Source organism: Desmodus rotundus, chromosome 5, assembly GCF_022682495.2.
Source record: "Desmodus rotundus isolate HL8 chromosome 5, HLdesRot8A.1, whole genome shotgun sequence".
In the NCBI taxonomy this organism is placed as follows: domain Eukaryota; kingdom Metazoa; phylum Chordata; class Mammalia; order Chiroptera; family Phyllostomidae; genus Desmodus; species Desmodus rotundus.
The window spans coordinates 50,694,579-50,950,565 of NC_071391.1; the positions used below are offsets into that span (position 1 = coordinate 50,694,579).

At 44.3% G+C, this 255,987-nt stretch overlaps 3 protein-coding genes and 1 pseudogene across 12 annotated transcripts; 1 reads left to right on the forward strand and 3 right to left on the reverse strand.

Moving 5' to 3' along the window:
- Positions 1 to 8,294: 8,294 nt before the first annotated feature.
- Positions 8,295 to 27,066, reverse strand: KCTD21 (potassium channel tetramerization domain containing 21). Of its 9 annotated transcripts, none has more exons than XM_045181975.3 (3): positions 26,796 to 27,013; positions 23,754 to 23,880; positions 8,295 to 11,254 (listed from the first exon to the last, which is right to left on the reverse strand). In XM_045181975.3, exons 2-3 carry the CDS (start codon positions 23,802 to 23,804, stop codon positions 10,442 to 10,444), a joined length of 864 nt encoding a protein of 287 aa, XP_045037910.1. In that variant the 5' UTR covers positions 23,805 to 23,880; positions 26,796 to 27,013; the 3' UTR covers positions 8,295 to 10,441. The 9 variants fall into 9 exon arrangements, with proteins under 9 accessions (XP_045037910.1, XP_045037906.1, XP_071077569.1 ...); XM_045181971.3 differs by lacking the exon at positions 23,754 to 23,880 and adding an exon at positions 25,973 to 26,251; XM_071221468.1 differs by lacking the exon at positions 26,796 to 27,013 and adding an exon at positions 25,973 to 26,366.
- A 167-nt stretch (positions 27,067 to 27,233) lies between these two features.
- Positions 27,234 to 58,340, forward strand: USP35 (ubiquitin specific peptidase 35). Of its 2 annotated transcripts, XM_053925358.2 has the most exons (12): positions 27,234 to 27,611; positions 28,042 to 28,154; positions 33,844 to 34,526; positions 35,505 to 35,637; positions 37,696 to 37,825; positions 38,218 to 38,319; positions 39,864 to 40,022; positions 44,851 to 45,044; positions 53,441 to 53,534; positions 54,495 to 54,601; positions 55,090 to 56,383; positions 57,495 to 58,340. In XM_053925358.2, the coding sequence occupies exons 3-12, from the start codon at positions 33,854 to 33,856 to the stop codon at positions 57,660 to 57,662; spliced, it is 3,054 nt and encodes a 1,017-aa protein (XP_053781333.1). In that variant the 5' UTR covers positions 27,234 to 27,611; positions 28,042 to 28,154; positions 33,844 to 33,853; the 3' UTR covers positions 57,663 to 58,340. The 2 variants fall into 2 exon arrangements, with proteins under 2 accessions (XP_053781333.1, XP_045037991.2); XM_045182056.3 differs by lacking the exon at positions 28,042 to 28,154.
- Positions 58,341 to 59,683: 1,343 nt separating this feature from the next.
- GAB2 (GRB2 associated binding protein 2) lies at positions 59,684 to 237,429 on the reverse strand. Its single transcript, XM_053925359.2, has 10 exons — positions 237,163 to 237,429; positions 110,962 to 111,262; positions 86,372 to 86,615; positions 71,034 to 71,626; positions 69,442 to 69,536; positions 68,092 to 68,350; positions 66,693 to 66,783; positions 66,278 to 66,380; positions 64,432 to 64,557; positions 59,684 to 63,680 (listed from the first exon to the last, which is right to left on the reverse strand). The coding sequence occupies exons 1-10, from the start codon at positions 237,235 to 237,237 to the stop codon at positions 63,537 to 63,539; spliced, it is 2,031 nt and encodes a 676-aa protein (XP_053781334.1). The 5' UTR covers positions 237,238 to 237,429; the 3' UTR covers positions 59,684 to 63,536.
- Positions 188,219 to 217,924, reverse strand: LOC112315894 (large ribosomal subunit protein P2 pseudogene; annotated as a pseudogene).
- Positions 237,430 to 255,987: the final 18,558 nt, after the last annotated feature.

Sequence of the window (255,987 nt, forward strand, 5' to 3'; positions counted from 1 at the left end):
AGGTGGTTTGTGAAGGCTCGTGCTGGAGGTTTCTCGCTGGACGATGCTCCACAGTCAGGTAGAGCAGCTGAAGTTGACAGCGATCAATTCGAGACATTGATTGAGAGCAGCCAGCGTTAGGCCACACGGGAGATAGCCGACATACTCAAAATATCCAATCAGTGAAGTTATTGGTGAAAATGAAAAATATGTCTTTTATTTTATGGACTTTTTGGCCAACCCAATATCTAGAATAATAGCAACATTGATAATTATCATTCATTGTATGAGTTGTGACAGGTGCCAGCCATTGGCTTCATGTGGGCATTGGTCTAAGTGTTTTACCTTGTAGAACCCTACAGGTGCCAGGTATAGGTCTAAGTGTTTTACCTCACGTAACCTAATCACATGAGTATAATTATCATCCCCATTTATCTGATGAGGAAACTAGGCTGAAGGTCACATCTCCAGCAAGTGGTGGAGCCAGGATTGGAAGCCAGGCTGTCTGCCCAGACAGTCACCCCTTCCCAGCCACCCCCAGTGCCTCTCTTTCAGAGGCAGACTTCTTTCCAGTCACCTGGGTTGTACGGGAATTCATTTTTCCAATTTCTAGCTATAGCACACCCTACTTGCCCTTTCAAGTCCAGCCTGGATGTTACATCCCTGACCAAATCTGCCTTTCCAGCCAGGGAAGGAGGCTGCCCATCTCTCCTCTTTGCTCCAGGTATTAGTTGCTCCCAACCCTGGACTGAGGGCTCTCCTGAAGCAGGAACCACGCTTGTGCCTCAGGATTCCCAGTTCTCAGCACAGCGCCTATATGTGGAAGGTCCTTCATTCATGTTTGTTGAATGAGTAACTGACCCCACTGTTTGACACACATGTAAATGAGTTCAGAGAGGTAAAGGACCTGTCAACATCACAAACTGAGTGAGAGAAAGAGTCAAGGCCCGACCCCAGGATTCCTGACTCTCAGCTCTGCTCTCTCATACACTCACTCTAAAGAGGAACTTCGTTGAGAGCACTGGTGAGAGAGTTAAGTTTAGGCAAGTCTTATGTGGGGTTCATGAGGCAACGGGGAAAAATAGACAAACAATTCTGGGATGTATTTTGCTGACATAGTCCTCAAAAATTTGGCAGGACAAAACCCCCAACTCAATTGGCTCCTCTGGCCAACAGGGCACTGAGTCAGTCCGGACTGAATTCACCATGATCCCCTTTCCTTTTTCTTAAAATGGTGGCGACTTCTAAGAGGAAGTGTTTTCTGATTTGTCTGGATTTTCTCAAAGGCAAAGCCAAAAGCACTGAAGACTTTGCAAGGCCCTGGAACAAGCTCTAGGCTTGTTCCTAGAACATCTTCTCTTGCCCCATCTCACTGCCAAACGAGTCAGTCCACTGCGTCCCAGCATGTGACGCTCTCCTCACCCTTTGTAGGCAAGGGTGGAGAAAGGACTGATCACCATTAATCACAGTTGGAAAAAATCAGAGAAATTATTAAGGAAATATTAAAGTTCTTTTACTGACTCTTAACTCAGGCTTCTGAAAACCAAAAGCAATGTGGTGCTGAGAGCACAGGCTTTGAGACAACAGCTTGGGGTTGGAATTCTGGTTCTGCCACTTACTAGCTGTGTGGTTTTTTTAGCAAGTTACTCCCCCTCTCTAAGCCTCAGTTCTGTCACCTGTAGAGCTTGTTATATAGTACCTGTCACGCAGAGGCGAGGACTGAATGAGATAATGCAAGTACAGTGACCATCACCACATCAGATACATAATGAGCGTTTAATTGATCTTAGCTGTTATTATTATTTGTACTTGATGTCCTTCATGGCTAGAATCCCCCTTCTTCCTTGCTTTGTCTGCCTAGGAAGCTTCTGCTTACCCTTTAATACCCATCCTAAGGGTATTCTTCTTGGTGAGGATATCTTTCTCCCTTTTCTCTCCAAGTGGTCTCTAGTTCTCTCAGTTCTTCCTCACCCCTCTCACCTTTGCCCTTCTAACAGAGCAGTGATCTTACTGTGTAGAAATTGTATGTTTACTTGCTTGTCTTTCCCAATGGGTAATGCTGGCCAACAGGACAGGCTCAGGTCTGTGCCCCAGGCCTCATAGCTCCTGCCCCACAAGAGGCTTAGGAAATGGCATCTATATCCTTAGATTAGAAACACTCAGAAGAGGGTGTTGGGAAGGGGGACCTTCTAAGCCTGGGGGCCGCACAACTCCAAGGAGCAGCAGTCAGGCTGTGTTCTGTTATGTGTCAGAAGAGAGTCCCTTGGAGCTGTGCAGCGTGGTGGCTCTGGGCTTTTGCATCAGGCAGAGTTGGTCTCAATTCTTAATTCTCACACTTTCTGGCTTCATTCCCTCGTGCCAATTAATCTATGTGTGTCTCAGTGTCTTTACTTGAAAGTGAAGTGTTAAGGTAGTGACTTCTCAGATTGTTAAAACTAAGTGAGAGCACATAGGTGCCACTCCTGATGGTGCCTGGCCAGTGGTAATTGTTACTGGGCACTGGGTTCATATCATATATATATATTCCTCACATGAGGATATGCTTTATCGATTTCAGAGAGGAAGGGAGGAGAGAGAGACACACACATTGATGTGAGAGACAAATGTCAATTGGTCGCCTCCCATCCACACTCCAACTGAGGATCGAACCCACATCTAGGTATGTGCCCTGACCAGAAATCGAATCTTCAACCTTTTGGTGCATGGGACAATGCTCCAACGAACTGAGCCGCCCAGCCAAGGCACATCTTATTTTAATAAGGTCGGAGATAGAGGGGCGTGAGGGGTATGGAGAGCAAGGAGTATAGAGAGCAGAGAGGAGGGAGCCAGGCACTTTCCATGCGTTTTCTCACTTAATCCTTAGGTCCCGATCTGAAATAGGTGATGCAGGCATTTTTATCCCCACTTCATAGATGAAGTCGTTGAAAAAGGCAATGGTTGACGATTGCTGGGGAGAGGGGGGGTACACAGGGACTAAATGGTAATGGGAGAATTATAATAAATATTAAATCAAAAAAGAAAGAAAAAGGCAATGATGCTTGCCAAAGCCACGTGGCAGAGCCAGGATTCGGACCTAGTCTGCTTGACACAAAGCCAGTTGTCTTTCCTCTTCACTCTGATGGACAGTGACTAGTTTCCTTCTAGCACACCATTCGCAGATTCTGTGCCAAAAAACAGCCAATGAGTGTTACCAGCAGCCCAGCAAGGGAGTCCCTCTCTCTGCTCAGGAATGGTGATGGGCAGGGGTGTGTGGGGGGTGCTGCTCAGCCTGTCTAACCTGCCTCCTCTTCTAAGGAGGGAGGTGGGAGGCACCACGTTTCAGTGGAACGAGCCTCATCCTCACAAAAGCTTTCTGATTTCACTTGGGAGTGTCAGTAGTGTGACGTGATCTGAGTGACTCCACTTTGTCTGGTCGTCTTAGCCCCAGCAGCACTTAATAAGCCCAGTGTTCCACACCGGAAAGTAAGAAATCCCAGAACCATGCCATCACCGGATTATGTTCACAGGATGAAAGGCTAGGAAAAGACACGTGGGCCAGTCCTGTGCCTGAAGCCCCCACGACAGCCCCATCAGGGGATTTTTCTGGTCTCTGCTTGTACATCACCAGGTGCAAGCAGAGCTGGAAGGGAGAAGTTCATACAAATCTACAGGTGCTACAGTCTCTGGCTAGAAGAGACTTGTAGCAGGTAGAGTTGAGTTCTGCCTTGCTATTTTGCCAAGGAAGCTTTCAGGCTGTGAGGGATTTGCCTGTGGTCACCTGGAACATCACTGGAAAAGCCTGGATCAGAGGCCTGGCACTTGGAAACCTGCTTTTGTCCTTGACCTCAGAGTGGAGTGGAAACAATCCTAAAGAAGGATTTGGGGTGGGTTCTTGCCTCAACTTGGCCACTTAAATTAAATGACATTTAGTTCAATTTCATAAATATTAGCCAAAGACCTACTATATGCTAGGCATTGTGCTTACATACAGTGTGGTCGCAGGAAAATAATTTCTCCTCTGAACCTGTGTCCTCATCTCTTAAAAAAAAAAAGAGTCCCTATGTACTGCTTGTGTGGATTAAATGAGGAAAAAGTAAGCAAAGTGCTTTGTAAACTAAAGTGGTATGTACATCACAAAGTCATTGCCAAAGCTGGCTATCCCGTCTTTGCAGTCCACTGCACCTGGAGCAGACTGCTACCTGAGCACTGCCCACCATTTGGAATTTGTTTACCCATCTCTCTCCCACCACACTCTCCAAAGGAGGAATGTACAAGGTTCATCTTTGATTACCTTGGGTAGGTGCTTAACAGACTATATGAATAAACAGAACATGTGATGAAATCTGATTCTGAGACCCACGGAGATGCCAACCAGATGGGCACTGGAGGACCAAAGCGGGGAAGGTCTTAGTGAGAGGGTGGTGGAGAGTGGGAAGGGTGTCCCATGTGGGTGGACAGGGTTTGGGTCACTGGGTAGGAGAGGCTGGGACATTCCACATAGTGTGAATGACTTGGGCAAAGGTCAGGAGATGAAAATCCATATATATATATATATATATATTATGTAGGGGGCATTGAGGGGGTGATCAGGTAAGACAGTGATGAAAGAGGACTGAAAATACTAAGTGTAGCACTTACTATAGGCACTGTTCAAAAAGCTATGTATGTATTAGCTCATCAAACCCTTGCAACAACCATACGAGTTTGGTGCTGTTACCTCCATTTCAAAATTAAATAACTTGCCCAAGGTCACATAGCCATGAAGTGACAAATCTGGGATTTGATTCCATGTACTCTGACTCCAGAATCTCTGCTCTTAAAGTAGGTTGAAGCCTGTCTTTAAAGAGCTAAGAACTTTGGACTTTTTCTTGTACTGTAGGAGAAATTTCGAGCAAAACTTCTGAGTGGGAAGGAGTTTGAGAAGACATCATGGGTGGATAAAAATGTCTTCACAGGTGGCAGAGTTCCCTCAGACGTAATGAGCACCTTCGGTGTGGTAGGCACTGGCAGTACGAAGAGCAAGACGCCCTTGCCCTCGCGAGCACACAGTCCGCGGGGAGGCATGGAGGTGGCTGGGGCTGGTCCACTCTGGCTCTCTGAAGCCCACCGTGTGCCTCTCTTCCCCGATGAACAGTCACATCACATTGGTAGCTTGGAATCGACCATGAGAGAATTTATACCATGGAGATTGGCCAATGCTACAAATTGGGGCTATCCCCCCAGAGAGCTGGTTAAATATTGAGTTGGCCAAAAAATTCATTTGGTTTTTCTGTACGATGGCTCTAGTACTGCTTAGTTGTCTTTAGCTTTATTCGAAACTATTTTGTTAGATTATATTAGATTGTATTGTGACAGCTGTCATATCAGTGTATTTTTTAAAGAAACTTATCAAAATTGGTGAATTTTTGTGTAGGAAGTAGGAAGAAAATAAGCAACATTTTCAGCATATTATGCTTTATTATTTCAAGAAAGGTAAAAATGCAACTGAAATGCAAAAAAAGATTTGTGCAGTGTATGGAGAAGGTGCTGTGACTGATCAAATACGTCAAAAGTGGTTTTGTGCTAGAGATTTCTCACTGCATGATGCTCCACAGTCGGGTAGACCAGTTGAAGTTGACAGTGATCAAACTTGACACATTGATTGAGAACAATCAATGCTGTACCACGTGGGAGGTAGTGGACATACTCAAAATATCCAAATCAAGAAAGTTATTGGTGAAAATGAAAAATGTGCCTTTTACTTTATGGAAAAAACCTTACAGACTTTTTGGCCAACCCAATATTTAGCAGCTCCACACTGCTTATGAACAACTGCATTGTGATAAACGATCTCCCCAGGTACTGGGTGGCACAGAGGGGCTTGGGACTCACCACTCGGTGAGCTACGGAGGCGAGGTTCATGCACTGTGGGAGGAGGAGCAGAGGTTTGCCATGAAGACAAAGTAGTGAAGGGCAGCCCACCAGAGGTGTGGAATGACATGGCATATTCTATGGTTTGGTGAAAGGAAGCTGGATGTGAAGGAGCTTGGCAACCTATGATGTGTCAGATAAAAGGGTATTTATTTAGCAAATCCAGTATTGGGTTTATAAATTGAACTAACTGGGGTTGGGAGGATGTACCCATGTCACAACACATTAACCTTTGTCTTTGGCTGGCAGGGTCCTTAGAAGATTTCAAATGTGACTCAATTAGGCCTTTACCCAACCACTCAGTAAAAGGGGAGAGATCTGGCATAAGAATAGTTTAGAACACTCTAGGGCTGCCAGCTAAGTGGGAAATGTTGACAAAGGCTTTGCAATGCCCTTTCTTTGGGGCAGGAGGGCCAGGGAAGTTGGCAGGAACTAGGACCAGGAGGCAGGGCAGTGAGGGTCAGGTACACCTGGGTAGGCATGCACTTCCTGCCCAGGCCAGAGCCAGAGAGCAGGGCTCAGAGCTTCTTTTGTTGTCCTTTGTGTCTTGTGGGGTCCTGGTTGCTATGAGTTGCTCAGCGATCCTCTGGCTTCCACAGACCGACTTTTCTCCTCAGGGCTTCCTTGGTGCTTGTGCCCCAGGCTGGGGTGAGTATGTCACCGGACTGTCTCTGCAGTTCTGCTTGGTGCCACACTGTCCTGAAGGTTCTGAAGGAGGCTGGGGTCACTGGGCTGTCTGGGCAGACAGAGCTGCCAGACCTAGGACCCCGTGGGGCCTGGAAACTAGCCTGGCTCCTTCCCTGGGGTGCGCCTATTATCAAGGTTGATCTATTCTGCAGTCAGCCACGGGGCCCCATTTCCATGCTAGCTGCCCTCCTCAGCCCTGAGCCCTCTGGGACACAGGCAGACACAGGTGGTCAGTGTGAAGAGACCGCAGTTCAGGGAAGGCATGGGCTGGCACGCTGGCCATGTGAGCTAAGAAACTGGTTTCGGGCAGACCTTGGGCAATCTCCCACTCGCAGTAGCCTGTTTTAGGAGTAATTTGTAAGAGCTGAAAGTTTGGGATGAACAAAGGGGCAATTACACAAGTGCTACGTTTGAGGCCACTGGGCCACTTATAAACCAGAGTGACCACATCTTGGCCTCCAGTGCTATGTTGGGTTTTGAGGTGTGGATAAGGGTGGGGACTATGCCACCTCTACATAGGGAGCTCTGGCTCAAAGGCAGAACAGAGGGTCACAGAGCTTGCCCTTCACAAAAGCGCAGAGGGCTTCAGGTGGTCCGGAGGGTATGAGGTTACAGGGAGCAGTCAGTGGTAGCCGCTGTTGGCCTCCGGCAGCAGCCTTCACAACGGGGCCACACCAAGGTGTCTCAGGTCCCCTCGAGCACCCCAACTGTCTCTTTGCAAGCCTGGGACCATGCCTAGGGTAGGAACAGAGAGTTCACAAACTCAAGTGTGCCTGGAATTGGCCTTCCCTTGGGACACAGCTCTCCGCTGTGCACAAGGTTAAGTAAACTGTGCCTGGTTGAGATCGCTGATCAGCATCAGCCTCACTCAGGGCAATGAGAGGCCAACAAGCAACAGCACATCCCCGCCTGCCAGCCTATACTCACTCCGACTCACCGGTCCTCTGGGAGGGTGCTGCCTGCACTGCTCAGTGTTCTGTTTCTGTTTTGCTAAGCAGATGGCTGCACTCACCTAAGTGAGACATGTGTATGGTGACCGTGCTGTGGCTCTGTATGAAGGCTCACCTTTCCTCCATTGCCTGCTCTGCCTGCTCCTGGGCCTCTCAACCTACCCTCAAAGGTCCAGCTGCGCCATCCATTAATCCTTCTGAGAATTGACCTTTCCCCAAGTTCCCGCAGCACCCTGTGTGAACTTCTAGGCTTTTTACTTGTTGCTGTTTCCATCCTCAGGGCTCACACATCACATACTCCAGAAGGGCTCGTTAAAGTGGTAACCCCCGCCCAAAAGTCCATCGTTATTACCTCCTGAAAGGGCAAGCATATGTAGAGCTCCTGTGTACCAGGCCTAGTTAAGAATTTTCACATGCAGCCCTGGCTGGTGTGGCTCAGTGGATTGAGCACTGGCCTGCGAACCAAAGAGTCACTGGTTCGATTCCCAGTTAGGGCACGTGCCTGGGTTGTGAGCCAGGTCCCGACTAGGGGGCGTGTGAGAGGCAACCACACATTGATGTTTCTCTCCCTCTCTTTCTCCCTCCCGTCCCCTCTTTAAAAATAAATAAATAAATCAATCTTTGGGAGGTGTGGTCGTTATCCAATGAGGAAACAAATCAGAAAGGACCAGTGGCTTGTCCAAGGTTATATAGCAGTGATGAAGCCAGAATTCAAATCCAGGTGTCCAAGGCCAGGGTTTTGTCTCTTATAAGCAGACACAAAATAATAACTATTTATCATTTATATGGTATTGTCACATACATTATTTTATTTGATCCTCACAACAGCCCTGTGAGGTAGGTAGGGTTATGTATTACTGTTATGCCCATTTCACAGATGAAGAAACAGAAGTGGCTCAGTGAAGTGAGTGACTTGCACAAAGTCACACAGCACATTAGTAGCTTCATAGGTCCTGTACTTTCTCTAAAGTCAACCTGCTTGAATTAAGAAGCACCGAAAAGATGGGAGTAAAAGAATTTTTGTGGAGAGGAGAAAAGGGAAGTGGTAGTTTACGAGATTCTTCCTTAAACTGTTTTGTTGTGGTCATAGCTTGGCCTGGTGCAGCTGTCACTCTTGGGTCCCACTGTAGGAGGAAAAGGCCTGTATTCCCTAAGGGATGTGGCCTTGCCCACAGCCCGGTGTACAAGCTCCCTTCTCACAGAGCAGAGGTCTGGGAAGACCCTTCCTCAGCCCATCTCTTTGGGCGCCTGTGCCAGCAGGCTTTCCTGGCTTTGTCTGAGGGCTTCTACCCAGTGGGAAAGACCATAGGACTCCCAAGGCCGTACTCACTCTAGGGATGAATCATAATGTGCAGTTTTGAAGCCTGCACTGCTCATCACCCCCTGGGAAGTAGTGGCTTGGGGAGTCTTGCCCTGGATCTCATGCCAAGGAGGTCCACAGTTCAGTTATGACCAGGAACAGTACTACAGGGGAAGGCCACCGCCTTCAGAACAGTGTCTTAGGGGCTGGACACTTGGTCCAAGGGCAGTGTTATGGTTCAGACCACTCAGGCTCCTAGCTGCACACTGCTTTCCAAGACCCTGGTCTGGCAGCACTTCCTCAGGGGCAGCAAATCTCCATCCTCCAATAGAAGACGGTCACAGGGTATCTGGAGTTGTGGCTTGTGAGAAAGGTGGGTAAATGGGGGTCACAAGGGAGACAAAGTTCTAACAGAATAGGGTTGACTTACAGGGGATGGAAGAGGGCCAACCTTGGTTCTGAAGACAGAGCCCAAAGGGGAATCCTAATAATATTTTCAGAACGAGTGTCTCTCAAGGTGACTATTTTGAAAGAGAAATACGTATTTGGGTGAGAATGAGACCGGAAAATGGGAGTGCAAGGACAGAGTTTGGCTTGTTATAGGAACTTTCTAACAGCCAGTACCCAACCACGGCAGGGGCTGCTTCAGGGCTGATGCTCTTCCCATCACTGGAGGTATGCCAAGCAGAGAGAGGGGACGGCATGGAGGTGCCAGGGAGAGACACTCATCCCCAAATGTGCTGGGGTGTGCGGGGACGAGGGAGGGCTAAGCAACTGTTGAATTACTTTTCAACCTGGAGAGTCCATCCTATATTTGTTTAAAATGACTTGTTTCAATAATACCTTAAATTTTGGGGGAAAGAATTACAAAAGTCAGGCCCAGTACGAGGTGCCTTTCATTGCACTGGCTCCAGGTTTTCAAGCCTTCACAGGGACAGCAGCCCATTTCTGAAGCCCCAAATCCCCAAATGCTTAAGAGTTGATCCAGTCAAAAGGGATATATCCCCATCTTCTGACCCCTGCTTGGACGCTCACTCCTTTAGGACACACCACAGCTCAAATCTCTCCCCCAGCAGGGGCCGAGGCAGCTTCGAGAACATAATGCTTGTCCATGCCAGTCAAACACGGTTGCCCTTGGGCAAACAAGTCCAAGGTCCTGGCTGCATTCCCCAGACAGAGGAGCAGGGGTGATGAGGATCCATGGGTACTTTCCATCCTGGGAAACTGAAGGGAGCATCTTGTTCTCACCTCATCCCCTCCATCAGGGGCTCTTATTCAGATGGGTAAGTGAGGTGCTGCCTAGTGGTATAGAGAGGGATGGAGTCCGTGACAGAAATGCTGCTCTTCTGTCTAGCCAGAAAGCCCTCTGGTGGCCTCCTTTAGGACACATGGGCAGACTCTCCACTTGTAACAGATTGCCCATCTCCAGCTCAAAATGGCAAGAAAAAAGGAGGCTCTGTTGAGGACACATGGATTCCTACAGGTGGACTGCATCATGGGGGGAATCAAGTCCTGCTATGCGATTAATACAGATTAGTAGAGTGCCCTGCCTCACACCACTGGTGAGACGCTCTCTAAGATCTTGGCTGATGTGGAGCTTCTTGGGATCCTTCCTCCAATGTGGCTTGGGGTCCTTTTACCTATATCGTATTAATCGAATAATTTTATTGTTCATAAAGTCCAGAGCATGTGGGTGAGAAGAATCGATGCAGAAGCCATCACTTAGAGCAATTTTCAGCACCTCCTCCACAAAGACCTGGAAGCTGTTGATCTGCTTGTTGGCTGGAACCACCCAGAGCCTCTTGAGGTTCTGCTTGGTGTACTCCTCCTCTGGGAGGCCCTCCACATTGGCCACCCAGTCCAGAGTCAGGTGGTTGGGGTCCTGCAAGTGGCTGGTGATGGAGGACAGATTGCCATTGGAGCAGTAGAAGAGCTTGGAGCCGAGGAGCTTGAGGAAGAGGCAGGAGGTGCTGAAGATGTTGGCGTTGAAGACCTCCATGCTGGAGGAGGAGAGGCTGTAGATCTGGGGCGCCTCACGCACAGTGAAGTGGACCGTCTGCACACGCTGGTTCAGCGTGATGTTGAGCATGGCATTCTTCTCCGCCTTAGAGAGCTCCACCTCCTTCTCCTGCAGCGCCTCAATCAGGGGCTGCACCTGGTAGAAGTCAGCCTCCCTGCGGAGCAGGCCCATCTCCTGGAAGTCCTCAGGTAAGTCCAGGTGAGAGGTCCGTAGAAAATTGAGGATGTAGCGGAACACTTTGCCATCACGGTCAATGAAGCAGTTGCCTTGGCTGTCCCTCTTGGTGGGCATCTTCCCACTGAACATGGCACCTAGCATGGAGTCAGGGAAGCTGGTCAAAGTTGCTAATGAGGTTGTGTAGAGCTTTCCCCCAACATTTAGTGTGATGGGGTCGGACATGGCAGGAGGCTGGAGTGCTGGGAAGTAGTCCTAGAGAAGGAGAAAAGTTAGGAATGACCATCACTCAACCATAGCGGGTGTCTTAGTCTGTTGGAGCTGCTACGGCAGAATGCCACAGAGTGGATGTCTAAATAATATTTGTTTCTCACAGATCTGGAGATTGGACATCAAAGATCCAGTTGTGGGCATGATAGAGGCTGTCTTCTTTATGTGTCCTCATGTGGCAGAAGGGGCAAGAGAGCTCTCTGGAGTCTCTTTTATAAGGGCACTAATCCCGTTCTCTACTCTCATGACCTAATCACCTTCCAAAGATCCTATTTCTTTATACCATCACATTTGCGGTAGGAGTTCAATATGAATTTTTGGGGACACAGACATTCAGTCCATAACATCTGGGTAGGCACAGTTCTCAACTCCTTATTGTAGATCAAGCCTACAGTCCTTGAGGTCAAAATGGATTAATACTGAATGAACAAATGGATGGGTTATAACTGCCACACTGTTGAAAGCATATTATGTTCCCTAGTGAGTTAAAAAAAAAAAAAGGCACATCAAAATTACAACTAAACTTTAGAATCACCACCATTCAGAATCACAGGAAATCCGGCTGAATGGAAGTCCTACAACTAGGGAATTAAAGAAGCAGCCACATCGAGACTAGTAGGAGGGGCAGAGGCGTGGAATCGGTTGGTTCCACACCCAGGTGTGGCAGATAAAAATTGGGAGGGATATCTTGGCTACAGAGGTCACCCCTTAGGAGCGAGGGGTCCCTGCCCCACACCAGGTCCCCCAGCACAGTGTTCCAGTGCCAGACAGAGAAGTCCCAATAACTTCAGGCTCTAAAACCCAGCAAGGATTGAGGCTGAGGGAGATGGAGGGACTTTGGAGCCCCAGGAAGTTCCTTTTAAAGGGCCTGCTCATAGACTTACTCAGATTCACTCCCTCTGAGCTCCAGCACTGAGGCAGCAGCTTGAAAGGCACCAGAAACATAAGGGGGAAAACTGAATTGTCCTGTATCAGGGTGAGAGCTAGGGGTTGGGAGGAAGCTTTCTCCCAGACAGAAATGCTGGCAGAGGCCACTGTTCTTTTGATGAGCCCTCCACCTACCGAGCCCACATATAGGTGCCATATGTGAGTCTCCCTCAACCTAGCTCACACCATTTGCCCTGCCCTGGTGATTCCCTGAGGTCCTGCCCCATGCAACTTTTGGGCCCACCCAAGCTCTTTCCAGTGGCTTTTCCATACAATGTCCCGCCTTGTTTCATCCTTCAGATTTTCCTAACATCTCTCAGACAAACAGCTTTTGTCCTCAGCAAGACACATACCTCTTGCTAAGTGGCCCCAGGCCCACACTAGCAGCAACTAGCCTTGGTTCTCAGCTTGGCCTTGCCTGGGCACCTGCAAGCCCAGCACAAGTAGCAGCCATCTGCAGATGACTTTGTAGCTCATGGTGGGTGAGAGCAAACAGAACACAGGCAGTGGCTGACTTTGGCCTGCACCTCCCAGGAGGCCCCACAGCCAGCACACCCAGCGGACAGCGTCAGACCACAGTGAAGCACCACCACCCAACCACCTACCTCCACAAGTGACACTCCCAAGGGGTGGATTCAGTGGGTACCAGAGCCCCGCTGAAGTAATTCCTGCTCTGTGGGGTGGGCCCAAGCACAGCTGAGCCTCCACAGTGGTTGGAGGTTGGTGTTTGCAGCCAGTTCTTGCAGCTGATCAGCCTGCAGGTAAACCCCTCCCACTGAAGTGCCAACAGCAATGAAGGCTCCACTACAAGAGGAGGGTGTACAAAGCCCACATGGGGACGCACCTTGAGTGCCCGGCTTGTGTGATGAGGGAGGCTGTGCCTCTGGACCCTACAAAACACCTGCTACATTAGATCACTCTACCAAGCCTGGGAGATGTAGCAGCTCTACTTAATACATAGAAACAAACACAAGGAACCTGCCAAAATGAGGAGACAAAGAAATGTATCTCAAATGAAAAAACAGAACAAAACTCCAGAAAAAGAACTAAACAAAATGGAGACAAGCAATCTATTAGATGCAGAGTTCAAAACACCGGTTATAAGGACGCTCAGTGACCTTAGGGGAAGAGTAGATGAACTTAGTGAGAACTTCAACAAAGAGATAGGAAACATAAAAACAGAGATAGAAAACAAAAGAAAGACCAAGTCAGAAATGAAGAGTACATTAACTGAAATGAAGAATACATTATAGGGAATCAACAGTGGAGTAGATGAAGCTGATGATCAAATCAGAGATTTGGAAGATAAAGAAGCAAAAAACACCCAATTATAACAGCAAATAGAGAAAAGAATTTTAAAAAGTGAGGATAGTGTAAAGAGCCTCTGGGACAACTTCAAGTATACCAACATTAATATCATGGGGGCTGGAAGGAGAAGAGAGACAGCAAGAAATTGAAAACCTAGTTGAAACAATAATGACAGAAAACTTCCCTAACTTGGTGAAGGAAATAGATATACAAGTCCAGGAAGTGCAGAGAGTACCAAACAAGATGAATCCAAAGAGGCCCACACCAAGACACATCATAATTAAAATGCAAAAGCTTAAAGACAGAGAGAATCTTAAGAGTAGCAAGAGAAAAGCAGTTACCTATAAGGGAGCTCCCATAAGACTGTCAGCTGATTTCTCAACAGAAACTTTGCAGGACTGAAGGAATTTGAAGAAATATTCAAAATGATGAAAAGCAAGGACCTATAACCTACATTACTCTACCCAGAAAAGCTACCATTTAGAATTGAAGGACAGATAAAGAGCTTCCCAAACAAGAAAAAACTAAAGGAGTTCATCACCACAAAACCAGTATTATATGAAACGTTAAGGGGTCTTCTAGAAGAAGAAGAGGAAGAAGAAGAAAATATGAAAACTTATGAACAATAAAATGGTAATAAATACATGTCTATCAACAATTGAATCTAAAAAACAAAATAAATCAACAAGCAGAACAGAAACAGACTCATAAATCCAGAGAACATTTTAATGGTTGCTAGATAGGAGGGGGGTTGGAGGCATGGGTGAAAAGGTGAAGGGATTAAGAAGTACAAATGGGTAGTTAGAATAATTATGGGGATGTAAAGTAACATTCGAATAACTACGTGTGTTGTCAGATGGATGTGAGATTTATCAGGATGATCACTTAGTAAATTATGTAATGTTTAATCCCTGGGGTATACACCTGAGACTAACATAATAATGCATACCGACTATAATTGAAAAATTAAAAAATGATTTAATTAAAGAAAAAATGAAGCCTGGATCCCACCTTCCAGCGATTGTTTTAATTGGTCAAGAATGTTGCCCCAGCATTAGTATTTTTTAAAAAGTGCCCTCAGTAATTCTAAATGTTAAGACAGAGAACCACTGGTCTGAGGAAAGAGAAAATGTGCCTGGACTGAATGCTATGCATCTACTCTTACATTTGCATACATAATAGTCATGTATCTTTCGACATAGACAATACCACCACCCGTCTTCTGCAGATGAGAAAAACTGTGCCTGGATTTACCCCCCACACTCAGAGGTGAGGGATCATACCAGGATTCAAACCCAGGTCCCTTTATGTGAGAGAGAAAACTTTGTAAATGCTTACTAGCCAAAGACTGGTATACTCTAAGTACCTAACAAATGCTGAGATTTGTACTCCAAGCCTAGTGCTCCTTCTGCTGTACCAAGGTTGCCTCCTTGTTTAATTATTTTTCTTTCTCAAAAAATGTACAAAAAATGGCTGTGATTAGTGCCACTTCCATCTGTCTACCAGGCCCACAATGGTTCACTCAGCCCTTTGACTCTATATGACACCTTTTTCTGGACTCTTCATCTTCCGGTAACAGCCTGCCTTGCCAGGGAGATGCTCTTGGCTCCTGGTGGCCTGCCCTTTCCTGTCATGATGGCACCCCAGCCTCCTCTGAAGCTTCCTAGGTGGTCAGTGCAAATGTGGAGTCTGCCACTGAGCACCCTTCCCAAGGGCTCTCACAGAGCCTCCCTAGCCCACTAATCTCACAGCCTTTAGCATTTCCTTCAACTTGAACTCTTGCATTCTACACCTTCTCTTTAAGATTTTAGAAAGCAGGGGATGTACCATCTCTGCTTCCAACATGATACTTTCCCAAGACCCAATCTATGGGACAGATTTGGCAGTCTCTTCCAGATGCTGGGTGTGGGTGGCGCAGAGAGGAATTGACTCCAGTGCTGACCTTGAGAAGAGGCCAGGATGGTGGGGGAGGCTGAGATAAGAGGCAGTGAGGGTGCAGTGACAGGGGAGATGTACCAGGTGCTTTGGGAGTAGGTCAGGAATGAATCCTTGGCACACTCACTATCCAGAGAAGAAAACAGAGGTTGGGGGTGCGGGGGCTTCTGCAAGGGTGGTAAGTATGCCAGAGTATTTCCGACGGCGAGTCTGCCTTCTGAGGAGGCTGCACTGAAACCCCGTTATTCCAGGGGATAGAGACCTGCCACCTCGAGGACTGAGGTGATGCTTGGCTTCCCTACCTAACTGGGGAGGGGGTTGGGTCCCCTCGTGATTGCATCTCTGTCTAATAGGGCATTTTGGTACAACAGAAAGGACCTAACCATCTGGAGTGTCTGCAGAGAAACAAGCTGACGATGCGGTTGTAAAATCAGCAGCAGCAGCAGCCTGAAGCACATGGGCTGCGAGACAGTGGGGAGAGCTAACAGAAAGGTGGGGTGAGGAAGGGACAGCTGCTGTGTGCAGACCTGCAGCTGGGGAAAGTGCTTTGTCTCAGGCCAGAGTCTGGCCAATTCTTTCCAGAGGGCCCAGGCAGGAGTCCTGGAATAGGCCATCCCCTTCCTCATTCCAGAACCTCCTTTTCTTTCCAGGTAGTAATTTGCATATTCTAGTTTTCACTCTCTCTCCTTGACTTAAGGCTCTGGCTCTGTGAAGTGGCTCAGCTCCATGGAAGGAACAGGCTCAGGTGTCAGAGGCTGGGTTGTTTTCCTGACAGTTCTGTGGCCCACAGACCCCCATCTCTGTGCATTAGTGTGAAAGAGCACAGGGCACTGGGGGCGGAGGGGACAGTTAAGAGCCACAAGCCGTACCTTGGGGCCCTTGGGTAGGCACCCAAACTACTTTTTCTCCTGCAAAAGCAGCAGAGCACATGGGCTAAGGTTCTTCTTTTCCGTGTGGATGTCCAATGATCTGCATCTTGGAAGAGGCCGGGAAGGAGGGCCACGTGCAAAGCAGATCATGACATGATGCAATGGTGGGCAGTGCTGGAGAGGACTGTTCAAGGGACCCAGAAGCCCCAAGAGGAGAGCTATTCACCCACTGGAGATTGGGGGACAGCTTACGGACAGGCCGTCTCCCTCACCCTCGAGCTGTGTCTCGGTCATTTGTCTGGGGAGGGCAGCACAGACAGCTGCACAGCCAGTAGGGGCAGAGGCTGGTTGGAAGGCAGGTTTCCTAGGTTGCTCTCTGTGGTGTTGTCTCTATACCCACGAGTCACAGAGCCCGGTCATGCAAGCCCTTATTTTCTAGTGGCAGCACCATGGTCTCCACCATCCTAAGTGCTCAGGCCCCATGTCAAAGGCACAATGACACAAGGAGGCAGGAACTGGCATCTCTGGGGGGCTGAGGAGCACCCTGAGTGTGGCAAAGGGTTTGTTGTGGTCAGGTGAGGATGAACGAGCATCACTGAGCTACAGCTCCAGTGTGTACCCAGCTGCCTCCAAGACATCCCCACCTGGACATCCTGCAGTTACCAGGAGCCTAACACAGAATTCCTTCCCCAAACCTGCGGTGAACTCTTCCTAGCCACTCAGCTGCCTGAACCCAAGACCTGGGAGGCAGTTCTGACTTCTTATCCCTAAACTTTTTCTCAACTATACCTCCTTGAACCTATCCCTATAGCTGCTCCTGGAGCTCAGGCCTCATCTCCACTCCCCTCACATCCTCACTTGGTTCCCTGACTTCTTTTGTCCACCTTCCCTCTTAGTCTGCAGACTGACCGTCCTGAAGCACTACCGCCTGTCCAAACCACCTTGCTCTTCCAATCTCACCTCTAACCTGCCCCTCCCCCCAATCTATGCTCTGTCACTCCAGGAACCACAGCACATACCCTCACATTGTCACCTGCCTTGCCTTTGCTCTCCTTACATCACCCTTCTCCACCTTCTTTGCTGTGATCCTCTAAGGCTCTGCCTATGAGTCACTGCCTCTCTGTAAGGCTGTCCCCCAATCTCCAGTGTTAATAGCTCTCCTCCTGGGGCTCCCAGGTCCCTTGAACAGTTCTCTCCAGCACTGCCCACCATTCCATCGTGTTACGATCTGCTCTGCACGTGGCCCTCCTTCCCGGCCTCTTCAAGATGCAGATCACTGGACATCCACACGGAAAAAAGAACGTTAACCCGTACCTTGCACCATATACAAACAACTCAAAATAGGTAATGGACCTAAATGTAAATCTTTTTAAAACTATGAAATGTCTAGGAGAAAATCTTTGTGATTTTGGGGTATGCGAAGATTTCTTCGGTAGAACCCAAAAGGCACAAACCGTTAAAAAACTGACAAACTGGATTTCATCCAAATGAAAACCTCTTCAAAATACACTGTTAACAAAATGAAAATTATACAAAGACTGGGATAAAATATTTGCAAAACACATGTCTGATAGAGGGATTTGCAAATCACGTATCTGATAAAACACATATCTGTATAAAGATATTCTGGTTTTTAACCGGAATATATAAAGAACTGTCAAAACTCAATAAGAAAACGGACAGTGCTCCAAATAAAATTGTTAAAACATCTGAACAAACACTTCACCAAAGAAGACATATACAGATGATAAGTACATGAGAAGATGCTCACTCACCATCACTGCTCATTAGGGACATGAAAACCACAGTTAGATACTGCTACATTCCTGTCTAAAATGACAAACAGACCCAGCAGTACCAAATGCCGGTGAGAACAGCGGAAACCCTCAGGCACTGCTGGCGAGGACGCCCAGTGGTATACCCACTGTGGAAACAGTTTTGCATAGAGCTTCCACGTGACTTAAGTCATTGCTTATATGCACTATTTGGTTAATTACATGTTGACTTCTTTGCAGTTAGCTAAACTTACCCTGTTCGGTTAGGGTCAAGCTCCTCTTGTTACAGCTGCATCTGCAAAATACTGTGCTACATTTTAACATTGAACAAGAATAGCACTTAGTAGGAACTGCCCAGGCCTTGATACCCTAGCCCTATCTAACAGTGTGAGGGAATATTTTGGAGTGAGAGAAATAGTCTATATTTTGATGTGGTAGTGGCCAAATGACTGTATAAAGATTATAAAAATTCATACAACTGTATACCTAAAAAGGGTGAATTTTACTGTATATAAATTATGCCTTAATAAAATAAAAAAACCAGTATTGTGATTGTGTCAGAAGACCTATACAGTGGGTTATGACCACTTATGTACGTATATTGTTATGAAACTTTTGGTTGTGTGTGTGTGTATGAACTGGATTGTGATACAGTGTATCTGCATACTTTGGGCTGTGATAAAAATTGTTTTTGAGAACCACTGCCCAGTTTGTGATCTCCTTGAGAGCAATGACACATTTCACTTGTCTACATATACACTGCCTAGCACCCAGCAGGTGCTGGTAGCATTGTGGTGATGGGCCGGGGGCGGGGCAGCAGGGAGGCCATGAGAGGGGAGGGATGAACATTTACTGAGGGTTTCACTACATCCAAGGCCTTTACACTCATCAGCCCTTTTAATTCTCATAGCAGTCCTACAGCATGGGCATCATTCTCCCTGTTGGCAGATAGGAAACAGACTCAGAAAGACTGGTGACTTGCTCAGGACATGTAATTCATTCTCTTCCCCCTGCACAGGCCCCTAAGAGTTGTAATAGCAACAAACGGCTGAAACAGCTGTCGTCAGTTCGAGAATCCCTGAAGCAGCCTTTTAAGACACTGCTCTGCAGCCACCACTTGCTGAGCACACACCTCCTGTTTTTACAGTGTGAGAAGCGTCCCCTAACACTTGGTAGCATTTTATTTTTAATAAAAATATATAGAAAAGTACAGAGAATGATACTTTCATGCTACATGCTTTACGTGCATTCCCTCATCTGATGTCTTCACAAGCACCCTGTGAGACAGATGCCATCTCATTTCCATTTTAAGGCGAGGAAATTGAGGCTCAGAAAGCTTCAGTCACTGGAGGAGCTGGGATCCGACTCCGGGTCTGTGTGCGTCCAGCACCTCTGGGTGTTTCCCCTTCCCTCCATGGGGCCCAGTGTGAGTGAGAGCTGCACACTCCCTTATTCTCTGCCTGGGCCAGACTGGGGCAGCTAGTCCCTGCCAGCCAGCAGCCATGCCCACTCACATCTGAGGACATGGGGATGGGACCCCAGGACGGCCCAGAGCCCCTCCATAGCTGACACAGGCCAAGTTCACCGAGAGTCTAAACTCTTCCATTGCAAAGGCGACTCATGATGTCTAAATACAAAGCAGCAAAACACGAAAAGTCAGGTTTTTAAAAGCCAGATTAGAAAAGATGCATGGAAATGCAAACTGAACCAGGAATAGGAGGTAAAGGAATCCCCCCACGTGTGTGAATGAGTGTTTTTCTTAAGCGAGAGACTTTCCAAACCTGCCTCTCAACTTGAAAAGAACCAAGAAAAAGATTGATCCCACCTTCCTCTCTGAGAAAAACCACTGGTGTCAAACCAGGAAACGGAGCTGTGCTGATCATTGGATCATCTGACCCAGCAGGAAAGGCCAGCGGGGGTTGAGGCTGGAACTCTGCCCTCCCCGAGAGGGTCTGTGGCCCAAATGAGAGGGGGTTTTAAGGCCCAGCCTGGTACCACCAGAAGGGCAATTCCAGTCCAGGGCCTGAAAATCACCAGGTTGCAACCTCTAATTGTGACACAGAAAACAGAATTCTTAAAGAGGAGATGTCCTAATAAGGGAGGGCAGCAAGACATCACTCTAGAGAATCTTACTTTAAAACTACGTCCTGGTACCCATGGGCCTCTCAGGCCTCACAAGGGACACAGCTTATGCTTGATGGGTGGTACTTATCATGTACCACACCTGTATTAGATGCATTACACCTACTGACTCATTTAAACCCTAACTGAGGAGAGTATTACCTCTATTCCACAAATGGGGACCCGAGGCTCAGAGACGTAACTTGCCCAAAGCAGGGGCAGAGCCTGGATTCAAGCCTAGGCCTGCCGGCAAAGGTGGTGCTATGAGCGACAACACTCCTGTTTGGGTATTCAGCAGCCAAGGCCCTTGGGGAAGTCTGTCACTTGTCCCCTTACTCCCTCTTACCAGGTGCTCTCACACCTACCACCTCAATTTGATTCTGACCTACAAAAAGACCAGGGCACAGAGAATCAACATTTCCTGAACACCTAGGACATGGCCCGAGCTATGTGAGACTTTTTCCTAGAGGTTACTTCATTAAAATACCACACTGATGCTGTGAGGTGGATCCAATTATCATCCCAAGTTTTAGGATGATAAAACTGAATGATTAAAAAACTGAAGCAGATGATTAAAAAACTGAAGCAGAGTAGTGAAGGCAGCTGCTTAAGATCACAGTTAGAGGCAGCAGGGTTAGAATTCCAAGTGAGGCGTTTCTCCAAAGCCTGTGCTGCCTCTAGCAACACAGGCTATGACATTTTATTAAGAAGCACAGATAGGATTTGAATAGATACCTGTAATTCTTCTGAGAGTTGTTTTTAAAGTTGTTCTAAAATTATAGTTATTATGCTATCCGAATCCATATCCCAATAGTATTTAAGCCTACACCTTTAGAGTCAATTAATATTTGACATAGGAAGCAAGCACATATAATGGGGCTAGAGGTAGTTTATTCATAAATGGCATTGGGAAAATTGGGCAGATACATTCAGAAAAATGAAGCTAGACCACCTTCTTACACCACACACAAGAATAAATTAAAAAATGGATTAAAGATTTAAATGTTAGACCCAAAACCATAAAATTCCTAGGAGAAAACATAGGCAGTAAAATCCCGAACATTGCTCAGAACAATATTTTTTACCTGATGTATCTCCTCAGGCAAAGGAAACAAAAGAAAAAATAAACAAATGGGACTACATCAAACTAAAAAGTTTTGCACAGCAAAGGAAATCATCAACAATAAAAAGACAGCTCTGGCTGGTGTGGCTCAGTGGATTGGGCACTGGTCTGTGAACCAAAGGGTTTGATTCCCAGTCAGGACACATGCCTGGGTTGAGGGCCAGGTCCCCAGTAGGGGCGCACGAGAGGCAACCACACATTGATGTTTCTCTCTTCTTTCTCCCTCCCTTCCCCTCTGTCTAAAAATAAATAAATAAAACCTTAAAAAAAAACCCACCATGAAATCACCTCACATCTGTCAGAATGACTATCATCAATAAATCAACAAAGAACTGCTAATGAGGATGTGGAGAAAAGGGAACCCTTTTGCACTGTTGGTGGGAATGCAGATTGGTGCAGCCACTGTAGAAAGCAGTGTGGAGATACCTGAAAAAATTTAAAATGGATCTGTTTTGTGACCCAGTGATTCTACTTCTGGCAATTTACCCTAAGGAACCTGAGACACTAATTCGAAAGAACATAAGGACCCCTATGTCCATCTCAGCATTATTTACAATCACCATGATTTGGAAACAGCCCCAGTGTCCATCAATAAATGAGTGGATAACACAACTATGGGACGTCGACACAGTGGAATACTACTGGGCCACAAAAAAGAAAGTTTTACCCTTTGAGACAGCATGGATGGACCTGGAGAACATTATGCTAAGTGAAATAAGCCAGTCAGAGAAAGACAAATACCATGTGATTTCACTCATACGTGGAGTCTAATGAACAAACTGGACTAACAAGCAAAACAGGCAGACTCAGATAGAGAGCAGGCTGCCAGCTCCGGGGGAGGTGAGGGGGTGGAGGGATGGAACAAAAAGGAAAAAGGATCCATGGCCATGGACAACGTGTGGTGACTGCGGGCGGTGGGGGCTGTGGCTGTACGGGGGATAGGTGGTAATGGAAAAAAATACAATAAAAATAATTTAAAAAATATTTGAAGAAGATTAGAATCTCAGTTTGGAAAAGTTGATGCGTGATAACCTGAAATAATATTTGAAAAAAGATAGTTATATTAGTATAATATATGAAATTGGATTATAAAGCAAACAGTGAAAAAGAGAAGGAATTTTTGTAGTACATGTTGAAGAGACTTGTTAGCAATTACAAAACATACATCTGTACCACAAGTCTGGGACCCTGGCAAGACAGACCACATTATCTTCGTTTCACCAACTCAGAGAGGATGAATCCCTGGCTCAGGGCATTGTGTCATGCATTCTTGACCTCTGAGTCCCGGTCTCTGGGAGGCTCTGGATTTGGACACTGCACAGAGAACCAGTCCTTTGGAGGCAGCCTGGGGTGTCGTCTCCAATTTGAGTTTTGAGCAAGGGACCGAACCCAGCCACAGAGGTCCCAGCTAACAGGCTGTACACTCTTGGAGCCCTGGAAAAGGCATGGGCTCTTTCTGCACGATTCCCTACATTACTGCCCACTGAGCTTCCATAATGATACTATTTTCCGTGCCATCTACTCCTTTTACACAGTGAGGACCAGCTGTTGTAACTACAATGAATCTGTTAAGCAATGATTATTCATCCATTATCCATCATTTCTTAGCTGTGCTCAGAGCCTAGAAATGATACCCCAGTAATAATGAGCACACATGACCCCAGATCTTAGTTTCTAAATGTTATCTTCTACAAAAAAACCCACACACAAACCGGTGTTTCCTGAAAAAAACTGATGATTCCAGGACTTTGACAGGAAAAGTGCAAGGTGAGCCTGGAATGTCTCTTTCCAGATAGGAAAGAAGCAATAAAAGATTAATGAGGCCATGTCAAAAGAACATAGGAGATCTTAAAAGTCCTTATCAAAACCAAAAAGTTTTAGTAACTGTATGTGTTGATGGATGTTAACTAAATGTATTGTAATAATTTCTCAAAATATACATATGTCAAATCATTATGTTGTACATCTAAAACTAATACAATGTTATATGTCAATTGTATCTCAATAAAAAACACAAAAGAACACAGGAGCTGGCAGGAAGAGATTCTCATTGACCAAATTTGGGATAGTTTGAGTACTGAAAAGATCAATGATGATAATGGGTTGTAATACACTGACCTCTTAAAAAAAATCAGGAGTCTGTTACTCCAAAAAGAAAAAAAGAAGGAAAGTGGAGGGAGTGACAAAGAAACACACACACACACACACACACACACAGATGAAAAGTTATTCCCTAACATAGAATAGCAGCTAATAAATATAGTAAGAATGGCATAATCAGAAAATTACCGTCTGTGATCCTCAGTGTTGCAATTCAGGCAAGGACCAGCAATGGATGTGGAGTGAAAGGTTATCGCGAACACACAATTCCAAGTCTCAGAGAGTCACTCCACGGGTTAGTTATTAACTACCAGGGGGAAACTTACCCTTCCAGGGCGAGATCGGGCTGTCATGGCCTTAGCCAGGGAGTTCAGCATTCACGGGGAGTAGGACCCGATAGCATATGCCCCGATGTGATGCAGTAAGAAGTATTGGATATATCACCAGGGAAATCTAATCATTGATAAAATAATCAAGCAAATTTAAATAGGTAGAAGGGCTCTATCTAGTGCAAATGAGTTGCTTAAAGGTATAACTAAATGCAATGCCTGAATCTTGACTGCATCTGACTTAAAAAAACCTACATAAAATTTTTGGCAGCTGGATAAATTTATCAATGTTTATTAGATAATATTGACTTCTTGCTAATTCTTAGGTATGATAACAATATTATGGTTATTGCAGGATAATATTATAATTAGGAGATACCTGCTAAAGAATTTAGGGGTCAAGTGTCAAGATGTAACTTTTAAATAGTCTAGCAAAAAAAAAGCAAATGTGTGTAAAAGCAAAATCAACAAAGTGAGTTGGTACATCTAGGTGAAAGGCTATTCTTTAAGCTTTTCTGTAGGCTTGAGCATTCTAAAAATACCTTTATTGTGAAAGAAGGGGAAAGAACAGAACACTTTCCCACAGGACTACAGATGTAAAGTTCCAGTCAGCGTGCCCAAGCCCAACGAACACGAGACTTGTTATTACTGTTACTAAGAAGCACTGAAAATCTCCACGTGTCACTGTGCTTTGGAGGATGAGGAAGCCAACAAGGGCTAAGATGTAATAGCTCCCACAGTAGGGAGAGGTCACCTGCAGAGCCCCTCTGCCTACAGAAACCACATGCTGGGCCTGCCTGCCTCCCTGGGGTGGGGAGGGTCCAGGCTGGGAGAAGATGGCTGTTCAGACCTTGTTTCTGCTCTTTCCTGAACCCAGAGTCTCCGCTCAAGGCTCATGGAGAATGTCCAGGCCACTTTGGGGCCTCACAAATGTTGTGGACGGTCAGAAAAAACAGGAGGGGCTTTGAGGCAGGAGGCAAGTGCATAGGATTTGCCATTACCTGGGCCGGTGTTGGAATCAGGCCCTGCCACTTAACTAGCTTCAGGGGGACCAATTCCTGGATGGATGGTGTCACCATCATGCTAACAATAGCAGCAGTGATAACGGTGGCTGACATTTACCACTGTGCTAGGCACCTGATGCATGTTGAGCTCAGCTACCAGTGGACCTCATTTTGCTGCACTTTTTTTTTTTTTTTAACAAACAGAAGGCAAGACCCTCCACCTGCAAAAAAATCAATGACTTGCTTTATTGCAATATTCATTTATTGCAGTGGCCTGGAACCCAACCTGCAACATCTCTGAGGTATGCCTGTACTATTATTATCTCTACTTTCATGCCAGGCCTTCTCCCACCTCTACAATTTGGCACCTGCCATCCCCTCTGCCTGCATTGTGAAGGCAAGTCCCATTCACCTGCCAGGCCCCTCAGCTTGAAGTCATTCCTTCTTCCTCTGCATCTGCAGTTTTATTCTCACCCCTTACCAAGGCCTGTTTTACTTAAGTAGATGGGTACCTGGCCACCCCGCTGGGGCTGGGATCTCCCCTCCCTGTACCCCCAGAAGCAGGCAAGTAGGGGAAGGGAAAGTGCTTTCAGTTTAGTCAAATCCATTTTCCTTACCCCAGAATGACAGTCATCTACCAAAAGGGAGATTTACCACCCTTTCTGGAATTTTTAAAGCTTTCTATTTTGGAAACATTCTCTTGAATTTTCAGTTTGGAATCTAAGGCTCAGGGCAAGGCCCAGGTGACCACACAGAAATAAATGCAAAAACTCCCACGGTGTGGGAGCTGGAGAGAACGTGGTTGGGTACATTTTAAGGATGACAATGCTCGGAGCGGGTAATGTGGCATGTCTCCCACTGTACCAGGTGAGACTTCCCCACCTCACTCAGCCCACCAGGATACAGACTCTGGCTCACAGCCTGGGGACTGCCTTTCACCTTCTCTTCCTGACCTCCCTAGCCCCAACAGCTATCATTTTAGCCCTCTTTCGCCCAGTTCACATCGCTAAGAAGCCCACAGGCTGTTCCATTATCCCCACAACCCACTCTATATGGGGAAAAGTTATTACCTAGACTCAGGTGACCCACCTGGACCCTGGAGTGGGCTGCCCAAGTAGTCCATGAGCTAGGGAAAGGAGGTAGGCTACTGGGGGAAAGCCACCTGACCTGGCAACCTGGCTTCCTCATTTGCCCAGCAAAATGTTCTCTCACCTGCTCCAGGCTCCCAACAACAATGACCATCCCCCATCCTGCTCCAGAATTTCCCTTCATTCTCTCAGCACATTCTCAGGCTTCATCTTGTGATTTTCTTTCGGCACCCCATTCCAAGCACTTTTCCTTAGGTTAGGTTTTCCTGCTCCTAACAATTAGTTTGTAAACAAAGGGCTTTTAAATCCATCTCCCCATTTCATCCTCACAATGGCCATAGGAGGGTTGCCTTACAGGTTGGCTGGCTTTCAGAAGGGTTGAGGAAGCAGGTCCTGTCACAACCTGCAAAAGGCAACGCATCAAAACTTTTTTTCCTTCCCTACCACCGACTCCAGACTCAGTCTCCGCCTGTCCTTTTAAGTAAGGCGTCCTGGGGCAAGTCACTTCATTTCTCTGAGCCTCAGGTTCCTCACCTGTAAACAGATATGGTGACGCCTTTCCTGGGTGTGGGGGTTGAATGAGATCATGTGTGTGACGCACTGAGTTCGAGGGCTGGCTCTTTATTTCCAGTCACAAGAAAAGGAAGGCATTGTGTGCATTCACAGGTATTGGAGCACTCGGGCAACCCCTTTCCCCAATTCGATCAGCGCAGCCGACACTGGGTTTTCCAGGCCTGGGAGGCGTCCTTTTCATTTTTCTCTCCGCTCCTTCTTCCCCAATGCTTTTGGGCCTATTCCACCCAACCCTACCCAAGCTTGCTTCATTGGCACCCCCAGCACGCACTCCCCAGTCCTGGATTCCCTCTCTCTGACCACACGCGCGTTCCCCTTCTCACCCGCCAAAAACTCCCAACAGCCTCAACCCTCATTATGCCGGCTTTTCCTACCATCGCCATCCATTCCGGCTCCTTCCACCAGCTCCGCCTCCTCTCCTCGATTAAGCGTCCCCTCCCCTGTAGCCACAGGAGTTACCATCCCCATTGCACAGATGAGAATGGCGAGGCTATGATAGGCTAGATGACCTCACGTGGTAGGACAGGTGCACGGGTGAGCCCGTGCCCCCGTCAGCCGCTATATCTGAGCCTCACGCCCCAGGCCGCGCCGCACCCACCTCCTCGCCCGCTCTCTGCAGCCTCCCCTCTGCGCCCGGCCGGAGCAGCTTAGGGAGAGGGGCGGAGGCCTGGAGTTCAGCCCAGGGGCGTGGCAGCCCGGTACCGCGCGGAGCTCACGGATTTGTAGTTCTCTCTGGGCTCTCTGTGGTTGGGTGTGCCCAGCGCAAACTCCATCTCCCAGGAGGCATTGCGGCGAGCGGTCCAGCTCTCCGCCCCGCCCCCGCCGGCGCCCTAGCCGGCTAGCTTTAAAGGGGACGCAGCGTTCGTGGTGGTTCGCGGGGTGGCCCCGCTCGGGCTCCGCCCTGTTACCCGCATCTCGCCCCTCCCGCTTCGTCCCGCAGCCCGGTAGCCCCGCGGCTGCGCCTTTGAGTCGGGGCTCCCTGGATTTAGGCTTGTTACAAATAGGGGTGGGGAAGTTGGTCTTTGCAGAGAAAGCAGCATCCATGCCATCTGGGACCTGGCGGAGGTCGTCCTCGCTCCGGGGGGAGCAGAGGACCCGCCCTGACCTAGCCTGGCCCAGGCTAGTCCTGCCCCGCCTGAGCGCCCCGCCCAGGAGCCGGGTCTGAGGCAGGGTCCCCTGGGGTCCGAGAGGTAAGGGGGTCGGGGGGCATAGGGGGCGTGTGTGAGGGTTGGGGGCAGGGAGTGTCAGTACCCTGGCTGTTCGAGAGCCCCGGACACGAGCGTAGGGCTCTAACGGGCTGAGGTTGAGAGTTGGGAGGTCTTGGCGTATCTGGGCTTCGCTGTGTGACCTTGGGCGAGTACCTCCCCCTCTCTGGGCCTCAGTCTCCTTCATCCATTGGGTATGGAGGTGATGCCGTCCCTGTCCCCCTCCCCCCGGGGCTGAGGGCACCAGCGCCCAGCACCACGAAGCTCGCCAGTCTTTGGTGGCAACTGCAGCCCCAGCTCAGGCTGGGAGCAGTGCACTGGTATAATTGGAGGTAGGGGTGGGGCCCGAGCCAGGGCACAAACTGGGGCTCGGAAGAGTCTGCCTCCACTTTGAATGGGCTTCTGCTATCCTTAGCGTCCTGCCCGGGCTACCCGCTCTGTGAGAGCCCAGCGAACTGGAGACCCTGATGTGTCATCCTGGTGCCCGCTCTTACAGAAAACATGGGGGTGGGGACAAGGCCATCAGAGGTATGTGAGGGGTGGCCCCCAGTAGGGATGGGTGAGTGTGGTGGGTTCCTAAAAAGGGAATATATGCTCCCACCCTCTTCACTTCTGTCCCCTCATGCCCCTTCAGTAAGAGAGCATTTGCTTTTTACCCGTAAAACCTCTTTTCACCTTTTTCCCCAGGAGATAGTTTAGTGGCCCAGATGAGGGCCTCCCAGTAGTAGGGCGAGGGTCTCTTCCCAGGGCTGCCTTGGGTAGAAGTTGTTAAAAAATTCACACAGAGAGATGCTGCTGCCCAGAGATGGAGTGGGGGCTGGGGGACAGGGTTGGAGGGACTTTTAGTTTTGGGAAGGGATGGTGCCTGCCCTGGGGATTCAAAGGAGGGAAACTGGTCATGAGGGTCAGAGAGGAAACGAGCTGATCCCATAGGTGCCGAGCTGGAGCTTGGAGGGGCTGCTGTGCTCTGGGGTGAGGAGCGGGTCCTGAAGCCCCCTCCCCGCCCTCATGAGACTGTGAGCTTTTGAGCTGAGGGTTAGCCAGGAGTAATTTCTTTCTTTTTCTTTAGCTTTGGTTGTTTAAGTCACTTCTAGATTGGTTGGAGCCTCACTCAGTCCAGTCCAGTGACCTTTGGAGGGGCGAGCTTGGCTGGAATTTAAGATTTTCAGACTTAACGTATATGCAAGACCAGACCTGGACAGATGTGGGGGCAGTGACTGGACCAAGGGTTAGGCCAGTCTCTAGGAGGTGCTTTTGTGGTCAGGCGTTTAGTTTTATCTCATCTTGCTGTCATATGTCTCTCATTGGTCACTTGGCACTCTTTCACTTCTGTGCCTGATCCTGTGCTGGGCACTAGGTGCAGACAAGGGGGACTGGACCTACTTTTCACCAAAGGAGAGTCCAGCCTGGTGAGAGAGAGAGACATACAATCCAGTGACACTGTTGAGGGATGAGAGAAGTGAAGAGGGCCTTGGGAAGCCACGACTCAGAGACTTGGACTGCAGGGAGGACCAGGAAAGGCTTCCCAGGGGAGGGGGGCATGTGACGTGGGCATTGAAGGGTGAGTCAGAATTTGCCAGGGGAGAAGAGGGGAAACCCTTTTTCAGCAGAGTGGGCATCACCAAAAGGTGGCCAGCAGGAAAAGCCCACTGCCCAAATTCCTGTAGATTAACCACTGAACAGCCTTTGTCAAGTTCATCTCCACCCCTGTCCCACATCACGTATGTGTCACAGAAAGGGCGTGAACATCAGGCTCAGGAGTTTGGACCTTATCTTGAAGGAGCTGGGAGGCTTGAGAGTTCTGAGCACGGGCACAGCGGGAAGGAGCTTGCCATCTGCTGGGATTAATCTGACGATGTTTGCAGCGTGTCTTGGAGAGATCAGGGAGGGATGAGGAAGCCTGAGTGGGGGCCCAGGGCATGGGGGTGGGACAGGCCATTGTATACAGACACTCACAGGGTGTTTTGGGGATGATGGAGGTGGGTCCGGCTCCACCATGCAGGCAGAGAGACTAGTCAAGGCTCAGCAGAATGCAGAGGGTCATCCGAGAGGGATGGATAAAGGGAGCTGGTGCTTCCTGGGGAAGGATCGTGATTTTCCTATGTGCTTACCGTGTGCCCTGGGACGGGTTGGGTATTGCTGAGACTCTCAGGCTGTCGTGCCAGCAGTGAGAGGTATAAGCTGAGGGCTTGGGGAGGAGCAGCAGCATTGGCTGGGGAAAGTTAAGGGGTAGAGGTGTGCTCATCTCCCATTTTGGGATTCACGAAATGGCGAAAACGCACCAACCATGGTGACCACCGAGGAGGGGAGTGGCTGGACTCAATTCAAAGCCTGGACTCTTCTCCTGCAGGACATATGCCTCTATTGGAGGGTGGGTTGAGGGAGGGAACGAGCAGATCAGTTGGGAGGATACTGCACTGGTCCAGGCAAGAAATAGAGAAGAGCTGATCTTGGGTGGGCCTGCGGTTCAGGGGTCACTGGAAACACGAATTAGCAGTGAAGGACTAATGGTGAAATTCCTTGTAGAATCAGAGAGATCAGGAGTGTGTCTCCTTGTCTCCTTCCCCGACAGTGTCTGTGTCACCCTCGGTGCCAGATGGCCCAGAAGCAGACTCATGGCTGCCCCACCCTTCATCTCTTTCATACCTTGTCCCAGCCCCATTAGTGGTAGGTGGAGTGGTCCCCATTTTCCAGGTGAGAATGCTGAGGAGCCTGGCAGGGACTCACCAAGGTCATCTGAAGCAGAGAACTTGGGTCTCATGCTTTTAACGCAGGCTCTTCAGAGGGAGGTCGCAGCTGCTGCTGTTGCTGCTGTGCTTGGCCTGGGGCAGCTGTCTGGTGGGTCAGACCCAGCATCTGCAGGCCTTCTCCTGGTCCAGTGCCTGGAGGGGTAATCCAACCTCCCCTGAGGAATGTTGGTCCCCTGCTTTTTCCTCCCCCAGGGAGGCTGACTGCAGGTTCTGCTCTCACCCTCCCGACTGTGTCCCTCCCCCTTGGTAAGCCTTGGCTTTCCCATTCATTCCACAGGGACAGCAGGCCTGGGCCTGCCTCCCTTCTGTGGCCTGTGATGGGGTCAGGTGAGGTCCGAGCCTCTAAAAACCCTTTTGCATGAATGCTTTGAAGATATTAACGAGTGGGTGTGTTGGTGACCATGGTGACAGCTGACCTCAGACTGCCTTCCGGGAGAGTGGGGGCAGGTAGGTGGGGCTTGCCTAGAATGGCCAGGCCATGGACCACAAAGAGGCTGCAGGGCTGGCCTTGGAGATCAGAGCCCTAACAGAGTGGCTCCAGGGGCTGAACTCCCCACTGCCAGGCACAGACCACCTTATGTGGTAGGTATCAGGTAGAATGATATGAAATTGCCAACAGCTGAGCCTTCACTTTCGTGTGGTTCAACCTGATGTCATTTATCCTCATTTTAGAGAAAAGAGGCTCGTGATGGCACTTGCTCAGTGTCACACAATGAGTTGCAGGACTAGAATAAAATTTGCTTCAGGTCACACAGAAATGCAGAATTTGTCTTTCCTAGTCTGACTTTTCGCTTCCAGAGCCTTCTCTAGCCCCAGAACTCCATTTCTGCCTGCCCCCCATGTCGTCTTTCTCCACCTGCGATGTCAATATCTCATCGATTAGTGTTTCTCCTTGGCTGCCTGAGTACCTTGGGGGTATTGTGGGTTCTGTTCTAGACGACTGCAAAACAGCCAGTATCATAGTAAAGCTAGTTGTCATGTTTTTGCTGGTGGAGGGTCTTGCTTTCAGTTTGTAAAATATGCAACATCTGTGAAATGCAACAAGGCAAGATGCAATAAGATGGGTATGCCTGTACCTGAATTACTAGGCTTGCTGGGTTGAAAGCCTATTACATGCTAAACCCTCTAGCCTAGAGGGCAGGGGTAGGGGGTTTGTGCAGCTGGTCTTCAAAGGAGGTTGGTCACAGCCACTGCCTAGGAAAGAGAGGACCAGGGCTGAAGGGAGGCCAGTTTTTAAAGATACTTTCAAAGGCCTTTTGAGATTATGCCTTGCCTTGGCACTCTTTGTAACACCTCTGCCTCTACCATCAAAAGTCCCGAGAGGCCCTGGCTGGTGTGGCTCAGTGGATTGAGTGCCAGCCTGCCAACCAAAGGGTCACCAGTTCAATTCCCAGTCAGGGCACATGCCTGGGTGTGGGCCAGGTCCCCAGTGGGGGGCGTGTGAGAGGCAAGCACACATTGATGTTTCTCTCCCTCTTTATCCTTCCCTTCCCCTCTTTCTAAAATAAAAAAATCTTAAAAGAAAAAAAAAAAAGGAAGAAAAAAGAAGTCCCAGCGGAAGGGCTTTGTTTCTGAACTGAAGGGGACTGACTTTTTCAAGCACTTGTGCCCGGCAGCCTGGTAAGGACTTCATATTTGTCTTCACAACAACCCTGCAGGCTGGAAATGGACTCGGAGAGCATAAGTAACCTGGGCGGTAAGCAGAATGCATCCCAGGTGCACCTGAGGCAGCCGGGCTGCTGTTGGGGAGCCACTGGTCTGTACCCTGCCTGCACCCACAGTAATCTCTTCAGGGGCACTCAGACCGCAGTGACTGGCAGGGGAGGTGCCGGCCACTGGGAAATAAACCCCAGGCGCTTCCCTATGGAGCTCACAGCCTGTCGAGAGAGACAGCGATCTAAATGAACGGGCCCATTGCATTGTAATACATTCAGTAATGGAGGTTTGGTCTCGGCCAAGAGCTAGAACGGGGAAGAGAGTGTCTCCACAGGGCCTGGCGCGTAGTCAGGGTCCCACAGTATCTGTGGCTCTGAGTAAAAGTTTCTGGCCTCTCCTCTAGGGTATTTTCTGCCTGGTCTTCACACCCATTCCAGGTCTTAAGAATAGAGTAGTTTTTTACTGAGCCCATAGGTTAGTAAAGCACCTACTCTGTGCTGAGCCTTATACCAGGTCCTGCCTAGAGTAGGATACAAAGAAGGAAAGAAATGGCCTTGCCTTCTTGGAGCTGAAATTGGGAGATTGTGAGAGTAAACTGTTACCTGTGTGACCAGCATGAGAATCAGGAGTCAAAGTATATCTATCAGTGGGATGAAGGCTTGCCAGACGCAGCCCAGGTGGAGGGAATGGCAGAGGAAAGGCTATTACGGCTCAAGGAGAAGGTAGCAGTAGCTCATGCTGTATTCTGCATTTGCTCACCCAACAAATGCCAGGCACTGGGCTAGGGGCTGGGGACACCATGGCCAACAAAACCTGACACGGTTCCCGCCCTCAGGAACCTACAGGCACGTCTTGGAGATGTTGCGGGTTTGGTTCCAGACCACCGCAATCAAGCGAGTCGTAATCTTTGCTGGCGAAGGGTCTTGCCTTCAGCTGGTAAAAAACATCTGTGAAGTGCAGTACAGGGAGGCGCAATAAAACGAGGCATGCCCACACATAATACAGTGGCGGAGGCCGACTTCAGGCAAGTAATTACAGTAAGTTCTGTACAGGAGAGGGCTCTGGAATGAACAGTGGTGTTTCACCCAGACAGGAAGGTCAGGCGAGGCTTCCTCAAGGAAGTTTGAGCTGAGGTCTGCAGGGTGAGCCCAGCAAGGAGGGGAGGAAGGAGCAGTGTGGGGAGAGGGGCTAGTGTGGGCTGAGGCTGGGGAGGCAGGCGTGGGCAGGCGGGGGAGCACAGACAGCAGACGCTGCTGCTTCGGTGGAGGGGATCTGGACCCATACAACCCGGGCACTGTGCCTATAGTGGAGGAAGGGGCCACAGGCCAACAGAGGGGGAGGGCTGCTCTCGTTGAGGACAGGGTGTTTGAGGTGGGCTTTGAAGGAAAACAGGAGTTCGGCTGGTTGTGTGAATGTGTGGTGGCAGTGGAGATCTTGGGAGATAGGATGTTTCAGATAAAAAGCAGGCACACAGAAGTGGAATCTTTCAAAGGTGTAGATCATTAGAGAAAGTGCAAGAAGTTGACTGGGGACAGAATAAAGGAGGGGAGGGCTCAGGTGTTACCTTTGGGAGATGAGAGAGCTCGCCAGAGTAACTACAGCTCACTGGGGCTTATTCTGTGCCAGGCACTGTGCTTTATTTCATCGAAACACCGTCCAGCGAGGTTGGTATCCTTGCTCCACCTCACAGATGAGGAAACTGCGGTCCAGAGAGGTCAAGATGCTCGCCCCACGTCTCGGTAGGCAGGGAACCACAGGGGAATTAGTCCTGTCGCGCTGATCGTGACCCGCCTGCTCCCTGTTCCCCGCAGCGCTGCGGCCATGGACAAGATCCTGGAGGCGGTGGTGACGTCGTCCTACCCGGCCAGCGTGAAGCAGGGGCTGGTGCGGCGCGTGCTGGAAGCCGCGCGACAGCCGCTGGAGCGGGAGCAGTGCCTGGCCCTGCTGGCGCTGGGCGCACGCCTCTACGTGGGCGGCGCGGACGAGCTGCCGCGCCGCGTGGGCTGCCAGCTGCTGCACGTAGCGGGCCGGCACCACCCGGACGTCTTCGCCGAGTTCTTCAGCGCGCGCCGCGTGCTGCGCCTGCTGCAGGGCGGCGCCGGCCCCCCGGGCCCCCGCGCGCTCGCCTGCGTGCAGCTGGGCCTGCAGCTGTTGCCCGACGGGCCTGAGGCCGAAGAGGTGTTCGCGCTGCTGAGGCGCGAAGTGCTGCGCACCGTGTGCGAGCGCCCGGGGCCCGCGGCCTGCGCGCAGGTGGCCCGGCTGCTGGCGCGGCATCCGCGCTGTGTGCCCGACGGCCCGCACCGCCTGCTCTTCTGCCAGCAGCTGGTGCGCTGCCTCGGTCGCTTCCGCTGCCCGGCGGAGGGCGAGGAGGGCGCCGTGGAGTTCCTGGAGCAGGCTCAGCAGGTGAGCGGGCTCCTGGCGCAGCTGTGGCGCGCGCAGCCGGCCGCCATCCTGCCCTGCCTCAAGGAGTTGTTTGCCGTCATCTCGTGCACAGGTGCGTGCGCGCTGAAGCTGGGGTTGGGGAGGGAGCTCCTGCGTGTCAAGGTTCTGGGTGTTCGCGGGGCAGGTGGCTGTCCGTGCACGTTCTGCCTGGCGTGCCCAAGTGCGGTGTGGTGTGTGTGTGCCTCGAGCGAATGCACAGACGGAACAAGCGATGTTCCAATATTTAGTTAGCAAGCCCATGTGGAGCACCTGCTGTGAGGCCTGTCCTGTGGTGGGCGCTGGCGCACAGGGAGGAACGGATGTCATGCCCTTTGGGTCGGGTGGGTTTCCTAGAATTGGTGACTTTTGAGCCAGGTCTTGGTGAGAGGGGCAGCACCAGGCTGCAGGGGCCAGGTGCTCTGGGCAGGCAGAGGGAAGGTCTGGAAACACAATGTGGCCTCGAGGTGTCAACTCTGAAATGTACAATCCTGGTCCTCCATTGAGAACTGGAACTTGGATTGTAGGAGAAATGACTGAAATAAGAGCTGTGCCTTCCTTGATTATAAGGGTGTTTAGGGGAAAGGAAGGTAATGGGCTTGGCAGCAGGAAGAATCAAGGCTGGGTGTGTAAGGACCTGGGTCCTTATACAATTGGACAGCAAATTTTGATAACTGAACGTTCTTTCTCACTCTATACCTTTGTCTGGGTGGGTCCACCTGGAATGTACTCCCTCTGCCCAAGTCTGTGTAGGCCTCTTTCCCACTCTTGCTAACTCCAGTCTTACCCTGTCTTATAGGCCTTGCCTGTACACCAGATGGGGGTCGTTGCTGTGTGTGTGTGTGCTCGCCTAGCACAGGGCTGGGCCCAAAGCAGTGTCAGTGACGATCTGAATGAATTGTGATTGAATCAGAGGCTGAGGTGCTGAGGAGGTGGCCGGCATATGCCCTTTGAAAAGGCCCAGCCTAGTTCCTTGGCAGCATGAGAGCATGGGGAGAGGGGGGAGGGGAGGGGCACATCTGCCTGCTAGGCTTAGCCCAGCCCCCTGTTCCAGATGAGGAGCCACCGTCTAGTGCCCTGGCCAGCGTGGTCCAGCACCTCCCACTGGAGCTCATGGATGGTGTCGTCCGGAACCTCAGCAATGATGACAGTGTGACAGATTCTCAGATGCTGACTGCCATCAGCAGGTGGGCCGAGGACCCAGTATTGGTCAGGACCCTCTCCTTCCCAGAAACCCCTTCTTCTTGGGGGGGGGGTTTGCTGGGCTAGCTTTAATGTCTGGGGGCCCAGGCCCTCGTGCTTGTCCATTCATCCATATTTCCTTGAGCCCTGCTTTGTGCCTGGCCTGGGGCTGGATGTGGGAGACGCAGAGGCCCTGCTCTAGTGATGCTCCCAGGCTGGGTACTAGCTTTGAGGCCCTGGACAGCTCACTGATCTCCCTGAGACTCAGTTTCCCCCTTTTTACTAGCAGGTGTGGGTGGCGGTATAAGAAGTCGTCAGGCTTCCATGGGGGCATATTAGGTGAAAGTACTTTTACTGAGTGTTTTCTGAGTTTGGCAAATGGAGTTTGGGTGCTTTTCAGCTCCCAGAGTTCTTGCACACCCCTCACCTCATTTGAACATCATCACACCTGTGATCTAGCCACACCTGTTCATCGAGTGATCCCAGAAAATGCCACCTAACCTCTTGCCTGCAGACCTTTGGCTCTGCAGACCCTATTCACCTGGCATGCCTCATCCTGCCATGCTTTCCATACTTGTGTACACACCCACTGTCTCCATTGGGCCTTCCTGGACTCCTTGTCTTTAGTGGGTAAGACTGTGAGTGCTGGAGGTAAGGGGCTCAAGTTCAAATCCTGGCTCTACCACCTTTTGCCTGTGTGACTTTGGGCAAGTTATTCGACTTCTCTATGCTTTCTCATCTATTAATGATACTGTAACGGAACCCCTCTCATAGGTTTATTTTGAGGATTAAATTAGGTAGAAATAGATAATACATGTAAAGTACCTAAAAGCTGTTATTATTGTAGTTACTGCTACTTCGTTTTCACATTGTTCTGCCTCTTTATAATGGGTTGGCCAAAAATTCCATTTAGTTTTTTTTGTAAAATAAAAGACACATTTTTCCTTTTCACCAATAACTTTATTGGTTTGGATATTTTGAGTATGTTGGCTATTTCCTGTGTGGTAGAACATTTATTGTTCTCAGTTAATGTCTCGATTTGATTGCTATCAACTTCAACTGGTCTACCCGACCGTGGAGCTTGGCCAGCGAGAAATCTCCAGCGTGAAACCTCACAAACCGCTTTTGACACATTCAATCAGTCACAACAACTTCTCCACACACTGCACAAATCTTTTTTTTTGCATTTCAGTTGCATTTTTCCTTTTGTGTAATAATAAAGCATAATACGCTGAAAATGTTGCATATTTTCTTCCATCTTCAATATTAAAATGGCTATACAAAAATTCACCCAGTCTGATAAATTTTATTTAAACGCACGCTGATATGACAGCTGTCACAATCCAATCCAACAAAATTGTTTCGAGTAAAGTTAAAGACAGCTAAGTGCTACTAGAGCCACCTTATAGAAAAAACCAAACGAACTTTTTGTCCAACCCAAAAGTACGGTCTACTCGAGTATCAAAATAACAATAGCGATGTTTTCCTGGCACCCCCTGGGTGGCAGCTTCATGCTCAGTGCGCACAGGTATTAGTATGCTGTGGGGGTCGGATGGACTGATGGGTGTGCCTGGTGCAGGGCGAGTACTACGTAAGTGTTCGCTGTTAGCTCTTTTAATCCACACAGGAACCCTGTTGTTAGTAGGCATTGTCCCCATTTTACAGAGGAAGAAACTGAGGCTGAGAGAGTAGATGACTTGCTCCAGTTCACAAGCCATGGTTTGCTGGAGCCGGAGCTTCTGGCCCCGGGGCCAGTGCTGTTCCTGCTCCTGGGCCCCAGGGTCCAGGCGGAGGCAGCCGAAAACCCTGTTTTTCCACTGCAGCCCAGCACGTGTGGGGGCGAGGTTTGGGGTGCTGCAAGGGCCAGGCTGCTCTCCTGCTGGGCTGGGAGCCCCAGTTTCTGCCGCTGGCTCATTTGCTTATTTATCCCACGCACCCCAGGACTGCCCTGTGTAGGGTGAGTCATTGTGCAGCCTCAGGACATTATGGTTAGTCCCTGGGCTACCACCACCCAGGCATTTGGGCCTCCCTGGCCCCTGCGTCACTGTCATTGTCCTCCCCAGGATGATCGACTGGGTGTCCTGGCCCCTGGGGAAGAACATTGACAAGTGGATCATTGCACTGCTGAAGGGCCTGGCCGCCGTTAAGAAGTTCAGCATCTTGATTGAGGTTTCACTCGCCAAAATTGAGAAGGTTGGTGGGCCCCACCCAGCCCTGGCCCCTGCAAATGTCCTGGGCCGCTTGGCTCTGGCCAGGGGCGGTGCGGGTCTGAGAGGCGGAGCACCGGGGCTCTCACCCAAGCTCTCTGTGACCTGGGACAATTCACTGCCCCTCTCTGAGCCTCAGGTTCCCCCATTCTTTCCTCTGCTCATTCAAGCATATGTATGTTACTTTAGGTGTGTCTGTCCATCCATCCATCCGATAGCTAGCTGTCCATGTCACCGTCTGTCTGTTCGCCCAGGCCTGTGAGTGCCTCCATGTTCTCACTCTGGAATGGGTCTGCTGCTTCAGCTCTAGTGTCCCTGACCCCCTCAGTCTTGGGTGGCCCAGGCCTGGGGGCCTGTTGACCAAGGACTCTCTTCCAGGTTTTCTCCAAGCTGCTGTACCCCATTGTCCGGGGAGCCGCCTGGTCTGTCCTCAAGTACATGCTCCTGACCTTCCAGCACTCCCATGAGGCCTTCCACCTGGTAAGGGCCCACCCCTGCTGGGTCCCCCACTGGCCAGGCTGGAGGCCAGACAGGCTGTCTCTGTTCAGGGTTAGGGGCCAGAGCTTAAAGCCCAAGCCTTGGAAGCCTGGGTGTTAGGACTGGAGGAATACTTGAGACCCCACTTTACAGAAAGGAAAGTGAGGCCAGAGAATTTGCATGGCCTCCTCACGGACCATAGTACGGTGACGAGCCTGGAATGATGACAGCTGATGTTCCCTGGATGACAGCTGTGTGCCAGTCTCGGTGCTGAAGGCAGCCCATCTGTGCTCTCACTTAACTCCCAGAACAGCCTCAAGAAGGAGGTTCTGTCATTTTCTCCACTTGTCAGCTGAGGAAACTGAAGTTTAGAGAGGGTGAGTCCCTTCCCAGACAATGGCTAGTGAGCAGTCTAGCCAGGTTGGTCTGACTCCTGACCCAGTGCCCTTCCTGTACCCTGCTGCCCGTCAACACCCAGGGGGCCTGGCCTCCTGCTCAGGTCCCTTTCTGCTCGCTTCTGGGCCCAATCTTGGGAAGGACAGCCTGTGGCCCTGGGGGCTGCCTGCCTTCCCCCTCTTGCAGACCTGCAGACAGGGCTGCAGATTTTGAGGGCTGCTGGTCAGGGCAGAAGTTTCCTGCTTCCCTATTTGCTGCAATGGGAGAAGCACAGAACCAGGGGTTGGGGGTTGAGTCCCAACTCTGCTCTTTGCCAGACATGGTGACCTTGGGCCAGGCACATACCTCTCACAGCCTGAGCAGAGGTACAGCCCTAGGCTGATGGGAGAGAGTTAGTTGTGGTGACATTTGTCGAGCCTGCTGCATACTAGGGACTCGACAGATGTTGGTTTCCTTCCATCCTTTTCCTGGGCCCCCCTGCGCCCAGTTCCCGTGGCCCGACTCTGCCCACCCCTCGGGCGTTCTGGTGTAGCCCCTCCATGGGTGTGGCAGTGAATGCTCTGTAGCGCAGAGGAAAGGTGTGGACTTTGGATTCAGACAGACCTGGTCCGAACTCTGTATCCGGTCTGAATCAGATACACGGTGCCGGCCTCAGCAAACTCTCCCACCTCTCTAACCTCGACTTCTTCATCTGGAGGATGGTGATAATAATCGGTGCCACACACAACTGTTGTGAGGATGAGGTGCTCGACGTGTATGTTTGGTGAAAGATGATGGTGTCTGTCTACCAGCCGCCCACCGGCTGGCGTCACTCCTGGGTGGGCAGAGAAGCCCTGGTCACTCAGGCCTCTGGGCAGGTCAGTTGGCTGAGGCTTAACAGCAAGAGCTTGGGCTCAGGCTTCCCCTCAACTGTGAGGAGGAAGTTATTGATCCCGTTTTATGGGGGAAGAGACTGAGGCAGGGTGTCCAAGGCCACAGATCTTGCAAGGGGAGTCACCTGCCTGCGGAGCTCAGAGCCCCGTGTGAGGGAAGGGGGATCTGGCGGGAAAATGTCCTGCCTCACGGGACTCTGGGTGTGCTCAGCAGTGGCCAGCATCCCATGTTTTAGTCGGGAGACAGGTGTGGAGCCTAACCCCACTCTGTTCCCACAGCTCCTCCCTCACATCCCCCCCATGGTGGCCTCTCTGCTCAAGGAGGATTCCAACTCGGGGACCAGCTGCCTGGAGCAGCTGGCGGAGCTGGTCCACTGCATGGTGTTCCGGTTCCCGGGCTTCCCGGACCTGTATGAGCCTGTCATGGAGGCTGTCAAGGTGAGTGACAATGCCCCACTGCGTCCTCGCTCCACTCTGACAAGTGTCAATTTGGGCCTTGCTCAGGGCCTTACTACAGGTTGGTGGCAGCCCCCATCGTTTGTCCCTGGCTGTCTCCTATCACCAACCCCCCAGCCCATCCTGTGCCTCAGGCACACACTGAGCCCCCTTCTGTTCCCCAGATGGATCAGCCTGTCTCCTGATGGCTCTGAGCCCTTTTATATGCCATTCTCTGTGACTGTAAGCCCTTCCTGGTTCTGCCTGGATAGCTCTTATATATCCTTTAAGGCCCTGCTTAAGTGTTCACCTCCCTCAGGAAGCCTTCCCTGATAACTCTCAACACCTCCCTGAGGTTGGCCCCCACCTGACTGAGTCAGGGTCTCTCTGGGCTCCCACAGCCCCAGGGTACCCCTCTGTCACACATTGTCACTGTCTGTCTGTGACCATCTCCCCCACCAGACTGTGAGCACTCCAGAGCAGTGTTGTTTACAGTTGTTCACGTGACTTTACTGACCCCCTACTCTGTGCCAGGTGCAGACCAGGAACTGGGGACATAGCCATGAGTCACCTCCGTTGTGGAGCCTTCAGCCTGAGGGCAGGTGACAAGCTTCTATAAAATAGCTCTGACCTAAGCAGCTCATGCAACACCTGTGAGGGCCAGCCGGGAGCGGTGAGAAACCAGAGGAGGGACAGGCCTCCAGTCAGAGGCAGGAAGGGCTTCTGGACTGGGCTGGCTGGGTTGCTAGGACAGTCGCTACCATCCGTAGACAGTGCCACATTTGACGGTGTTTCCCCGTATATTTTCTAATGTGCGTGAGAAGTCTGTCAAGCACATACTATTGTTATTTGTTTCATTGATGAGGAAAGTGAGGTTTGGTGAGGTTTGGTGACTTGTGCAAAGTCACAGAGACAGTGAGAGACACAGCCAGGACTGGGTTGCTTCATACACAGGGCAGGTCCGTGCGTGGGTGAATGATGTCTAGCTAGGTGGCGGCCCTTTCAAAACCTCTGGTCTGACTTCCATTTCCACACTAGGACAGACACAGCACGGGAGATAGATAACCTGAAAAGCGTCGCGTTACAAAATACCTAGAAATGCTTGTTAAAATGTAACAAATGTCTTTTTTTAAGTACAAAGTCGAACTTGCAAGAAAGTAAGGGGGACTCCCCAGGGGCCAAAGCAAAAGAGAAAACAGTTCCAGAACGATGAGTGATGGTGCTCTTTTTGCCCTGGGATGGGGAGGGAGGGAAGGTGAGGTGGCCGATGGTCAGTCACCAAGGGGCTTGAGCCGATGGGGACAGGAGTTGAGGCTCAGGGCCTGCCCCTAGTAAGGAGTTAGCACTAAGAGGCCCACCTAAGCCAGGGCCCAAGAAAGGCTTTACTTCTTAGCAAGAGTTGATCTAGAAAAAATACACATATGGTCTGAAATGGATGTCAAGGTATCTTTTCTGGCTTGGGCTGGACTCTGCATTGGAAAACAAGGAAATTTGCAATTAGCGGCCTGCCCTCTTGTCGGCTTACGGGTTCAAATTCACACCATTTTAGGGCTGTGGGACCCTGAGCTCAGACACTGATATTAACAGTAGTCGCTTTTTTCTTCTGTTGATTATGTTCCAGTTAAAGGTGAGATCATATGGTATTTGTCCCTCACCTCCTGGCTTATTTCACTTAGCATAATGCTCTCCAGTTTCATCCATGCTGTTGCAAAGGGTATAAGCTCCTTCTTTCTCTCTGCTGCGTAGGGGCGGGGACAGTGGGAAGAGGGGATTACAGGAACTACTATAAAGGACACATGGACAAAACCAAGGGGGAGGGTGGAGGTGGGGGAGGGAGGTGGGTTCACCTGGGGTGGGGTGGAGGGATGGGGAGAAAAGGCATACAACTGTAATTGAATAACAATAAAAATTTTAAAAAAAACAAACCCAAAACAAAACAGTAGTCGCAAACTACTGTTAATACCGGGGGTCACCTGGTTATGCAAAGGAAACTGCTTTCAAGCCACAAAGATAAGATTCTTCTAAAGAGGAGTTTATAACCCCCAAATTGTAAAGCACTCAAAGAAACAATCCACGTGAGTGAGAGCTGGTAGATAGAATAAATAAAACCTCAGGCGTTTTCTTGGATCTTCTCAGTTTTTTCCAGCTTAGCATGAGAAAGAGTTTAATAGAGCTCAGGTACAAAAGAAGGGGCTGCTTTGCTAGGCTGTGAGCTGCCTGTCACTGGAGGTGGATGAGCAGAGGAGACAGGACTTCCACTTATTAGGAGTGGCTGTTGCTGTTTCTTGTCCAGAGTGTGAGCTACTGGTGGGCAGGGGTATGTGCTACACTGATCTCTGTGCCCAGGAAGTTCCTGTGAGTGGATGTGACCGTAGGGTGGCCATAGGGTGGCCGTAGGATGCTATCATGGAGGTGTGAGCCAAGGGGGAGGGGCATGGCCCTGCCCTGGGCCCTGAGGGTAACCCAGGCTGCGTGCACTAGGGGCTCCGGTCACACCTGGGGACCAGGTGAGGCTGCCAATGCCTGTGCCACCAGGTGCAGGGAGGCGGACTTTTTCTAAAACAGCTGTAGATAGTGTGAGGGCTCCGTTAGAGAAGATCCTGGAAACCCTTGTAGAAGGAGGATGGAGGTTAGACTTTTAGGGATGGGGACTGGCAGAGGGAAAGGTGTGGGGGTGGCAGTGTGTCCGTGGAGTGGGGGCCAGGGGGACAAGTAAGATCAGCAGAGCACAGGGCCTGGAAAACCAGCCTGAGGGACTCAGCTTCATCCAGCGGATCTGGGCTTTTCACACCTTTCCACTGAAGTACTGACGTCAGAGCAGGGGACCCACCCCAAGCAGCCTGACCCAAGCTCCGAGTTTCTCTAAAATCTCATTTTATTTCAGAGAGTTCAGTATGTGTTTCATACTTACATTTGTTTGAATATAAATCTATTTCTTCCTTGAATATGAGAGGCTGTCACTCCAGGAAGACGCGCTGCGTTGGTCCCGTGGCTGCGGACGCCCCTCGGTGCGAGCCAGTGTGCGCCAATAACCCCCGGCAGATTATTGCGTGTGGTGTGTGCACGTGTACGTGTGATTCTCTCCCATGTGTCCTGCGAGTACCCCCTTCTTTGTGCCTCGGCTCCTTTATGAATAAATTCTGGAAAGTTCTCTCACGTAGACAGTTGTATCAGGTTATGGCACTTTCTCTGGGAGCCGTGGTCCTTGCGAAGGGAAACATTGCAGGGAAACATTAGGAGTTTAGAGTTACTTGGAAGTTCTTATTTTCCTAAGAGGACAAAGTTACCTTCCTTGGGGACATGGCATTTGATGTTTCTTTTCTTTTTTCTAAAGATTTATTTATTTATTTCAGAGAGGGGAAGGGGAGGGAGAAGGAGAAGGAGAGAAACATCAGTGTGTGCTTGCCTCTCATGCGGCCTCTACTGGGGACCTGGCGTGCAACCCAGGCATGTGTCCTGACTGGGAATTGAACTGGTGACCCTTTGGTTCACCGGCGCTCAATCCACTGAGCCACACCAGCCAGGGCGGCATTTGATGTTTCTGTCTTAGTGTGGATATTTTTGCTGCTTCTGTGTGCGTGTGCACGTGCATGCATGGGGCTCTCTGCTTTTGTCCCTGTTTGTCTGCACTGTGTGGAATGGGGGTTGGACAGGAGATAACGGGAAGGCAGAACAGTGGACTAAGACCACACTGGGCCCCTATCTCCTTATTTCACCTCTGGCAGCGCCTGCATTTTTTATCGTCCGTGAGAGGTGACTGACTGACCCGATAAACTGTCTGGTGAGTGGTACTGACAGAGGACCAAGCGGAAGGGCTGGACCACTGCTTGAGCCAGACTTCCGCCAGAGGCTGTGTGCCAGTCAGACGGGGGCTTTGGTGCTAAGCTGGTTTGAAGCTCTGGAGCCCTGAACAAATGCAGGGACTGAGCTCAGGATCTGGAAATAAGAGCAGGGCTCGCAGAACTTCTGTGAATGTCACTTACATCCACTCAGTAACTGTCCAGTGTGCACAGGTGTTTTTCTTTACAGTATGTCATTATTAGGGCCAGCGCTTGGTAATATTCTTTTAGGTGCATCTGTTTAATGTGAAAACGGATGACGAGTGGGAAAGCTTGCTATCCCTGAGCCCGTGACCAAGGGCCCGTACCTCATATCCCCGGGATACTGTCACCGTCCTCACTGTAGGAGTGAGTTCCAGGGGGGTGACGTGTTCAGAAAAGCTCACCCTGCAAACCTAGAAGTGGACGGTGAAGCAGGAGTGTCACTGTGTGTGAGCACCGTGACAGTCTGCAGTGCCCCCCTGACACCAGGTAGGAGTGTCCTCCCTGGACAAATGGGGAAACTGAGGCCCAGGGAGGTTAACTGACTGAGAGAGGCTCACTGACCATGGCCAGACAGCTGGTGAGGACAAGAGTCGGGACTAGGATTGAGATTTTGACAACGCCGGACCTGGGGCCAGTGTTGTCATTGCTGAGTCCGTCACTCCCTGGGCTCTTCCTAAGATGGCACAGATTCTTCACGTACTACCTGTATGGCCCTGGAAATTCTTTATCTGAGTCTTAGTTTTCTTTCCTTTATTAAATGGGGATTTTACCACCTTCTTAAGGCAGTCGTGACATGACAGACCATTTAGAAGGCCCGGATGTCAAGGTGAGAACCTGGAATAAGTTTGAAAGCAGGAGGCTATTCACACACACCTCTAGAACATTTGTGGGGAGTGTGCTTGGGTGGGTGTGGGGTAGGCTGCAGTTCAAGAAGGCTCCCCAGAGGAGGTGATGTTTTATGAGCTGATCCTGGTGCCCACTCTCCTGCCGGCTTGTTCCCTTCTCAGGACCTTCATGTCCCCAACGAGGACCGCATCAAGCAGCTGCTGGGGCAGGATGCCTGGACCTCGCAGAAGAGTGAGCTGGCTGGCTTCTTCCCCCGGCTCGTGGCCAAGTCAGACACGGGCAAGATTGGTTTAATCAATCTGGGCAACACGTGCTACGTGAACAGCATCCTTCAGGCCTTGTTCATGGCTTCTGAGTAGGTGCTGCTTTTGAACCCCCTCTCTGTCCCTGCCTCTCTCCTTTGGGCTCCCTGGTGTGTGAAGATGAGGATGAGGATGGGGGTTGGAGGAGGTGAGTCCTGCTTTGCGTTGTTGGCAGTATTCCCTGAGCACTGTGGGTACATGAAGGACGAGTGAGGGACCCAGGGGTCTCCAGGCCATTGCCAAGCAATAGGCTGGGACTGGATGGGAGCTGGAGGTGGGGCTCCAGGGACTGGGCGGCAGTGGGAAGGGGTCTGCTCTGGGTTGGAGCACGTTACCGACTCTTCTCCCAGACTCCATGGGTGGATTGTGTCTTCCAGAGTGGGGCTCCCCTCACCCTGGCATTACATGCTCCCCTGCACCCCGCTTTGCTAAAACAAACAAAATCTTTGCTGTCAGTGGCTCCCTATCCAACTTATGGCTTACTTAAAAATCACTCAGGGTTCCAGCTACAGGAGTAGACCTTTCCCCCACCCCTCCACTTTTCCTTTCCTGGTGTATGTGTTAAAATGCACATAACATAAAATTTACCATCTTAAATATTTTTAAGTTCAGTGGTATAAATGCACCCAAATTGTTGCACAGCCGTCACCACCACTCACCCCATAACTCTTTTCCTTCTGTAAATCTGAAACTCGGTGCCTGATAAACAAGAACATCCCATATTTTCATTGTCCCCTCCCCCCAGCCACCACTGTATTTTCTGTCACTGATTAGTGGGATCCTGCAGTATTTGTCTTTTTGTGGTTGGCATAGGTCACTTAGCAGATGTCTTCAAGGTTCACCCATGTTGTAGCATATTGCAGAATTGCTTTCCTTTTGAAGGCTGAGTAGTATTCTGCTGTATGTATAAGCCACAGTTTGGTAATCCATTCGTCGGTCAGTGGGCAGCTGGGTTGCTTCCATGTTTTAGCTGTCGTGGATAATGCGCTATGACCATGGTGTGCAAATATTACTTTTGGACAATGCTTTTGATTCTTTGGAAGTAGAATTGCTGGGTCATAGAGTAATTATATTTTTGGCTTTTTGAGGAATCTCCATACTGTTTCCCATAGTGGCTGCACCATTTTACATTCCCACCAGCAATGCACAGGGTTCTGATTTTTCCATACCCTTGCCATCACTTATTTCTGGTTTATTTTTTTTTACATTAGCCATCCTAATGGTGAGGTGGTATTATTGTAGTTTTGATTTGCATTTCCCTAATGATTAGTGATGTTGAACATCTTCATTTGCTTATTGTCCATTCGTACATTTTCTTTAGGGAATTGCCTGTTCAAGTCCACCACCCATTTTTGAATCAGTTTGTTTGTTTTTTTGTTGAGTTTTGGACTTCTCTGTGTATTCTGGATGTTGATCCCTTATCAGATGCATGATTCGCAAATATTTTTTCCCATTCTGTGGGTTGCCTTTTCACCCTGTGGACAGTTAATTTTTATTTTTGCTACTGAAAGAGGCTGCTTTTATTTATTTATTGTTTGAGATTGTGATTAACCTTAACATATAATATAATGATTTGATATACGTATATTTTACTAAATCGTCACCACAGTAAGTCTAGGTAACTTCCATCACCACACGTAGTTACAAATGTTTTCCTCGTGATGAAACTTTTAAGATTCACTCTTAGCAACTCTCACACACACAACCCAGTATCGTTAGTGCGGGCACTGTGCTGTAATCACCCCCCCCCCCCCCCCCCCCCCGTCGCATTTATTTCACAACCGGAAGTCCGCGCCTTCGGACCCCCTCACCCGTCTGCCCACTCACTCCTGCCCCCTACTCACCTCTGGCAGCCGACAGTTTGTTCTCTGAGTCTATGAGCTCGGTTGGTTGTTTTTTCATTTGAGATTCCATTTATAAATTTGATCATACAGTGTTTGCCTTTTCCTGTCCGGCTGTTTCACTTAACACAATGCCTTCCAGGTCCCTTTAGTTGTCACAAATGACAGGATTTCCTTTTCTCCCCCTGGCTGAATGTTATATCTATAGCTCACGTTTTCTCGATCCGTTCCTCTCTCCGAGGACACTCAGGTTGTTTCCATATCTTGGCTATTGCAAATACTGCTACAGTGAACACGGGGGAGCACGTATCTTTTCAAGTTCGTGTTTTTGTTTTCTTCGAATACTCACTCAGGAGTGGAATTGCTGGCACGCATGCTAATTCTGTTTGAGATTCTTTTTGAACCTCCGTACTGTTTTCCACGGTGGCCACACCAGTCTGCATTCCACCAAAGGGCACGAGGGTTCCCTTTCCTCCACATCCTCGCCAGCCCTTGTTTGTGGTCTCGGTGGTGGTAGCCGATCCAGAAGGTGTGGGGTGGTGTCTCACGGTGGTTTTGATTTGCATCTCCCTGATGATACTGAGCACCTTTTCGCGTACCTGTCGGCCACATGGGTGTCTTCTTTGGAAAAATGTCTATTCAGATCCCCTGCCTATTTTTTAATCAGATTGGGTTTTATGTTTCTTGTTTTTGTTTGTTTGTTTTGCTATTGAGTCTTTTGGGTTATTTATATATTTTGGATCTATAAATATGCAGGAGCTTTTTGGTTTAATGTAGTTCCACTTGTTTGTTCTGCTTTTGTTGCCTTTGCTTTTGGTGTCAGTTCCAAAAATATTATCACCAGGATCAATGTCAAGGAGCTTATAGCCTATGTTTTCTTATAGGAATTAGATGTTTTCAGGTCTTACATTCAATTCTTAATTGGTTTTGAGTTGATATTAGTGTAGGGTATAAGATGTGGTCCAGGGTTTTCAACACAAGTTATTGAAGAGAATGTCCTCTCCCCATTGAATATTCTTGGCAGTCTTGCTGTATAGTAATTGGCTGTATGTGCATGGGTTTATTTCTGGGCTCTCTGTTCTGTTTCATTGGTCTGTGTATATGTTTTTATGCTAATACCAGACTATTTTTATTACTATAGCTCTGTAACATAGTTTGAAGTCAGGAAGCATAATGCCTCCAGCTTCGTTCTTCTTTTTCAAGATTGCTTTGGCTATTTAGGGTATTTTTGTGTTTTCGTACAAATTTTAGGATTGTTTTTTCTGTTTCTGTGAGAAATGCCACTGGAATTTAGACAGGGATTTTATCAAATCTGTGGATTGCTTTGGGTAGTATGGACATTTTAACAATGTTACTTCTTTTTCTGTATGAACACAGTATATTCTTCCATTTATTTGTATCATCAGTTTCTTCAATGTCTTATAGTTTTCCATGTACAGGTCTTTTACATCCTTAGTTAAATTTACTCCTAGGTATTTTATTTATTTTTTTGATACAATTTTAAATGGGAGTGTTTCTTAATTTTTTTCTGATAGTTTGTCATCAGTGTATTAAAATGTGCCAGATGTCCGAGTCTTAATTTGGATCCCGTTACGTTCCTGAATTCATGCATCAGTTCTAGTAGTTTTCTTTCGGTGGAGTCTTTAGGGTTCTCCATATGGTTTGTCATCTGCTAATAATGACACTTCTTCCTTTCCATTTCTTCTTTCTTGGATGCCTTCACTTCTTTTCCTTGCATGACTGTTGTGACTAGGACTTCCAATAGTATGTTGACTAAAAGTGGTGAAAGTGGACATTCTTTTGTTATTTATGATCTAAAGGAGAAAGCTTTTGGTTTTTCCCTGTTGAGTGTGATGTTGGCTGTGGTTTTGTCACATGTGGCTGTTATTACGCTGAGGTGTGCTCTCCCTGTTCCCACTTTGCGGAGTGTTTGTATCATAAATGGGTGCTGGATTTTGTCAAATGCTTTTTCAGCCTGCATTGACATGATCATATGGTTTGAATCCTTCACTTTGTTTATGTGGTATATCACATTAATTGATTTGTGAATATTGAGCAACCTTTCATCCTAGGAATAAATCCCACTTGATCATGGTGCATGGCCTTCTTATTTGTGTATTACTGTATATATGTAGGTGCTTCTATGTTGGGTGTGTAAATGTTTACAAGGTTGTTGACTTTTGTTGGATTGATCCCTTGATGATTATGAAATGTTCTTTTTTGTCATTTGTTATAGCCTTTGTTTTAATGTCTGTTATGTCTGATGTAAGTCTTGCTACCCCAGATTTTTGTTTCCATTTGTGTGAAATATGTTTTGCACCCCCTTGCTTCCAGGCTGTGTGTGTCTTTCAGTCTGAGGTGGGTCTCTTGGAGGCAGCATGTGTGTGCGTCTTGTATTTTTATCCATTCAGCCACCCTGTGTCTTTCGATTGGAACATTTAGTCGGTTTACACTTAAAGTAATATTGATAAGTATGTAGTTATTGTCATTTTATTATTCATGCTTTTGATCTTTTTATTTTTTTCCTTCTTAAAGAAGTTCCCTTAACATTTTTAGTAATATTGGTTTGGTGGTGATGAACTCCTGTAGCTTTTTCTTGTCTGAGAAGCTCTTTATTTTTTCATTAAATCTTAAACGATAGCTTTGCTGGGTAAGTAATCTTGGTTGTTGGTCCCTGCTTTTCATCACTTTGAATATTTGTGCCAGTCCCTTATGGCCTGCAAAGTTTTTGTTGGGAAATCAGCTGACAGTCTTATGGGAACTCCCTTGTAGGTAACTAACTGCTTTTCTCTTGCTGCTTTTATGATTCTGTCTTTGTTTTTAACCTTTGACATTTTAATTATGATGTGTCTTGGTGTGGGCCTTTTTGGGTTTCTCTTGTTTGGGACTCTCTGCTTCCTGGATTTGTGTCCAGGTTTTCAATCCTTTGCTCTCTCTCTTTCTGGTGCCCCTATTATGTGAATGTTGTTACATTTGATAACTTCCCAGAGGTCTTTTAATTATCCTCATTTTAAAAAAAAATTCATTTTTCTTTTTGCTGTTCTGATTGGGTGTTTTCTACTCCCTTGTCTTCCAAATCACTGATTTGGCCTTCTGCGTCAGTTATTCTACTGTGTATATGTGGGATTTTTTTTTCCAACAGTAAGCTAATCTACTGTCGATTCCCTCTAATGTATTTTTCATTTCAGTTACTGTATTCTTCCTTTCTGACAGATTCTTTTTAATGTTTTCTATATCCATTTTTGTTCCCTATCTCTTTGTTAAAGTCTCAGTGAGCTCGTCTCCGCTTCCCCGGAGTTCACTGAGTACCTCGTAGTCAGTGCTCGAACTCTGTCTCTGGTAGATTGCTTGTCTCCATGTTGTTTAGTTCTTCTGCAGTTTTATTCTGGTCTTTCTTTGGGACATGCTTCTTAGTCTCCTCCTGTTGACTGGGACTCCCTGTGCTTGTGTCTCTGTGTTAGGTAGCTCTGCTACATCTCCTGGTCTTGGCAGAGTGGACTTAATACAGTAGGTGCCCTGTGGGGCTCTGTGGTGCAGCTCCCTCGTCACCTGTGCAGGGTGCTCCAGGGATATCTGCTGTGTTGGTTGTGTGCACCCTTCTGTTGTAGTTGAGTCTCGATTGCTGTTGGCTGGCCAGTGGGAGGTATTTACTCTGAGGCTGCTTGGCTGTGAGGAATGGCCGTGACTACAATGGATGAGCTGTTGTGCAGGGGCTGACCCTATGGATTGGGGTTTGCTTTAGTGGGGCTCTGGTGTGGTCTGAAGCCAGCCACTGGGTGTGTCAGTTTTGGGGTCTCTTGAGAGAGGCTTTGGTGCAGGCCAAGTTCAGCTACTTCCTGTGTCTTGTCCAGAGCAACCTGGTAGGAGGTACAAAGTGATCTGCAGTTGGTTGCTGCCTATGCTGGGCTTGATGGTGCCTCAGAGAAGCTAAGCTGTGAACCGAGGCTGGCTGCCACTACTACTAGATTTGGGGCCACTTAGCAAGAGTTACGGTGCATGCTGAGGTGAGACGCTGCTTGTTAGGGCTTTGTGATCCTTTGGGATATTTTAGGAAAGTCTGCAGTGTGAGCAGAGACAGGCTGCTTGTATGGAGAAGCTGCTGGAAGAGGTTCAGGTGGAGCGTTCCAGTTGGGTGAGGCAGGGTCTCAGGGAATCATGAGGCAGGGCACATTGTGTTAGCTAAGTTAATGGAGAGCTCAGATTTGGTGCTCACCCGGGCCTGCCAGGGCTCAACAAAGGAACAATGGCATCTGCTGGCACTTCTGACCCCAGTGAGCTGCCCTGACCCCTGTGTCTCCAGCCCATACCCTGAAGTTACTCAACTCAGCCCCTCCCCACAAGTCCCTGGCACTTTTTGAGCTGATGTCCCAGCACTGGAGCTCAGAGTGAGTCTGTGAGTGGCTAAGTTCATGCAAAGGCCTGTTAAGGGTGCCTGGGATTCCAGCGGCTCTATCCCTGCTGGTTTTCACAGCCAGCAGTTATGGGGACTTCTCTTCCTGGCTTTAGAACCCTGCTCTGGGGGGCCTGGTGTGGTTTTGGGATCCTTTGCCCCTTGGGGAGGCCCTGGACTGCTGAAATCTCTCTCCCATTTCTTAACTACCACATGTGGGTGTGGGACCAGCCCATTCTGCATCTCCACCCCTTCTATCAGTCCCGACGTGGCTTCTTCTTTCTATCCTTAGTTGCAGGAGTTCTGTTCAGCTAGTCTTTGGGTTGTTCTCCAGAGTATGTCTAATTTTGTGAGAAACTGCCAAACTGACGTCCAAATTAGTTGCGCCATTTGCATTCCCAGTAGCAGTGAATGAGAGTTCCTGTTGCTCCACATCCTTTGCAGCATTTGGTGTTTTCAGTGTTCTGGGTTTTGATCGTTCCCATAGGTGTATCTCTTTATCTTAGTCAGCATTTCCCTGATGACACGTGGTGGTGGAGTGTCTTTTCATGTACTTCTTTGCTATCTGTATATCTTCTTTGGTCAGATGTCTGTGAAGATGTTTAGCCTATTTTTTTTTTCAACCGAGTTGTTTTTTTCTTACTGTTGAATTTTAAGAATGCTTTGTATATTTTGGATAACAGTCCTTTATCAGATGAGTCTTTTGCAAATATTTTCTCCCAGTCTCTGGCTTGTCTTCTGATTCTCTTGGTGTTGCCTTTCGCAGAGCAGCAGTTTTTAATTTTAATAAAATTCAGCTTATCAGTTATTTCTGCCATATCATTTCTGTTGCATCTAGAAGGGCATCAGCACATCCAAGGTCATCCAGGATTTTTCCTGTGTTTTCTTCTAGGGTTTTCACAGTTTTGTTTTCTATTTAGTGCTCGGATCCATTCTGAGTTTGTTTTCATGATGGGTGTAAGGTGTCTCGTTCAGTTTTTGCACGTGGACGCCAGTTGTTCCAGCGCCCCTCGTTGACTGGACTGTCCTGGCTCCGTTGCGTCGCCTTTGCTCCTGTGCCAGTGTTCAGTTTACTGTACTCACGTGAGTCCTTTTCTGGGGTCTCTGCTCTGTTCCACCGATTCATTCAGATATTCTTTTGCTAATGCCACACTTAGAGGCCTTTAAAAAAACCCCACAGTGTAAGCAAGCTTTGCTTTGGGCTTGCGATTTGACTGCAAGTCGGTTTGTTCTCGCTGAGCTTTGGGTCCAGTGGGAGGGGGTTGGGTCGCTAGGACTTGCTAGTGGGCTGCTGCTGTGCTTCGCAAACTGCCTGCTGAAGAACCAGCTTTGTTTATTTATTTTTTTCAATTTCCAGTCTCTGCAGACCATCACTTTTGCAAAATATAATAAAATGACTTAGAAAAAGGGTTCTGTGCTTGTGTGGTCCTAGCAATGTCAAGTCACAAGTGTCTAAATGCTCGATTTCTGAACTTACCTTGTCTCAGACTGCTTCATAGAGTGCGCTTCGGTAGCTCTGCTCTGCACAGCGGGCTCAGGTCTGATCTGTCTGCCCAGACTTCTCGTGAGGAGCTGAGCTGGGGCCTGGGCAAATGACTGGGGCAGGGAATGTGGGTGTCAGGAGGGGCTCCTTCCCATCGCCCATGAGGTCAGACCTCTATCACTTGGTGCCAGTGTATCCTTACAGTGCCCTCTTCTCTCAGCATCTTCTTCACACTGACCCCGCCTCCCTCATTTAAAGGGAGGGGGACAACGTGGGATGGGCTTAGGCATAGTGGCAGGGGCCCTGAGGAGGAGTTTGAGAGCAGACTTTGAGGGCTGAGGTTGGAGCAGGGTCTGCTGCTCCCAGTGGGTGTGAACACCGTTTCCCGGGGAAGCAGGGCACAGGGTGTCAGTGGCTGGCGATGGTATTGGCAGGGAATCTGGAGCATCGCAGAGAGTCCCAGCCTTAGACCCTTGGCACCATAGGATGTAGGACATTCAAATCTTTGAATCTTGGAGTCACGGGCTGTCAGAAGTGGGAGGGACGTCAGGGGTCACCTCATTGTCCAAGTCAAGTCGTTCACCTGCTCCTCCTCCCCTGCCCCTGGGCCAGACTTGAGCTGCAAGGGTCTCTTCTGCCTTTAAGCCTGGAGGCTCTGGGTTGCCCGCAGTATGGGTGAGTATAGGCCCCTTGGGTACCCTTGGCTAACCCTGGTGCTCCTGCTTTGTTTCGAAGCTTCAGACACTGTGTGCTCCGTTTGACTGAGAACAACTCACAGCCCTTGATGACCAAGCTGCAGTGGCTCTTCGCCTTCCTGGAGCACAGCCAGGTGAGTGCAGGGGGAGCTGGGGCGTGATGGAGAGGAGGCTTCGGTCTGACATCCTTCCCTTCCCTGGGATCTGCCTGCAGTTGGCTATCAGGCCCCACTTCCTGGTGTAAGAGCCCCAGTCCGGGCTGGCCTGGGTTCATGGCCAAAGCCCAGGGAGCCAATTCGGTACCTCTTACCTGACAGGGTGCCTCCTTAAGCCCTCTTGTGTGCCGTGCTGCCCACTAGCACATTTACCCACTGATGATTCTCTCATCAGTGATTTGGTCCATTGCTTTAGGTGTTGCTGTGTTCATCTGCTGTCATTTTTGATCACTCACATTGCTAGCTACCCTGAGGACCATATTTGCTTTGTCCACGGTCTCTGCCCTCATGGAACCTAAAGGCCTTGGCCAGGCTTATACAAGGCCCGGTGTGGGGGCATGGAGATGAGTCAGCAGCAGCGCCTCCCTCGTAGTCAGGGGCGGGGGGAGATGGACCTGCAGATGACAGCTGTAATCTTGGACAGAAGGAGATGCAGTCTGTTGTGCACATGCAAGGGAGGAAGAGGTTGGTAATGATGGGGAAGGGGCCATTCAGAAGACATCTCGGAAAGGGTGACATCGTGGAACAGGTGCCTCTGAGACTTGGATTGTAGCTAAGCTTTTGGCGAGGGAGGAGGGTATGCTAGGCAGAGGGAATGGCAATGAGCAGGCACCTGGAGAGAAAGCATGAGGTGTGTCAGGGAAGAGCAAATGCCTAGAGGGTTGTTCATCCCCGTGAGCCCGATGCCCGCTCATAGGCCGCGTGGGTTTGGGGGGACGGGATGGGTCGGGGATGACTAGGGAAGGGAGGACTTCAGGGAGGAGGCTGGAGAGTTTGGGGCCCAGAATCCCCAGGTAGACCTGCAGCCCAGCATGCTGTAGAGCTGGCTGCGGAGCAGCCTCCTGCTCCTGACCCTACCTTCCCCTACCTTGGTCCTAGCGGCCTGCCATTTCTCCAGAGAACTTCCTTTCTGCATCCTGGACACCCTGGTTCAGCCCTGGCACCCAGCAGGACTGCTCGGAGTACCTCAAGTACCTGCTGGATAGGTAAGGGAGGCCAGGCCCGGGGAACGCCTTACCCCTCCATGCTGTTTTGCCCCCCAACTTGAAATGGGGATGCCGCAGCGCACTTGTGGAAGGCTCGGAAAAGTGTGCCGTGAGTGCGGGGGCTGAGTGTGAGGGAAGCTGGGGAGATGCTGACTGGCACTGTGACCCGGGAGTGGTAGGTGTGTGCACACAGCACTGCGCTTACCCGAGTGTGTGTGTGTTTTTGTCACTGGTCTAGGGGCACACGCACGTAGATACGCATGTAGCAGGTTTGTGTGCCTGTATGCAGTAAATGTGTAGTGTGTGTGCCTGGCTTGTGAGTGCATGGAGGCCATTTTGCACATGTATGTGTATTCCCTGTGCAGACTCCTGCGTGATGTGTATGTGTCTGATTGTGTAGCCAGCTGAGTAAGGCAGATGGCATGAGGCAGGGCAGTGTGCTGGGAACGCACCCGTGTGTGTACGAAGCCCCATGCTCCCTGCTCCAGGCTGCACGAGGAGGAGAAAACGGGGACTAGGATCTGCCAGAAGCTCAAGCAGTCCAGCTCACTGTCCCCGCCTGAGGAGCCCCCTGGCCCAAGTTCAACCTCTGTGGAGAAGATGTTCGGAGGCAAGATCGTGACTCGGATTCGCTGTCTCCGCTGCCTCAATGTCTCTTCCAGGGAGGAGGCCTTCACGGACCTCTCGCTGGCCTTTCCCCCACCTGAGCGCTGTCGCCGCCGCCGCGTGGGTTCAGTGATGCTCCCTGCAGAGGGCATCGGAGCCCCAGAGCCTCCCCCGCCATCCCCGGCCCATGTCCAAAGCAGGGTGGGTCCTCGGAGGCAGAGGAAACACTGCATCACAGGGGATGTCCCCCCAGCAGTCCTGGACATTGAAGGCCTGGGCCCCCAGGGACCTAGGGGGCAGGGCGGTCAGGAGGAGGAGGAGGTGGAGAAAGAGGAGGAAGAGAAGGAGGAGAGAGGAAAGGAGGAAGAAGACAGGACCAGAGAGAAGGAGGAAGAAAGGACCAGAGAGGAGGAGGAAGAAAGGACCAAAGAGGAAAAGGAAGAGGAGAAGGAGAAAGAAGTAGAGGAGGAGAAGAAGGTGAAGAAGAAAGAGGACAAGGACAAGGACAAGGACAGCCTAGGCCCAGGTACCCTCAGGGCCAACCCTTCTGGGGAGGGCTCCCGCTCTGTCCTGGACCTGGTCAACTACTTCCTGTCCCCTGAGAGGCTGACGGCAGAGAACCGCTACTACTGTGAGCTGTGTGCCTCGCTGCAGGAGGCCGAGAAGGTGGTGGAGCTGAGCCAGGGCCCACGCTACCTCATTCTGACCCTGCTGCGCTTCTCCTTTGACCTGCGCACCATGCGGCGCCGCAAGATCCTGGACGACGTCGCTATCCCCCTGCTGCTCCGCCTGCCGCTGGCCGGGGGCCAGACCCAGGCCTACGACCTGTGCAGTGTTGTGGTGCACTCTGGAGTGTCCTCGGAGAGCGGTCACTACTACTGCTATGCCCGAGAGGGCGCTGCCCGCCCGGCCCCTTCTCTGGGAACTGCCGACAGGCCTGAGCCTGAGCACCAGTGGTACCTGTTCAATGACACCCGGGTGTCCTTCTCCTCCTTCGAGTCAGTCAGCAACATCACTTCCTTTTTCCCCAAGGACACGGCCTATGTGCTCTTTTACCGGCAGCGGCCTGGGGAGGGACCTGAGGCTGAGCCAACCTCTCCGAGAGTCTGGACAGAGCCCACCCTCCACAAAGACCTGATGGAAGCCATTTCCAAAGACAACATCCTTTTCCTGCAGGTGAGCAGACCTGTTGGGACCTCTGGGCTGAGCTCCTGGGTAGAAGGGCTTCCCAATACCACTCCGGCTAGAGGAGCTACTGCTCCTGAGTCTCTTCCTTTTTTCTTTTGTCCATTCATTTACCACTTAGTGCTGGGGTATATTGGTGGGCCAGATACGGCCCCTTATTTCAGAGCATCAGACGTTGAGTAAGCACAGTTTTCATGTGCTGAAGGACCAGCGTGGGGTTCAACGGGTGGAGTCACACAGGTGGCTACAGAGTGCCTCTGGGGCATCCAGGGGACCTCCCTTTCCAGGGAGCCTCCTCTGTCACTGTGCCTTTGACTCTAGTCCAGGGGTATCAAAGTCATTTTCACCGGGGGGCCACATCAGCCTCGTGGTTGCCTTCAAAGGGCTGAATGTGATTTTAAGACTGTATAGATGTAACTAGTTCTTAACTGTTAAGTGAGAGCTCGGTGCTGCAGCTGGGTAGAAACAAGGTGCCGGGCCGGGTAAAACAAGGTGGAGGGTCGGGTTCAGCCCATGGGCCTTGTCTTCACCACCTGTGCTCTAGTCTTTAGTGTAAAGGGTGGTGTCAAAATACTTAGCAAGTAGAACAGCAAGGGCTCTGACCAGTGAGAGGGGCAGCGGCCACGCCAGGACCTCTGAACAGCGGCACCTGGAGTCGGTGGTCATGTGGGGAAGGCGGCACCTTGGGGTGGGTCCCCAGGCCTGGTGCCAGGAAGCCCTTGGGAAGGTCCCTGTGTGGTGGGACATGACCCTTAAAGTCCTTGGACCTCCTGCTTCCCGGGGCCACATCAAGCCCTTGGTTGTCACAGTCTAGAGTGAATGAGTTCCTCTCCTCCGAAGGGCTGGGTTTTTGTTGGAAGAAGGAAGAATGATTTTGCAGCCTAGAAAATAGGGTGGGAGGACGGATCCTTCCCACCCGTCTTCCCGCTGAGCTGGAACCCCTCTAGGGCAGAAGCTGTGGCTCCTCTGGGCCTTGCTTCAGGGACCAAGGACACTCAGAAGTGTGGGGCACTGGATGGCGTTGGGGGAGGGAGTGAAGGGAGGACGCTCGCTTCAGAGCCTGCATTTTAAGCTCCCTCCCCTGCCTCCGTCTGTGTTCCAGGAGCAGGAGAAGGAGGCTCGGAGCAGGGCGGCCTACATCTCTGCGCTCCCTGCGTCTCCGCACTGGGGGAGAGGCTTTGACGAGGACAAGGATGAGGATGAAGGCTCTCCCGGGGGCTGCAATGCTGCTGGTGGCAATGGCGGAGACTTCCACAGACTGGTCTTCTAATATGAACCCTTCCCTGTTCCTGCCTGCGGGGGGTGGGGGTGCCACAGCCAGCCTCAGGGGTGGTCTTGACCCCTGTCTTCTGGGAGCCAGGTGGGGGCCCAGGTCTCAGGCAGAGGTGCTCTGCCAGGCGGGGTTTGAGGGAGGCTGTGGAGGCAGGTCCCATCCTGAAGGCAGGTCCTTCCGAATGCAAGAGAGGTGGAGGGGGAGCTTCTGGGACAATGGTCCTCAGCCTGAAGGGTACACGGAGGCCCAGATGCAGAGGTGAGGGCCGAGCGCCTTACACTTGGCCTCAGGCCCAGACACTGGGCTCGACCCCCTTAGGATTTTACCAAGTGTCCTGGTCAACTCGAAGCGCCTTAGACGGACACTGTAGCCTTGTCCCCTGCCTACTGCTGACAGGGCTGAACGTCACTCGAGTTCTGCCATTAAGTAGCATTGCCCCTCCACTCCTTTTAGACAGTCCTGTCGCTCTAGTATAAAAAAGTGGAGCGTGAGCCACGCCCTTGCACAGAGAGAGGGGCTGCCTTGTTTCTCCGAGGTAACGCGGTGCCTGCCCATCTGTACCTTTCCTGAGAGGCACGCAGGTGCCTCGGAAACTGTCTGCTCCCTGACACGCAGCAACGCGTAGGGGTGGGGACAGCCCCCTCACAGCGGGAGACCCCCCCCCCCCCCCCCCCCCCCGCCTGCCTCAGTGCCTGGGATGCCACGGTGGGCATCCCCCTTCTGGTTAAGATAGAGAGGCCTTACTTCCCTGCAGATGTGTCTGCGTCTCACGGAGCGGTCTGTCCTGAGGAAGGCTGGTGGCTCAGCTCTGTCAGCCAGCCAGGACGGCAGCGGCCGGGGGCCGGTCGGGGGTTTGGTGCGGAGGAGATGCTGCCCTCACACCACTGTTCTCCTTCTGAATGGAGAGAAGAGGCCCAGGGTCTCAACAGGAATAAAAACAGGTTCTCTGAAGCCTTTCACGCTGTCGTTCTGCCCACCCAGTGGCTGTGATGTCCGCCGCACCCTTGGGTGTTTAGGCAGGAAGGAAGGTACCCCCCTGCTCCGTTGACTTGTGCAGCGCTCCCCGGGAGGCGAGAGCACCTGTCCCTGACGTGCTCTGTGAAGTAAAGGTGAGGATGGGGAGGCCGCAGAGGGCAGAGTCGGAACCAGAGGGGGCACATTCCCCAGAGGCAGGTGCTGGCAGAGGGAAGGAAGAACGCTGTCCTTGTCCTGAGAAGCAGGGAGCCCTTTGCCTTCCAAGGGGCAGGTGGGTGCACAGGCTGCCCGACGGGGTGTCGTCAGGGGACTCGCCTGTCCAGTGGGGCTGGGCCTAATAGCTGGGGATTGTTTAGGCCCCAGAGACGCTACCTGTCCATAAGTAACTACTGCTGATACCACATTCCTCCTTCTTTCCCTCTGACATCCGAGGGATGGGTGGTGTCCTGAGCTGGATGTGGGCACAGGCCAAGGGGATTGCTAGAGGCAGGGCCTTCCCCCAGGTGCCACCCCACTGTGGAGCTGGAGGGACCCCTTGCCACCAACACTGCCCGTCCACTTGGGAGAGTAGAGGAGGTGGGAAGTCAGGGACAGAGGTGGCGGCCAGTGGTGTGGCCAGGGCTTGGCTTCAGGGGCTGCCTGCCTGTGTTGTAGGTGGAATTGAGTTTCAGCCTAAATGTCATGGACCCTTAAATATTAGATCTCAGGGACCAGCGAAATGTCAGCCACCAAGTCACACTCAGGTTCATTTTTCAGTCCCAGCCCAGGGCGCCTTCTAAGAAAGATGCATTGGCAGATGCTACTACAGTTTCCATTTTACACAGCTGGGATACAGAGTCCGAGGGAAGGAGGGTTGGTTCTTGTTTCCAGCCGAGGAGAGCACCCGGTTATGTTCTATCAAAATGAGAGTGGAGCAGGCTGGCCCGAACCTCCCCAGGACCACGAGAGACACAGTTTCCTCATCAAGAACGTGTCTGGGCCGACACGCAGGCACCCCGCAGGCAGCACCGTCCCTCACACAGACTCCGCAGCAGCCACTGAGGTCGTGTCTAACGCACTTTATTGTCCTGCTCAAACACCTCGGTAAAGCGGGCCCTGCCGGCGCCAGGCCGCCCGTGCGTCGCCCCAGCACAAACAGGAGCCTGTGAGCTTGTGCCCACCCCGCCCCAGACCTCCTCACAGGATAAATACGTGTTACACATTTTTTTAAAAGAAAACAATAAATTAATAACTTAAGTGATTAGGCATCAACAGTGATTTGAAAAATTAAATGTCAATTTTAAATGGTAACAGGGCAAGAACCCAAGACTGGGCTTCTCCTGGCCCATTTTCTGTTTCCTGACAAACAGCAACAAGTTTGTGTGAATGATTCTAATTCTCAAAACACATGTAACCAACAAACACACAAGAACACACACCACCAAATATCACACGACAGCCAGAATCTCCAATGGGACCCCGCCCTCGGGTGGCCGGTCTGGCCCCAGACCCCAAGGGCTTGGGGGTCCCAGCATGGTGGCCCCACGGGAGGGGCTGCAGCGCTCTCGCGGCCAGCTTCACCCCCCACGTTGCAGACGAGGACGGAAGGCTCACTCCCTCCTGTGCTGCACTCAGCTCCCAGAGCCCTGTCACTCATAGGGCGAGGGTCAGGGGTGGGCTGGTTGGCCACGCCTGGCCTGAGGCCTTAGCCTGCGGCAGGTGAAGGGCAGACTGGCGTGGAGCCCGAGCTCCAGTCACTTCAGAGTGGTTGTGCTTCTGTCCTGCGAACGGGGCAGAGTTGGTTTAAATGTGGAGGTTATCAAACTCAGTCCAGGGAAGGGACCAGGTTCACTGGCTGCCCACCCCTGGTGATCCAGGCCCTCAAGAGAGGTCACAGAGCAGGGGCTTCCCCCTTAACACAGCGGAGCCTCGCCGCAGCAGGGGCCGCAGACACTGCCCATCTACCCACCCCTTTCACAGGGGGCAGCCCGGGGTGTGAAGGAGACCCTCTCCCTGCAGCTGTCTCCTCTCACGGTCCCTGCTCTGTCTTCAACCTTGCAGACGTGGAGCTGGATGTGGGTGAGCACGGCTCCTGCTGTGGGGGACCCAGGCAGGATGAGCCCTGGGTGGACTATGCTGGGAAAGCATCCCCAGCCTTGCCAGGCTGCCGGGAGAGGTGGACTTTGGCGCACTGATAGGCCAAGGGACCAGTTTTTAAAACTGAGCTGACACGTGTGTACTAAACACTTGGCAGGCTGGGGCTGTGAGCCAGTTCCTCGTCTCTTGTGCTTCCTCCCATCTCTGCCCCTGCCTCCGCCCTAAGACTGTGGGAGTTCTAGGAACCAAGAACTGAAGGGAGGTCTCCTTGCAGATTAGATTTGAACACAGTCTCTGAAGACTCCAACCGATTTAGTTCACATCAGGGCACGTTCAGAAAATGCTGACAAGCGAGCACCCAGCAGTGAACAGAGGAGGCTGTTGGGGCCGAGGACTGAGAGCATCAACACTTGGGCCCATCGGTGGCCTGCGGGGGGTGCAGGGGTGGCACCATTGAAAGTGCTGCTACACGAGACCCTGCATGGGGTGGCCTTAAAGGGACGCAGGGCTGGACAGAGCAAACTGGCGAGCCCTGCCCGCTGTAGGCCACTTCCACCATTGCCATCTCACCTGTGGGAACACGGAGGCATGGACCCACACTGCCCAAGGTCTCTTGTTCCCAAAGCTCTCCAAGTCTCTCCTCCCTTCTTCCTCCACTGGACCCAGCGCTGCTCTCCTTCCCTTAAAAATCTGACCCATTTTCTTCTAAGACCCACCTCAGGCACCTCTTTTCCCTAGAAGCCCCCTTCTCTGATCCCCGTCCCCTCCCACACCTGCCCTGGCACCAACCGCCCGGAGAAGCCGTCTCGCTTCCTCTGCTCAAGCTCCAGGCACTTCAGAATGGTTGTGCTTCTGACCCAGGAATGGGGGCATCAGCATTTTAAGTCTCTCCCATGGCCATTACCAATGCCTTGTGTCCTTGTCTTTGTTTTCTTCACTGACTATGACCTTGTCAAGTGCTGGGATAGTCTGCTTCGGTCCTGTGTCCCCAGTGCCTAGTCCAGAGCCTGGCCACACCAGCCATTAACTGCTGGTTGAGCTGATCTGACCTCATACTAGGAGGCGGGGCTACTGCTGAGAACATACTTTCTCCCAGGATGGTTCTCAGGGAGTGGTCAGGCCATTGGGCTGGTGAGGGGCGTGTACACCCACACAAACTAAAAGGGGAGTGGTGGCCACCTCCATTCGAAACTCCAGAAAGTTTGACCGACAACATTCAACATAAAAAATTCAGATACCCTCCCCTCCAAGCCCCAGCTGGGGAGGAGCCTGGGGTGAAGCCTTACTTCCTGTCCCTGGCAGGGGTGGGTGGGGACTGGCACCGATCTGATGGCCTCTCCAGCCTCGGGAGAAACCTGACCTCTCCTGTCCCTGAAGCCAGGTGTGAGTCCAAGCTGGCACCTGGGATGCCAGGGTTCAACAGAAGGTGAGCGGAGAAACTGACCCGGCACTGGGCCACACTCAGACCTGCCCTGGGCCCAGACACAACCCCAGCCCCACTGCACAAGCTGTCAGCATCCTCACGCGTCTCCTCCAGGCTCTCTCCTGCACCACTCGCTCCCTGTGCTGCTTTCCCTGTTGCCTCTCAGATCCCAGAACTGCCCTTGTGTCACCCCACCACGCACATCGCTCTCCACACGAGACAGCCCTCCTTCCCGCTCCGCTCCACTCTGCACCTCACTCCAGCACTGCCTCCGACAGGCCCATGGGGTGTATTCCCCACTTGCTCTGCTGCCCCATGGCCTCAACCCCTGCCTCTCATCCATCCCTTACCTGCGCCTTCCGTTGCTGCACTGCCCTGTGCCTCTGCTGAGCCCGTTCCTGTCCCAGGGGTGCCCTCTCCTGCACTCTGCATTGCCTCCGGTGCCCCCCATGCTCCCTCCGTCCCGCACTGCTCTCTCACGGCTCCACCAGTCTCCTCTCACCGAGCTCCCGGCCCAGCCCAGTCCGAGCCTTCTCCGACTGTCCCCTTAGGTGGTGGGAACGTGGAGTCTTGGGGAAGCAGCAGAGTGGAGCTGTGGCTCCGCAGTCCCAGGGCCCAACTCCACAGTGCCCTTGTCTCCCGTCTCCTGGGCTCCGAGCCCTCTCCGTTTTCTTGGTTCCCCATCCTCCTCAGCGTTCCTGTCCTTTTGTCCTCATCCTTCTGCCTCTCCCACCCTGCAATGGCAGCACTGCCACTCAGCTGAAAGGCGGGGGCCACTGCAGGTACCAGCTGCCATCTGCACCTGGGGATCTAATTCTTTTGTCCCTCAAGACCAACTCTAACCTTCCTTCTTGACTCCATCTTTTGGTGGCCTTGCCTCGCCCGTGCTGAGGTGCTGAGACAGACAGGGATGAAGGCCATGCCCACTTTGGTCTGCTGCTCCTTGTCTTCCTGATCAGTGAGATGACAGGCTTCTTCCAGGACTTAAGGAGGTAGCCCCGGGGCTGGGGGCTGTGACCCCAGGGGGGCTGAGTGAGGCGTGGAATTCGGCTCGGAGCCCCAGCCTTCCCTCCACACATCTATAGATGCTCAGACCTAAAGGGCAGGAAGAGGCTGAAGGATGCTTTTTGGCAATAGCTCTAACTAAGGTGAGTAGAGGCATGGCCATTACTGATAAAAATCAAAGGTGGGCCCCAAGTGGGCAGAGGAAGTGCCTCGATGAGGCCCTCACCTCCCAGGGGAAGAGTTCAGGGTCCCTGATGTCAAGTGTGTTGAAGGCCAGAGTGGCAGAGTGGAGGGGGTTGGGTGGGAGGGGTGATGGGAGAGGAGAAAGGGGAGACAGGGAGGAGGCAGCTTTGGTGCCTCCAGGCCCCTCTCCAGGCTTGGTGGCCTGCGCGTCACAGCTTGGCCCCCTTGGAAGGCTCGGAGGACTGCCGCACGTCCGTCCACTCTTGCATGGTGCTCTGCAGGGCCTGGGTCTTCTCCTTATCCACCTGAACGTAGTCCACCTTCTCGTCGGAAGTGACGGATGACGTGGATGGCTGAGGGACAGAGCGGGGACGCAGAAGTTGCTGTGAGTTAGCACAGGTGGGGGGCTGCTGGGTGAGCTCTTCCTGAGCTGTCTCCAGGGTTGAGGGGGTGGGCCTTTTCCTGCCGCTTTGATTGGCCTTAGGAGTCTGTCTGCTTTTTCTGAAAGTGGCTTTGGAGCCTCAAGGCCACACTGCATCAACCCCGTGTTTGCTACAACAGCTCCTCCAGGGGAAGGCATTGGCTGGGTGCCAACCATCACCAGCCACTGAGCTGTGTGTGTATCCCCTGGAGAGCACTCTCAGCCACCCCGAGGGGCACCTGTGCAGAGGCAGAATGCCTGCCCTGCTGCCCGGACCAGACAGTGAGGTGTACTTCCTGCGGAGAGCTTTCCTAGGCCTGGAAGTCCCTTCAGAAAACCCCTGCGCCACAGCAGGGCTCTGGGACCCACCCAGACAGTGAGTTCTCTCCTCAGAAAGAGACCGGGACCTGGACACAGGAGTCCCAAGTCTTGACTGTGTCACTGATTGATTCTGGGACCCTCAGCAGGTGTGCTCTCCTCTGCCCATCTGCATGGCAAGGGGGGGGCCTGGCTGGGGAAGCCCCGCAGACCCAGGACGCCTGTGCACTACTGAGGGGTGGTGGTGGACGGGAACCTTGTAAGACCCAGATGAGAGCACAGTCAAGTACAAGAGGCAGAATGAAGGTGCCCTCCACCAGAGCCCGGAGAACTCTGACCCCCCCCCTCACATCGCCCCCAGGCACCTTGCGGTGGGGGCTTGGGGAGCTTGGCTGGAAGTCCAGGGCCAGGTAATCGACGCTGCCGGTGCTCTTCTTAGGGGCTGGACTGTTGGTGCCACTGGGAAGGGGCGACGCAGACACTGGGTTTTGCTGTATCACAAGGAGGAAAAAACTTAGTTAAGTTTAGGGACTAGACCAACCCACCACCCACACACCTCTGGGAGTAAGAGCCACTGGCCTACTGGGAGTCTGTGCCAGCACTTCTCATGTTCTCATTTAAACCCTTAAAACAGTCCTGTGATGTAGGCATGGTTACTATTCTGATTTTTAAAAACAAAGATAACACTGGTTCAGAGGCGTGAAGTGACTGCCTGGGGCTGTACAGCTAATGAGCAGGGATAGGAACCAGGTCTCCTCTCTGACTCCCAAACCTGTACTAATCCCGCTGTACCACATCCTTCCCTGCTAGGACATCAGGCCAAGTCTCATCTAGTTTCCCCAGACCGGGCCTCTGCTTGCTGGCCCCTGAGAAGGGATCACGTTTCTCTCATGCACTGGACATTGGAAAGTCCTCTTTTGCACCGAATCTGCTTCTCTGAAACTCCCTCCCACGGCCTAGAGCGGGGGTCACACCGAAGCAGCCTGCTCCCTGCAGCCCCAGCTCCGCAGAGATCTGGGCAGAGTGGCCTCACGCCCAGGCTGCCCACAGCCTGGTTTCCTCAGCAGCTCTTGAGATGGCATGCAGTCGGACCCCACCCCCGTCCAGCACGCACATGAACTTGCCCAGGACTTTCCTGCACTCATTCTGACGGTAAAGGCGGCAGTCCTATGTTCTGTTTTTGGCTGCTTTATTGGTTGGTTTGCTCTTTCGCTATGCGGCAACTACTGTGTGCTGGGCAGCTATTCTCCTCAGTGAGGATCTCGGGGGGAAACTTGCCACACGCAGCCTGTGTTTAAGGCCCCGTACGGCCTCCACCACAGTGAGTCATCACGTGTGATCTTCCGGACTGTGGAGGACTCAGAACACACTTACACACTTGCTTATGGTCACGGGTGTAGCAGGGTGGGGAAATGAAGGGAAGATTTTTAAAAGGATAGAGGAAGGAACTAACTCTGAAGGGTATACTTGTCACTAATGACTATTCTGTGTGGTTGCCTCTCACACACCCTCACTGGGGACATGACCTGGCCCGCAACCCAGGCATGTGCCCTGACCAGGAATTGAACCGGCAACCCTTTGGTTTGCAGGCCGGCAGGCCGGTGTTCAATCCACTGAGCCACATCAGCCAGGGCACTAATGACTATTCTGAAATACCTGTCTAATCATCTGGACTGCTAAGCCTTTTGGAGCTCCCTCCTGCCCACAGGAAAAGTCCAGACTTCCCAAAACAGCATGTGGGGTCCTTCATGATCTGGCCCCAGTCCAACCTCCCCCTGCCCGCCCCACCTTCAGCCACAGTTAACGATCGTTGTTCTCCTCCATGCCCCGTCCCCACACATATGGCCACCTCCACCTCAGTGCCTCTGCTTTCCCCAGCCTGGTATGACCGCCTGTCCTGCAGGTGCGGCCCCCCTGTGTCCTCTCAGGGGAACTGACCATGCCACCTCTGCCACAGTCACAAGAGAGGCAGGCCTTCTCTGCCTCTTACGATGGCAGCCTCTTTGAGGGTGGGGACCTTGTCTTCATTGCCTCTGATGGTGAGTGCTCATCACACATGTGACTCAAGGAGGACACGCAGCAGCAAACAAAATAACAAACAATGTGGGAACCCCTGGCCCGAGGAGAGTGAGCCACGCTGGGAAGTGGGGACGTGAGAGTTAGGTCTGGGGACTCAGATGGGAGTTGCCGCTGTGGGCCCGGGGGACTCACCATAGGGACGTAGTTCTCTTCACTGTCTCCCGAGTCCGTGCTGGTGATGCTCTGTGTGGAGATGGGGCGGCAGTACTGGGAAGAGCTGGGGTTGAAGGTGTGGCTGTTGGGGAGGGGAGACAAAGAATAAGCCCTGGGGGAGCTTCCAGCCTCCCCCTGGGCTCCCAACCCTCACACACCCAGCCTTCGGCCCTCAGAGCTCCACGCTTCATTATCAGATGAAGCTCTGATACAGCGCCGATACAATTATTCCCACTTTCGGATGAGAAAGCCCACCCCCCGAGAGATCTATGGACTCAGCTGCTGACCACATCATCATGAGGATGCAGCCTTCCTGACTCGCAGCCTGGCCTCCAGTCCCGTCGCCAACCCTAACGGCTCTGTTTGCAGCTCCCACTTCCAAAAAGACACTCACATGGCCCTAGACCAAGACTTGGTGACTGGGGATTTGAAGGGGAGCTCATCGATGACGGTGTTGTTTCTCAGGTCGAGTGGTGTTGGCTTTGCTGGGACAGGAATAGAAAGTCGAGTTATCAGCCATTAACGCCACACATACATACTTACATGTAACACAGCTGTACTTATAAATGCCTTCACATTCATCCAGTTTCACATGGGGAAACTGAGGCTCAGCACGTTTATGTAACCTTCGCCCACACTGACAGGCCTTCAAGACATGTCTTCAGATTCCAAATTACCTATTCTTTGCATTGTCTATATGGTAATCATATTTTCAGAATCCAAAATGAGGACAGAGTCTGACAGCAGAGTATTCTCCCCAGGTTTGGGACTATACAGGAAAATAAGAGATGACATTTGAATTGGAAAATGCCACCATGGCCACTTTCTGCTGCTCCTGGGCCAGGGCTCTGGAACCCAAAGTGGAGGGAGGCGAAGGCCACAAGACCATGTAGGCTTCCATTCAAATGCTAAGACTTGAATTCCCTGTTGGCCAAAGCAATTGGGCTTATCTCTGCCAAAGGTCACTCTACTTCTCCCTTTGAATCCCTGCCACTGATCCAGAGCCAGTAGTGTGAGGTAGAGACAGCCTGGACCTTGAACTTGAACTTCCTGGTCTAGATGCCGGGGACACAGATCTAACTTCATTGAACATTTGCTGTGGGCCAGAATCAATGTCCTAGATGCTTTTCTTCTAAACAAACCTGGGAGGCAGGAATTACTATTTCCATCTCACAGATACAAAAACCGAAGCTCTGAGAATTAAAATGATTTGCCCAAAGGCACACCTAGGAAATCCTATATAAGGATTCCAACCCACATTTACATGGTTTGAATGCTCAAGCCCTCCTAGAAGATACATCATAATGTATCTTTTAATAGATGACTTTGTTAGTCCCGCCCTACTCTACCCTAGATCATACTAACCCTTTTCCCTTGAACAGCACTTTATACCATGAAGTACTTCCACACATACTGTCTAGGCCCCTCGATTCCTCTGGGAGGTATGTATTATATTTCCTATCTCGCAAATGAAGAACAAGGCTCAGAGACACTCGAAGATTTGTCTGCACTCACAGGTCAGCAGGTGGCAGAGAGGAAACCTGCATCTGTTCTGCCCTGACTCCTGCACTCCTCTGCCCATCGGGCTCCTACAGCGGCCAGTCTGTAAGGTGCTAGACCACTGGGATGAATTTGGAGGGTTTGTGTATGTGGGTGTGTGACTTCGGGGTGGGTCAGGCCCCAGAGGCTACCACTTCCTTGCAAGTAAAGGTCAGGACCCACTTGATTGGTAAGTGAATGCAAACAGTCTCTGGCCATCGTCCAGAGATGGGACAAGGAAAGGGTGGACTTACCTTTCCGGTCTGGTTTGAGGTTGCGGTTGACAGGGGGTGGCTGGATCTCACTTCCTCGGCTGGGGCCTCGGTGCATAGGGAGGGCTGTAGAGGGGTAGCCAAGTGGGTCAAAGTGATGGGGCCCTGGGCTCATGGGGATGTAGACGCTCTGGGAATTATCACCTGCTCGCTCCAGCAGGGTGGAGGAACCTGGATTCATGGGCACGTAGTTGTCTTCAGAATTGCTGCTATCCGATCGGCCTATAAGTGTTTTCCCTGGCTAGGAAGGAGAGAGAAAGACATACAGCTGTCACTAGCAAGAAGAAACAAGGGGCGTGGTGAGAATTTATATACGAGGGAAGAAAAGTCATAACTGAGTGAGCTGCACTGTGAAGCTACAAGGTAAACCCTGGGAAAACCCAGTAAGAAAGCAGGGGAGACAGGAAGAAATGAGGTCTATGGGTCCCTTCTAGCTTCCATGGCCCCTCGGGACTCACTTAGAACTTTTGATAAATCTTTGGTATGAAGTATCATCGGTGGCTGGGCCCATGAGGCTTTCCAGATGCCTAAGGTCAAGGGTAGCACAGGCCACGGGCTGCAGAGGTTTGGTTTGAACCCACCTTCCACCTCAGGTGTGGACTCACCATTGGGAGGTCAGTGTCTCAGGCCCTAAGCCAAGCAGGAGCCTATTAGAAGCTCTGGACCTGGCTGGTGAGGCTGGGCCAGTCGTGCTTCCCCAGTCCAGCCTTTGGTGCGACCACCAAGCTGCAGTCAGAGCTGCCACAGAACGTACGACGCAGCAACCCTGACTACAGACTTCCTTCGACTCTTGCCCTGTGTGTTCAGACGCACAACTAAGTTGCTTCTGCTTTGGTTACCTAACTTGCAGTCTTTTCCATGCACCTAAAGTCAGGCTGAGTCTGCTTAGCCGGGGCCTGACACCTTGCAGAACTGTGGTCAGCCCTGTCTAGAAGGCAGCCTGGGACCTTGCACTCCAACCATGATTCTGCCGCCGAGCCTGACTCTGAGCCACCCCTGCCTGCAGCCTCCTACCACGCCCCTCCTCCAGGTGAGACCTCAGGGGTTAGGATGCTGCCTTAGATCTACGTCCCAGAGCCCGAGTCCTCTGTCTTCCACCCCCTCCTGTTCACCCATGGGGTTGGCCAGCCATGTAGTCTAGTGTCTAGTGTACCAAAATACACACACTTCCTCCACAGCAGGATACCTGTGTCTTACTTTCTAAAAACTCAACCCAGGGTGCTGGACTGAGACAAGAACTAGACAGGGTCCTAAGAGGGAGATGCTGCCTCTCTTTGGGTGACCTTTAACCCATCTGAGCTGGTTGAGGACCCCTGGCTGAACCCCACTCACCAGGAAAGAACCGACGCCATCACTCATGGACTCTGCAGAGCGGCCCGCACTCTCTCCACCACGCTGAGGGTACTCGTAGGACTCGCAGGAAGAAGCTGCGACAGGAGGGAGGACCCAGATGCACTACAGTTGACCTGTGTGCTGACACTCACCCAGACCCCCACTAGTGTGGCTCAGGGCCGTCTTAAGACTGCAGACGATACCACTCTCAACCCCCAGGGATAAGGTATTACTTCTGTCACATCACTTCTCAGTCCAGAAAGCCCTCCCAGGCTCCCGGATCGAGCTCCAGTGCTGGTGTCTACACGGAATCCCACCTTGCCCACTTCCGCGCGCGACTGTGCACTTCTCTAACCCCTACAGCACTGACCTCCTGTCCCACGCACCCCAGCGTCACTGGCACAGACACCAGTCACGCTGGTACGCGACCAGTTAGTACAGGTCGGGATTTTATTTCCCCAGCTGAATGTGAGTTTTCTGAAGCGCAGGCCCATGCTTTTTTAATGTCTCTCTCATCTCCATTCTGGAACACAGGTGACCGATCAAATGGTTGATGGACCAAAAGGCTGCAACAAGCACTGAGCCAGGAGTCAGGACCTTGGCCCCAAGGCCCATCTCTGCCCCCTCTGACCTTGCAACCCAGAATAAGCGTCTTAACTACCACGGGCCTCAGGCAAAATGGATACAACGAGGCTTTGTCTCGTCACATTCTGAGGGTCACTACCTGGCTTAGACAACACAACAGACAGAACCGCAGGCTTTGTAAGCTGTAACGCAAATGCAAAATGAAGGGAATTATGAAGAGGTGAGGGGATTAAGCAGTACGAACAGGTAGTTACAGAATAGCCATGGGGATGTAAGATACAGTACAGGAAATGGAGGAGCCAAAGAACTAAGCACGCAGGACCCATGGACATGAACAACGGTGTGGAGACTGCCTGAGGGAGTGGGGGTTGCTGGTGGAGGGGGCAAAGGGGGAAAAATGGGGGCAACTGTAATAGCATAATCAATAAAATATAATTTAAAAAAGAAAGGAAATGTTATTGTACTTTTTCATTACAAAGAAGAGATTATATGCAGAACTGGAATACTTAAGTGGAAAACAAGTGACGACAGAGGTTAGACCCTTCAGCTGGAAGTCCAGACTTTGAACAGAGATTCAAGGGTGGTTCAGGAAATATTCTGTAGGTCTAATTTTGTTCTCATAGTCTGCTGGTCCACATAGGTTTTGGCTTCAGTTTGGACCAGTCCTCTACGTTGAGTTTTGCAATCTCTGGTTTCATTTATAAATGAATAAAATACTATGATTTAGACTTCCAAACCCAGAATATGCTGCATGTGGTTAACCAAGAATGCTCTATCGCGCTCAGTAGAATACCAGTTTCTCTGAGGCAGGGTCCGCTGCACTCGTGCCCTTGCCGCCAGTGCTGGAGGACCCACTAGTCGGGGTCTGAGTACAAGATGTCTGAGTCACATCAGTGACCCGGGTGGTCCTTCGGTCTCTGGGGCATGAATAACCACGAACTAGCAAACTGCTGAGAACCCCCATGCTACCTCCCCCTCCCCCAGCCTCAGCGAGGGCTGCCACTGACCTCGGTGAAGTCGGCTGTTGTCCATTGCAGGGAGCGTGTTGCGCCTGGGGATGGTGGCCGCGGCAGAGACCGATCTGCTGTTTTCACTGACTGGAGGTCTCTGTTGAGGGCTGCCCCATCGTGGTGTTTCTGCCTGACTTGGCTTGGGGGGTCTGGGTGGGGGAGCTATGCCTGAGTCCCCAGGAGCGGGCACTGCCAGGGCGTTGTGGTTCTTGTCCAGCGTGAACGTCCTAGGGATCTGGTAGGCTGAGAGTGGGGTGGCTGGAACATCCATATTGTCCACCAGGAGGTCCCCAAACTCCCGGCACAGGGTGTTGCTGGGCGTCTTGAAGGTGTACACTTCCTCATTATCTGTCTCAGAGCCTGTGAGGCTGCTCTTGGTGTGGCCATGGGAGGCCAGGCTCCGGGGGAGGTCATAGGTACTGTCTCTGAATTCTGTATTGTGCCGGCTCGGCTTGGGGAGGCTATAGAAGCCATGGACTTGACTGCTGACCCCATTGACACAGTGTCCATTGCCCTGGGCAAGTCTCTGTACGGCTGTGTCACTCCTCATGAGGAACGAGGCCCTGGTGCCCTGAGAGAAGCTGGCACTCCTACAAGAGAGAAAGAAGGGAGGGGGCAAAGGGTTAGAGGAGGCCAGGACTGCCCACCTAGGGAGGGCAGCCGGCATGTTCAAAGCCTGGAACAGCTCCTTGGTGTGAGGAAAACACAGGCTGAGGAGCAGGCAGGCCTGAGGTTTATCTCAATTTATTAGCTGTGTGACCTTGGGCAAGGCACTTTCTCTTTCTGAGCCTCGGTTCATGCGTCTGCAGAACCGGCGATTAAAGACACACTGAAGGTGACTCAGAGATTGGACCCTGGCACACAGATGTTCGGTCAACGCTAGCCTTCAGTCCTCTCCCACCCCACGTGGCCGCGATTCGCAGGGGCTGGTCCTACCTGACTGTGTCCCCCTGCCACAGTTATCAACAAGCCACTTACACTGCCAGCATGTTCACTGTTTTAAGTCACAATGTATACATTTGAATACAAAGGCTGAGAGACAGTAGCAAGAACCCTGAAGTCAGAAAACAGCAAACAAACCATCTTCTCCAAGTCTCAGTGTTCCCAGGGAAAATGAGTCAGCTTACGGCGGTTCAGGCATTGGTGCTCTAAGTTATAAAGAACTACTCACATGTTAGCTATAGCTTCACTTTCTACCATATATTATGGCTTGTTGAGAGGCACTTATAAGGAGAACCATCTCTTTCCAGAAGCTTAAATATCTACAGAAAAGACAGTCTCCTGTTTGGGAACTATATTCAGGATAGCAAAAGTTTTATAACTATCTTTTTCAAATTTAGGTGTTTGGGAAATAGGGCAAAATGAGCAGTTTAAAGACCGAGGAGTGGAGGGGGTGGTTTGTGTTAGGTTCCAGTACTGCTACCGGTACGTTCTGAGAGCTTCGGCACCTGTCCCCACGGTGTGACTGAGTGGGTCTCATAGGCTCCCATGGATCCACTTGGCTCTGAAACAACATGAGCCTCTGGCTTTATAAGCATGGTTTTCACATTGGACTTTGCGTTCTGTGCAAGCAGGGATCCAGGTCTGGGCTTCTCTCTCTTACATTATAATTCTTCATGTAATTTCATTTGGGGGAAAAAAAATCACTATTCTAGAACAATCTTTTATACTCAGTCATTTGGGGGGCTGTAAACTTCTAAGAATCTGATAAAAAGCTCTTGGAATTTCTCACCAGTCTAAGATTGTGTGTGTGCATACATACACATGTAAATCTGCATGCTAAATGTGGGCGATGAGGGTGCCACAACCTCTGAGGCCAATCCAGGGAACTTTGGCCTCCTGTGAGCTCTTTCAGCTCACGAGCAGCTTGCTGTATATGGATGTGACCACCAGAGGGTGGTAGAAAATAGGGCCCAGAGGCCTAGACAGAGGAAGGGAAACAGGTGTCCAGGTCAGGCTCTCTCTTACATAAATTTGCACCCATTTCAGTGCCCCAAGCTTCGCCGGCCTCCTCTCTAGGCCTCTGTGTTCTTTCTCCCTTTCAATTCCACTCCACACACATAACCAAGCCAACAGCCATGGGCCTATTTCATTGAACATCTAGCCTTTAGGTAATGGAGTGCTTGGAGCAGAGGATGGGTGAGCCAATGGTAGGCAGAAGGTCTTCATGTGGTTTGCATCTGTCTTTGGTGCCTTTCATTTTGTGTTTTAGAATTTCCAACTCTCAGTTGGATGCCCCTGTCTGAATTAGTTCATTCAACACATGTGTACTGATGTCCTAGACTCACTCCATCTGGTCAGGGATACTGGACAACGAGATGCCTCCTGCCCTGGGGGGAAGGGCGGCAGTGGCGGGGGAGGCAACTTGCACGCAAATCATTACAATCAAGTGGGTAAGTAAGCGCTGTTGACAGATTGATACTAACTCCCCCTGGGGGTGGCAGTACGGAATGTTAAGGGATGCTTCTTCCAAGATGTTACCTTTGAGTGAGTCTGGTGACTGGCCAAGCAAAAGGCAAGAGAAGGGAAAAGGTGTTCCAGTTAGAGGCACAAAGAAGAAGAACACAACCTGGCAATTCCAGGAACTGCAGGCTGCACAGGCTGCAGCGAGTGTGTTAGGAGGTAGGGCTGAAGAAGACAGTGGGGCGGGGGGCAGGCCAGGGCTGATAGGAACACGGGGCCCCTAGAAGGATTTTAAGGTGGAGGTGGGGCTGGGGTAGAGAGAGCATTACAGGTATCCTGCAGTAGCCTTAAACATATTCAAGAACAAATCCATCATTTTCCTCCTGACCCTCCTGTTTTGGAAATGGCACCAGCCATTCAAGTCTGAGAGTTACCCACACTGTGAGTTTTCACTCAATAACCCCACAGGTCCCACTGAATCCACTGCAATTCAGGTCCTCCTGATTTTTCCTATGATACAAGGGCTAGTGGAAAGTCTCCCCACCACCTGCCCAGGACCTCTCTGACCCTCTTGACACCCCACTGACATTTATGTTCCTAACTCCCAAGTGTAGACGTTTTCAAAACTGTCGCCTTGCCTTTAGGATGAAGCCACATTCCAACTGCAACACAGCTCTCCAATCTCTTCTCCTTAGGCCCCCCCTTACCACTCTAGGGTCCACTCAAGCCGAACTTCCCAGTATGCCCCATGCACTTGAGCCCCTGGGCTCAGTTGTGTTGTTTGCTCTGTCTGCAGAGTTCTTATTTCCATCTGGTAAGCTCCTACTCCTTTATCCTTCAAACTCAGCTCAAATGGCACATCTCTGAAAGCTGTTTCTCACCATCCTCTGCCTCCAAGCATAATCAGTTACTTTCTTAACTCTGTTCTTGGAGTGGGTAGCAATTGTAATCTGTGTTATGTACTATTGTTACTTGTCTCCTCCACCAAACCATGATTTCCTCCAGGAAAGAAACTCTCTTAATGCGGTTTTCTTCCCTCAGCACCGGATTAGTGCTTGTCACGTAGTAAATAATGAATACATGTTTGTTGAATGAACAACAAATGAATGTATGAACAGACCAACGAACAAAGAGGGGTGTAGGTGCTGCCAAACCCTTTCCTGAGATTAGCCTAAACCCTTGGGTCAGCAACCAACCCCCATCCCCTTTTGGAACCCACTAGCTATGTCCCAACTGCCTGCTGTCCAGGCACCCTCCTCTAACTCACAGAATGACACGCTCATCTGTAAAGAGGTCCCTGATGGTCTAAGCTCCAACCCCAGGCTTGTGTTATTCACCGTTCTCTGGAATGCTCACTTGGCTCATCAGAACTTACACAAAATGAGCCCTGGCTGGTGAGGCTCATTGGATTGAGTGCCAGCCTGTGAACCAAAGGGTCACCAGTTCGATTCCCAGTCAGGGCACATGCCTGGGTTGTGGGCCAGGTCTCCAGTGGGCAGTGTGTGAGAGGCAACCACACACTGATGTTTCTCTCCTTCTCTCTCTCCCTCCCTTCCCCTCTCTAAAAATAAATAAATAAAATCTTAAAAAAAAAACTTAATCAAAATGCAAAACAAGCCTTTTTGGTCCACAAAAGTGTTATAGGCCCTCTAATTCTCCTTCCCACTTCACTGCACCTTCCTCTTTACCCCCACCACCGCGCTCACTCACTCTGCCTTGTGTGAAAGATGCTTGGGTCTGTGTCCTTCCACTTTGACCAGACCCTGCGATCCTAGAAGGCAGAGGACCTATCCGGTGCCAGGCATAGTGCCTGGCATGTGTTAGAACTGGTTCTAGTACCCAGGTGTCAAGATGCTCCACTCAAAGCCTACCTTGATTTGGGCAAAAATCGCTGAGCATTCAGAAATCCAGTGGCCTTTAAAACTTCTGTGTGAACCTTTACTGAGGCCTATGTCACTGTGACAGGCTGAGTTGCTTTCCTGGGAAGGATACCTGGAAGCAGGGGGTTTGGAGATGGGCTTCTCTTCCAGGCCTGTGTGCAGACGGGCCTCATAAAGTGAGTATGGCTCTGTGCCAGACACATCACATAGGCTGTAGCTTTTAAACCTAACAGTTCTGAGAGACACGCGTTACCCTCACATTCCAGACGGGGAAAACGGTGAGTATGGAGTTGTACGGGGAGATATTCCAACACATCTTCCTGTGTGTAGGGGCGCTCCCCAGGGGGCAGAGGGAAGTTTGAGAGGAGACACTCCTGGACGCCAGCAGCTCAGTGCCTCTCCTTCCTGGTCCTGGCTGACAGTGGCTCCAGATGCTGAGGGTGGGGAATGTGGGGTGGGGGGTGGATCGCACCACCTCTTGCACATCTGGTCTTAATGTCAACCCGAACCTCTCCCTGGCTTTTAGAGATGGTTTCCTAGTTTTCCTGGCCACTTAGTTGGCACTTGGGTTTTTGTGCATTCACATACAATTGTGTGTACCATACTACGCCACGACTGTACTCTTTTCCAACTTACTAGACTATGAGTACTTACTTTAATGATGAAAGGCCTGCTCTAATTTTTAATGGGAATGTTCCCATTTAAGGAAATTCAGTATATAAACGCTTGTAAGTAAATTAACCACCATTTATGGTTCTGTAGTTGTCACTGGAAAAATTCTTTTTAATTAAAATTTTTTTCAATTACAGTTGACATTCAATATTCTATCAATTTCAGGTATATAGCATAGTAGTTAGACATTTATATAACGTACGAAGTAATTCTCTAATAAGTCTAGTACCCACCCGGCACCATACATAGTTGTTACAATATTACTGACTATATTCCCTATGCTGTACTTTACATACCTGTGACTATTTTGAAACTACCAGTGTGTACTTCCTAATCCCTTCATCTTTTCCACCCAGCCATCACACCCTCCTGCCACCTGGCAATCGTCAGTTCTGCATGTCTATGAGTCTGTTCTGTTTTGTGTGCTCATTTGTTTTTTAGATTGTACATGAGAGAAATCACATGGTATTTGTCTTTATGTGCCTGATTTACTTCACTTGGCATAATGCCCTCTAGGTCTATCCTATTGTTGCAAATGGTAAAATTTCATTCTTTTTACAGCTGAGTAATATTCCATTGTATACATGCACCACGTCTTCTTTATCCAACTGTCTATTGATGGACACTTGGGTTGCTTCCATACATCGGCTATTGCAAACAATGCTGCAATGCATGTGGCGGAACATCTATCTTTTTGAATTAGTGTTTTTGATTTCTTTGGAGAAATACCCAGGTGGAATTGTTGGGTCATAAGACAGTTCCATTTTTAATTTTTTGAGGAAGCTCTGTACTGTTCATTTTAAAAATATTTTATTTATTTGTTTAGAGAGAGGGAAAGGGAGGGAGAAAGAGAGGGGGAGAAACATCAATGTGTGGCTGCTCCTCACCTGTCCCCAACTGGGGACCTGGCCCACAACCCAGGCATGTGCCCTGACTGGGAATTGAACTGACGATCCTTTGGCTCACAGGCCAGTGCTCAATCCACTGAACCACAGCAGCCAGGGCTCTGTACTGTTCTTTACAGTGGCTGCAAGAATCTGCATTCCCACCAACAGTGCTTGAGGATTCCCCTTTCTCCACATCCTCACCAGCACTTATTGTTTGTTGATTCATTGATGATGGCCATTCTGACAGGTGTGAAGTGATATCTCATTGTGGTTTTAATTTTTGCTTTTCTCTGATGAATAGTGTCACTAGCTGAAGGGCAAAAATAAATCCAATGGAACTAATTTGTCTTCAAAGACAAAAAGGACTCAGCTTGTCTTGATGGTGTCAGTTCAAAACCCCTTCATTGGCAATAGTTACTGTTCTGAATATTTACTTATTTTAGCTCAGTGGACAAGCTGGATTTTGAAAACTGAAGTCATTTTAACCAGATTATATATTACTCAGTACTTGAAGGAAGAATAGGGGCTAGTACTGTAGAAAAAGTAATGATGACACATGGAACATTTTCAAAGATAGACTGCATGACAGAACACAAGACAAGCTCAACAAATTCAAGAAAACTGATATCATATCAAGCATTTTCTCAGACCACAAGAAACTAGAAACTAGAAACCAACCTCAAGGAAAAAATTCAAAAATATTCAAACTCATGGAGACTAAATAGCATGCTATTAAACAATGAATGAGTTAATAATGAGATAAAGGAAGAAATAAAAAAGTCTCTGGATACAAATGAAAATGAACATGCAAGAGTCCAAAAGCTATGGGACACAGCAAAGGCAGTCTTGAGAGGGAAGTTCATAGCAATATAGAAAAATCTCAAATAAACAACCTAACCCTACATCTACAAGAACTAGAGGAACAACAACAAAGACAGCCCAGAGACAGTAGAAGGAGAGAAAAGAAATAATCAAGATCAGAGCAGAATATAATGACATAGAGACTAAAAGAACAATTTAAAGGATCAATAAATCCAGGAGCTGGTTCTTTGAAAAGATAAACAAAATCAACAAACTTTTAACCAGATTCATCAAGAAAAAAAGAGAGAGGACCCAAATAAATAAAATCAGAAATGAAAGAGGAGAAATTACAACTGATACCATAGAAATACAAAGGACTGTAAGAAATTACTACAAATAACTATATGCCAAGAAAATTCGAAAACCTGGGTGAAATGGACAAATTTCTAGAAACATATGATCTTCCAAAACTGAACCAAGAAGAAGCAGAGAGCCTGAACAGACTGATAAAGATGGTGAAATTGAAGCAGTAATCAAAATCTCCTGCTACACAAAAGCTCTGGACCAGACAGTGTCACAGGAGAATTTTACAAAACGTTTAAGGAAGAGCTAACCCCTATACTTTTCAGATTGTTCCAAAAAATCTAAGAAGAGGGAAGATTACCAGACTCTTCTTATAAGGCCAGTGTCATCCTAATCCACAAACCAAAGACACAACAAAGAAAGAAAACTACAGGCCAATATTGCTGATTAACATAGATACTAAAATCCTCAACAAAGTACTGGCAAACCGCATCCAGCAATATATCACAAAGATCATACACCATGATCAAGTGGGATTCATTCCAGGGATGCAAGGATGGTACAATATCTGCAAATCAATAAACATAATATACCACATAAACAAAAGACAAAAATCACATGATTATATCAATAGATGTAGAAAAGGCATTTGATAAGGTACAGCACCCATTTATGATAAAAACACTCAGCAAAGTGGAGTAGAGGGAGCATTCCTCAACATAATAAAGGCCATATATGAAAAACCTACAGCCAACATCACACTCAATGGACAAAAATTAAAAGCTTTCCCACTAAGATCAGGAACAAGACAAGAATGTCCACTTTCACCACTTCTGTTTAACACAGTATTGGAAGTCCTAGCCACAGCAATCAGACAAGAAGAAATAAAAGGCATCCAAATTGGAAAGGAGAAAGTAAAACTGTCATTGTTTGCAGATGACATGATAGTGTACACAGAAAATCCTATAGATTCCACCAAAAAACTACTAGATCTAATAAGTGAATTTGGCAAAACAGTGGGATACAAAGTTAATATTCAGAAATCAAAGGCATTTTTGTATACTAACAATGAAATATCAGAAACAGAAATCAGGAAAAAAATCCCATTTGATATAGCAACAAGAAAAATAAAATACTTAGGCATAAACCCAATGAAGGAGGTAAAAGACCTGTACTCAGAAAACTACACAACAATGAAGAAAGAAATTAAGGAAGACACAAATGGAAACATATAACATGTTCATGGATTAGAAGAATTAACATCATCAAAATGTCCATATTACTGAATGCAATTTATAGATTCAATGCAATCAATGCAATCCCTATTAAAATACCAATGACATATTCCACAGATATAGAATATTTCAAAAATTTATATGGAACCATAAATGAGCCCAAATAGCCACAGAAATTTTGATAAAGAAGAACAAAGTAGGAGGGATCACCATATCTGACATCAAACTATATTACAAGGCCACAGTAATCAAAACAGTCTGGTACTGGCATAAGAACAGACACATAGATCATTGGAACAAAATAGAGAGCCCAGAAATAAACTGAAGTCTCTACGGTCAATTAATATTCGACAAAGGGGGAAGAATCATAAAATGGAGTAAAAATAGCCTCTTCAACAAATGGTGTTGGGATATTTGGACAACTACATGCAAAAGAAATTAAATTTGACCACCAATTTACACCATACACAAAAATAAACTCAAGATGGATAAAAGACTTAAATATGAGTCGTGATACTATAAAAGTCCTAGAGGAGAACATAGGCAGGAAAATCTCAGATATTCCACACAGCAATATTTTTAGCGACATGTACCCTGGAGCAAGGGACATAAAGGAAAGAATAAACAAATGGGACTTCATCAAAGTAAAAAGCTTCTGCATGGCTAAAGAAAACATTAGCAAAATGAAAAGTGAACCAACTGTATAGGAAAATATATTTGCCAATGATATCTTGGACAAGGGTTTGATCTCCAAAATATATAAATAACTCACATATCTCCACTCCAAGAAGACAAACAATCCAATTAAAAAATGGGCAAAGGACCTGAACAGACACTTCTCCATGGATGACATACAGAGGGCCCAGAGACATATGAAAGGATGCTCAGCATCACTAGCCATCAGAGAGATGCAAACTAAAACCACAATGACATACCACTTCACACCAGTCAGAATGGCTATCATAAATTAACAAACAACAAGTGCTGGCGAGGTTGTAGAGAAAAGGGAACCCTAGTACATTGTTGGTGGGAATACAGACTGGTACAGCTGCTGTGGAAAACGGTATGGAATTTCCTCAAAAAACTAAAAATGGAACTGTCTTTTGACCGGGCAATTCCACAGCTGGGATTAAACCCTAAGAATCCTGAAACACTAATTCAAAAGAACCTGTGCACCCCAATTTCACAGCAGCACAATTTACAATAGCCAAGTGCTGGAAGCAGCCTAGGTGACCATCAGTAAATGAGTGGATCACAAAACTGTGGTACATTTACACAATGGAATTCTATGCAGCAGAGAGAAAGAAGGAGCTCCTACCCTTTGAGACAGCATGGATGGAACTGGAGAGCATTACGCTAAGTGAAGTAAGTCAGGCAGTGAAAGACAGATACCATATGATCTCATCTATAAGTGGAACCTAATCAACAAAACAAACAAGGAAGCACAATATAACCAGAGACAATGAAATAAGTAACAAACTGACAGTAACCAGAGGGGAGGAGGGAGGGAAATAATAGGGGAAAGAAGGGAAAGGGTTGCCAAAGAACATGTGTAAGGGCCCATGGACAAAGCCATAGGGGGGTAGGATTGAGGGTGGGAGGTAGGGGTGGGTGGGATGGGGGAAAGTGGTGGTGGGAAAATGAAGACAACTGTATTTGAACAACAATAAAAATGATAAAAAAATAAAAGTAGTGATGAATATGTCTGGTATTATCTCTAATGTGCTTAATGTATTGTAACTGTATATTGGGTTCCCCCATAAATATGAAAAGGAATAGATAGAAGGCTGGCATTTTTAGCCTCATAAATATGATTTGACTTTAGTAGTCCAATTAGGCATATATTTTTAGAAGACTTTATTTATTTATTTTTAGAGATGGGGAGAGGAGGGGAGGGAGAAAGAGAGGGAGAGAAAAATCAATAGGTTGACTCTCTCATGTACCCCAACTGGGGACTAGCCCTCAGCCCAGGCACATGCACTGACTGGGAATTGAACCAGTGACCTTTTTGCTTTGTGGGACAATGCCCAACCAACTGAGCCACACAGGTCAGGACCAACCAGACATATTTATGTCTATGCTTGACAGCAATGAACGAGCTGGTTGTCTCTTCAAAGTCCCTGCTCAAGGGAGGCCTGTGATTTTGAAGATCAATGAGATAACAAATGTAAAAGTGCTTTTTAAAATGTAAAGCATTATTCCTTTTATCTAGAGCACCTAGTATGTAATGTGAATGTCAGAAGCAGTGTAGGGTTAAAGTTCACCCACATTCTTGCCAACACTTGGCATTGCTAGACTTTTTTTTTTACCCATTCCAGTAGAGATGACGCAAAACCATATTTACGTTTTAATTTGCATTTTCTTGATGATTCATCATTTTTTCATGTGCTTATTGCCCATTCCTGTACCTTTTTTGTATAGTGTCTGTTCAAATCTTTGTCCACTTAAAAAATTGGGTTGTTTGTCTTCTATTGAGTCATAATAGTTCTTTATGTAGTCTAGAAATAAATCTTTTGTCAGATATACATGCTTTGGATATTTTCTCATATTTTATGACTTGCCATTTTGATTTCTTATGGAGCTCTTTTGAAGAGCAACAGTTTTAATTTTGATAAAAACTACGTTCTCAAATTTTTCTTTTATGATTCCTGCTTTTTGTATCCTAAATAAAAATCATGTGTAATGCAAGATCACAGAGATGTTTTCTTCTAGAAGTTTCATAGTACTAGACTTTACATTTAGGTCTCTGATACATTTGCATTCAATTTTTTTGTCGTCATCCAAGGACATATTTTTTCATTGCTTTTAGAAAGAGAGCAAGGGAGAGGGGAAGGGAGAGAAAGAAACGCCAATGCAAGAGAGAAGCATGGACTGGCTGCCTCCTGTATATGCCTGTACTGGGAGTTTTATGCACCTGGACCAGGGACAGAACCTGCAATCTAGGTAGGTACCCTGACCAGGAATCAAACTCGCAACCCTTTGGTTATGGAACAATGGTACAATCAACTGAGACACACTAGTCAAGGCCATTTGAGTTAACTTTTGAGTAGTGTGATATGAAGTAAGGGTTCTTTTTTATTCCTATATGGATAACCAGCTTTTCCAGCATCATTTGTTGAAAAGACTTTCATTTCCCTATTGGCATCTTTGTCAAACAACATTACATATAGAAAAATTAAAATAAAAATAGCAGCTGACCTTTCATGAGAAACAATGAAGGTCAGAAGACTACACCATGGCATCCTTTAAAATGATGAAAGAAAATAAAACCATCATTCCTGAATTTTATACCCATCCAAAATATCTCTAAAATGATGGTGAAATAAAGATATTTTCAGATAAATAAAAATTGGGAAAATATGTCATGAGGGGACTTACATGGAAAGAAATGGTAAAGGAAGTTCTTCAGGCTGAAGAGAAATAAAACCGAGTACAAACCCCACTAGACAATGTTTCAGATTTGATTTCAACACTCATATGTATACTAATAAAGAATCTAGGAGGGAAAATATCCTTTATAATTATGCAGATATTTACTCTTTTTGCTACTTTTCCTCACTCCTGAAGATCTTAGTTTCCTTCTGGTACTATCTTGTTTCAGCCTGAAGAACTTCCTTGGCATTTTCAAAAATCTCCTGAAAATTCTCTTCTTTTTCTTTCAACTGAGAATGTCTCAATTTTGTTTTCATTTCTGAAGGATATGTTCACAGGACATAAACTTCTAGGTTGAAAGAGTTTTCTTCCCTTTTCATTAATCTTAAGTGTGTTTTCCTTTATCACATGGAATATTGTTATAATATGGGCTTTTAAGTCTATGTCTGCTAGTTTCAACACCTGGGGTTATGTTGAGCTTGACATCTGTGCTTTCCCTTGAGACTGGTTACATTTTAATGATTCTCTGTATGTTGAGAAATTTTGAAGTATGCCCTGAATGTTGTGATCTTATGTTGTCTAGACCCTGGGTTCTGTCATAATCCCCTGGAGAATGTTGATGATTTTATTTTTGCAGGCAGTCAACCTGGTTAGGTTCAGACTCTAAGACTTGCTTTTTAAGATTTTATTTATTTACTTTTAGAGAGGGGAAGGGAAGAAGAAAAGAGAGAGAGAAATATCAATGTGTGGTTGCCTCTTGCGCACCCCCTACTGGGGACCTGGCCTGCCACCCAGGCATGTGCCCTAGACTGGGAATCGAACCAGTGACCTTCTGGTTCACAGGCTGGCACTCAATCCACTGAGCCACACCAGCCAAGGCCAGACTGCAAGTTTTGACTCTCCTTCTGTGTGTGCTAGTACAAATCTCAGCTTAGTTTACAAAGCCTTTGCTATACTGGTTTGGGACTGTCCCACACTTAGAACTGGAACTCCTAAATGTTTTTGCAGAGTTTCTCTCTCCTAAATGAAACAATCTCTTTACTCATTATCAATCCCCACCCCACAGATTAAAGCAATACACACAATAATTTAAAGTCTTTGTGCACTAGCTCCAAAATTTGGGTTTACTTTGGTTTGTTTCTATGAACTGAGTTCTCTCAATTATGGGTCAACTTTTACAGTTGATTCATGTGCCTGGCAATTTCTCATTGTATGCTGAATATTTTGGGTGATATATTTCTAGGAATTTCCTTCATAGGAAAAGCCATGAAAGTTGGACCCAGTCAGTGTGGGTTCCTTCTTTAAGAGTCAATTCTCCTTCAGTTTCTGCCTGCTTTTCAATTGCTTTAAGTGCTTTCAAACAGTTTTTGTGTGTCTGTGTGTTTTGTTCAGAGTTTGTAATTGTTACAGTATGCTTAGTGTCATGCCAGCTACTCCACTACTACCAGAAACTATATAGTCTTTCTGGAGTGAAGAACGCTTCCTTTCCACCCACCCACCTCTCTTGGAATTCTGCAAAAAACACTTGAACTTATTTTTTCCAAATTCTCCCTGAGATCCTACTCATCACTCTCTTTTGCTCCAACACCCACACAAGTGAAAACAAAGACACAGAAAAAGCACATTTCGGTCAAGGCCCCACAGGAAAGGTGCTTCCCCCACTGTAATAAGTTCTATCACCTTTACTATGTTTTCTCCACAACACAGCTTTGTTCAAATATTTATTATGTGCCTACTACGTGTCCTGGGTCTTCAAAGAGCAATAACATATTAATATAAAAATCCGTACTACGAGGCAGAAAGTTCCAAGTGCTGTGAGAGAGAGAATCAAAAACTGCTATGGGAGTTCAGAGGAGAAATGGATTCCAGCCAGGAAGATTAAGAGAGGTTTTGCAGAGGACATGGGGGTGCAGAGAGAGTGGGCTCTAAGTGCTCATTCAAGCAGAGACATTTATATATTTGTTCTCTGTTGCTGCAGCAGTATCATGGGACTGGAGGTGGCGGTAGCTGTTAACATTCTATAAGGTCTTCTACTTACAGTGTGAACTGCAAACCATCTGGATGGCATCAGACGCAGTTCAGCAGAAAGGCAGGATCCCACGACCCACCCCAGGCCTCCTCAGCCAGAATCAGCATTTCAGTAAGATCCTCGAATATTTCATATGCACATTAAAGTCTGAGAGGCTTTCACATACAGCACTTAATCTTTCACGAGAACTATGATTGTCAGAACTCCTGCACATTCTCTGCTCCCGGGAATTCATCCGCATAGTAGGAGGGGATGGCACACAGGACAGCAGCAGGTAATATGTACTGAGCATCTACTCCTGGGCACCTTATGGATGTTCTGTCATTCTACATTCATTAGTAAGCTTCTGAGTTAGTTATTTCCATCCAGCAGATAAGGCAATTGAAGGTCAAGAAGGTTAACTAAGTGGCCCATGATCACAAAGGACAGTGGCAGAATCTGAATTTGAACCCACATCTGACCGACTCCGAAGCCTGTAATCTGCTTTTTGTTACGGCGCACTGCCTGTCTCTGGTCTGTGATTCAGGAGGATTCAGGTGCCACGAACTGTCTCAGTGATCTTGGTTAATTCATCCCACCGTTTCAGAACTCAGCTCTTCATGTACAAATCGATGGAGGCTGAACTAGGGAAAATTCACAAACAAATGAACCAACTGGTATTTGACATATCACTAGGTCTGAGTGTTGGGAGCCTCTGTTGGGTGATGGTGAAAGACTCAGAAAACCAGAACCAATGTAGCACAGTGTAGAAAAAAGATTACAGGACCAGATATGCGAAGACCTGAGTTCTAGGCCTACCCTGTCACTTACTAGTTGTAAGCCTCCATTTCTGCATCTCTGAAATGGAGAAAATGAGCTGTACTGGCTCTCTCTCAGTGGGTTTGACTGGTTCAAGTGAGATTATGCCTGAAAATAGTCTGTCAAGTGATATATTAATACAGCCAGTCCTCTAATTGCCATAATTTTGATAACACAAATTAGATATTTATAAATAAATTAATTAAGGAACTTGATTTGTAATCTGCTGGCCATGGTAGCAATTGGGATCTAGCTCTGGCAAAGCCTATCAGCTCTGTGCTTTTGTTTATCCTAACAGTGGAAATAAAAGGTAATAAAAATAAGCACAGGCTCTGCACCTGTGAGGGAGCTGGCAGCATCAGGCAAACAAAGACCATTATTCTAGAACAGGGAGTCCTGCAGTAGAACTTCCTGTGATGATGGAGTTTCATACTGTATCATCCAGTATGGTAGCCACATGCGCTCCTGAGCACTGGAAGGGTGGCTAGTGCAACTGATGAACTTAGTTTCAAATTTTATTCCATTTCAATTAATTAAATTTCATTAGCCACACGTGGACCCTGGCTGCCATAAAGGACAGTGCAGCTCTACAGAAACAGGGAGTCACGGATTTGTTCGACAATGTTAAGGCTGTACAGCTATCTTCTTAAGGCCAACAAGTAAACTGACTTACCTTTTTCAATTCTGGAACTCTAGCCCTAAAGGACTTTTTTTCCCCAAATTAAATTTAAAAATTTTATAGCACGATTTTGGGGGAGGTCTCTCTGGAGTGCAGTGATCACTGTATAGCAACAGAGATGAAATGTGGTGGTTACCTAAGGAAGAAAATGTTTTGTTTTGTAAGTATACATTTTACCCCCTGAAAAGCTGTAACATCGTATTCCCTTGTCTTTAAAATGAAAGAACAGAGACGGCAAAGTGCTGGGCTGTGTGAGTGGTCACCGGGGTCTCCTACCTGGCGTTTTCTGCTCTCCGGCTTATGCACTGGTGCAAGTAGACGTACTCCTGAGGCGCACTGGTGGACAAGGGGGGCTGCATGTGGTTTGACCCGGGTGGTTCGAATGTGAACAAGGTGGGCTGACTGGAGTGCGATGGGGCTGAGGATTTTCGTTCTCGGAGATGGTGCTGATTGGAGCTACTGAGCTCGGCTGGAGAGGAGCGGGGCCCGTGACTGGCTGAGGAAATGTTTCTCAGGGAATCTGTGAAAAGGAGAAAGGACTCTGTGAATGAAAAAAGAAAGAAAGGTGCTCTTTTTCCCAAAGTGGGTCATTCGAGGAAGAAAACTATCAGGAGCAGAGGCGACGGTCCAGCAGCAGCATTTTCTCCCTCCCAAATGCCTGCCCCCGCAACTGCAGAGGAGGGCTGTGGCCCGCTGGCCATCTGGTTGAGAAGGAAGTGCTCTGTGTGTCTGCACTGCTCCTGGAGTCACCTGGCAGCCACTATCACCGCTGGAGCAGCACCGCCCCACTTCCAGGAGGTATTGTCCCCGTGGTCTAGGAACATGACTTGGGCTCTCTGGAGCGGTGAGTACCACTGCTTTCCTTCTCTTTGGTGGCTTCTGCTGTCATCACCTCCCTCAAAGCTTAAGTATCCTTCAAAGATACTCCCTCAAAGTATCCTCAAAGGCTACTTTGTTAAATGAAGCTTTGCTTCTTGAAGACTCCTTAATTGAGACCCTAGACTGTGCCTTACTATGTTAATGATAAGAGCATAAATGTATCTGGAGCTGTCCCTTAAGCCTTGTCCCAGCTCCTCCAGCCTGCCCTTCCCAGTCCTCTGAGGATGGCAGTGTCTCCCATCCCCCAAATCTTGTATCTACCACTCTTTGTCTATTGGTCTTCTTTCCTCTGAACTCTTATCTTAAGGTCTTGTCTGTTATGTTAGAAAGGAAGCAAGCTATTAAAGACATAATAGCTTACAGTGCTACACCCCATGCCAAAGGGTAGTCATTTGACTGGCTCTCTAAGCTTGGTTTAAATTCTAAGCATAACATACAAGGCCTCTCACAGTCTGATCTATTTCCTGCTTCTCTCCGTCCATACTCAAGGCATATGGAAGCTTCATCAGTCCCCGAACATACCGGCTCCTTTTTCAGTTCTTCGTTATGCTGTCCCTTCCACGTGGATTTCACATCTATTCTCCTGGCACTCACATGCAGACCTTGAGACCCGACATGGATATCACATTCTCCCTGAAACCTTCCTGGACTTGGTCATTCAGTGTTTGGGGTGCCAAGAGCACTTGGCCCATGCTCCATTACATCCACTGTCACTCTGCTTCCCTGCCTCGCCCCTGGGTTTCTAAGAACAGAGACTGGTGTCTCTACAGTCTCAGCATTTACCTATTAAAGGCTAGGTACATAGAAAGTTCTCAGTCTGTGTTTTCAGAATAGACAAATGTGCTCATTAATCATCTAATAATTCCAGCAGTGAGATTTCTTGTACAAAAGAAATAAAGGCTTAAAGATGTAATTTCTGGTGGCAGGAGACTAGTAGGGGATAATATTTCAGTGGTCTGGATGGTGGCTTTCCAGGGTTATTTAACTCATTTCAGAGGGAGCATAGTTCTGCTTCCATTGCCTGTTATCTGACCTGTCTCAGCCTGCACCCTTCTCAAGGCCCTAGGCAGGATCACCAGCTCACTGAAGCTCTGCAGCCTTAATTATGCTCCAGTTGTTCCAGATGCCAGGCAGGAAAACTGTGCCAGTGTACAACAGAAAAAGCCACAGGCCTTTGGGGAAAAACTGTCCCAGTGACAGCTGTGTTGACCTCCAAAATGAATTCCCATTACAGGTCTTGTACTGAAGTGAACATGTGTTAACAGAATCAGTGGCTTCATGACTCCATTAGATTTGCGAGATGAACTCTCTAATGGCAGAGGAGAGCGGGCGTATGCTAGGGCATGGAGTAGCTGTGGCGCTGGGGATAAACACCAGCTGATGCCTGAGAAGACGCAGGGAAGGTGCAAGGGGAAGACCCCTGATGCAATTCTACAGTTGCTGTGGTCTTTTTGGGCTCCTCTTCCTCAGCCCACCTCTTCAATGAACCTCTTCCGCCTTCAGGATTCTGCTGCAGACCCTGCCATAGCCCCACTCTCATTCAGGAGAATCTCCTGGCGTATCCCGCCTGCTCTCAGAGCTTCAGTGACCGCCTCTGTGATGACAACACTCAATCCTGACATCTGGCTCAGCTCTCTCTCCTGGGCTCCCTGTCATGTGTCTGTCCATCGGCTGGGCATCTCCATCCACATGTCCCACAATCAGGTCAAGCTCAACAACCTAAATTGAACTCCTCAACCTCACCCAGTGTTCTCCATCTCAGTGAAGCACGTCAATATCACCATCCAATCGGTTCTCCAGCCAGAAACCTAGACATTATCTGTGACTCTTCCCTGTTTCTCAACAACCACATCATATCACTGTGCCTCTGCCCTGCTCAAAGTTCTTCAATGAGGCTCCATGATCCTCAGGATGACTGACAAAGCTCTCTCTTTTAAAAACCACGTTCCTGTTCATTTCTTCAACCTTGTTTCTCAGCAGTACTTCCTTGTATTGCAAAGATAATTTCAGGAAAATACCAACCTCTCCCTTATCACTCCGTACAGTCATTGGGCCGTAAACTCAGTAAGGGCAGAGAGTCTCTCTCTCTCTCTCTCTTTTTTTTTTAACACTTTATCTCCAGCATCAATCCCAGTGTGGGACACAACTGGATAAATGTGTTGGTTAAATAAACGAAATACATAGCATAGTAGTCATACTCCTTCAGTAACTTCCTCAGTGTCCAGGTTCCCCAGCATGACAAGAAAAGCCATTTTGTCACAGCCTACTTAGCCTGTCTTCTCACCCAATACATCTTCCACGCTGCCCATGCTGAATGCTTGGGCTGTGGGTCTGTGTAAAAGAGGAGTGACCTGTCCTCACCTCTGGGTCTCTCTGCCTCCAGCTCAGGCTATGGAATCAAGTCCGTGACCCAGTCCATTTACCTGCAGACCTAGAGAAGTCACGTCATCTCTCTGAGTCTCGGTTTCCTCACTTACAGATTGACATAGGGGGTTGTAAGAGTGACATGCACTAAAGGTCTAGAAAACCCTGCATGTTGTGAGGACTCACAACATGTTCTAGCCACTTCTGTAACCTTGGTGCCTAGAGTAGTCCTAGCACATAGTGGGTACATGGCTATTGAAAGAATAAAGAATTTTCCCCGGCACAAAAACCCAGACATGCTTGTTTCTTCTGGTCAAAATCAGAGGAGTTTTTAAAGGTCTGTTAATAAGATGAAGTAAGGGTTAGGGCGAGTTGGGCCTACAGACACTTAGGATTCCATTCTACCAGCATGAAGCAACGTCTACGAAACCAGTCGGCTCCATAACGGTTGAAGCCCCAGAAAAGTTCTTTCAGAGCTGTTTTGGCTCCACACTTTGCCAAAATTCCACTTGTGTTTGCACCTTTAAAAGATTTCAAACTGAATTTATGCGATTATTCCTTAGTGCCGGTACTGGGTTGAACAGTGTCCCCTCCAAAATTCCTGTCTACCTGGGATCTCAGAAAGTGACCTTATTTGCAAACAGGGTGTTCAGGATGCAGTTAGTTGAGATGAGGTCACATCGGATGAGGGTGGGCCCTAATCCAATGACTGGTGTCCTCATAAGCAGAGAAAACAGAGACACAGACACACACACACAGAGAACACCATGTAATGACAGAGGTGGAGACTGGATAAATAAAATGGCAATACATCCATACAAGGAAATGTTATTTAGCCATGGAAATGAATGGAATACTGATACATGCTGCAACACGGATGAACCTTCAAAACACTTTGCTGAGTGAAAGAAACCAGTGCTAACAGACTACGGATTGTATGGTTATTTACGTGAAATGTCTAGACTGGGCAAATCCATGAGGATTGAAAGTAGACTAGTGTCTGCCTGGGGGTGGAACTGGGTAGTGACTGCTAATGAGTATAATGTTCCTTTTCGGGGTGATGAAGATTTTCTAACATTAGATTGTGGCGATGGCTGCACAGCCCTGTGTGAACATGCTACACCACTGAATTTTGTGGTGTGGGAAATAAGAGCTCAGTAAATTTACACACACACACACAGAGTTTGACAGTTTCTCAAAAAGTTAAACATAGAGTTACCATGTGACCCAGCAATTCCATTCCTAGATATATACCCAGGAGAATGAACCCATGTGCCCACACAGAAACTTGTACACAATGTTCACAATAGCATTATTCATAATAGGCAGAAGTGGAAACAACCCGAATGCCTAAAAACTGATCAATAAATAAAGAAAACATGGCATGTTCTGTACAATGGAATATTATTCAGCAGTAAAAAGAACAAAGTATGAATACATGTTATAACACGTATGAGCCTTGGAAACATTATGCTAAATAAAAAGAAGCTGGATTTCATTTATATGAAATGCCCAGGATTGGGAAATATATAGACTCAGAAAAAGAGATTTGTAGTTGCCTAATGGGTGGGACAAGTGAGGATGGAGAACGGGAAGTGATTGCTAATGAGTATGATGAGATTTCTTTTTGGGGTGCTCCAAAATTAGATTGTGCTAGGGGCTGCACAGCCCTGTGAATATGCTGAAAAACACTGACTTGTATACTGTAAGGGGGTGGTCTGTGGTGTGTGAATCTGGAGAACACACACACACACACACACACGTGCATAAGCCCTTTGCAAAGTATGAAGTGTTTAGTGCATGCAAGAGGTCAACAGTAGTGCAATTAGACACCTGACCTTTAGCTGTTATTTCCTTTTTGAGGAGAAAACTGAGCACGCAGTAAACACCAAGTCCTTACTGAAGTACATGGAACAAGAGACATTGTCCCTTTCCTATGTTCAGCTCCCTGTACCTCCTCTGACCCCCGTGTTTTGGGCTTCACCCCACAATCATAGCAAGGCAATGAGAATTTCAGCAAAACAAAATAGCAAGAATGCCTGGCTTGGGGTGAAAAGACCCAAGCGGTCTGAAATTCCACTTCTCAGTGGTTGGACCCCACGCAGGTGACGGGGGTCAGGAGACTGTGGACCCAGCTCCGGCTCTGCCATGCACTAGCGGCCAGACTAGCTGCGGACAGGCCTCTTTCCCAGCTTTGGCTCTACACTCTCAAGTTGGGAGGACAAGCCCTGGCCTGCCTGCTGACGAGGCTGTCGTAAAAGATGAATGAGATAAGGCTGTTCACTTGCATAAATGGCTCAGAGGATTTGTTTTTATTGTGTCCGTACCTCTTGAGGAAGGAAAGAATAGTACAGATAGAGGAAAACTTGAAACTGTGCCTAGCTGGGCTGGTTTCGGTATGTGGCTGGAATGTGTCTTAGGTCATTGGGAAGGTCAGTTATAGAGCAATAAGAAAATGGATGTTTCCAGACTTCTGGCCTTGGCTTCTATCTCCAAGTCTAGACTAAAGATAATGCCAGAAAATGCCTGAGTCAATTTGTTTTCTTTTAAACAGGGTTTTGTTTTTCCTCTTCTTCCTGGCTTCTTTTTAGGGCCCTACAAAATCACTCCCCTTCCTTTCCACAATCACCCCGGGAAGCCTGCCCAGCATACAAACACTCCTCCCACCTTCTTGCAAAACTCTAGAACAGGAAAGCTCTGAGGGATTTCAGTAGAGCAACCCAGCCCAACCCAGCCCAGCCCAGCCATCAACGGGCTAGTGATAACAGGAGCAGGAAAGGGGCGGGTGGCGGGACTTTCTGGAAAAGATGACTAGCCAAATAATGATTGGTTCTCTTATCTCAATGCCCTTTTTATCTTTATCCTTTACCCCCAAAACCCTCACCCCAAACCCAAGTGGGTCTCTGCATCTGTAACGTGGTAGATGAAGGCACATGCCAGAGCCACGATGTACCCAAAGCCTGGCTCTGCTCACTCTTAGCTCTGTGTCCTTGGGCAGGTTACATAACCCTCTTTGACCCTCACTCATTCAACAGAGAGCATACATACTTTGCGGAGCTGCTGCAAGGACTGGAGATCATTTATGTAAAGCATTAAGCCTGGTGCCCCACCATTCTTTCTGCTCCTAATCTTGGAGTATACATGCAACTGGTTGAGATCTTGAAATTGGCCAAGAGGAATGGAATTTCTTTCTAAGCTAGAGTAGAAGTTTGGAAGGTAATTGTTGTCACTGTTTTAGCTACAGCTATACCCTGTGTAGATGTTATACGAAGAACGAATAAGACCAACAAGGACAATACTGACCGTTACAATTACAGCTGCCATTACTAAGCAGCACTATGTATCTCTAGTCTACCCCACGAGTGCTACATAGTATCACCTCTATATTTATTTAATTTTGGATAAAGAAACCAAAGCTCCAAAAACGAGGAGGTAATTGAAGCTCAGAGACGTTAAAGTGAGCCCTGAGGTCACGTGGCTAGAAAATGGCGTCTAGATCTGAAACAGATCTCATTATCTTTGAAGCCAATTCTTTTCACCTGTGTAGAAAAAAGAGTTCCCACAAGAACCCCATGAGGGCTGATATTGGCCTTCTGGGAGGCAGAGTCATGTAACAGAATGAGGGTCCACGCATAGCTCTGCTGGCAGCTGGCTGAGTGACCCTGCATACTATTTCACCTCTGCGGGCCTCTATGTTCTCTACTGGTAAAAGGGAGAACTCGTATTAGGTCAGGTGTAAATGTCAAAGTCGTCTTTGGGAAACTTAAAAGAGCGGCTCCCCATAAGACCTGAGTCATGTTTCCACAGAGGTTTAGATTAAAATCCACGAGTTTCGTGATTAACAATCCCTGGTTCTTCAGTCCAAGGCAGAGGTGGAAGGGTTAGGGTCAACTGAAATATCAAGGGCAAAGCGAGCTCTGAAAGCTAAATGAAAGAACAGATTCTTCCTAAAGTTTTTCTCTGCATCATCAAAACTTCAAACTGGCATCCATCCATGTTCTCGCCGGCCCTTTCCGGCCGACTCCGAAGGGGCAACGTGTTAGCAGAAATAGGTCTGATGCGGGCTCAGAAACACGGCAGCTCAGGCTCTCAGACTGCTGACCACAGGGCCTTGGGAAAACTTTCTGTCTCTTTGTAACTCACTGCCGTGCTGCAAAAGGACCAAGAGAACACCCACTTCACAGGGTTCTTTTGAGGAGCTGATGAGATGAAATATGGGTAAACAGTAATTAGGAAATGCTCCATAAATGGTTGTTGGCTTGGCACTTGTTCATTGCACGGCGTATTTCTATAAGGGGCTTGGTGTGAAATTCTAAGGGTTCTAATGAGGAGAAGAAAACTGATGAAATAATATTTTAAACAGTATAGGTACAGGACTCTGTGTGGTGAGTGGTTCCTGTAGGAAGCTAATGGAAAAACAAGGATCAGAAGGGTGGAGAGTTCTAAAAACAAAAGCAAGCAGACAGGTGCTAAGGGGAAGATTGTATCAATAGCTCCAGGTCATTCTTAACTCATAGTCACAAGCCTGAAATTATTTAAGAAGGAAAATGTCCCTAAATCTTCTGGCACACATCATAATTATAGGAGTTACTCATACATTTAAGGCCAAATGCAAAATGGCCTTGCTTTACACAATAAATCACATAATATGGCAACTGGAAAAGACTCCAGAGTCCGACTGCTCATTTATCCCTGCTGCTGTCCCCAGTCCCCCAAACTCTCATCTACAGTTGGAGGAACTGCGGACCAGAAAGGTGAGGCTACTTGTCCAAGGCCACATGTGCAGTGAGTGGGTCAGGGGTGAATCCTGGAACCGAATTCGGATCTCCTAGTCGGGGCGTCCTACTGTGCCAAAAGAAAGATGGGTCAGTGTGAGTGGAGACGCATTCTCCATAGCGCATGGTGGGCGGGGGCAGCCGAGCCAGTAGATCCGGTCACCAGGACACCAGCTGACAGGACTGTTATTTTGTTATGAGTTTACAGTGTTACTCACATTTGCATGGTATATAAACATTTGCTGGATCAAACTACTAAAGACTAGTATAAATAATTCCCCTAGTTCAAAAATATAAGTCTCCTAGTGTTTATACAAACTATAAAGCAGAGGAAGAAAAAAGGGGAGGCGCAGACAGGCAGTAACATGAAACCTCAGGAGACCTCTCAGGGACTCTGCTTCCCCACCGCCTTCGGAGGAAGGATCTGAGAAACAACACGATCTCGGAGCTCTGGGAGCCGGGTCAGAACATCCCGACCTTCGCACATACGATCTCTCAGTATACTTTAGCAGAAATCGATTCTGTGAAGGGCACAGGGGAAAGAGAGTGAGTGGCTGTAGCTTTGAGGCATATCACAGTCCCTGGTCACCCAGCCTTACACAACCTTTGTAGCCCTGGGGCATCTTAGAGATGGGAAACTGAGGCCCTGTACCGACGATGCCATGGGTTCTGCCACATCTCTAGGTGGAAGGAAGCATGCTTCCTCTAAAGCTTTTCTAGTGCTTTACTTTGTTTATTTTGTGTTGGGAATTCACACATCTGTCATGCAGAATGACTGTGAGCATTAGAAGTCAGGGTCTGGACCACCTCTGTTCTCTGATGGGGTTTGGCGCACTGCTCTGTGCCTAGTAAACTTCCAGATTAGAACAAGATGTTCCATAGACACACCACGGCAGTAAGGTTTGTCAGAATCTTTCCTCCTCAGGTTGAAAGAGTGAATGAGTAGCTCCAGGAGCCAAATGAAAACTGTTTTTTAGGGTTGAAGGAACTGTAGTCACTTGGGAGGTTTTTCTGGGCCATGGGTGTTTCTGTTTTTGGACAGCCAGTCTGTATTTAGCCATGCGTGGTCCTGTTCATTTGAGAGAGATTAGGTGACAGGCTTTGTTCTCACCTTGCCCCCCAGAACTTAGGGCGTACCTTACTTGTGACAGACCTCACTCCTGTTCCTTTGACTGGGGACTGGGATGGCTGCGTGGTCCCCTTCAAGGAGTTGGTTTACATTTGGAATGAAGCACTCTTGTCATTTTCTTAGGGTCATGAGCACTGATTGCAGGCCGATACTAGGAGCTTCAGACCCATCCAAAAAGGGTGGATCTTGTCCTTGCTCCGTGAGCTTACGCTGCAGTTGGAAAGAGCAAATTTATATTCCGGGCAGTACTTCTTCCTTCCCCCGAGGAACCTGGGGACCCATTGGTGTCTCCATAGGAATCAGTCCATCTCGTTGGGACTGTAAGCTCACGTGTAAATGATGCATTTGACCCTTGTGACCTTTCCACCACTGTATTTTTAAGCTAATCCACTATAAGAGGTGAGCTTCTCCCTCCTTTCACTGTGACTTTCACTAAGAGATAACTGGCAATCACCGTGAAACACAAGTGTCAGACATTACAGTGGTGGGAGCGTATCAAGAATCATTAGCAGCGGCGCTGATCACAAGCCCAATACCTGAAACCGCTCTAGCCTGGAAGGGGAGGCCGGGATTCTGAGCATCCAGCCTGCCTAGGGACCCGCGAGCTCTGCAGCACGGTCGGAGTGGCTTCAGGACAGGCAGCATGGTACAGGGAAAGGAACGTCAATTGGAAAGCTGAATCTCAGTTTACTAGCTGTGGAACCTAGCAAGGGTATCTAAAACTAAGAGTTCTAATTTGTAGAATTTGTAGGATAGCTAAGTGTAGGGTCATCTGAGGGAGTAAAGAAACGCCATGGGCCCTGCGCATTAGTGCTCCGCAAGGGGGCGCTCGCTCTCAGCACTCCGCCGTGGGGGGTGACCTGGCCGTGAGAGATCTTCAGCTGCGGTCACTAACCTTCAGGGTTTGACCAGAGCCAGGAAGGGCCCCAGAGGGTGCAAATGGGCTCAACAGGCCATTGTGTTGTGAGTGGAGGAGCCTGGCAGGACCTAACTTTCTAATTTGCTTTGGTGTCAATTAATTTTTAAAAAATAGTTTGCTGGACTATAACAGAGGTTGAACTGCATCTATAGATCAGTCTGGGGAAAACTGACATATTAAAAACACTGAATGTTCTACTTCACAACATGACATTTTCCCCCATTTACTGGGTCTTCTTTAATTTCTCTTAGGAAGGCTTGTCATTTTCAGGGCAGAAATTTTCCATAGTATTTTTTGGTTAAACTGATTCCTAAGTATTTTACTATTTGATGCTATTGTAAAAGAAATTACAAAAAATTTTCCATTTGTAGGCTGTTCTCAACAACTTTGACATTTATAATGGCCCTGAAAAGTTGTCAAAGCATTGATCTCTGCAAGTTCACTTAATATGTGAAGAGACTAAGACTCACATACAATGACTTACTCAATGTTACAGAGCTCTTACGAAAAGTCCAAGCCTGGATTCAGACTCAAGCTTTTTTCACACCAAGCTGAGGGCCCATTCTATTATGCAGTTCTATGTGGGGCAGGTAAGGCATAACAGCTACACAAATATCTAGTGGAATTTAAAAAGAAAGCCATTTAAATATGAGTATGAAAGAAACCAATACCCAGAGAGGTCTTACCTGATCACCCAACCTAAATGATTTTCTAGTCACTCCTCATCTCCTTACCTTGTCTTCCTTTCATTAAAGCATTTATTGTTACCATTTAAACATTTCATTTTTGATCTATCCCTTTCTACTAAATTACAAGCTCCTTTAAGAGTCGAACCTTACATGTCCCATTCATCAATGATGCTCCAGTATGGCGTCCATAAAAATATGCCTCTCCAATTTCACGATGCGGGTAGCATGATGGACTGAGAGCCCTGGCTGCTGCTGGCTCTCTCCACGAGCCGTTCCCATCCAGTGACACAGAATGGCGGGAGTGCTAATACAGGCCTGTTCCCTTGAGACACAGGACTCCTTTAATGGGGGCCCTGGGGCTTGAGAACTTCCACTGACTTGGCTGAAACTGCCTTCCCAGGCATTGCCTTCTAATCCTTCTGCTGTCTCTCCTTCACAGGTGTCAGCTCTGCATTCCATGAAGGCTTTCCTGCTTTCTCCCAATAAGTCTGTAGCATGTCTCAACTCATCTTGACAGCTGCTTCTCAGAGAGGCTGAACGAATATAGTTCTAAAACAGTACTTGATGAACAAATGGTTAGCCCAGGTTCATACTGTAGGTAAACTACTGACCCAGAATCAGAACCCAGGCCTCTGCTCCCTCAGTCCAAAGAGTTTCCCTCTCAGAACACCAATCATTTGAGAAATATGTTCCTGGTACCTTTGTCCAGAGGGCCACTGCTCTGATCAGTTTGAGGGGAAAATGCCTCCACCAATGGCCCAGCCCCACAGCTGGTCTCCCAGCTCTGTTTGTAATTATGTGGACTCTAGTGGGCGTGAAAACATCTGTCCTAGATTCAGAGAAAACAAGCTGTGGCTGAGGTCAACAGAGAAGAGCTGGCTTAGGCTGAGATTTAAGGCAGCAAGAGCTCTGTGTGATGCCCTTTTAAAGGGACGTAGGGAGAGCAGTCACACTGGTAAAGCCAGAGAAGGTCATCACGAAAGAGCAGAGATGGCAGTGAGTCTTTCCCAGGTCTCTGTGTGCGAATGGAAGCTCCCGCACAGGTACTGTGACAGACCAAGGCAAGGAATATGCCTAGAATTCCAGGGGATGGCATAACAGTTAAAAGCGTGGATTCTGGAGCCAGACTGTCTAGGTCTGAATCCCAGCCCCTTCACTTACTAGTTGTGTCAATGAAGGAAGTTATTGAACCTCTTTGTGCTTCAGTTTCCTCATCTGTAAAATGGGAATAATAAGGGGTATCTACCTTATAGGATTGACTTAAGATCTGGGATATACTTAGAACACTGCCTCACACACAATTAGCTCTGCACTATATGCTTTAAGTGAATTCTTATGAAATCTTCATAATAATGTCACAAAGAATGTCTTGTTTCTATTTTACTGATGCAGAAACTGAGGCTCAGAAAAGTAAATTAATTTACCCAAGACCATGTTTAGGTTGAATGCATCAGTGCTGTGGGTTCATGTATTTATAGAATTCTGAGACCCATGCTCTTTGTACTAAATAAGCCTTTTAGACCAGTATGTATAAAAGCACTTCATAAATCATATGACCTTGTTATCCAAATACAAGATGGTATCATCATCAATATCACCTGGAACACTAGCGAAAAGTCAAAAACCCTGGGTTTCACTTCTACTCTTGCCAGTTAGCTGTATAACCTTGAGCAAATTAGCTTCCTTCTCTTCATCCCTGGGTACTCTATCATGAAGAGTTTCAAACTAAACACTCTCCAAGGGCCCTTCAAGATTTAATATCCTAGAATTTTCCCATGCTATGAAATCTACTTCCTTCGCTGTCTTAACTCTTTGGCTGATATGAGTTGCCAGACATGAAGAGTTTTGTTCGCTGACCTCATCCACTACAGGGTAAGAAGGTGGGGGACAAAGTGAACAACAAATGACAGTAGGTCATTGTCACACCCCGTCTCTTCAGCCTAGTTAGTACATCATCCATTTTGAGAGTTTTTCCTTTTTTTGTTTGTTTTTCATTGTACTTTATACCACTGTCTCAAAGTACAGAAATTTAGACCCTATGTCCTGTGAATAAGGTTAGAATGTTTTTGAAGTCCCCTTTTTCCCCTCCTCAACAGTGAATATCTTAAACCAACACTATTTGGGGAAAAAAGTTGGAATTTTTTAAATTGTAATTTTGTATAAGTATCTCCGAAGTTACAGGCAAGCACTGTAGTTGCGCCATTGTTTGGGTATTCACCGGGCACCTACTACACACCTCTACTGATGCGTCTCTACCAGTGTGGTGGTACAAGGGCGAAAGGGTCATGTTCTCGCCCTCGAGCCTCTCCCCTCCCCAGTGTCTGAGCGCTAGCCTCCATGAAGCTTGCAGTTCCCTCAGCCTCTGGGAACTTGAATAGCGGACCACAGAGAGGGCAGGAGAAACCAGAATTTTGAGGTCATGAATATATTAATAACCTGCTTGTGGTAATCATTTCACAATGTATAAATACATCAAACCATCAAGATGTACACGTTAAATACATATAGTTTTGTCAATTATACCTCAACAAAGCTGGAAAAAAATAAATATCTGGTATATACATTTCCATTTATGTTAAAAAAAAAAAAGAGAGTGTGTGAAACTGGAACTGAGAAAAATCCTCATGGCACAGAGCCAGGCACGGTCAGTTAAAAGCAGGTAAATCTCAGCGAACATGGAGGAGGCTGGGACTTAAAGCTAGACACAGAGGGCAGGCTGTCACTCAGGAGAGTCCCAAGGGGTGTTTGGTGGCAAGAATGTAAGCTGGAGAACATGGCAAGGCTCAGAGCTCACTGAGAGCGGGCGCAGGTGTCCTGCTGCTCTGGCACTTGTCCCTGGAACAGGGCCTGGCCAAGACAGGTGGTCAGCGTGCTGATGAGTAAACACAGGAACGCAGGCTGGGCATGGCCTAGACACGTGGGCAGAAGAGTCCACGAGGAGGAGGAAGCACGTTCAGGGAAAGCAGAAGCAGGTTTTCCTCAGAAATTCAGGCAGACAGACCACTGCCAACCCAGCAGTATGCCGCTGGGCAGTGGGGCTCTGGCCACCAGCCTAAGGCTTTGGGTTAAGACTGTGGTCTCTGAGGGGGGCCCAATGAAAGCAGGAGAGGGTCCAGTCCTCGGTGGAACTTGAGACCACAGGCAGGTTAATAGGGAAATGACTGGAGAACAGGAAAAGTAGGCAAACTCCCAGGGCTGACCCTAGCTCACATACAAGGTTAGGGCCAGGAATGAGCAAAACAGGACAGTGGCTCCTAAAGCACCCACTATGCTGGGGTACAGGGTGGACCGAACCTGAAGGACGAATTCAAAGGCCGCGGCTGTGAGCGCAGAGACAGAGGCTTAGGACCAGGTGCTCCTGGCACCAACACAACCTCTGGGTCACTGTTTCCCTGACTTTTCATTTTACGCGTGTGTAAAACACCGTCTCTTTATCTGCTTATATATTTTTAAAAACTGACACACGAGGTTAACAATTTTAATTATGTCACATATGGAAAGCCTCTTACCTACTATGACTCATTTCACTCACACATGAACACTTTAATGTGAACACATACACAGAAAGAAACTGAATAAAGGGAAGTTTTAAATCTGACTACATTTAGCTTCATGAAAACTGACTATATCTTCCTTGTGTTTTTCATTTTTGTTGTGGACTGAGGAGGACTTTTGTAGCTCAGCACTGGTCTGTGTTCTTTGTTTTGAAATATCTGTCACAGATCAACGTTTTCACGCTGAGTTCCAGCCTCCCCGGGCCACTCTGGGAGAGCGGGAGTGGCAGGCCACTGGGCTCTGGCTCTCTCCCCTGCAATATCCAAAGCAGCTCCCTCTCACCTGTTCCATAGATTGTGTTCCATGTAAGATTTGGTTAACAAGCAATGCAAGAAAAAAAAATGTTTGAAAATGACTGTCTTGGTCCCCAAGCTCCTAGTTTACTATGGAAGAAATTGAGGACTACACACTGAATCAGTAACAAAGCTGAAATTAAAGACCAGAACTTTGACTCACGACTCAAATCCTAGAGAGACATGACCACACCCACTGATTCTGTCGAGTTTAGAATCTTATGTAGGGCTGTGCGTGACTGCATGTATGATAACAGTCAAGACCTTCAGAGGTCCAAGATGACCTTACTGCTACATTCAAAGTCCTAATTTTATCTCTACCCCAAAATTAGAGTTACAGTGGGCTTTGGAGTCTGGTCTGGACCAATGCATCGGTGATTTTTTACTTTCCTTCACTAGAGATAATCAGAAGCAGTCGAAAACAAAAGAAGTGGGGGGTGCATCTCCAGAGATGTTTGGGAGCTATCCAAAGCTGCTGGTGTTGAGGAGCTGGAATGAGATGCTTGCATCTCCCACAGTCTGTGGATTTGGCAGGTAACACTAGACTCCGTCTATCCTGGCTGGCTGGGGTGGGGGTGGGGAGGTGTCTGGTATAGAAGAGAAAGCAGTAAGAAGCATGAAGGCTTAGGACAAAGAGAAGAGGATCAGGTTTCTCTCTGTCTCCTTTTTCTCCTCCAGAGCGTCTGGACTTCCCTGCAGATCTGGGCTATAGCCTGTTCCAGGGCAATGCAGAAGTATCTGTGGGATTTTATGGAGTTCATGTCCCAACTCAAAGCTTATTCTCAGGGTGACCAGACCCAGCTGTAGACAAAAACAACAACAAACAAACAGAAGATTGAGGAGGAAGGCCTGTTATTTCAGGGTTATTTCAAATAACATTTTTTTTTTTCTAAAAAGGCATGAGGATTTCAGATCTGGCTGGAAACTGGTCTGGATGTTTATTTTCCTCATTGTCTCAGTGGAAAAAAAGGGTGGGTGATTCAGACAGCAGCCTCCGCCTTTGGGCTGGGGCCCCCGGTCTGTCTCCACTCTGTTCTTTGCTCCTCCGGGGACCAGTGTCAGACTGGGGAGAAGTGGCATTACCTCCCACATTTGCTCTAAGCTTCCAACAAGTATCACCCAGAGGAGAGATGTAAGATCAGTTTTAAAAGAGCAAAAGGTATGTCAGGAAACCAGAAAGGAAAAGGTCCTCCCAGGGATGAGAAGAGAGAAAGGGCAAGGCCTCTAAGGAAAGCCTCTTTCCTCCCCACCCTCCTCCACTCCCAGCGTCTGCCCTGGCTCTCCCACTCCCTGCACTGGGGGAAGGGCCAAGGTCACCAGGAGGCATCTGTGGGGACTGCCTGGCTCCATCACAGCCCTCCCAGCTGCCAGAACACCAGCTGGAATAAGGGGTCCTGACCTTTAAGCACCAGTCATTCTCTCTGGAGAGGAAGGAGCTGTTTGTACACCTCCGATAACATTCTCCCAGTGGAGGCTGAAGATCTACCCCAAAGGATTCCTATGGATATCTCTTGATCCCAGATGGGATCCAGGAACTAACATAACTCTGCTGTTGAGTTACTCAGAAGACTCATGGATTTCTAGAAGCTTAAATATTTATGAAATATTTATTAGGGGGAGGACAGCCTCACCAGAAATTTTAGGAAAGAAAAGGTGGGGAAGACATAAAGAACACTTGGTTGGAACTCTGAGAAGCCTCCCTGCCACAGAGTTAGATCTGTGACTGCTGTGAAATCCTGGCCAGGGAGTTTGAGATACGTGAGGAAGCTAAAAGAACAGACAGGATATGGAGGAGGCTCTGGCCCTCTTTCGAAATCTTCAAGAGATACAAACGGGGCTCTGGTGACCTAGTCCCTGAGTGCCACTTCATGTACTTTGTGGCCGTTCTAAGATGGATCATGTTGCCTTGCTGATTTACCTTTTGGAATTTAATGCTAATGTTTAGATAGCACTTTACTTCCTAAATGGTCAGTCCTCAGTGATTTATAAACTTCTTGCTTCTCCTTGCTGGCTATTTTGTGACTTACATGCATGCAGTCATGGTAAACAGGTCTGTGAAACCAAGTTAGAACATAGGAGAAGAGTCAGAGCACAAAGCCTGAGGGTGGAGCTAAAAGGCTTGGATGCTGGATCTGGCAACACAGCTTTCTGGCACTGTCATTTGGTGCCTTTTAAACTTAGCTCCTCACTTGTGCAGCAGGAATAATGCTAGCAGCCCTGCCTATCTTATTTTGTTTCTTCATACTCAAAGGAGACTGCCTAAGTGTTTTGTAAACTGTTAAGTTCTCTAAAAACAACAGATACTTAAATCATATCTGGTTCACCTTGACCTACTGACATAAAAATTATTATCACCACAGCCACTGCATGGCAAAGAGTGCAAGGAGCAGCTACTGCTCACGCTGTGCACCTACACATGGTCCTAGCTTCCCCCCAACAACTCTGAGAGAGAGAGAGACAGAGAGACAGAGAGACAGAGGAGAGCAAGCAAGTGCATCACTTCCACTTCGCAGATGAGAAAACTCCAAAGAGATAAAGTTACTTATTCAACATCATACAGCCACTAAATGGCAGGGCTGGAACTCAAGTGCAGCTAGCCTGCCTTTCAGAGTCCACCTGAGAGCAGCTGTGCAGGCCCCGGAATAGCTACTGGATAAATGAAGGAGGGAGGGGATGAAAGGGAAGAAGTCCTCAGCTGAGAGGATTCAAAGGGGTGATGGCTTTCCCAACAGTGGATGACTCCTGAGCCCATGAATAATTCATCACAGCTCTGTGCTGAGAGCTGGTTCTTTTTGTGTGTGGTACATCTGGTCAGGGACAGCTGCCCACGACTGGGTCACAAATGTGAGGACCTGGCCCCGCCTGCTCATGAACACAGCTCAGGGCTGCTTTCTGCTTGCTTACTCTGGGGAGTGAAGGCTATTTGGATTCCCAGAGGAAGGTGGGTTCTTAATCTTGCTTAGGCATGCATGCATGCGCACACACACGGCAAAGAAACAAAAAACAAACTCCACACACATGACATGAAACCTTGATATTCATCCTTAGAATTGTTTTTCCTTCCTGAGCATCATCCCTGGTTTCCTGTTGGAAAGGGATCTCTCTATCAGGAGGTTGTTTTCTCTTACCCTTATGTCGACATTCAGACTGTTTTACTCCTGGTCTGGTCTTGATTCTAGACAGGTTTTATTCCAGGCATTTCTGGCTGGAAGATGTGAGGAACTGGAGGGTGGAAGCAGAAAGCAAAAGCTGGGAGTGGCAAGAAGGATTTAAAAAAAGACTCCATCTGCCACAGAACCTCTTCCAGCTGAAAGTGAAAAACAGAAGGGTTTTTTTTTTTTTTTATGGGTCCCATTGCAACTCTTAAAAAAAGAAAGAAAACAAAGAAAAAGGGAGTAATTTGCTTGAAGGAGGGTCCCTGTAGGAAGAAATCTATACAGGACCAAGCAGCATGCAGCGCAATTGCATTGTGCAGCTGCAGGGGATGTCTATGTAGAATACGACGTGAATGACCCTTTGGGAAGTAGGAAACCTGAGGTGCTCAGCCAGTGGGTCTAAGGTCTGTCCTGATGAACCCACAGAGAATCAGAAGCACTACGTGAAAAGAGAATTTTATCTCTGCTCAGCAAAAGGAAAGAAACCAAGACGTAAGTGACTTGTTCACATAAATCCCAGAGTTGTGATTTAAACTCAGACATCCTTGCCGCTAGTCTGCAGACTCCCAGATAGAGCCTGATGACTGGGTTAAAGCCCTGGAAGTTACATAATTCTTGGACTATTCCAGCCCTACAATGTGAGCAGTATGGGTTGGTGAGAAGGGAAACCTGAGCCAGTTGGTGGAAGGGGTCAGAGGGTGCTTATTGTCTAAGTGCCCACAGAGGCAAAACTATCTGGATGTGGTTCTGGCAGATGTTCACACTTCAGGAGGTTGGGGAGAAAGAAACAACAGATTATAATGGAAAGTCAGACTGGGTTAGGTTGGCATCCTGGCTCAGTCATTTCTAGCTGTGTGACCCTGGGTCAAAATCATTGCTACCTCAAAGTTTATGGTAAAATTTGAGTGGGAATTTATGTAAAGTCCCTACTTTACATAGGGTAGACACTCAATACATAGCTGCTACTGTTCTTTCTGTGGCCACTGAGCATTAAGTATCAGTATAGGGTGTGCTCCTCCTACAGCCAAGGCAGGTGAGTAGACAGGGCTTTAGTCCCGGAGCACTAGGTAGGGAAGAAAAAGCACTTGGTTTCCTTATTTTAAAACAAAGGAAACACTGTTGATAAAAGTGATTAAATGAAATAAGGTACTTAAGTGAAAGCAGGTAGGTAGTCAAATGTTAATTTCCTGCTTTTCTTCAGATCCTGACTCTTAGCTAAAAACAAACAAAAATCCCAACACTGATGTGGGTGATTAAGCTCTAATTCCTTACCTAAGGGTTTTATAGATGTAATTCACTTTTAAGAAAACCTCTGAATTAAAACACTACCCATCTTGTGGCTGAATCTTTGAACATATAAGCTTCTCCTATGGCAGGGAAGAAAAGTCCATGATCTCACAAAAAATCTTAAACCTCATAGAGAACTAATCTCTTTGCTCTGGTAATTAAACCATTGGACAGCTAATAAAATAATCCACTTTCAAAAGGTAAAGGTTTAAGGGAATTTATCTTTTAATAGACAAAGCTGTTGAAAAAATACTGTCTCCATTATCTGTCATGCCCTTCACACTTCCCTCCCTTCCTTTCCTCATGGAGCCTGTGGTTCACAGGCTGTGTCTCCATCCCTGGTGACGCCTCTCTTACAGCACTCCCCTGTGACTGTCTGCTTATATGTCAGCCATAGAATAGACTATGACATCTGAGCACGGGTGCCCTATTGTTCATCCCTGTAGCCTCAGTGGTTATGACAAGGACACAGAGCAAGGGCTCTGGAAAGGTTAGCTGAATGAATGAGTGAATGAGCAATGTATGAATGAACAAACAAATCTTCTAACCAAAGAAAGCAAGCCCAGATAATGTGGTTCTACTTATTTGTGTTGCACTTAAACTCTATCTAGTAGCTATAACGATCCAGACAATAATTATTTAAGTGACTAAAAAAGACATTTGCACCAAGAGTAATTTATTTTCTGGTTACTCTCCCCCCAAATCATACCTATTTCCTAAAAAGCTGAGGTATTCCTTGAACCCATTTCTCACATTTATGAAAGCTATGAGACTAGGAGGTCTATAGGGGTTTCCCCCTGCTTTTAAAAATTCCATTCTTATTTTCTCCCCTTTCTTTCAATGAGCATTTTATTCCTTCACCAGGAATAAAATAAAGGGAAGAAACAAAAACAAAATCCATGAAGCCTATAGATAACAAATATTTGAGGAAAACAGAGTATTTCAAACAGAAATCAAAGATTATACCAAAGCATTTAAGAGTAAAATGGGGGCTCATAATCCTTTCTCAAGGGAAGACAAAAACCAGAGTTCCTAAGGCAGGACATCTAGTCCAGACTCAGCTGACTACATAATTCGCAGAGCCTGGTGCACAGGGAAGTTGCCAGGCTCCTTATTCAAAAACTAAAAACTTCAACACAAATAAATGAAACAATAGCTCATGTTCATAAATTGGAAGAATTAATATTGTTAAAATGTCCATATTACCCAAAGCCATCTATTGATTCTGTGCAATCCCTATCAAGATTCTAAGGGCATTTTTTTTTACAGAGATAGAAAAAACAATCCTAAAATTCATTTGGAATCACAAAAGATCCCACATAGCCAAAGCAATCCTGAGAAAGAAGAACAAAGTTGGAGGTATCATACTTCCTGATTTCAAATTATATTACAAAGCTAAAGGAATCAAAACAGCATGGTACTGGCATAAAAACAGATGCATAGACCAATGGAACAGAACAGAAAGCCCCAACATATACGGTAAGCTAATATTTGGCAAGACTGCCAAGACTACTCAACAGGGAAAAGATAATCTCTTCAATGAATGGTGCTGGGAAAACTGGATATTCACTTACAAAAGAGTAAAATTAGATCCTTATCTTACACCACACACAAAAATGAACTCAAAATGGATTACAGACATAAATGTAAGAACCCCAAACCATAAAACTCCTAAAAGAACACATAGAGAAAAGTTTCTCAACACTGGTCTTGGTAATTATTGTTACTATTTTTTGATATGACACCAAAAGAACAAACAGCAGCAAAAATCAATAACCGGGACTACATTAAAAAAGCTTCTGCAGAGAAAAGAAGCAATCAACAAAATGAAAAGACAACCTAAGGAATGGGAGAAAATATCTTTAAACTACATATCTGATAAAGGGTTAATATCCAAAATATATAAGAAATTCATAAAACTTAATAGCAAACAACAACAACAAAGTGACTATAAGATGGGCAAAGAACCTGAATAGACATTTTTCCAAAGATGACATTCAAATGACCAACAGTTACCTGAAAAGATACTCAACATCACTAATCATCAGAGAACTGCAAATCAAATCAAAACCATGATAAGGTATCACACCTCTCAGCTGTTAAATGGCTATTATCAAAACATAAGAGGTAAGGCCTAGCAAGGATGTGGAGAAAAGGGAACCAATCCCTGTGCATTGTTGGTGGGAATATAAATTGGTATAGCTGCTATGGAAAACAGTACGGATGTTCCTCAAAAACTTAAAAATAGAACTATCATATAGTCCATCAATTCTACTTCTGGGTATGTATCTGAAGGAACTGAAATCACTATCCGAACAGATATCTGCATCCCCCTGTTCACTGCAGCATTATTTACAATGGCCAAGACATGGCAAAAACTTGTGTCTACTGATAAGTGAATTGATGAAGAAGATGTCACACACACACACACACACACACACACACACACACATACAGGGTAGGGCAAAAGTAGGTTTACAGTTGGGAGTACATGAGTTTATTCTTGTATTATTATTTGTTACTATATATTTTCCATGTGAACAACTGTAAACCTACTTTTGCCCCCACCCTGTACATATATAATATGAAATATACATAGTGAAATATTGTTCAGACATAAAAAAGAATCCTGCCATTTGCAACAATGTGGATGAATCTTGAGGTCACTATGCTAAGTGCAATAAACTAGACAGAGAAAAACAATGCTGTATAATCTCACTTATATGTGGAATCTAAACAAATTAAACTCATAGGAACAAGAGTCCATTAGTGGTTGCCAGGGGAAGGGGTGAGGGAAAGGGTAAGGGTCAAAGGGTACAAACTTCTCAGTACCCTTTGATGATGAATAAATCCTGGAGATTTAATATACACCATGGTGACTATAGTTAATAATAATTTATATGTGAAAGATGCTAAGAGAGTAGACCTTAAAAGTTCTCACCACACACACACACACAAATCATAACCATGTGAGGTAATAGATGTGTTAACTCATGTTATTATGGTAATCATTTTGCAATATAAACAGATGACAAATCATCACATTGTATATTCTAAACAATTAAAAAAAATTAAGAGAACTTCAAGATGGTGATAGTAGAGCATTAAGTTAAGTGCGGGGCCCTGTGAAACCGCACAGGTCACATGCCAGTGCAGTGGGCCCCAGCCCCAGGGGTGCCCAAACTTGGCTGGTTGTCAGAATCACCTGAGGAACTTGAAAAAAACCCCCACAGATATAATTCACAAACCACAAATTTTACTATTTTGCAGTGCAAAATTCAGTAGATTTTAGTATATTCACAATCATCACTACTATCTAATTCCAGAACATTTTATCACCCCAAAAGAAACCACATACTCATTAGCAGTCACTCCCCATCCCCCTACTCTCAATCACCAACCTGCCTCCTGTTCTACGGGTTTGCCCAGCCTGGACCTTTCACAGTCGTCCAGCGGTTCTAGGACATTGGCCCCATGACCGCCAGTCAATACCAACACCCACTCAAGTTCCTTGTACAAAATGGCATTGTTTTTGCATAAAACCCACACACACCCTCTTGTATAATTTAAATCATCTCAAGATTACTTACACTACCAAGTACAACGTTAGGTGCTATGAACATAACTGTTACACTGTACAGTGCAGGGAATAATGACAGGGAAAGGCCTGTACATGTTCAGTACAGATGCAATCATTAGTCATTGTAGGCCTAACTACATAGTGCCTGTCAGCAACTAGGTAACTTTTTTCATTTCACTCCATGGTTGGTTGAATCTGTGGAGGCAGAACCTGTGGACTCAGAGGGCTGACTGTGAATCAAATCATAAACTATGGGATTCTTTGTCTTCTTTCATTGAGCATAATGTTCGAAAGGTTCATCTGTATTGTAGAATGTATCAGTACATTTTGTTTATTGATGGACATTTGCGTTTCTACTTTTTGGTTATCATAAATAGTGCTGCTATGAATATTTGTGCACAAGTTTTTGTATGAACATATGTTTTCATTTCTCTTGAGTGTATGCCTAGGAGTGGAACTGCTGGGTCATGGAGGTTTAACTTTTTGAGAAACTGCCGCACTGTTTCTGTGGTAAGTGTACCATTTTACATCCCCACCAGCAATGTATGCGGTGGGATGTATGGGCAACATATGTTTTTTCACATCCTTGGCAACACTTGTCATTGTCTCTACTTTCAACTATATATATCCTCGTGAGTATGAAGTGGTATCTCATTGTGGTTTTGATTTGCACTTTCCGAATGGCTAGTGACGTTCAGCATCTTTTCATGTGTTCATTGGCCATCTGTTTATCATTCATTTAGAGCCTTTGGCCACTTTTTAAAACATTATTTATTTATTTTAATTTATTGATCTTAGCGAGAGAGAGGAAAGAAGAAAGAGAGAGAAAGAGCCTTGACTGAGGATTGAACCCGAAACCCTGGAGTGCTGGAACATGCTCTAACCAACTAAGCTACCCAGCCAGGGCCAGATCCTTTGCCCATTTTAAAATAGGGTTATGTGTTTGTTGTTGTTGAGACATAAGAGTCTTTATATATTCTAGATGCTAGACCCTTTTCGGTTATATGATTTGGAAATATTCTCTCCCATTTTGTAGGAGAAACTTAAAAAAGCTATTGATTCCTCAATCCTAAATCAAATCTACTGAATCAGACTTCTAAGTTAAAAGAAAAAAGTTTTTGATGACCCACCAGGGTTGGGAATGAGTAATCCAGTCTAGTGCTTCTCAAATTTTAAAGTGCATGCCAATCACCTGGAGATCGTAATAAAATCTGTGGATTCTGAGGGAAACAGAAAATCACCCTTAGAATACAACAGTAATAATTGTTGCAAACATGATTCATTGTTGGATAATAAAATTAGTGAGAAGAAACTTAAGGAGAAATAGGGTATTTACATATCATTAAAGTATTTCTTCCAAAATATTTATTAGAAAAGTAAAGATAGTAGCTTTACAGTGGAGAAACCTGGCAGATATTACCTTTTCCAAGCACTCAAGGTAACACGATCAGTAATAAGACATATGGATATCATGTGTCTTTCCAAGCATGTTGTATCAGGGACACATCACCTCTGTAGTAACACTATCTCCGAAATTGGTAACGTCTATCTAATCATGAGAGAACACTAGATGAACTCAGACTGAAGGACATTCTACAAAACATCTAGCCAGCACTCTATAAAAGTGTCAAGGTCAAAAAAGACAAAGACTGGGTAACTGTTACAGATGGGAGGAGACTCAGAGACACGACCTCTAAATCTAATGTGGCATCCTGGATTGAATCCTGAACACAATAAAGACATTGGTGAAAAACAGGAGATATCCAAATAAACTGTGTTTTTGTTAACAGTATTGTACCAATCGATGTTAATTGCTCAGTTTTGATAACTGTACCATGGTTAAGTGAGATGTTAGTTTTCACATTAGGAAAAGATGACAGAAAGGGATATGAAAATTTTCTGTACAATCTTTCAATTTTCCTGCAAGTCTACAATTATTTCAAAATAAGGAGTTTGAAAAATATGCAGAGTCTGATTCCCTAAGTTTGAGTGGAAGTCCTCTGCCTTTCTAACAAGTTCCCGAAGAAGCTGGGGTCTGTCTGTCTGTCTGTCTGTATTCATATCCTCACTTGAGGACATATCCATTGATTTCAGACAAAGAGGAAGGAAGGGAGGGAGGGGTGAGAGACAGACAGACAGACAGAGAGCCAGACATCGATGTGAGAGAAACATCGATCGTTAGGCTATCTTACGCAGTTTCACAGCACCCCTTCCGACAAAGGTCTGTGTTTGTTTTCATACCTGCGCTCTCCTCAGCCTGATTGAAACCACAGATCTGGCAGATGCTGTGGACCCACTTATTCATGTCCTCCTCTGTCTCAGCCACCAGGTAAAAGGTGCGCTCGCTGGTCTTGATGTCGAACACAAAACTATCCTGCAGCTCCTTCTTGTTGAAGGTCAGGCCTGCATCCACCTGCTCACAGAAGTTGAGGTTGATGATACGCAGGGGCTTCTTAGAGTGATCATTCTTGTAGTATTCCAGAACATCTGGGTCACCGCTCATCCGGCCACTCCGTAGGATAAACCAGCGTTTCTTCCAGGCCTGAACGGGGAGACGAAAGGAGAGAGGAAAAAAGTCATTAGTTCTTTCCAAGCTTTTCATGGGTCCTCAGATTATCACTAGGTTGAGAATGAAGACAGTTGCACCCGCAGGCTGAACGTGGCCTCTACCTCTCATATTGCCCCAGAGTTTCAGAAATGGGGTGATTTCAGAATGCATGGTAGTGCAGCATTTCACTATGGAAACAGGGTTTTAGCACTATGAAATGTGGCATTCCCACTTTTTAGATCAGGAACTTAGATGAGGACTAAAACATTTTAGAGCAATTATTCCACTAGTCTAGAACACAGACTCAGACTCGTGGTACTTTTAGTCAGAGTAGAGCTTGCAAAAATCTCAGTTGATGGAAGCGGACCCCCACTAAGACATGGTGAATTGAAGCAACAATGTCACACACAGCCAAGAGCAGAAAAACAAGATTCCTAACTTTTAGTGCATCATGCCTTTTACCAAATCATGTTGCCTTGAAACAATCGCATAGAAACCCTTCTAAAACTTCTCTGAAGCACGTAATTTTAGGATTTTTTCCTATCTCATTCGCTGCTATACCCCCAGTTCTTACAGTAGAAGCTAGCATATACTAAGCACTCAGTATGTATTACTGAATGAATAAATGCCTTGCACCATTCCAGACTATAGAATTTAACACTTGATTACGTATTACCTATGTTGTCTTCTACAGCCCATCTCTTCAACAAGCCTGAGTGATCTGTGAGCAGACACCACACAGAGTGGACAAAAGATGTTACGTAGAACAGACAGCCACCTTGGGTTGAGTCTATGCTTTATCACTGACTTGCTGTGTGATTTTAGATAAAGTCATGTACCCCTTTGGATCTTGTTTCACTTATATAATGACAATCAACATCACCACCACCACCACCACTTACCTACCATGTAGGGTTTTATTATGGAAATTCACCCAAAGTATCTTGTTTACCACCCTAAAGCACATCAGATGCCAACAACTTGATCATTACCGTTGTTCTTTAGAGAGCTTTAGGACCTTCACTCCATTAATCCTACCATGGTTTCTCACCTTCTATCATTGTCCTCACCTCCCTCCTTACCTGACTTGGTTTCTGATCCTTCATCATAATCACGCCTTTGCTTCTTTCTCCACTCCTTTTATTTAGCTGGGAAAACCACAACCTCTGGATAAGTCTGAGGCTCTGCCTGTTCCCACTCAGCTGCGCACAGCTGGAGAAAATTGTGACTCTGTTGACTGGTCTCGCTTAACTTCAAGTAGGCCCTCATGCTGCCCAACACTTCTACGACATTTACATAGTCCAGTTCTTTGACAACAATCTCTGAACTTTTCTCTCTTTAAAACTTCAACACTCCCATTCCTTTGTTTCCTATTTCATGAGAACACATAAACAATCAAAGGAGAACTTACACAGTTTCCATCACCACATTTATCAACCTGCCTACATCTGTAGCCAAGTATTCTGTTACTAGGCAGCGTGGACAGTTCATCCAATCTAAGGCATCCTTTTCCACTCATGCATCTCCTCTCACCTACAAGGGGACATTACGTTAACCACTCTCCCCCTCCCTAAAATCATTGCTTTCTCCTCCCTGCTAGGATCATTCCCATCACGGCACTGACTTCTCCCATCTTAGGGAAAAAAAAATTAAAAACTTGACTTGATCTCCATTCTCCTCCAACTATGGTCCAGTTTTTCTGTGTTTAATTAAAGACCTCAAAGAGTTTCCCATACTACTAATCTTTGTTTCCTCTCCTCCCATTCCTTTTGTTTGTTTGCTTGTTTGTTTGAAGGCAATCTCATCATGCTACCACCACCACTAAAATATAATTCAACAAAGGTCCCAAAGACTCCAAGCTGCTAAATCAACTCTTGAGACTTGCTTGATTTCGCAGCAACATCAGATAATAGTTTATTATTCCATCCCCTTTCTTCATTGGGCTTCAGTGTTTACTCTCAATTTTCCCCCTATCTGCCAGGCCTCTCTTTCCATCTCCAGTGCTGGTTCCTTATCTCTCTGACCCAGTACTCTGTTCTCTAACTTTTCTTTTTCTAGACCCCCTCCTTAGGTTATTTTATTCAGTTTCACAGCTTTAAAAGTCATCTAATTGTTGTAATTCTCAAGTTTACATCTCCAGCCCAGACCCATCTACTGAACTCCAGAGTCTATATACAACTCTTCATTAACAGGTATCTCAAATGTGCTCAAAACTGAGCTCTTGCTTTCCTCCAGTCTTGTCCTTCCTGTAATCTTCCCCATCTCAGACCAAAAGTCTTGATGTAATCACCGACTCCTTTCTTCCACATTCCACAGCAAGTCCAAGAGCAAATCCCATAGGTTCAAACAGTTCAAGATCTATCTACAATCTGGCCACTTCTCTGTACCTCCACAGTTACTGACTGGATCTAGTCCACTGTTTTAGTCTTTCTGCTTCCACCCTTTCCTCCTGCCATCTATTCTCAACATGGAAGCTGATGTGTATCAGAATATCTCATTTCTGTGCACAAAACCTCCAATGGCTTTCCTTCTCACTGAGAGTAAAAGCCACCTCACAGTGGTCCAGAGGCCTAAATGGTAACCCCTTATCCCACATCTCTCCCCTCATCTGCCATTCTTCACCTTGCCCATTCTGCTTGAGCCACACTGGCCTTAACCACGAGCCACCCATTTTAGCCTCAGGGTCTTTGCTCTGTTTGCTCCCTTTGCCTGTAATACTCCTCCCTCAGATATTCCCGTTGCTTATTCTCTCCTTCAAGTCTTTATTCAAATGCCACCTTATTGAAGAGGACAGTTCTGACACTCAAGCCTCATACTCTCTTTCCCCCTTACCCTGCTATACTGACCTCCTAGCACACCACCTGAAATACCACATTTCCATTGTCTGCACCCACTTCCCACAATGTAAACTCCATGTGGGCAAGGTTTGTTTTTTTTAAATCCCATGCTGTATTCTCAGTGTTTAGAATAGTACCTGGCACGTAACTGCTTATCAATATATATATGTATTGAATTAATTAATGAATCATTTTCTTACATGAATTCCTTACTGCATCTAGTAGTCCATGGGGATAGAACTGAAGCCTTATAAGCCTTAGAGAGAAATGAGGATTAGGGTATAGTCAGACAGGAGAGAGCTAAGGAAAAGAAAAATAAGTACTATTTATTTAGTCATGTAAAGTCATGCCCAGGCCACTGCATATGGAACTCCGTGTGTGCTGCGTGTGCGTATGCCACAGGTGCATGCACATACATGTAAATGTGTGGGTAAGGTGCATTTAAAAAAGATACTGTTAATAGTTTAGCTTATGTTCAGTTGATGTATCCCCTTCAGTGCTAGTCTCTGTAGAAAGAGCTGTCTCCAAATCTCTGGAGTGCAAGTGTAAGCACAACCCCACACACAGAGACATCCTCATAAACAAGAGAAAGGTGTTTGCTACAGATAACATCGGAGCCTGTCAGGTTCAGCTTCCGAGGAAGTGGTGCAGGCTGATAAATGGCTGCCTATCAAGTGCTGATAAATTTATGACAGAGCAGGCAAGGCTGTCTAGTTCAGCCCAAATTCCCATCCCTCTTATGCCACAATACCTCTTCAACTCCATGCAGTCTTTTGTTTTGAAACCTAACAATTCAGAACAAAGCAACTTTAGAGACTAGCTTCAATGACAACTTCTCTGCTTCCCTCAGGTGAAATGAAACTCTATTTCCTCTGAACCTTAATAACACTTTTTATGTATTTCTCCTGGCATGTCATTTTTTACAATTACAGATATTTTTGTGTTTGTTGTTTCTTTGCAAGTAGACTATGGACCTCTCCTCCTAGTCCCTTTTGAATCTCCATGGTAGGCATTTGCTAAATGTTACTAAGCAAGGCTCTTCTCTTTACCACTGAAATTTTCTTACCTCTCTGGCTTCCTTCTTCCCTTCCCTTCCCGTCTTTCCTTTCATCCCTCCTTCCTTCCTACAAATATTTCCTTAGTGGTTACTATGCTACAGGCATTATTCTAGATGTGGAGGATATAGCATGAATTCCTGATCTTACAGGAATTCTTATTATTTATTATTCTCCAAATGTGTCACATAACTGCATGATTTCATGTGTTTGCACAAGCAGTTACTTCTTCCCAGAATGCGTTTCACCTCACTTTGTCTCTCTGGAAAATTCATATGTCCTTTAATAGCTAGCTTAAGTATCACTTCTCCTGGAAGGCCTTTACTAACTTCCGCAGTAAATCTGGTTCTCCTGGCTTATGTTACCTTAATAATCTGTGCTTTCTTTGGCCACTTCTTCCCTCAACTTTAGAATTTCAATTGCTTATATGACCTCCTCCCATTTAAGCTCTGGTCATCTTAAAGTTAGGGTCCTATGTGGCCAACAGTTACTTGGCAGAGTGCTGAGCCTGTGTGGAAATTCAGTAAAGATCTGTTGATGTTTTTTCATTCAATCGATACAGAGGTGGGCAAAAGTAGGTTTACAGTTGTTTATATTGAAAAAGACATACAGGTTATGATTATTACAATAGCTTTATTAACTCAAAAGAATGTCACAATGGCATATTCACAACTGCAAACCTACTTTTGCTCACACCTGTATATTAATTTAGTCAAACTAATAAATGCAATTAAAAAATATAAGCAAGCGCCTTGGCCAGGTGGCTCAGTAGGTTGGAGCATTGTCCGTACACCAAAAGGTTATGGGTTCAGTCCTCAGCTGGGGCGCAGATGGGGCTCAGATGGGAGGCGGCTGATCGCTGCTTCTCTCTCACATCGATATTTCTCTCTCAAATCAGTGGACCTATCCTTGGGTGAGGATTTAAAAATATATATATATATAGTGAAGGGATTAGCCAAAGAACATATATGACCCACGGGCATGGACAACAGTGTGGGGATTGCTTGGAGGAGGGTGCTGGGTAGAGGTGGCAAAGGGGGAAAAAGTGAGGATAACTGTAATAACAAACAATAAACAATAAAATAAAATAAATACAAGTAAGCCTTCAAAGCAGGAAGTAGAAAAGGACAGCAAGAGGATTACAGAAAAGAAAGAGGCATGTTGTGGACTTTCTCTGACATGAGTTATTTAGCTTTGGCTTGAAAGTGTCCCATGACATAGAAATGAAAAATTACTGTTGGATTACTGAACCATAATGCAAAAAGAATATGGGAACATAATTCCTGAATATGTTATTAAGAAGAAAGCTTTTTCAGACTGTTTTTTTTAATATATTTATTGATTATGCTATTACAGTTGTCCCATTTCCACCCCCCCCACTCCACTCCATCCTGCCCACCCCCTCCCTCCCACATTCCACCCCTATAGTTCATGTCCATGGGTCATACTTATAAGTTCTTTGGCTTCTACATTTCCTACACTATTTTTACCCTCCCCCTGTCTATTTTCCACCTATCCTCTATGCTACTTATTCTCTGTACCTTTCCCCCCCTCTCCCTCTCCCACTCCCCTATTGACACCCCTCCATGTGATCTCCATCTCTATGGTTCTGTTCCTGTTCTAGTTGTCTGCCTAGTTTGCTCTTGTTTTTGTTTTAGGTGTGGTTGTTAATAACTGTGAGTTTGCTGTCATTTTTACTGTTCCTATTTTTGATCTTCTTTTTCTTAGGTAACTCCCTTTAACATTTCATATAATAAGGGCTTGGTGATGATGAACTTCTTTAACTTGACCTTATCTGAGAAGCACTTTATCTTCCCTTCCATTCTAAATGATAGCTTTGCTGGATACAGTAATCTTGGATGTAGGTCCTTGCATTTAATCTTGGGTAATGTAATTATGATGTGCCTTGGTGTGTTCCTCCTTGGGTCCAGCTTCTTTGGGACTCTCTGAGCTCCCTGGACTTCCTGGAAGTCTATTTCCTTGGACAGACTGGGGAAGTTCTCCTTCATTATTTGTTCAAATAAGTTTTCAATTTTTTGTTCTTCCTCTTCTCTTTCTGGCACCCCTATAATTCGGATGTTGGAACGTTTCAAGATGTCCTGGAGGTTCCTAAGCCTCTCCTCATTTTTCCGAATTCTTGTTTCTTCATTCTTTTCTGGTTGGATGTTTCTTTCTTCCTTCTGGTCCATACTGTTGATTTGAGTCCCAGTTTCCTTCGCATCACTGTTGGTTCCCTACACATTTTCCTTTGTTTCTCTTAGCATAGGCTTCATTTTCTCATCTACTTTTCGAACAGATTCAACCAATTCTGTGAGCATCTTGATAACCAGTGTTTTGAACTGTGCATCCGATAGGTTGGCTATCTCTTCATCGCTTAGTTGTATTTTTTCTGGAGCTTTGAAGTGTTCTGTCATTTGGGCCATTTTTTTTTTTTTTTTGTCTTGGTGGGTCTGTTACTTTAAGGGGCGGAGCCTTAGGTGTTCCCCAGGGCGGGGTAACGCTGGTCGCTGTGCAGTGATGGTGTACGTGGGGGAGGGGCCGAGAGGGAGTAATGGTGCCCGCTTCACTCTCCTCCTGATTTCAATCTTTCACTCCAATACCCACAATCAAACTTGGCCCCTCTGGTGCTGGTTCCCGAGTGGGTGGGCTTGTGCACGCCCTAGGCCCCTGTGGGTCTCTCCAACGACCTCTCCTGTGAGGCTGGGAGTCTCTCCTGCTGCCGCCCCAACCTCCACCGGTGTTTTCAGTCAGAGGTTTGAGGCTTTATTTCCCCCGCGCTGGAGCCCTGGGTTGTGTGGTCTGCTTCGCTCCCCGCTGTTTGTCTGGTTTATCTGTGCGCAAATGTGGGGCCGCAGGGTCTGCTAGTGCTCGGACTGCCTGCTCCGGTTGTCCCGCACTCTGCCAGTCTCGGTCCCGCCACAGCCACGTGAGTCCTCTCCACCCTGGTGCCTGTCTCCGCCCCTCCTACTGGTCTGGACGAATGTTTATTTTTTATTTCCTTGGTGTCGGACCCCCTTGCCGTTCGATTCTCTGTCAGTTCTGGTTGTGCGAGGAGGCGCAGTGTGTCTACCTACGCCGCCATCTTGGTTCTCCTGGACTGTTCTTAAATCTATACAAAATCTCTTAAAAAAATTAACTCAAAATGGATCATGGACTTAAATGTAAAATACAGCCCTGGCTGGTGTGGCTCAGTGGATTGAGTGCTGGCTTCCGAACCAAAGGATCACCAGTTCGATTCCCAGTCAGGGCACATGCCTGGGTTGTGGGCCAGGTCCCCAGTAGGGAGCATGCAAGAAGCAACCACACAATGATGTTCCTTTCCCTCTCTTTCTGCTTCTGTTCCCCTCTCTCTAAATATTAATAAATAAAATCTTAAAAACATAAATGTAAAATACAAATAGAATTAAGCAAGATATAAAAAGAATTATATAACATGACCAAGTGTGGTTTGTTCCAAGGATGTAAAAATTGATTCAATATTTAAAATCAGTGTAATCCATCATATTAATAAGGCTAAAGAAGAAAAACCATATGGTGATTTCAATCAATGAAGAAAAACATTTGACGAAACACCCACTCATGGTAAAAACTCTCAAAAAAATGGAAATAGAGGGAGAACTTCCTCAATTTGATAAAGAGTATCAACAAAAGGCCAACGACAACATTATACTTAGTATTAAAAGACTGAATGCTTTCCTCCTAAGGTCGGGAACAAGGCAAGATGTCTGTTCTCATCACTCTAATTTAACATTGTGCTGAAAGTTCTGGTTAAGGCAATGAAGCAAGAAAGGAATATAAAAGGCATAGAGATTGGAAGTGAAGAAAAAGTTGTTCCCGTTTACAGATGACATGATTATCCACTTCGAAAATCCAAAGGAATTTACTTCTGGGACTAATGAGTGAGTCCAGCAAGGTCTTAGGATACAAAATGAACATACAAAAATCAATTTGCTTCTATATGCTGGCAAATGAACACATGGGCATAGAAAATAAAAGTATAATCCCACTTATAATCTCTTTTAAAAATGAAACAGGTATAAATCAAACAAAATATGTATAGACCATGTATGCTGAAAACTATACAATGCCGATGAAAGAAGAAAAATAAAACCCTAAATGGAGAGATATGCCATGTTTATGGACTGGAAGACTCAACATAGGACATCTCCCCAAACTGATGTTCAAATTCAACACATTTCTACCATAATCCTAGCAAGCATTTTTATAGATGTAAACAAAATTATTTGAAAATGTATATGAAAAGGCAAAGAAAGTACAATAGCTAAAACAATTTTGAAAAAAGATAAAGGGATAATCAATTTATTAGATTTCAATAATTATTACATAGCTACAGTAATCAAGTTTATTGGTGTGCACGCACACACACACACACAGAACAATGGAACAGAAGAGAAAGCCTATAAGTAGATCGACACAAATATGCCCAACTGACTTCTGACAGAGGTGAAAAAGCAATTCATTGGAGGAAAGGTAGCCTTTTCAACAATGATGCCGAAGCAATTGGGCATCCGGAGAGAAAATAAGATGATTCTCAATCTAAGTCTCACATATTATACAAAAACGAATTCAATGAATCATGAACTTAAATATAAAACTATAAAACAGAAAAGAATTGGAGGAAGTCTTTGGTATCTAGGGATAGGTAAAGAGTTCTTAGATTTGACACCAAAAGCATAACCTATAAAAGGAAAAACTTAGAAGTGAAACTTCATTGAAATTTAAAACTTTTGCTGTGCAAAAGACTTTGTTAAGAAGATAAGAAGATAAGCTACAGAGTGGGAGAAATATTTGCAAACAACATATTCAACAAAGGATATTATTTAGAACATATAAAGAATTCTCAATACTCTATTGTTTAAAAAGGGAAACAACCCAATCAGGATAGGGGCAAAAAATATAAAGAGACATTTCAGTGAACAGGATATATAGATGGCAAATAGCATATAAAAAGATACTCAACATCAAGAGCCATTTGGGAAACACAAATTAAAACCTAAGTAAGATATCCTCACAGACATATCACAATGGTTATAATAAAAAAAATTTTAACAAACAAAATGCTGGCAATGAAGCAGAGAAAATGGGTCATTCAAACGTTGCTGGTGAGAATCTAAAATGTTATCACCACTCTGGAAAACAGTTTGGTAGTTGCTTAAAAAACTAGTCATGCAACTACTATATGAGGGGGGACCCCCCAAAACTGGAATTATTATTTGGAGGGCAGGCCCCCTGTAGCACAGGCTTCCCCCACTAGGTGAGTGTTCTAGGAACCCATCTGTATGGGTGTACTGGCTGGCGTTGTTGTGAGAGGCTGCGTTTGGCTTTAGTGAGTTTGTTTTTGAAGACTCAATGTGTTTGCCTATTTCATGATGGGTGATTTACGAGCACACCTGCTCATACCATGCTGAGTGTTCAGCAGTTTTTGACTAAAAACGGCATGACCCCCATTCCCCACCCTACCTATTCACCTGATCTCACCCAGACTGACTTTTTTTTTGTTTTTCTGGATGAAAAAAGTCCTCAAGGGAAACAAAATGAAGTAAACCAATTCTGAACCCAACTAATTACATATCAGCTCTAGGAAATCTTGGCTGTAAAGGCAGCCATTATTCTCTGTCTTGGGGAATAAAAGTTCCCAGAGAAAAAAATCAAAATAGAAATGAGGTGCCATCCAGCTCCTTCTATTTTTCTGGATAGTAGCCAGCCTCTAACATAGCCCCCGATGAGTCTCACTTCCTACTACAATAGACCCTTAAGAAGTCCCCTTCCATTCTGAGTAAGGATGACCAGCAGGATATTGCACAAATGAACAGTGTGTGACTTCCAAGGCTAAGTCATAAAAGACACTGCAGCCTTTTCTCTTGCTCTTTTGGCTCAGCTGCCATGTTGTAAGGACACTAAAGCAGTACCAAGGAGGAGTGTCCATGGGAGGAACTAATGCCTCCCGTCAGCCCTGAAAATAAGCCCTTCTCAGAGCAGGTCCTCCTGCCCTGGTCAAGCCTTCAGATGACTGCAGCCGCAGACGACTATAGGACGGCAGTTCTGTGAGAGACCCTGAGCTGAGTCCCCAAACCTAAACTGCTCCTGGATTTCTGACTCACAGAAACCAGGTGAAATAATAATTTATTGTGGTTTGTAGCCAGTAAGTTTTTGGTATTTGTTATGCTGCAGTAAATAAGACATTGTACTTTCCACTTCCAGGGCTAGGTGGGTGTAACCAATAGGCGGAAAGCCTCGTGTATTTAGAAGACTAAAAGCAGACCTTAAAAAATAGACTAACAGGCTGACCAAAGAATCCAGAAGCATGCATACAAACCCATACACCCACTGCCAGTAGATTTATGAAAAGGGTGATGCTGCAGTGCCTTGGAAAAGAGAATTGTGTGGGGGTGGGTGGGGTGGGGGGAGTGGAGGGGGGGAAATGGAGACAACTGTACTTGAACAACAATAAAAAAATAAATAAAGAGAAAAAAAGAGAATTGTCTTTTTAATAAATGGCATTAGGAAGGTTTGATAACTTTGGGAAAAGAAAGATTCTTAATCCTTATTTCATGCCAGATGTGAAAATTAATTTCAAATCATTATAAACCCAAATGTGAAAGATACAATAAAGCATTTAGAGGAAAATAAAGAAAAATATCTTCATGACTTTGGGGTAGGCAATGATTTCCTGAACTCACAAAAGGTAATAATATAAGAGAACAAGTAATTAATGGCGCTACATTAAACGTGATCTCTGGTTTTCAAAGACAGCACAAAGAGGAGGAAAAGCTAAGCCAAGACAGTGAGAAGAGATACTTGCAATGCATGTTATCAGAGAAGGACTCATATTCAGAACGTACAAAAAAAGGAAAACTCTTACAAATTAACAAGAAAAAGGCAGACTACTCAAGATAAAAATGGGCAAAAGACTTCATTAGGCACGACACAAAAGCAGACATCCAAATGGCAACAAGCATATAAAAAGATCTTATCTCCATTAGTCATTAGGGAAGTACAAATTAGTACCACTACACAGCCACAAGAATGGCTATAATGAAAAAAATGACAAAAATAAGTATTCAGAAGGATATGAAGAATCTGAACCATCATACTCTGTTAGTAGGTGTGTGAGTTGATATAATCACTATGAAAACCTAAGGCAGTATCTACTAAAGCTGAGGATATGGGCCAGGTCCCTGCAGGTCTACTCCTAGGTATATACCACAAATTATTGTACACATATATTTACCAAAATACAGGTTACGTTAATCACTAGTCATAATAGCCCATATCATTCCTGCCTTTCTATATTCTCTATTTCAAGTGCTTGTTACTTACAGTCTGGACTACTGTGATAGCTTTCTAACCAGTTATCCTAATTTAATACTTATAAATGCTTCCAGCTTAATCAGAGCAAAGAAAGCTCTGATCATGTTACTCCCCCTCCCCCAACTATTCAAAAATTTAATGGTTCCCCATCATTTGTGTAGCAAAGTCCAAATTCTATGGCTTACGTTTTTTTTAAATTAAAAATTATTTTCCATATGGTAAAACAGACATAAAATGTACCATCTTAAGTTTGTAGTCCTGTGGCATTAAGTACATTCACACTGTTGTACAAGCCATCAGCACCATCATTCTCCAGAACTTTTTCATCCTTCCCAACTGCAATTTGGTAACCACTAGGGGAGTCACTAGCTCCCCTCCCCACTCTACCTCAGGCCCAGCCCCTGCAATCCACCATTCTACTTGCAGTCTCTATGAACTTGACTATTGATTTATGTGAAATAACATAATATCTGTTCCTTTGTGACTGTCTTATTTCATTTAGCATGATGTCTTCAATGTTAATCCATATTGTAGTGTGTAAGAATTTCATTCCCTTTAGAGGCTGAATAATATTCCACTGTATGTATCTAACATATTTTGTTTATCTATTCCATCTGCTGATGGATAGACTCTTGGGTTCGATGGCTCAGATTTAAGGCTTTCACAATCCAGTTCAAACCTACCTTTCCATTTCATCTCTACTCATATACATATTTACATTTATATATAAATAGTCAAACCAAGCTGTTGTTATTCAAACCAAGTCGAATTTTCACTATTTCTTAAATATAAAAAAATAAATAAAGAGAAAAAAAGAGAATTGTCTCTTTAATAAATGGCATTAGGAAGGTTCGATAACTTTGGGAAAAGAAAGATTCTTAATCCTTATTTCATGCCAGATGTGAAAATTAATTTCAAATCATTATAAACCCAAATACATTCCAACTCCACATACTCAGCTTCCCTCTGTCTGAAAAGCCTCCCAAATCTTCCTTCCTTTCTAAATTCTCCACAGTTTTGCTTACACTTGAATGCTATGGTGTCATGTCATCAGTTTTGATCATCCTCCACCCAGTGTTCCCCCACCCAGTGCCCTCTCAGAATATAGCCCTTCCTCTTTCCCAGAACCTTACAAACGGCCTTCTTTCTATAAGTACTCTTATTTATTGAACTAAATAAGTTAGCCAAATTTCACTAAAATACAAGTATACTTATGTTTAAGTAAGTTGAGAATCTTGAAACTACTTTTCCTAGTTTCAATAATAAACTATATTAACTTATTTAAAATGTCCAATAGATAATATGAAAAAGGAAAAAGGATACCAGTTTTTGCCTAGTTCCTGGTATAATCCACCCAGGCAGAAGAAACACTATTAATTCAGATGAAGAAAGACTCAAACCAGGGGAACAAATGCGGAGAAATAAGGAGAGCAGGATGAGACAGATGATGCAGAGTATGGTGAGAAAAGCTTGAGATCAGAGTGAAAAGACTGAACTATATTTCCAGTTCCTGTTCCACAAACTTGGACAAATTTCTTAACTTCTTTAAGCCTTAATCACCAAATACATACCATATTTTGCTGTGTATAATATGCATTTTTGCCCAGATTTTTGAAGGAAAAATAAGGGTGCACATTATACATGAGTATAATGATTACATACCATGTATAACAATCCCGTGTGTAATGCACACAAAAACATGGGTGCACATTATACATGGCAAAACATGGTAAAAGGGGAAAAATACAAAACTAATAATGCTGCTTTGAGAATTAAGGAAAACTAATAAATGTGAAAGCACCTGTGACCAAAGTCTGCGTGACAGGTGCCAAGGACACAGCTGTTGAATCTAAAGCTGCCCAAGGACATCTAGAGACCATGTAATTGGGAGAAGAATTATTGTTATAAAAGATACCCAGATTTCCAATTCAGTGTTCTTTCTCCTATATCATCACTAAGGAGGCTTTATTTTGTCCTTTTTCTTGCCCCAAACCACACATCAGCACTCCTCTGAGTTCTGCCTCATTTGGTTAAAGGCATCACTATTCTTTCAGCCTCTTTGACTCACACTCCCACTCAGCTCGTCCTGCTACTTCACTGCCCATGATGAGCTCCTTCTATAGGACTCTGTAAAACAAGCACAAATTCTGTTAAATGCTGTGAAGGATAAAGAAAAGAGGCAAGACCCAAATGTTCCTTTCAAGTAACTTGTAACATCTATGTTGCACATACCCCTAAAATAAAAGGCAGCTCTTCAGAAGTACCATAAAAAGAGACACAATATGCTATTAGACCACTGATACAGGGAATCAAACTTTTGGGGGCGGTCATGTGCACGGAGAGGGAGAGAGAGAGAAATATAAATGAATATGAATAATGAAGAAGGTAAGGTTTGATATATGGTTTTGGGAAGGAAGGAGAAAAAAACCCTTTTGTATGGAGCACACAGCATATGGAAAAATATAAGACCCATTCAAAAACCTCACAGACAGTTTGGGTGGGAGGTAGAAAAGGTAAAAGGAGTCAACTATTTGGAGACATAAGGAGACTTGACTTTGGGTGGTGAACACAACGCAATAAGCAGATGGTATATTATAGGACTGTACACTTGAAACCCATATAATTTATTAACTAATATCACCCCAATAAAATTAATTTATAAAAGATAGATTTAGAGAACGTGGAATAGCTTTTCCATGGAAACGTGGAAAAGGAGGACAAGAAGAGTATGGTGGTCCTGGAAAGCCTTGGAGGCCATCTGAAGAGGTATTATCTTTCCTTTATTGGTGGTGGGGAGCCACTGAAGGGTACAGATCAGCAGAGAAATGGTAAAGGTTGCTGTGCTCTTAATTGGCAGAATGAGGAAGACCAACCAGAGAAAGGAAAACTAAGAGGCAGGAAAACCATGTAGGAAGCTGTTGCAACAGTCTGCAACAGTGAGACAAGATGGCAGGGAGATGGGGGGTGGGGTGGGGTGAAGATAACACAAGTCACTTTACTCAAAACAGGGTTAAAGAAGTAAGTATATGGCTAGGGGCCTACTCTTGAAGTTAGTACCTTCTATTTGTGTCTATGATTAAGAGAATGCCACCAGCTTCTCTGATGAAATAGGAGTGACTATTTTCCTTTTGTACCCAAATCCAGTCAAAAACAAACCATTTCACAAGCACCCAGACCACAGAACACTCCTCGGGTACATATGGCCCGGAAGTTGCATCACCCTAGTTGTTGAGCCAAGAGTGCATGTCCCACATGAACCCATTTCTGTTATTTGGATTAGATTACAAGGTCTCTAAGTGTGTAGAATGAGGTCATGACTTCTTCCTATTTCTCTTGGCACCTAGAAAACTCAGGTGTGCCCCAATTTAACATCATGTTGGAGAGCCAATCATTCGGGAGTGTTGTGTTCAGTTTTGTGGTGATGAAGGCACTTGAGATCCTATGGTACCAGAGTTCAGTAAGCTTCTGCCTGGAGCCGTGCTGTAGTGTTCTATGACATTGATTCCACATACTAGCGTTGAACTAATGCCAGCAGGGTCATGCTATAGACAAGCAGATTTTGGCTCAGTATAAGCAACATTTTCCATAGGAGTGGTCTAAAGTCAGTGCCCTGGAAACTGAAGAACTAGACTCATCACTGGAGACAATGAAGAGGAGATAGCCTAGGCCAGGGTCAGCCAACTTTCTCTGTAAAGGTAAAAGAGTAAATATTTTAGGCTTTGTCATATAATCTGCCACAACTACCCAAATCCAGAGTGGCATGGAGGAAGCCACAGACAATTTACAAGCAAATAAGAGTGGCTATGTTCCAAAAAAAACTAGAAAAAGAGGTGATGGGGCAAATTTGCCTGCTGACCCCTGGCTGAGGCTAGGGGAGGGGAGGGAGACTGAAAATGGGGCTTGAGCAGTGGATTAGTAGACAGACAAGGAACTAAGATCTCTTTCAACCTTGCAAGCCTTATGTATTTTTAACCAAGAAAGTCAGATATGATAATACCTCATTTAATCAGGTTCTTCAGATTATTGGAACAGAGGGATGTGTTTTACTGAATGACCAAGTATTAATTAGAACCTCCTCCTAGTTTCAGCCTTGGCAGTTGAAAACATTTCTAAATCTCCAGAATCTTCTGCCCAGCCTTAGGTATTATACCAAAGATAACAGAATTTCCATGACTAAGGACCTGTCAGCCTCAAATCATCTTTCCAGATACCAAATCTCATATGCCTTGTGGCTAAAGTTGTAGAAGCATCAAGGCATTTCTTGGAAGAGGGTTTTGTGTAACTCCTAGAAATGGGTGTGTCTTTTTAACTTCCCTCTTTGTGATAAAAACTGCCAACAAACCAGGAGAATTCTGTCAAGTGAGGATTACAGTTAGTTAATCAGAACCTAACTGAGCTTACTAGATGATATCAATAAACTTAACTTATTAATCAGGGATATTAAAAACATAATACTTGTTGCACCTTTAAGAGCTCTTTGCTTTATATAAAAAGAACTCACCTATAAAACACACATACTCACTCACCTTTCTCTTAGTGAAACCCCCAGGTGGTGATATGGTTCAAGTTCCGGCTCAAACAATCACAAAGACACAGAGTTTGATCTGATCTGTGAGCATATGATGCACACAACTGCCCTAATACGCTGCAGCCTGAAGTACACCGGGCGATCTTATGTCCCAAACAGTAAGAGAGTCCAGCGGACCGTGCAGCAGTCATACATTTCTGGAGGAACACTTCCTGAGTGAGGAAGGGCTTCCTGATATCCTTCCTCTAGGAATCCTTTGACTACTCTGGACCATAGTGATTTTATATTCTGAGGGAGGCAAGAGAATGGCAGGTGCTGAGCTCCCGCTGCATGCCATGTGCTTTCTATCCATTAACACATTTAATCCTCAAACCAATGCTGCAAGGCAAATATGATCCTCTTTTTACAGATGAGAAAAATGAGGTTCATCGAGGGTCAACAATTTGCAGAGATCGCAGCCCCAGATCTTCTGGTCTAGTGGGTCAGAGCTGGGGTCTAGAAAGAACTTGAGGAAAAGCTAGTGTGGATGAACCACTGACTACACTCTGAGAAATACTGGACACAAAGTTTACAAAAGGTCAAGTTCACCATTATCTGGTGATGGCAATAGAGGGATAAGAATCTAGACCTCAGCTCCTAGTCCAAAATTATTTTCACTTCTCAAATCCAAATCCCCTAAGAGAGGGCAGCATAATTATAAGCTCCTGATTCATTTATCTGAGTAATAAAGTTTCTTTCTGACCCTAGTGAATCTTATTTGTTCCTAGGGCACAAGATGGCTATATTCTGAGGTCAGGGGCTTTTTTATCTCCAGAATTTAGCAAAGTGCTTGATAGATGTTATATACCATTTATAAGTCAATGAAAGGTATGCCAAGGGAACAAAAGGAAAGGATATTTGCTCCTATTTTGGCAAAAACAAACAAATCCTCTCAAATGACCTCCTAATATAACACTTCCGGGATTCTTGACCACCTCTATCCTGGGTGAGATGGTACACAGACACCACAATCACAAAAGATCGCTTGGAAAAGCTCAGGCCTTTTGGTTCAGCGATGGTCAGGTGATCCAAGCCAGCTCAGCCGTTAAGATTCAACTCTAGGACTTTTGTTTGTGTTACTCAGAGTCGGCTTTCTCTCCCTGGACAGAAGACAGTAGTGACACGAACCTGAGCCTGCAGAGAGCACTATGTGGAGCGTGAGAACAGCCAACCCAGAGAGAGCAGAGCAGCGGTAAAAGATGATCCTGACGGAATGTGTCCTCAAACGAGTGGACTCTGAAGCCAGGTTTTCCCCGTGTTGGCTTAGGTGACCCCAACTCTTTTTTCACTTAAGGCAATTTAGGCCACTATCTAATCAACACAGGTTTTAAGCATGTGTTCTATACTGAGACCCAGAACCGGCTTGTTTCCTCAAGAGTAACTAACTATAAGGTCCTTTCCATGTGCTCTTGTCACATTCATTATTCAATCCATTCTGTTCCCTTCACTTTCAACTTCTTTTCCATTACTATCTATACCCTCTTCCTCCCTTCCTCCTTGTAATCATTTAATCAACATTTATCAAACCTATTAGTGCCATGGTGCCAGGTCCTTTAGGACCTCATGGTCTACGGAAAAGACAGGCGCAGTACACAGGTGACTCAGTACACTGAGGCCACGCTGTAACAATGGTATGAACAGAGACCACCTGCCTGGGAGAAGTCAGGGGATGTCATGTAGCACAGGTGGCACTTGGACTGGGTTTTGAAGGATGAGGGGAGTGGAATTAGTGAACACTGAATCACTTTTTATAGGAGAGATACAGGCCGGGGTTCCTGAAAGCCTCTGGTCACATTATTTTTTTGTCAACCAAGCAACACATAATCTTGTTTTATGTTTCTTTTCTGTGTAAAGGCACCTCATTTAATATGTTCAATATATTATTGATTCATTAACATTGAACTCGTGGCCAACAGCACTACAACAGTCTGAGTGAAGTTTCTCTAACACATGATTGATATTTTCTCCAGAAAGTACAACAGGGCTCTCAAGTCTAGAACATTGGACAGAACTTCAGGGCTAAGCCCGGGGCCCACTTGAAACAGCAACATCACTGTGCAAAGCACAAAAAATGTGAAAAACATGGCATTAAACAGCCTGGTAGAGGACACCAGTTTACAGTGTGAGAGCTGAGACAAGAAGGCGGAGAGGGGCTCTGTTCTGCTTCAGCCGGGACCGGGGGGCGGGAGGTCCCTCCAATTTTCACTGCGCTGCACACGTGCATGTCTGTGACTGACCACGACAGCACTGCGGACGCTGGTTGGGGTGTAGGTGACCTTTAGAGAGTAGGTGAATCAAAAGAAAACACGGAATCCGTGAATAGGAGTACCGACTATGTAAGGAAAAGCTTGATGTGCTCAAATAATAAAGCTTAGTTTGGTGAAGCCAAAGAGAGGATGAAAAATTGTGGAAAGGAAATCACTGAAAGGAAGGCTGGAAGAGTGAGCCAAGGCTGCTTTAAGATGGGCCTCATCTCCTGGGTTTTATGCATTTTCTGTAGATCAGTGGTTCTTAATTATTAATGTAAAGTTAAAAATTACAGAATTGCCCCATAGAACAAGAATGTACTTTTTAGTATTTATAACTAATAAGTAAAATTTAGTATTAATTAACTCAATTATTTTATTACTCACAATATCTACATTTTTAAAGTATGAACACATGCAAACCACTTATTATATAAGTAATGTGTGTGTGTGTGTGTGTGTGTGTGTGCGCGCACGCACACATGTGTATGGAGGACCCAGTCCACCAGGTGAGAACGACTGTCAGGTACCTAAGTGAGCAGTCCAGGCAGAGGGAGCCGCATGTGCAAAGGCCCTGAGAAGGAAGAGGCCTTGGTTCATGGGAGGACATGACAGGAGGCCAGAGGCTGGAGGACAGTGAGCAAAGTGGAAAGCGGCAAGAGGGGAAGGCAGGGACGCATCATAATGGAGCCTTGAAGGCCATTTTAAGATTTTATCTTAAGCAGAACAAGCTCCCTCAATAGGAGGATAATTAAATAAATTGGTATGCCAGCAATTGAAGAAACAAGCTTGAGAATAGCGTGGTATGCTCCTATTTATATTAAAATCCCTATATATTTGTGGACACATACACAGTTGACCCTTGAACAACACAGGTTTGAACTGTGCAGGTCTATTTATATGCTGATTTTTTCAATAAATATACAGTTGACCTTTTATATCCCCGGGTTTCACATCCATGGATTTAACCAACCAAAACAGCATTTTCAATCCATGCTTGGGAATCCGCGGATGTGGAGGGCTGAGTATATGCACTGTCCTATGCCATTTTATGCAGGGGACTTGGGCATCCTTGGATTTTGGTATCCATGGGGAACCTGGAATCCCCTGCAGATACTGAGGGAGGACTGTAATTTGCAGGGAGTCAAGTTATATGCAGATGTACTACTGTGTGAGGAAAGGGGTGGGGTGGGGGGATTGGTGCTCCTAACCCCAGTTATTTAAGGGTCAGGTTATATGCACACCACCACACATACACACATATGCATTTATATAGTATACATGTATGTATGCACACATGTATACCACATAAACTATATAGTTTGCATGTGTGTGAACTATATATACTATACACATTTTACAAATGCTTAGAAAAGCATTCCAAACTATTACGATGGCTCCCTGTGGAGGAGAGTGGGTATACACAGAAATGATATACGGAGACTCTTCTTTCACGCTTTTTTCTTCTTTTAATCCATTACTTCTGTATTTTTAAATAAATAGAACATCAGACCACTGAATGGTTTTACATTTTTTCATATTAACAGATCATTGTTAAAGATCTTTCTGGCTTGTGGCCAATGAAGAACACCAGTAGGGAGCCCAGAAGATAGCTGCCCAGGAAATAATGGCTATTAGCACCAGGAGAGTGGCAAGGCACATAGATGTCCAAGATGAATTTCAGAGACTGTAATGACTGACTTTGGTGATGGACTGGACGAATGTGGGGGCTATGGGAGGAGGAAGAAGGCAGGCTCCCAGGGTTTCTCACTCGAGCAGGCAGGTGGGCTGTGTTACGACTTGTGGTGATGAAGAGCTGCACAGCCAAGTCACTCTGACAAGCCTATCACAGTGCACTCTACCCATTCTTTGCCTTGACTGCATCAAGAACAAAGGGGTAAAATAAATTTGTCATGTGGGAGAAGGAGAGGGTCAGTCTGGGAGACGGAAGAGCCTCGTATCAGTGATCGCACTGACTGACCTCCATGAGATTGATTCCCCAAAGACCAGGTCGATCTTTCTGCAGAGGACTCAGGCAACCAGGTAGTGGAATTATCTCTCCCATTAACAAAAAAGCAAACAAGCTGTTGCCAACCCTTTGCACATCCATGAATGCTCTCGAGTTGTATTTAAAGCATAGAATTAAGCAAAAGTTACCATGAGGATAATGAAACTGTTTCCTCTAGGACAGTGATTTTCAACCTTTTTCATCTCATGGCACACATAAACTAATTACTAAAATTCTGTGGCACAACAATAAATATATTTTTTGCCAATCTTATAAAGAAAATAGATATAATTTAGATTCATTCACACTGGATGGCTATTGTTGCGTTAACTGTTGTCATTTTTTATTTGACAGTGTACAGGAAAAGAGGATAGTGTCCCTGACTAAATAAATAGTCAGGTATTGTACGTTTTAAAAATTCTTGCGGCACACTGCTGTGCCTGCCGCATCGTGCTGGCTGAAAATCACTACTCTAGGACAAAGGAGGGTTCTCTTATCAGCTGCCCCAACCCCGAGTAGTAGGAGAAGAGAAGACTCAGGGCTTCAGCTTCCCTGAAGACCTGATTTCAGACTTTCTTAAACACACATCTGATTGTGTGATTTGCTTGCTTCGGCAGAGGTATTTAAAACTTTAGTGTACACAAGAATCACTCAGATACCTGTTCTAACGCAGATATTCCCAGGACCCAGGGAACCTCCATAGAGATTCAGACTCAGTAGGTCTGGAGTGAGGTCCAGGGATACAAACCCCAAGGGACTCTATTACAGAACATCCAAGAACCCCATTTTGAGAAATGCTGCACTCCACTGTTAACGACAGTTGGTAATAATGTGGCTACAATTCAGTGAGCTGCACTGGAGGAATAAGTGAATCATAAAGACGTGGGTTGTAATATCCAACTCTGTCACTAGTCAGTTAGCTGGGCATGTGAACCTAGGACCCATTTTGGTGAAGAGTATGAGGTAAGGATCACGGCCCATGTTTTCCATATAGACATCCAGCTGTTCCAGCAGTGTTTGTTGAAAAGAAATAGCCTTTCCTCATCAAATACCTTGTACATTGGACCTGGGGGACAGTGCTTTCTGCTCAGGGCCGTGATTTCCTCATTTATAAAATACACGTGCTGAATTCGTGGATATCCCTTCAGTTTCTGACATTTTGAAGACACAGAAAAAGACAAAAGGGTTGGAAATGTCAGGTAGGGCTTCTTGCCCCACTGTATAAGACTAACTGACTCTCCCCAAGGTACTCAGGTTGTGGATGTAAAGGAACAAAGGCACAAAATCTAGTGCTTTCTGGAATTTGCTGGTCATGAGCAAATATTGTAAAAAGCTACTCGTAAGGCACGGGGCCCTTTCGGAACCTGGCTTCTCTCCCTAATCACATCACTCAATAAAACTGTGGGGAAGTAATTCAGGGGTTGGAAGGAGAAACTGAACCTAACTTTGAAGATTAACTCAGGTGCTTGAATAAATGCCTTCCCTGCCTCTTGGGAGCCCAGATTCCATCCGTCCAGGTGCTCGGAGTATGTGTCTGAAACACATTCCCATACAGAGACAACTCCATAATTGCTATATGATCTATTTAAAAGGGTTTGTTTAATTTTTAAGAAGTCAGTATACAGCATTAGAAGAATGATCCTTGGGCTAATGCCTCTGTTTCCCACCCCCGCCCCCGGTTTTAAAGAATCAACAGTATTAGGGGAATAATTTATGTACAACTAAATTCACCCATTTTAAGATTTCAGGTTGGTGAATTCTGACAAATGTACATACGATATAACCACTACTACGATCAAGACAGAATGTTTGTAACAACCCACAGTGTTCCCTTGTACCATTTCCAGTGGATCTGCACTCCCCACCTGGGCCCCAGGCAACCACGGACCTGCTTTCTATCACTACCAGTTAGATTGGTCTTTTTTGTCGCAGCAATGGAATCATATAGTACATTATATGTTCTTTTGTGGCTGGCTCCTAATGCATAACAAAGTTTTATTATTCATCCATATTACTGCAAGGATCAGCAGTTTTTTTAAATTGCTGATAGGATACTATTTAAATGGAGGTAACATAATTTTGTTATCCAGTCACCTTTTGGGGTGTTTCCAGTTTGGAGCTATTATGAATAAAACAGCCATGAATACTCAGGTACATGTCTTTTTGTGAACATGTTTTCATTTCTCTTACGTATATACCTAGAAGTGGAATGGCTGGATTACGTGATACATGTATGTTCAATTCAACAAAAAACTGTCAAACAATTTTCCAAGTGGCTGTCCACTTTCGCATTCCCACCAGCGATGTACGAGAACGCCAGTCTCCAAAGCACACGGCCATCACAACCACGCTAGCGGGCGTGCAGAGGCATTGTTACTGAACTCAGGGGATCGCGGCTCGGGATGTTCCATTCCAGAGGTGGCTGTTGCTAGGTAGTTTTATTTACTTGCAGCAAGTGAAGGAGACAGGGGATTCACATCCAAAGCTCTGGCTAATAACACATTATTTCTTCTTCGCAGTTGTGATTACACTTATCCAGTTGGGTTCCTGTCAAGCTCAACCTGTTTACAGCTGCATCTGCGAAATACTGTGCTACATTTTAACATTGGGCAAGAACAGCATTTGGTAAGAACCACCCAGACCTTGAGGCCCTTGTCCTATCTGACAGTATCTCACTATATTTTTGATTTGCATTTCCCTGATGACTAATAATGTTGGGCAATTTCCTATGTGCTTATGGGTCATTTACTTTCTTTTGTGATGTGTCTACTCAAATCTTTTGACCATTTTTAACTGAGCATTTTTTAAAAAAATTGTTTCATTAGTGAGTAGTAAGAGTTCTTTATGTATATTCTGGATACAGTCCTTTATCAGATATAAGTATTGAGAATATTTTGTCCTAGTCTGTGGCTTGTTCTTTCATTTTTTAAATGATGTCTTTTAAAAAGCAAATGTCTTTAAATTTGATGAAATCCAATTTATCATGTTTTAAATAGTTCAGGCTTTTTATGTCCTATATTTCTTTTCTAAGAAATTCTACCTATTCCAAGGTCAAAAAGATTTTCTGTTTTGTTTTCTTCTAGAAGTTTTACAAGTTGAGATTTTATGTTCAGCTCTAGGGCCCATTTTGGTAAAGAGTATGAGGTAAGGATCATGGCCCATGTTTTCCATATAGACATCCAGCTGTTCCAGCAGTGTTTGTTGAAAAGAAATAGCCTTTCCTCATCAAATACCTGGGACATTTGCTGAAAGTCAGCAACCAAATGTATATGGGTCTATTTCTGGGCTTTCTATTATGTTCAGTTGATTTCTCTCTATATACTTTTATGCCAAAATCACATTGTATTCATTACTGCAGTTTTACAATAAGTCTTGACATCAGATAACGTGAATCTTCTAACTTTGTTTTTCTTTTTCAAAATTGTTTTGGCTATTCTAGTTCCTCTGCATTTTCATTAAAATTTTAGAATGAGCTTGTCAATTTCTACCAAAAAAAAAGTGCTGGAGTTTTTATTTGGATTGCATTGAATCTAGAGATCAATTTGGAATTAAATGACATGGTATCATTTCTTCTTTAAATGTTTGCTAGCATTCACCAGAGAAGCCATCAGGCCTGAAGTTCCCTTTGTGGAGAGTTTTAAATTACAATTTTATTTATTTAATAAATATAGGGCTATTTAGATTTTTACCTTCCGTCTGTGGCAGCTTTGATAATATGTGTCTTTCACAAGATTTGTCCATTGCATATGTTATCACATTTATTCAGGTAAAGCTGTTCATAATATTCTCCTTTTACCCTTTCTAACAAAATTGATTGAGAGATAAATTATGTCATTAAAAATCCATCTTTTCAGAGTATACAATAGTTTTTACTATGTTCATAAGGTTGCGCAACCATCACTACTATCTAACTCCTGAACATTTTCACCACCCCAGAAAGAAATCCTATACCCATTAGTGGTTACTCTCCATTCCTCCTTCTTCCCAGGCCCTGGAAGCTACTAATCTTCTGTTATCGTTTAATGTCTGTAGGATCTGTAGTGATGGACTGATCCATTTTGGGTATGTTCTGTTCCCACAGAGATCCAGTTCTTACGCAGGAATTTAAAGAGTTGAAATCACATTACAATCTGGGACTCTGGAGAGATGGAAGAAGAGAGGATTTTCCTGAAGTCTGGAGAATCATCATTTCCTAGCAGCACTTTTCAATCAGTGAATGTGTGCCTAGTTACTGAAAGTTTTTGATGATTTCAGCCCTTAGGAAAGCTTAAGTCCTTGGGCCAGTCACCTGGGGCTACAGGCTACCTGTAGTCCGACATTTAAAATACTTTTTAAAAAATGTGATATGATATGAAAAAGTTTGGGAAGCCCTGGCCTATAGTACCAAGTCCAAACTAACCAAGGTAGCATTAGACAACTCTCTTTTATTTTGTCCCAAAGCATTTCCTGTAAATTGCCTTCTAAACCCTTCCCTTTCTCCAATCTCATGAATATCCTAGGCTCTAGGCAGCATAAAGTGCTTCAACTCAAGATGCCCCTCAATTGTGTGCCCTGTCAACTGGGACTAATCCTTTCAGATTCTATTCCAATGCACTTGGGGAACTCTCTGGAGAGGCAGGGACTGTGCCAATCCCCTCCCCTTCAATAACCAATGGCTGAACTGAATGCTGGCTAAGGACCCAGTACTGGCAGGCTGTCAGAATACAAATCTCTTTTTTGTATTTTTGAAATTATCTTATGAAGAGGATGGGGAAGGGATTATCATCATTTTGTAGATCAAGGAACATTCATGCAGCAAACAATACTGACCCACCAATTTCACACATGGAAGTTTTATACAGAGCTGGAACAAGAATCCAAGTCTCCTTTTTGCCATGCCATGTGCTATGCTAGGATTTTTAAAGAAAATAGGACCCAGAGGAAGCATTCCTCAACATAATACAGGCCATATATGAGAGACCTACAGCCAACATCACACTCAATGGACAAAAACTAAAAGCTTTGCCACTAAGATCAGGAACAAGACAAGGATGCCCTCTCTCACCACTCCTATTCAACATAGTATTGGAAGTCCTAGCCACAGCAATCAGACAAGAAAAAGAAATAAAAGGCATCCAAATTGGAAAGGAGGAAATGAAACTGTCACTGTTTGCAGATGACATGATAGTGTACATGGAAAATCCTATACACTCCACCAAAAAACTACTCGACCTAATAAATGAAATTGGCAAAACAGCTGGATACAAAGTCAATACTCAGAAATCAAAGGCATTCCTGTATACCAACAACAAAACTGCAGAAACAGAAATCAGGGAAAAAATCCCATTTGATATAGCAACAAGAAAAATAAAGTACTTAGGAATAAACCTAACTAAGGAGGTAAAAGACCTGTACTCAGAAAACTAGACAACATTGAAGAAAGAAATTAAGGAAGACACAAACAAATGGAAGCATGTACCATGCTCATGGACTGGAAGAATTAACATCATCAAAATGGCCATACTACCCAAAGCAATTTATAGATTCAATGCAATCCCTATTAGAGTACCGATGACATATTCCACAGATATAGAACAAACATTTCAGAAATTCATATGGAATCATAAACGACCCCAAATAGCTGCAGCAATTTTGAGAAAGAAGAACAAAGCAGGAGGGATCACAATACCTGATATCAAACTGTATTCCAAAGCCACTGTAATCAAAACAGCCTGGTACTGACATAAAAACAGGCACATAGACCAATGGAACAGAACACAAAGCCCAGAAATAAACTCAAAAGTCTTTATGGTCAATTAATATTTGACAAAGGAGGCAGGAGCATAAAATGGAGCAAAAACAGCCTGTTCAACAAATGTTGTTGGGAGATCTGGACAGGTATGTGCAAAAAAATGAAACTTGATCACCAACTTACACCATACACAAAAATAAATTCAAGATGGATAAAAGACTTAAATATAAGTCATAACACCATAAAAGTCCTAGAGGAAAACATTGGCAGGAACATCTCAGACATTCCACGCAGCAACATCCTCACAGACATGTCCCCTAAAGCCAGGGACATAAAGGAAAGAATAAACAAATGGGACCTCATCAAAATAAAAAGCCTCTGCACGGCTAAAGGAAACAGCATTAAAATAAAAAGAGAACCAACAGTATGAGAAAACATATTTGCCAATGATACCTCAGACAAGGGCCTGATCTCCAAAATATATAAAGAACTCACACGACTCCACTCCAGGAAGACAAACAACCCAATTAAAAAATGGGCAAAGGACTTGAACAGACACTTCTCCAAGGAAGACATACAGAGGGCCCAGAGACATATGAAAAGATGCTCAGCATCACTAGCCATCAGAGAGATGCAAATTAAAACCACAATGAGGTACTATCTCACACCGGTAAGAGTGGCCAACATAAACAAATCAACAGACAAATGTTGGAGAGGATGTGGAGAAAAGGGAACCCTAGAACACTCTTGGTGGGAATGCAGACTGGTGAGACCACTGTGGAAAACAGTATGGAATTTCCTCAGAAAACTAAAAATGGAACTGCCCTTTGACCCAGCAATTCCGCTGCTGGGATTATACCCTAAGAGCCCTGAAACACCAATCCAAAAGAACCTATGCACCCCAATGTTCATAGCAGCACAATTTACAATAGCCAAGTACTGGAAGCAACCTAAGTGCCCATCAGCAAATGAGTGGATCCAAAAACTATGGTACATTTACACAATGTAATTCTATGCAGCAGAGAGAAAGGAGCTTATACCCTTTGCAACAGCATGGATGGAACTGGAGAGCATTATGCTAAGTGAAATAAGCCAGGCGGTGAGGGACAAATACCATATGATCTCACCTTTAACTGGAACATAATCAACAGAAGAAAAAAGCAAACAAAATTAACCAGAGAGATTGAAGTTAAGAACAATCTAACAATAGCCAGGGGGTGAGTGGGGAGGGGACAGTGAGGAGAGGGGATTATAGAGGAACTACTATAAAGGACACATGGACAAAATCAAGGGGGAGGGTGGAGGTCGGGAAGGGAGGTGGGTTCAGCTGGGGTGGGCTGGAGGGATGGGGAGAAAAGGCATACAACTGTAATTGAATAACAATAAAAATTAATTTAAAAAAAAAGAAAAGAAAATAGGACCCAAAGCTTTTACCCTAAAATAAGTCCAGTTTTTCAAAAGTGTTGGAAAATATTTTTCAGCTTTATTGATGCATAAGTGACATATAAAATTATAAAATATTTAAAGTGTATATCATGGTGATTTGACAAACATATACATCCTACCTCTTTAACTGCAAAAATTTCCTAGCAGCGGTCTGTAACAACGTGCACTTACTTTAAAAGACTGATACCAGACTGAAGATCAGGGGTGAAGATACCTCACATGAATATAGGTAGGAAAAAATTAAGCAAAGTATATATACATATATATTTTTTAAAGTATATTTTATTGCTTATGCTATTACAGTTGTCCCAATTTCTTCTCCCCTATATCCCCCCACCACCCTGCACCCGCCATATATACATATATATTTTTAAAGTATATGTAGAAATATAAACTTTTATCTTCTAATTGTTTTGAACATGTGTCTCTTATCACCCCTGCATTTGGGCGCAATCAGCTGAAACGCAGTACATACTTATTTGGAATGAGATCACAGCAGATAACTAAAAATACTTCCTGACATCTACATAGGAAAGAGTCTTAGTGGTCAATAAAACAACATACTCTAAGAAAAGTTAGGTATAGTACCCAGATATAAACTTGTAACTCTGAAAAAATTAGCTTCCAACTCAGTCGCAGAGAGTAGCCCTGGCAGCGTGTGCCGGCGCACACGACCGCTGTTCACGGCACCTGCAGTCCTGGACGTGGGTCCTCAGCACGGTTCTCCACCAAAGGGACCCGAACTCTATGGAAGGGGGTTGATCCAATGTTGTGGAATTAAAAGTAAAATCGGGATAGGTGTGAATGTGCTTTTTATAGTAGATGATAAAAGCAAAGGTACTTTAAAATATACAGAGAAAAAAAGGTCAAAGAATGCTGAAAGTCAGAAGGATTGGGCTGTAACATTTTAAGTTTAAAAGCTGAGCCTGTGAAAATATAAATTCATGATATTCAAAGGAATAAAGGTTACTAAGGTTTTTTTAATAAAAAATAAAGTTGGCAATGGGAATTGATTTGTATTTTTATTGACTTTAGTAAGAAAGGGAGTCAATATATTGAATATTTACTTTCTCCTATTAAGCAATATATGTGATACAAAGTACAGATGTATACCTGTTTCTATCCATATAAGCAGAGAAAGAATCAACACAGGGAGCTGGGAGTAAGTGAGAAGTACAGGAAAAAAGTAGAAATTAAACAAAGATTAGGAAGCCCTGCGCAGCACTGGCGGTCACACGAAACTGGTGGTCATAGCAAGAGAGGAGGGATCCCACAGTCAGAAAGCACTGGCGGCACGCACACCGACTAAGTAGGATACATCCAACAGTGTGTTTCAAGTTAATGACTCAGCTTACAGAGGAAGCTGACTTTATGAACTCCTATCCTCTCACAGTCCAGCAGTGTTCTCAAACTTTAGCACGCATCAGAATTCCCACAGGACACGGTCAAGTGCAGATTGCTGGGTCCCATCCCCAGAGCTGCTGATTTAGAAGGTCTGATGTAGGGGTCGCTTTCTAACAATTTGCCAGAAGATGGCGATGCTGCTGGTCCTGGAACCACACTTTGAGAACCATTGCCCGGCATGTATCACTAATTATTGAGATAAATTCTACAAATGGGTGACATTCAGGTCATTATGTCATAATGACTGGACAGTGTTTTATAACCCTGGCCAAGTAAGAGACTAAAAAAATTCCTCAATTCAAGGTGAGAATCTAGATTATAAGTCAAACCTATGTGAAAGGCATGAACTAAAAGTCAAATTAATGTAACTGGAGTTCATCCAGAAAAAGGAAGCTTAGTCTCAGAATCAGTAGCAGGGGCCTGAAACGCCTTGAGAAATCAACCAAGCCACATGCCCCAACCAAGGATCAATTAATTCGTAACTAGATACCAGGACCTTGCAAGTTTGAGGTGTTCCTTTTACTTTTTTGTCCTGGTTAGGTTATTATTCCCTTGGTTATTACATGACAAAAGTTATTTTCATGGAAAAGTCAAAATTGCAACTTAAATCTTGGGAAAGTATCAAGAGAAATATTTTGTTTCATGCAAGGAGATTATGCAAGTAAGTACAGAAATAATGAATAAATTAATTAAGCCCAAGGTATTGATATTTAGGAGATTAAACACAAGTATACAAATAAGCTTTATAACCATTGTCTTATCTACTACTTAAGGTTTTTGAAGTATTAATGAGAATCAGCCAAATTAAACTTGTAACTGTGAGTATATTTTAAAAATTTAAACAAATTTGAAATGTATTTAAATATGCAATAAAAATTATTTTTCAAAGTTTTGAAGTTGAACATTGAACAAATTCTAAACAGGTGACACTATTCCTTTGTAGGTACATAAGCCTCTTGGTAGTTCCCAATACCTGACTGATTACTCACATCAGCCAGAGATTTGGCCATCCAGAGGTGTTGGAAAGATGCTCTAGAGTAGATAAAGTAGTTTACACCCCCTCATACTGCTGATGTGAAAGTGGAAGGCTGTCACTCTCAAAGAATTCAACTCCAGTGTGGCGCTGGTGGCACAGTGGCGAGCATGGCTGCCTTCCAAATAATTCAGCTATAGGACTGAATATCCACTATGCAAAGTGGGGAAGAGCATAAAGATTTATCAAGTATCTATTTAGCACCAATCCGATGTCAGTGCCTAGCTCACTGTGCATGATCAATAACCATTATCTATTATCCTGATACACACTTATTGTATTAAAAATGGGGAAGAGCATAAAGAATTATGGAACACAGAAAAAAGACTGATTTATTTCACCTTGAGAAGAGAGTCAAATATGCCAGGATGAAAGGGTAGGAAGAGATTCCAGATTTTAAAAGCACAAGGAGGCACAGAAATACGCAGCATCTTCTGGAGACAGCAAGTTCTGTGGTATGGATGCTGCCATACCAAGCAGTATGGACTCACTGTCTAGGTGATTGGAAGAGATAAGATCAGGCCTAGGTTTTAAGAAAATGCAGCTGAGCTACACACAACATGAATGAATCTTGCAAACATGAAGTTGGGAGAAGAAAGCAAGGGTGAAAATGTGATTTCTTTAAATGAAGTTCAAAAATAGACAAAACTAACAATGTTGCTTAAGGATACACACAGTCATGGTAAAGCTATAGCTAAACCAAGGAAGTGATTACCACAAAAGTCATACTTAGAAAGGGAGATGGGGTGGAGTAAGAAGAGTACGAGAGGGAAGGGACATGCAAGGGTTTCTGAGGTGCTGCCAATCTTCTGTAATACAGGAGGCAGTGACGGGTATTTCCTTTATTGAACTGTATGCTACACACATTTTTGTATGTATGTTATACTTCACAGTAAAATGTTAAAGACGACATAACTGGAAGCATCCTGGGAGGATGACGAAGGTGGGGACAGAAATTAGGAGGCGGTCACAATAGTCCAGGCAAGGGAGGAGAGCTCAAGTAAGGTCATCAATAGTAAAAGAGAAAAAAGGGGATTTGAGAATTATTTAGAAATTAAGGCCCGGTGACCCATTTAGAAGTATAAACTGAGGGGAAAGAAAGAGTCCAAAGTGACAGTAAGAATTTTTGTTTTAAGATTGGGAAACTGGATGATAGGCAGGGAAAATACTAAGAAATTGAGCTATGATATTCATACCATAAAAATTCACTTTTTCCCAATACTGTTGCTTTATTTTTTAAATAAATTTATTGGGGAGACACTGGTTAATAAAATTGTATGTTTTAAGTGTACAATTCAATGACACGTCATCTACAAACTGCATTGTGTGCCCACCACCCAAAGTCAAGTCTTCTTCCATCGCCATGTATTTGATCCCCCTTAGCCTTTACTATCTCCCCACCCTCTTCCCTTTGGTAATCACCATACTGTTTTTTTGTTTTACTTGTTTATTCACTTGCTGCTTTCAGTTTTATATCCCACATATGAGTGAAATTAGATGGTTCTTGACGTTTTCTGCCTGGCCTATTTTGCTCAGCATGATATTCTCAAGATCCATCCATGTTGTCACAAATGGCAGTATTTCATGTTTTCTTATGTCTAAGAAGTATTTCATTGTATATGTACTCCATATCATCTTTATCCAGTCCTTTATCGAAGGCCACTTGGGTTGTTTCCATGTGTTGGCCCCTGTGAATAATGCTGCAATGAACGTAGGGGCGCCTTTGCAAATAAATGTCAAATTTTCGGGTAGATACCCAGAATAGAATGCTGGATCATATGGTAACTCTATTTTTTTTTTTTTTTTTGAGAAAACCTACTGTTTTCTGTAGTGCCTGTACCATCTTACATTCCCACCAGTGGTGAAATGAGGAGGGCTCCTGTTTCTCCACATTCTCTTCAACACTTGTTATTACTCGTCCTGTTGATAACAGCCACTCTCACAGGTGTGAGGTGGTAGCTCACTGTGGTTTTGATTTATATTTCCCTAATAGCTAGTGAAATTGAGCATTTTTTCATATATCTGTTGTCATTTGTATATCTTCTGTAAGAAGTGGTTGTTTAGAAATTTTAAAAATTTTTAAAAATTCTGCCCATTTTTAAAACTTAGATTGTCTGTCTGGTTGAGTTATATGTGTTCTTTTTATATTTTGGTTATTAGCCCCTTGTCAGAGATGTTGTTGTAAATACCATCTCCCGTTTTGTTGGTTACCTTTTTGTTTTGTTGGTGGTTCCTTTTGCTGTGCAAAAGCCTTTTAGTTTGATGAAGTCCCATTCATTTATTTTTGCCTTTATTTTCCTTGCTTTTGGGGTCAAATTTGTAATTTCCTCCTAAGACCAACTTCTGTAAGTTTAGTACCTATGTTTTCTTCTGTGTAATTTGTTGTTTCAGGTCTTGTACAATTCACTCTTTAAAGCAGGGGTCCCAAACTCCCGGGCCACAGACTGGTACTGGTCTGTGGGAGGTGGCTATGTGGGCAAAGCTTTGCCTGCATTACTGCCTGAGCTCTGCCTCCTGTTCCCCCGACCCCCGAGTCTGTGGAAAAACTGCCTTCCACAAAACCAGTCCCTGGTGGTGCCAAAAAGGTTGGGGACTGCTGCTTTAAAGTACACAATTCAGTGGCTTTTGGTGTAGTTACAAGGTTGTGCAACCATCATCACTGTCTAATCCCAGAGTATCCTCACCACCCACAAAGAAACCTCATACTCATTAACAGTCACTCCCCACTCTGACTGTCCCCCCAGTCCTCGTGTAATTTTATGAGAATAAAATCTTGTGGTTAGAACCTGTCTTGACAGAGCACAATGGCATTCAGCTGGTCTCAGCAGCCCAATCCCCAAGGAGATCCTATTTCAGAACCTTCATTTGTCTCTCTGCAAAGACGAGAACTCTAGAGAAGCTGAAATCTTTTTTTCCCAAGATGTTAAGGGGAACATCCCCATTCCCAGTTCCAACGTGCATAGGAGCTGATGTCAACAGGGATGAGGGCAGCAGAGAGATACCAGATTATAGTGGCGTTTACCAGCGGCAGTCCTGCCACCCTCTGGGGTTTGGGAATGTGTGTGTATGTGGTGGGGGGTAAGTTGTCACACTGACTGGGGAGCACTACAGGCATTAGATAGCAGGGGACAGAAATACTAACCTCAAACAATGCATGTAACAACCCTGAGTAACAACAAAGAATTATCCCACCCCAAATTCCAGTAGCGCCTTCTCTCCTCTGAGAATCAATAGAGGCAGAATTCCTGTTATTTCCTCAAGTACAAAAACCAAAATGGAGAGTTATGATCTGTAAATGGGAACCAGGCCCAGGCCCAAGACTGTGTGGTTAAGAATAGCTTAGAGAACAGATTTAAATTAGCTCACAGTGGGAAGAGAGTATTAATAGAAATCCAGATATTAATAGTGATGAGTCTCGATTAGCTGAGGAGGACCTTGGCCCAGAACTTGCAGCATCCAGCCATCACTGTTCTCTTGAGTCTATGTCATGAGTGAGAGCTGCAGCTTTAGCTATGGGAGAGGGTAAAGGCTGTACTCAATGGTACGAACCACCACAAAGCGGACCCGCGGGGGAATATATGCTATAGTCCCACAGTTATGAAGGCCCGACAGGGAGCTTTACACAGGGGAAACAGTTTGGTTTGTTTTCACCCCCAAACTATTTCTCTCTACACTGATTTTGTATGAAATTCTGCCATTGGCCACACCTTTGATTCTAGCATCAAAGAACCCTGTAAAAATTGGCATTTTACTTTCAAACGTTTATTATGTGTGAAGCTCTGGAAGGCATAGCAGCAGTATGAGCCAGTCCTGAGATTAAAAGATCTCCCATTCTAGTGGTGAAGTTAAAACATGAGCACAACTAAATAAAATATGCATTGGCCTGTACAACATTTCACAGCAGAAATCACTTAATGGCTGAAAGGAAGGGCTGGGGTCAGCTTTGCTACCTATGAACTGCATGGACTTGGTCTTTCCTGTCGCCTGAGCTTCAGTTTCGTCACCTACAAAATGAAGACGATAATCCTGACAGGATCGTTGTGAGACTCAGAAGTGAAAGGTTGGTTTTTTATTTCCCTAAATAAAGAATATAAACTTTATATATGAGTACATAAGCTTTCCTATAAAGTTTTAGAGTATAGAAGTGGAAGTGTTTATATTTGATATGAGAACAACTTTTAACAAAGGAGGAAGTATTTGAACTAGACTTCGAACACATGGTTAGGATACTATTGGGTCCATTATGTTTTTTCCATAAGATAAAAGATGCATTTTTCATTTTCTACCAATAACTGTATTGATTTGGATATTCTGAGAATGTCAACTATCACCTGCTATTGTCTTCTAGTAGGTACAGGCCAGGGGTGCTGCTAAGCGTCTTCCAATGCATAGGGCAGCCCCACAGGAAAGAATTATTTGGCCAAAATGTCAACAGCACAAGAAACTTCACAAATCACATTTGACACATTCGATCAGTCACAGCACCTTCTCCATACACTGCACAAATCTTTGTTTGTGCTTCAGTTGCACTTTTACCTTTCTTGAAATAATAAAGCATAATATGCCAAAAATGTTGCATATCTTCTTCCAACTTCAATATTAAAATGGCTGTACAAAAATTCACCAAATTTGCTATGTTTTTTTTTAAGTGCATGTTGATATGACAGCTGTTGCAATACAGAACAAAATTTTTTTGAATGAAGTTAAAGACAACTAAGTGCTACTGGAGCCATCATATGGGAAAAATGCAATGAACTTTTTGGCTGACCCAATATATGTGTTATACCAAACACATTAATTTATTTGACAAATCTTCACTGAGCCACTGCTTTGTGCCAGGACCTGGGGCGGGCAGTGGGTGTTAATGATTCGGTGCTGCTTATTACATTGCTTTTATATTATCTCAATATGTTTGTTTATTCACTAATTCTTTCCACAAATGCCTAAAATGCAATTAGTTTACCAGAGTAGCTGGACACCGAGAAAGACTGAGGCAACTGGACTCAGGGAGAGGAGGCAATCAGGCAGGGGATGGTGGGTCCTGAGAGAGGTACCTACCAGCAGCTCAGTTGGCCCAGGTCATGTGTAGACCAGACACCTGAGACCCTGAGAAAGGGTGGAAGACACAAGGCAAGAGGCATAGGAGAGTTCTACTGACACAACTTTCTCTAATAAATAATGCTGTCCAGTGCTAGATCTGTTGATAGAAATCAGCTTCATGCCTTTTTACAAATGACTCCCTCCCAATTCTGGCCTTGGAAACAATTATTTTTCCATATCTATGTCACAAGGCAGATCATTCTATAACATGCCCCAAACCAAATGAATGCCACAATCCACTGAATGCCCCCTAGTGTTTACCAGAAGCTCTGAGCCAGCCTGTTCTGTGGAGGGGAAGAGGAATGGGAAGGAAGAGGAAGAGGAAAAGGAGGAGGAGAAAACAGATTATTTCCCTGTAAGTCTTCAAAAAGAAAGTATGAGGAAAGCAAGAGGGAGATTATTTTGAAGTTTCCCCATGAGTGTCGTATTTACTGTAAGAATAATAACTAAATATATTTACTCCCTGCCCGGTGTTGAACTAAGCACTTTACATACATTAGCTCTTTCCATCTTTACAACCATCCTATGAGTAGTTGCTATTATTATTCCATTTTAGAGATGAGGAAACTGGGTCATGGAGCAGCTAAGTAACTTAAATGCAGATATAAAGCTATGAAGTGGCAAAGCCAGGACTTCTGCCCCTGTCTTCTGGGCATCTCTTGTTAACCAAGACTTCCTCTCTTAAACTTGCTGCCTTACCTCCCTCAGCTAGGAATTTCTGCAACTTTCCAGGTCTGGAATATTAAGACTCTCAATGAGGGTGGTAGAAGCAGGAACTGAAAATAAGACATTATATGTTATTTTTTGTTGCATCTAGAATTGGAGAATCTCTGAGTGTTGATTTATCAGAAAACCTGGATTCAATGCCCAGTCTGCTATTTATTATTTGACCCCAGGAAAGTTCCACAACCTGTCTAGGACTCATGAAGAAAGTATCACTTGCTCTATTTACCTTCTAAAGTTGTCATATGAGACAGAGGTGCAAAAACTCTAGTGTGCTGGCTTTGGGACCAGTCTAAAGGATTTTTGTTTTTAGTTCTTCAAATGGTTCGGATTAACGCAGCTGCCTGATAAAGTGTTATCTATTACAATAAAGCAGGTAGTTCTGAGACTAGATCAGTGTCTGAGATGGTCGGGGGTGTTGACAGCCACCCCTGCTTTACGTGTGAGTCATACTAACCCACCTCGTGTGACTCCCATCTGACTCCAGTGGTCAGTGAATGGCTCCTGTACTTCCCTTCCCTGGCTTTGCGCTGTAACGGGTGAAGTACATGGCCCTTGATGCTCCATAGGCTAAGGAATAATCCTGCCAGGAACAGAAGAACTCTCTGGTATTCCCCCATCTCAGAATCACTGTGGATCATGAGCAAAACTACAGCCTGCGTATGATTCAGTTGTCCCACCGCCCAAGTAGGCTGATTCATTTGCTCAGGGTACACCATGGAGTCCTGCCAATGCAAATACACTGTCTATAGGGCACGCGCCAAACTATGCTGGAAGTAGGCTCATTACTGCCACAGTCATGACAACAAATAACAACAATAGCCTCTAGGTGCAAATTACCACACATAATAAACTTAATTCAAGAAACACTGAAGAGACCCTTAGTTGCATTTTAATTTACACAGCACTATTTATCACACAAGTGCCCTGGGGCCTCTACAAACTGAAAATAAGACATCAGTACCGATTCACTTCTACCATGGCTCAGTAATATTACCTACTTAAGTCCACCTACCACAAAAAAACACGAAGAGAACACAGGGAAGACTGCCGAGAGTAAATGAAAAGAACTCACAGTCTGGAAAATATGAGAGCACTGTGTATTTTATTCCTAGGTGGATTTATTCCTTAGCCTCTAGACTTAGAAATATCAAGTCCTATGTAATTCACCCACAAAAGTACAAAGCCAGGAGGGGAAGTGTGGGAACCACTCACTGAGCATCCAAGTCAGACAGGAATCACATGAGGTGCTTTCCATTGGACTCATATGTAAAGCAGGAGTGGCTATTAATATTGCCAACAAGCCAAGGCAAAACCATTGTGAGGGTCCTTGCAAACCTCTTTTCCAAAGTAATGCACAGTATTGCAACCGGGACAAAACATAAGATACAGAGACAAATAATAATAGCATTTGCTCACCTACTGTACTAAATTCCTTACTCATATATACTGTCTGATTTTCATTATTCACGATGACCTAGGGAGTAAATCCTATTGTCTTTATTTTGCAGATGAACAAACTGAGTTGCTTAAAGTGATTAAGCATCTTGCCTGAAGTCAGTTACCGGATGTTCCAGCCCCACCTCAATCTTCTAGCCATTGGACCTTAATCAAATCCCTCAACTTTGCTGTGCTTTAGTATCCTAACAGTGAAGTGGAGATAAAACCAGTTTTCCCTGCCATTCATGAATGTTGCAAGGACTACATGTAACACAGACCAGTAAACTGTAAGGTACATGTGAAAGTACCCTGTCCTCTCCCAGCTGGACTGCACTCACTGGTAGGCAGAGCTCGGGTCACATGATCTTTTCTAATCACTAAGAGTAAGACTATATTGCATATATTGCATGATTGTGCTTCTTAATCATTATTAATATATGATCTTTATATGAATATAATGATAATGATTAGCATTCATCATTAAAGATGAAGAGAATCTGTTTAATCGTCTTTTCAACACCTTTACTGAGCACCCACCAGTGCAGCTGGCACTGTGCCACATGCTGCAGAGGCACAGGGGTGAATGTATGCCCCACCCTCAAGAGGCCTGGAGATGGAGCGGCGCACGCACTACAGGCAGAGGGAGCACAGTGACCATGGTGTGTGTGCACAAGACAGGGCTTGTTCCTGGCGCGGTGAGAACCGACACAGCTCACGTTTGGGTTTATAGAGTGGGATGAAGGGAATGACACAGATAAGGCAGAGAAGATGCATTGAGTACAGATTGTGGAAAAGCTTTAAATGACCCTCTTCAAAGAATTTCAAAAGAGACAGCAAACTAAAGGAGCTACCGTGAGAGTCAGAGAAGCACAATCAGAGGAGGAAGGAGGAGAGTAAAAGGGCAGCAGAACAAGGGCTCTCCAGGGAACTCTGAGCACACTTCCTCGAGAGTTCTGCTCAGGGCTGGCTGCCACGGCAGTTATTCATCCCACTTCTCTGCCCCTCTGTTCTCCTCACCTTACGTGAAGAGAGTTCTGAAAACGGGTGCTGGTGGTGGCTGAGCAACATCGTGCACATGCCTAATGCTGCTGAACTGCTCACTCAGAAATGGTCAAGACGGTAAGCTTTATGTTATGTGTATTTTGCCACAATTTTTAAAGAGAGGCCCTGGCCAGGTAGCTCAGTTGGTTAGAGCATTATTGGATACATCAAGGCTGCAGGTCCAATCCCCAGTCAGGTCACATACAAGACTCAATCAATGAATGCACATATAAGTGGAACAGAAAATTGATGTCCCTCTCTCATTAATAAATTTTTAAAAAAGTAAGTTTTCAAAAATAAAAATTAAGTAACGAGTATAAATAAAGCATCGAGCAAAACACTTGGCAATAAACCTAGTTTCTTCTTCTCCTCCCAAAACAATCCTTTATTTCAAGATTCTTTTCAAGTTACCTAAGGAGTTCAGCCCCAACCAGGTTCCCCAGCTCTGCCCTTAAATCTGGCTGTGTATCCCAGAGTCAACTCCTTCCCTCACCGGGCTTTGGTTTTGATAGCCATTGTTTTTTAAAGGAAAAAAAAAGATTAAACTATATTGCACGCCTTGTCAGCTCTAAAAATAAGAACTCATTGCAGGTTAAACAGATTAAGAATAGGCTAGCAGAAAGGAAGGAAAGGAGACATTTTTGAGCATTTATTATGTGCAAAATATTGTGGCAGGGGCTGGGGATTCACAAATATAAATATACAAAAGGAAGGTGCTAAGTCCTGATTTAAGAAAAACAAACAGAATTCACAGTTTTTGTGTAGGTTCCAGAAAAGAGTGATGAACTATTAGTGGAAATCCAGGAAAAATCCACCAAAGAGGTGATAATTGAGGGGGTCTAGCTTTTTGAGGGGCATGTGAGGGATTAGAAGGAGTTAATCAGGTATAACAGAGGCAGAAGGGCAAGTGTGGCAGAAGGGCCAACAGGAGCAGCTTATGGGGAATGAACGCACCAGTCAGGGCACAGGCCAGAGGAGAGGTGGAGGCCTATGTGGAGAAGCAGTTTGGGTTCTAATTGCTAAACGCCCAAAAAGCTAGGAAAAGTAGCTTGGATCTTACCCACTGACTGTTGAAACTGGAGAATGACAAGATCCGACATGCATGGTAGAAATATCGCTTTGGCAACAGTGTGCAAGAGGACAGACTAAGGGAAACAGGAAGTTATTGCCAGGGCCCAGACAAAACAGGACGGGGCCTGGAGAAGGCAGTGGCCATGGGGAAGGAGAGGAATGAAAGCTCGATTTGCCTCACGCAACTCCCACAGATCAAGGCAGGAATGGTGCACGAACTCCAGAGGTTGGCTCTTACACACTGGACCTTGAACTTACATTCTTCTTTCTAAACAGTTTCTAATACGGAATGTCCCCAGGTCCAGGGCAATTACTCAAAGGGAGGAAACTGGCATAAAAGTTAATCTGTTTCAGCTGCTAGGCTACCCCCACCCCTTCTCACCAGAAATAATGGAAGGCAGCACTGGAAAAGGGAGCATCTGGCTGCAGTGAAGACCCAGCCCTTGCAGCGCTGGAGCTGTTGGCTCATCCTTGGGGATCACAACAATGGAGAATGGAGAATCGTTCTTTTCATCCTTCTCACAGCATTATCCCAGAGGCCTCATCCCCTAACAGTGGTGTGGTTTGTGTTGTGTTCTCCCTCCGTCGCCGCCCCTCCCCACTGTGGCACAAGGCAGATGCTGTGCCCCAGGGGCCCCTGAGGTGGAGCCCCACAGCCTCTGCACAAGCCTCTGCGGGGTAGGATGCTCCTCCAGAAGGAGATGCATCCAGAATCAAATTAAAAAGCCCAACATTATCTAAAGGGAATGGGGATGGTCGCTTCCCCTCCTCTATTAAACTGGCAAAAAACAACAACAAAAGATTTTAATTGACATTTCCCATGGGTGGTAACAGTGTGATTAAACAGGCACCCTTGTCCATAGCTCAAAGCTACTTCTTGGGATGATGCCTTTGGAAAACAATCTGGCAGCATTCAAGAGCCTTAAAAATGTTCACCCCCTTTTATCTAATAATTCTCATTTCTGGCAGCTGACTAAAGGAATATTTCAAAGTAAAGAAAACAGTATATGCATGAAGTTATATATTATAGCACTGGAAGGAAAAAGAAGTAGTGACATTTCAGTTCTTTAGATGTTTTTCTTCCTGTCTTCCTCTCTAGTCTTTGCAATGTTGATCTCTGTGGCTCTGGACAGCACCAGATATAATGGCAGGCACTGGACTTTCTGCTGGAAGAAAATTTACTACATGACTCACCATACTTGCTAATGAGTGACAATAGAAGCCTTCTATTCATTTTATAGGATAGCAAATTATTATTTAAAAATTTAAAATAATGAACTCATATACCCATTCAGTACTCTACTGCACACCAGGCACTGTGGTAGGGGAGTGAACAACACAGACAGGTTCTTGATCTCAGAGCCTCCTGCCTAGAAGAGATGTCAACAAGGAACAAATAATTACAAGACAGCATGATCAAAATTAGGATAAAGGGAAATGTAGTGTGATACGAGAATGAATTAATCTTGTTGAAGGGGTCAGAAAAAGCCAGTGGAAAGAAGTTAAGGAATTTGGACTTCATCCTAAGGACAACAGAAAACACTAGAATTGTTTAAAGGGGAGTGCCACAGCTGGATTTGTGTTCTGGAAAGGTCACTCTGGCCGCTATGTGAAAAGTTGGAGCAGAGCAAGATTAGGATCAGGCACGTCCCAGTGAGAAATGGTGGTGGCTTAGACTACAGAGAGGCAATGGAAAGAAGAGGTAATGCAAAAGTGATACTTAATACCTAGAATCAACTTCGCAGTGATTGCTGGGTGACAGAGAAGAATGACTTCTAGGCTTCTGGCTTGAGTGATCTGTGACATCTACTGGTTTCCTGGAGCCCGAGAAATTTTGGTACAGGGTAGATGACACTGAATTCAGTTTTAGACACTTAGAATTGGAGGGTCTCCCAGACATCCTTGCAGACCTGAACTGTAGAAAACACATTTGGTACTCAAAATGCATATGTGGGTTGAAGATACAGATTTAAAAGTCATCAACATAGCCCTGGCTGGTGTGGCTCAGTGGATTGAGCACACCAGCCTGCGAACCAAAAGGTCGTCAGTTTGCTTCCTGGTCAGGACACATGCCTCGGTTACAGACCAGGTAGGGGGGCATGCTAGAGGCAACCAATCGATGTTTCTGTCTCACATCCTGTTTCTCTCCCTCTCTTTCTCCCTCCCTTCCCCTATCTCTAAAAATAAATAAAATCTTTACCAAAAAAGGAGTCATTGGCATATAGGGATGGTAACTGAGGCAGTGGGAGTGGATATGGTCACGGATTTATTGATCGTAGCACAGTACTAAATGCTGTGAGACAGGAAAAGGGGGAAAGAGAGTTTTCCCAGATCATTCCTGCCAACGTGCCTTCCCACAGTCCTGTGCTAATGAACTCACTACACCTCCTGCACATGTCACCCTATGTTATACTTGTTGGCTGGCCTACCTCTTGCTTGGGATTGTAAGTTCCTTGAGGTAGGAACCACAGCTCAATCTTTTCACTCCCCACACATAGCAGTATCTGGGGCACAGTGTGTGTGTTCAGGGTTTGGAGCACTGAGGCTGTGAGGAGGAGCTACAACACAGATTACACTGCATTTCCTCCAATACTCCTTGTTTTATAAGCACTGTACTGGAGGAGGAGGAAGACTATATGTATGCTTTCACCAAACTTGTTTTTTGGATACTTTTCAAAATTTACTCCACCTGCAGAAAGAAACAATGTATTCTTAAGTTATGACATCATTTCTGCCTGCTGTCAGATCTTTGGTCATGAGCACAGACTAGGTGTCTGCCAGTAAACTCTGGGCTGACCTTCGGCAGCCTCTCCGGTACTCATGGAAGGGAGGCTCCTTCTGGCAAAAGACTTGATATAAGTTTGATCCCAAGAGTACTGACTCATTAGCACTTACTTGCTCGTAGGGTTGTGACAGAAGACAGTCCAAGAAACTTACACAGGGATGGTCTCTCCACACAAGTGTGCCTGCAACGTCTGACAGCACAGACTACCAAGAGAGGACTGGATAGAGAATACAGATAAAGCAGTAGGAATAGGTAGGGTTAAGTGCTTATATTCCATTCAGACAGAGGAAGTACAGGAGAGCAGGAGAGAGACACAGAAGAAAAGGGAATGTATAATGGGTAGAGAAAGAGAAGGGCTGGGGGGAAGGCAACAACTAGCCTTTGTGAGTCTGGAAAAGGTGAAGACACATGAGCATAACAGCCTCGCACATTGGTTAGGGAAGGGGAATATTCGAGAGGTCAGATGATGTGTTAGGCACCTGGGTCAAGCGGTTTAGCTGCAGTCCCTCATTCCTGACTACAATCAATCCTATGAGGTAGGAATCCTCAGTCCCATTTTACAGACAGTGTAGTTGAGGCTCAGGGAAGTAGAATAAGTTTACCAAAGCCTCAGGACACTCAAGTATTCCCAAAGTCCAGAAGCCTGTAAGGGATGAATTATGCCCCTGGATAAAATTCCCTGGGGAGGATGGCCATTTTCAGTCATGGCGGTGGCCTGCTAATCCAAAGTCACAGATTTTACAGTGATGTGCTGCAGTCAGCTTCTATCAGCTCATAAAAGAAGATGATTAAATTTTCAGGAAGTTTGCAATCCAGTTGACCTCATCTTAGTGATGTGAAATCAGCTATGGTGGGAGTATTTGTATCATTGAAATTGGCAAAGGCTGCAAATCAGGGCATCTTTTTTTTCTTTTCTGAGAACCTGTTGTTTAACATTCACTGGCATGATGCCACTTGAGAACCTTAGAGCTTATGAGGGGGAATGTGTTTCATCTCACTGCCAAGTACCACCCAAGTCCCACCTACTGGCTCTAGTTCCTTGGAAGACCGTGCTGAGAAGGATTGTAAAGCTTCATCTGTGGGTATCTATCATAAAAACCTGCCCAAAATGTGAAGTGACATCTGTCATGGAAGGGAGAGTGGCAGCAGCCACGCCATGTCCCTGCCACATCCCTGGCACAGTCTAATGCCCTAATTTTAGAGATGAAGGAAGAGACCCAGAGACATTAGGTGATTTGCCTGAAGCCAAATAGTGAATTAGTGGCAAGCAATCTGACTTCTCATCCAGTGATCTTTCCAGGGCAGCACAGAGACCAGGGAGTTGAGAGCCTCTTGACTTAGCTAGCATCTTTATTAAAAAAAAAATGAGCAACATCGTAGTGACAATAATCACAAGGCGGGAATATTGCAGAGGGCATCCAAGCATGGACTAGGCTAATCTTCTGGTGTTTTCTGCCCCAAAAGTTTACGATGCTAGGATTCCAAGAACTCTATCTATGCGCATATGTGCCTTCTTCCTGACCACAGAAACTACTGCCAACCTAAAGTGTGCGATTTCTAAGAAACTTGTGTGACTTAGCAACATCCTGACAACCACTATGCTATCAGTAGGCAAGAGATAGAGATTGTTTATCTTAGAGGGTGATTTGACCAGAAAACATGAATAATACTGTGACTAAAAAAGAAAATTCATAATAGCTTATTCCTCTGAACTTTAGTGGAAATTATCCCCAAACCATTTTTGTTTATTTCTTAAACACTATATTTTTGAAGAAGTTATATGGCTCAAGAAGCAAGAGGTATAAAATGGCCAAGAGTAAAAAGTCTCCTTCCACCCTAACCCCAGCGATGCTCTTCTGCTTCGTAGAGATGATCATAGTTGTGAGTTTCTTGTGTTTCAATTCAGAGATAGTTTTATGTGCATAAAAGTAACTATATATAATACTGCCTTTGCTTTTATACAAATAGTCATATAGCATGATTTAGCATCACTGCAGCTAGTGCAACTAAGGCTCACTTTTTTTCCTTTAAATTATACCTTGGAGCTTATTCCATATCATATCTAAAAAACTTCATTACTTTTTTTTGGAAGATACTTTCAACCTTGTGATATAGTCAGAACAGGGGTCATTTTCAGACAAATGTCTTACTTAAAATCATCACCACACATTGTGCCAGAGAAGAGCTAGAAAACACAAGCACCATTTGTATGAGAAAATTACTTAGGCTTATGTTGATAGATGTTAGTAGATTTTGTTTTTGCAGTTATTTGATTGTCCTTATAAAATAGAATGAGATATAGTGGCCCCAGGTCAATAAGATTAGAGTAGAAATCTCTTGAATCAAATTTGTACTATTTTTTTTCCTGTGGGTTCAAAAGAAGTCTGTATGAAGAACAAATAACAAATTATGGTCATGAAAGCATTTTGACAGGCTTTTCTGTAGGAAATTGTTACTTCAAATTAGTTCTGTCTTATTTCAAAAAAAGATTTCAGTTACTTATTATTATTTGTCTGTGAACATGTCTACATCCTGCTGTGAGCTTCTTGAAAGTAACAATGTGTTCCTCTTTGCGTTCTCGGACATAGACAGACAGAGACGTGGACTGGGAACTCAGCGACTTTTGCAGAATAGATGAAATGATATTACAGAGAATGTTTAAATCACGAGAAGTCAGTTTTCAGTTTGCTACCTTCAAATATGTCCAAAGAATATGTAGTTCGGACCCAGTGGGATGAAGGCTAGGAAGAATTGGATAGAAATTTATTAGGGCAGAGATGGCCTCTAGGCTCTCTAGTCGCCGCAGGTAAAGCCTCATTTTTGCCTATGCTGAAGATCACTACTACTTAGCCTGGATGTATCTTGTCTATTATTCAATACGATTCCACAAATATGTACTGAGTTGTGCTGGGTACACAGTGGGAACTCAATAAATCTATATTTGGGTCAATTTTTAATCCCTATGTTATATTAATCATCACTTCTGTACATGTCTAATTCTCCTAATAGACTGTAACAACTTCAAGGGATCATGTTTCAATTATCTTGGTATCTGAAGTTGGAATAGGTATGACGGAGACACAAAGTCTAATATATTAACAGATTAAAGACCCATTGGGAGGAGGGGATTGGTGGGGGCAGCAAGCAATTGAGGAGTGCTTCATATAAAAGTAATATTTATGAGATGAGTCTTGAAGGATGAAAAATATTTCCAGAATCAAACTCTGGGAACAAGAGATGATAGATGGGAGAAAGAAAAAATACTCTGAATGCAAACCGGAAGACATCACCATCGAAATGCAAGGAAGTAACAATCTTCATGAAATGTTTAGGAAACAACATGCAACTGAGTGTCTCTAGAGCCCAGAGGGCTCCAGGAGGAGACAGAAATGAAAAAGTTGACATATGATTTCACTCATATGTGGGATATAAAATAGAAAGTGGCAAGGGAACAAACAAAACAACCAAACAATTCAAACACAGAACACAGCATGGTGATTACCTGAGGGGAACGGAGTGAGGGGAGGTAGAAGAGGGTAAAGGGGGTAAAATATATTGGAAGAGAAGAAGACTTGACTTTGGCTGGTGAACACACAATGCAATATACAGATAATGTATTATAGAATTGTACACTTGAAACTTGTGTAACCTTACTGATGTCACCCCAATAAATTAATGAAATTTTAAAACTAAAAATGACTAGGTTGAGTCCTAATAACAGAGGGTCTTAATAATACAATCAACTACATGGATGGATCTCAAAATATTATGCTGAGTGAAAGAAACCTTACACAAAAGAGCACATACTACAAGTTTCATGTGCACGAAATTTTAAAACAGGTGAGAGTCATCTACGGTGGGAAACAAATCAGAATGGCGGCTGCTCCTGGAGGGTGAGGGCTGGGACTGTTTAGGAAGCGGCACGTGGAAACTTCCTGGGATGCCGATAATGTTTTATAGCTCATAATGCTTGAGTCACACAGGTTAAGAGAAAGCTCACTTAAGATTTGGGCATTTTGATCCATGTACATTTTACCTTAAAGAAAAATACAAACAAATACTGGACTCTAGTTACTGAGTTAATGATATGTACACTTAAGTATTTAAGGAGAAACATACTGAAATATGAAATTTATGTTAAATGCTTTAAAAAAATAAGATGGATAATGGATGGATAAAGGGATGGATAGACCGAGAGGTATGTGATAGATACAGCAAGTATAAAATATTAATGGCAGAATCTAGATGGTGGATATATGAGTACACACTGTATAATTTGTTCAGTTTTGCTGTATATTTGACTATTTTCATTAAAAATGTTGAGAAAAATTAAAAAAAATTGGGGGTCTTATGTCTAGGTTGGGTGATTAGGAGAAAGAGATTATATTTAAGCTCATAAGGCTAGGCTCATAGGCTCCTAATATTAATAAAAATGTTTTACATTTAACTCTTTACATGAATACAGACAGCCTTTTCACATTTATCTTCATTTTATCCCCCAATCTGGTTTATGTACCTCTCACCTATGTTCTTGAGAACACCTCCATTTAGCATTTACAATATCATGTTGTAACTACTTTCAACTCTGCATCACACTATTAGACTCCCGAGAACTTGAAGGCGGGGCCTTGGCTTTCTTTTCTTGACTTTGTGTTCCCATTGCCTAGCACAGTACCTGCTGATTGCAGAGAACACTTGTTCAAACGCTTGTTCAGTACATCCCATGGGTTATGAGGGGAGCAGTCTGGGGTCTGGGGGAGTCAGACTCTTTTCAAGGCCATGGGGAAATATGGAAGATTCCCACAGAGACATATGGTCCTCACCATATGTCTCTATGGAAGTGATTCCGCATGTGGAAGGTTACAACTGGGTGCAGAGCAACCTGTCTGTATTTCCTCAGCTGGTTTTGATCCTGCCATATTGCACCCTGAGGTACTTTCTAGATGAAGCTGGTGGGATATATACTGCAGGTTGGCTCACTCAAACTCCTCCTACTCCCCTCTGCTGGAAATGTTAGAAAACTAATATACCATCTTTACCAAATTTGCTTGCAGTGAATTTGCAGTTATTTGCATTCACATAAGACTGGTAAGTTGGGAGTGAGGCAAAGGCCATTATCCTGCTCTTATGGCTGCATCTTGATTCTTCTGGCAAACAAGAGTGTAGACGTGAAGGGGTTTTATTTATTTATTTATTTATTTATTTATTTATTTTTGATATATTTATTGATTATGCTATTACAGTGGTCCCATTTCCGCCCCTTCACTCAACTCCATCCTGCCCATCCCCTCCCTCCCATATGCCCCCCCTATAGTTCATGTCCATGGGTCATACTTATAAGTTCTTTGGCTTCTACATTTCCTCCACTATTCTTACCCTCCCCCTGTCTATTTTCTACGTATCATTTATGCTATTTATTCTCTGTTCCTTTCCCCCCTCTCTCCCTCCCACTCCCCTATTGATAACCCCCTCCATGTGATCTCCATTTCTGTGGTTCTGTTTCTGTTCTAGTTGTTTGCTTAGTTTTCTTTTGTTTTTGTTTTAAGTGTGGTTGTTTATAACTGTGAGTTTGCTGTCATTTTTACTGTTCCTATTTTTGATCTTCTTTTTCTTAGATAAGTCCCTTTAACATTTCATATAATAATGTCTTGGTGATGATGAACTCCTTTAACTTGACCTTATTTGAGAAGCACTTTATCTGCCCTTTCATTCTAAATGACAGCTTTGCTGGATACAGTAATCTTGGATGTGGGTCCTTGCCTTTCATGACTTGGAATACTTCTTGCCAGCCCCTTCTTGCCTGTAAGGTCTCTTTGGAGAAACAGCTGACAGTCTTATGGGAACCCCTTGGTAGGTAACTGTGTCCTTTTCTCTTGCTGCTTCTAAGATTCTCACCTTCTGCTTAATCTTGGCTAATGTAATTATGATGTGCCTTGGTGTGTTCCTCCTTGGGTCCAGCTTCTTTGGGACTCTCTGAGCTTCCTGGACTTTCTGGAAGTCTATTTCCTTTGCCAGACTGGGGAAGTTCTCCTTCGTTATTTGTTCAAATAAGTTTTCAATTTTTTGTTCTTCCTCTTCTCCTTCTGGTACCCCTATAATTCGGATGTTGGAACGTTTCAAGATGTCCTGGAGGTTCCTAAGCCTCTCCTCATTTTTCCGAATTCTTGTTTCTTCGTTCTTTTCTGGTTGGATGTTTGTTTCTTCCTTCTGGTCCACACCGTTGATTTGGGTCCTAGTTTCCTTCGCATCACTGTTGGTTCCCTACACATTTTCCTTTGTTTCTCTTGGCATATCCTTCATTTTCTCATCTAGTTTTCGACCAAATTCAACCAATTCTGTGAGCTTCTTGATTACCAGTGTTTTGAACTGTGTATCTGATAGGTTGGCTATCTGTTCGCTGCTTAGTTGAATTATTTCTGGAGCTTTGAAGTGTTCTGTCATTTGGGCCATTTTTTGTGTGTGTGTGTCTTGGCGGGTCTGTTACTTTAAGGGGCGGAGCTTTAGGTGTTCCCCAGGGCGGGGTAACGCTGGTCGCTGTGCTGTGACGCTGTATGTGGGGGAGGGGCCGAGAGGGAGCAATGGCGCCCGCCTCACTCTCCTCCGGATTTCAGTCTTTCACTTCGCTACCCACAATCAAACTGGGCCCCTCTGGTGCTGGTTCCCGAGTGGGTGGGCTTGTGCACGCCCCAGGCCGCTGTGAGTCTCTCCAACGACCTCTCCTGTGAGGCTGGGAGTCTCTCCTGCTGCCGCCCCAACCCCCACGGGCGTTTTCAATCAGAGGTTTGAGGCTTTATTTCCCCCGACGTTGGATCCCTGGGTTATGCGGTCTGCTTCGCTCCCCGCAGTTTGTCTGGTTTATCTGTGCGCGAATGTGGGGCGGCAGGGTGCTACCCGCCACTCTGCTTGCCCCCTTCTCCGCCACTCTGAGTCCGGCCCTCTCGGTTTATCTGTGCATGAATGTGGGGCCACAGGGTCTGCTAGCGGTCAGACTACCTGCCCCGTTGGTCTCACACTCCGCCAGTCTAGGTCCCGCCACGGCCACGTGAGTCCTCTCCGCCCCTCCTACTGGTCTGGATGAATGTTTATTTTTTATCTCCTTGGTTGTTGGACTTCCTTGCGGTTGGATTTTCTGTCAGTTCTGGTTGTGCGAGGAGGCGCAGTGTGTCTACCTACGCCGCCATCTTGGTTCTCCCCGTGAAAGGGTTCTTCATGCAGCTGAGGCATTTGCCAGCTTCCTGAGTGCCATAGGGCAGCTGTGGCTGCAGTTTCTCAAGTCTGACCTCCCAATTACTGTATCACAGCACACAGTGGGGGTGGGGTGTTAGGCTGACCACTCCGGCGCTATTCTGAGGGCATGGGGGCTGTCATTTGTAGAGAAGACCCAGCTTTAGTTCTTCCTACCATTTGGTAAGCATCTAATTCCTTGTATTGTATTGAATTCTTTTCTACTGAGAGCATATGGAGTGGTTTCCATTTTATATCCATTCCCTGGATATAAAAATCAAGAAAGAAGCTTGAGTGCCTAGGCTAGCAGGCCCCTGTGACTGGGAAAGGGGCTGCATTTTGAAGTTTTTCACATGAGTACCTACTCAATTAACTGTTGAACCCTACCTTGTGCTAAACCCTGGGCTAGGAGCTGGCCTCCAGAGACAGGGGTTTGCTGTCAGAAAAGAGAAGCATGTGAACATGTGAAAGAAGAGCCCACAGTGATGGGTGTCTGAGACAAGGAAGGCATGGTCAGGATGAGAGTCCAGGGAAAGGGGCAGCTTTATAGGTGACACAATGCTTACTCTCAGACCTCACACCAGACAGTAACTACAGCATTTAGCATTTCGTGCCTTGTATATTCATCTAAATTTTCGCCTTTAATACCCCTTCCTACCTCCCCTTTTATTTGGGTTAACATTTGAGTGCTTCTTATGTGGCAGGCACATTATGTATTTTTCCTTATTTAAACTTTGGAACACCCTATGAACTAGAAACTGTTATTAGCTTCATAACTTGCCTCGGGTCTCACAGTTATTAAAGGGCTAAGACTGGCACTCAAACTCCTATCTCTGGATCCAAATCCTACATCCAAAGCCATAATTTTAGTTCCTCAAAAGATACATTTAAAGACTAACACTGTACAAACATGAGAAATTGTTATCCTTATGGAAAACCTCTGGGAGTCCTCAAGGTTGGGAAACAGTGTCCACGCTGCTCGGGGCCCTAGGGAGGGATGACAGTGGCCCTAGGTTGGCTCACATCAGACCAGCTCATAATGGACAAAGGAGGCAGGGGCAGTGGCAGAGAAGGGAAACCAACTGCTGCCATCGCAGCCTCCTTACTAAGGCAGTTCTTTATCTCCTACACCATTGTTTACAGCTCAGAGGACACCATCCGGACCTAATAAATGAAAGTGTCCATTGGGAAGGGGCGAAACACACATGCCCCCTCCACATACAAAAGGACACTTGTGTCAGGCTGCCTAAGAGGCCTACACACACCAAGGACCCGCCCCTCCTCCTTCACCCCTGGAAACAGACAAGAAAGGCAGCTTTCTGGTATTCCACAAAGAGGGGAGGCTGTGGCAGGGAAGAGAACACACACTCTCTAGATCTGCTGACTTGATTCATCCCCAAACTGACACAATGCGGAGAGGAAGACTTCAGGAAATGGGCAGATTATGTCCAAGAAAAGATTTCCTGCAAGCAGTTAACAGGAAACTTACATGAAAAGCGAGGACTAAAAATACACAGGCTATTGGGAGCTCGTGGCGAGGCCCCTGGTTCTTCAAGAACTGTCTGAGGAAGCTGGCTACAGGGCTTGGAACTCTCCCCACCCCCAACCCAGTGAGCTCAATTCAGCATTGCTTTATTCCCCAGAAAAAGCTAGCTCATCAGGCACCTGGTGTGATTTAAATTTCAATTTAACCTCAATCAAGTCCTCACTGTGTTCTAGGCTTTCTATTCATCTAAGTCATTACAGCACAGAAGGCATGAACCTTAGTGCCTTATACACACGGCTTGATTCAAATGACGGGAGAAGTGGAGGGGTGCAACAAATTATACCTTATGTTTATGTGAATTCTGGTTATCAAGGAATAAACCTCACAATTTAATAGCTGGGATGACTTAAGGGGTTAGAAAACCTGCATAGAGGTGGCAATGGAATACAGGAAATTTATTTGCACTTGAAGGCATTTGGAATGACAAAAGCTTGGCTTGAACAGCATGGGAATTAAAATGCAACATTTGGAGACCAAAAAATGATCTGTTAGGGAGTGTCATTTGTTTGATTTTGAGAATTTTTCTGTAGGTGCTTAGAGGCAGAGGTTGGCTCATGCTCTTCCCTCCATGCCATAGAGCCTAAGCAGAAATTTGAAGATGAGAGTTTGTTTTCAGAGTCTTCTCCTTCCTCTTCTCTTACACTTCCAGAAGCCTAATTTTGCCAAGCATTTAATGAGCCCCAACATCTGCATGCCTCCTCCTACAGCACTGAACAAAAATGGATCAAGAGCCTCACAGAGCAAACACACGTCTTACAAAAAAGAAAAAAAAGAAGGGATAAGGGCAGTGCTGGGCTGCCTGGGACGCTGCCACCCCATCAGTATCTCCTCCTAATCCAGCAATTTACAATCCTCACAGCCAGGAATTTTGGGCCCCAATTACAAAGGAAAATCTTAATGCCAATCATCCTTCAAACACACAGGCACATATCATTAGTCCTTCCTCAAGTTTTATAATAAACAACTGGGGGCTGAAATGTTTCAGCAGCATATTTTTATACCCAATGGGAGCCAGATGCGAAAGTACATTGGAAAACAAACATAGGTGGTCCTAAGTAATTAGTCTAGGGTGGCTGGGCTGGGAGAACAGCGGGTTGTTTTTGTAAGACGTTTTGTTGTAAAATCCCACGGATGTGTTTGTTGCTGCTGCTCACACCACTGATGTCTTGGCAGCATTTGAGGCAGGTGAGCAACACTCCTTCTTTCCTGAGTGTTGCTCCCAAATCCTCCGGATTTTCTGACATCACAAGTTCCTGCAACTCTGTGCTCCTTTTCGGTCTTCATTAGGATCCTTTCAAGATTTACAATCCTCAAGATTTTGTCCTTAGCTTCCTCTTTTCTTTTTAATTTTATTTATTTATTTTTAGAGAAAGGGAGGGAGAGAAACATCAACGTGTGGTTGCCTCCTATGCGCCCCCAGCTGGGGACCTGGTCTGCAACCCAGGCATGTGCCCTGATGGGGAATCAAACTGGTGACCCTTCGATTTGCAGGCCAGCACTCAATCCACTGAGCCACACCAGTTAGGGCAGTTTCCTCTTTTCTTACTCTATATAGTCCTGAGTGATTTAGATTTCTCTCAGTGCAGGGAGTACTCCTAGACTCACATCTCTACACTATACATTAGGAGCTACTGGGCAGGCATGAGTAGAGTTGATACCTTCACCTCCATTTTGGCTCTACTGTCTAGATGGAAAGGAAGCGGGGATAATTAACTGGCACCCCAAATCTCCCAAGCCTTGGTGAACTGCTCTGTAATATAAATGGTTAATAATTAGAATTTTGTGTTTTGTTTTGTCTATGAATGTCTGCACATTAAGTCTATTTTAGAACCTGGAAATTCAGGTACCACATTTGCTACATCTAAACAAACACCATCATCAAACAGTGAAAACTGGAATAGAACATGTGGAAAAACTAAGTGGCCAAAGGGTATGAGAAACATGATGTTAGGAAATTCTTGGGTTTTGTGCAGTTAGAAACAAAACAAACAAACTGGACTAGTCACTTCAGAAGGGATATACATTATACCAAAATATGTTAGCAATTACTCTCATCTCTCTTTCTAAAGCTGCAGAGTCATGGTAAAGAGAAGAGACCTACTAGACTCAGCTGCTCAGAAATCTGGCTGTGACTACTCTGGTGTCTGCATTCCATTATGGGCTGCTGAAGGCTAAAGCACTAGCAGAGAATGATGTTGTAAGAACCTTAGACTGGGCAATAGGATTCTCTAAAGGGCTTTGCTACCAAAAACTCCTTGTAAATGTTTATCTACTACCTTCAAGTTCCAAAATCCTTACAAATTCTTAACATTTGGTCTCAGCAAAATACAGATAATCATTCACAGCTCACTGCAGATTTCAGTCAATGGGTTTGATTTCCTAGTGCAATACTATTGGCCTCTTAAGTCAACCCTCCAAAAAAACAAGGAGAGTGGTATAGGGTCCAAAAGGCATCAAAGAAGCTACAATGCAAAGGTTTCGTTTTGACTGACATCTTACAGTGGGCAGTTTTTACCCTATGAGAAATTATGGCCAAATTCCTCACAGCTAAGTCAGAGTTAAGACTTATTTAAGAAGAGGCTGGAGAGTAATAAAAAAGGAATGATATACTTCACCCCTTGACATCTTACTCTCTTGGAAGGAAAAGAGCCAGAAAGGGGAAGTTGGGAAAAATGATGAAGGTTTAAGCAAAAGAAAACAAAATTCTTCCTCCATAAAAAGAGCATCACTGTAATCATTCCCCATCCCCATGCTACTTCAAATTCAGCTAATAATGAGAAACAGAAAATGTTGTGTCAGGAAATGAATAACAATTGAGTTCTCTAGATTCCAGAGGGCATATTCTATGGATAGCCCCAAATTAAGGAGCTCCAAACTTTGCTAAGAAGCCATGAGTATTTTTAAAACATAAAGTAGCAAATAAACATAAGTGATAAGTGATATTAGGAGTTTAGAGCAGTGAGCAACTACTGTGGTTCTAGGTGGTCCAGGAAGATTTTGTAAGCAATAGACCTGGAGCTAAGCCAGGTCCATATGAAGGCTTGAACTATGCTATCTATCCTTCCTGGTTGACCCTTCTTCTTTGGATTGATCATCAAGGGGCTTCTAGACATGCAACAACAGTAACCACAAACAAACTGCTTACACAGGTAAGTAAAAGTACTTCGTGAAGTATAACACGTTAAATATCAGCCATATCACTTGAATTTTTAGAAGAGCACAGGTAGATTATTTGTCACCACAATCATCATAACATTTAATGTTAACTGAATTTTGTGCCAATGTGCCTTTATTACAGAGTCTAGAAAACCAGAACATTTGCCATCCTAGCCTTCCTTCAAACTGGAAGTATCCAACAATGTGTCACAAGTCTGGACAAACACAAGCAGAAATGTGCAGGGGGCTCCTGGGAAAGCTTTTGATTTTCTTGTTACCATGAGTTGGAAGTCAATGCATTATAGATGGCTGAACAGGAAGACAAAAAATAAGCATCCTTGACTGCAATGCTGAGTCTCTAAAACAAAGGCAATGACTACTTATTCTAGACTTCTTGTAATATAAGGAACTAAAACCATTGTAAATTCCTGATATAGATACGTACCATGTGCTTAGCCAAGGTTATAAAGTAAGCAGGTGAGAGAAGCAGAATTCAAGCCCACGTGTGACAGGTCCAAAGCCCTGACTCTTGACCACTATCTTAGTAAGGGTGCACAGTGCTATGAAAATGTGAGTCTTTCAATGAGCAGTACTGTGGTTGTTTTGGTTGTAGGAACTAGACATCCTATGATGGTCACAGCCATTATTATCACAAACTTTAAGTTTTGAGAACATCTTAATAATATGTTCCAAAAAACCAGGACACCAATTTCACTGGCTCTGAGTCTAGGGGCAAAAAGATTCAACCTATTGTCATATCAATTATCTTCTGATTCCCTTCTTGACAAGTGTATGACTTTCTTCTTTCATCCTGAATCTCTTTCACATTTGAAATCCAGAAAGCATTAACATTTGCCTACAGAAACTTTCCATTCCCCCCACCTTTTTCTTTTGTATCCATTTGGGCTTTCAAGATGGCCACAAACTGAGTTCTGCTCTTGTTTTCTATACAATAGACAAGTATCATTTCAACAAACCAAGCATCTGATAACATTTGAAAATAAACAGCAGACTGTTTCTGGAGGGTCACTTATCCCCTTAAAATAGAACGAATTGGAAGATCATTCAGAAATATTTCAAAGCCAAAACAACATTGCGCTTATGGTGACAGTGATCGGCTGTTGGCAGCTGTTAGGGTTTTCATAGCTTTCCTCTCAAGTGAAATGTGTTCCTTATCTGTGGCTATGCCTGGCCATTACATAGGAGGATTAATGGGGCTGCTTTTGGCTGTCATGGAAAGCTTAAGATGTGTTCTTTATGTGGATCCCTAAGAGCACACATCCTCTCTGCAAAGCTGATAGGTCACCTCCCTCAACCAATTAGCTAATTGTCTGAAATCACTCCTCATAGATCAAGAAAAACTGTCTTGTGAATGAACTCTGTTCATGCGGAGAGCAAGAGCCTTTTGTTTCCTTATCCAAGTCTAAGGTCCTTTCCATCTCAAAATTCTAAATCTTACAAATACGAACAATCAACTCCCATGAATGAATCCTTCAGGCTTTACAGGGAATGAGTGCTTTTTTGAATACTTTTTTTAAAAAGAGTAAATTGTTTTTTAAATGTGGCTTCCTGACTGTACCAGGTGGGAAACGGCAGAAAGGAGAGCAGCAGTTGTGCTGGCTATCTTTGGCTGCCTCCGTTACGGCTTGCCAGGCTGATGTCATTCTGGATGTGCTCTATTCTGCTGACCAAGCTAGGTCTTCCTAGAAAAATCTACAGACAAACTTCCCTATTCTAATCAAAACGGAGCGACAAATTCTAAAAGTTCAGAGCTATCTAGAAGATTGGTACCTGGCTCTCACTGCATGAAGAGGAGTGAGTGGCCCCCTTTTTACAGTTAATACCAGGTACTGAGTATTAACTGGAGCTAATACAGTTAATATCTCCAGTGAGACACCTCCAGTTTGGCCTACTGGAAAGATGGGACGAGACTCATCTTGCATTGAATGACAAGACACCCTTATTTATACCATTTGCATACTGTCTTTCACTGACCCTTATTTTCCTGCTCCCAAATACAGTGCTATTTTATTTAGATTTTTACACTTTCCTATGCCATTCACCCTACTATTGGATTAGCCAAAAAGTTTGTTTGGTTTTTCTGTAAGATGGCTCTAGTACTACTTAGTTGTCTTTAACTCCATTCGAAACAATTTTGTTACATTATATTGTGACAACTGTCATATTAGTGTGTTAAAAAAACTTATGAAAATTAGTGAATTTTTGTGTAGTCATTTTAATGTTGAAGATGGAAGAAAATATGCAACATTTTTGGCAAATGATGCTTTATTATTTCAAGAAAGGTAAAAATGCAACTGAAGCACACACACACAAAGATTTGTACAGTGTATAGAGAAGGTGCTGTGACTGACTGAAGATGTCAAAAGTGGCTTGTGAAGTTTTGTGCTAGAGACTTCTCACTGGATGATGCTCTACAGATGGGTAGACCAGTTAAAGTTGACAGCAATCAAATCAAGACATTAATTGAGAATAATCAACATTATACCATGCGGGAGATAGCCAGCATACTCAAAATATCCAAATCAATAGTTATTGGTGAAAATGAAAAGTGTTTTTTAATTTATGTAGGAAACCACACAGACTTTCTGGCCAACCCAATACTTAGACCCCTTTCTTCAAAAGTCTAAAATTCTACAAATGAAGGATACATAAAAGGGAAAATCCAAATCTCTTGTATCTGGGGACACTGAAAAAGCTTTACTGTCGATGATATAAAAGCTAAATAAGGATGGACAATTTTAATAAATACAGATGGGGGAAGGATTAAGAAGAAATTCCCAGGAAAGGAAGAAAAGAGTACTCACCATGCTAAGCTTTTACTTTAGCACAAATTCTCATCTATACCTTATAGTAAACCATGCAGAGAAAGGCAGGTGTTACTATTCTTGCAAAACCTTTAACCAGACTAATAAAATTGTCCAAGGTTACATACCAACAAGAGGTGAATCTAAGTCTCAAACCCAGATGTAGCTCCAAACCATCTCTGTCCCCACCACACCGATAAGTAATGAATGGCACAGAGGCAGTAAAGGACACGCTCAGTTAGGGAACAGGAACTGAACCAATATGGTAGGTAAATGTGCAGCAGATTTGGAGTATCTGCTCTTTGGGAGTCACCATTTAAAACTAAAGAGCCCAAGTAGACAGGCTCCAATAGTGATATTAGGTATAAGCAGAGTGAAATTGTTGACCATTTTGACAAGATGAATCAGAAGAGTCAGTAAGTCCTATCTTTTAAGAAACTGTGGTAGACAGACAGACATGAGCAGAGCAAGGATGACGAGCCAGGTGCAGAAGGTCACCAGGGTGCAAAACCTCGGGTACCTAGCAATGGGCAAAACTGGGAAAACAAGGACCTTGCCCTCAGGGTAACCTTTCTTTCCCTAGCATATCGCTGCTCATGTGGTTCGGACCCTCCCCTGAACTCTCCTCCCCTGGCATGTTGCTGGTCATGTGGATTAGACACCCTTAGAGTGGGAGCAAACAAAGGGGCTGGAGAATAGCCCATAATCGTTAAGCCCCCAGGACAATGAGGTTCTGACCTGCATCAAATACATCTAGGCCTCTGGTGTGTTTCAGTTCCAGGCCCAGAAAAGCAGCAAAACCAGACAAGCAATGCCATGGCTGACCTCAGGGCCCCCTGCCCTGGGGGCCACCAACCAGTGGAGACCGTGATCCTGAAAGAACACACCTGGAAAGCTGATAAATATTCTACTGAGACCCTTTCCCTGTAGACTCCCCTAAAATACCCATCCTTAAAAGTTTTTAGAATGGAGGACCCAGCGTGCTCTCCTTCCTGGGTGTGCTCCTGTGCCTCTCCTCCACCTTCTTCCCTCTAGACGCAGTACCTGTATCTTCTTCACTACTGAGCTCCAAGGCCCCTTCTTTTGCCTCTGTAACTTGTTTCCTGAGCCCATTTCTTCTACTGCTCACTTCTACCTCTCTCTGACTTTCTAAATAAACTTTCTCTTTTAGTTTGAGTCTTGGTTCTGATTTCCTTCTGAGCCAGAACTCAAGCGCTGGGGTTGCTGAACCAAGGTCTGGTTTGACCCCCTCAGTCTAATTCCTGGTGCCTTTTCGCTGCCGCCAACAAAACCATCAGCAGTCTGGAGCTGACGACTGTCGTTCAGGACCATGACGGTTGCTTCTCCCACCACCTCCATTTGGTAATATATTTTAATTGAACCTAAACAATACCTGAGTCTTAATCCGAGTGTCTACTAGTTACTGGTAATATAGACAAACATAGACAAAAGACAAGGATTATTTGAGGGGACTACTTGGGCATCTCCTGTCACATTAATTTAGTATATTCTAGGATTTATCCAAACATTTCTCATGGTCTTTTCCCATGTACCAACATTATCCCCTTTCCTGACACTCTACTCACAGGCTGTAAGATAAGGCCAAGAACATACCAGTTGCTTCATAAAAATTCACTGAAGAAATGGTACATAATAGGCATTTGATAAATTATTTTTGTTGAATAAATAAAATAAGTGAATGAGGTGCTGCTGTTGGAAGTAGTGGATGCGAGATGTTAAACTGTAGACTCAAGGTTAGAGTATGGGGGTGTCATGTAAAGTAAGATGGTAAATAAAGCTGTCGCTGCGAGATGTACTGGGAGAACCCTGAATGCCAGGCATAGGAATTTCACTTCATCTTATAGGCAACAAAAAAGAGAATCCTAAATACTGCTGAAAATAAAAAAAATCTTGGGCATACTGGTTGGGAGGGAAGTGGGTGATGACCAGAATTGTTCTAGTTTGTCAGGGAACAGCGTGAAGATACCAAATGACTGTTCGGAAGACAGTGAACTCCCAGACAGAGAGGGCCAGAGAGATGGATCAAAAGCATAATCCTTGTCTTAGTACCACAAAATCCCTCACCTTTTCACCATGACACCAAAGGTCTAATTCCCTCACTTTTTCCTCTCTATTCGTAGCCTGTCCTTTGTCTAAATTATTCTTTTCTTCAGGAATCTTCTTTCCCTGACCACACCTCAATATTTCTGATGGGATAAGTGTAATGTGTCACATACTCAGAACTGTTTTGAAATGCCTCAGAATTTCCAACCTCTGTGGGAGAGAAAGGCCAGTGTAAATATATCATGTTCTTGTCCCTATGGACAAGACAAACTTCGCCTACTCAATTCTGGACAGAGCCAAAACTGAGTAAAATTTCTCTTCTCCTTCCCTACTGAAGCACAGCAGAAACAAATATAGAAAATACCTCATTCTGTGGCACATGAAAATAAGCATACTCAGAGAAACAAAAAATTTCACCTACAACTTGTTTTCCTTACCTTCTCCTGACGCTCTAGTGAACACTATCAACTGATCTGTCTAGAACTCACTCTTGTGCTTTTGTTCAAGGCCATCCTCACACCTCATGCACCGTGCATCCTACTCCCCAACTATGTGGAAATTATACTCCTCCTTTAAGGCCTACCTTAAATGCACCTTCTCTAGGCTGTCTTCTTTGATCTTTTAAATGGAATGCAAAACCTTCCCCGTCTAAACCCCTGCCAACCCCTTGTCTGTACCTCATTAAAAATCACAGAGAGACAGTTTCTTATGAGTGTATCTTATCTTCCACTCTAGTCTCTTCAATAGAAATCCATTCTGAGGCCAGGGTCTGTGTCATGTGGACATCCCCTGTATTTCCTTGTGTACCACATGTACTTAATACAAGTAGGAGGCTCTCAAACTCTTGCCACAATGAATTAATGAAAATACTACCTTTGGTGAGCTTTCACGCACATTACTTCAGGACATGATTATCGCTGTTTTACAAATAAGAAAATGAAGACTTATAAAAGTTAAGTGATTCAGAAAAGAGGACATGCTTTCCACAGAAGCTGAGCTAAAAGGCCCACATGAAAGGATTCAGACTGAATCCGGCACGTTTTGGATAACTGCTCCCTCTTCTATTGAATAACCCACTGAGAACATAAATTGGTACCTTTTTAAAAAATAAATCTGTCAATATGTATACCAAGAGCCATAAAGAAATTCATATAATCTGAAACCGGTATATCTACTTCCAGAAATCCATCTTACACAAATACCTAGAGATACAGACAGACTTTTATGCATGAAGATGACTACCGCACTGTTGCTCAAAATAGTGATAAAAATCAGTCAATTCCTGTTTCCCAATTGACAGGATGAAAATGTTTTCTTTCTCCTCCCTCCTAAATACCAAAGATGAGACAAAGCAGTAAAAGGGATAATAAATTAGTACCTGTGCTTAGGGTGGGGAGAGGGGAGAAAAGGAATAGACCAGAAATTTAAACACTTTTCAAAAGATGAAAAGTAGATGAGATTACACTGGTCGATGTGCTACATGGGAGTTGCACTTCAATGCAGCTGTGTCTGCCGATGGCTCCAGAGGAGGAGCCGAGTGAGAGGACACAGGGAAAGCTGCGTGCAGCAGCCGGTGCTGCTCCTCGATAAGGCCTGGAAAGGCGCCGTGCTGGGGATTAGAGCAGCAATGTCCAAGAGAAACATAATATGAGTCACACATGTAATTCTAAAATTCTTTCTTACATTTAAAAAGTAACAGGTGAAATTAATTTAATTTAATTAATTTTTTAAAAAAACTTTATTTTTATTTAGAGAGAGGGGAAGCGAGGGAGAAGAAGAGGGAGAAAGCATTGATGTGAGAGAGAAACATTGATCGGTTGCCTTCTGACTTGCCCTGACCAGGGACCGAACCCACAACCCAGGCATGTGCCCTGACCGGGAATCAAAACAGCAACCTTTCAGTTTGCAGGACAATGCCCAACCGAGCTACCAGCTAGGGCAGGTGAACTTAATTTTAATATAGCCAAAATAGTATCATTTCAACATATAATCAATATATAAGTATTTTCTTTCTTTTTAAAAATGTGGTGTGTATTTTACATTTATAGCACTTATCAAATAAAATGAGACAGATTTCAAGTGCTCGACGGCTCACGTGCGGCCAGAGGCTATTGTAATCGGTAGCACAGAATTAGAGGATGAGAGCAAGGTCAGGAAGAGGAGCAGGAATCAAGGTGATTAATTGAAGGACTGTCTAACAAAACAGCAGGGCTAGACATTTTAGATATGCAAGGACTTAGTTTAACTTCTATGCATTCTTTTTGAAAAAATTACCAACGATGCTTTACAGCAAAATTAAAGGAATTTTAAGAAAGATGACAACATGGGGTACGGGAAAGGAGGTTCACCTCAGGACCTCAATGAAATAGCAGCAGGACTATAGATTAGAACAGGAACTCTGTGGACTTAGAGAAGAATATGTCAAGATGAAAGCCAGTTCCCTACAATAAACATTATGCGTAAGAAGCTAAATGAAGTCGGTCATAAGGTAAAAGTAGGTGCTTCTTTCTTTCATCAGGAAAAAAGGCAATTACAAACTCCAAGGAAAAAAGAAGCAAAGACAAGGTCTAAGTATGGAGCAAAGCGTGTGTGGCAAGTGACAGAATTCAGAAAGAGAATTTCCTACCTGATCTTGATGTTTGGAACGTTCTCCTTAAATGTCACAGGTCTAGTGTAATAGAATTTTATTTTCTTCCTATGGGTCAAATTACGCAACTGAACTCTGCTGTGAATATCTATGTAATTGTAATATTGCAAAGCCACCTTAGTTTTTTATTCTTTAGAATCAACCACAGGTAAGACTTATTTTATAGATCCGAATGTAAGTGTTATTCAGCCATACAATATATACCTTAAGATAGAAGGGACTAATTTTCTCACCTGATTTGTTGAAGAGTCAAAATATTTTGTTTACAGCCAGCGGGGGGTGGACAGAATTTTAGGCATAAGCATTAAGCTGATAATACGAGTCTGGCTACGGGGTTTCAACGGTTCAGTGAGGCCCATTTCCTTACCCAGGAGCACCGAGGCTCCAGTGCTCCATGGCACAAAGTTTTTCAATGAGTGAGTCACATTGCAGCCTTTAAATTATCCTCATTTAAAATTTCGCATTTTAAAATTTGTAATGTTAAGTTAAATAAACTACATCCAAAATGGTAGAGACAGTATGAAGCCTGGGAAAATGAAATAAAATTTGAACTACATTCATGTATTAGAAGAGACTTAGGTGAAAGATTTAGATTAAATCACCTAACTTCCAAGGCAATCCTGAAGAGCGTTGGAATCTCACTGAGGAGAGGGAAGTGGTACGAGGCACGGTCAAGTCTAAGTGGTAGGCACTGGTACTACCTCTGATCTGTTTCTGGAATCAATCCCTCTTCCCCAACATGCACAGTTTGTACTCATTAAATATTCACAGATTTAGATTCTCAAGCCTCCTTGAATGATTTAGGATGGCCAAGGAACCATCAAACTGGGCAGAGCAGTCAAGGGAGGCATCTTGGAAGAGCTAAGCCCCAAACTGTTTCTCGAAGGGTGTACAGGTTTGAACATGGTGACTGGGGAGACCACAGAGTCCTTAGTGGGCAAAGGGGAAGTAGAGGGCAGCCCCCACCCCCAGACTGAAATGCAAAGGAGGTGCTTACGGAAAAGAAGAAAATGAGGCCAGAGGTGCTGAGAGACTCTGACTGATGGAGACTAACATTTTCTCAGGGCTGTACTTCACAAGATGGAGGTTTAACTCTCTCAGATGTGAAAGCTGGGTTTCCCTCTCCTCCCCATCAACCTATACTTGACCTTCTCTGTATTAGACAGATAGACTGTCTTTTCTCCTCCACCCCTTTCCCAACTCACACTTCTGCCCATAAGATAAGCTTCTCACTAGCAAATAATCACATCACAGTAGAGTTTGCTTCAAGAGACCGAAGACAATCGACTTGGCAGCTGCAAGGAAAACAACAGGCAGGAGGATGCCTGTGTTTCACCCTCCACGGCTGGACTTTGAAATTAGACTGTGTAGCTCAGCTGAAGAGAAAGCAGTACTTCTCTTTTTAAGGGCACCTTAAATATGGCTCTGTACTCAAAATTTCAAACCCCCCTATTTAGACTTTTCATGAGTATCCCATGTCCTCACTCAGAAAGAGAGAACAGAAAGAGACACCAAAAGCACACGATTTGCCAGACACTGTGCAGACATTCTGTGACAAACTGTGAAGGTGTATGTAACTCCCATTTTACAGAAAGGAAAAGGAAGTTGAACCTCATAGAGACCAAGTGGTTTGCTGGCTATGTGAATATGGGAGCTGGGATTCAACCCTCCAAACTCCTTACTCCAAAGCCCCATGTTCTTCCCTCTACACCGCACTGCCTCACAAAAACGAAGAGGATGGAGTGAATTTACCACAGCTACATTGTTGAAAAGCAAGAACAGAGAGGTACGGCTGTCATCTTCACATTCCCTCCCACGTTATTTTAAAAAGAGACAATACAGTCCTGGCTAAGCAAGACTCAGAGACTCTTCAAAGATGACAGGAAGGAATAGCCTTAGAGAGACCTTTCTTTTAAAGGGAATGGGGCATATTAAATGTCACCGGGCAGGGGACCACTCTGGCATTATTCTGCCATGGTTCAAATGAAGTTTTAGGGAAAAGACTATTTACCTAGTGGGACCACAGCTTTTAAGAAAATCCAGAAGGGGTAGTAAGGAAGAGAGAGGGAGAGAAGGGAGGCTGACTCATTGTTTGTTTTCCAAAAATAAAAACGCAAACCAAACACAGCAGGACTCAGCCGTCCAGCCTGGTGCTCTAAGGACTAATTGTCTGCACAAATAGGCACTTAACTTCCTATTTCTGATGGACCAGCTGTAAAATGGAAAAAGGATTCAGAATAAAGCTCCTTGCCAAGAGAACACCCAAAGAGTTGCACTGATAGCTTCTGAGATACAAACCTAAGCAAATGGGCTCACGTGGAGCCCCTGGCCCTCGTGTTCAACATCTCTGTGGTTACTGTCCCGAGCGGGGGTTCGATACATGCATGTCCTCAGAACGGCAGTGCCATCTCATATTTGTAGATCCTCTTCACAGGTTACAGCTGGAAACTTTTAATACAGACCCTAATTCAATGTTGAAAACACACTGCTGGCATAATGGGGTAGGAAAAACAGGGACTTTTGCGTGGGAAGTCATGGGCTTGAATCTTGGTTATAGGACTTGAGCACGTGATTTAATCTTTCTGAGATTTGCTGTCCTTGTCGTTAAAATGGCAATAATTATATATCTTGGAACATTTATTTATTGAGAATTAAATAAATTTCCTCATATGTAATAGACACTCAAGTGATTTCCATATTAACCCTTCCTTCACAACATATGTAAAATTAACTTGAAATGGACAATGGATCTACGTATAAAAGCTAAAACTAAAAGCTCACAGAATATATGAGAAAAATCTTTGGGACCCTGATACATGTAAACAAAATGCATAAATCATAAAAGAAAAATGAAAAAAGTATTTGCCCCTCAAATGGCCCCATTAAGAAAATAAAAATGCAAGCCAGACTGGGAGAAAACATTCACACGTTTTCCCAAACGGAAAGAAAAACTTCATGTCGTTCTATCTTACAAAGAACTGGTATGCACACCTAGTGAAGCACTCTTACAACTCAATACCATAGGAAGATAAACTACACAATTTTTAAGGTGCACAAAAGATTTGAACAGAGACTACACAAGAGATATACAAAAGGCCATGAAAAGATGTTCAACATCATTAGACAACAAGGAAACACAAATTAAAACCACAATGAAATACTATTCCTTGTAAAACCAGTAAAATGACTCAAACCGAAAAGACTGATTGTAGTAAGTGTTGGCGAGGATGTGGAGCAACTGAATATACTATTGGTGGGATGTGAAAGGGTACAGCCAGTTTGGAAAGCAGTTTGGCAGTTTCTTAAACAGTTTAACAAACAACTACCAGATGACCCAGCCATTCAGCTGATGGATGTTTACCCAGGAGAAATGAAAACCTAGTCAAAGGCATGCAAATAAATGTTCAAATCTGCTTCATTTACAAAAGCCAGAAACTGGAAACAACCCAAATGCCCATCAACAGATGGTATCCTTACAGTGATAAAAAGGATAGGTGCGTCATGGGCCCCTTTAAAAACCAGTATGCTGAGTGAAAGAAGCAAAATAAAACTGCATGTACTATATGATTCTATTCATATAAAGTACAAATTAATTTATAGTGATGACAGATGAGTGCTTGCCTGGGGCGAAGGGCAAAGGAGAAGGGACAGACTGCAAGGGGACAAGAGGAGTCTTTTGGGGCTGACAGAAATGTTCTGCCTGTTTCACAAGTACAGACACCTGTCAAACTCACTGAATTTACAAAGGTGTAGCTTACTGCATGTATGTTTTCCTTAAAGTTGACAAGGAGAATAATCATGGCCCCTGCCACTAGAGTCAGCTTCGAAAGCTGCCATTCCTCATCTCAGGGTCACAGGGAAAAGAGGAAGCTGTGTTTTAAGTGGCTAGGAAAGGGGTGGTATTGCAAAAACCTTTGAACTTATAGGGTGTCAATCAGGTGTTTGGCAATGTGCCTGGTACTTTGTACATGTTATTGTATTTAATTCTAACAAATTTGATGAGGTAGGCACTATTATCTCTATCACAGATGAGGAAACAGGCTCAGAAAGCTTAAGGAACTCATCCAAAGCCACCAGATGGTAAATGGTTGACTGGGATTCTATGATAGATCTGGAATCAAACCAGGTAAGCTTGACCTCAGAGACAATGCCATTACGGGCTTGGGGCATCCTGAGAAAAGCAAAGTCCTGAGAGCCTACCAACAGGAAGACTTCCTGGAGATTTCCTTCATCAGGACTGGGAAGTCCTCTCACGCAAGACAGTTTCAGCCTTCTTTCTGGAAGGAGCCTGGAGGGTAGGGGGTGGTGTACGCCTCTGCTTGTGAGGCTGAGGAGAATCCTCTCCCTCGACTCCAGCATCTGCTGGTATTTTGTTAACTCTTGGCTCTTCCATACTCAACCACCCACTGGTTTCCCAGAGAAAAAGATGCAGAAATATCTTGGCTGAAGAGGCAAATGGGTCACAGATGACAGAGGTAAAAAAAAAATAACACACCAAAAAACAAAACACCCAAGAAGTTCTTGTAATACGCTTCTTTTTAAAAGCAAAAACAAATGGCACACTTCCTTGTTATGTTATGGGTTTTCCTTATTCCCTTTGAGTTGTCTGTCTTGTGAAACATTCTGTTGTATACATTTTCACTCATCAGAGTGGAAAAAATACAGCAAATGGGTCATTCTGAACATCTAAATAAATTTATAGTCTTCTTATTTCAGACCAGCTGTAGCCCATCTCCCCTGAAGCCAGACCAAACAGATCAAGGAGAAGGTGGCTTGAGCTGCGGAAAGTGGGCCACAGGGAGAAACCATGGGAAACTTGGATCTGGAGGGTAGCTCAGGATAGCGCTGGTCCTGTGGACAAAGAATAGAGCAGCCTGGGTCTGGGATCAACTTTGTCTAATCATCTGTGAGGCCCTGGCAAGCCGCCTTTCCTATCTGAGCCTCAGAAGATTGCACCGATCATGTTTTTCAACTTTTAACAAAGGCCCTCCGTTTATAACCCAAAACAATCTCCCCCCTAAACCCTCAAGATACTCGCGCACTTCCTTTTTGAGAACTGCTCAGCTGCCTGTTTATTCCCCAGCAGCCAAGCTTTACTTTCTGAACTCTGTACTATAAAAACAGGCAGCTTTTCAATGTATCGGTATAAACCATAGTACCGCATAAAAACTTCTAAAAAGCATAAACAAATACGCTGAAATTCTGTGAAAATCCTGGGTGTGTGTTATTGAGGGTCAGGGATTAAACATCCTAATGCATGCAGTAGTGTTTTTGCCTGTTCCTCACGTCCTTCACTGATTCAGCTTGAACCGCAGTTGTACTGTGGAACTCCTCTGCCCCGTCCCTCTTCCCACACGTTGAGAATTCACCACAGGAACATGTGCCTTTGTGCTTGTTTAACTAGAGTCTCCTCCCCCAAACTATGCTCTGCCAACTTGCTTCTGGAATGCATCTTTGGAAAATAAAAATTCCCTAGATGTTCGGGACAAGGGTGTGAGGGGAAGACACACAACCCAGCAGGGGAACCGAAACATTTCCTCTTGTGTCCACTTCTGTCCTGGGTGGACGGGGGAGGGAAGTTGCGGAAGAAACTTTTAGAGGAAACAGATTTGCAGGACTTTTGTTGCACACAATTGGGTACTGTATCCATCTGTTAACTGAGGCAACTGTCAGCTCAAAACCACAGAACAAGAGGCTCCGAGTTCTAGCTCCTGAACGGGAAAGTTCCATGCTTCTGTTTCATACGTTACAGCCCAGTACCTGTATTCTGGTTTCCAGACCTTGAGCTCAATGCCAGTGTTAAACGGCACCTTCCATATTTAGCCAGCGGCATCCCCCTCATCCTTTAAATAAGAGGTAGAACCCTTTATTTCCATATAAAAATTCTGTTCATAATATACAAAAACAAGGAAAAGCAGAATTGCTCTGGTGGACAGGAGGGCTCTGCCAGCTCAGCCGCCACCATCCCTTTCACCAGGCATCTCTCTGGCTCCCCAGGGCTGCAAGGAACACTATTTGGTCTACTGATGTGTGTTGATTTGTATGTGATTTGTAGGTCTATTGATTTGTGGAGTTCACAGATAAAAACATAGATGACCAGGCCCTAAATTTGATTCTGTGGGCAGGGTGGGTGCTCTCAGCTTCTTTCTTACATCATCTCTTTCAGTGATCTCATTACTCCCAGTGCTTCCCTTACCATTTCTACACAGAAGACTCAAATTGTACATTTTTAGACATGATCTCTCTACTGAAGCAAAGCAGAGTATCTGAAGTATACTCATGGGAGGAGATAAGCAGGGAACCAAGGCAAGAAGACAGGAACCAGGGAGTCGGGCAGCAGAATCCATGTGCTTGATTTTAACATTCAGGATTAAGCTTCTAGTTCTAAGAGGACTAGTGAGAGAAAAGGAATAATGTGAATCCCTAGAGAATCAAAGTACAACGTAGGGACTTGGCCAAGAAACCAGGAATGTGCCCTTTTTTAGAATTGGGGCTAAAGTCAGAGGGGAAACTAGCTTTCAGGTGTCTTGATGCTGACTCCAGAAACCTGGATCAGGTCCCTAAATTCCATCCCACCTCACCCCCGTTATGAGCAGAACTGTTTCACAGACCTGCCAGAAGGTACGAGAAAGCAAAGCCAAGCAAATCTTCACATCTGAGCTTGTCCAGGCCCTACTTGTCTAGCATGCGATGATTCAAATAGATGCAGGCCAGATGTTCCTAACATTTCTTAGGTTACTCACTGAGATAGACAAAAAATCCTATCGACCTGATAGCCATTTCTCCCCTTATCCCTGTTTTAGAACTAATATTTTGTTCGGAGAACTGACAGAGAGACCCCATGGTCTCAGGGGTTGAGTCACAATTGGTCTAAAGCAATTAATTATGCAAATCCCATTCCCCTTTGTCAGGCCTGGTCCAGAAGTGGGCATGTAAGGAGTTCTGACCAAAAACCACATAAGGGGTTTTTTGGAGAGGCACAGTGCCTGATTTTCTTAGTGAGGTGCTTGGGCCTCTGGAAGGACCCTGAAACTGCCTGCCTCTTCCTTTGCCAAATGAACAACAATGTCCTTGTGATTTAAGTCACTATTAGTCAAATTTTCCTTTAACTGCAGCTAAAAGGTCTTCTGACTGATCTGCTGACCCACTTGAGAATCACATGAAATCTATAGGCCCTATAACCTCTAAGTTTTATTATATGGATATGTACAATATTTGGCCTTCAAATTAAGGAGGTCAGGAATCCTCACTCTAGACTAGAGGTCCTGAAAGTGCTCCCTGGGCCTGCAGCAGCAGCAACATCAGCAGCACCTGGAAACTTGTTTGAAGTGTAATTTCTCCAGCCCAGCCCAGCCCAGCCTTACTGAGTCAGAAACTCTTACGATGGAGTTTCATAATTTTCATTTGACCAAGGCCCCCAGGTGATTTGATTCATGCTGAAGTGTGAGGGCCAATGCCCTGAGCCCAGTGTTATTCAATTTCTGTGATGGCAGAAAGATTTCTATCTGCCGCTGGGCAGTATGGCAGCCACCAGCCACATGTGTCTACTGAGCGCTTGTGATGTGGCTGGTGCAACTGAGAAACGGAATTTTTAATTTTCCTTAGTTTTACTTTATTTAAATTTAGACAGGCACCTGTGATTAGTGGCTATTGTACTAGACAATGCAGCTCTTGGTAAACATAGGGGATTTTATATCATCAAATGACTCCTAGTAAGAAGTAATAAAATAAGCCAGTGGTTCTCAAACTTCAATATGCATCAGAATCACTAGGGGCAAATACAAACAAAAAGAACCACTGGAGGGCTTGGTAAAACACAGACTGTGGCTCCCATCCTTGGAATTTATGATTCAGTAGGTCTGGCTTGGGCCTGAGTTAGCTGCACTTCTAACAGGCCCCTATGTGATGCTGACACTACTGACCCAGGGGTTAGCACTCGGAACCACTGAAGTAAGCAAAGCTTGCCGTGCCTTCCTGTAACCTGTGTAAAGCCACTTGTCTAGGATTCTGAGCAATGTTTTCCTTTGTGTTCATCAAATTAGGAAACAGGTAAAGTTCTCTGATGGCAAGGTACGAGGCAGCAAGGAGCTGACGGCAAGGAGCTGACATCTACTGATTCTGTATGTCCCAATGCACCTAACTGGGTCCAGCAGGTGCTTGGTATTACAAAAGGAATGATGGCTACCCCACAAAGAAGAAAGCTTTTGGAAGGGTCTTCCATTATCCAGAGACCATGATTACCTCCTCATAATCACCAGGTGGCAGGCTGTATATTTGGGAGGAGGTTGATTTGCCCAAGGAATTAGGCCCTATTCCATATTTTTCTGTATTTAGAGTATTGTCTCATGAATTAGTTAGGTCTAAGCATACTGCAGAAGAATGTGTGTGTGTGTGTGTGTGTATTTATGTATATATTAGTACAGAAATGCTGAAAACTGATTTTTTAAAAATTTTCAAGAGTCAAAAAGACTTTTGACCCCATAATGGTGGTATGAAAGGCAACAGGAGTGGTCATCTGGACAGGGGGTCATGCCTTCTCAAATAACACCACATAGGAAACCACCTATGCTAAAGATCAGGCCTGGATAGCAATACAGCTTTGAAGCATTAATGGGGAAGACAAAAATCAAGGACAAACACACAAGGGACTTTTCTGAAGGTCAAAAAAGCAACAATAAATACCATGCCCAGAAAAGCTTTTAAATCTGACCTTTCCTCTGCTGGAGCCATTCACCTTCCAGCATCTTCAATCTAATAGACTGAAGTGGGCTGAAATGGCTCTTAGGAGAGAACTGGGGCTGGTCTTCTCCTTAATGCTGCCTCTCCACCACTACTCCGACAGCAGCAGCATTACTGGTAATTACATCATTATACGGTAATGGAACACCTGCGGTGCAAGTGCAACAGCCCAGCAGCTCCCAGTTGAGGAGAGGAGGCTCCCACTTCACTGTTCAACTTCCATTAACCCTTAAGGGTCTGGCTTTTTCTCAAAGGCAAACCACCCTCAGGACATTTCACAATCTTAAAACACAGACTATGCAGGTGGAGCTTAGTTGAAGACTAGGAGCAAAGTGATGCATTAGTAGGATGGACGTCCTCCACTGCATGAAGAATTAGGGGACCTAGGTACAGCTCTGGTTTTGCTATGAACACCTTATATGACCTTGGAGAAATCACTTGTATCTTTTAGGTTCCAGTTTCCTCAGCTATAAAAAATAGCAAAGCTCACAGGTGGAGGTTCCCAATATGTTCCTGTGGGCAATTTGGGGTTGGATGAGTGATGACAAGAGTTTCCAAAGCTTTAACATTCTGTTATCTAAAAAGACTCCAAGAATAGGGGAGACAGGAGTGGAGTAAAATATGGATGGCCAACTCCATTTGGTCTTCAAGCCATTAATTAGGTGAGGATTTTTGCCTCTACTCTGACCCATGTACCGGTGTCCAATCATCTTCATCAACACCCATAGCAACTTTCCAAAAGACCACGCTAGGGACTCATGACTAGATCACAAAGAGGAGTCACAGTGGGAGAGAAGCGAGGCCACCAAGGTTCTGGCTGTCAGACTCCTTCTCTGACCCTGAATCAGTCACTTAACTTCTGCCAACTCGTCTTTCAGACACAGTGGTGGAGGGCGAGGGGTTAGAATTAGACCCTTCCAGCTCAAGCAGTCTACAATTTTGATGTCTCCGTACAAGTTTCAAATGCTACTACTGAATACCGGGGCATGCACGGTGGGTGCAGGCTGGCACAAGCAACATGCTAAGAGTGCCAAATCCTGCAAGACAGAGATGAATTTCCTTATGATATTCTAAAGGTTTTCTCTAGGCAAAGAAATAATTACCTAACAGACTTCAGGAAAAGGATTAAAACATATAAAACTGTATATTAATTACTGCATACATCAGATTTTTCCCTTTCTAGAGCCCCAAAAGGTAGAAGGTAAAAATGTGTTCTCTGCAGTTGTCCTCTGGTATGAGGTTTTGGTTTCCAAGGTAGTTCAGATACTTGCAATGATCAACCCAAAGAAAACAATTAAAAAGCTAAATAAATTATTCCTAAAATTAATTTTTAAAATGCATCATGCATACCTGTCAAGAAAGTAAAATATCTGCAGACAGCAAAAGTTAAATAAAATGAAAATCAGGTGGAAACAACTCAAATGTTCACCAACAACGAAAGGATAAACAAAATGTGGTTTATATGTACAATAAAAGATTATTTGGCCTTAAATAGGGAAGTTCTGACACATTCTACAATATGGATGAACTTTGAAAACATTATACTAAGTGAAGTAAGCCAGGCATAAAACAGTAATTCTCTATGATTGCACTTTATGAGGTACCTAGAGTTGTCAAAATCACAGAGACCAACAGTAGGGTGGTGGTCACCGGGGTCAGGGGTAGGGACACTGGGCGCTACCACTGAGTAGGTACAGAATTTCAGTTTGGAAAGATGAAAATATTCTGTGGATGGATGGTGGTGATGGTTACACAAAATGTAAATGTACCTAAAGTACACTAAATTGTATACTTAAAGATGGTTTAAAGGATAAATTTTGTTATAAATATTTTTACCACAATGAAAAAAAGTTGCTATTGATGTTGATGAAGACGAGCTTTTGCCCTGAGGCTACGTAACAAACACTAGTGACCAATGAGATACTGATTGGGATGTTGGCAACAGAAGATAAAGCCTTGGGCCCTCCCTAGGCGGACAGTCTTATATGAATGCCTTCTATGTACTGGGGAAACCAATGTACTATACCCTCCGTGAAGATGAATCATAAATCTTTAGTGGTGAATGGGGCCACAAAGAAAATGTCCTGTCTTACCTGAAACTAATACAAAATAATATTGAATGTAAACTTTAATTGAAAAATAAAAAAGAAAATGTCCTAGCTTAATCTGTAGAAAAGAAGAAATATCTTTCCTAAGAATCCATAACCAAAAGATGACTCTAAGGCAGGTTTTTGACCAAATCTGTGCATCCTCAAGGGAGTCCAATGAGTGATATTTTCAGGGTCTTGGCACAAGCAACTCCTCATCCTTTCTGGCAGAATAAAAGTTTAACCCAGGTCTCAAATAATTTCCACAGATAAAGTTCTAAGGAAAATTTGGTCTTAAAACAAAAATAAAACAAAACACATATACACCCCGAAATAAGCCACATGAGTGACAGCCAGAAAAAAACGGACAGCAAAATCAGGTCCTCAGAGACATCAGATAGTGGCATTAGAGACAAACTATAAAATGTCTATCATTACTATATTTTAAGATTTAAAAGAGAGATTTGAAAAAATTAATAAGAAGCAAGAGAGTATAAAATAAGAACCGAGTGTTTAAAAACAAAATGAAACTTTCAGAAATAAAAAAAAATTGAAATATAAAAGCCAATGGTCAGGTTAAACAGCATATTGGATAGAGTTAAAGAAATAATTAGTGAACTAGAAGAGCGATCCAAAGAAATTCCATAGAACATGGCCAAGAAATAAACATATGAAAAATAAGAGCATTTAAGAGAGATGGATTATACAGGAAGAGGATCTAACACATATCTAATCTTTTAACTGAAGTTTAAGAATGAGATTAGAACCCTGGCTGGTGTGGCTCAGTGGACTGAGTGCTGGCCTTGGATCTCACCTGATTCCCAGTCAGGTCACAGGGCTGGGTTGCGGGCCAGGTCCCTGGTTAGGGCTGTGCAAGAGGCAACTGATTGATGTATCTCTTACACACAGATGTTTCTCTCTTCTCTCTTTCTACCTCCCTTCCCTTCTCTCTAAAAATAAATAAATTATATCTTAAAAAAATGCCAATTGAAAAAAAAGAATGAGATTAAAGAGGTTGGAAAAAGTCATTATTCAAACAGCTAATGGTTAAGAGTTTTTTCGATACCTGATGGAACACCATACCACAGAGTCAGGAAGCTCAACAAATGTCAAGCAACATAAATAGAAATAACATGAAATATTTTAATAAAACTTAAGAACACCAAAGACAAAAAAAATATTAAAAGAAAAGCAGAAAAATCACCTATAAAGGATTAATAGCAGTTAGACTATCATGCAATGTAGACTTCTCAGCAGCAACAGTGAGATCTAGAAGACCGTAGAATAGTATTTTCAATGTGCTAAGAAAAAATAACTGTCAAGGCAATGAGGAGACAAATCACAGACTGGGAGAAAATATTTGCAAAACACACATGTGATAAAGGACTGCTATCTAAAATATACAAAGAACTGTTAAAGCTAAATAATAAGAAAAGAAACCGATTAAAAAATGAGCCAAAGGCTTTAACAGATGCCTCACCAAAGAAGTATACAGAAAGCAAATAAGCATATGAAAAGATACTTTACATCATACGCCCTAAGGGAAAAGCAAATTAAGCCGAGATACTATTACACACCCACTACACGTGGCCAAAATCCAGAACACTGATAACACCAAATGCTAGTGAGGATGTGATGCCAACAGGAACTCTCATTCACTGTTAGTGGTAATATAAAACAGTACAGCTAGCTTAAAAAAACAATTTAGTGGTTCCTTATGAAACTAAACATACTCTTAGTATATGATGCAGCAATTGCACTCCTTGGAATTTACCTAAAGGAGCTGAAAATTTATGTACACATAAAAACTTACACACTGATGTTTATAGCAGCTTTATTTATAATGGCCAAAACTTGGAAGCAACCAAGACATCCTTTGGTAGGTGAATAGATAAACTGCATATATATCTAGATACATCAAATCTATATGTGTCGACCTTAAACTTACACAGTATGGTATAACAAATATAACTCACCTTTAAAAAAAATAATGTACTTTCAAGCCATGAAAAGAGAGGGAGGAATGTTGAATGCATATTACTTAGTAAAAGATTCAGCCAATATGAAAAGGCTACATACTGTATTAATTCCAACTATATGCCATCCTGGAAAAGACAAAACTATGAAGACAGTAAAAAGATGAAAGGTTGCCACAGGCTGGGGAGCAGGGAAAAGGTATGAGTAAGCAGGGCACGGAGGGTTTTTAGGACAGTGAAAAAATACTCTGTGTGATACCATAATGACAGATACATGTCATTATATTGCAATAAATTTTGTTCAAACCCATAGAATGTACAATACTAAGAGTGAAGTATAACGTAAACTACAGACTTTGGGTGACTATGATATGTCAATGTAGGCTCACCAATTTTAGCCAATGCACCACTCTGGTAGGGGATGTTGATAAAGGGGTAGCTATGCATGTGTGGGGCAGGGATTACAGGAGAAACCTCTGTATCACAGTGGAATACTACTCGGCTGTAAAAAGGAAACATTTCACCTTTGTGACAGCATGGATGGACCTGGGGAACATTATGCTAAATGAAAGAAGCCAGTCAGAGAAAGACAAAGACCACATGATTTCACTCATATGTGGAATCTAATGAACAAACTGAACTAACAAGTAGAGACAGCTATTGAGGGGGGTAGGTTAGAGGGTGGAGAGATCAAGCAAAAAGGAGAAAGGACCCATGGACAACAGTGTGCTGATTGCTGGGGAAAGAGGGGCATAAGGGGGACTAAATGGCAATGGAAAAAAATACAGTAAGATGGTAAAATAATAATGAAGATACGATTTTAAATCACTAACAAAAAAGTATATTTTTCAGCTATTTGATATTAAACACATGTGAGTACCTTATCTATTACATTAAAATTTTGAATAAATATGCGTAATAGGATATCTCAGATAACTTTTAAGAAAGTAAACAAAGCATAACTTCCAAATTAGTAGAGGAGTAAAAATAAAATGAGACAAATAAAACTAAAATACTCAATCCAAGAGATGAAAACACACAGTAGGCACAAAACTAGATGGCTGAAGTAAATAAAAATATTTCCATAATCACAATAAATGTAAATCAATTAAATTCACCAGTCAAAAGACACAGAATTTCTCACTATATTAACCACAATAAACATGAATTATCTAAACCTCAGTTAAAAGACAAAGACTGTCAAACTAAACACAAACACAATCCAGCTACATACTGTTTTTAAAAGATACACCTAAAATATAAGAGCACAGACAGGTTTGAAAAATTATACAAGGCATATCTATGACTCAAAAGAATGCTGCTGTAGCTATATCAGTATCAAGCAAAGAGCTATTAAGACAAAAAAGTGTCACTTTACAAAGACATGAGATTCAATGGTCAAGGAAGATATATCATTCTGAAATACAGCCTCAAAATATATAAAACAAGGATTGCAATAACTGAAAGTAGAACTTGACAAGTCCACTGTCATAATGGAGATTTTAAACAACCTTTTAGTAATGGATATAAAAAGGGTAAGGCTCCTTGTCCACAAATTAACCTGCTTTGGACCTGCTAGGTCACCAATCAGAAACAGGGTTTTTCATTTATTTCCCGAGAAAATAAGTCGGGATGGAGAGACGTGCTTCCTGCGGTCTGGTTTTGGTGACCGCTATTCAAACACAGAAATGAGAATTTATACATCACCGGCACAGCAACCATACAGCGAGGCACTAACGCTCATGGCTCTGTCAGTAATTCTGTGTCCTTACGCTTCGATTTCTTAATCTCTAGAAAAAAAATGCTCTTTTACACTTATTTGCACCAATCTCAGCACCTACCACATGTCTGGTATAGAATAAGTACTCACTAAGTGTTTTACTGAGTCATCTATTACACACTCCTTTAAAAAAATTTATTTGTTCCAACACTTAGCGAAGCACGTACTATGTACCAGGTATTATGTTAAGTACTGACTGGGAACACACAGATGAATAAAACAGTCTGTTCTCCAATAGAAGAGAACAAGAAATAGATTTTTTAAAAAGCTATAATCAGAGGTTTGCATGGTAAGGGAGGTGTAAGAGCCCAGAGAAAAGTACGTGGAGATCTGAGGGAAAGGTCTCAACCGTTGAACACACATGTATGAGTACCCACTGTACTCCAGAATGAGGAGGTGCTACAGAAGGGACATTTGAGTTAAGTCTTACCAAGCAGATATGAGGGTGAAGTCAGGCAAAGGGTATTCAGGGCAATGAGAAGGAAGAAAAACATGAAGCTCAGGAAAAATGTGACTTGCTGAAAGTCAAATAGCTTTGGTAAAGACTAGAATGGACATTCCTAGTCCCTTTTCTACATTGCTTCTTTTAAAAAAATATTGTTTTGTTTATTAATTTTTAGAGAGAGAGGAGGGGAGAGAGGAAGGGGGGAAGAGACAGGGACAGAAACATCAGTTTGTTGCTGCACTTATTTATGGACTCATAGGCTGATTCTTGTATGTGCCCTGACCGAAGATCAGCCCGCGACTTTGGAGTATCTGGGCGCTGCTCTAAACAACTGAGCTATGCGTCCAGGGTTCCACATTGCTTCTTGACGATCCTTCCCCCTAGGACTCTATTTACTCCAATAAAGATCTTTGTCTAGATCAAGGGCTTCTGATCACAGTCCAACAAAATATCTTTTAAAATTGCAGCAAAGCCCTGGTTGCTGTGGCTCAGTGGATTGAGCGCGGGCCTTCACACCTAAAGGTCACCAGTTGTATTCCCAGTCAGGGCACATGCCTGGGTTGCACACCGGGACCCCACCTGGGGGCGCGCAAGAGTCAACCAATCAATGTATCTCTTGCACATCAACGTTTCTCTCCCTCTCTTTCTCCCTCCCCTCCTCTCTCTCTAAAAAATAAATAAAATCTAAAAAACAAATTGTAGCATGACACCCATAATTTTTCTGAGCTATCCTTATTGGATACAATGTACACCACTCTATTCTATTTCATTTTTAAATATGCTTCTTGCAATTTAAAAGTGATGTAACCAAAAATAACTCAGAATATCAATGGCCGTTATGGCTAAGTTTTGAACTCCCGAAACTTACTTTTCTTTCTTTTCTTTTTTTTTTTTGAGACGTACATAAAAAGGGTTTTATTTGTAGGGGAACAAGACTCTAGTCGAACAAGCCAAAGCCCCTGTCGTCATCCGTCTCCTGTGACTCCTCCTCGTTGTCCTTTTCCTCTGCCGCGCCTGGGGCAGAACCAGCAGCAGGGCTGCAGACCCCGGGGCGGAGGCTGCTACAGCCGCGCCAGCGGAACGCAGGCCAGTTTGCCAATTCCCTGGGCGATGACGTCTTCCATGTTCTTTCCGTTCACCTCACTGACGACCTTGTGGAGCCGGTCGTCATCCGCTTCCATGCCCACGCTGTCCAGGATCTTCTGGACGTCCTGGGCGCTGCGGGAGGAATTGCCCCCCAGCGAGCGCGGCCAGGAGACAGGAGGCACCACAGCGTGAAGCCCCGGCGAAGAGGCCTCATGCGTGCGACCGCTGCGGCCTTAGGTAGGGAAAGCCAAACTTACTGTTCTTAACACCAAATGGGACAACCATAGCTCTGAAATTGTCGAAACTGAATAGAACACCTATTTTGCCTGGTATTTTAAGGCTTCCAAATATTACCAGGAGACTAAAATTTGTCTTTGAAAAATAAAAACTTATGATTAACTGAGGTTATCAAATGATTAAAGACAAGATGGCCCTTGATGCCTCAAGGTCTTTTTCCCCAGCTCCTTTGTCTCAGGAGCCACCTTCCTCTTCTTCTCTGAACCCATCAGAACCTGTCCCTTTAGAATTAAGCCTTCTGAGGATCGAAAGGCTAAACTCCAAATTTCTTATAGTCCCTGGCCTAAAATCAAAGTGCAAACCATAGTCAAAGATGTTCCCAAAGTAACTAAGCAAGGATCCCTACAGATTTGTTGAGGAAATTAACAGTCATTCACACGTACCAACCCGGTTTCTCTGACTTGCTTCAGCTAGTTCTTGCACTTGTTGGTGAAGGCCAGGCTCACAACTGGATGAAAACTGCCAACTGGGAAAATCCTGAAAGGTCTGTAAAATTACAGCTGGGAGACCAACCTGCTGACCTGTTATATGATCAGGCCTGTGTAATAACTACACAACTTCCTGGGTCAATTCCTAGCGCTTTCCCAAAGCCTGTTGATTGGAACAAAACCCAAGCTCTCTCATGAAAGTATGACGACTGTGTTCATGACTCTCAGAATCGACTTCAGATTGTTTCCAAAGAAAACTCCGGTCTTTCTTCAGAAGTTGATTCCACTTGGGTAGTTTTTAACTCATAGTTATTATTGAGCTGAAGCAAGACCCTTCTCTTTTAGTTAAAAAGACCAGGATGGAATGGGAGACCACGTCCACTCTAGATTTGGTCAATTTGGCAAATTAGATTGCCTCATACCCTAGATGAGTCACCTGAGAGAAAAACCATGAAAATTCTAATTTTTTTAACTACAGCAAATGGAGGTCCCTACGCCAACTATTGTAAAAAAAACCAGAAACACAAAACCCGAATCTCTTAGTTTCTGTTATTGCAAAGAACCAAAATATTCAAAAAGAAACTGTCACAAATTTAATGCATGTTATGCGCCTGCAGCCTTCTACTCGTCCTTCCGAAGACCTCCTCCTTTCCAGTGACAGGGCTCTGAAGGACTACTGGCGCTCTTCCCCATCCTCCCTCTCAACCGCCTGAGAGAACCCACTCCCCAGACTGGGAATGCGAATCCCTCTGTCCTTACTGACACTCCAGCCACACTCTCAGCGCTCAAACCCACTGCTAGAGCAGCACTCCTTCCTCGGAGTGCCGAAACAGTTCACATCGTGGGGATCTCCAACAGATTGCAACAACTGGCTCTGAGCCCATCTCTTTCTGTTTAGGCCCCTTGAGAGAATGTCACCTTCTGCTCCTTTGTTGCTGTACACCTATTCATTTGTTAGACCAAGGTTTCTTAGAAAAGTATCATGCTGGTATTTCTTTCTCCCAAAAGGAAAAAAATACTTCTAGAATTTGACAACAGCCATAAAAATAGCCTGTCAGGTGAACTGAAAGACCCATCGACACTTGCTCCACTTCTGATGACACTATAGCTGAATCTGGGAGCCCTGATCATTTATCCTTATTGGACAAGCCACCATCCTGTTCATGGGCAAAATCGTCAGGTGTCATTGTCAGGGTCCACAGTGTATGTCCTATCATATTCAAACAGACCTCTCAAAATTTCCCTCTAAAAATAAACTCTTAAAACAAGATTACAAGACTCAGAGCCTCATTATCCCTTACACTCCTATTTTACTATGAGAAAACCCAAGTGCCAAGGGTTGGTTGGGGAGGTTTGTCCGGGACCTCCAAGCAATAAACGGTGTTGTTATGCCTTGACAGCATGTTATTCCTCTCTCTCACACCCTACCGACATCCGTCCCAACTGAAAGCAAATTCTTTACTATAATTCGTTTATGTAGTGCATTCTTCAGCATTCCAGTTGATGAAACTAGGCAATACATTTTTGCCCTCACTTGGGAAGGAAAACAATTCACAGGGACAGTAATGCCCCGGGGTTTTACTGAGACTCCGTTATTTCTCACAAATCCCGAAGGCTGATATGGGTGATACAAGTTCCCTAGGGGTTCGACTTTGCTGCAATAGGTGGATGACTTGCTTCTGTGTTCTTCCTCCCAAGTCTCCTCACAGGAAGACAGTATCTACTGACTGAAGCTTTTAGCCTTTAAGAGACATAAGGTTCCCAAGAAAGAAACTGCGGTTTGTCCAAACCCAACTTCTATATTTAGGGCATCTGATATCAGAGCACAGGCTACATCTAGATCCAGATAGGCTTTATAGTGCCCTCAGTTTCCCCAAACCCAAAACTGCAAGGATTTCTCAGCCTAGTTGTTATTACTGAAATTGGATCCTAAATCTCTCCCTTAGGACAAACCTCTGTATGTTTTACTAACGAATAACAACCCCCTGACCCAATTTTATGGGAACAACACTACGGCACAGTCTTTAAAGCCTTAAAGGAAAGTTTAATGAACATCCCTGCTATCGAGCATCCCAATTACCAGGTCCCCCTTTCCTTTTTGTATATGAAAGGGAAGAGAATGCTCTTTGAGTACTCACCCCAAAATAGGGGGCCACCATTGACCACAGGGTATTATAGCCAGCAACTGGATCCCATGCACAGTGATGTCCCTCTTGCCTTAGAGCCATTACTGCCATTGCCCTTTTGGTTAAGGCCACTTGAGAACATCGTGGGATCTCCTTTAATCATCTTTGTGCCCCATGCAGAAGCCATCCTGAGTTCTCATCACATTTTTCAGTCCACTGCTTTACCTCCTATGAAATCCTTTTGTTAACTGCTCCTCACATAATTTTCACATTGTAATACCTTCAACCCTGTGACTCTTCTCTCCTCAGTTACCAAAGAAGCCCCTCACGACTGCTTAATGCTGATGGATCGCCTCCTGACCCTCATCATAATCTGTAGGAAACTCCTTTGAATAACGCAGACTTCTCATGGTTTGCAGATGGTTCTCACTTAAAAGGTGACAATGGCACGTATTGTACAGGATATGTAATCTCACTACCCTGTGATGTAATTGAAGTGGAGCCTTTGCCTTTGGCTGCTATGGCCCAACAAGCCAAGTTACAAGCACTCCAACAGGCCTGCAGCCTAGCCAAGGGCAAAACTGCCCACATTTATACTGACAGTAGCTATGCTTTTCTGAGTAGTGCATGGGGAAGCAAACTGACTTTCTTACCTCCAGCAAAAATGAAATTTAAAATGGCTAGTATGCTAAGGAATTATCAGACACTGGACTTTTACCTCCTGCGTTAGCTATTATTGAGATCCCAGGGCGTTCTAAAGTTGACTCTGAACACTAAAGGATATCACCTTGATGATCCTGTTGCAAAGAATGGTGCCTCTAATGGAACCAACCCCTATCTTGGTCCAAAGGGATATTTCCCCAAATAATAACTCGGAAAAACTGACTAGGGAAGCCCGACAACTGGCTTCAGAAAACGAAAAACAATATTGGAAATCCAACAATTGTTGTTTTGATAAAAAAGAGAAAGCTCTGGTTTGGGCCAAATAACAACCCAGTCCTATGGCTTGACAAATTTCCACTCCTAAATACTGTACATGCATTAAACCATTGGTCCAGTGAAAAATTATAGTGTTCATGAATCAATATTGGTGGGGGAATATTAATAAGGCTGAAAAGAGCACCTGCCTCCCTTGTCCCACTTGTCCCACTTGTCCAAAGTACAGCCAGGGACGCCTGTTCCCACTGCTCCCATACATCTGAAACTCCCTAATGGACTACTCAAGGTTTGCAAATGGATTTCACGCAGCTTCTCCTGTCTCCTGGACATAAATATGTTTTAGTCACGGTTTCTACGTTTTCTCACTGGACTTCTGCTTTCCCTTGTAGATGGGCTACTGCCTCCTCAACGGCTAACAGTCCCTTTGGAAAAAAGTACCTCTACCAAGGGACCCACTCTCACACTCCACAGTGGCTGGGTAACCCATGTGACCAATCAGGTGCTTTGACAAGTCTATGCTGTTTGGTTGCACTCACCACCCTTAATCCTCAGGTTTAGTTGAAAACATTAATGGCATTATTAAGATGCAATTGGCAAAATTTATAGAGACCCTTCAAATTCCTTGGCCAAAACCATTGCTTTTCGTCCTTCTAAATCGCTGATCCACTCCCTTGATACCCATAAACTCTCATTCTTTGAGATAGTCCCAAGGTGCCCAGTGCACCTGGCCGCTGCCCCTTTTGATTTGCAGCTTATAAAAGGAGTTAAACTTCAATATTGTAAAGGCCTAACTCCTTCTATTAAAATTAGCCGTGTTCTAGTAGAGCAGCCTTTCCACAGTGTACTCCATGGAGTTGAAGACCTTAAGCAACACACTTTGAAAACTGGAAATTTTGTCTGTTGGGAAAGACACCTCCAGAAAGACACTCTTCAGCCTCACAGGTAAGGCTCCTATCAGCACTGCTAACCAACCCTTGGGCTGCCAAACTCCAGAGAACAGACTTCTGGAGTCACACGACACATCTAAAGAAGGCACCTAACCCTGACTGGAACTGCACAGGCCCTGGTGACCTGAAGATGAAGGTTTCCTGAAATTGAAGCAGACAACACTTGATAAGACAGCTTTCCCACGATGTTCAGACCAGGCCAGTTAGAAGGTTTATAATTCATCTTTCATCTAAAGAGCCATCTTAAAGTGTCTCTTTAATCTAGGCTATTAACTGACTCATGATTTGTATCCAAATTCCTTGTCTCTGAATTTTCAACCTACAGGCTATATTACTGATAAGACCATTTGTACCAAGTGTTTGTGTTTTTTTTGAAATAATAATACTATTTAGTTGCTTCATGTTTATTTCTGCATTGTGTCTTCCCAAAACACTTGTTTAATTCTTTCAGTTCTGAGTATATCTTTGCCCTAGTCACTATTCTAAGATACAGATAAACAATGACTGAGAGACCTCCCTCCAACCCTTCCTTGTTACTCAAATGTGACCACAATAGGTTTCCAATCCATGCACTTTCCGTCCAATGTGGAAGGTGACACCCAGGAAAGGTCTTTCCTAGCATCCAGGGAGAAAAGACCACTAAAGCCAGAAACACCTGACTCCTCATCAGCAGTGCTTTCAGAGAAAGATCTTGATCAAAAGGGGGAAATGTGAAAATTAGTAAATAGAAACCTCATTTAAAGTGGAGTCAGGAAGCTAGAAGAGAGAACTCTCACACATGTGTCATTTAATGCACACTGCTGACCCCGATAGGAAATGTACCTTGCATCTCTGACAGGAAGTGATACTACATTACGACCTTAGCAGGAAGAAAAAAGATTCCTCCCTGCCCAGTAACAGCTCAGCCAGTAAAGACTGCCACAATGCGGGCAAAAGTCACTATACTTCTTGCAATGGAGTCTTCATTTAGAACAACCCTTCCCAAGCCCACAAAAAAGCATTCTTCTCCTTTGTTTCTCTGGATGTGCATGTCCCAAATTGCAATTCTTTGTTCTTCCCCAACAGACCCATTTTGCTGGAGAAATATCTGGCTGATTATTTATTCAAGGTCAAAACCTCTGTTGTTTCTCCCCCCTGGAATTCCATTTCTAACATCTCCCTGGACAGTCTGGGAAGAGTCTAGTTCCGACATGTACTGAACAAGTGCTGCGAGCAGAGGAGACACTGCGTCAGGCCTCGAGCTTGCAGTACATGTCTAAGTTCTCCAAAAAAGCATAGACAAAGGATATTATCAAATCTTCCTGGGAAACTTCCCCAGGACGACACACGTTTTCTACACAGCTACAGAATCTACTGAGAGAGTGGGATGTGGATGTGTGAATGCTGGGAAAAGCTTCCCAGGTGATAGAGACTTGATGATCCGAGGTTCCCTGCACTCTTACAAACCAGCATTTGTTCAGGAAAGGAAGCAGCAAAGGAGAAGACACTGACAAGAGAAATGAAACCTCAGATAAGTAAAGGGACCTGCCAGTGGCCAAAAAGCAGCTAGTAGTGCAAGGACTAATCTCCAACTCATTGGATTCCCAGTCCATTTCAGAAAGCTGCCACCAGGAAAATAGTGTCTATCAGTGATCCTTGTCCTTTTGCATTGACCTTTTTCTTATCAGAAATTCCCCAAGGGGCCTTGGCTTACTAAGTGCTAATTAGATTTCCTCCACCTGCTCCGGGATTTAGAGGGCAGTGCTAATGCAGTGCCCTCAGCAGCTAACAAAGCCACTGGCATTCCTGGTATGCAGGGGCTGGCCTCCTGTTCTTTAGTCAACAGCAATTAAAGGGCTCCCATCCAAAGCCCTAAGGAGGAAGATGGAGAAGGGAGGAGTACTCCTTGATCCAAAAAGTAAAGTACAGCCACTGATTGGGACTGATTGTTACTGAAGAGCTGGGTGGAAACAGGGAAAATCCTGGGAGATGGGAGTGGAATCTGGGTAAGGCAAACTAATGACTACTCATCATCCTTCTCACTGCCCTAAGGAATGCCACTGTCACCTGGATGGAGGGGATAAAGCCTTGGATGGCAAAGAGCCCTCATCCCAAAATGTTGTCAAGAAACATTTCCCTTTCTCTTCTTGTTTCAAGACACAGGTCCAAATTCTCAACCAAGAATGACAAGTCTGCCACAGTTTAATCCCTCCCTGTCTAGGCATCATAATTTAGTAAATGTTCAGCCACTAACTGGCAAGGTGCAGTCTGGATGTGCAGTCTCCAGCTGCCACGTGACTCTACACCAGAGCTTCTCTGGCTTTGACTTTCTCGTTTGCAGCTCTCAGAGTTGATTTCAAGATCGAATGAGACAATGAATATAAAAATGTTCTATAAACTATAAAGTGGTGCAAAAGCTGTAATACAACTGATAATAAAAATTCAAACATTTACTGAGTTCCTAGAACAGTGCCTATACACAGTTGGGACATGAATGTTGTAACATAAACGCTACGGGTTAGATATACAGAAACAAACCAAATCGAATTTTAAATAAATAATTAATATTGTTTATGCTATTACAATTGTCCCAATTTTTCCCTCTTTGCTCCCCTACCCCTAGGCCTCACATGGTCAATCCCCACACCTTCCCAAACAGAATTCTTAACTATGCAGAAATCACAGACTGGTGTAAAAGATAAGGTCTCAAATATAATATGAGTATTAAATAAGAGTATACTCAACATGAGGAATGGGGAGTAACTTACCCTGCTACTCAAGAATAGCAGGGTGATGATTATCGAAAACCTTCTACAGTCCTGATGGTAATAGAACATAATTGAGGGTGAGGGTATGCCGAAAGAAGATGCAAAAGAAACTCAAATGGGCTATTTCATGATCCCCCATACAACATACTCATTAACATTTCCCTGTCTCTATTCGCAAAATTCTTTCATGAGACATTAAAAATTCTGCCAACCATCCAAGGAATATTTAAGCATCTATTATGTGCAAGGTATTATTAAGGATACAGAATACTGCAAAGCAGGTCTCTGACCCCAGTGAGTTTACCATCCAACAAGGGAGGTAAGTCATAAAGGAAGTCATAATACTAGACCAAACACAATGCCTCAAAGGCAAAGGGTCACCTTATCCCATTTCTGGAAGAGTTCGAAATTGAAAAACTCTGATTCATTTCTCCCTATAAAGCCAGATCAAAAGTCACAAATTCTCTTTCATTAAACAATATTCTTTAACCCACTATACGCCAGAGAACATCCTGGGCATGATGGGGCCGGGGGGTGGTGGTGGCAAAAAAGCAATAGACAAAACAGAAAAATCCTGTCTTCAAAGGGCATATGTTGTAGAGGTGTAAAGGGTCAAGCAGGTACATGTATGTGTGATCCCCAGCGGGGAGGGGAGGGAATACGGAGCTTGGAAAGCACTTGCTCTGGCTAAAGTGGGCAGCCGCCACCCGGTGCTAACTGATTGCTGCTGAGCAGAAATTTGGGCCCAGTGTTCCCAGATCTGGAAGCTGGAACTTTTATGTAAAATCTCTCAGCTTTTAATAATCTACAACTAATTAAAGTTTTTTAAAATTCTGAAGGCAAAGCAAAATACTCTGTGGATGGAATTCAGGCAAAAGATACCAATTTCTGACCTGCCTTAGATCACGTATCATGGTTTTGGGCTCAGAGAAACAGTCATTGCATGTAAGTGCTACAAACTAAGGACTGCTGAGCTGGAGGAGGAGGAGGGACCGGTTCCAGCTAAGCACGTCTGGGAAAGCATTAAGGAGGTGAAGGCCTTTAGCCTGAATCTTGAGGTCTCACCTCTTTCAGGAAATATCCCAGAATATTTTATAGTTCTTAATCCTTGCGTTAGTTTTCACTCCTCACAGCACTTACTGGCTACATGAATGTGTTGACACTTACTTAAGTACTTCCTTGCTATGAATGGCAAGACCTTTCTCCAACCCAAAAGTCATAAATAGTAACACTCTCAAAGCAGCTGCCTCCTTGGTTTGTCCAGTCAATCAACAGATTAACAGTGCTCATTAATGTGATTAACTCCCATCTGCTCTATAAAAGGCTTCCTACCTGGAAAGATACTCAGAAAAGTTCTGGCAAATCCAATTCTCAAAGCACAGACTTTATGCATATTATTCAAGGCCAAAAGATTACCTTAAAAACATATGGAATAAAAATGAACCCAGTCAGTTCTCCTTGATTTCTCATCATTTCTTTCAAAGACAATTTGACAATGTCAAAATTTAAATTTTTTATTTATTGATTTTTTTTAAGAGAAAGAGGGAGAAGGAGGGAGGGGGGCAGAGAAAGGAGATAGGGGAAGGAGGGGGAGAGAGAGAGAAAACAGGGATTTGCTGTTCCACTTACTTACGCATTCAATAGTTGATTCTTGTGTGTGTCCTGAATGGGGATTGAACCCGCAGCCTTGGTGTATCTGGATGATGCTCTAACCAACTGAGTTACCCAGCCAGGGCCAGACAATGCCAACATTTAAAATGCACGTACTCATTGATCTAGAAATTGTACTAGAAAATGATCTTATAGCTAAATTATGTTTGTCCAGAAGTCATTAAAATATAATACTCATGATTTAAAAGCACACTATGAACTAAAATCAATGTTATACAACTTGCTATACAGGTCGTCACAGTACAAGCAAATAGTTCAATAAAAACTGGAATAAGCATGCTATAAAAAGCAAGAATTTCATTAATTATTTGCACAAAGTCTAAGAGAAGAAATAACAAACTCTCAAAGAAGCTGGTATTTCAACAAATACAATTATATACCTATATAAGTAATAGCATGATAACAAAAGGGAAAAAAGAGAAGAAAAAATAAATTGTATAAGTTTTAATCTTCAACCACAGACCCCGGAAAATCTTTTCCAAAATCAGGTAAATCATCCCCGATACCAAAAAATTCATCATCCCTGCTGGTCTCTAGTTGATTGTCTTAATCACTGGCACTCACTGCAAAGAAACTTAGTCACTCCTGACTTCAAAGTAGGGGTCTGCTGCTCACTGACTGGGTTGGTTTGTAGTGTAGTATTGACCCTTGAACAATGCAGGGGATTGACTATAGAGTCAAAAATCCATGTGTAACTTTTGACTCTACAGTCAGCCCTTCGCATCCACAGATTCAACCAGCAATCAAACTACTATTTTTGATCCATGGCTGGGAATGCAAGAATACTGTCTTTTATCCACAGTTGGTTGAAGCCGTGGATTCAAAACCCACAGATACAAAGTGCTGACTGTATCGAAAAAAATCTGTGTATAAATGATCTTGTGCAGTTCAACCTGTGTTATTCAAGGGTCAGCTGTACATGAACTTAATGATAAAAAAATCTTAATGATAAATTAGTACCTCTACCACTTACGAGCCATGACTTAGTGTAGCAAAATTTAAATCTAAAACGTAATGGAATAATCCAAAATGTACCTGAGACAGGCTGTGTGGACTGTGACTTCTCTTGGTTGCTAAAAATCCAGGATGTGAAACTTGTACCTCTGTCATATCTCTGTGTCCCCATTCCCCTTCATTACTGGAGTTGCATGACTGGGAATGGAACCTGCAACCTTTCCGCGCATGAGACGATGCTCCAACCAACTAAGCCACCTGGCCAGGACGCAGCATTTTAAAATGTATAACAAACATTGTCCATTTTAACAAAAGTGATAAGCATTTCTTTAAAAAAATTAAAACAAATGCAATGCATCTGGATATGCTAACAGGGAATTATCTCCATGGTTTATTTTATCGCATAGGGATGTGATGAACATTAATCAGAAGGATTTGGAACAGTGTCTGGAACAGAACATGTAGTATTACCCATCCTTATACTGTTAAGTGAGATGTAACAAGGTGTAACGCAAGGTAAACTCAACAAGGATATGGGGTGGAAAGATATTTATTTTTCACTGACCATTATTCTGCCTAGGTTCCCTAAAAAACGAAACCTAACTGCTTTTTATCACGTGTTGAAGTCTCAGAGCAGAGAGGGGGAAAAGATCAGTGAGGCAGGGTAGGAAGGAAAGCAAACACAAGGCTGTGCATTAACAAGCTGGCTACAGTCTAACATGGAAACACAGCCATTTGCCCCATAATTCAGAATGATTCAAACAGACTATAAAACTGCTGTACCTAAGAACAGTGTATGTGAGGAATGGGGGTGGGGCTGGGGGACTGTATGGGGGGGCACACAGCAAGTAATTTATCTGCTAGCTCCTCCCATCCCACCCCCACCCACCCACCTCCTCACACCCCCTCAGGGCACCCCCCTCAAGACAAACATTGAGGAATAACACACCCTATACTTGAATCTTGGAAGTGGTAGGAGGAGGCAGAGCCTTCTTGGCTCTGTTCACCAAGCCTCTGAACTGCTATGGCTCTCCCCACTGTGGGCGCAACAGAGACCACAGTGCAGCCCAGAGGGAGGCTGAGATGGCTAGCAGTGTTAGGAAATAAGGCAAAAGCAGCAGCGTCTGGGACTTACCGTTGAGCAAGCTGACTAGGGCATGTGGGGAAGGTAGAGCCATATTAATTGAGTCCCATACAACACAAAAACACTTGTGTACAGAATGGAACTTTCAGCACTAAGTATGTATTATTTTTAAAAACAGAAGCAGCTACATTTAGGCTATTCTCAGTGGCCTAATGGAAAGGGCAAGGACTTGGAGAGCCAGACAGCTGAGTTTGTGAATTCTATTTGCCTAGGACTTGCTGGGAAACTTTGGGTGGGTTGCCCATCCCGATCATCAGGATGCTACATGGTCCTTGTGAAGATTAGGTGAGCTCAGGTGGCTAGAAGAGATGTTAGGCTGTGGCAGACATGGCTCTACCTCACATAAAACAGGCTGATTCTTTCCCTCCCCTCATTCTGTCCCTCCTCCATCCTCCTCCAGGAGACTCGGATGATACTGCTAACGTCATTCTGCTTAGCATTATTTGTATTTCTGATCATCTGCTATGCTGGAAGCTCCTCCAGGAAAGGGTTGTTGTGTAATTCCTTGGTGTCCCCTTTTTGGTGCCTAGCACAGCTATGCTCATATCTGACGCTAAGCGCATGTTTGCTAAGTGAAACAGAACTCCAAATACCAACTCTTAGGGGAGATGGCTTTTCACATGACTATTAGTAAAGTCACTTGAAGGACCCATGAGACTTCCTAAACACAGCCTGACATCTGTTCTGTCTAGAAAGGTAGAAAAACAAAACCAAAGGCTTTGAAGCTAGACAGATTTGCATTCCAATCTCCTTTCCATCTCTAACTACCAGGGTGACATTTGGGCAAGTGACCCAAACCCTCTAAAACTTTAGTTCCCTTAAACATAAAATGGGGATCCTACTACATTTTATCCGGCTACCGTGAGGACTGAAGTGAAATAATACAAACCATGGTTGGCATGGTGTGGGTCGAGCTGCAGAGCACTCATTCCCCCAACAATGTCACCCTGACCAAGGCTGTTCAGTCCCTCAGCTCCTGTGACTTGAAAGGTCTCATCCTTTTCCTAATCTCTCGAGATAGTTTTCTGCGAGAGGGAGACCCTGTGAACCCAGGTGAGGGGTGGTTTACAGAACCAAAGGAATGACCCAGCTCCTTTCTACTGCACAGAGGATTCTCTTACTCCCTTGATTCTCCTACACACACCACCAGGCAGGCTTGGGCGAGGACACTCAAGCCCTGTCAGCAGCAACCTTTGACTGTTTTCTTCTTTTCTGAAAATTTACAGAGAGGAAAAACTGCCTATATTCCTTCCCAGGAGAAAGAAACTTCTTTGAAACACTACTGGACCTTCCAGATTTCCTTCATTGTTAGCATTGTTGTTACAGATAATGTAGGCAGCAGAAAGAGAGCAGACAGCAGCTGCTCACTCTGAGTTTTGGACCTTTTGGTACAAGATGACTTCTGGAGCACCACTGTTACGTCCGCAGTCCAGGTAGCAGCAGCAAGAGAAAAGCACTTTTTCCGCTGTTGATGAAGGATGAACATTACCAGCAGCAAAGACAGAAGGAGTTTAGATTCCTGACTCCATGGATCCAAATTTCTGAACCTCTTCTGTGTTAGAAAACAACCCTTGTGTACTTAAGCCACTACAGCTAGTTTCTATTACTAGCAAGCAGACACAATTCTTAACTTACTGAATGGTGGTCCAGAACTTGGGCAACATATACATAGGAAAATCACCAGTTATGGGGGATTTGGGCAACTCTTTGGCAACTGTCCCAAGTTGTAAGAGAATGGCTGTGTGTGTGTATGTGTATGTGTGTGTGTGTGTGTGTGGTAGGATCAAGAAAGAAAAAAGACTTCTTGTATGAGTAGAAGGTATCTGCTTTTTCCCCGTTTCTTTTCATTCAACACACTTTTACTGAATGTCAGCTCTGTGCCAGGCTTTGTACAAAATACCGTCCTTTGTAGTGCAAAGTGCTTTCACATTTGCCTCTCTCCTTCAGCTCTTACCCTGCTGCCTTTGCTTGAGCCCTGCCAGGGAACCCACAAGAGGTGCTGAGAAATTAGGAGCTTCCATGACCCCTGAACAGACGTGGATCACAGCTGTAACCACAAAGGCAATAAATAAGAAAGACCTACAAGTCTTAGCTGACAATGTGGTAAAAAACAACAGTTTTTCAAATAAAAATGAGCACCCCTTAAGGTTCAATGGTGGGTACTAATAGCTTATAAGTTATTCCCTAGGCCCACTTTACCTCTCAAAAATCCTCTTTCAAGAAAAACTTAAAACAATGTAAGAACTTCTCATTTATCAGTTACTTGACTAAAGAGGAAAATTATTAAGCAAGTAAAGGGACAAAAAAACAACTAAAGTAGAGACATGACATGTGTTACCTGAATAAACCCCAGCAATCCAAGTGCCTTAATCCTGGGCAGAATGGCATTTAAAGACATTCCAGCAAAGGTAAAAATAAAGGGTAATTGCAACCTTTACTTGAATTTCTCAATGGCTATCAAAAGGAATCAAAGTTATAACCCACACTTTTTATCTTCTCCTCACCAATTACTACAGTTTTTCAAGGGTCCCTCACTGACCTACCTATCCAGCCTCCAACCATCAAAGTTCACTTTTAAATTTGCACTCTTTTCTTTCCCCATTATCTTTCAATTCTTTATTATGGAAATTCAGTGTGTCTTTCTGCTTTTACATTCTCACTCCATTCAGCCTACTAGAACAAAGTAGAGTCCTGAGAGAGAAGACCCAGAAAGCAAGAACCTGTTCTCCTGAGAGGCCAGGAGGGAACACAGAGGGGAAACAATAAATACTGATGTGAATAATTTTTCTCTGTTATATAAACCATATAAAGTGCAAGATCTAAAGCTGCCAGACTTTGTGATGACTCCCTGTCATCAAATAAGGGAGCCTAAGTCATAAAACAAAAAAGGTCAAAGGTTCTAAATGTAGAGTTAATAATTTTTTAATATAGTGAAGAGGTCCAAGACAACGAAAACTCCCCAAAACATAAACAAACAAACGTAAGCTGCTTAGAACAGGATTGATACTTAATTAATGTACTACTGTTATCATTATTACATTATTATTGACCAGGCCCTCCTCACCCCCAGCTCCTTTGTTGTTACGTTACCTACACAAACCTCCATAGCAGGATTTACAGGCCAGCAACCACTAATAGCTTAATAACATATGAAGGTATAGCTAGCTCCCAAAGTGGTCACTGATGTAGAGGCAAAATCTTGAGATTCACCCATTACAAATGAGTTCCAGATCCAGTCCTAGAACCAAGTACTAATCTGAGCTGAGCTGGACAGAGGCAGAGAAAGAGCCCCAGAACTGGGCCACCCCTAAACCCGTCAAGTTTCCCTTTTTCCCTTTCTTACTCAGTGACTGATGCGTTACACACAGTGCTCTTTGCTTCCTCTCTGGGGACCTTGTACCCCTGAAATTCTGCTACGCTGCCCTCGCTCTTCACTGAGGAGACTATTCCACTTCATTCAGAAGCCACATACACAGCTCTCCATGAGATTCTGGGCCCTGCCTCTTATGCTCAGACCCTCCCACTCCTTATATCACCCTTCTGCCAAATTGCCTTCAGTGCAGAGGAGGCAGCACCTCTGGGCATTCCAGACTCATCTGTTTCCCACAGTCCCACAGATCTGACAGAGAGGGTTTATTTAAACTCGTGTGCTTAAAAGATCAGTACAGAGGTATGATGGGGATGTTTGGGGAAATGTTAATCACAGGTGTGTCAACAGGACCAGACAGGGGAGACTGTTTCCCCTTGGAACTACGCTCCCTGGGTCATAAGTAGTTTATTTCTCCCTTAGATTGTAGTAAGATGGATTTAGTCCTTTGAGAGCTAAGTGCATGCATCCCAGACATGAACCCAAGTAACAAAACAAAGATTCCTTAAGCAAAGAGTCTGCCTGCTTTGGCATTAACCACAAGAGTTCGTTAATGATGAATAACAAGTTCTAATACAGAGAACTAACACTGATATAGTACTTGCTGTGTACTAGACTCTATTCTAAGCACTTTCTATATCAACTCATTCAATCCTCACAACCAAGCCTATGATCTAGGTTCTATCATTAGCCTCACTGTATGAATGAATAAATTGGGGCACAAAATATGCTGCCTAGTTGGTAGGTAGCGGGATTCAAATGCAGGCCATCCAGCTCTTCACTACTTTAAGTGCAAAGCTGTGTTTAGATAAGTGTTTTCTAGTTTTAGGTTGGCATGCAAGCACTTCTATTGATAAGATAGGGAAACACACCCTTGTCTAGTATGGGATGAGACAAGAAAGTCCTTCCAGGTCTAAGGAAACCTAGGTGTTCAAGTTCTAATGCAAGCTCATGACAGGGGAGAGACAGCAGAAGCAAGGAGGGGAGAAGGGAGGAATGGCATGCTGACCAGGTAAGTGTGGTTTACTTCATTCTGAGGAGCATGGTGCACTTTTGGAGACAAGTGTACCCGGCTCCAGCTCTTGGGTCTATCTATCACTTATATATTTTGCAGTCCTAGGCTAGTTTCTTAACCTGAACTTATTTGTGGCTGACACAGCAATATTTCTACCTCATAGTATTATAGTAAAGATTAAATAAAGTGAATTAGGCTAATATATGAAAAAGTTACTACATAGAAAGCAAACAATAAAATTCACAGTCAATTCTGCCCCCTACTTTCCCATTTCCCCCTCCCTGTACCACAGAGAGATAAAGAAAACAAATATCCTTTAGGGAGAAAAGCAATCCTGAGTAACTATGAACACTTGTTTTACTCTTCAGCTCCATTTGGGAAAACTGTTCTCCATGCAATGCAAACATGAGCTTGGTGGGGCTGCCATTCATATTCCTCCATACCTACCAAGGGAGACTCAGGGGGGGCACATGGAGTCCTGGTCTGACCTACAAACTTTTTCAATGCTTGGCCGTAGCCCCTGGTCCAGGGGTGGAAGTATAACCTAAGCTGTCAGCATCCTTCCTGAGGACTTTTCAGTTTGGAGTTCCAGGAGCACACACCTTGCCTTCTGGGTCACAGAGATGGGAGGCTCGGGGTCTGCTAGTACCTTCTTTCCTATCACCAAGACAAAAGGAGTCCAACCAAAGACAAGCAGCAATGAGACACCAGGAGAGCCCTGGGGGCACTGAGATATCAGTCTGGTGCCCAAAGGCCTCAGAGTTGCCCAGGTATCTAGAATATTCCTTTCAATTTTCTGAGCTTCCTTAGAATTATTCCAATACATTTCTAACTCTTGCTTAATTTGTATAAGGTAGTTTCTATCATTAGTAATTCAAAAAAATCCTTAAAATATGAATTTATATTTTATGCCAGGCTTTCCACCAGAGGCTTTACAGATAGGTAGACGCTTTGCTTGTGATCCCATTCAATTATCACAGCAGCCCCAGTGGAAGACACTTTCCTCCTTCATTCCAACTGCATATCTACAATAGTGCAAACTCCTTTATAAGCCTATGGCCAGAGTACAGTACCACCAACAGTCACTTCTTTTATTAACCAAACCACATCCACCTACCACATCAACTAGAGTTTACTCAGATTGTACCAATTCAAAATAATCACGGTGGTCAGGGGGATGGAACAGAGCTGCCAGGCTCAACCATAGGGGTAGATGGAGCCAGCTTCCCCAGAACCACGCAGATGTCTTAACAGAAATTAAGGTCCTGCTAAGGAAGGGAAAGAGGGAAATGAATTCAGAGGAAGCGATCGACATGTGCTGACTACATACCCCAAAGGAAAACTGGAACAAACAGTTTTAAGATTATCTAGACTTCTGGACCATCAGATCAGTAGTGCCTTCTGTTCACGTGGCTTTCTGGTGCGCTCTCACACTTGAGTCTAATTTAAGACTGTCCTCCAGAGGCTTCAGCTATTTTCCACAGGGAAGCTATTTAGTGTATCAGTGACTCTCTTACCACTCATGAGCACCAAACTGAAATGATGATTTGGCAAGATTATTAAGAGATCTCAAGGCACTTTCCAGAAGCTGTAACACTAAAGCAATGATGAAAAGCATGTCTTACTTGACTCAAAATGTCCTTGGTTGTCTCCTTGCCTTGGCTTTCTCCTCAGTAAGTGTAAACACAAAATAATGAGAAATTAAGAAAGGTCCAGCTTTCCTTTAGATACGGGTTTTATCACCCAATTGACCAAGAAACAGGTTTTGCACTGGTTGGACTGACAACAGTGAGCAAATGGGTTTTTTAACAGAAATTTCTGTTAGAATATAATGGGAAGATGATACAGATCTCTAACTCTAGATTCAGGAGACTGACTTTCTAGATCCAGTGTTCAAACGTATGCTGAGTTCTTGAACAGAAAGAACTTGGGTTTTGTGGTTGAACAGACGTTCACTGAAGTTCACCTTCATGGTGGGAGTGGTCTGCTGCTCATCATGACTGTCTTCCCAAATGAGACCTGTTTCCCTCTGAGCCTCATCTCCTGACTTATAAAAATGAGGGTACCACAAGCTACCTCATCAAACGGATGAGATGATTAAGTAAGGTTTAGCTATGATTGAAATGTATTACCCAAACATGTATTACTTGACTATTTGAAAAGAATAGGAATTCCAGATGAGTGCTGTTGTGGAATACAGTAACCATTTGGGTGTTTCCAGCTTCTGGCAATTATGAATAAAGCTGCTACACACATTCTTACATAAGCCTTTCTCTTTTTTTGAATTGAGAGATACAGCTACAGTTGAGTCTTGCAATTTTGGTCATTTAATTAGTGCTTAGTTCATTTATATTCAATATATTTATTGATAGAGTTGGGTTTCAGTAGAACTTCATTTCTGTTTATTTCTCCTCTGTTTATTTCTCTTTTTAGTTAATCAAGTTCTTTTTCTCTCTCCTTCCTTTCCTATCTTCCTCACCCTCTTTCTCTTCTTTATTTCTTTAATGGTTCTTCTGGGGATTAAAATATACATCCTAAATTCATTACAGTATATCTTAAATTAATACCACATTACTTTAAATTGTAATGCAAGAACCTTTGAAGTCCATTTATACCCCATTCCATCCTTTGTTTTTTATATATATATATTTTGCTGTCATACATTTTACTTCTATATAATGTTATAAACCCAATAATGCATTGTTAATTTTTGGTTTAAAAAATCAACTGGCCCTGGCTGGTGTGGCTCAGTGGATTGAGCACCGGCCTGAGAACCAAAGGGTCGCTGGTTCGATTCCCAGTCTGGGCACGTGCCTGGGTTGCAGGCTGCATCCCCAGTAGGAGGCGTATGAGAGGCAACCACACATTGATGTTTCTCTCCCTCTCTTTCTTCCTTCCTTCTCTCTAAAAAGAAATAAATAAAATCTTTTTAAAAAGTCAACTGACTTTTTAAAAAACTAACAGAAAGAAAAGTAATTTTTTTTAGATTTAGCCATATATTTATAATTTCCTATGCCCATCCTTCCTTCCTACATAATTAACTTTCCCTCTGGTACCAACTCCCTACAGCCTGAAGTGTTTATCACTGGATATCGAGTCTAGAATGATAGTGTTCTTCTTTCAGGGCTGTAGAGATGCCACTGCATTGTCTTCTGGCTTTCATTGTTTCTGATAAAAGTTGGCTGTCATTCTGGTAATGAGTGTATATCTGTTTCCCCCTTTTGGCTAGTTTTAAGATTTTTAAAAATTTACCTTTGTTTTTAGCAGTTTCATCTGATGTGCCTAGGTATATTTTTCTTTGTGTTTACCCTGCTTGGAATTAGCTAAGCTTCTATATAATGTTATAAACCCAATAATACATTGTTAATTTTTGGTTTAAAAAGTCAACTGGCCCTGGCTGGTGTGGCTCAGTGGATTGAGCACCAGCCTGAGAACCAAAGGGTCGCTGGTTCGATTCCCAGTCCAGGCACGTGCCTGGATTGCAGGCTGTGTCCCCAGTAGGAGGTGTGTGAGAGGCAACCACACATTGATGAGTTTCTATTTGTGTTCAAATTTGGCAAAATTTTAGCTAATATTCTCTCAAGTATTTTTTCTGCTCCAGTCTCCATACCCTTCCCCCTTTGTCTTCCTTCTTCTGGACCTCCAATTATTCATATGTTAGACTTCTTGATACTATCCCACAAGCTGCTGAGGTTCTATTCATTTTCTTTTCAATCTTTTTTCAGTGCTTTGGTTTGAATAATGTCTCTTGACCTTATGTCACCTTCTCTACTCCCCTCTTTTTATTCTTCAGTGATCTGTTAATCCCACCAATTAATTTTTTATTTCATATATTTTTAGTTCCAGAATTTCCATTTGTTCCCCCTAAATTTCCAAATCTCTACTGAAATCCCCCATCTGTTCACCTATTATATTCTTTTTTTTTTTTGCTGTAGAGAGTAACACATTTATAATAGTTTGTTTAAAGCTCTTGACTATTAATTACAATAGCTTGGTTGTTTGTAGTTCTCAAAAAACTTTTTTCTCTCCAGTATGGACATATTTTATGGCTTCTTCAAGTTGTGTAATCTTTTATTGTGGAAGACACATTGTGGACATTCTGGATTCTGTTAAATCTCTCTGAAGAGTGAATTGTGACCTAGCAGGCAGTTAAAAGACTAATGGATAACCTTGAATTTGTGGAGGCTTTATTTCATACTTTGTTGGAACAGGTCTATTTTGATATTGCTCTTAGTCCCAGGGTGATTCCCTTTGTCTAGGGATATAATCTTTTATTCTAAGTTGTAGCCCTTCTAGGGTTTCAGTAAAAAGCTTGAGGGGTTTACCAAGCCCCTCCAACCTGGCAGGTCTGTACCTCTAAAATCCATCCTCTCTTGTACTGGGCAGCAGCTGAAATCTCACATCAGCACTTTCAGCCTTCCAGATATTGTTTCCTCCTTGGGGCCTGAAAGTCTCACTCATCCAAGTACAATTCAGAGATCAACCCAATATTTGAGGGGTGTTTATACATACTCGGTTGCTCTCCACTTCCAGAATTTCCCCTCAATTTCCAGTTTTGTCAACCCCAAACTCTTCAGGACAAGAGTACAGCTTTCTATTTGAATTCCAGCCAGTCTGGCTTGGGCATCCTAGGCAATAATACCCTCAGAAGAAAAGTCACACAACTGTGCCTCTCATCCAATGTCTTTCCCCTTTTTTAAAAGTCAAATCCGCTCTAGTTTTTGCCTACTCTAGTCACTTCACTGTTTCCAAATAACTGTTTTTATACATTTTGTTTAGAACTTACCATTTTTTCCTGGAGATTTAAGTCTAATAAAGCTCCTTCACCATTACCAGAATGGGAACTTCTCCCACCTCAAAATTTAAGGATAAAAATCTCCAAAATCACACGAGATAAATAATCTTCAATCCAGACATACATAAAAACAGTATTAAGAAAAAGTGTTTGAGGCATTCAAACCATATTTTATTCAATCACCTAATGCTTAATTCCTTCATAATGCTTTTTTCGCTCTTACCTCACTCAGCTAATGTGAAATTCCTCACAATGGCCCAAGTTTTCTATTCCCCTGTTACCTCTTTGACTTCATCTCCTACCACACTCCCCCTTCCTGTGCTTTTTTGACTCAGAGTCCTTGTCCATGCACTTCCTTCTTCCTGAAGTTCCTGTTCAGACAACTGCATGACTCCTTCCCTCACCACCTTTCAGTTTTGGCTCAAATGTCAATTTCTCAGTCAGAGGCCTTCTCCATCTTACTTCAAACTGTATTCCACACATACACACTTCCTACTACCATTCTGTGCTTTATTTTTCCCCACAGTATCTTTTGCTTTCTTTTTTTTTAATTGCATTTTATTGGTTATGCTATTATAGTTGTCCTGATTTCCCCCCCTTTGCCTCCCTCCACCCAGCAACCCCCACTCCCTCAGGCAATCCTCATGCCTTTTTTCATGTCCATGGGTCATGCATATAAGCTCTTTGGCTTCTCCATTTCCTATGATGTACTTTACATCCCCATGGCTATTCTGTAACTACTAATTTGTGATTCTTAATCCCCTCACCTTTTCACCTATTCCCTCAACCCCTCTTCCCATCTGGCTACCATCAAACTGTTCTCCATATCTATGATTCTGTTTCTGTTGTGCTTATTTGCTTAGTTTGTTTTTTTAGCTTCAACTATTGATAGATATGTATGTACTACCATTTTATTGTTCTTAGACTTCCCCCACTGGACTACAAACTCCATGAAGGAAGGGGTTTTTGTTTTCATTCTCTGGTGTAGTCCTAGATCCAGAGCAGTAACTCATACTTGACAGGAGATCAGCAAACAGTTTCTGAATGAATCTTGTTTACTGTGCTTGCCTTCACGGCACCTCCTCCAACCCCAACACCGACAGTGACCGCACCACTGTCAGGCTCCTTGTCTCTCAGATTTAGTTCACATTCAGTGTCTAAGATATGGCTTCCTATATAGTTGGTGCTTAGTCGATATTTTTTAACCAATAAGTACTGACTTTTATTATCCATGTCAAGTATAGGCCTCTGCAAAGGCAGGGACCTTCTTTTACCCTGCTGCATCGCTGGTACACTCTGCCGAGCCTCTCAGTACAGTGGGGCGTACCTGTCTACTGAATGATCCGATGGAAGACAGCACTGAACTCTCAAGTGACAACCAGATATGTTTTATGATGCTTCAGTCTTCACTAGTGGCATAGATGTTTTGCTAAGATATACATCATTCCTGGTTTGTACTCCTACCTTCCACTACTATGGTCATTTATCCTTCCAACCAACATGTATATTAAATAGAGCAAAAGAAACTGGTGAATGTGAGTATTTAAGGCACTGATCATGTAAAACGCTAATGACAACTAATTTGCAGAGTAGAAAAATAAGCTGGACTCAAAAAACTAGACAACAATAAAGACGGAAATAAAGGGAGCAAGCAGAATTAAAGCAGAAATTCCTAAGGATCTTGAATTCAAAGGAAAGATGTTTTACTTTAGACTTCGAGTAAGGAATTTGTATTTAAAAATTCAAGGAAAATCATTAAAATAATAGAAATAAGATGCATAAATTCCAAATCATGGGAGGTGGAAAAAGAGAGATGAAAGAAACCAGATAAATCCAATGGAAGGGAGGGATAGAGAAAGCAGGATAGATAGCATGAAATAATACGGCAGAAATATACCTGAGAACGTCAGTGATCACAATAAGTAACTCCTGTCCTTTGGGACAGCATGGATGGAACTGGAGAGCATTATGCTAAGTGAAACAAGCCAGGCGATGAAAGTCAAGTACCATATGATCTCACCTATAAGTGGAACCTAATCAACAAAACAAACAAGCAAGCAAAATATAACCAGAGACATTGAAATTAAGAACAATCTGATAGTAACCAGAGGGGAGGTGGGAGGGGATAATGAAGGGAAGGGTTTTCAGGGACAACTATAAAGGACAATGGACAAGATCAAAGTCGGGGTGGAATCAGGGGAGGGAGGTGGGGATGGCTGGGGTGGGTGGGGAGTGGTGGGGGTTAAATGCAGACAACTGTACTTGAACAACAATAAAATAATTTAAATAAATTAAAAAAATAATAAAGGAAAAAAAATAACTACAGTGGTTTGGGGAAAAGTCTTGATAACCTGGTCAGGGAAGGCCTTTCTGATAATCATTTTATAATAATAGCAATCATTTCAACAGAGTTTCACTACATGCCAAGCACTATTCTAAGTTCTTTCTAAATAGTTTTGATTTAATCCTCACGACAACCTAATAAAATAGATATTGTCACCCCATTTTACAGTTGAAGAAACTGGGATGCAGAGCAGTAACCCGCCCAAGATCACAGAGCCAGTAAGTGAATTTGAGTGCAGAGTCCATGCCCTTGACCACCTTGCTATGCTCCTTGAAGATACTGGCCCGACACCAGAAGGATGAGAAGGAATTGACATGTGGAAGGGGGAGGGGCAGGCGGAGGGGAGGAACTCTAGGCAGAGGGAAAAGCACATGCAAATGCCCTGAAGTTGGGAAGAACTTGGTTCTTTCAAAGAAGAGAAAAGAGGCCACTTGGCTGAACAGCAATGAACAATGGGGCAGTGTAGCATGAGATTGGACCTGAGAGGCCTACAGGCTCTAACAAGTAGTTTCTTTGCTTATTTACGGCATGTAAGAGACTGAGCTAAAGGCCTTATATCGGCCTTCCATATATCATTTCTTAATACAACAGTTCTTCTCTGACCATTCCCAGTCAATTAGTTGTACCTTCTCTGTGCTCTCATGGGTACTTTGCTTATGTCTGTATTGCAGCACTTCCCTCAGTGGATCTCAGCTATTGATTGAGTGATCAATATTCTCAGGGCCAAGGACTGTACCATTTACATCCCCAGTGAGAGGCATCCTATAGGCACTCAGTGAAAGCCTGCATTTCCTAGTCTCTTCTGCTGGGGCCACTGTAGTCCAAAACAAAGCTTTCATGAATCCCCAAATGGGAAGATTTGAGTTATGCTTTTTTCCCCTAACATAATTCATAACAGGGATACTTAGATTTTTATACCTAAGGGACCAGATCTTCCAAGAACAGCAATCAGGCAAGTCTCTGTGTACTGCACAGCTCCCTACTCAAAGCTAAGTCACCCATGCACAGAAATCAGCTCACTCCTACCTTTCACAGTCAGCTGTAACCCTGAGCACCTTTAGACTTAGCCATAGTAAAGCCTATTTTTCTAACAGCTCAAAGCTCTGGAAAGTACGGTTCCTCCAATTTTAATAAAGTCCCTGCAGATTTGGCGGCATTAGTAAAACATTTGTGTTTACTAATGACAAAGAATTACAACAGGATCAGTGTTTTCAGATCAAAACTAGTAGCTATGAGCCAAGATGCTTCTACTCACAGTACAAGTTTCATGCCTCTCAGGGTTTCAGTGTCCAGCCTGAGGCCTGTGGGTCGTATGAGGCCCAGGATGGCGATGAATGCAGCCCAACACGAAATCGTAAATTTACTTAAAGCCTTTTTTCTTTTTTTGTTCATCATTTTTTGTTAGTGTTTGTGTATTTAATGTATGGCCCAAAACAACTCTTCTTCTTTCAGTGTGGCCCAAAGGCACCAAAAGGTTGGACACCCCTACTCTAGACTAATGTTTCTCAAAAATATATTATAACTTTGGTTTGACTTCAGAAATCGCCTTCCAGAAAAGGCAATAGGTCATGTACAGAATACTATCATTTTCATGGGAAGTGGGAATCAGATACAGAATTCATTTAGTTAAACACTGAAGCACAAGAAATAGCACAGCTAGAAGAAGATAAATCTACTTTCCTCACGCCGAAAGGGCTCTGAGGCTTCTTCTACTCCTTTTTGACATGGTTCCTACATGGTCCCCTAGTTGTCTTCTCTAGATTTACTAGCACTGGTCGAGATTTTAAGATATACATTTTCTAGCATGTGTATTCCTCAAGTCTGGGGTATAATCTTCTCTCTCTTTACTGATAGCAAACTGAATTGACTACCACAGTCCCAAGCTCTCATCAAGTTCATATTACTAAGATACTTCCCAGTAAGTCAGAATTAAATCCATAGTTACAATAGTTTCTCAGTGAATTGAGAAAGCAAAGTTGTTGACATAGCCAGAAAGGGATGTGTTGAATAGCTTACTTGTTATACCATAAAATCCAAAAAATTTCAGTTGAAATCTGCCATCACTGTCATATCCTGTTACTGTCACGTTGTGTAATGTTAGCAGAGACATAGCCACAAAGAAGTGGCACAGGGACTTAAAATGGAATGAGGAACTTTATTCACAATCTACCAACTACCTCGTGGAGAAAAGAGGCTCGGCAAGCTCAGATAACTTTTCCAAGGTCATATTCTTATTAAATAGCAGAGTCAAGATTCAAACTCAGATTTGTCTGACCAAAATATATGCTTATTCTACATAGAGAGACCAGCCAGGAACCGGGGGAAAATTGCTTGGGTTCAAAATCTGTTTCTTTTCTTTTCTAACGGAGAAATCTTAGCAAATTTCTTAAATTCCCTGATCCTCAGGTTCCTTATTGATAAAATAGAGTAAGTAAAAGTGCCTATCTTTTAGGACTGCTGTGTAGATTAAATGAGATAATACACAAGACGTGCTCAGAATAGTATCCCATACATAAGAATAGACAAATCAATTTATCTATCAATAGGCAAGTCCCTATATACATGTTTCCAATACACAGGCATACCTCAGAGATATTGCACGTTCAGCTCCAGACTACTGCAATAAAGCAAGTATCACAAAAAAATCACATGAAAAAAAAAATCACATGAATTTTTTGTTTCCCAGTGCACATGGAAATTACGTTTACACTATATATAGTAGTCTAGTAAGTGTGCAATAGCATTGTGTCTAAAAAACAATGTGCATGCCTTAATTAAAAATATTCTATTGCTAAAAACTGCTAACCATCGTCTGAACCTCTTGGAAAAATGGTGTCAATACACTTCCTCAACACGGGGTTATTCAAGGTTATCAAACCTTGAATTTGTGAAAAATGTATCTGTGAAAAGCAACGAAGTGAAGCACAATAAAATGAGGCACAATAAAATGTGCCGTATGCCACAGAGAGAGAGAGGTAGATATGTGTGCATGGCTCACAATATATTCTCAGAAAATAATTTTCCTTATCTTCACTCAAATGCTCTCTACCACCCTCTGCCCTCAGAGCTATGGCTATCCTTAGAAAACACGGCTTCATAATGCATAACACAATGACCCTATTCCCACAACTAGTTCTGCTTACTTTTGTTTTGTTTAAAAAAAAAAGAAAAGAAAAGAAACAAGTTAACTCTTACCTTGCCTTAAACCAGTGATTTTCAACCTTTTTAATCTCACAGCGCACATAAACTAATTACTAAAATTCTGCAGCACACCTAAAAATATATTTTTTGCCAATCTGACAAAAAAAATAGGCATACTTTGGATTCATTCACATCAGACAGCTATTGTTGTATTGGCTGTTGTAATTTTTTAATTTGACAATGTAAGTGAAAAGATGTCAGTGCCTCTCACTAAATAGTCAGGTATTGCATGTTTTAAAGATTCTTACAGCACACAGTTAAAAATTCCTACCTTAAACCATACTTCTTTGGGTAGAAACAGAAGAATGAGAAGCCCAATTAACAGAGAAATGAACTAGGGGTGTCTTAGTCAGAAAAGAATTTTCCTCTTAATATCACTTAAAAAAGTCTAAGGATGTAAATGTAATTCAAATTAATAGTTAACGGGTATATATTAAGCACATACTCCACAGGTGGTACAATATGAGCACGAGACTTAGTCTTTGCTCTCAAGGTCCTCTTAAGCTAGCAGGGGAGCGGTATGCACACTCCTAGCTCCTGGGCAGAATGTGTTAAACGTCAGGACAGAACGTCAATCAACATGCTCAGAGATCAGAACAAGGACTATCACATTTTACTGCGAGGGAACATCTGGGATTGATATAAAGGACAGTCCATGTTCTTCTCCATCTTTTAGAGACTGATAGAAGGGAAACAGCTTTTCTACTGTTGCGATTCTTGGACTTTACCAAAAATAAAAGGCAAGAGAACTTGGCAAATTCCAAGAATACAATCAAAACTGGTTATATTACTCTACTTAGCATCCCCCTGTAATACTTTCTGTTCTATTTTAAGAGTAATTTAAAAATGGGGAGGTATAAAAAAAGAAAAAAATGGATTCATAAGTACAAAAATAGAACATATTCTTATTATTTAAAAAATTGCGACAGTTTGGCAGCTCCTTAAAAAAAACATAGTTACCATATGACCTTGTAATTTCACTGGGTCTTTTAGAAAGAGTGGGATGAGAAACTGGGTTCCATGCAACTCATCCAAGCGTTCATTCAACAGTCATGTCAAGCTTGCTAAACAGAATGTGATACGCTCACACCATGCAATAGTATTAAGACATAAGAAATAATGAAGTATAGTAGTGCTCAACACAGATGAGCCTGGGAAACATTACACTAAGTGACGGAAGCCAGGCATAAAAGGCCACATATTATACGACTCCATTTATACGAAACATCCACAACAGGCAGATCAGTAGAGACAGAGAGCGGAAGAGTGGTTGCCACATGCTTTGGGGAGGACGGAATGGAGAGTGACTGCCTGATGGATATGGGGTTTCTTTTTGGGTTGAAAATGTGGAATTACACAGTGGTGACAGTCATACAACTTTGTGCATATACTGAACACACTATTGTACACTTTAAAATTGAGTTTTATGGTATGTGAATTTTATCTCAATAAAGTTGTTATTTTAAAAAAGGAATTGGGACGTTACAAAGTTGAAGCCCCACCTGCCACTCAAATCCCCACAGGTTACCAATATTAGCAGTTTAGTATGACTCCTTGTTATAATACTCTTTTCCCTCACAGTGCCTAGCAGTGGTTCTTGCACACAGCAAGCAATTTAGGCACTTGTTACACAATAACTTTGTGCAAGGACAAAATGATGCTATTTTGTTCTCTTCAGGATAATAGACATCCTTTTGTATCCCCCACCACACAAACTCATTAGTTCAGGGTCAGGCAGTGTCAGAGGTACAGTTTACTCGATATCACACGCACTAAGTGCAGTGGCAAAAAGTATAGTGCTTACTGGCTCCAATCTCACCAACCACAAGTCTGTCACTAGAAAACTCTGATACTGATGTTTGTGCAAAGAAGGGGGCACTTTGCATCTGTCCCCTTGGTTACCAAGACTACTAGAGTTTGAAATAAATGAAATTTGGTTTCGCAAGGCCATTACTTCAACAGCAAGCTTTAAGTGATTTCTAACTTGGTCAAATCCAACTTAAACAGAAGCCTTAGTCTCAAAAAAAAAAAAAAAAGACTTGCTCTAAGAACACTACAGTACGTATAATTAGTTTAGGCAATTTTACTTCAGCCTCAATGTAATGGAGAATAATTGTTCTAGTATTTTTGAAATGCTTCCTAATTTGTATCCCCTTGTTGACAGAGCAGTTTCTGTTCACGAACTCCAGTATGAAGTGCCTCCTCATTTGCAGCTAAGCTTGAAAGGAGGATGTGATATAGGAGAAGCCCTAGCTGTGCAAGGGGAAGTAAAAGAGAAGCCTGCCCCTTCCGGTCCTATGGGGAACAAAAGGGGTAGAACAGGTGAACAAAGATACAGTCTTCATTCACATACCCCCACCCCACATACACACTCCTCCTTGTCATCAAGCTAGTTTAACTCAGTGAACAGTGCAGGCTCAAAAATATTGAGATTCCATTTTTCCCAGACATAACATGAGGGGGGCTTCAGGCTACCACAGTTCATTCTTTACCTCTGTGCCAATATATGGTATGGGAGCAGGTGCTTGGTTGGAGTAGCATGAGGTGGCCAGAAAGATGAACCTGGGGCAGCGCTGCTCACTCCCTAAAGCCTGAGCGTGACAAGCAGGGTATCTAGAAGTTGCTAGGAGACTGGTGGACTGGCAGGTGTCTGTGGTTGGAGCAAAGATTCTCAGTGTACAGGGACTTTGAGACAAATGTCTAGCACCATCACCTCCATACTGGGTTCCACACATCACTCCCAAAGGACAGACAGAATTACTTGCAACTCAACACACAACTTCAGGACACACTGCCAACCAGACGATGAAGCAGAGGACATCACATATCCCCTTCTCTCTAACTCACTCTCACAGACTTAGCAAGAATTCTCATTAAGCAGTCTGTAATAGACACTAATCATCAACTATTTGCCAGACACTGTTGTAGGTTGAGGAATATCTGGAGATAAATGCAGACAAAATCCCTGCCCTGGCCAAACAAGATTTGGGGGTGGAGAAAGGGAAGTGGGAGTAACTCTGAAAGATGAAGTATTTACTCAAAGAGTTCTGCTTAGGAAGTTGAACTTTGAACAGATTCAAACAAAACTGTTTATACTGAAAAATTAAAATATTATTATGTCAGTTTTTAAAAATGGCCAAAGAGTTTTGGATGATCCACTTGCTAAGAGATTGGGAGTCTATGTGCCCTTTACCTGAACCTGAGCGGGACTGTGATCCTTTGACCAGCAGAGTATGGCAAACGTAACGCTGTGTGACTTCGAAGGCGAGATCATTGAAGAGGTCCATGAAGTTTCCATCTTGGCCACGAAGACATTTACCCTTGGAGCCCCTGAATCCCCCATTAAGAAGTCTGATTATTAGAAGCTACCATGTTGGGAGGATGCCCAGGCTACATGCCAAGGCCACTTGGAGGTTCCCTAGTCAACACACCCCAATGAGTGGAACCTTTGAGTCATCCCAGCCCTGATGACAGTGATGTGAGTGAAGACACTTCTAGATGATTCCAGTTCCTACGAGTGGAGGCACCCTTGCCATTTAAAAGTCTTCCCAGCTGAGGCCCCAGACACTGGGGAACAGAAAGAAGTCCCTGCCCTGCCCTGTCTGAAGTCCTCACCCACAGCATCTGTTAGCAAGACAAAATGGTTGTCTTATGCCACTTAAGTTTTGAGCATGCTTTATTGTGTCCAAAAATTTATCAGGAACCAAAAGTAACTGGAACAAGAGGGGAACTGTCAGAAAAGAAGATCAGTTTTAGAAAAAAATATGAAGCTATATTTTCTTTTGTTGTTTAAGCCTGGTTTGAGGGAAACTGTTATCCTATCACAAGGGACTAAACAAATTATAACACTCTTTTGATTGTTAAGAATATCTATTTTATCTATAGCTGCTATGATAGAAAATGTCTCAGCTATTTGGGAGAATCTGGGCAGTTCAAAAAGGATTTGGGCAGCCCTGACTAGTGTGGCTCAGTTGGATGGGCGCCGTCCCACACAGCAAAGGGTCGCTGGTTCAATTCCTGGTCAGGGTTGTGAAATCAGTCCCCAGTTGGGACATGTATAAGAGGCAACCAACTGATATTTCTCCCTCACATTGTTGTTTCTCTCCTTCTCTTTCTCCCTCTCTTTCCTTCTCTCTAAAAACAAATAAATAAAATCTTTTAAAAATTGTTTTTAAAAAAAGAATTTGGGCAAGACACCACATTCCTGTCTAGATTTTCAAAATGGGACCAACTTTCTCCTGATGCCATTCAGAGCTGTCCATGAACCCATTTTGCCTCTTTCCCTTGGCACATGGTACATGGTAGTTATTCAGTAACTTTGCAGAATGACTGACAGGGTCTGAGGGGCCAAGGGAGAGAGATGATATTCCAGACAAAGCAAAGGGATGGTGGTGAGTTAAGGTAATAAAGGTGGGTCCTAGGGAGAGCAGAGAGGTCACTTGAGCTTCATTTTTCATCCTTCCCCACACATACACTTTCCCTCAATGTTCATGTGCTCATATCTTTAGGCCTTTAGTTGTCCTCATTACTTGAAATATTCTTTTCCCATCTGCTTAATGAACTCTTACTTATTCTTCAAGGGCGACCCCCCACTGTCATTTTCTCTGTAGCTTTCTCTGCTACTGCCCCGCTCCAAGTAGAATTAATCACTTCATTCCACTCTCCTGCAACACTTTCCACAACCTCCAGTATAGCACAGCACTCTGCATTACATTTAATTAGTAAGTTTAATGTCTATTTTCCTCGATAAACTGTGACTACCGAAGAGTAAGGATGATTTCTATTCATTGCCTTATCTTCTGCTTGAGTATTTCTGTGCCAAACCCTAGGTCAAAAAGAAAAATTGCTGCCCCTGAGGAGCCCACCTAAGGAAAGGGAGAGATCTAAAACCACGGGCACACTGCCTTGCCACGGGAGCTGTAAAGAGGTGTGGTAGGAAGACGTGGGAAGACAATCTCTTCAGGAGGAAATCAGGAAGTGGCACCAAGTAGCTGACATTTGAGGTAGGCCTTGACACTAAATTAAAATCAAAAGACTGCCTGGGGGGAATCTATGGAATCAGAGCTAAAAGGTCTCAGAAGAGAACTGCTAAATAAGAGGAACATTTGGTCATGTCTGGTCCGTCTTGTCTCTCCCTACTGCTGGAGATTCCCTACTCAAGTTATTCCAAGTTCTCTTTTTACATTGCCCAAAGCCACTCAACCTTCCCAATTACATCAAGCATTTATATCAAAAAGCACCCATCCTTTGGACCTGGCCAGGTGCCTCAGTTGGCTGGAGCATTGTGCCATATACCGAAAGGTTGTAGGTTCAGTTCCCAGTCAGGGCACATAGCTAAGCTGTGGTTCAATCCAGTGTCAGGGTGCGTGCGGGAGGAAACTGATTGATGTTTCTCTCTCACATCAATGTCCTTCTGTCTCTCTCCCTCCCTTCCTCTCTTTCTAAAATCAATAAACATACCCTCAGGTGAGGACTTTTTTAAAAAGCACCTATTGTTTGGACAAGTCATTTAAAACCATGAGTCAGTAATACAGGAAAATGTAGTCAAATCAGTAGCAATCATAAAAATTCAAATTAAACAAGGAACTACTTTTGTATCTGTAAAATTGTCAGGTATTTTTAAAAATTATAATATCTTATACCAAAGAAGAATCAGGAAAACCAAAACTAGCCTTTCTGAGAGGCAATGTGGTATGATATATCCAAAGCCTTGCAAATACCTGCACCATTTGAAAATTAGAAATTCCATTTACAGGAATTTGTCCAAAGGATGAAAGTCTTTGCTATAAAGATCACAGCATTACTTAAAATAGTGGAAAATAGTAAACCTCATAAATGTCCAATAGTAAACAACATAAGAGATTCCAATAAATTTGGCACTGCCATAATTGTAACAGTTACCACTTAAAGGGTGCTTACAACGTGCCTGACATTATCATATTTAATACTATAGCAATTTATAAAGTACATGTAAGTGAATGTTGAGTGGGACTTTTCCACTTGCACCAGAATTGAGAGGAGGTAAGTTCCCCATAAGGTAAAGAGAGCAGTCAATAGCTTGGGCTTGGCTAATTCACGGATTCACTAAGACGCTACACTGTGAGGCCTTCTAACCCAACTGTCGCTGGTGCCCCTGCACTGCCCCTCTCCCTCCAAGGTGCATGAAAGAAGAGCAGAGAAGGGGAGGGGGACCTTGGTTCCTCTGACATAGTGGCCAGGGCTGCATTTTGGGATGGTACTCCCCCTACCCCTACAGTGGGCTCCTCGAAGAGAATCGGTTACAGAGATTAGGGGTACCACAAAAAAAAGGATAGGGGCAAGAATTTTTAAATATCATAATGCCTGGTGAAAATTTGCTCAGGCAGTTGATTTACAGATCTGCCCTCTACCGTTCTGACAAGGGGAGAGGAAATAGAGTAAGAAGGGGCAGCAATGCTGTTGCCCTGCTGTTTCGCATGGATGCGAGTCCCTTGTGTCACACAGTTCCATGGAACTGTTGGCCTTAAACTTTCTTGCCAGGTCCTACCCACGAGGGCTGTCCATTGAGCAAGTGGACCCCAGCTGTGAGGAACAGAGAGAGGGAGCAGCTGTCTTGAAAGAGACTGAAAGAACTTTATATACCAGTTTCCTCTCCAGGTCTGGAGACCATACATTTGGAAAGCATACCCTCCAAAGAACTCACAGGTGTGGGGTGTGCACACACCGGCAGTGCTAGTCAAACAACCACTAGATATCATCCAGGAAGACCCAGCAACAGCTACTTAAGAGGCACTTATCCCTGTCCCTCTCCCTCTGGACACCAGAACAACAGGAGCCTAGGAGGGAGCAGGGAAGGAGTCGTCCAGAGAGACTATATAATCTCCCACCTCCACACTCTCCAAATAAGTCAAATTTACCTATTTCCACTTCACATCCCCAGGGCCACAATTCTGATCAGTTACAGGACAAGGAAAAGCTTTCGATGAGATATACTGAAATTTTTAAATGGTGGACTTCTCTCTAACCCACACCAGAAGGTTTGGGACTCTGTTCAAAGTATCATCAGGGTATTTATCCTCTAGCAGAGGAAGGAGGCTCTGACAAGGCACACTTGGGAGCTCTGACTGCAGAAAAACAAGAGCATTCGTGTTTGCACCCCTCTGGGTTAAATTCGTTCAATTAACTGGTTAAAGTTATCATTATCTCCACTTCACAGGTGAAATTAAAGCTCTGAAAGGTCAAGACATTTGCTAATTCCACAAACCAAATGGGAGGCTTCGTGTGGATTCCAGCCCAGGCTAACCTCAGAATCCATGCCTTTTACAGTTAAACCGGAATTTCTCAATACAGGCCCCAAAGATACAACGCTGGGGATCTAGCCCACTTCAAAAAAACCTTTTTCAACATTGAGTCTTCATCTCCAGGGTGAGGGTGATCTTAAAATACACAAACCTAGTCTCCATCATCTGAATGATTATCTTACAGGTGACAAGTGCTCCTTCATTATCAGCATTTGCACTTATAATCCTGTTGATATCAAGTATTAAGTTCTTTAATATCATACAGTAATGACTAATGAGAAAAGACAGAGTGACTGCATATATAAATAACATAGTTGTAACAATTAACAGCCAAATGGCTTGCTATACAAACCCAAGTTTCACTGCAGTTTGAACACAGAAAAGAATGGGACACAGAAGAGACAGGCTCATTAGAACAAAGGGCTGAATTTGCATTCTAAGCAGCAATTTAGCTTCACCAAAACATCCACTGGTGTTAATATGAATTATATTGGTTCTGAAGTTTTAAATTTAATTTATAAATTTGTTTTGGTTTTATCATTATAGAAGAGTTGTAAGCAGATATTTATACTCCCCAATTTTTGCTTATGATCATTTTGGTTACATAATAATAACGATAATTTAATTTACCATCAAAAAACCTGAACAAATATCTGTTGAAAGTGACCTTACATTACACATGCTTGAGAAGCTCTGCCTTATGTCATTCTGCCCAAGCAGCCATTAAAAGTCGTGTCTTAGAAGACTTGGTGACACAAGGAAGTAGCTTCACTACTCTAACTTAAAGCACACAAAAGATGGTGCGTTCTTACTCTGATTTTCTAAAATATACACACATAAAAACATAAGAAAAAGAGACTAGAAAATACACTTAAATGTTAACAATTTTTATGCCATGGTGTGTTACAGGTACTCTTTATTAATATTGCTATTTTTCTAATAATCTGTTCATAATAACTTTATTACAAGAGTGAAATTGAAGTATTACCAAAAAATTCAATTTTTAATAGCCTATCCTAGGGAGGCTCCCCAAACCTGTTGCTTAAAAAAAGAAAAATCACACTTTCGGCCAGATTCCAGCTCAAACTCTTACTCCTCCCAAGAAGTGTAAATAATCCTAAAGTAGTATCTCTTCAAAACGTGAAAGCATAACGTCCTAGTCGACCAATAATGCGTTGTGCTTTAGGCGCCAGGGCCATGAGAATGAACAAAGGACAAGGTCCACTCTCGCCAGTCCGGGAGAAGCACAGCAGGGACAGCAGTCGGTCAGCGGTACTGAGGCGTAATGACACAGGAGTGTGAAGGAGGGGCTCCATGACTCATTCTGATGGGGAGGGCGGGGCAGTACCGGGCTGCTGCAATATGATGCGTGAACTGAGCCCTAATGATATATGAGGAAACAGGTGCAGAAAGGTGAGATGGCAGATTACCTAGAACTAAAATCTAAAGATAGGTATTGTGTCACAGAACTCACTAACCGCACCAGCCCAATCTCTCCTGGACTGCTGCAACACTGGCCTTTGCCATTGGTACAGCCTGCCATTATAACCCAAGCTGCTTCCCTGACGAGATCGTAAACTCAGAGGGCAACACTATGCACAGTGCAGACCCTTAATATTTACTAATGACAGTATCTTCAGAGAGACTTCTAATGGGCATCAAACTCAACACATTGTAACCTCTGTTGGTATCCAAAAAAGTATACCCATTTTTTTCCTCTAGAAAATTATATAAAAAGGTCAAAAGATCAAAACAACAGACTCATTTTTATAACCCTTACAAGAAAATCTGCTGAATAGAAAAAGCTCTTGCAAGCCTGCAGAGATCCGCCTGGCATGCTCTTCCAAAGCAAGCTAGGGGACGATAGACTGACTGCCTGTCCAAGAAAATCTTCCAAGTAAACTGCAGGGATACTTAATGATACCTAAGTGCTGTGGTTCATCAGCTGACATGAAGCTCTCAGGTGTCCCAGCTGTACAACAGAACAGGCCTGTGTTGTATAAAACAGCGAATAATTGGAAGTAACATAAATGTCTAACCTGGGGAAATGCGTACCTACGGTGTCGCATATTCACTGACATGGAATTTATAAGACTTATGTGTAGGTCTAGGATTTGGTTTAACATATCCCCGCAAAGAAACAGTAAAAGGGATACATGAAACTAATGAAGTAAAATCTTGATAACTATTTGAAACTGTGAATTGGTATACACTAGACCACTTCCTCTACTTTTGTGTATGATTGAAATTTTTTTGTATTATGTAGAAGTAAATAAAATATTCACAATGCCAGTCTGTGAAAAAAGTAGAATAAAAAGTAATAGTTTATGTGAATCATAACCATGTAAAAAATAGGCATGTTATCAACCCAATAGCAATAAGCACCCCTGAATGTCTGTGTGGGTTTCTAGATACCATTTTTTTGAAGGAAAAGAACTCTGAGGAAATAGCTAATTCTATGTCTGGATCAGGAAAGATAAGCCTGGAACATCTTGTCATACCAGATCGTAAAGAAAGTATCAAATACTGGCAAGGTTAGGGCTAAAGAACTCAGAAGACAACTTGAACAGCCTCCCACTGGCTAAAGACAGAACGATCTGATCATCCATGAAGATAACTAAACAGATTCAAACACATCAAATGTGTGTAAATGTGAGCTCATAATGACACTAAAAATACCCTCATTGATCACTTTGAAGGGTAATAAGAGATACATTCACTATTTTGACAAAGAGTAGATACATAAGAGGAAGAATCATAAAGCTGAGGGTAGGGGTAGTTGTAAAGAGTAAATGACAGTGATTTTGAAACTGCCTTGCTTATAGCTGGTGCCTGACAAGTGGCACCAAGCCTGCAACAAATCACAAGAGAGATGCTTCCACTATCACGTAAAGCGCTCGTAATCTAGCAAAGGGAGACAGACACGAGCCCAGTGCCAAACTAGAAGTGAAAAAAGTGCCATGGAAACAAGCCAAGAGACCAGCTCACTTTGGAGGGGCCTGAGCATGGGAGACATCAGCTTAAAAGGGTTCCACTTACTGGGAAGTTTTTGCATTTTAAACCATTCTCAGACATGGGCTCTAGAATCTCGCACATTGATCTTTACATCCCCTAGCACATACATATTTCCCAGGGACTAGTCAAAGTGAGAACTCCAGACAAATCCCCATGTGGTTTCATTTCCCTTCCCAGAAATCAGGAGACCTTTGAGATGTTCCTTTCAGAAAAAACCAGCTCCCTAGAACTCATAATATCTAGCTTGGGAATCCCACTTACATTCTGACTGTGTAAACTTCAGGTCTGGCCCAGATTTGAAAGGGGTGAGAAGACACCCATGCTCATGTTCAGAGTTCCTATAAACGGGTTAACGAATATAAACAAACAGACAACAGCACCCCCCCCCCATCCAAAATTAAATACCTACTCTGGGCTAGACACTGTGCTGAGATTGTTTTCACTTGTTATATCCTAGTAAATTCTCAAACTCAGTGAAGGAAGAGGTGTTGCTCCAATTTTACAGACAAGGAAGTAGGGTCAGAGAAGCAAGCCATTTGCTCAAGGGCACAAAGGTCCTTGAAACACTAAGACAGGTCTTTTGAAGACATACAATGTACACACATATATTGAATGTAAACTGTAACTGAAAAATAAAGTTTAAAAAAGCAAAAAATGAAACAAAACAAAAAACACAATGTCCACATACCACTGACATTTCACATGGAAGCAATGGCTATCTGAGAGGCAAAGACTCAGGGTGATGCACTTCATGAATAAATGTCATCCTACCATCTAAGACCTTTTATAGACTATCCCCCTCAGCTCTCCACTTACTTTTCAAACCTCTTTTTGATTTCTACCATGGACTCCTCCACTCTGGATGGATTTTCACGACCCCACAAATCCCATGTGTGCTGACTGCTCCTTTGCCGCTTGCATTGCCTTCTTTCTTTCTAAGCACTAATTTCTGGAGTCCAGCTGACACCCCCACTGCCCACCCCAGGACCCCCTTCTGTTTTTGTCCCATGCTCAGATCTCTTGCCTCCGCGAAGGTCACTGCCTGAATAAACCACATCACTTGGTGTAAGGGCACCACTATTTCACATCGATACTTCTGGTCTACCTAGCTTGCAAATTCCTCGAAGGCAGGGTTGAATACTGACGTATTTATTCCCTTCAGAAGGGAAAGGATACAAAATAAAGGCTTGTCAACGTTAATTTGGATGCAGGCAATAGCCTGCTCTGGAACCTATGTTCCTCAGCACATCTCATAAATTTGAGGCTATTACATCCCATTATTCCCTTCTAGCTAGAGAAAGGCCAGCTAGAGATAAACAGCAACATCAAAGTCATTTCATTGAGCAAAGCAGCAGGCAAGTGTTCCCGCTTTGTACAACTCTACTGCCTCTGGTCCTTAGATATCCCTGAGAGAACATTCCATTACCATTAAGGCTGTGAACATTCCATCCTGTTTTTTCCCTTGGATTAGAAATATTAGCAGGGCCAAGTACTAATCCTTAGCAAATAAAGAGATTGCTATTTTAAAAATTGTGGTAAAATACAGAAAACATAAAATTTACCATCTTAGACATTTTTTTTTCAGTGTACAGTTTGGTGGCATTAAGTATTCATATTTTTGTGCTACTATCATTAACATCTGTCTCAAGAACTCTTTTCAGGTTGCAAAACAGAAACTCCGCACCCATTTAACAGTAACTCCCCATTCTCCCCTTTCCACCAGGCCCTGGCAACCACCATTCTACTTCCTGTCTCTGTGAATCTGAGTCCTCTCCACCCTGGCGGGATAGTTTAATGGGTTAGAGCGTTGTCCTGATGTGCCAAGGCGGTAGGTTCCATCTCTGGTCAGGGCACATACAAGAAGCAACAAAAACCTGCATAAATAAGTGGAACAACAAATCAGTGTTTCTCTCTCAAATGAATAAATTAAAAAAAAAGAAAAAAGAATTTTCCTCTAGGTGCCTCATATAAATAAAATCATTTTTTTATTGGCTTATTTTACCTAGCTAAGTGTCATTAAGGTTCATCCATGTTGTGGCATGTCCATGTGTCAACATTTCCTTCCTTTTAAAGGTTGAATAATGTCCCATTGTATGTATATACTACATTTTGTTTATTCATTCATCTGTTGGTAGACACGTGACTTGCTTCCAAATGAGAAATTCTGATCCAATGCTTGTCACAAGAAGCTCAGGAGACTGGCCCTGGGTTAAAGCAGTTTCTTTGATGTTGTGAATACAAAGAACCAATCCAGTGATTAGGACTACAGAGCAGAAAGCTGCTAAAAGGAATTTCCATCTGGTTATCTGTCCCAAGATCTGGAGCCAGATAGAACATTTATTTAAGTACTCAAATAGCCTGCTGGAATAAAGCCCTGACTGCCTAGGAAGGTCTAGAAATGATCTTGAACTCACTGTAATTTTTTTAATTTTAAAGTATATTTTATTGATTATGTTATTACAGTTGTCCCTGTTATCCCCCTCTGCCCTGCACCCCCCTCCCACCAGTTTTCCCCCTCCCAGTTCATGTCCATGGGTCATACATATAAGTTCTTTGGCTTCTACATTTCCCATGCTATTCTTACACTCCCCCTGTCTATTTCGTACTGACTTTATGCTTCTTATTCTCTGTACTTTCCACCCCGCTCTCTCCTCCTTTCCCTCCCCATTGATAACCTTCCATGTGATCTCCATTTCTGTGACTCTGTTCTTGGTCTAGCTGTTTGCTTAGTTTTGTTTTGTTTTGTTTTTTAGGTTCAGTTGTTGATAGTTGTGAGTCTGTTGTCATTTTACTGTTCATAGTTTTGATCTTCTTTTTCTTAAATAAGTCCCTTTAACATTTCATATAATAAGAACTTGGTGATGATGAACTCCTTTAACTTGACCTTAACTGGGAAGCACTTTATCTGCCCTTCTATTCTAAATGATGGCTTTGTTGGATAGAGTAATCTAGGTGGTACGTCACCGCCTTTCATGACTTGGAATACTTCTTTCCAGCCCCTTCTTGCCTGCAAGGTTTCCTTTGAGAAATCAGCTGACAGTCTTTGGGAACTCCTTTGTAGGTAACTGTCTCCTTTCCTCTTGCTGCTTTTAAGATTCTCTCCTTATCTTTAATTTTGGGTAATTATGATGTGCCTTGGTGTGTGATTCCTTGGGTCCAACTTCTTTGGGACTCTCTGAGCTTCCTGGACTTCCTGAAGTCTATTTCCTTTGCCAGATTAGGGAAGTTCTCCTTCACTATGTTTTCAAGTAAGTTTCAATTCCTTGCTGTTCCTCTTCTCCTTCTGGCATCCCTATGATTTGGATGTTGAAATGGTTGAAGTTGTCCCAGAGGTTCCTAAGCCTATCCTCATTTTTTTGAATTCTTGTTTCTTTATTATGTTCTGGTTGAATGATTATTTCTTCCTTCTGCTCCAAATTGTTGATTTGAGTCCAGGTTTCCTTCCCTTCACTGTTGGTTCCCTGTACATTTTTCTGTATTTCACTTTGCACAGCATTCACTTAGTCCTCTATTTTGCAACCATACTGAGCCATTTCTGTGAGCAACCTGATCACCAGTGTTTTGAACTCTGCATCTTTTGCTATCTCTTGCTAGGTTGGCTATCTCTTTGTTGCTTGGTTGTTATTCTGGAGTTTAGATCTGTTCTTTCATTTGGGCCATATTTCTTTGTCTTGGCACTCTAGTTTACCTTGTAAGGGGTGGAGCCTTAAGTATTTGCCAGGGCGGGGCAACCCATGTAGCTGTGTTGTGGCACTGTATGGGGGACAGCAGTCAGAGAGGGAACAATGCTGCTTGACTTGGCTCTCTGCTGGCTTTCAGTCACTTGCCCCGCTACACACAAGCAAGTTAGGCCCTTCTGGTGCTTATTCCTGGGTGGGTGGGTTTGTATATATTCTAGGACCCTGTGGGTCTCTCCAATGGACTCTACTGTGATGCTGGGAGTTTATTCTGCTGACACAACCCCCTCAGGTTTATACAGGCAGAGGTTTTGGGGCTTTCTTTTCCTATGCTAGAATCCTGGGTTGTGCAGTCTGTCTCATTTCCCAGTTGTTTCTCTGGGTTCATCCTCATGCAAATGTGGGACCACCTGGTCCTCCAGCTGCTGCCTTGCCATGTGTCCTGTCTGCCCTGGCTGCCTATCTCCACCCCTCCTACCAGCCTGGATGAATGTTTCTTCTTTAACTCCTTGGTTGTCGGACTTCCATACAGTTCTATTTTCTGATAGTTCTGGTTGCTTTGTGTTTTTAAATTTGTTGTCCTTCTTTTGGTTGTGCAAGGAGGCAAAGTGTATCTACCTATGCCTCCATCTTGGCTGGAAGTCCACTAAGTGTCTATAGACCACCCTCTCTGCCCTCTCCAGCATTATTGAGATATAACTGACATATAACATTATGTAAATTTAAGGTATACAACATGTTGATACACTTATATATTGCATTATGATTATCACTGTAGCATTAGATAACAGCTCCACTGCATCACATAATTACCATTTCCTTTTCTGGGTGAGAACATTTAAGAGCTACTCTATTAGCAATTTTCAAGTATGCAATATAGTACTGCTAACTATAATCACAATGCTGTACATTCAGTCTCTAGAACTTACTCATTTTCTAACTGGAAGTCTGCACCCTTTGATCAACAACTACTTAATTCCCTACTTATTTCTATAAGTTTGGTTTTTTCAGATTCCACTTACAAGTGATACTAAGCAGTATTTATCTTTCTCTATCTGATTTATTTCAATTAGCATAATGCCTTCAAGGTCCTTCCATGTTGTTGCAAACAGCAGAATTTGTTTCTTTTTCATGGCTGAATAATATTCTATTGTGTGTATATTAAAATACATATATATCTTATATATGTATAACACACATACATCTTCTTTCTCCTTTTATCCAGTGTCTGTCAATTGACAATACAATCCATTGTCCGCCAATACAGTTCACCAATATAATCTTGGCTATTGTGAATAATGCTGCAATGAACATTGGGGTGCATATATCTGGGATATCCTGTTTTAATTTCCTTTGGATATAAATCCAGAAGTGCAATTTATAGATCATATGATAGTTCTATTTTTATTTTTTAATTTTTTTTTGCAGAATCTCTATAGTGTTTAATGAATTAAAAGACAAGCTAGAGACCGCAAGAAAATATTTGCAAACCACATATTTGACAAGGACTGGTATGTTGAGCACAGAAAGAATGCTCAATTGAGTCAATAGTAGAAAAACACAATTTGTATAGAAAATGGTCAAAAGACTTGGAGACATTTGACCAAAGAGGATACACAGATGGCAAGAATCATATGAAAACATGTTCATTATCATTATTCATAAGGGAAATGTAGTACAGTGACTTGGAGGGCAAGAGGAGGGGGTAGAGGGAGGTGGAGGATGGTATAGAGGGGCTAAATGGTGATACAGGGAGACTTGACTTGGGTGGTGAACACACAACACAGTGTACAGATGGCGTGCTGTGGAATTGTGTGCTTGAAGCCTGTATAATTTGGTTAACCAGTGCCACTCCAATAAATTCAATACAAAGGAAAAAAATCCAGTGGGTGAATGATTAAAAATATGAGTTCAGAAAAAGTCCAGCCATTATTAATATAAGGAAAACAGTTTGCACAACACTGATGTAACCTGGCAGCCAAGGAGAGTGGAGTGGAATGCAAATGCATGAACGATGACGACTTCATTATACTAGTCAGCAGGGGCAGTAGACACTGTTGAGTGAGCACGTGTACTGTATGGCCATCGCATTCAAAATGACTGAGCAGGTACAGCAATGAATCTGCAACAAATTTTGTGTTAAGCATGACCATTTCTCTGTGGAAACTATTCAGATGATTCAGAAGGCTGCAACTATGGGCAACTGGTGATTGGCAGCTTCATCATGACAACATGCCCTCTCATGCATCACATCTCATGCAGAGTTTTTTGATGAAACATCCAATCACCCAGGTGAGTCAGCCCTCCTACAGTCCAGATTTGGCACCCTGAAACTTCTGGCTTTTCCCAAAACTAAAGTCACCTTTGAAAGGGAAGAGATTTCAGACCATTGATGAGATTCAGGAAAACATAATGGGGCAGCTGATGGCGATTAGGAGAACTGTGTGAAGTCCCAAAGTGCCTACTTTGAAAGGGTTGGAAGTGTCATCTCCAAAGGTTCCATACCACAGGAATCCATTTATATATCACTCTTGAAATGACAAAATTACTAGAGTGGAGAACAGATCAGTGGTTCCCATGGGTTGAGGATGTGGTGGAAGTGGGATGGTAACTATAAAGTGGCAGCAGGAGGGATTATGTGGTGATGGAAATGTCTTGTTTCTTGACTGTATCACTGTCAATATTCTACTGTGACACTCTGCTGTAGTTTTTCAAGGTGTTAGCATTAAGAAAAACTGGAAAAGAGTATGTGGTATTTCTCTTTACTATTTCTTAAAACTAGATATGCATCTACAATTATCTTAAAATAAAGAGTTTAATTTAAAAAAAAGCTCAGGCTTTGGGACAAAGCTAGATGATGCTGGGCAACTTATTTTCCTTTCCATAGGGCTAAACAGATTAAATGAAGAGATCAATGGCCTAAGCATAGTGCCTGACATGGGGTAGATGCTCAACAGATGGCTATTAAAATGCTGACTGTAAGAGTCATGATGGTGGTGCGGGGGGAGGGTACAGAAAAGGACCTTTGGATAATAGCACTAATGGGTTTTGATGAAAGACTAGATGTGGGATAGCAGGTGTCAGGGAGTCAAGGGCGATTCCTAAGTTTCTCACTTGAGCCACTGGGTGGTCACTGGCACCATTTACTGAGCACACGCAGGGTAAAGGAATAAAGAAGAGTTTTGGGTGTGGTGAGTTTGTGTTGACTGGGAGACATCCAGGTACAGATGTCCAGTTAACAACTGCATATGCAAGTCTGGAGTTCAGAACACAACTGTAAGATGGAAATTTAACTGGATAATGACCGGCATGCAAATGATCACTGAAGCCAGGAGAATGGATAATCTCCAAGGAAGAAAAAGGAGCCTAGAGCATAGCCTCTGTGACTATAAAGGAGCCTCAACCTGTCAGTATTGGGTAAAAGAGGGTCAAGCTAGCAAAGGAGGCTCATGCCAGAAAAGGAGAAAATCCAGGAATATTTGGTATCACTCTGGATAAAAGAAACATGTTTCAAGAAAAAGTGAGTGGCCCACTATGACCAAGTAGTGAAGAGAGAATTTAACATGAGAAACGAAAAATAAGCCTCTGACTCAGTGACCAGTGTGTCACTGGTACCCTTCTGAGTGTAGCTCTGGTGAAATGACAAAGTAGGTTTCAGATTGGAGCTAACTGAGAAGAAGGTGGAAGAAGTGGAGACATAATATAAACCACCATTAACAAATTTAACCCTAAAGAAAAAAAATGAAGCACAGGGGAAAGGAAGGAGTGTGATACGAAGGAGAGTTTTGTTAAAAGCAAGTAAGTTCAGCTATTAATGAAAAGGAATAGGTAGAGGAAAAGCATGATCTCAATAGCTGGAGAGGATATGACCCAGAGTACAAGTGGCGGGATTAGCTCAGTTAGAAGGGGCTCCACATCTACTCTAAGAAGAAGGGGAAATGCAAGGAACCATGCAGATGCACATGCATGTGGAAATCTGGTCACAGTGTGTGCAGACAGCTGCTCCCTGGTAGCTTCAATTTTCTTTGTGAAAGAGAAGGCAAAGCCATCTGTTAAGACTGAAAGGCTGGCTTAATTTTTATTCCCAGCATGAAATTCAGTGCCTTAGACATCTATATTTAATAAATAAATGTATATAATAAATAAAATAAAAGCAAACAATTAGTTTCCTTAATTCAGTTGTTCATTAGACTCTATACTCAACTTTTTCCAAGCTAGCCACTAGGGGGCATTACTGCTGCCAATCTTTTCCCCTAAATCTTTTAACATCCTGCAATAGAACAACTACAGAGCAGTGTATGCCATAATACATGTTCATTTTTTTCACAGTGTAAAATTTTCATATTTAGAATTAACCTGCTGGACTCCATTTTTAAAAAATTATTATTTATATTTTAGAGAGAGAAGGGAGGGAAAAAGAGGAGGAGAGTAACATCCATGTGTGAGGATGTGTGAGAGAAACATCTGTCAGTTGCCTTTCACATTTCCCCCAACTGGGGACCTGGTCCACAACACAGGAATGTGCCCTGACTAGGAATCCATCCAGCAACCTTTTGGTTTGCAGGCTGGCACTCAATCCACTGAGCCACACCTGCCAAGGCTGGACTCAGTTTAGGTGACCCCAATGTTGTTGGCAACATGCAAAGCATCATACTCGGGAGCCAGTCAAACATATGCATTCTTCTCTCCTTCAGGCCTGATCAGGGTGTTGACCTTGACCACGTTAATGTCACAGAGCTTCTTCACAGCCTGTTGGATCTGGTGCTTGTTGGCCTTGGCACCCACAACGAACTCGGGTGTATTGTTGCCTTCTGTCTTCTTCACAGCTGACTGGGTGGTTAGAGGGAACAGGATGATGGCATGGTGGTCAGGCTTGTCCTCCTGGGGGCGCTCTTCCGAGGATATTTGGGTTGCCTTTTCCACTGCAGTGTCTCGGGCACTGGAAGGTGGGTGACATAGGATCTTTTTTGTGGCTGAGGATGCTTTTCAGCACTGTTTTGCTTACCTTCAAAACCTTTGCTTTGGCTTCAGCTCTGGGAGGGGCAGGGGCTTCCTCCTTCACTTTCCATGCCACCTTTGTGAAAGGCCATAATATATGTTTTTCCTCAAGAAAATGTGTCAGCTTTACATACATGTATATGTGTGTGTGCACACGCACACATGTGTGCACGACTGCGGCAGGATGGGAGGGCTGCTCTTTCCACCAGCCTCCCGCTGCAATCAAATCATGATGCCCCAGAGGCAGTACTTACCATTTTGCGGAGGTCACTTTTTGTAATTCCTCCAGGGCACACAGCAAATTCCAAATAGATCTTTTACACTTTCTTATGATTAATAAATTACAAGAGATGGATGAAAAAAGTCTCTAAAGCTAATCCTTGGTCACATTTGCCATAGCTTCTTTAAAATTGTTTTTTTCCCCTATACTTCCTCTCCCCCTCCCCCAATTAAATGAGGTAGGTTTGTTAGATTAATTTTAAATCGTTGTGATCTATTTCTATAAATCCTCACCCAAGGATAGGTTTATTGATTTTAGAGAGAGAAGAAGGAAGAGAGAGAGAAACATTGATGTGAGAGAAACATCTCTCTGTTGCCTCCCTAGCGCACATCCTAGGTGTGTGCCCCATCCAGGGATCAGACCCTCAGGCTTTCGGTGGGTGGGGCAATGCTCCAACCAACTAAAACACCCAGCAAGGGCAGTTGTAATCCAGTTCATAAACTGCTTTTGTCCATTTCAGATGCTTGATACATTTTTTCTTGTTCCTCTTCCCTTCTTTTATTTATTTTTTATTTTATAAATTATTGGGGTGACATTGGTTAATAGAGTCATGTAGGTTTCAAGTGTACATTTCTGTGATACATGACCTGTATACTGCATTGTGTGCCCAACACCCAAAGTCCAATCATCTTCTGTCACCAGATATTTGTCCCTGTTTACCATTTACTACCTGGATATATTTTTACAGTGGAGATTTATCAATCTATAATACAACATGGCTATTCATATTAATGTATAACAGAATAAGCAGCTTATTTTTTGGTGTGGTATTTAGCAATAGGGCTGGAAAATACTTCCTTCCTAGTTTGGTTTTAACACACTTGGGCCTCTAATGAACAGTGGGAACTGGCAGAATTTTAACTTAAAACAGGGTGCAGAAATTTTCAATACCCTAAAAGAAAAGATGTTAAAGCAGACAGTTCCTCAAGAGTTTAGGGTTACACAGATCAGCTCAGTTTCAACTAAAGGAAACGAGCTTCCACAGTAGGGGAGACTTCCAGTCATACCAATGGAACACATCACACTCTAGCCTGAGAAAAGCTGTTAGTTTGGTCAGATGCCTTATGGCCTGGAGCTGTGGGGAAGATGGGAAGGAGGCTGAGGTCATCGGATGACTGCAGGGTGTCACATATGTGCAGGCATACCTCAGAGATAATGCAGGTCTGGTTCCAGACCACCACAACAAAGCCAGTATCACAATAAAGTGAGTTGCAGTAAAGGGAGATGCAATGTTTGCGCTGGTAAAGGATCTTGCCTTCCATTTGTAAAAAACGCAACACCTGCGTAGTACAACAGAGCAAAGTGCAATAAAAAGAGGTATGCTTGTGCTTCAGTTCCATGAAAAGGGTGCTTAACCCCAAAGTGTCCAACTTGGTTATTTGAACTAAAGTTTTGTGGGGAACATACATACTCATGGGTCACAAGAAGAGTCTGGGTGAGAGTTGAAGTAGTCATCAGTGAAATGTAGATACAGTATCACATTGTTTGCAAACTGTTTCAAAAACAAAGTTTCAAGGTTCTTTTGGTTCTTGTTCTAATTTGACAATTACGAGTCACATTTTTAGTACATACTCTATTCTACAAGCTGTTTTGGTATTCCACTTTTATTGATAGTTTTCAGAAGCTCTTTGGGGCCAAAGATTTTTATTTTTAAAATATTTTTAAGAACATTAATAACAAATTACTGTTCCCTAACCTAATAGAAAAGTTAACCTTTTCTAATGAACTGTACCACCTTGAAGAGCAGAAAAGTTTCTTTCTCAGTAATATAATTCTTTGGCTACATGGACAGCCCTAAAATGAGCTCTAACACTGACATCATTTCCACATCCTTACTGTATTTTCAATCTATGTCCTCTTTCAGAAGACCTGTGCTAAATCCTTATATTCACAACCCCCTCACCACCCGGCAAATGATCCAAATAAGAGCCTGATTTCATTTACATACACACACACTCGCACTCCCCAACAACAACACTTCCTTTAAAAAGCAGAATGTCACTTCCTCAATCCAGAGGCCAGAAGTCCTTTGGCTCTGATGGGGGAGCCAAGACAGGAAACTCGGGTAAGCTTCTGCCTCTCCCCCCGTGGCGCGCGCGGTGCCGCGGACGGAGGGCAGGGTCTGTTCGGCGCTCCCTCGATGCACTGCAGCTGGAGGGCAACGGCTCCCTTCCAGGCTTGGGGAATGATCCCAGAGTCCCGCACCAGGAGTCAGTTTAACAAGGGCATTTCATCAGAAGTGAAGGGGGAAAGGATGAAAGACCTTGACACCTTTTAGCGACCTTATTTCCAAACCCCTGCGAGTAGCCCAGGGCCGATTTCAGCCCAATCTCAGTGACTGACCCCGCCGGACAAGGCATCTTCTAGTTTGGGGGTGGGGCCAGACGGCCCTGCTCACCACTCGTCCCCGGACTGGACCGCTCGCCCCTCGATGGGGCCCGTTTCTCCCCCAGGAGGGAGAGGGCGTCCCAGCAATTTCAGTAAACACTGTCGGTGAGCAGCACCTGGCAACGGCGAGCCTCGATCGCTGCCGACCCCAGGACCGCACAACACAAACCCCGGGCCGGTTACAGCGAACCAAACTGCAGTGTCACCATGGAGGGCTGGGGTTGGGGGTGTGTGTGAGAGGCGGACGGAAGAAAGGGAAAGAAGGGGGACAAACAAATGAGTCACGAAATACAAGGGCTGCACATGCCGCTGACGCCGCCCGTGATGCAGAGGCTGCGGACTGAAAGGAAGCAGGCGGCCGCCCGAGGGGCGGGCAGAGAACGGGAAGGGGGAAAGGGTGCGCGGCACCTCGCCCTTTGTGGGGCCGGGCTGCGCGGCCCCGGAGCGCAGGCCCCCCTCTCCCGCCCGCGCCCCCGCCCCCGCGGGCGGAGGCCGTGCGGGGTTACACTCTGCCCCCCCGGCCCCGGGAACCAACTCTGTCGCTCTCCAAAAACAATCAATACAAACTTCAATCCTGTGTGTAGTTTCCAAGGAGGCTGGCAGCCGAGGCGCCGCCGCCGCGCCCGCCCGGCGGGGAGAGAACGGCAGCCTCCACCTGCCGCCCCGCCCGCCCCGCCCCTGCGCGGCGCACCTGTGACAGGTGTGCAGGTGCCCCGCACAGACCCGAGCCGCGGGGCGCGCCAGACGCTCCCGGTCCCCCCGGAGGTCGGCGGCCGGCCCTCCGCGTCCGCACGACCCCCTCCCGGAGCCCCCAGCCGCGCGTCAGGCCGCGGGGCGCCCCCGGCCCGCGCCCCCCGCGGCCGCGCCCGCTGGCCGCCCGCACTCACATAGCGCCTCAACTTCTTCTCGGGGGGCGATTTTCTCAGCCAGCCGGTGCACACAACGTCGCCGCCGCCGCTCATGCTGCCGGCCGCTCGGAGCCCGTCGCGGGGTCGGACGGACAAGGGCGCGGGCGCGAGCCTCTGGGTCAGCGGGCCGGCGGTGCGCAGCTCGCGAGGGAGGGGAGGGGCCGGGGCGGCCGGCGGGGCGAGGACGAGGCGGCGCGGACCCGGCTGCCGCGCGCTCGCACGCCCGCTCTCCCCGCGCGCGCGCGCACCCGCCTCGCGGCCGCGGAGGGGGCGCCACGGCAGGAAGAGCGGTGCGCGCTCGCCACGCCCACAGCCCGCCGCGCCCCCCGGCGGGCCGCGCTGCGAGGCGCAAACAGCCCCTGGCGTCTTTGCACCCGAGAGGCCGGGGTTCGCCGGGACGCCGACGCCTGCGGCCGGCCGCGTCCTCCCACCCCGCGTTGCTTTTTTCCCGAGGCCTCCAGCAGTTCGCGGGGGCGGCGGCCGCGCCGCCGGTGGGATTGGGGGTGGGGTGAAGGGAAGGGGCAACGCGCCCTTGGGCGCGAATCGATTTTTCACAGAGGGTCGTCAGGAAGGGACCCGAGGGCTGCTCGAGTTTCCTATCCATTCCCAGAGTTTCAGGTTTCAGTGGGTTAGGTTCTCGCTGAAATTAGTGATCCGCTTTCCAGCAAGAGTTTAACTCTCGCACCCCTTGGTGGGAGAAGGAAAAAAGAAAACAGACTACTATGTGCTGGGCGCTTTTTCATTCCCTGTTTACATGATCCTCTTGAGGAATCTACAAACCGGGCGGGCAGTATCATTCCCACTTTACAAATAGCTTAAAGTCCCCAAACCTGTGTGATGCAGAGCCAAGTTTCTAATTTTGGGGGGGTGGTGGTGGAGGTGGCCCTGCTCATCTGCTTTTTAAAGTGGGAAAATTGCTCTAGTGTGTGCAGATCACCTTGGGGGCCCCTTACTACCAGCAATTAAAGTCCAGCTGGCTCCTCCGCTGGCTCCTCCACTGCCTCTGGGAAATACAACTCTGTAAAAGAAAATTCACATGGTTTTTCAGAACCGAGGAAGCAAAATGAGTCCATGTGTTTCGGAGTAAATCGTAAGGCAAGGTGGTGTAGAATAAGAAATGGGGGTCAAAATTCCCAGTATTCCAATTCATTGACACAGATTATGAGGCCTCTCTGGCGTTCATTGAAAGTTGCGGTGTATTGGTACCTCTCATTGCATCTTGGTGAGGTTTATCTGAGATGAAGTACGTGGAAGCACACTCTAGACAACCCCACATTTCAGGGGGAGGCCGGAAGGAAAAAAAAAACCCTTTGGTAAGGGCTCTTTTCCACTCACACAGTACCTTTACAAGCAATATCAAAAGGTAGGTCCTCCCTCCAACTTCTTTGAGAAGTGGAGAGTAATCCACGCTATCAGTAAGAAGTGTACTGCCAGCAAGTGAGTGGGAGAGACAGCATCTTGCACTCCCAAGACGACTTTAGACTAAGGCTATTTTGTTCATTTCCCTGTCTTTTTGCAGCAAAGATAGTTGTTTCAAGCATTTGGACATCCATCTGGTTTTACAGATCTTGGCTGGGTTGGGAAAAGTTCAATCGGTTTGTAAAGGCTAATCATTTACTATATGTGTAGCTCTTCTAGACACTCTGGGAGGCTTAGATCAGCTCCTCTTTACCCCGTTTCACTGACTTTCTACACTGTTCAGTGTGCTGCTGGACTGAACGTAAAGCCAGAACTGCCAGGCTACAACAGCTGGGGCCAGGTCTCTCCTAGCCTTCCAAGTTAGGGACCCTGAAGCCACATACAAGGACCACCACCCAAATTACCGCAATTTTGTCCTCTGGCTTTGGCTTTAAGCACCTTAAAAAGCTGTGCGACAAATATCAAAATACTCAAGTCTGCCAAATCAGTCCGGAGGCGGTGACTCTCCACCAAAATAAAGTAACTTCTGACTTCATTCCCATCTGAGTCATGGTGCCAGGTCCCGGGGATTGCAGACTCAGAAAAATCTTCATGGTTTGTTTGCAGCTTCCCTAACTTTCTTATGACTAGGCTGCCAGCACCCACTCAAGCAGCACATAGAGGGCAGAACTGCTGCTGGAGTCCCTGGCTGCACCCTGGTGTGGCTCCAGTCTTCTGAGTCTGAGGTGCGTGCCAGGCCTGGAAACAGCCCTCGGACAGAACGTTCCTGTCTGGGTCTTTACTAAGTCCTCTCCACTCCTTAATTTTTTTTTTTTTTTTTTTTTTTTTTTTTTTTTTTTTTTAAATGCTGCTGGCCTTTGGCTGGGGAGAAATGGAAAACAAATAGAGTGATTTATTTACATAGAGCTAAGCGCCATCTATCGGAGTCAGTTGGGATGACGCCCCCACCTCCAACCTGCGAGGACATGCACCACTGGTCTATAATTTAGGCAATTTTGATTTTAAAGACCACAGTATTTCCTGGAGGAATTAATGACTGGCTGTGAGGAGGGTTTTGGGTCATTAATTGTATACTCATTAAATCCTCAGGAAATGACCATCTTAAAGGGAGGGTTTCTCTGGAGGGAGCAGAAATTAGAGAAATGAACACCTGGGAGGAAAGCACAGGAACCACGTTTCGCTCCCCCACCCCCAAAGCCTCAGTTCTAAACGGTGCACTGTGGCTTTGAGTTTCATCAGCGACAGCCTGCATCCGTGCCTGTCTGGGAGTTGAGGGTTGTGGTGAGTGGCAGGTGCATGGCTGGTGGAAGGCTCCCAGGAATGGGTTGCAAGGGCTGGAAGGAGAGCTGTCTTCAACTGCACACCAGGCTGGTGTGATTAATGCCACCCACGCCAGGCTTGATGTCAGTGATTGGACTGGGGGTGGGGATGGATGTTTGTGTCCTAGCCCTTCTGCCTTTTCTCCTCTTCAATTTAGTTGACAGGTTAATTTCAGAGCTGAGTGCTGCTTGCCAAGGTCAGTGTGGCCAACTGAACGGAATCAGCTCCGCTTGGTGACTTTCACAACATGTCTCTTGGGCGTATTGGGACTTGCATTTCTTTAACCCCTGGGTGCTTTGAGCCCTCTTGGTTCCCTCCATCAAATTACTCTGACCTTCTCAAGTCAACTTTTGGCATCTGGTTGGGACTGAGATCTGGAAGTGGGCTTGGGGTGTGGTTGAAGACCTAATTGGGTTGGGTTCCCTCCCTGTCTGTTGCTGCTAACAGTCTGTTACTTGACATTACACCCAGTGGGAGACATTTTGGAAGTAAGCTTTAGAAAAGGTTGAGCAAGTCCAGCTTTCCAATCTCCCTTTGTAAAGAACCAGAACCTGTGCCAATTGCTTTGGGGCAGTTAGGCTCCTGGGACACTTCTACTGACACTGGTGGTGGTGATAACATCAACGTTCACAGCTCGTGCTGCAAAATCAGTTATATTCTCCCAAGAACAAAGCCTGTCAAGGTCCCTGGGAAAGTGTCTTCATGCTCTAACCATACTTTGTATGATGTCCCCTTCCTTCACAGAGAGAAGTCCTGCCTGCCTTGAATTAGATGGTGAAAATACATCAAGACATTCTCTAACACTCACCATCCCCACTCCCCAGCACAGTTTTCTTAGATTCACATTGCACCCTTATAAACTGGGTTGTCACTCTGGACTGCAAATATTTGTGTCCCTATTTCCCTCCCAGCACGGTGCCAGGCACACATGGATGCTCATTAAATGTCTGTTGGGAGAATGAAGGAACCAATTCTTAAAGCATAATGAGAACTGTGGACCCCTGGAGCACCACCCCCGAGAATATGATCTGTGGAGGTCCTTATAAGCAGTCAGTGTGTTTAAACCCACAGGGACTAGCCTGGTGGGAAGGGCAGAGCAGGTGGGGGTAATCCCATGCAGTTTCACTTTAAAAAGTAGCTGAAACCCTTGGATAGCTTCAAGCACAATGACTCCTTAGACCTTTGACTTCCACCCTCAGGCTCTAGAGAGCCCATTCTGTTAATCCTTGGTTTCAAACCCTGATACTGTTGTCAGGCTCCCCAGACACCCTCTGCTCTGGGACTAAGATTTAAATCATTTATGGTTTATCTAATATCTGGCTTCACTGGGACAGTCTTAGAGGAGCTCTAACACTTACTCCCTTGTGCCCTCTGACAATTCTAGCAAAGCTGGAGAAATCAAGTCCCCTGACTCACAGGGGCTTCGTCTGATGGCTGACCAGAAACACCATTCTCTCCTGCATTGAATGCATGCGTAGTGGCTGGTGCACATTTACTAGTCCCTGCTTTGCTGGGGGCTCAAGGGCCCCAGGAGATCATCTCATCCACCTCTCTATCAGAATTACCCAAGATGTCTGTCTGACTCATACAGCCATTAATGTGCTGGTTAACGTTGAAAAGCTGGCTCTCTGGTGGCGGCGGCTTTGATTTGTAGTACATGCGGTGCTTGCGGTGGAAGTACTACACTCCCTCCACCCTTCCCCTTTCCACCGAGTTCAGGCGATCGACTGCGTGTCTTTGAATACAGAGTTAAGTGACACACAGTTATTTAGTATTTCTACCATAAAATAGATATAAATAACACAAAGAGCAGAGAGAACAGCAAAGTGTACTAATTAGTAACTGATGAGTTTTGGTTCATTCCTTTTGTTTTTAATGTAACTTAACACCAGCATTTTTAAGTGCACAATTCAGTGGTCTTTAGTATATTCACCAAATTGTGCAACCGTCATGGCTAATTTCAGAACATTTTCATCACCCCCAAAAGAAACTCCATAGCTATTAACAATCACTCCTCACTCCCCAACTGTAACCCCTGGCAACTGTTAATTTACTTCCTGTCTCTATGGATTTGCCAATTCTAGACATTTCATATCATCAGAATCATACAATATAAGGCCTCTGTTTGCCTTCTTTCACTTTGTACCATGTTTTCAAGGTTCATCCATGTTGTAGCACGTCAGTTTTTCATTCCTTTCATTCCACTCATTGTAGGGATAAAATTATCCCTCCGCCACTCGACAGACATTTCAGCGTCTCCACTTTGTGGTTATTACGAGCGATGATGATGTAAACACTGCTGTGCAGGTTTCTGAGTGAGCCCACACTTTCAGTACTCTTGGGCGCGCACTTGGGAGTCAGACTGCTGGATCATACCGCGACTGTGTGTTCTGTTTACAGAACTGTTTCCCACAGTAGTTACAACGCCATTTACACTCCTACCAGCAGGGCATGAGGGTGCCAATCTGTCCCCATCTTCTCCAATACTTGTTATTTTCCTTTAAAAAAATATATATATAATTTAATTTTAATAGTTATTTTTTAACAACCAGCTTGCAAAATTTTTCACAATTTACCAAGCTACTCCCATAGGCTGGTAAGAGCCCGTCCTGGCACACCCTGCGTAACAGTCCACCGCTTCATCCTGTCCTGTAGGCAGTTCCACCTCTTTCTGCTGAGAGCAATACTCAACAGATCTGAATTTCCTTCTTCTTACATCCTTCCTGTAGAAACCAAAGCCTAAGGTCTCAGGTTTTCTTCTCTTGGAATGAAGATTTTTGATTCTGGAGAATTATAGATTTTCAGCTCCCACCAAGCACTCTGGGCAGAACACAATGTTTCCCTCCTACGTTTGTATGAGAAACAAAAATAAAACCCAAAATGTATCTTCCTGACACCCAGATGTATCTTCTGGATGAGCTCTGGAGCAGTTGCTTCAACAGGGCAAGCAGCTGTGGTCTGTTTCAACATAATTTGATGTAATCAGGGCTAATTTTGATGATGCAGTAACTCTGAAGGCTGTTTTTTAACTGGATTACTGTTGGGTCAACAATCATGTGGTATTACATTTAGTGGCTGGAACAAAAGCCAGAATTAAAACAGCTTCCCTCCACCCCTCTTCAAAATGACATCCCCACTGGGATTAGAAGTTATGAGGCACATTTAACACAATTAACTAAAAAAGGAAAGTAGTTGCAGTCAAATTATACATGCGAGCTTCTTTAAGGTCCAGAGTGTCAACTCAGAAGAGCTGGAAACTTATTTGTTGTTGTTTTCCAAGAGTGGTTAGAAATAGGTTGGCAGCCATCATTATAACTTAATATTTTCATAACATTCTAGGAAAAAACCTTAAGATTTTTCCTGAACCAAATGATGATTTTAGTAGTCCACAGTTCCTTGTACTTTCCACGTATGTTTTCAAAATGATTAAGTGAGGACTAATTTAGGGAGTGGCACGCCAGGGTTGAAGGGATGTGTTACACAAAGCTCTATACACATGTGCAACTGTTTTTGATAAGCAGAGTCTTTTACTTTATTATGATAGATGGGGCTACCATTGCTCACGGCCAGCCCAACAGCAGGGGCTGGGCTGCTCTGGGCACACACGCTTCTGTCTCTTCCACGCTTGTCTGAAACACAGCTGAGGCCCACGACAAAGTCCATTCTTACAGTTCTGGAAAGCAGAATCTGAGAAGATAGATGTCTTGGAAGCTGCCAAATGTGTTGGTTCTTCAAAACCTCTCTAATCCAGTTTTGTAGTTCAAAAAAAGTCTGATATGTGTCCAATCCCCTGAGTAAATAAGCCTCCATTCATTTCTGTGGGTGTGTGTTTTGATGTGTATGTGTGACTTGGAGGATCAAAAAACTTGAAAAGCAAAGAAACCACTTACCCTATCACATTTTATTTCTCAGGAATTCCTCATCTAAACAGTTTCCTGAGTAACATATTCTGGGATAGTATATGGATGCAACACAAAGGTAATATGACTTTAAAAAAAGTAACGAGAGCCCTGACTGGTGTGGCTCACTTGGTTGGGCACCGCAAACTGAACGGTTGCTGGTTTGATTCCCGGTCAAGGTACACGTACATGCCTGCGTTTCAGGTTCGTCCCTGGTTGGGGCACGTACAACACAGAGGCAACTCACAGATGTTCCTCTCCCTCTTTTTCCCTCCCTTCCCCTCTCTCTAAAAAATAGGTAAAATCTTTTAAAAAGTAATGAGAATTCCTTCCATAATTAAGACTGTATATTAGTATCTTTTTAGTTGCAAAAACAGATATCCATTTTAAATTCACCTAACCCCAAATTGGGAACTTACTGGTAAGAAAAGGAGGTATATCCCAAGGAAGCCATGAAAAAGTTGAATAATCTGGCCTCAGGAAGGGTATCAACCAAGGACTAAATATAGCAAAAACAAGGGGGCGAGTTTGTGTCTGTGTCTCTCTTTGGCTATGTGGTTTTTCATGTCTGCGCATTTTGCCTGCCTTCCTTCCTCTCTGCAGACTGCTTTCTCTGTCTCTTCAGGTACACAGTTGCCCCACAGTTACTAAATTTACGTTCCCGGTTCAAACAAGTAGTCTTTAGTGTCTCCATCCCAATTTTCCAGGGGAAAACAAGGCTGGTCCATTTTGGGTCGGGTGTCCACCCCTGTCGTTGGCAAGGGAAGCTCATGCCCCTGGTACGTCTGCTGAGAATGCACTGGCTAGGCCAGGGGTAGGGGAATTCTTAGAGGAGGAGCAGGTTTGATAACTAAGTAGACAGCTTAAAAGGTGTTTAATGGAGACATGAAAACCAGTTTTGTTTCTTTCAGGACATACTGAGTATCACTCATCGGAAAATTTGAAAACACTTAGGCATATATTTCTGTTCAAATACAAAGAGATATTGACATTCAAATCATGTTACTTAGGAAAGGTTTTTTATGTACTTGATATTCTATTCTCAATAAGGATTTTCTAAGAAGCTACTACCCAAGTTTAGCATGAAAATACAAATAGGAGTAAATCCAGGGCCCTGCAAGTTCAGGGCCTCCCTAGGGAGAGTGACAGGCAGGCGGATGTCGCCGCAGTGCGCAGACAGTGACTGCTGTGACAGACGTTTTTCGAAGGACTGCGGGAGCACAGAGAAATTAGCAAACAACTAGATGGGGGCTGCAAGTGCAAGGACTTAGGTTTTACTTGCTTTGGGGTGCCCCACCGAGAGAGGCACAGACTAGGCATCAATTAAAATTTGCTGAATAAGATGATGTAAGCAGTAGCTGCTTCAATTTGGAGGCGAGAAACTCATTTAGATTTAGAGAGTAGGGTGAGGAAAACCACTAAATGTGAAAACCTGAGCAACTCTAACTTTACCTGCTTCTGAATTTCTTTTATCAATCAAATACATTCACTCAACAAACATTTACTGAGCACCTGCTGTGTGCAAGGCACATGTCTAGGGGCTGGTTATATAATGGTGAACAGTATAGCAAGGTTCTTAGGAAGCAGTCTGCTGGGTCACTGTACTTCAGAAGCAAAGTCGGGAGAGAAGCCCTAGAAACTAACCTTCAATAACAGACCATGGAGACAAATTTCTAGCTGAACTCATAATTACTTGATTTCCTGACTTTTTGTTCTATGCTAGGCAATGGCTCCAGTCTTGGATTTATGCTGAAAAGAACTAGTTAAAAATTTATGAAATATTTCAGACACATAAAGAGGGAAAAGTCAGTTTGGGAATTTCTTTTAAGGGATATTTCACTTTTGGCTGACGGGCATATTTACCCCACCTTTTTTTTTTTTTTTTGGACAACTCAATGATACCTATTCATTCCAGAGCTATTTAATGAGTACCTGCTATGTGCAGGATACTCTCCAAGGCACTGCAGAGGCAAAGATGAATGCAGTCTCCTTTCTGTTCACATGAAGTTCACGCTCCAGCAGAGAAGACAAATGACAGCAGGAGAGGGCCAGAATTTGCACATGGTGTTGCGGAAACAGAACCAAAGGAGGGAGTCTGGAAGTCACTGTTCAACCTTTGGTATCTTGAAGCACAAGTAATGTCAACACTAACATTAGTAATATAAACACGTGAACATGGAGAAATCCTAGTTGCATTTTGGAGGGTCACCACTCTTACAATAAGGCCTCACAGCCTCAGACAGTGTGACTAGGGTTGTAATATTTTGATTCGGGGTGACTAAGGGGTGACAGGTGTATAGCCCGAGAAAGCCACCCAAGCCCACTTGAAGGCATGTGGAAACAAGCAGTGCTGAGTCAGGGTTCAGGTACACGCTCCCTCGACCGGTAGGACAGGAGCTGCTAACCCACTGTGAGAAAGTGGACCAAGAGCAAAATGACAGTCAAACATGAAGATATAAACGTTTCCATGTGATGTTTTTGTGGTTGATCAATAAGTGGCCTACTCCTAAGTGTTTCTGAGAAACATTAACCATATACAACAGCCTTCCAGCACAAGTCAGTAAACTAGATATAAGTTGGTGCGTTTTTTATTTCAATAAAACTGACATCCTATCTGGTTGGGGGTGGGGTGGAGAAAGGAAGGGGAAGCATGTGGATGTTGACAGATTACTAGGCATAGGAGCAATCAGAGTGGGAGAGACACATCTGGAGAGAAAAAAACACAGGAGGGTGGTGGGAGAGGAAGAGGGGAGGAGGGGGAACTGGCTTTCCCGTCCTAGCTACAGAGGCACACACATCAGCTCAAAGGTGCAAACACAACAATCAAAACAGAGCATCTTCTTCAACGAGCAGATCTGTGTAGTTATCACTTATCTTTAACTGTAACATATTCAAACCCCACTGAAGGATTCTCAGTGTGCAATTAAACCGCTACATTAGATAACTGTCTAAGAAACACAAATTGTGGGCTGTTCCCTCCCAGATCTAGGAAATCAGATTTTCTAGGGTGGGATCAGGGCAGTCTGAATTAATCAGGTGATTCTTACACTCAATAAACTTTGCAAAGACTGTGAAATGGGAGTCCCTGACACAAGGAGGCATGTCCTATTTCTCTCCGTACCCAGAGTCCAGCAGGAGACCCAGCACAGTGAATGCTCAGTAAGTGTATTGAACGGAACCGAATACATCAAAGAGATTTTTAAAGAAAAAGTGACTCAATTCTACTGCCCCCAAACAGCTGATATCATTTTTCCCCATGTGCTTCTACCTCATGGACATAGCTTGTATATTGGAATTGCAAACTACGATCAAAATTTTCAACACATTTTCTCTTAAAATACTTCATTCGACATGTGTTTGTACAGATTTTTGAGTTTTGAAAAGGTTTCCCTTAGAAGACCCTACAGTGCTTTCCAGTTCAGCTGAAACCCTTTCACACAGACTTCACTGTTTCTCACACAGCACTTTCTAAGTATTATCCTTGCTCTGCAGATGTGTATACAAACTCAAAGATAAAATAAGTTGCTCCAGGTTCCAGAGCTTGTAAGTAGAATGTCAGACTTAAACCAGAGTCTTCTTTCTCCCTCTTTGTCTGATACTCTTTCACCACACATCCAGCACACATTCTGGCAAGAATCTGACCCAACGGTTTCCTGATACAAAAACCTGAAGGCAGAATGTGGAAGATGGAAATTACATTTAAAGAGATACTTGTCCAGCTATATCCTAACTGTACAGGAATCAGTTCCTGCCTTTTGGGGCACTGCAAAAAAAAAAAAAAGTGTATATTGGTGGAAATCTTCAGTAAAAGAACTTCCTGTTCAATGCAAAACCATTTCTGCAATCCCAAAATGAAGGGAGGTGGGATAGCCCTGAACATTCTAAAGTTGTAACTAAGATTCTTCAGTAGTATTACAAATATAGAAAGAGGAACAACTACTACAAGCTGTAAGACAGATAGGAAGAAGGCACTGGAGACTTTAAAGCGTTTCTAACATGGAGACTTGTATCACAAGATACTTGGGTAGCAGCTGAGTAGAGAGTGGAAGGAAGCATTCGTCTACCAAGAGAAAGGCCCAATTAAAAGATAAACCGCCTGGTGAATAACCTAGTGGGGCAGCCCTTCAGGGAAGAGCAGATTGTTCAACTGAGCAGTTATGCTGATTTCATTACGGAGAGGAGAAGGCTGGGAAGAAAAAGTGTTGCTGTGTTTCTCGTTTGTTGCGTGTGCATGCTATGAAGAGGCAGGTTGTTACCACCACGAGGTCTCAGTCAGAGTTCGTTAAGGATAAAGTTGTCTCTTTAGGTTAGAGTGTTCCTATTCACTGAAACGCCAGTGGGTAAATTACTAAGGATGGGGAAAAATCCAAGAGGAGGGCAGCTGATACATCATAGGCAGGGGAAGGGATATGATCCCTTAGAGATTTTTCAAATGTAGATCCCAGGAAAACAACAAACCAGAAGTTCTTGTTGAGCTAGTGTGCAGAGGAGGTTATGAGTCAGATCACAATTGTAAATGGCTCCGGTTCTGCAAAACACAGTTCCAGCTGGGTGTAAGTGTATTTGTGGCATGAAAAAACCTCTGCTGGATGGGCTCACCAAGTTTCCGTTCTTAGAATATCATCTTGAAGTATCAAAGGTCCACCACTCTGGGGAGGATATTAGTAATTCCGACCAACATTTTCTCATCTATGTTTCTATATATATTCTAGGATAATCCTAAGAGAAAGCTAGGGCAAATATGAACATAAACTCATAAAAAAAATTGAGGCAAAGTGAACTTAAATACATTGCTGGGTCTGGAGCCCTTTATTCCATTTTCAATGTTTTTCTTTACTAGAATGTATTTGAGCTCAATCATAGTATTTCTTCACATTCTTAAGTCTCTTCTTTCTGTACAGAACAAGGAAATCAGAGGCCAGATTATTTGTTTTGCAAAATGTCCAGTGAACTCCAGGGCTTAACATGCAAGATTCTTTGATTGCTATAAAAAGTTCTGTGCTTTCGGTTTCTCCGGAGGCTGAGAGCAGTGAACTTTGGTTGTAGTCTTACTCTTCCTCAATATTAGGTATTCCAAGTAACCAATCTTCATAATAAATAAATACTTCATTAAACCAGATAAATTTGAGGCACAATAAGCTACAAAGGGACAAGGTCCACAATATATTGTGAATCCTTTAAACATTTTCATAAAACTATAATGCAATGTCCAAATGATGGTCATATTATTCATAGCAGTTATTCACAGCAAAGATGTAGCAGGCAGTTACTGAAGAGTCATGAGCTTGTTAATTCAATAGCTGCCTGAGTGACAGTTTAAGAACCACCTAAACTCCTCAGCTCATTGTAAAGGTTCCCTAGAAACCCCCACAGTGTGCTAATTACAGCTGTAGACTCACTGGACAAAAGCTAACTGGAGGCTTAGTTGACCAGAAGGGCAATCTAGGGCTGCTGGTAATGGTAGCAGAGCCTGTGTTTCTGGTGTGTGGGGGGTGCTGACCATGATCTCCTGAGAGCTGTCTTATGGAAGTCCTGGTAATCATTTTGGTAAGGGTTGGCTAAGACTGCATTTTGCTCTTCTCTTAATGCTTTTCCTATCTTCTGATATGGAATAGAAACTGGGAAGAAACTATAATCGGATATTACTCCCACCTGTTTTCTTTTTATTATACATACTTTAGATTGCATACTGAATACAAATATTTATTAGAAGCCAAAAAGCCCCACACATTTCTTATCAATTCAATCCAGGCCAATCTGTCTTTCAACTCTGCATTTTTAGGTTCTTGCCTCACCACTTACTAAAATAAATATATGAATAAATAGCAATCGGATCCAAATAAGTCTCTTTCATCTATAATTATCTGAAACAAGAGATTTCAAGAAGAGTAGAGGTAATCCATCTTACCAATTGCATCTTCAATGCTGGTCCAGTCATGCTTGAATGTCTAGATTCAACTTACAGAGAATATGAATGTGTAACACTGTAGAGGGATGCTTCTGGCAGGCCCTGTCTGAGAGGGACAAAGGGTCAAACAGTCCCTTTGCTGTTCTGTGACAGCTGGAGTCTCTGGGCTGGGTAAGAGGGTGGGAGAGTTATGTCTAGATCTGGAATGGATCACTCACACAATTACGTTCTTGTCAGAACAGCAACAAAAAGACAGCACAACTTCCCCAGGCAAGAGGACAGCCAGATGGAAAATAACTACTTCTCTCCACCTACTTAAAATTTGAAATGAGAATGAGAATTAATGATGGAAAAAAACATTTCTAAGTTTTAGAATACACTCTTTCTTGGGTGGCTGGGCTTACTATTTTGAGGTGATGTTTGGAAATCTTGGGAAAACAGAATCTGATTTTTTCCTCATTGGAAACTGGTTACTCAAGTAAAAAAGTAACACCCTTAAATAACCTTTTAATTCACAAATTAAGTCCACTAAGATTATTATTATAGTTAAGGCCAGGTGGCTCAGTTGGTAGGATCACTGTCCCGTGTATCGAAATGGCTGAGGGTTTGATCCCTGGTCAGGGCACACACCTAGGCTGTGGGTTTGATCCCTGGTTGAAGTGCATATGGGAGGCAACTGATTGATGTTTCTCTTCCTCTCTCCCTTCCTCTCCTTGTAAAATCAATACACATTATCTTCCAGTGAAGATTAAAAAGAAGAAAGATTATTATATAATATTATAGTTGGTCCACAACTATGAAATTCATAGTTATTCATTATACATAGAATTATACAATGCTGTATGTAGAATTTGGATATTCAAGTACAAGCTGACAAGTGGACACTTTAATGTTTCTTGCTATTGATGCTGCCTACAGGCAACACTTTCTTTTGGCATTTTCACCATCTTTGTCTGACAGCAATGTTTGTTTTTGTTCAATTATCAGTAGAAGGAGGAGAAGGGGGAGGGGGAGGAGGGGGAAGGGGGGAGAATTAGAAGTAGTAGTAGTAGTAGCAGCAGTAGTAGTACTAGTACTAGTACAAGTAGTAGTAGTATTGAGACAAAGGTGAAAATGAGTAAGCTTATCGTAAGTGGCAAGTGTTTGGCTTCAACTAGATACTCATTGTGTGATCAACTGTGAAGGAAAAGAATAAATAAGCATGAACATTTCAAAATAACTGGAAGCCACAAGATGATCTTATTTGCATAATGCTCCACAGCTAAATTAATGGTGGCACTGGGACCAGAACCCAGGGTTTGGGTTTCTCTAATTCAGTATTCTTTCTATCACTTTCTCATTACTGATTTTTTTAGAGAAAGAGGAATGGGGGAGGGAGGGAGACATCAATTTGTTGTTCCACTTTTTCATGCATTCATTGGTTGATTCTTGTATGTGCCGTGACCAAGGATCGAACTGGCAACATTGGTGCATTGGGATGACGCTCTAACCAACTGAGCTACTCAGCCAGAGCCTCTATCACTTTCTTTTTGATGTCCTGACAACATGTTAGCAGCTCAATTCTAGAGGCATGATTCCTGAGAGCCTTGGACACTATTAGTGTATCCAGGTTTGAGGCTTGTGAATGTTTGTTGATTCTTGCTCCACAAAAAATCAGTACAGTATCAAGACCTGAATGTCAAATCAATATTGGATGATGTTGCAAATGCTTTAAAATGTTTTTTCTTGTTGTTGTTGTATTTTATCTTCCAGGGCTAAGGTTAAGTATCACCTTTTCAGACATGCCTTCTCTAGCAAGCGTATTTATATTTGACCTGTTCTTTATATTTTATAGTACATGTCCTATGAATTTATCTCTTTAACCCACGGTTGAAGTAAACCTTACCGAAGCCCTAATTATCACTCTTTTAAAAAAAATCTTCACCTGAGGATATGCTTATTGATTTTAGAGAGAGGGAGGGAAGGAGAAAAAACATCAATTGGTTGCTTCCCATGTGAACCCTGACAGGGGATTGAACTCACAACCCAGGTATGTGCCCTAACCGGGAATGAAACCCACAACCTTTTGGTGCACAGGATGATGCTCCAACCAACTGAGCCACCCGGCTAGGGCACTAATTATCTTTTATTATGTTCTATACTTGATATCTAAGTCCAAGGGATTAAAGTTCCAGGGAAGTAAATTTTAGCTCAGCAAAAGCTACCAATTTGAGAGATTCAGAAATGAAATGAGCTATTATGTGGGATATCGAGCTGTTTGCCAAGAGATGTTGCCCAGGTACACAGGATGTCTGCATTAGACAGAAGTTCGACCCTGACAACCTCTCAGAGACTTCCCTGACTTCCAACTCTATGATTCTGTAGCTCATTTCAGCTGTCTGATTTTGAGTTAGGTTAAAATAAAGTGCATAAACAACCTCAATAAATAACCTAAGACAAGTCATCTAATGAGACTCAGACAGTTGATTATTCAGGCAGCTGTGCCTTTCCACAATTATTTGATAATACAAATTCTACTGAATATACAATCTACTGTAAGTCTTCTATATATAACTCAGAGTTAAAAAGTTGTGTGGCCTTTCAGTTTTACACACTTTCATGTAATTATTATATAGATTCTGAGGAAAATGATGCATGAGCTCATTACACAGTAAGTGGCTTGTCCAAAATCATACATGCAAGATGCTAGAACTGTCAGGTCAGAAACTCCTAAACCAGTGATCTTCTTACTCTAATAGACATCATTACTTTTGACTCCCAAATTATTATACCTACCCTTTGGATTTAGCTATAATTGGATCCTCATCTTGGAGTGAAAATACCTTTTTGTCAAATTTCCCTGGGAAAAGGACCAATGGACCAAGGAATTTAAAAATATAACTACTCTTGAAGATGGCGGCGAGATAGGTGGGAGCAGAGTCCACTACCCCTCAACACCAGTGAAACACCTAGCTGATCTGAGGAGCAGAGCAAACAGCCAATGGTATTCCAGCATATATGAAGATTGGAGGCCAAAAATAGAGGACATTGAAAGATCTGACAACAGGAAGACCAGCAGAACTAACCTGATTGGTTTAAAGCCAGCAGAAGACTTTTTTTTTCTTTCCTCCTTTCCCCCTGAATTCCTTCTTCCTTTCTGTCCTTCTTTCTTTTTTTACTCATTCCTCCTTCCATCCTTTACCTTTTTTATTCCTTCTTCCTGCCTTCTTTTATTTATTCTTTTAATTTTTGTTAAAATTCCTTCTTATCTTGCCTCCGATCTTTCTTTATTCCTTCTTCCTTCCTTCCTTTCCTCTTCTATTCCCTTTTTCCCTCCTTCCCTTCTCCCCCCGCTTTCTCTTTTTCCCACAGGTGAGACAATAAAACCTGGAGTGCTGAAAAGACCAGAGTTAGACCATGTTACACCCATAAACGTCAGCTCAAGACCAGTGAGCACAGGAGATTAAGGAGACAGCACCACTGAATCCCATTGGCATTCTACCATAGAAGTTCATATCATAAACCCAGGGAGTCAGAATAGATCAATTTAAGAAGCAGAGGCTAACAAGAAGAGTCTCACAAACAATGGGAAGACAAAGAAACAATCCCCAAATGAAAGGAAAGGAGGAAGCCTCAGAAAGAATGCTAACTGAAAAAGAGGCAAGTCAACTATCAGATACTGAGTTCAAAGCAATGGTCATCAGGAAGCTCACTGAGCTCACAGAGAACTACCAGAAACTACAGGGAAACTACAATGAACTCACTGCAAACTATATCAACATGAAAAAGGAAATAGAAACTATCAACAAGGGCCAAGAGGAAATGAAGAATACAATTTCTGAATTGAAGAACACAGAAGAAGGAATGAAAAGCAGACTTGGTGAAGCAGAGGATCGGATCAGAGAGCTGGAGGACAAAGTAGAAAAAAACACCCAGAAAGAGCAAGAAAAGGAAAACAGGCTCAGAAAGAATGAAGAGGCAATAAGGGAAATGCAGGACAACATGAAACATAACAATATCTGTATATTAGGAATACCAGAAGGAGAAGAAGAGCAAGGGATAGAAAATCTGTTTGAAAAAGTAATGATGGAAAATTTCCCTAATCTGAGGAGAGAAAAAGTCACCCAAATCCAGGAAACACAGAGAGTCCCAAGCAAGACACATCATAATTAAAATGGCAAATTTCCAAGACAAAGAGAGGATCTTAAAGGCAGCAAGGGAGAAAAAGGAAGTAACATACAAGGGAGCCCCAATAAGGTTAGCAACTGACTTCTCAATGGAAACGCTCCAAGCCAGAAGAGAATGGCAAAAAATATTCCAAGTATTGAGAACCAGAGGCCTGCAACCAAGACTACTTTACCCAGCAAGGCTCTCGATCAAGATAGAAAGCCAAATAAAGAGTTTCCCAGACAAAAGAAGTCTAAAAGAATACAGCTCCACCAAACCAGCTCTGCAAGAGATGCTAAAGGGACTGCTTTAAGGAAAGGAAGGAAAAGAGAAAGACAGAGGAACACAGGTAGGAAAAAATGGCAATGAATAACTACCTATCGATAATAACCTTAAACGTAAATGGATTAAATGCTCCAATCAAAAGACATAGAATAGCTGAATGGGTAAGAAAACATGACCCACACACATGCTGCCTACAAGAGACCCACCTCAGGACAAAAGACCTACACAGACTGAAAGTGAAGGGCTGGAAACAAATTTTCCAAGCAAATGGACAGGAAAAAAAAGCAGGGGTAGCAATACTCATATCAGACAAAATAGACTTCAAAAGAAGGGCCATAAAGAGAGGCCCAGAAGGTCACTTCATAATACTCAAAGGAGGAATCCACCAAGAAGACATAAACATTGTAAATATATATACACACTCAACATAGGAGCACCCAAATACATAAAGAAAATCTTGGAGGATTTCAAGAAAGATATTGACAGCAACACAATTATAGTAGGGGACTTTAACACCCCACTGTCAAAAATGGACAGGTCTTCCAAACAAAATATCAAGAAGGATATTGTGTCACTTAACAATACCCTAGATGAAATGGACGTAACTGATATATATAGAGCTTTTCATCCCAAAGAAGCAAAATACACATTCTTTTCAAGTGTTCATGGAACTTTTTCAAAGATAGACCACATGATAGGACACAAAGCAAGCCTCAACAAATTCAAGAAAATTGAAATCATATCAAGCATTTTCTCTGACCACAAGGGACTGAAACTAGAAACCAACCCCAAAGGAAAAAACCCCAAGCACTCAAAATCATGGAGACTGAATTGCAAGCTATTAAACAATGAATGGGTCAAGAACGAGATTAGGGAAGAAATCAAAAACTTTCTGGAAACAAATGAAAATGAACTCACAACAACCCAAAACCTATGGGACACAGCAAAGGCAGTCCTGAGAGGGAAGTTCATAGCGATACAGGCCTACCTTAAAAAGATAGAAACATTTCAAACAAACAACCTAACTCTACGCCTACAAGAACTCGAGGAACAAAACCAAAGACAGCTCAGAGCAAGCAGAAGGAAGGAAATAACCAAGATCAGAGCAGAGTTAAATGACATAGAGACTAAAAGCACAATTCTAAGGATCAATGAATCCAGGAGCTGGTTCTTTGAAAAGATAAACAAAATCGACAAGCCTTTAAGTAGGCTCATCAAGAAAAAAAAGAGAGAGGGTCCAAATAAACACAATTAGAAATGAAAGAGGAGAGAATACAACAGATACCACAGAAATACAAGGGATTGTAAGAAATTACTATGAAGAACTGTATGCCAAGAAATTTGAAAACCTAGATGAAATGGACACATTTCTAGAAAAATATTATCTTCCAAAACTGAATGAAGAAGAAGCAGAAAACCTGAAGAGACCAATAACAGCAGACGAAATTGAAGCGGTCATCAAAAAACTCCCAACACACAAAAGCCCTGGACCAGATGGTTTCACAGGAGAATTCTACAAAGCATTTAAGGAAGACCTAACCCCTATCCTTCATAGACTATTCGAAAAAATCCAAACTGATGGAAGACTCCCAAACTCTTTTTATGAAGCCAGCATCATCTAATCCCAAAACCAGATAAAGACACAACGAAGAAAGAAAACTTCAGGCCAATATTGCTGATGAACATAGACGCTAAAATTCTCAACAAAATATTGGCAAACCGCATCCAGCAATACATTAAAAAGATCATACACCATGACCAAGTGGGATTCATCCCAAGGATGCAAGGATGGTACAATATTCGCAAATCAATAAACATAATACATCA

What these genes read in the sequence shown, in the direction of transcription:
- GAB2 (XM_053925359.2), bottom strand. Translation starts at nt 237,237, where the DNA reads ATGAGCGGCGGCGGCGACGTTGTGTGCACCGGCTGGCTGAGAAAATCG. An exon ending in AGAAGAAGTTGAGGCGCTAT is followed by an intron (nt 111,263 to 237,162) that starts GTGAGTGCGGGC and finishes CTCCCCGTTCAG; the next exon opens with GCCTGGAAGAAACGCTGGTT. An exon ending in TCAGGCTGAGGAGAGCGCAG is followed by an intron (nt 86,616 to 110,961) that starts GTATGAAAACAA and finishes TCCTTTTCACAG; the next exon opens with ATTCCCTGAGAAACATTTCC.
- KCTD21 (XM_045181971.3), bottom strand. Translation starts at nt 26,032, where the DNA reads ATGAAGGGAAATTCTGGAGCAGGATGGGGGATGGTCATTGTTGTTGGG. An exon ending in TTGTTGGGAGCCTGGAGCAG is followed by an intron (nt 11,255 to 25,972) that starts GTGAGAGAACAT and finishes CTCCTTCTCTAG; the next exon opens with GACTACTTCCCAGCACTCCA.
- USP35 (XM_053925358.2), top strand. Translation starts at nt 33,854, where the DNA reads ATGGACAAGATCCTGGAGGCGGTGGTGACGTCGTCCTACCCGGCCAGC. An exon ending in CCCATGAGGCCTTCCACCTG is followed by an intron (nt 38,320 to 39,863) that starts GTAAGGGCCCAC and finishes CTGTTCCCACAG; the next exon opens with CTCCTCCCTCACATCCCCCC. An exon ending in CTGTCATGGAGGCTGTCAAG is followed by an intron (nt 40,023 to 44,850) that starts GTGAGTGACAAT and finishes TTCCCTTCTCAG; the next exon opens with GACCTTCATGTCCCCAACGA.